The sequence below is a fragment of the Triturus cristatus genome, chromosome 3_1 (genome assembly GCF_964204655.1).
Source record: "Triturus cristatus chromosome 3_1, aTriCri1.1, whole genome shotgun sequence".
Classification (NCBI taxonomy): Eukaryota; Metazoa; Chordata; class Amphibia; order Caudata; family Salamandridae; genus Triturus; species Triturus cristatus.
In genome coordinates, this window is record NC_140583.1 from 38,915,466 (window position 1) to 39,203,823 (window position 288,358).

Genomic DNA, 288,358 nt, shown 5'->3' on the forward strand with positions numbered 1-288,358 from the left:
AGGAAATCTTTTGTGCATAATAAATCAAGTAATCTCTGTACATTATACTCAGCAATTGCGCAAGTCATTAACATATCCTTGAACCACAGTGTCCTGCTCCAAAAGCAGTAGTAAATGAAAGCTAATGGATAATAAATTGTCTTCATAAGGTGTTAGGTTGCTTTGCACCCAATATTATCATTTGTCACCACTAGTGAGACGCATGCTCAGTAAATACCACCCTGAAATGGTGTATCTGTACCTTATTTCTTTGGTTCAAATACCTAAAACGATTTAAATTGTGATAAGGTATTAGTTACTGCGAAGCACATGAGGCATAGGCTAATCAGTTTGAATAATGTTTAATCAAACAACTCGAATCCTCCTGTACCTTAAAATTCAAAGTTTGCCTAATAATATAACTGCCAATGCTAGACCCTACAAAGTAAATATAAAAACTAATGTAAGACCCTCATCGAATGAATTACCAACTCAGTGTTCATATGTTTACGTATTATGCAACTAGTTTCATTATGAATCATTTCCTACCTTTATTTCTTATCAGTATTCAGGCCAGCACCACAAAGCTTCCACGTTGTCCGTTTTATTTAATGAAAGTATCAGGTCTACAAATCTTCACCGACCTAGAAGGATTACAATACATGACTACTAAGACTAATACTAATTTGCCGTAGTTAGTAAAAAACTTTTTCAGAAACTGCTCTTACCCCACGATAAACTCCTTCAGTGTCAGAATTTCTTTCCAATTAAACAGAATAAGTTCCTGCCAAGTTCCCTGAAGTACGGGGACCTACAATTAAAAACAAGAAACTATTCACAATAAGCCATCACAAGTATCCCACTTGCTAAGCCAACGTAAGACTTTGGGTCGCATATCTACAACTAACGCTTACCTCGTAACGCTCTCGCCACCCGGATACAGGTACGCGTAGGCGGTACGTGTCGTTCAACTTCCTCAAATTATAGACATAAAAAGCGACAAGGTGACTAGCACACGATACCCACAAGGGGCGCCATCTTTGAACAGTATCAAAGTATCTGCAGGCATGTCTATTGTCACAGGATATTGTATCAATCCAGATGATTAGTATATCGTTATCAATATAACAGGTCACAATAATGAAATAAAACCAACTAAAGTAAGAAAATATCGCTTTCAACTGACTCATTATTCACTCTGGTTGCCAATATCATGCTGAAAGCATTATAAGTCCCAATAATATCAGCTAAGACTCACTGAGAATCCCTCACAATAATGCGTTCATTTGTCGCATTAAATAGCCATTTACAACTGTTTTAATTTTAACACGTGTTCGTGATAAAATAATATGCATCATTCATAGCTCATTTTTCTATATAGTTCTTAAGCAAATGACAGTTTATCCATTTGTTCGATCAGTTCTCTTATGCCGAGACATGCCCAGCATATGCCACATATATATTAATAGACTACTCGCAAGTCCAGTCGATATGTTATTGTTATATATATATTTATATATGTATCTGTCGAATAATCCTTATAAAGGATTTCATATTAGCAATTGCACTAAAAGGGTTGATTGACATCACTCAATATCTAATCTCCTAGGAAATACTGCAGCTCCCGGTCATAATTCAGACCCTCTTCCACGACCCTCAAGCGCATAATCCACCTAGCCTCATGCCTCCGCAGTTGAAGCTCCCTATTACCACCTCGTGGATCCAATTTAACATGTTCAATGCCAAAAAATTGAAAAGACTTGAATGGACCTTGTGCTTCACAGTTGTAGACATGTTCTGCAATAGGATATCTCATGTCATTATATTTGATTGCTCTCATATGTTCACTGACACGATCTTTTAAAGCCCTTATTGTGCTGCCCACATAAATCTTTTCACATTTGCACATAATCACATATACAACATATTTGGTATTGCAATTAATGTTGGTTAAAATGTTATACGTTTGATCTCTATTGTCCTTAAATTGCTTTGTTTTGTCTTTCGCATGTTTGCGCATGCCTCAATGGCCACATTTGAAAAACCTTTGCTGAATTGCATCAACCATGGTTCTTGTCTTTTATCTAAAGGGTAACTGGGACTTAATATCATGCCCAATGCCTAACCTCTACGAAATGCAATCTGAGGTTTATCAGTAAGAAACTCCTGTAATGTCCTATCCGCTTTCAAAATATGCCAATGTTTATTCAAGCTCTTACATAAAGTCTTACTAATAGGAGTATAGTCAGTAATCATTCTAATGGGCGTGTATTTGGTGTTGCAATCTTGCTCGGCTTCAAGGTGGAGGAGCGCTTTGTTTTAAACGCCCTCTGTTTGGCTACAAGGATATGTTGTTTCAAATATCCCCTTTGGATGAACCTTCTTTCCATATCCTTAACACATATCTTAAACTGACTCTCTTCACTACAATTACGACGTGCCCTAATCATTTCTCCATATGGGATCGCCTTAATCTGATGCCGGGGGTGTGCACTGTCTGCATGTAAAATAGCGTTACGAGACGTGGGTTTGCGATACATATTACTATAGATCTTATTGTCCTTTACATACAATTCTATATCCAAAAATACCACTTTTGTAGAGCTAACACATGATGTAAATCTTATGTTCATGTCATTGTTATTGAGATAACAGATAAACTTTTGTAACCTTTCCTTTGTTCCTGTCCAGATCATAAGGCAATCATCTATATACCGTCCCCAATAAAGGATAAGATCATTCCAAGGTTGCCTGACGGGCCCCATATCACCATCTCTTCCAGCCAGCCCATGAACAAATTGGCATAAGCCGGTGAAAATCTAGAACCCATTGCAACTCCTTGGGTTTGCCTAAACCATTCCTCTTTGAAAAGAAAATAGTTATTGCATAGTATCAACTCTGTCATAGCCAACAGCATTTGAGTATGTTCACATTGACTTGCTGGTCTCTTTGAAAGAAAACGATTAACCGCTTTCATACCTAATTCGTTACGTTTACTGGTATATAATGATATCACGTCAAGTGTTACTAGCGTCATACCTGCCTCCCAAGTGATATCTCCTAATATATTCAGAATATGCTTTTGTATCCTTTATATACGAAGGTAGGTTAACCACTATTAGCTGTAAAAATAAGTCCACAAATTGAGACAACCGCTCTGTAGGTTCTCCACTCCCCGACACCATTGGCCTCCCTGGTGGAAAAGGGAGGTCTTTGTGGGTTTTATGGTAAAGTATACAGGCAAGGGTCCCGTGGGCGGCTCAATTTCAAATATAGAAATTCATCCTCATCAACAAGACAGTTGTCATGCCATTTTCGCAAAAGCCCATTAATCTTTGTAACAAAAGAGAACATAGGATTATATACAATTCTTTCATAGCATTGTACATTGTTCAATTGAGAGTATATTTCTTGTTCATAATCAACCTTATTCATCACAACAATATTAGCCCCTTTGTCAGCCTTTCTGATAATCAGATCAGGGTCTTCTGCTAAAGTTCTTAGTGCCTGTCGTTCTTGTATCGTTAGGTTATCCCTTAAGTTATTAAAAGAGGGACCTGCTTTCTTTATAATACTATCCAGATCCTTAGTAAATAGAGTGTGAAAAATTTCTACGTTATTGCCACTCACTAGGTTTGGAGACCATCGAGATTTTTCTTTTAGTCCACTTGATATTGAAAGATCTGATCTAATATCCAAATCTTCCAATACCCTCCCTATTGTCACCGGATCTTCTAGTTCCGTAATTGAAAGCACTGTTACAGTATCCTGAATATCCCTAATTGTCAATACATTTGACACTGGATTACAAATTTGTGATATAGTCTCTTTATTAGGTTTTGCATTCATGGCAAAGTATTTTTTGAATTTTAAACGTCTGACAAATCGAAACAAATCAATCTTAGTTTCACAAACATTCCCTTTGTAATAGGGACAGAATCCTAAACCTTTCTTCAATAGCATAATCATCTTATATGTAAGGATACGATCCGATAGATTGATAACTTCAACTACTCCTCCAACTGGTGTATTTATTCCTTCATGTTCCAAGACCACGTCTTCATCCCTGCTCTGTCTCCTTCTGCTACCACTTCTCTTACCCCTCCTTGTTTTCTTATATTTTCTATTCTCTTGACCTGCTCTCTGTTCCCCCTACTGTATATATTACCGAAATGAGTAAGTGTTTTCTGTGAATATCAAAATGAGTAAGTGCCTTCTGTGAATACCAAAATGGTAGTAAGTTTATGATTTTGTCTTAAGTTAGTTCTGTGAATCGGGCCCATAGGGCCTTGTCTCCACTCCTCCTTCTCCATTCCCCTCACATAGCGCCTTGTCTCTCCCCTCCTCCTCCAGTCCCCTCATATAGCGCCTTGTCTCCTCCACACCTCCTCTATTCCCCTCACATAGCGCGTTGTCTCCTCTCCTCCTCCTCACATAGATCCTTGTCTCCTCCTCCATTCCCCTCACATAGCGCCTTGTCTCCTCACCTCTCCCATTCCCCTCACATAGCGCCTTGTATCCTCTCCTCCTCCTCCATTCCCCTCACATAGCGCCTTGTTATCTCCCCTCCTCCTCCATTCCCCTCACATAGCTCCTTGTCTCCTCCCCTCCTCCTCCATTACCCTCACATAGCGCCTTGTCTCCTCTCCTCTTCTCCTCCTCCATTACCCTCACATAGCGCCTTGTCTCCTCCACTCCTCCTCCATTCCCCTCACATAGCGCCTTTTCTCCTCTCCTCCTTCTCCATTCCCCTCACATAGAGCCTTGTCTTCCCCCTCCTCCTCTAGTCCCCTCACATAGCTCCTTGTCTCCTCTCCTCCTCCTCACATAGCTCCTTGTCTCCTCCTCCATTCCCCTCACATGGCGAATTGTCTTCTCTCATTCTCCTCCATTCCCCTCACATAGCCCCTCCTTCTCTAGTTCCTCACAAAGCGCCTTCTCTCCTCTCCTCCTCCTCTAGTCCACTCCCATAGCGCTTTGTGTCCAACCTTCCTCCTCCAGTCTCCTCATATAGCTCCTTGTCTCTCCTCCCCTCCTCCAGTCCCCTGACATAGCGCCTTGTCTTCTCCCCTCCACCTTCATTTCCCACACATAGTGCCTTGTCTCCTCTCCTCCTACTCCGGTTCCCTCACACAGCTCCTTGTCTCCCCCTCCTCCCCCTGTTGCCTCATATATCTCATTATCTCCTCTCCTCCTCTTACAGTCCCCTTGTGTAGCGACTTGTCTCTTTCCCTCCTCCTCCAGTCCCCTCATATAGCGCCTTGTCGCCTTCCTCCAGTCCCCTCATAGAGCGCCTTGTCCTTTCCCCTCCTCCACCAGTCCTCTCACAGAGTACCTTGTCTCCTCCCCTCCTCCTCCAGTTACCTCATATAGCGCCTTTACACCTCCCCTAATCCTCCATTCCCCTCACATAGTGCCTTATCTCCCCCTTCCTCCTCCAGTCCCTTCATATATCTCCATTTCGCCTCCCCACCTCCTCCAGTCTCCTCAAATAGCGACTTGTGCTCCCCTTCTCCTCTATTCCCCTCACATAGCACCTTGTCTCCTCTTCTCTCGTCCACCTCCATTACCCTCACATGGCGCCTTGTCTCCTCTCCTCCTCCATTCCCCTCACATAGCGCTTTGTCTCCTTCACTCCTCCTCTAGTCACCTCACATAGCGCTCTCTCCTTCACTCCTCCTCTAGTCACCTCACATAGCGCCTTGTCTACTCCCCTTCTCCTCCATTCTCCTCACGTAGCGCCTTGTCTACTCCCCCTCTTCCTCCATTCCCCTCACATAGTATCTTGTCTCCTCACTTTCCTCCTCCTCCATTCCCTTCCCATAACACCTTGTCTCCTCTCCTCATCCTCCATTACCCTCACAGTCCCTTGTGGCGTTTTGTCTCCTCTCCTCCTCCATTCACCGCAGATAGCGGCTTGTCTCCCCCTCCTCCTCCAGTCGCCTCATAGACCTCATTGTCTCCTCTCCACCTCCTCCAGTCTCCTCATAAAGCGACTTGTCCCCCCTCCTCCTCCATTCCCCTCACATAGCTTCTTGTCTCCTCCCCTCCTCCTCCATTCCCCTCACATAGCGCCTTGTCTCCTCTCCTCTTCTCCTCCTCCATTCCCCTCACATAGCGCCTTGTATCCTCTCCTCCTCCTCCATTTCCCTCAAACAGCGCCTTGTCTCCTCCCCTCCTCCTGCAGTCTTCTCACAGAGTGCCTTGTCTCCTCCCCTCCTCCAGTTGCCTCATATAGCGCCTTCTCTCCTCCTCCAGTCCCCTCGTGTAGTAGCGCCTTGTCTCCTCCACTCCTTCTCTATTCCCCTCCTCATATATCTCCACTTCGCCTCCCCTCCTCCTCCATTCCCCTCACATAGCGCCTCTCTCCCCCTCCTCCTCCGTCCCTGCCTTTTCTCTCCATGCCTTCCTCCTATCTTCTCTTCCTGTCTCGGCTCCCTCTCTCTCTCCCTCACTCATACTCCCGCTCCCCTCACGCATCCCTGTCTGTCTCCCCCCACCCCCTCGCCTCCCTTCCATGCCTCCCTCCTCCCCTCCCTCGCTCCTGCCTCCTCCCTCCGTAGCTTGGCGCACTGGTAGCTGAGAGGCTGCCCTGCTCGAGCGCAGGCTGGCACCAGTGCAGCCGCAGGCTCCGTGGCGGAGACGGCTCTGTCGGTGCCCTCGGGAGCTGTGGAGGCAGCGGGAAAAGCGCCCTGGTTGTGCCAGCGCACACGTGCCCAGTCGTGCCATCGACCCATCGCCCAGTGCTGGCATAGAGACATCGCCCAGCGGTGCCATCGACTCATCGCCCTATCGGTGCCATCAAACCATCGCCCAGCGGTGCCATCGACTCTTCGCCCAGGGGTGCCATAGAGGAATCGCCCGGCGGTGGCATAGAGGCATCGCCCAGCGGTGCCATAGAGGAATCGCCCGGCGGTGCCATAGAGCAATCGCAAAGCGATGCCATAGAGGCATCGCCCAGTGGTGCCATAAGGGCATTGCCCAGTGATGCCATTAAGGAATAGCCCAGTGGTGCCATAAGGGCATTGCCCAGTAGTGCCATAAAGGAATCGTCCAGTGCTGTGGGTCCACCCATCGCCCAGTGCTGTGTGTCCACCGATTTTGCCCAGTGTGCCAGTGGTGTGGGCCCGCGCATCGCTAGACGGGCCCCAACGACGGGATCTCCCAACGGTGCCCGGTGAACGGAGGAGCAGATTCGGTGGGCACAGCTGGGGCCCCCTTCCCTGGCACGGACCCCTCTCCCTCTTCCATCCTCACCCCCACCGGCTGGACCCGAGGAGTTCTTCGAAGGAGTCAACGCGAGGACCCAGGAGGGGGTTCGCAGCCTGGCCAACGTCACCCAAGACGGATGCAGAATCATTAGCCCCCCCCCCAGGAAAGGGAGTCACCTGGAAGGGGTCCCCGACAGGGACTTCCTTACATGGACTGACCACCAGGCACTGATAGACAGGGACTCACCGACAGACACTGACAAGTTAGAACTGACCCACAGGGACTCCCTGACAAGGACTTACCACCAGGCACTCCCTTCCCAGGATTCACCAACAGGTACTGACAGGCAGGACCTGACAGACAGGGACTTTATTCTTACCTCCAGGTACTCACTTCCAAGGACTCACCGACAGGCAATGACAGGCAAGAAGGGACTGTCAGGGACTCAATGACAAGGACTTACCGACGGGTCTTTCAGGGACTCCCTTCTTACCGCCAGGTACTCACTTCCACGGATTTACTGACAGGCAAAAAGGGACTGTCCAGGTCTTACCACCAGGTACTCCCTTAAAAAGGACTCACCGACTGGCACTGACAGGCAAGAACTGACTGACAGGGACTCGTTGATAAGGACTTATCACCAGCTGCAGTCCTCCAAGGACTCACTGACAGGCACTGACAGGCAAGAAGTGACTCAACGACATAGGCTCACCAAGGGGGACTTACTGGGCAGGACTCACTGGCAGAGACTCACCACCAGGCACTCTCCTCCAACGACTCACTAACAAGGGCTCACTGACTATGGCTCACATTGACTGACTCACCACCAGGGACTCACCTTCAGGGATTCACCGACACAGACTCACCACCAGGGACTCACCGACACAGACTCACCACCAGGGACCCGCCGGCCCAGACTCACTGACAAGCACTCACCGACTGTGGCTCACAGGCACGGACACGTCTCCTGAGATTGAGATGCACTGCCTGGGACTCACCAACTGGGAATCATAGGTAAAAGCTCACCACCAAAGACTCACTGCCCTGGACTCACCCCTGGAAACCTCATTACCAGGGGATCGTTGCCAGGACTCACTGAAGCAGACTCACTGACCGGCACTCACCTCCTTAGTCTGACAGGTCGGGGACTCATCGGCTGAGACTCACTACCAGGGATTCATCAGATGACACTCACTGTCCTGGAGACCCTAGACTCACCTAAAAACTCAACAGAGGGGTTCACCATCAAGACTCACTGAAACAGACTCACTGACCGGGACTCACCCCCAAAGTCTGACCAGCCAGGAACTCATCGGCTGAGACACACCGCCAGGGACTCATCATCTGACACTCACTGCTCTGGACTCACCTATGGAGACTCACTACCAGGGGCTCGCCCTCAGGACTCACTGAAACAGACTCACTGACATCGGGTCAGGCTCACCGCCAGGGACTTATCGGTTCAGGTTCCCCCCAGGGACTCATCGGCTGAGACTCATTGCAAGTGACTCATCGGCTGAGACTCAATGCCAGGGATTCGTCGGCTGAGACTCACTGCCAGGGATTTATCGGCTGGGGCTCGCTGCCAGGGACTCATCGGCTGAGACTCACTGCCAGGGAATCATCGGTTGAGACTCAATGCCAGGGATTCATCGGCTGAGACTCACTGCTAGGGACTCATCGGCTGAGGCTTGCTGCCAGGGACTCATCAGCTGAGGGTCACTGCCAGGAACTCATTGGCTGAGACTCACTGCCAGGGACTCATCAGCTGAGGGTTACGGCCAGGGACTCATCGGCCAGACGGTGGCACATGGAGGCGGCTGCTGGAGGTTGAGAGTGGAAAGACGATGCATCGGGCCCGGAAGAGGCCGCCAACAGCGCTACCCAGAAGCTGACAAGGTATGGGGGTGGCACACATGCCCGTGAGTGGCATGGGGGTGGAGGGGATGGCTGTAAGTGCTTATGTGTCGACACCAATAGCAGAAACCGCAGTCACAGGCTCGGAACACAATAAAAACACAAACACGCACGAGCGAAACACGGCTCCATCGCGTAATGCTAAGGGTGTGATCAAGGGGCACCCTGCCAAGGGCGGGCATTAACATGGGGATGGTGGGGCAGTAACAGCGGGTATACTACCCTGGACAGGCATTAACAGGGGCGATGCTGGGGCATAATCAGTCGGTATACTGTGATATTAAAAGTGTGCTGCCCAGGGCTGGCAATAAAAGACGATGCTGGGGCACCAACAGGAGGGACACTACCCTGGACTGGCATTGACAGTGGGTCCACTGTGGCATTAGCTGGGGCACTAACAGAGGGTACACTACCCTGGGCTGGCATTGCCAGTGGGTCCACTGTGGCATTAACAAGGGGTATGCTGCTCAGGGCTGGCATTAACAGGGTCGATGCTGGGGCACTAACAGAGGGTACACTACCCTGGACTGGCATTGCAGTGGGTTCACGGTGGTATTTACAGTGGGCATGCTGCTCAGTGCTGGCATTAACAGGGGCGATGCTGGGGCATTAACAGTGGCTGCCCTGCCCAGGGCAGGCATTAACAGGCGCTATGCTGGGGCATTAGCAGCGGGTACACTACCCTGGACTGGTATTAGCAGGGGCGATGCTGGGTCATTAGCAGGCGTACACTACCCTGGGCTGGCATTGACAGTGGGCACACTGCTGGCATTAACAGCGGGGAAAGTGCTCCCAACGGTCAAACTATGGTGGGTGTACCTTTCAGTGTTGGTATTTATAGTGGGTATACAATGGCATGAACAGCGGGTACACAGTGGCATTAACAGGGGGTATACTGCTAAGGGCTGCCATTGACGGTGGGTATACGTTGGCATTAACAGTGGGTGTATTGCACAGGGCTGGCATTAACGGTGGGTACACACTGGCAGTAACAGTGGGTATAATGCTCAGCCCTGGCATTAACAGCGGGTAAACTGCTCCAAGTGGGTAAACGATGGCATTGACGGTGGGTGTACAGTTCACTGTTGCCATTTAGAGTGGTAAACGGTGGCATGGGCAGCGGATACCCTGTGGCATTAACAGTGGGCGCACAGCTCAGTAGTGCCATTAACAGCGGGTATACTGTGCCATTAACAGTGGGTATATTGCAGAGGGCTGGCATTAACGGAGGGTGCACACTGGCAGTGACAGTGGGTATAATGCTCAGCCCTGGCATTAACAGCGGGTGCACGGTGGCGCGACCAGCAGTTCCACTGCTCCAGGCTGATACTAGCAGTGCCCTGGCTGTGGCCTCAATAGCTGCTGCAGATTGGCATTAACTGGGGGTTAAACTGCTCGGCGCTGGGTTCAACAGCTGGCAGATTGCTTCGATTCGGCACCAACAGCTGGTATACTGTTCCTCCCTCTGCCGAGAGCTGGCAGTGTATGCATCGGTCACACTGCTCTGTGCTCACAGTGTTGTTCGTGGGTGCACTGGTCAGGGGTGGCAGTGTATGCATCGGTCACACTGCTCTGTGCTCACAGTGTTGTTCGTGGGTGCACTGGTCAGGGGTGGCAGTGTATGCAGTGGTCACACTGCTCGGTGCTCACAGGGTTATCCATGGGTGCACTGCTCAAGCCTGGCAATGCATGCAGTGCTCACAGTGTTATCCATGGGTGCACTGCTCAAGCCTGGCAATGCATGCAGTGCTCACAGTGTTATTTGTGGGTGCATTGCTCAAGAATGGCAGTGTATGCATCGGTCACACTGGTCTGTGCTCACAGTGTTGTTCGTGGGTGCACTGGTCAGGGGTGGCAGTGTATGCAGTGGTCACACTGCTCGGTGCTCACAGGGTTATCCATGGGTGCACTGCTCAAGCCTGGCAATGCATGCAGTGCTCACAGTGTTATTCGTGGGTGCACTGCTCAAGCCTGGCAATGCATGCAGTGCTCACAGTGTTATTTGTGGGTGCATTGCTCAAGAATGGCAGTGTATGCATCGGTCACACTAGTCTGTGCTCACAGTGTTGTTCGTGGGTGCACTGGTCAGGGGTGGCAGTGTATGCAGTGGTCACACTGCTCTGTGCTCACAGTGTTGTTCGTGGGTGCACTGGTCAGGGGTGGCAGTGTATGCAGTGGTCATGCTGCTCGGCACTCACTCCTCGGTGGTTTTCTCATTGAGTGTTCTGCACAGGGATAGCTGTGTTATCAGTGCTGGGGGTGAAATTAGGAACTGTACTGCTCTAGAAATGCAGTGTCTACACTACAGTAAGTATATTGTTCTGAATTGCTAAGTGCTCAATACTGACATCAACAGTTGGTATGATATTCAGTGCAGGCATCAACAGACGGTACTCTTCTCTAGGATGGCATTAACTGTGGGCATGCTGCTAAATTTTGGTATTAACAGCTGGTGCACTGCACAGGGCCGGCATTAACAGCTGGTGCACTGCACAGGGCCGGCATTAACAGCTGGTGCACTGCACAGGTCCGGCATTAACAGCAGGTACACTGCACAGGGCCGGCATTAAAAGCTGGTGCACTGAACAGGGCCGGTATCAACAACTGGTGCACTGCACAGGGCTGGCCTTAACAGCAGGTACACTGCACAGGGCCGGCATCATCAGCAGGTGTACTACACAGGGCCGGCATTAACAGCTGGTGCATTGCACAAGGCTAGCATTAACAGCAGGTACACTGCACAGGGCCGGCATTAACAGCTGGTGCACTGCACAAGGCTAGCATTAACAGCTGGTGCACTGCACAGGGTCGGCATTAACAGCAGGTACACTGCACAGGGCCGGCATCAACAGCAGGTACACTGCACAGGGCCAGCATTAACAGCAGATACACTGTACAGGGCTGGCATTAACAGCTGGTACACTGCACAGGGCCGGCATTAACAGCAGGTACACTGCACAGGGCCGGCTTCAACAGCAGGTGTACTGCACACAGCTGCATTAACAGCAGGTACACTGCACAGAGCCGGCATCAACAGCAGATACACTGCACAGGGATGACAGTGTTATCAGTGCTAGCAGTGATATTAGGAAGAGTTCTGCTTTAGAAATACAGTGTCTGGCACTACCAGTTGGCATACTCCTGAGGGGTGGCTTCAACAGCGGGTACAGTACATTGCTTTGGGGTGCAGTTAACTGTTGGTATTCTGCTCAGGACTGGAGTTACTAGCAGGTACACTGCCCAGGCCTGGCATTAGCAGTGGATATACTACTCAGGGCTGGCTTCCACAGTAGGTACACTGCTTTGAGATGCCATGAACTGTGAGTAGACTAAGTTTTGGCATTAAAAGTGGGTACACTGCCCAGGGCTTCCATTAAAAGTAGGTATGCTTCTCAGTGGTGACAGGTGCCACAGTGGACATACTGCTCAGTGCTGCCATTAACACTGGACCCACTGTGCAGTGGTGACACTGTTTGCAGTGGGTGCACAGCTCTGCAGTGATGGCAGTGTTTGCAGTGGGCACACAGCTCTGCAGTGGTGGCAGTGGGTACAGAGCTCTGCAGGGGTGGTAGTATTTGTAGAGGGCACACAGCTCTGCAGTGGTGGCAGTGGTTACACACCTCTCTGGTGATGGCAGTGTCTTCAGTTGGTACACAGCTCTGCAGGGCTGGCAGTATTTGCCATAGATACACAGACCTGCAGGGGTGATACTGTTTGCAATGGGTGCACAGCTCTGCAGTGATGGCGGTGTTTACATACCTCTGTGGTGGTGGCAGTGTCTTCAGTGGGTACACAGCTCTGCAGGGCTGGCAGTATTTGCCATAGATACACAGACCTGTAGAGGTGTCAGTGTTAACAGTGGGTGCACAGCTCTGCAGTGATGGCAGTGTTTGCAGAGGGCACACAGCTCAGCAGAGGTGACAGTGTTTGCAGAGGGCACACAGCTCAGCAGAGGTGACAGTGTTTTCAGTGGGTACACAGCTCTGCTGTGGTGGTAGTGTTGGCAGTGGGTACACAGCTCTATAGTGATGGTTATGTGGGCTATGTATACACAGCTCTACAGCAGTGGCAGTGTTGGCAGAGGGTACACACCTCTGTAGTGGTGGCAGTGTTTTTAGTGGGTACACAGCTCTGTAGTGCTGGCAGTATTTGCCGCAGATACACAGCCCTGCAGCAGTGTCAGTGTTAACAGTGGGTGCACAGCTCTGCAGTGATGACAGTGTTTGCAGAGGGCACACAGCTCAGCAGAGGTGACAGTGTTTTCAGTGGGTACACAGCTCTGCTGTGGTGGTAGTGTTGACAGTGGGCACACAGCTCTATAGTAGTGGTAGTGTGGGCTATGCATACACAGCTCTACAGCAGTGGCAGTGTTGGCAGATTGTACACACCTCTGTAGCGGTGGCAGTGTTTTTAGTGGGTACACAGCTCTGCAGGGCTGGCAATATTTGCCATAGATACACAGACCTGCAGGGGTGTCAGTGTTAACAGTGGGTACACAGCTCTGCAGTGGTGGCAGTGTTTAAAGTGGAAACACAGATCAGACTTGAGGTGTTAACATGTGGTGCACTCTATAGGGCTCATCATGTTAACAGTGTGTATGTAAGGCAGGGACGGTGGTTACAGCTGGGGTGGATGCACAGGTGGAAAGTGTTAGCAGTCAGTGTTGTGCCCAGGCTGGCATCGTTAGGTGCCATTATAGTGCTTATGGTTGGCAATGTAGGCAGCGGGTCAGTGCACTGCTCAAGCTGGCTGTGCTGGCAGGGGCTATGCATGTTAAGGCTGGCATAGCAACAGCAGTGGGTACACTGTGGAATTAACAGTGGGCACACTGCTCAGTGCTGGCATCAACAGCACATATTCTGTTCCAAGCTGGCGGAACTGTGTATTGCCATCAGCAGCTGTTGTACTGCTGCGGGCTGGCATTAACAGTGGGTATACTACACAGGGCTGGCATTAGGAGTGGGTACACTGCACAGGGCTGGCATTAACAGTGGGTACACTGCACATGACTGGCATTAACAGTGGGTACACCACACAGGGCTGGCATTAACAGGGGGTACGCCGCCCAGGCCTGGCATTAACAGGGGGTACGCTGCACAGGGCTGGCATTAACAGGGGGTACACTGCACAGGGCTGGCATTAACAGTGGGTACGCTGCACAGGGCTGTGTTTGTAGTGAGTAGAACGCTCTGCAGGGGTGGCAGTGTTTGCAGTGGGTACACAGCTCTGCAGGGGTGGTAGTGTTTGAAGTGAGTAGACCGCTCTGCAGGGGTGGCAGTGTTTGCAGTGGGTACACAGCTCTGCAGGAGTGGTAGTGTTTGCAGTGGGTACACAGCTCTGCAGTGGTGAGAGTGTTTGCAGTGGGTACACAGCTGTGCGGGGGTGGCAGTGTTTGCAGTGGGTACACAGCTCTGCAGGTGTGGTAGTGTTTGCAGTGGGTACACAGCTCTGCGGGGTGGGAGTGTTTCAAGTGGATACACAGCTCTGCAGGCGTGGCAGTGTTTTCAGTGGGTACACAGCTCTGCAGTGGTGACAGTGTTTGCAGTGGTTACACAACTCTGCAGGGGTGGCAGTGTTTGCAGTGGATAAACAGCCCTTCAGGGGTGGCAGTGTTTGTAGTGAGTAGACCGCTCTGCAGGGGTGGCAGTGTTTGCAGTGAGTACACAGGTCTGCGGAAGTGGTAGTGTTTGCAGTGGGTACACAGCTCTGCGGGGGTGGCAGTGTTTGCAGTGGGTACACAGCTCTGCAGGGGTGGCAGTGTTTCAAGTGGATACACAGCTCTGCAGGCGTGGCAGTGTTTTCAGTGGGTACACAGCTCTGCAGTGGTGACAGTGTTTGCAGTGGATAAACAGCTCTTCAGGGGTGGCAGTGTTTGCAATGGGTACACAGCTCTGCAGGTGGGGTAGTGTTTGCAGTGGGTACACAGCTCTGCGCGGTGGGAGTGTTTACAGTGGGTACACAGCTCTGCAGGGCTGGCAGTTTTTGCTGTGAGTACACAGCTTTGCAGTGATGGCAGTGTTTGCAGTGGGCACACAGCTCTGCAGGAGTGGTAGTGTTTTGAGTGTGTACACAGCTCTGCAGGACTGGCAGTGTATGTATTGGATACACAGCCCTGTATGGAGTGGGTATGGAGCTTTACAGTGGTGGCAGTGTTTGCAGTGCGTACACAACTCTAGGGGTGGTAGTGTTTGCAGTAGGTAGACAGCTTTGCACTGGTGGCGATGTTTGCAGTGGGTAGGCATAGTCTGCAAGGCTGGCAGTGTTTGCGGTGAATAGACAGCTCTGCAGAGGTGGTAGTGTTTTGAGTGTGTACACAGCTCTGCAGGACTGGCAGTGTATGTATTGGATACACAGCCCTGTATGGAGTGGGTATGGAGCTTTACAGTGGTGGCAGTGTTTGCAGTGCGTACACAACTCTAGGGGTGGTAGTGTTTGCAGTAGGTAGACAGCTTTGCACTGGTGGCGATGTTTGCAGTGGGTAGGCATAGGCTGCAAGGCTGGCAGTGTTTGCAGTGAATAGACAGCTCTGCAGAGGTGGTAGTGTTTTGAGTGTGTACACAGCTCTGCAGGACTGGCAGTGTATGTATTGGATACACAGCCCTGTAGGATTGGTAGTGTTTAAAGTAGGTGTAAAGCTCTTCAGTGGTGGGACTATTTGCAGGGGGCACCCAGATCTGCAGTGTTTGCAGTAAGTACACTACTTTGATGGTGGGAACACTGCCCAGAGCTACCATTAATAGCAGGTATACTTCTCAGTGATGACGTTGCCAGAAGTTAACATACTAATCAGAGCTGCCATTAACACTATATACAGTGTGCAGGGTTGACAGTGTTTCCAGTGGGTAGACAGTTCTGCAGGGATGGCAATATTTGTATGGAGTACGCTGTGCAGCAGTGACAGCATTTGCAGTGGGTACACAGCTCTGCAGAGGGGTCTGTCATTGCAGTAGGTACACAGATTTGCAGGAGTGGCAGTGTTTGTAATGGATACACAGCCCCTTAGAGGTGGTAATGTTTGCATTTGATATAGAGCTCTGCAGGGGTAGACTGTTTGCAGTGGGCACACTGCTCTGCAGCAGTGGCAGTTTTGCAGTGGGCACACAACTCTGCAGGAATCACAGTGTAAGCAGTGGGTTGACAGCTCTACAGGGGTGGCAGTGCTTGCAGGTAGTATGGTGTGCAGCAGTGACAATGTTTCCAATGGGTACACGGTTTTTCAGGGGTGGTAGTGATTGCACTGGGTACACAGATCGGGCTTGAAGTATTAACATTTGGTGCACCATAAAGGGCTCAAAGTGTTAACAGTGTGTAAACAAGACAGGGATGGTGGTTACAGCAGGGGTGGGATGCACAGAGGGACAGTGTTAACAGTCAATGTTGTGTCCAAGCTGGCAGTGTTAGTTGCCATTATAATGCTTGGCAATGTAGGCAGTGGGTCACTGCACTTCAAGTTGGCTTTGTTGGCAGTGGTTATTATGTTATGGCTGGCATAGCAACAACACAAACACAAGGAAATGATGGACAGCTGAAACTTTTCAGACACTCACCCCTAGTCACAGATCTGGGTTGAATCCATCATTGTTCTTCAACTCACTTCACCACCCCAGTTCAGACCCAGCTTTATCCAAATCAGTCTGACCCTGTGCCTCATGGGAACAGTCCAGCCTGAACTGCCAAGCCAGGTCTTCCCTGGACCGGAACCAAGCATCCAGGGACCCCCAAAGTCTGACCAGCCAGGAACTCATCGGCTGAGACACACCGCCAGGGACTCATCATCTGACACTCACTGCTCTGGACTCACCTATGGAGACTCACTACCAGGGGCTCGCCCTCAGGACTCACTGAAACAGACTCACTGACATCGGGTCAGGCTCACCGCCAGGGACTTATCGGTTCAGGTTCCCCCCAGGGACTCATCGGCTGAGACTCATTGCAAGTGACTCATCGGCTGAGACTCAATGCCAGGGATTCGTCGGCTGAGACTCACTGCCAGGGATTTATCGGCTGGGGCTCGCTGCCAGGGACTCATCGGCTGAGACTCACTGCCAGGGAATCATCGGTTGAGACTCAATGCCAGGGATTCATCGGCTGAGACTCACTGCTAGGGACTCATCGGCTGAGGCTTGCTGCCAGGGACTCATCAGCTGAGGGTCACTGCCAGGAACTCATTGGCTGAGACTCACTGCCAGGGACTCATCAGCTGAGGGTTACGGCCAGGGACTCATCGGCCAGACGGTGGCACATGGAGGCGGCTGCTGGAGGTTGAGAGTGGAAAGACGATGCATCGGGCCCGGAAGAGGCCGCCAACAGCGCTACCCAGAAGCTGACAAGGTATGGGGGTGGCACACATGCCCGTGAGTGGCATGGGGGTGGAGGGGATGGCTGTAAGTGCTTATGTGTCGACACCAATAGCAGAAACCGCAGTCACAGGCTCGGAACACAATAAAAACACAAACACGCACGAGCGAAACACGGCTCCATCGCGTAATGCTAAGGGTGTGATCAAGGGGCACCCTGCCAAGGGCGGGCATTAACATGGGGATGGTGGGGCAGTAACAGCGGGTATACTACCCTGGACAGGCATTAACAGGGGCGATGCTGGGGCATAATCAGTCGGTATACTGTGATATTAAAAGTGTGCTGCCCAGGGCTGGCAATAAAAGACGATGCTGGGGCACCAACAGGAGGGACACTACCCTGGACTGGCATTGACAGTGGGTCCACTGTGGCATTAGCTGGGGCACTAACAGAGGGTACACTACCCTGGGCTGGCATTGCCAGTGGGTCCACTGTGGCATTAACAAGGGGTATGCTGCTCAGGGCTGGCATTAACAGGGTCGATGCTGGGGCACTAACAGAGGGTACACTACCCTGGACTGGCATTGCAGTGGGTTCACGGTGGTATTTACAGTGGGCATGCTGCTCAGTGCTGGCATTAACAGGGGCGATGCTGGGGCATTAACAGTGGCTGCCCTGCCCAGGGCAGGCATTAACAGGCGCTATGCTGGGGCATTAGCAGCGGGTACACTACCCTGGACTGGTATTAGCAGGGGCGATGCTGGGTCATTAGCAGGCGTACACTACCCTGGGCTGGCATTGACAGTGGGCACACTGCTGGCATTAACAGCGGGGAAAGTGCTCCCAACGGTCAAACTATGGTGGGTGTACCTTTCAGTGTTGGTATTTATAGTGGGTATACAATGGCATGAACAGCGGGTACACAGTGGCATTAACAGGGGGTATACTGCTAAGGGCTGCCATTGACGGTGGGTATACGTTGGTATTAACAGTGGGTGTATTGCACAGGGCTGGCATTAACGGTGGGTACACACTGGCAGTAACAGTGGGTATAATGCTCAGCCCTGGCATTAACAGCGGGTAAACTGCTCCAAGTGGGTAAACGATGGCATTGACGGTGGGTGTACAGTTCACTGTTGCCATTTAGAGTGGTAAACGGTGGCATGGGCAGCGGATACCCTGTGGCATTAACAGTGGGCGCACAGCTCAGTAGTGCCATTAACAGCGGGTATACTGTGCCATTAACAGTGGGTATATTGCAGAGGGCTGGCATTAACGGAGGGTGCACACTGGCAGTGACAGTGGGTATAATGCTCAGCCCTGGCATTAACAGCGGGTGCACGGTGGCGCGACCAGCAGTTCCACTGCTCCAGGCTGATACTAGCAGTGCCCTGGCTGTGGCCTCAATAGCTGCTGCAGATTGGCATTAACTGGGGGTTAAACTGCTCGGCGCTGGGTTCAACAGCTGGCAGATTGCTTCGATTCGGCACCAACAGCTGGTATACTGTTCCTCCCTCTGCCGAGAGCTGGCAGTGTATGCATCGGTCACACTGCTCTGTGCTCACAGTGTTGTTCGTGGGTGCACTGGTCAGGGGTGGCAGTGTATGCATCGGTCACACTGCTCTGTGCTCACAGTGTTGTTCGTGGGTGCACTGGTCAGGGGTGGCAGTGTATGCAGTGGTCACACTGCTCGGTGCTCACAGGGTTATCCATGGGTGCACTGCTCAAGCCTGGCAATGCATGCAGTGCTCACAGTGTTATCCATGGGTGCACTGCTCAAGCCTGGCAATGCATGCAGTGCTCACAGTGTTATTTGTGGGTGCATTGCTCAAGAATGGCAGTGTATGCATCGGTCACACTGGTCTGTGCTCACAGTGTTGTTCGTGGGTGCACTGGTCAGGGGTGGCAGTGTATGCAGTGGTCACACTGCTCGGTGCTCACAGGGTTATCCATGGGTGCACTGCTCAAGCCTGGCAATGCATGCAGTGCTCACAGTGTTATTCGTGGGTGCACTGCTCAAGCCTGGCAATGCATGCAGTGCTCACAGTGTTATTTGTGGGTGCATTGCTCAAGAATGGCAGTGTATGCATCGGTCACACTAGTCTGTGCTCACAGTGTTGTTCGTGGGTGCACTGGTCAGGGGTGGCAGTGTATGCAGTGGTCACACTGCTCTGTGCTCACAGTGTTGTTCGTGGGTGCACTGGTCAGGGGTGGCAGTGTATGCAGTGGTCATGCTGCTCGGCACTCACTCCTCGGTGGTTTTCTCATTGAGTGTTCTGCACAGGGATAGCTGTGTTATCAGTGCTGGGGGTGAAATTAGGAACTGTACTGCTCTAGAAATGCAGTGTCTACACTACAGTAAGTATATTGTTCTGAATTGCTAAGTGCTCAATACTGACATCAACAGTTGGTATGATATTCAGTGCAGGCATCAACAGACGGTACTCTTCTCTAGGATGGCATTAACTGTGGGCATGCTGCTAAATTTTGGTATTAACAGCTGGTGCACTGCACAGGGCCGGCATTAACAGCTGGTGCACTGCACAGGGCCGGCATTAACAGCTGGTGCACTGCACAGGTCCGGCATTAACAGCAGGTACACTGCACAGGGCCGGCATTAAAAGCTGGTGCACTGAACAGGGCCGGTATCAACAACTGGTGCACTGCACAGGGCTGGCCTTAACAGCAGGTACACTGCACAGGGCCGGCATCATCAGCAGGTGTACTACACAGGGCCGGCATTAACAGCTGGTGCATTGCACAAGGCTAGCATTAACAGCAGGTACACTGCACAGGGCCGGCATTAACAGCTGGTGCACTGCACAAGGCTAGCATTAACAGCTGGTGCACTGCACAGGGTCGGCATTAACAGCAGGTACACTGCACAGGGCCGGCATTAACAGCAGGTACACTGCACAGGGCCAGCATTAACAGCAGATACACTGTACAGGGCTGGCATTAACAGCTGGTACACTGCACAGGGCCGGCATTAACAGCAGGTACACTGCACAGGGCCGGCTTCAACAGCAGGTGTACTGCACACAGCTGCATTAACAGCAGGTACACTGCACAGAGCCGGCATCAACAGCAGATACACTGCACAGGGATGACAGTGTTATCAGTGCTAGCAGTGATATTAGGAAGAGTTCTGCTTTAGAAATACAGTGTCTGGCACTACCAGTTGGCATACTCCTGAGGGGTGGCTTCAACAGCGGGTACAGTACATTGCTTTGGGGTGCAGTTAACTGTTGGTATTCTGCTCAGGACTGGAGTTACTAGCAGGTACACTGCCCAGGCCTGGCATTAGCAGTGGATATACTACTCAGGGCTGGCTTCCACAGTAGGTACACTGCTTTGAGATGCCATGAACTGTGAGTAGACTAAGTTTTGGCATTAAAAGTGGGTACACTGCCCAGGGCTTCCATTAAAAGTAGGTATGCTTCTCAGTGGTGACAGGTGCCACAGTGGACATACTGCTCAGTGCTGCCATTAACACTGGACCCACTGTGCAGTGGTGACACTGTTTGCAGTGGGTGCACAGCTCTGCAGTGATGGCAGTGTTTGCAGTGGGCACACAGCTCTGCAGTGGTGGCAGTGGGTACAGAGCTCTGCAGGGGTGGTAGTATTTGTAGAGGGCACACAGCTCTGCAGTGGTGGCAGTGGTTACACACCTCTCTGGTGATGGCAGTGTCTTCAGTTGGTACACAGCTCTGCAGGGCTGGCAGTATTTGCCATAGATACACAGACCTGCAGGGGTGATACTGTTTGCAATGGGTGCACAGCTCTGCAGTGATGGCGGTGTTTACATACCTCTGTGGTGGTGGCAGTGTCTTCAGTGGGTACACAGCTCTGCAGGGCTGGCAGTATTTGCCATAGATACACAGACCTGTAGAGGTGTCAGTGTTAACAGTGGGTGCACAGCTCTGCAGTGATGGCAGTGTTTGCAGAGGGCACACAGCTCAGCAGAGGTGACAGTGTTTGCAGAGGGCACACAGCTCAGCAGAGGTGACAGTGTTTTCAGTGGGTACACAGCTCTGCTGTGGTGGTAGTGTTGGCAGTGGGTACACAGCTCTATAGTGATGGTTATGTGGGCTATGTATACACAGCTCTACAGCAGTGGCAGTGTTGGCAGAGGGTACACACCTCTGTAGTGGTGGCAGTGTTTTTAGTGGGTACACAGCTCTGTAGTGCTGGCAGTATTTGCCGCAGATACACAGCCCTGCAGCAGTGTCAGTGTTAACAGTGGGTGCACAGCTCTGCAGTGATGACAGTGTTTGCAGAGGGCACACAGCTCAGCAGAGGTGACAGTGTTTTCAGTGGGTACACAGCTCTGCTGTGGTGGTAGTGTTGACAGTGGGCACACAGCTCTATAGTAGTGGTAGTGTGGGCTATGCATACACAGCTCTACAGCAGTGGCAGTGTTGGCAGATTGTACACACCTCTGTAGCGGTGGCAGTGTTTTTAGTGGGTACACAGCTCTGCAGGGCTGGCAATATTTGCCATAGATACACAGACCTGCAGGGGTGTCAGTGTTAACAGTGGGTACACAGCTCTGCAGTGGTGGCAGTGTTTAAAGTGGAAACACAGATCAGACTTGAGGTGTTAACATGTGGTGCACTCTATAGGGCTCATCATGTTAACAGTGTGTATGTAAGGCAGGGACGGTGGTTACAGCTGGGGTGGATGCACAGGTGGAAAGTGTTAGCAGTCAGTGTTGTGCCCAGGCTGGCATCGTTAGGTGCCATTATAGTGCTTATGGTTGGCAATGTAGGCAGCGGGTCAGTGCACTGCTCAAGCTGGCTGTGCTGGCAGGGGCTATGCATGTTAAGGCTGGCATAGCAACAGCAGTGGGTACACTGTGGAATTAACAGTGGGCACACTGCTCAGTGCTGGCATCAACAGCACATATTCTGTTCCAAGCTGGCGGAACTGTGTATTGCCATCAGCAGCTGTTGTACTGCTGCGGGCTGGCATTAACAGTGGGTATACTACACAGGGCTGGCATTAGGAGTGGGTACACTGCACAGGGCTGGCATTAACAGTGGGTACACTGCACATGACTGGCATTAACAGTGGGTACACCACACAGGGCTGGCATTAACAGGGGGTACGCCGCCCAGGCCTGGCATTAACAGGGGGTACGCTGCACAGGGCTGGCATTAACAGGGGGTACACTGCACAGGGCTGGCATTAACAGTGGGTACGCTGCACAGGGCTGTGTTTGTAGTGAGTAGAACGCTCTGCAGGGGTGGCAGTGTTTGCAGTGGGTACACAGCTCTGCAGGGGTGGTAGTGTTTGAAGTGAGTAGACCGCTCTGCAGGGGTGGCAGTGTTTGCAGTGGGTACACAGCTCTGCAGGAGTGGTAGTGTTTGCAGTGGGTACACAGCTCTGCAGTGGTGAGAGTGTTTGCAGTGGGTACACAGCTGTGCGGGGGTGGCAGTGTTTGCAGTGGGTACACAGCTCTGCAGGTGTGGTAGTGTTTGCAGTGGGTACACAGCTCTGCGGGGTGGGAGTGTTTCAAGTGGATACACAGCTCTGCAGGCGTGGCAGTGTTTTCAGTGGGTACACAGCTCTGCAGTGGTGACAGTGTTTGCAGTGGTTACACAACTCTGCAGGGGTGGCAGTGTTTGCAGTGGATAAACAGCCCTTCAGGGGTGGCAGTGTTTGTAGTGAGTAGACCGCTCTGCAGGGGTGGCAGTGTTTGCAGTGAGTACACAGGTCTGCGGAAGTGGTAGTGTTTGCAGTGGGTACACAGCTCTGCGGGGGTGGCAGTGTTTGCAGTGGGTACACAGCTCTGCAGGGGTGGCAGTGTTTCAAGTGGATACACAGCTCTGCAGGCGTGGCAGTGTTTTCAGTGGGTACACAGCTCTGCAGTGGTGACAGTGTTTGCAGTGGATAAACAGCTCTTCAGGGGTGGCAGTGTTTGCAATGGGTACACAGCTCTGCAGGTGGGGTAGTGTTTGCAGTGGGTACACAGCTCTGCGCGGTGGGAGTGTTTACAGTGGGTACACAGCTCTGCAGGGCTGGCAGTTTTTGCTGTGAGTACACAGCTTTGCAGTGATGGCAGTGTTTGCAGTGGGCACACAGCTCTGCAGGAGTGGTAGTGTTTTGAGTGTGTACACAGCTCTGCAGGACTGGCAGTGTATGTATTGGATACACAGCCCTGTATGGAGTGGGTATGGAGCTTTACAGTGGTGGCAGTGTTTGCAGTGCGTACACAACTCTAGGGGTGGTAGTGTTTGCAGTAGGTAGACAGCTTTGCACTGGTGGCGATGTTTGCAGTGGGTAGGCATAGTCTGCAAGGCTGGCAGTGTTTGCGGTGAATAGACAGCTCTGCAGAGGTGGTAGTGTTTTGAGTGTGTACACAGCTCTGCAGGACTGGCAGTGTATGTATTGGATACACAGCCCTGTATGGAGTGGGTATGGAGCTTTACAGTGGTGGCAGTGTTTGCAGTGCGTACACAACTCTAGGGGTGGTAGTGTTTGCAGTAGGTAGACAGCTTTGCACTGGTGGCGATGTTTGCAGTGGGTAGGCATAGGCTGCAAGGCTGGCAGTGTTTGCAGTGAATAGACAGCTCTGCAGAGGTGGTAGTGTTTTGAGTGTGTACACAGCTCTGCAGGACTGGCAGTGTATGTATTGGATACACAGCCCTGTAGGATTGGTAGTGTTTAAAGTAGGTGTAAAGCTCTTCAGTGGTGGGACTATTTGCAGGGGGCACCCAGATCTGCAGTGTTTGCAGTAAGTACACTACTTTGATGGTGGGAACACTGCCCAGAGCTACCATTAATAGCAGGTATACTTCTCAGTGATGACGTTGCCAGAAGTTAACATACTAATCAGAGCTGCCATTAACACTATATACAGTGTGCAGGGTTGACAGTGTTTCCAGTGGGTAGACAGTTCTGCAGGGATGGCAATATTTGTATGGAGTACGCTGTGCAGCAGTGACAGCATTTGCAGTGGGTACACAGCTCTGCAGAGGGGTCTGTCATTGCAGTAGGTACACAGATTTGCAGGAGTGGCAGTGTTTGTAATGGATACACAGCCCCTTAGAGGTGGTAATGTTTGCATTTGATATAGAGCTCTGCAGGGGTAGACTGTTTGCAGTGGGCACACTGCTCTGCAGCAGTGGCAGTGTTTGCAGTGGGCACACAACTCTGCAGGAATCACAGTGTAAGCAGTGGGTTGACAGCTCTACAGGGGTGGCAGTGCTTGCAGGTAGTATGGTGTGCAGCAGTGACAATGTTTCCAATGGGTACACGGTTTTTCAGGGGTGGTAGTGATTGCACTGGGTACACAGATCGGGCTTGAAGTATTAACATTTGGTGCACCATAAAGGGCTCAAAGTGTTAACAGTGTGTAAACAAGACAGGGATGGTGGTTACAGCAGGGGTGGGATGCACAGAGGGACAGTGTTAACAGTCAATGTTGTGTCCAAGCTGGCAGTGTTAGTTGCCATTATAATGCTTGGCAATGTAGGCAGTGGGTCACTGCACTTCAAGTTGGCTTTGTTGGCAGTGGTTATTATGTTATGGCTGGCATAGCAACAACACAAACACAAGGAAATGATGGACAGCTGAAACTTTTCAGACACTCACCCCTAGTCACAGATCTGGGTTGAATCCATCATTGTTCTTCAACTCACTTCACCACCCCAGTTCAGACCCAGCTTTATCCAAATCAGTCTGACCCTGTGCCTCATGGGAACAGTCCAGCCTGAACTGCCAAGCCAGGTCTTCCCTGGACCGGAACCAAGCATCCAGGGACTGTTTTTGGGGTTACACCCTCATCAGCCAGGCTAGTTTGAATCCAGTGACAATGTGAGCAAGGAACCCACGTCTGGGCATACCCTGCCAATTTAAGGCAAACAAAGCTAACACAAGGAGATGATGGACAGAGAGCTGAAACTTTTCAGACACTCACCCCCAGTCTGGGTTGAATACACCATCGTTCTTTAACTCACTTCGCCTCCCCAGTTCAGACCCAGCTATGTGCAAATCAGTTTCGACGCTGTGCCTCATTGGAAGAATCGAGCCTGAACTGCCAGGTCTTCTCTGGACAAGAAACAAGCATCCTGGGACCGGTTTCGAGGTAACACCCCTCATCAGCCAGGCTAGCTTGAATCCAGTGGCAATGTGAGCAAGAGACCCAAGTCTAGGCAATACCCTGCCAACTTGGGATGAATAAAGCATACACAAGAAGATGATGGACAGATAGCTGAAACTTCTAAAACACTCACCCCCAGTCACAGATCTGGGTTGAATCCATCATCGTTCTTTAGCTCACTTCGCCACCCAGTTCAGACTCAGCTATATGTAAATCAGTCTTGACCCTGTGCCTCATGGGAACAGTCCAGCCTGAACTGCCAAGCCAGTCTTCCCTGAACCGGGAACAAGCATCCTGGGACCGGTTTCGGGTAATATCCCTCATCAGCCAGGCTAGCTTGAATCCAGTGGCAAAGTGGTCAAGGGACCCACATCTAGGCATACAATGACAACTTTTGAGGACGAACAAAGCAAACACAAGGAGATGATGGTCGGAGAGCTGAAACTTTTCAGACATACACCCCCAGTCATAGATCTGGGTTGAATCCATCATTGTTCTTTAGCTCACTTCGCCACCCCACTTCAGACCCAGCTACATGCAAATCAGTCTTAACCAAGTTCATCATGGGAACAGTCCATCCCAGACTGCCAAGCCAGGTCTTCCCTGGACTGGAAACAAGCACCCTGGGATCTGTTTTGGGGTAACATCCCTCATCAGCCCGGTTAGCTTGAATTCAGTGGCAAAGTGAGCAAGGGACCCACGTCTGGACATACCTGCCAACTGGGGGCGAACAAAGCAAACACTAAGAGATGATTGACGGACAGCTTAAAGTTTTCAGACACTTGCACCCAGACACAGATCCTTCATCGTTCTTTAACTCACTTCGCCACCTCAGTTCAGACCCAGCTATATGCAAATAGGTCTGGACCTTGTGCCTCCTGGGAACAGTCCAGCCAAAACTGTCATGACAGGTCTTACCTGGACGGAGACAAGCATCCTAGAACCAGTTTCGTGTAACATCCCTCATCAGCCAGGCTAGCTTGAATCCAGTGGCAAAGTGGTCAAGGGACCCACGTCTGGGCATACAATGACAGCTTTTGAGGATGAACAAAGCATTAAAATGCTGCACTTGCCCAAACTCAACAATGGCTAGCTCAGAACCATCTCCTAATAAATACACTCAAAATGGAATTTCTTTTGATCGCCCCACCTAATCACTCGGCTCCTACCCTTGAGTGGATAAAAACACCTAACTGCTCTGAACTGCAAACCTCATGTTGTAGACTGTGCCGAATCTTTAGGTATCACCTTGGATAAACACTTAAACATGCAAGCACACATCAGTGCTACACTAGGGGAGCCAATTTCCAACTCAACACACTGAAAAAAATCAAACCTTTCCTCCCGCCCGAAGATCTCAGGCCGGCGGTTCAATCCCTGATTATCCCTAGATTGGAATATGGGCTGGTGACCCTCGCGGGATTTCCCAAAGCTAGCTTAGCCCCACTCAGAGCTACTTTGAATGCATCAGCTAGACTTAGAACGTGCTCGAGATAATATGATCACATGGACCCTGACCTGCTGCAACTAAATTGGTTATCTATTGAAGCTAGAATCCGACTCAAGATAGCTTGTCTGACTCATAAGGCCTTACACTACAATACCCCAAACTACCTAGCAAATAAGCTTGAGCTATCGGGCTTCAGCCGGAACCTCAGAAGTACATCCACCCTTCTCTTGAAACCTCCAAGATTCAAAATGAAAAGATCTTACAACCGTGCTTTCACCCGGCTTGCTCTGAGAATCTGGAACTCCTTGCCGTCTTAGATCAGATCCAATCCTTCCACTACTTCATTTAAAAAACTGGTGAAATACCTACTAATGAACGAATGTTAACTCCCTATTCCTGTGATCATGCTCTTGTGTTTGTTTATAACCTAAATCTTGAAGTATTACAATGATGCCTAATTTATTTTTTTCCTTTTTTTTGTGATCTAGCCCTCGATGGCCCCTTAACTGCATTAACTGTTGATCTAGCTCTAGTTTTTCTTTTTTGTTATAATTCCATGATTCACATTGCACCTATTGATTCTTTCTATGTGATGTTTTACTCTGCGTGCTCCAAGGCACCGCTGATACCTCCTACTCTGTCACTTTGAATGTTTTCCCACAGGTTGTAACTTCACTTACTTTCATTATGTTTTGTAAACTTGCTGGCACCAACTTTGTACAGCGCTCTGATACCCCTGTGGGTCTAGTTCGCGCTTTATAAAACTTTGCAAATAAATAAATAAATAAATAAATAAATAAATAAATAAATAAAAGAAAACACAAGGAGATGATGGATGGAGAGCTGAAACTTTTCAGACACTCAAACCAGTCACAGTATTGGGCTGAATTCATCATCGTACTTTAGCTCACTTTGTCACCCCAGTTCACACCCAGCTATATGCAAATCAGTCTTGACCCTGTGCCTCATGGGAACAGTCAAGCAAGAACTGCCAAGCCGGGTCTTCACTGGACCAGAAACAAGCATCCTGGGACCGGTTTTGGGGTAACACCCCTCATATTGCCAGGCTAGCTTGAAACAAGTGACAAAGTGAGCAAGGGACCCTTGTATGGGCATACCTTGCCAACTTAGGGTGAACAAAGCAAACACAAGGAGATGCTGGACGGAGAGCTGAAACTTTACAGACACTCACCCCCAGTCACAGATGAATACATCATTGTTCTTTAGCGCACTTCGCCACCTCAGTTCAGACCCAGCTATATGCAAATCAGAGTTGTCCCAGTGCCTTATGGAAACAGTCCAGTCCAAACTGCCAAGACAGGTCATCCTTAGATCGGAAACAAGCCTCCTGGGACCAGTTTCTGGGTAACACCCATCGTCAGCCAGGCTAACTTGAATCCAGTGGCAAAGTGACCAATGAACCCATGTCTGGGCATACCCTGCCAACTTAGGGTCCAGCCCAAACTGCCATGCCAGGTCTTACCTGGACCATAAACAAGAATCCTGGGACCGGTTTCTGGGTAACACCAACAGCAGAACTGGCAGCATCAGCAGTGGGTATACAAATACTGGCACACTCATCAGGGCTGAACATGCAAGCTGTGTGTACACTGCTCGGTTCACGATGCCAGTGACTACTTTACACTGCTTGCATGTCCAGTGTGCATACACTGCATACATATACACTGGACATGCAAGCAGTGTATAGTAGTCCCTGGCATCGTTAACAGAGCTTGCAGTGCTCAGAGTCGGTATTCTCCAAAAGGCTGGCAGTGGATACAGTGCCCATGGTTGGCAGTGTTTTGACTTATATTATACTAAGGGCTAGCGCTGTTGCAGTGCTTAGGGCTGGCAGCGTGGGCAGTAATGATATGAAGAAGTAGTTGTAATGTTAGCAGTGAGGATACTGCATTAGAGTGCTAGTTCTAGGAGCATGTATAAAGACCAGGGTTGGCAGAGTGAGCAGGAGGCATAGCGCTTAGAGACAGCAGTGCAAGCAGTGACCATGCAGCTCAAGAGTGGCCCTGTGTGCAGTGGGAGGCTTCCAGTCATCACAACAGTGTTACTCTTGGCTGTACTGTGCAGTGGTCGAGATACTGGTCAGGGCCGGCATCATTGAGGTACCCTGCTCAGGACTTCCAGTTCCTGACAGTGGGCACACTGCATGGGGCTTGCAGCATTAGCAGTGGCTCTGGGTTAATAGTAAATCTAGGCCGCATGAAAGTTGCACTATGCAGGCATAATACTGTATCATTTCGGTATTTCACGCGAGACTAGATATATGAAATATTATATTATTATCCCACATCACGTAATTCCTGGGGAGGGGCATAACTAATGTAATTCTGTGTAGTGTAATCACAGGGATTTACCTAAAAATTCAGAGAGTTTAAGCAGAATTACGCGAGAAGAGTAATTCTGCATTTAGCGCAAAAATGCCCCCTTGTGTCCAAAATGGACACAAAGATGCATTTTGTGCTAAGAAATAGTGCTAAATACAACAGAAAAAGAATATTAGCTAAATGTGCTCTTGCAGTAGGAAATTTCCCCCCAAATTACACTTAATTATGCCACCAGGCATAGTCACATTATAATCTGTAATTCCTCGTCAAAGAAAAATGTGAGATTACTGATTTGAGTTGGATTACTGTGACATAATTCAAATTACTCCCAGGCAAATTAATCACATATTGTATGTGACAAACATTTAGTGCGTGCACTGGAACAATAAGAATGACCCGAAAGGTGCTTACATTTTTTACGTTATTTGTTTTTAGGGTCAAATGTGTTCTCACGTCCAAAATAGTGGCGAGGACGCATGTTAGAAAAAATATAGCAACAAATGCTCGCTGTGCGTTTTGTGCAATTACTCGTAATTTCATGTCGTTTTTCAGGAATTTTGCATAATTACATAAAAGCAAATTATATGAATTTTCCAGCAGTGCATAAAGTTCTCTTGGCTGGCAGAGGTAGAGGTTGTGTAATGCTAAAGGTGGTCTGCGCTAATAGAGTATATACTACTCCCGGCTGGCAGCCTTGCCAGCGAGGGCCCGATTCACAAAGGTGTAGCGTGTAGGTCCCCTGGGAGGAATAACGCTGTCACACTTTAGGTTGCAGGTAAGTATGCTTTTATTCATAGGTGATACTCCATCGGGAGAGCGCCGGGAGACCTCTGCTTTACTCGCGGGCTCCGCCCTCTGTGTCTCGCGCACCTAAAATTGCCGCCGCGCTCCACGTCACCACGTCGGGCCGTGAAGACTAGAGCGTGACACTACATATCGCCCTTCTTTATGGATATACATTTCACACATAAAATAATGTCTCACAGTCTACCTGCTGGTGGGCTCGGTCCCGTCTCCCATCTCAAAGTCTCTGTACTTCAACGGTCTTACCACAGCTCTAGCGGTGCGGGTACGCCTCACAGGGGTACTGGAAGTGTACATGGCAGCTTCTTGGGAATTTCTTGCTCCACTTCTTTCTACACTCAGGGGAGCTCCTCTACAAGGCGATACACTAGTGCTTCCCGAGAGTTCCGAGGCACCAGGATCACTCCCCATCTCTACTTCCTCCTCTCTCTCTCTCTTTCTCTAGTATTTCCTGTTCCTTCTCCCACTGGATTGACTTCAGTGTCTCGCGTCTGGGAAGTTACTGTCTGTCCACTTTCTCTTTCATTCCATCGCAATATCTTATTGCATTTTGACATCCTGTCCTGAGACCAAACTCTCCCATCGCTCAGCAGGGCTGCTCGGTTGTAAACTTCTTCCACTTGCATTGGTGCACTGAACTTGCTGTCACCTTTCCTTCTTAACTGGGCTAGTTTGACTCGAACCCACTCTCCTCTCTCTAACTCCGTCTCCTTGACATTTCGTCTTCTATTGAAGTGTTCCGTGTATATTCTTTGCGCCCTTTCCAGGTTGTGGTGCACTACTGCTGGAGACCATTTGCTCGTTGTAGTGCGCTCCTTCCATGCAACATTGTCCTTCGTGAATGGGTCTCGACCTCTTAGGATCTGAAAGGGGCTGTATCCTGTGCTGGTCGGGGTGATCCAGTGTGCCCACAACATGCACTTTAATTCCTTTTCCCAGTCCTTCCCGGCTCCGATCGCTGACTGTACCGAGCCCATGATGGCTCTATTGAACCTCTCAGCTAGGCCGTTTCCCGATGGATGATATATGGATGTGTGTTTGACCTTTATACCATTCCTTCCCATGTACGCGTTCTATTTGTCCGATGTGAACTGAGGCCCATTGTCACTTAGGAGGGAGCGTGGAATACCTCTCTAAGGAAAACGGTTGTTAGAAACTTCAATATTTTGTCAGTGTCCATGTCTTACTGTATGTCCACCTCTGGCCACTTGGAGTATCGGTCTACGAGTACCAACACATATTTCTGGACTCCCTGAGCATCCAATATATGACACAAGATGTCTATCGACAGATCCTCCCATGGGTTTGCGGGTTTATCAAAATTTCCTAAGGGTGGTCGCATCAGGCTTTGGGACTTGTCCGCTCTTTGGCATTGTTCGCACTCCCGCACGTGCCTTTCTATCTGGCTATCCATAGCCGGCCACCAGTACATCTGTTTCGCCCTGAGCTTTGTCTTCACTATGCCTAGGTGTCCTTCATGTATGAGGGCAAGTAAATGTGGCACCAACGTGTTGGGAGGAACTACCTTTTCTCCTCTCCTCAGGAAGATCCCTCAGTCACAAACTGATCATTCCTCTCTCACTTCAAAGAATTTCCTGAGCACTGCCTCCACGTGCCTCTTCTCTGGCCATCCTCTTAGTACGAATTGCTTGACCGCCTCGATGTCTGAGTCAGTCTCGAATGCTTCCTTCCACTCCTGTTCGCTTATCACTCGTTCGTGATCCTCCGTGAATGCCACTCTGGTATCTTCCTCCTCGGAACCGCGTGGAGCTTCCTCCATGGCTGAGGCTCGACAGAGATAGTCTGCTACTTTATTTTTGGTTCCCGGGATGTGTTCTACATCATACCTGTAGTCCAATAATTTCAAGGTCATCTTTGCGATGCGGGGGGTCGCATTCGCATGTCCCGATGACGTGAGGACTTTGACCAGAGGCTTATGGTCTGTTCTTAGCCTGAATCTCGTGCCCCATAAGAACTGGTAGAACTTTTCCATGGCCCAGACTGCCGCCAACATCTCTTTTTCTATTGCACTGTACTTCTGTTCCGTAGGCGACAAAGATCTGGATGCAAAGCTGAGGGTGGCCAGTTGTACACCTTTTGTCTCTTGCATTAGGACCGCTCCTAGACCCTTTTCACTCGCATCCGTCGTTAATACTGATCTAGCTTGCTGATTATATCCACACAGAGGAACTGCTGTGCTGATGACCGCTTTGATCTATTGGAATTCTTCTTGTGTCTCCTCTGACCACTCGAAGGTTGTCTTGTCCCGGAGGTGTTGTTGCAAGTGGTTTGTCTTGGTGGCGAAATACTGTACGAATTTTCTGTAAAACACGGCGATGCCAAGGAATGACCTGACTTCTTCCTTGGTTCTCGGGGGTGGTGTGTCACATATCGCTTTGACATTGGATTGTTTAGGTGTGAGGCCTTGGTCGCTGATCCCATGACCTAAGTATGTGACCGATGTCATTCCAAACCGGCACTTGTCCCACTCTGCAGTAAGTCCATTGCGTTCCAAGACATGTAGGACTTTGGACAATTTGGCATCATGATCTGCTTTGTTCATGCCCATTACCAAGATGTCGTCTTGGAAGTACTGAACTCCTTCTACTTCCTTAAACAGCTTGTGCATAAGTTTCTGAAACACGGCTGCTGCCGAGGCCAGTCCAAATGGCATCCTGAAAAACTGATAGCACCCGAAGGGGGTTATGAACGATGTCAATTTCCGGCATGTGTGGTGTAGAGCTATTTGATGGCAGGCTGAGGTGAGATCGATGGTTGAGAACCATTTCACCCCTTTGGTTTTTGCCAGCATCTCGTCTATCCTCGGTAGTGGGAATTTTCCACAATTATGTTTTTGTTCAATTCCCTCAGGTCCACACACAGACGCACCTTGCCGTTTGGTTTCATTGCTACCACCAACGGTGCCAACCACTCTGCACTATTTATCGGTTCTATGATGCCGTTATCTTCTAGTCTGCGTAATTCCTGCTGTACTTTTTCTCTGATCGCCAGTGGGCTATTTCTCACTTTGTGGCACACTGGTTTCGCATCTACCTTGAGATCGATCTTGTGCATGAATTTAGTCAATTTGCCAACCTTGCCTCCGAACACGGTGGGAAACTCTTCCTTCAGTTTTCCAACGTCCGGTAGTTGTTCGTCGCTGGTCATCAGATCCTTTGTGGTACCACCGGGGTTCAACTGTTTTCCCAAATCTCCTTGGTCAATCCACCCTAGGACCGAAGGGCCTTTCTCTGCCACATATAGTTTGCAACTTGCACTCCGTTCCTTGAATTCGAACTTCAGACTTCAGTATCCTACCATGGGAATGGGGTCTCCTGTGAATGTGACTGGACGAATGTCCGGGGGTTCCAGGTGGTGCCCCAGGTGGTCTTTGAAGTGTTCATCCCACACCGTCCGTTGTATTATGGTGTACGGGGATCCGGAATCTGCTACCATCTTTATTGGTATCCCTCTTATCACTAGGTCGCATTGTTTTTTTTTAGAGCGATTGCAGTTGATTCCTAGTATGTGTTCTTCTATGCACAGCACGCTGTCTTCTTCTACTTCGCCTTCTCCTTCCACATCTGACTCTTGTGCGACGTACTTGACTGCCGCTCTTTTTTGCTTTCGGCGACATACTTTCTCATAGTGCCCTATGAACCCACAAAAAACATGCATTTGGCCCTAAAGGCTGGACACCGCTTATCGTAGGCTGGATGAGACAGACTGCCGCACCTGTAGCACGTGTTCTTGCCTTCATTACCAGGTTTCTTCGCCGGCGCTGGTCTGGACGTCCATGTGGCCTGCACCCTCGTGTCCCCTGTTGCTCCCTTGCCTCTTTCTGGTGGTTCTGCCTCCGTGACTTTGTTCACCATGGGCCTTGCGGCTGTCTCTTTTTTCGCTGCTTCCGCACATCTTTTCAATAGCTCCGCTTTCTTCACCATGGCTATGACTTCTTTCAGGGTCGCTTCTCCATTTACCCACAGCTTGTCCTGGATCGTCGAGTTCGTGGTGTGCATGACTATTTGATCTTTAATGAATTCATCGTGTAATGTACCGAATTTACACGTGACTGCCAATTTCTTCAACGCTGCTACGTATTCGTCTATGGACTCCCCCACGGCTTGTTTCCTTTGTTGGAAGTTGTATCTGTTTATGGACGTGCACACCGCTGGCCTATGTTTATTCAAATCATAAATCGCATGCTGGAACACGTCGTCATCCGCTGCTTGCCGTGGGGTCGGGACTATATTCTGGAACACTCTGATGCCTTCAGGACCTAGGTTGTGAAGCAATATCCTCTTCCTTCTTTTGCTGGGAAATGCTTCTCCATTCTCGTCCTCCAGGGCCTCCAGATAGTTCATAAAGTATTCCATCCAATCTTCCCACTTCATCGAGGGATCCCCCGGTTTGGTTAAGAAGGGAATCGGTGTTGTGAGCGAGGATGTTTGAGCACACATTTCCGCTCTTCTTCCCGGTGGCTCTTCCTCTCCCCTCGGACTGCCTGGCGTGCTTTGTCTGTGCAGGCGTGGGGGGCTCTGTTGCGATGCAGATCCACCCCCTTTGCTGTGCTCTGCTTGCTCCACCAGGGCCCCAGGCTTTCCTTCTATCTTCTTTGAATGTGGAGCTGCCAACTTTGCGCTTCGACGACCGTTTTCCTGTTCTGCTTCTATTCTCCCCTGTGGGCAGTATCTTTCCTGCCGTGTTTACCCCCTTTTTGCGTCCGAGCGTGCGCCTTGGGGTGGCCTGTGTTCTCTGTTGCCTTCCCTTCCTTGCCTCGTGGTCAGATCACCTGGCTACAGTCAGCTAGGTCCCAGCTGCTGTGTTCGGGATCAGTTGTGTGCGTGGGTGGCTGCTAATGATAACGGGCGTCCCCTCTGCCACGCTCTCCATTTAGTTCCGTACCTGTGTGGGGTTGGCTGCTGCCCCCTTGGCTGCTGGTGAACTGTCCCTGGTTCCCATGGACCACGTGTTGATCCCGGTTGTAATTTCTTTCTTTTTTTTTTTTAATCCAGACCCTCATCGCCAGTTGTAGCGTGTGGGTCCCCTGGGAGGAATAACGCTGTCACACTTTAGCTTGCAGGTAAGTATGCTTTTATTCATAGGTGATACACCATCGGGAGAGCGCCGGGAGACCTCAGTTTTATTCGCGGGCTCTGCGCTCTGTGTCTCGCGCACCTAAAATGGCCACCGCGCTCCACGTCATCACGTCGGGCCGGGAAGACTCGAGCGCGACGCTACAAAAGGGACTTACGACTCGTAAAGTTACAGATTATCCACGCGATTGTGCAGACTCCGCCCGAGTGCAGCGACTCCACTCTCGTAACGCTACAAGTCCAAAGTCCCTCTGCTCTACTGGTATTGGTGGATGTAGTGCTCAGAGAGAGTAGTGTTACCAGTTGGACACTGGCAAGGATGGGTAATAGTGCTTAATTTGAGTGGCGGGTTGATGGTGGGGGCTACCAGCACTTACTTTTGGGGACCAGCACTTATGTTTCCTCATTCTACATTTCCAGAGAAAAAGAGAGGGAGAAACACACAAAGGAGAAATAAAGAGGAAGGAAAAGATGAAAAAAAGTCTCGAAAGGAGAAATCAGGAACTTGCACAAGTGAGATAGAGGGGTAGGAAGAGTCTGGTGGTGGATTAGAGAGGCACGAGGTGGGTTCGAGATACGCAGCGGGGTAATCAGCGTGCTGACATTTAATAACGCCAACCGCAGGCTTCTGAGCAGAGCTTTGACACCGGCACTCACTTGTACAGAAATTAAGCGCTGGGCTTGGGAGTGGTCTCAAAGGGTGTACTTCGCAGGGCTGCAGCGCTAGCACAGGGTACAGGTCTCAGGCTGCAGCGCTAGCACAGGATACAATTTTTAGGGCTGTTGTGTTAGCAGTGGTTTCAATCCTCAGGGTTGCGGTGTTAGCCCAGGGTACAGGTCTCAGGCTGCAGCGCTAGCACAGGATACAATTTTCAGGGCTGTTGTGTTAGCAGTGGTTTCAATCCTCAGGGCTGCGGTGTTAGCCCATAGTACAGTTCTCAGGGCTGCGGTGTAACCACAGGGGGCAGTGTTCAGGGCTGCGCTGTTATCACAGGGTCGAATTCTCAGGCTGCGGTGCAGCTGTGGGTTCAATCCTTAGAGCACAGATTACAATTCTCAGGGCTGCGGTGTTAGCACAGGGGACAATTCTCAGGGCTGTGGTGTTAGCACAGGGGACAATTCTCAGGGCTGCAGTGTTAGCACAGGGGACAATTCTCAGGGCTGTGGTGTTAGCACAGGGGACAATTCTGAGGACTGCAGTGTTAGCACAGGGGACAATCCTGAGGGCTGCAGTGTTAGCACAGGGTGCAATCCTGAGGGCTGATGTGTTAGCACAGGGTATCGTTCTCAGGGCTGGAGGTGTTGCCAGTTGATGTCGTTTTCAGGGCTATATTGTTAGCAGAGTGTACAGTTCTCAGGGCAGCAGTGTCAGCAGAGGGTACAGTCCTCAGGACAGCAGTGTTAGCAGAGGGTACAGTCCTCAGTGCTGCAGTGTTAGCAGAGGGTACAGTCCTCAGGACAGCAGTGTTAGCAGAGGGTACAGTCCTCAGGACAGTAGTGTTAGCAGAGGGTACAGTCCTCAGAACAGCAGTGTTAGCACGGGGTACAGTCCTCAATGCTGCAGTGTTAGCAGAGGGTACAGTTCTCAGGGCTGCAGTGTTAGCAGATGGTACAGTCCTCAGGGCTGCAGTGTTAGCACAGGGTGGAGTCCTCAGGGCTGCAGTGTTAGCAGAGGGTTCAGTCCTCAGGGCTGCAGTGTTAGCAGAGGGTACAGTCCTCAGGGCTGCGGTGTTAGCACAGGGTGGAGTCCTCAGGGCTGCAGTGTTAGCAGAGGGTACAGTCCTCAGGGCTGCGGTGTTAGCACAGGGTGGAGTCGTCAGGACTGCAGTATTAGCAGAGGGTACAGTCCTCAGGACAGCAGTGTTAGCAGAGGGTACTGTCCTCAGTGCTGCAGTATTAGCAGAGGGTACAGTCCTCAGTACTGCAGTGTTAGCAGAGGGTACAGTTCTCATGGCTGCAGTGTTAGCAGTGGTTATAGTTCTTACATCTGCAGTATTAAGAGAAGGCGTGGCTCTTGAGGCTGGCTGTGTTGGCACTAGGTACAGTTCTCAGGGCTGTAGTGTCAGCAGAGCGTACAGTTCTCAGGGCAGCAGTGTCAGCAGAGGGTACAGTCCTCAGGACAGCAGTGTTAGCAGAGGGTACAGTCCTCAGGGCTACAGTGTTAGCACAAGTACAGTCCTCAGGGCTGCAGTGTTAGCAGAGGGTACAGTCCCCAGGACAGCAGTGTTAGCAGAGGGTACAGTCCTCAGGACAGCAGTGTTAGCAGAGGGTACAGTCCTCAGGACAGCAGTGTTAGCAGAGGGTACAGTCCTCAGGGCTGCAGTGTTAGCACAGGGTACAGTCCTCAGGGCTGCAGTGTTAGCAGAGGGTACAGTCCTCAGGGCACACGTGTTAGCAGAGGGTACAGTCCTCAGGACAGCAGTGTTAGCAGAGGGTACAGTCCTCAGTGCTGCAGTGTTAGCAGAGGGTACAGTCCTCATTGCTGCAGTGTTAGCAGAGGGTACAATCCTCAGTACTGCAGTGTTAGCAGAGGGTACAGTCCTCAGTGCTACAGTGTTAGCAGAGGGTACAGTCCTCAGGACAGGAGGACAGTAGTGTTAGCAGAGGGTACAGTCCTCAGTGCTACAGTGTTAGCAGAGGGTACGGTCCTCAGGGCTGCAGTGTTAGCAGAGGGTACAGTCTTCAGGACAGCTGTGTTAGCAGAGGGTACAGTCCTCAGGACAGCAGTGTTAGCAGAGGGGACAGTCCTCAGTGCTGCAGTGTTAGCAGAGGGTACAGTCCTCAGTGCTGCAGTGTTAGCCGAGGGTACAGTCCTCAGGACAGCAGTGTTAGCAGAGGGTACAGTCCTCAGTGCAGCAGTGTCAGCAGAGGGTAGAGTCCTCAGTGCTGCAGTGTTAGCAGAGGGTAGAGTCCTCAGGACAGCAGTGCCAGCAGAGGTTACAGTCCTCAGGACAGCAGTGTTAGCAGAGGGTACAGTCCTCAGGGCTGCAGTGTCAGCACAGGGTACACTCCTCAGGGCTGCAGTGTTAGCAGAGGGTACAGTCCTCAGGACAGCAGTGTTAGCAGAGGGTACAGTCCTCAGTGCTGCAGTGTTAGCAGAGGGTACAGTACTCAGTGTTGCAATGTTGGCAGAGGGTACAGTCCTCAGGACAGCAGTGTTAGCAGAGGGTACAGTCCTCAGTGCTGCAGTGTTAGCAGAGGGTACAGTCCTCAGTGCTGCAGTGTTAGCAGAGGGTACAGTCCTCAGGACAGCAGTGTTAGCAGAGGGTATAGTCCTCAGTCCTGCAGTGTTAGCAGAAGGGTACAGTCCTCAGTGCTGCAGTGTTAGCAGAGGGTACAGTCCTCAGGACAGCAGTGTTAGCAGAGGGGACAGTCCACAGTGCTGCAGTGTTAGCAGAGGGTACAGTCCTCAGGACAGCAGTGTAGCAGAGGGGACAGACCTCAGTGCTGCAGTGTTAGCAGATGGTACAGTCCTCAGTGCTGCAGTGTTAGCAGAGGGTACAGTCCTCAGTGCTGCAGTGTTAGCAGAGGGTACAGTTCTCAGGGCTGCAGTGTTAGCACAGGGTGCAGTCCTCAGGGCTGCAGTGTTAGCAGAGGGGACAGTCCTCAGTGCTGCAGTGTTAGCAGAGGGTACAGTCCTCAGTGCTGCAGTGTTAGCAGAGGGTACAGTCCTCAGTGCTGCAGTGTTAGCAGAGGGTACAGTCCTCAGGACAGCAGTGTTAGCAGAGGGTATATTCCTCAGTCCTGCAGTGTTAGCAGAAGGGTACAGTCCTCAGTGCTGCAGTGTTAGCAGAGGGTACAGTCCTCAGGACAGCAGTGTTAGCAGAGGGTATATTCCTCAGTCCTGCAGTGTTAGCAGAAGGGTACAGTCCTCAGTGCTGCAGTGTTAGCAGAGGGTACAGTCCTCAGGACAGCAGTGTTAGCAGAGGGGACAGTCCACAGTGCTGCAGTGTTAGCAGAGGGTACAGCCCTCAGGACAGCAGTGTTAGCAGAGGGGACAGTCCTCAGTGCTGCAGTGTTAGCAGAGGGTACAGTCCTCAGTGCTGCAGTGTTAGCAGAGGGTACATTCCTCAGGACAGCAGTGTTAGCAGAGGGGACAGACCTCAGTGCTGCAGTGTTAGCAGATGGTACAGTCCTCAGTGCTTCAGTGTTAGCAGAGGGTACAGTCCTCAGTGCTGCAGTGTTAGCAGAGGGTACAGTCCTCAGGACAGCAGTGTTAGCAGAGGGGACAGTCCCCAGGACAGCAGTGTCAGCAGAGGGTACAGTCCTCAGTCCTGCAGTGTTAGCAGAGGGTACAGTCCTCAATCCTGCAGTGTTAGCAGAGGGTACAGTCCTCAGTGCTGCAGTGTTAGCAGAGCAGAGGGTACAGTCCTCAGGACAGCAGTGTTAGCAGAGGGGACAGTCCTCAGTGCTGCAGTGTTAGCAGAGGGTACAGTCCTCAGGATAGCAGTGTTAGCAGAGGGGACAGACCTCAGTGCTGCAGTGTTAGCAGAGGGTACAGTCTTCAGGGCTGCATTGTTAGCAGATGGTATAGTTCTTACATCTGCAGTATTAGGAGAAGGCGTGGCTTTGGAGGCTGGCTGTGTTGGCAGTAGGTGGAGTTCTCAGGGCTGTGGTGTTAGTGGAGGGGACGGTTCTCGGGACTGGCAGTGTTATCAGAGGGTACAGTCCTAAGCACCATATTGTTAGAGGGGGTACACTACTGGGCATGGGCACAAGAAGTGTCTTTTGTAGTTTTACCAATAAAAATTAGCATTTATAGCAGTGGGAATGTTTCCAAAGTTTTCCCTTTTTATGGAAGCTGTAGATAAATACACAGAAGAGCAGATTTGTGCATATCTGGGTATTCGCTTTGTTTTCTGAAACAAATGCCTAAATTGGGATGATCACCTCTGTGGAAATGAGAATGGCAGAGAACACCAGTGGAACAGGCCGCCCATGAGATCCGTGGCCTCATCGCATGATCGCGGACTCAGTACGCAGCTCAGCATTGTAAGGCGTGATCTGTGATCTTCAACATACTCGCCATCAGCCCCCAGGGCACCGATCCAGGGTGTGTGGGCCAACATACTCCCCATCAGCCCCCAGGGCACCGATCCAGGGTGTGGGGCCAGCATACTCCCCATCAGCCCCCAGGGCACCGATCCAGGGTGTGGTGCCACACTACCCAGGGCAAGAAGCATTCAGGGGCAAGTGTAGGTTTACTATTGTTGACTTCACTATATGATGGTGGTCGGTATAAATGCAGGTCAATGATGAAACTTCGACACGGCGATGGAACACGTGTCAGGGTCTGGTACAGGAGCAATCAGGACCAACAGCATCCAATCTTGTACGCTTCCCAATAAACGCATCATCTTTGGAACCCTCCTCTATCCAGGTATGAAAGCATCTCCGTGCTCCATACATGGTGTCGCATGTGAGCAGTCCACCCCGTCATCTGATAGGGCCGTCTCACCCTTGAGTGCAGTATCCCTCCGCTGGCACCAAGGACATCGATGTGGGCCAGCCTAGCTTGCCAGCATCCCCACTCCTATATCAAGACCAGATTTAGGACCAGAATGAGATTGTGGCGGGCGGGGTTCCGCCGAAATGTAAATCCCATAGGATATAATCAGATTTATATTTCAGCAGACGGGATATCCGTCACCGTTGTGACTGAGAAATCTATCCGCCGAGATCTAAGTCAGGCCCATTACTCTCTTAATTCACTATGTTGAATACGACCAGCTTCAATGTCACCTCAGTCACTTAAATTGTAATGTTCTACCCTATGAGACGGCAGTAGCAAGGGTTCTGAGCAGGAAAAAGTATCAAGGGTCCTTGACGCAAGTTTTTGGACTCACTATTCTGAACAAAACTAGAAGGTCAAAAGTCTGTAGCTATTTGGAGGGAGCACAGGACGCCATCCGCACAAGATCCTGGTCGCACTCCGCATAGTTAAAAACGCTATCACAGCCAAACGCCTGAGTGTTCTTGCAGGACACATTTGAAAGACTTAGACTGACGATGCTCAACACAGTCAAGAGACCTGCAGACCATGCTTTTTAAAGAGACTAAACTGTCCAGTCTGGTCAACGGACGCCGCCTGTCCGCGGGACTTGTCCACCTGAACAGAGATTAGCACGGGTCTTCCAGCTGTGAAGGTATAGCTTGCATTTCATCCATGGAGTTTCATCCACTGCTGTTACTTATACAAAATATTGCACTTTCAAATACCTTCATCTTGCATTTAGTCCTTTTCCTGCTTTCCATTTTAAAAGTTTCAGAGTTGTGCTTAAGCATGGGTTTTAAGTGGTGAAATTATAGTGCCAAAACAGTAAACATTACCATCTAATATCTTTAGCTGTTTAATCAAACAATGACTTTTATACTCAAATATCTATAGCCTGTGCAACTGCTCCTCTGCTCCCTACCAGTACTTTTTAAAGTTTTAATGAATGTATCTGTTTAATAATTTTAGTGCAAAGGTTTTAATTAACTAAGCACCTGAATAAAAATAAACTTGGGACTTGACCTTTTATAGTGTCTGTGAAGAACTCAGTACCTTTCGCGTTAAACCCTGAGTGACGCTGGACGCTGTGGCCGCTTCTTTGGTGCTCAGTGCCCTTAGGTGATCAGGCACAGAAATCCAGAGGTGACATACATTGTGTGTGACTACAGTTATTCATCTCCTAACCCTAGTGAAAGGTTGGCGTAAACCTACCTAGACCTCATAGATTCACAACCCCTTATAGCGCATCTCGCAGTGCCCTATTTCAGCGCCTAGACGCCTCTTCCAGCCGCAGCTTAACCGTATGGACAGACTTCTGAAGGCTTTAGCTCTGAATCTGCAAAGGGACAGCATTACTAAATATGGTGAGAGTTTGGGATAAAACAGAGCAATGCCCCTTAGGGTCCACTTCCATAAACCTCAAAGAGAGGGTTGTTCATCTCACCTGAGGATTATTGTGTGCGCATCAACACATCATTAACAAAATATCGGCTAACACTAAAAACCACCTCCTCAAAGGTGTGGTTCATGTAACTTCTCTCCTGGTGAAAAAGACTTTTATTTTTAACAGTGAGAAATATAAGTCGAATAAGTGTGAGAATTTGGGTTTTTGGTTTTGAGGTGAGTGAGCCATTCTCAAGCAACACCCACAATCTCTTTCAGGAAGAAATGCAAAAAGTCACTAAATTAACCTGTGCTTAACCCTCTGGTAACGTGGCACAAATCAGCCAGGCTGAACTTAGAGGCAATGTCTAAAGTATTTATGCAGCACACAAACAGTAGTCAAATGTAATACTACAAAGAAAAATACCTCACCAATGTAGAAAAATAGATTAAAATGTGATAAAGTATTTGACTCTAAACCAACAAAAATCCAATCAGCACAACTGAAGATATGCAATTTAAAGATTTAGGTAAAAACAGCGCCTAGAAGCACAAAGTGCCAACTGTGGTTTATCTGGTCACACCAGCCTGGGACAAAGTCACAAGTTCAGTCCGACAGCAGTGGACTGCAGGCCAGCCACAGGGAGCAGGTTAGGCCTTCTGAGAATTGTACCTTACGTTTTGGATGCGGGGCGTTGCACCTGGCAGCGGCTGTCCCAAGGCACTATGCAGAATCCTACATCGAGCTGAGTTGTTCTGCATTGTTTCTGATGAGGAGCTGCGTGGGCTGCGAGGCAAGGTCCACACCAAGTTGCATCACAGCGTCGGTTCCGATGGGGAGCTGCAAAGCGAGAACCTGCAACGAGTTGCGTCTTGCTGCATCGGTTCTAACGAGGATTTGTGATGGCTAGGTCTGTTCTGCTGGGGACCACAGCTGGGCTTGCAGAGCACCTTTATTCCCTCTTCTAAGGGTCCATGTCTCTAGAGGCACCACTTGGTTAGGACTCACATCAGGTAGAGTCCAGATGCAGGGTTCAAGAGTGCTGCAGCATTTGGAGTCAAACTGGTGGTCTTGGGTTCAAGGTGCAGGTCGAGTCCTTCTTCTCCAGGAAGAGGGGAAGCAGATCACACCTTCTTGCAGGCAGAGCAGCAGAGCAGCAGAGTAGCCAAGCTGCTGTGCAGTCCTTCTTGCAGCAAGGGTAGCCGAGCAGCTTGGCTGTCCTTCTTGCAGCAAGGGTAGCAGAGCAGCAGAGCAGCTTGGCAGTCATTCTTGCAACAAGGGTAGCAGAGCAGCAGAGCAGCTTGGCAGTCCATCTTGCAGCAAGGGTAGCAGAGCAGCAGAGCAGCTGGGCAGACCTTCTTGCAGCAAGGGTAGCAGAGTAGCAGAGCAGCTGGGCAGACCTTCTTGCAGCAAGGGCAGCCGAGCAGCTGGGCAGTCCTTCTTGCAGCAAGGGCAGCCAAGCAGCTGGGCATTGCTTCTTGCAGCATGGGTAGCAGAGCAGCAGAGCAGCTGGGCAGACCTTCTTGCAGCAAGGGTAGCAGAGCAGCTGGGCTTTCCCTCTTGCAGTGAGGGCAGCAGAGCAGCTTGGCAGTCCTTCTTGCAGCAAGGGTAGCAGAGCAGCAGAGCAGCTGGGCAGACCTTCTTGCAGCGAGGGCAGCAGAGCAGCTGGGTAGTCCCTCTTGCAGTGAGGGCAGCAGAGCAGCATAGCAGTCCTTGCCGCAAGAGCAGCAGCTTGGCAGTCCCTCTTGCAGCGAGGACAGCAGAGCAGCTGGGTAGTCCTTCTTGCAGCAAGGGTAGCAGAGCAGCAGAGCAGTCCTTGCCGCAAGGGCAGCAGCTTGGCAGTCCCTCTTGCAGCGAGGGCAGCAGAGCAGCTGGGTAGTCCTTCTTGCAGCAGAGCAACAGGGCAGCAGAGCAGCTGCACAGTCCTTCTTGCAGCGAGGGAAGCAGAGCAGCTGGGTAGTCCATCTTGCAGCGAGGGCAGCAGAGCAGCAGAGCAGCTTGGCAGTCCTTCTTGCAGCAAGGGTAGCAGAGCAGCAGAGCAGCTGGGCAGACCTTCTTGCAGCAAGGGCAGCAGAGCAGCTGGGTAGTCCTTCTTGCAGCAAGGGTAGCAGAGCAGCAGAGCAGTACTAGCAGCAAGGGCAGCAGCTGGGCTGTCCCTCTTGCAGCGAGGGCAGCAGAGCAGCTGGGTAGTCCTTCTTGCAGTGAGGGCAGCAGAGAAGCTGGGTAGTCCTTCTTGCAGCAAGGGTAGCAGAGCAGCAGAGCAGTTCTTGCCGCAAGGGCAGCAGCTGGGCTTTCCCTCTTGCAGCGAGGGCAGCAGAGCAGCTGGGCAGTCCTTCTTGCAGCAAGGGTAGCAGAGCAGCAGAGCAGCTGGGCAGACCTTCTTGCAGCGAGGGCAGCAGAGCAGCTGGGTAGTCCCTCTTGCAGCGAGGGCAGCAGAGCAGCAGAGCAGTCCTTGCCGCAAGGGCAGCAGCTTGGCAGTCCCTCTTGCAGCGAGGGCAGCAGAGCAGCTGGGTAGTCCTTCTTGCAGCAGAGCAACAGGGCAGCAGAGCAGCTGCACAGTCCTTCTTGCAGCGAGGGCAGCAGAGCAGCTGGGTAGTCCATCTTGCAGCAAGGGTAGCAGAGCAGCAGAGCAGCTGGGCAGACCTTCTTGCAGCAAGGGCAGCAGAGCAGCTGGGTTGTCCTTCTTGCAGCGAGGGCAGCAGAGCAGCTGGGTAGTCCTTGCCGCAAGGGCAGCAGCTGGGCTGTCCCTCTTGCAGTGAGGGAAGCAGAGCAGCTGGGTAGTCCTTCTTGCAGCGAGGGCAGCAGAGAAGCTGGGTAGTCCTTGCCGCAAGGGCAGCAGCTGGGCTGTCCTTCTTGCAGCAAGGGTAGCAGAGCAGCAGAGCAGTCCTTGCAGCAAGGGCAGCAGCTGGGCTGTCCCTCTTGCAGCGGGGGCAGCAGAGCAGCTGGGTAGTCCTTCTTGCAGAAAGGGTAGCAGAGCAGCAGAGCAGTACTAGCAGCAAGGGCAGCAGCTGGGCTGTCCCTCTTGCAGCGAGGCCAGCAGAGCAGCTGGGTAGTCCTTCTTGCAGCGAGGGCAGCAGAGAAGCTGGGTAGTCCTTGCCGCAAGGGCAGCAGCTGGGCTGTCCCTCTTGCAGCAGAGCAACAGGGCAGCAGAGCAGCTGCACAGTCCTTCTTGCAGCGAGGGCAGCAACCTAATGTTATCCTATTGGAGAGGTCGGCCTTGCAATAGTGGAAAATTAATTTGAGATTTTTTCACTACCAGGACTTATAAAACCTAAAAGTACAAGTCCAATTTTTTAACTGCAACGCCCCCTGCCCTATGGGCTTGTTAGGGCCTACCCTAGCGGTGACATATGCTTTAAAATGGAAGGTTAAGCACACAGGCTGTAATGTCAGGCCTGAGATGTTTAAAAGGTCTACGACAATTAGTGTTGCAGGCCCACTGGTAGCATTTAATTTAGAGGCCCTTGGTACATGCAGTAAAAGTTTGCTAGAGACTTACAAGTAAATTAAATCTGCCATTCAGTGTAAGCCTTTTTTCAATGTTTAAAGGAGAGCGCACAAGCACTTTAGCACCGATTAGCAGTGGTTAAGTGCACAGAGACCTAATAGCCCCAAAAAAAGAGTTCAGAAATCAGAAGCATGACCAAGGGGTGGTGGGACGTACAGGGTTGTTGTGTGGCCCTGATGGGCCCCTGAGAGGGCCACTCCTTAAATTTATGTTCTATGTATGTACCACACAAGCTCCATGCTACAGTTTTTCCAAAACTCGTTGCCCTTTTCTTGGAGGTTCCAGCTGGGACATTACCTAACCTGGACAGAATGGGGGTGGTGAGGGGATACCCAGATGGGGGGAACCTCCCGGCCGTTGTGTCAGCAGTGGGAGTGCTAAATCTATGGAGAACTCATAATCCTCACCAGACACAGTACTCATTCTCCTCTGCTCCCCACGGATCCTTCTAATAACACCTCGACTACCTCCTCACACGTCACACTCAGGTTGGAAGGTTTTAGGGCACTAGACACTATGCATGAGGAATCTTTGACCACTCCCTGGTGAGAGTTACTGTCAGGGGTCCAATTGCGGATGTGGCAACCTTCCGCAGACTTGGCCCTTGGTACCTGCGGGATAATGAGACAAAAGACAAATTGTGCACAGTGGCTGAGTTACATTTCCAGGAAGACCAGGGTTCAGGGTCATCTCCATGTACCCTCTGGGAGGCCTTCAAAACAGTGATCCCTGGTCAGGCCCAGGCTCTGATCGGAGTGAAAAAGAGGGAGGCAGTGGTAGAATACAAGACCGTAGAGTGGGACATCCTCCCCCTTGAGGCAAGAGTTACAGAGAGAGAGGGGTCAGATGTACGACACGGCTGCTGCTACGCCTACACTATTGACGAGCCCTAGCGGAGAACGCGCCTAGGTTCTATGCTCTGCTACACAACGGCGACTGCATGACATCGGAGATAAGGCTTCCAGAATATTGAGAAAAGAGATAAAGACAGAACGTGGGAAGTGGGAGTTAGGTATAAGGAGGGAGTCCTTCAAACAACAAACTCTACCATAGCAGGCACATTCCCATCCTATTACGCCGATTTATATACTTCGGTGAGTACCAGAACAGTGGTTGCTTGCAAAGAGTTCCTATGGGACTTCTCCCTGTGGACGCTTGATGGTGAGGTGGTGGGGGCCTTGGAGGCGGACCCCACAGTGGAAGAAATAGGAAAGGCCACCAGAGCCCTTCGGTCTGGGTAGGCGGTGGGGCCCAATGGGCTTCCAGTGGAACTATTTAAAAATATGTCCAGCAGACTAGCTCTACCGAATGCTGGATATGCTTAGAGAGGCTAGAGAGACTAGAGAGGTCAGACGCTTAACGGAAGATCAGTGCACGGCAACAATCGTGGTAATTCACAGGATGGGCAGGCCCCCGGAGCAATGCAGCTCCTGTGGTCCAATCTCTCTCCTGAATGTCAAGGCGAAGGACCTGGCCAAGGTCTTGGAAATTAGACTCACGCCCGGCCTCTCCTCGATTATCCATATTGACCAATCCAGCTTTATGCCACATAGAGGCACCCATCTCAACTTCTGAAGACTATACAGAGTCCTACACTTGATGGGCATGCCACAAGCGCCTCAGTCAGCACAGATTGCACTGGACGCTGCATTGGCATTTGATAGTATAGAATGGCCATATCTGTTTGTCGCCTTGACCAGACTGGGGTTCGGTCCAAAGTTTTGTGAGGGGATCAGGTTGCTCTGCCAAGCTCCTATGGATAGAGTGAAAGTGAATGGAGTGTTATCGAGACCTTTCCTGCTGCGAAGGGGCACCCGGAGGGATGCCCAATGTTTCCCCTGATATTCGCCCTGGTGCTGAAACCGTTAGCGTCCTGGATCTGGGGAGACCCGCTAATATGGGGGATCCCATTTCGGGTCGGTTGGGAGGAAAAAATCTCCCTCTACGTCGACAAAATATTGTTGTATGTCTCCAGGATGTGTTATTCAATAGCTAGAATTCTTCTGCAGCTATTCTGGATACGGAATTAACTGGGCCAAGTCTGTAGTTTTCCCCCCGAGACTCTCAGCAGGATGTGCGGCCCAATTGAAACAGTGGGCTTTACGTACCTCAGGATCTTTGAGACTCCAGATCAGAAGCTGTTCATGAAGCTTAATCTTACCCCACAGTTAGACCGGCTTCGGATGGATGTGGGACACTGGTGTACCCTCCCTCTATCTCTGACGCGGAGGGCAGCTTTATACAAAATAAGGTCCCTGCCACGCTTTTTATATGTTCTACAAAATACACCAGACCCCCTCCCACCGGTCTTTTTTAAACAGATAGATAAAGGGCTCAGAACATTACTGTGGCCCGGAGGTTCACTGCGCATTTCACCAAGTAAACTACAGAGGGGAGTTTATGATGAGGGCCTGGTAATCCCAGACAGTAAAAAAGTACCATTGGGCCTCACAGCTTGTAGTGATCAATGACTGGGTGTATTTGGGCTGGGACGAACGGGCCTACAGGGCTGACAGGGATGCGATGCCCACTAATAATTATAAAACTATCCTATATACCCGCTAGAGGAGGGAGGGCCTCCCAAGGCACACGTCTACTGTAGTCGAGTGCGGGACGGGGGCTGAGACCTTCCTCGGATGGCACGGCACGTTGACAGCCATGACCTCCCTATGGCATAGCTGGTGATTGGAAGAGGTGTCTAGCCTGCGGGGTTTCTCGTGGTGTGCAAGGATAGGAATTGAACATTTGGGATGAGGAATGGGGCATTTATCTCCTCTGGCACCCTTGAGCAAGAAATGACCTGGCGACCTCCCAAATACTTTACTACTACCAACTTGGGCATGTTCTCCGAGCACATATTCAGGAGGGGACGCACCTGCCAGACTCCTCCCCTCTGGACCACCGCCTGCTCGTACAGGTAATCTACCATTACTTTGCGGCCACTCCTACAACTTACCATTACTATGCATTTTTTACTTAGCAGAATCTTTTACTTCGCATGCTTTGAGTTCGCAAGCTTTTACTTCTCATGCTTTGAGTTCGCATGCTTTTACTTCGCATATACCGTTAGTTAGCAAAGTCAATTACTTTGCTCACAATTCACATCGTTGTTTGGAAAAGGAGGCGCTTCCGTTTCCAAACAACGACATGCAGCTCTGACGATGGCTGAAGCAGGAGAAGAGAGGATGCACGGTGAAGCGGGGGATCACCAGGGGAGAGAGGTAAGTGGGGCAGTGTAGTTTTTGGGGTCGTTCAGGGGGTTGTCTTTTAGGTTTTAGGGTGTGTTTATGTAGTGTAGAGTAGTATATTTGGGTTTGGGGTAGTGGCCATGCAGGGGGTTGTCTTTTAGGTTGTAGGGTTGTGTCTATGTGATGTAGAGTAGTGTATTTGAGTTTAGGCTAGTGGTCATGGTGCAGGGGGTTGTTTTTTAGGTTTTAGGGTTGTGTTTATGTAGTGTAGTGTAGTGTAGTGTATTTGGGTTTAGGGTAGTGGTCGTGCTGGGGGTTGTCTTTTAGGTTTTAGGGTTGTGTTTATGTAGTGTAGAGTAGTGTATTTGGTTTTAGGGTAGTGGTTGTGCAGGGGCTTTGCTTTTAGGTTGTAGAGTTGTGTTTATGTAGTGTAGAGTAGTGAATTTGGGTTTAGGGTAGTGTTGTGGTGCAGGGGGTTGTCTTTTAGGTTTTAGGGTTGTGTTTATGTAGTGTAGAGTAGTGTATTTGGGTTTAGGTAGTGGTCGTGCAGGGGGTTGTCTTTTAGGTTGTAGGGTTGTGTTTATGTAGTGTAGAGTAGTGTATTTGGGTTTAGGGCAGGGGTCATGCAGGGGGTTGTCTTTTAGGTTGTAGGGTTGTGTTTATATGGTGCAGAGTAGTGTGTTTGGGTTTAGGGTAGTGGCCGTGGTGCAGGGGGTTGTTTTTTAGGTTTTAGGGTTGTGTTTGTGTAGTGTAGTTCAGTGTATTTGGGTTTAGGGTAGTGGTCGTGCCGGGGGTTGTCTTTTAGGTTTTAGGGTTGTGTTTATGTAGTGTAGAGTAGTGTATTTGGTTTTAGGGTAGTGGTTGTGCAGGGGCTTTTCTTTTAGGTTGTAGAGTTGTGTTTATGTAGTGTAGAGTAGTGTATTTGGGTTTAGGGTAGTGTTGTGGTGCAGGGGGTTGTCTTTTAGGTTTTAGGGTTGTGTTTATGTAGTGTAGAGTAGTGTATTTGGGTTTAGGGTAGTGGTCGTGCAGTGGGTTGTCTTTTAGGTTGTAGGGTTGTGTTTATGTAGTGTAGAGTAGTGTATTTGGGTTTAGGGTAGTGTTATGGTGCAGGGGGTTGTCTTTTAAGTTTTAGGGTTGTGTTTATGTAGTGTAGAGTAGTGTATTTGGTTTTAGGGTAGTGGTCGTGCAGGGGCTTGTCTTTTAGGTTGTAGGGCTGTGTTTATGTAGTGTAGAGTAGTGTATTTGGGTTTAGGGTAGTGTTGTGGTGTTTGTGGATTGTAGGGTAGTGTTTTAGGGTAGTGTTTTAGGTTAGTGTAGTGGTGTTTGGGTAGTGTAGGGTAATGTAGTGTATGAGGGTAAGGGTAAATGAGTCAAAAATGCATAGAAGTTGTATAGTTAGTAATATACTGTGAAGTAAATGCATGTTTAGTACTTTTAAATGTATTTGCGGACTAGAAGCATGCGCAGTTAAATCTTGAATAGTAATGGTATTGTAGTAAAAACTAATTATCTGCTAAGTAACATCATATATTCGCTCGTAGACCCCTTCCCACATAAGGGAGTGTCAGCGATTTATGAAAAGTTGATGAATAACTCCCCAGGTCCCTTGGGTTCTGTGAAAAGGGCCTGGACTGACAGTCTAGGTGACATGGAGGATGAGAAATGGGTTGAAGCACTCCAAAGTTCCCGCGGTATAGCGATCCAAGCACGTTTTAGGCTAATACTGCTCAAGGTCCACATAGGACATACTACCCACCTACCCTGCTCCACAAAATAGGGGCAGCAGGCACTCCACAGTGGAAGGTCCTCTCAGTTAGGGTACCAATAGACGCTAAGTTGCTGCCTCTGATGACGCAGGGCGAAGAAGACTGTCCCAGACATAATCGCCTGTGGCTGATGCTGGCGGTGGGGATGGCCAAGCTCGACATTGCGAGGCGGTGGGGAACTTTGCTCGGCCGTCGGTGGCAGAGTGGGAATGGATTTAGACTGGTACCAGAGGGCGGAAGAGGTAGTATACCACAGCCGAGGATGTCCTAAGATATGGGGTAAGGTGCGGGCCCTGGCGATCATAAAGAGGTGCGACTCTGGACTCAATTTTCCCAAGGAGACGGATGTGCGCCCCCCTGAAAGTGCGCCCCCTCTGGATGTGCGCCCCCTCTGCCTGAGTGAATGGGGAAAAGTGACATTGTCACCCACTGGCGTGCCCGATGTCATAGTATTGTATTGTTTTTACTCGCCTTCAGAGTGAGGTGAGGCAGTGCCTAGATGTGTCAGTTATACGAAGCTGCACTCATGTACCTGCTGTGTACTTTCAGACCATGTGCGGTGTGACGAGAATGTTTAATAAAAAGAGTTATTCAAAAAAAGAAATGAAGCAGAAGGGTGAAGGCAAAAAGTATGGGAGAGTTTGCAGAGAGGGCTCAGTCCTACTATTACAACAAGGAGTAATTGTAATCCTTCTTTATTAATAAAAAAAGACCTGACGCCGAGTCAGGGATATGCCCTCGTGCACTCTGCTCCAATTTTAGAGCCTAGCTTTCTTGGAGATGGTGTCAAATGGAGAGGGGACATTTCCTAAGTTAAGTAATTGTTGACGTTTTACTGTAAGTACTTCCCTGTGACCCTTTCTCTGTTAGTGTCAGGAAACCAACAGATACAATTGACCTCTAAAAACGAGCACGTGCGATGACGGGGTTGAATCAGCAGATTGCTGCCGCCTTCTTGGCTCTTAAGTGCTCAAAAAGGCATTTGACATGTCACATCGTCGCCCGCAGAGTCAGGATAAGTAGAGATGTATTGCTGAAGCGATATATCCCCTCTTCAATGAAAAATTAAAACATTAAGGGGCATATCAACAACAACCGGCGATAATTATCGCTGAGCTCACTTTGCGCTCGGATAATTATCGCCGGCTAGCGCCGATTTTTATCGCTGAGATAGCGTGCTATTAGCAACGCTTATCTCATCAGAGATAAAAATCCTAGCGCTAACTGGCTAACGTGAGATTATCGCTGGAAACCCAGTGATAATCTCACGTTAGCTAGTTGATAAGGACTCACAAACTTAGCCATGATATCCACCTTCCATAGGATATCATGGCTAAGTCAGTCCTGAAGCAGGCGTAGGGAAAGTAGCGATAACAGGGGTTATCGCTACTTTTCTTGATGCTATGCTTCACAGCGTGGGGCTTGATGATAGGAGAAATGTCGCTAGTCATGCCAGGTCAGGAACGCCCACTTTGCATCTCATTAGAGATGCAAAGCTGGGCGTTAGGAATCCTGACGCTAAAGCAAGGTTTCAAGCGTTAGCGTGACCTTGCTGATTAGGCGATAAAATTATTGCCGCTTTTCGGCCGAAAACGGCCGCAAAAGCAGCGATAATTTTTTATCGCCTGCTTGTTGATATGGCCCTAAGTGAGGAAGTGCGCATTTCTTCAGATATTCATTTTCTACATTGTGGAAGATCTGTACAGTAAATATTGGCCCGTCTGGGTCCTCCTGCAAATGCGTGAGAGTTGTGAATTTCCAAGAGTGCTCTGGAGGTGCGTGCGAATCACCACTGTGAAATCTACTGAAAACGTAGGAGCGAACCATTAAAAGTAGACGTCAGGTGTGAACTCTACTGAAAATGTAGGAGCGAACCATTAAAAGTAGACGTCAGGTGTGAACTCTACTGAAAATGTAGGAGCAAACCATTAAAAGTAGACGTCAGGTGTGAACTCTACTGAAAATGGAGGAGCAAACCATTAAAAGTAGACGTCAGGTGTGAAATCTGCCGAAAATGTAGAAGCAAACACATAGAAGGAGACATCAGACTGTGTTTGTCCCCTGTGGTCACAGGGTTTACATCCCAGTGGGTCCACTCAGCCTTTCAACCTTCCGAGATGAATGAAATAAGGAGCCACGGTCGAGCACCAATAAGCGGCTGTCATCTGTCAATAGTGCCCAGACACCCCCTGCATGCAGACACGATAACCGACCCTGGGACAGGAAGGTACAGACACTCACAATGGGACAGTGAGGCCGGACACTGAGAAGAGACCCCCATAATTCATTGCATAAAACTGGTTACACTGCGACAGCTGGACTTCACAGTGACATCTGGGCAGCAATGCATGGTTTGTAGGGCAGGGAAAGTCTGGCAATGGAACCAGGAGACATGGACAGTGACGCTAGGACAGCATGACCCCGCGCTGGAATTGGGAAAGAGACTCACTGAACTTGGGACACGAAGAGATAAAAGCCTGGAGACAGGGAGATGTGGGCATTAAAAGAGTAATAAGAGACTCCGACGCCTCACCCTACTACCGGGTGAGGCGTGGGCACAGACACTGGGCACAGTCTCCCCACAGCATGTGGCATATTTTGACATGACCCTAATAATGGCCTTCCCCTGTAGCTGCCATCTCATGTATCCCTGACACAAGGTGGCCCCCATGACCCAGACCCGCATGTGTTCCTCACTTTCCCTAGAGATGGAGGCTGCTTCCAGCCTCTTACAAGCGCCTCTTACCTCTTTAAATCACCCTCTCTAAAGCGGCTACAAATGACCCAGACCCGCATGTGTTCCTCACTTTCCCTAGAGATGGAGGCTGCTTCCAGCCTCTTACAAGTGCCTCTTACCTCTTTAAATCACCCTCTCTAAAGCGGCTACAAATGACCCAGACCCGCATGTGTGCCTCACTTTTCCTGGAGATGGAGGCTGCTTCCAGCCTCTTACAAGCGCCTCTTACCTCTTTAAATCACCCTCTCTAAAGCGGCTACAAATGACCCAGACCCGGATGAGTTCCTCACTTTCCCTAGAGATGGAGGCTACTTCCAGCCTCTTACAAGCGCCTCTTACCTCTTTAAATCACCCTCTCTAAAGCGCCTCTTACCTCTTTAAATCTCCCTCTCTAAAGCGCCTCTTACCTCTTTAAATCTCCCTCTCTAAAGCGCCTCTTACCTCTTTAAATCTCCCTCTCTAAAGCGCCTCTTACCTCTTTAAATCTCCCTCTCTAAAGCGCCTCTTACCTCTTTAAATCTCCCTCTCTAAAGCGCCTCTTACCTCTTTAAATCTCCCTCTCTAAAGCACCTCTTACCTCTTTAAATCACCCTCCCTAATGCCGCTACAAATGACACCGACCCGGATGTGTGCCTCACTTTCCCTGGAGATGGAGGCTGCTTCCAGCCTCTTACAAGCGCCTCTTACCTCTTTAAATCACCCCCGCTAAAGCGGCTACAAATGACCCAGACCCAGATGTGTTCCTCACTTTCCCTAGAGATGGAGGCTGCTTCCAGCCTCTTATAAGCGCCTCTTATCTCTTTAAATCACCCCCGCTAAAGCGGCTACAAATGACCCAGACCCAGATGTGTTCCTCACTTTCCCTGGAGATGGAGGCTGCTTCCAGCCTCTTACAAGCGCCTCTTACCTCTTTAAATCACCCTCCCTAAAGCGGCTACAAATGACCCAGACCCGGATGTGTGCCTCACTTTTCCTGGAGATGGAGGCAGCTTGCAGCCTCTTACAAGTGCCTCTTACCTCTTTAAATCACCCCCTCTAAAGCGGCTACAAATGACCCAGACCCGGATGTGTTCCTCACTTTCCGTAGAGATAGAGGCTGCTTCCAGCCTCTTTAGAAGCGCCTCTTACCTCTTTAAATCCCCCTCCCTAAAGCGGCTACAAATGACCCAGACCCGGATGTGTTCCTCACTTTCCCTAGAGATGGAGGCTGCTTCCAGCCTCTTTCAAGCGCCTCTCACCTCTTTAAATCTCCCTCTCTAAAGCGGCTACAAATGACCCAGACCCGCATGTGTTCCTCACTTTCCCTAGAGATGGAGGCTGCTTCCAGCCTCTTACAAGCGCCTCTTACCTCTTTAAATCACCTCCGCCAAAGCGGCTACAAATGACCCAGACCCGCATGTGTTCCTCACTTTCCCTAGAGATGGAGGCTGCTTCCAGCCTCTTACAAGCGCCTCTTACCTCTTTAAATCTCCCTCTCTAAAGCGGCTACAAATGACCCAGACCCGGATGTGTTACAAATGACCCAGACCCGGATGTGTTACAAATGACCCAGACCCGGATGTGTTACAAATGACCCAGACCTGGATGTGTGCCTCACTTTTCCTGGAGATGGAGGCTGCTTCCAGAATCTTACCTCTCACCTCTTTAAATCACTCTCTCTAAAGCGGCTACAAATGACCCAGACCCGCATGTGTGCCTCACTTTCCCTAGAGATGGAGGCTGCTTCCAGCCTCTTACAAGCGCCTCTTCCCTCTTTAAATCACCCTCTCTAAAGCGGCTTCAAATGACCCAGACCCGGATGTGTGCCTCACTTTTCCTGGAGATGGAGGCTGCTTCCAGCCTCTTACAAGCGCCTCTTACCTCTTTAAATCACCCTCTCTAAAGCGGCTACAAATGACCCAGACCCGGATGTGTGCCTCACTTTTCCTGGAGATGGAGGCTGCTTCCAGCCTCTTACAAGCGCCTCTTACCTCTTTAAATCACCCCCGCCAAAGCGGCTACAAATGACCCAGACCCGCATGTGTTCCTCACGTTCCCTAGAGATGGAGGCTGCTTCCAGCCTCTTTCAAGCGCCTCTCACCTCTTTAAATCACCCTCTCTAAAGCGGCTACAAATGACCCAGACCCGCATGTGTGCCTCACTTTCCCTAGAGATGGAGGCTGCTTCCAGCCTCTTTCAAGCGCCTCTCACCTCTTTAAATCACCCTCTCTAAAGCGGCTACAAATGACCCAGACCCGCATGTGTGCCTCACTTTCCCTAGAGATGGAGGCTGCTTCCAGCCTCTTACAAGCGCCTCTTACCTCTTTAAATCTCCCTCTCTAAAGCGGCTACAAATGACCCAGACCCGGATGGGTGCCTCACTTTCCCTAGAGATGGAGGCTGCTTCCAGCCTCTTACAGGCGCCTCAAACCTCTTTAAATCACCCTCTCTAAAGCGGCTACAAATGACCCAGACCCGGATGTGTGCCTCACTTTCCCTGGAGATGGAGGCTGCTTCCAGCCTCTTACAAGCGCCTCTTACCTCTTTAAATCACCCTCTCTAAAGCGGCTACAAATGACCCAGTTCACTCACAGATTGTTACAATTACTCCCAAATGAACTCGAAGTGGAAGCAGATTTTGGAATCAAACTACAATAAGGACTCCCACTCCCAATTACTGAACAGCTCCAATTATTAATAATGAGCCCACTAACCTTCAATCTTCTGGAAATGGATTTAAATATTAAACTGGGAACGTCAACAGCTGTATGAGGCTTCCGTATCCGTGATTACCCTTTACACTGTGGCCGAGAAGCTTCCCTTTTTCACTCATTACATTAATCACCACTTTTATTTCTTTTCATCAGCGGCATTCCCAGCACAAAAGCGCACAGAGGAGCGAGCGGTGGTGTTTTGAGGCACATAGGGCCATATGTGTGACCAGGTTCGCGCCGCACCTGCGCCACGTGAGGTGGTGCGGGAGCGACGCAAACTTCTTGTCATGTGTCTGAAGGCGCTCAGTGCCTCATTGCCTGGCTTTGCAATACTTTGCACAAGGTTTGCAAGATTTACCAAACCTGAGAAACCTGGGAATGAGCCAAAAAGATACGCCTCCCCAGGTGAGACAGAAAAAATATCTTTATTTCTCCTCGGATTTTCCTCTTTATATGTGTGCTGCATTCTGCAAGGGTGCCGGCATTGGCCCTAGGGTGCCACAAGAGGACAGGACAGGAATGGGCCATAACCGATAAATACAGCGCATCCCTGCCCTTTCCCTCTGATGCAGGGCAGCGCAGCAAGGTGCCTTGCTGCGCTGCCCAGGCGTTACACAAGGGTCATAATATGGCCCATAATAGTGTCAACTAAATGTTTGGAAGGCAATCCCAAAATGATCAGGAGAGGGTCACAGGCAGATGCAGCTAAACTAACTTCATGACGTCACACACCTGGGGAAGCAAGGAAATCAGAACTATAGCATAGAAGTCCCAGATTCACGGCGCTAGACCTTATCACCATCCTCCCCAGCCCGCCATCCTGATCTCAACACCCCATGTTCACGTAGTAGCAGCGAGAGGTGCTGTGTGGCCATTTAGGGGGTCTTGGTGAGTAGAAAGAAGGCTGTGTTTATCCCATATTTATTTTTATGTAAATGTGCAGGGTTTCCGAAGGTTACCCTAAGGGTCTATGGCATCAGTAGGGTCTCAGATGGGATCTCGAACCTTCTACCAGCCTGGGGAACGGACTTTGCCTTTTCGCTGTGCAGAATGTCCCATTAAATATGGCAGGTGGAGGGAGCCCTCCCTTTCTCGCCCCAGGATCGCACTCACTCCTCCCTCATGCAGAAGAGGTTTCCGTGTGCTTCCAGGATGGTAAGTGAAGGTGAAAATCATCGTGAATTCACTCGGCCCTCATTAAGGGGATTTTGGCGTAGGGCAGCACAGCACGGGACCTTTCTGCGCTGCCCTAAACCAAAGTGGACGGGCAGGAATGCCCAGTATTTATGCAAAGTGGTCCATTCCTGTCCTTTCTCCCTGCACTGGCGCCATTTTGACAGCCTAGCGCCAATGTAGGCTTTCTTGCACAATGGTGAGAGGGTACCTCTAGGGGCAACTTCCTGCACAAAAACAACCCAAGGAGGCCTTCTGCGCTTTCTACGTGTTCTGCTTTCTGCAGCGCACATAGAAGATGAGAAAGCAAGGTGAAATATATTTCTCCTCGTTATGCCTCACCTCAGGAGGTGTAAGGATTTGGCACTTCACCTGGTTTACATGATCTTATAAATCTGCCATGCATCAAAATCCATGGGTGTTGCATGGAAAAACTGACCGCAACACCCTTGGAACATCTCTCCAGCGCAGAGTAAGGCAACGCAGAGATTTGCACAGCCTTGCCTTAGTCCACATCTATGAGGCCATTCAAAGCCGTGCATTGTGGCTTTGTGCGGTCTCATCAATACGATTTTGTAATCTGCGCCGCCAGAGCATCACAAAAAAAAAACTAAGTTTGTAAGTGTGAACAAGAGCAATCACTGACGTCCCGCCTCATGACACCCTTTTCCCCTCTTCCCTCTTTGACACAGAATCCCTCATGTGCTCATGTCCTCTGAGTGGGAGAACTTTTACAGCCCAGGTAGGGGATTTGCATTTAGAAAGACCACAGATCTTGATTCTCTGAACCACTAGTTTAATTTTACAACCACAAATCCAACTTATTGCACACTTACATTATACCTAGGTGTGCACCGAGCTTATTTCATCACAGCCTCAATAACATGAAAATAATGACTGTACAGAAACTTTATTTTGACATATTTGCCCATTTAGTATGATGATGGAGATATTGTCAGATTATACATGCCAACCCCTTATTGGCCAATGATATTCCTATTCACTGCCCAGCGCCATTCATACATTCCTTTATTTTACAGATAGTGCTCACACTCCAGAAAAAAAGAAATATCACAATGCATTTTGACCACAATTTGCTCCATGTCTGTGCAGTCTGGAGCAAAAGTCCTCTTGGGAAAACTATTTGTGCATGAATTGATCAGAACAGAACCACAACACACTTGTTTTATGGAATGTTTAGGGTTCTATTACATAGGTATTGTGAGAAAATATGGATTATTATTATATGGTTTGGTTGTGCGACCTCACCATGTAATAATGGCACAAGCTTGTATCCGGTCCTGTCAAGTGTGTGTGTAAAACCTTAGCTCAGTCGTGTGTAGCTGGGGCGCAGAGCAGTCAGGCTTTCTGAGGGAAACAAGTGAAATGCATTAGGAAGTACCGAAAGGGCGATGAAGAAGGGAGAGCTACATAATAAAAATATACCACCAATTTATGAAAATAGGTTGTATATTTATCTTTAAAGAAACACCTCAAGGAAAAAAATCCACTGGACGTTTCTAGAGAAATGAATTTTTAAAGAAACAATAAATCACTGCTCATCACTAAATACAATAAATCTTTGCAATCTAACGCAATTGCGGTTTACGGTTAACCACAGCAAGCAAGTTGACAACAGCTATATATGGGCACTTTAGGGGATGCCAACTCCAATAGGGAGAAAGTCACAGGGACCAGTCAGGTCCAGGGGGACCATTACCTGGCAGCATTAGCAGTTTCCCGTCAAGTCCAGTCCAGTCCAGTCCTATGGTCGAGCTGCCATTGAAGGCAACAGAGTGGTCCTGATGCAAGGGTGCAGGATGCTGAAGACGTTCATGGATGCTGAGGATGTGTAGATCTTCCTGTTACCACCCCTTGGTCCTCTGGCTCTGGGGGTGACTTTGACCTCCGTGGTTTGATCTTTCACAGAGTCCAGATGAGGTCAAGCAGAAGACCAGTTGCCATTGGTCTATTGGTCTACTGGTTTCTGCTTACAGCAAAACCAGCGGTTTCCTTTGGTTGGTTGCTGGGTGAGCAAACAGCACGTCGACTATCTCGGATCCAGCAGACTTGAGTGCAGCTTTTAAGGGTTGGGACTTGATCTCACAGGCGCACCTTGGCGTCCAGTAGTTGACTCGGGTTGGTCTCTCAAGGGTGCAGGTTTCTCAGCTTGTATGGCCCTTTGGCTATAACAGGGAGTCAGCCCACTGACTCTTGGAGTCACCTCTCTGTTCGGCACACGTGGTTAATCTTTTCCATAAGTGAGACACTGCAAGCACAGTCCTCTCTTTGCAGAGGTTCAACAGGTGCAGTTCAGACTTCGGAGCAGCCTCTCTTTGCCGTTCCAGGAAACAGCAGGTAGTCCTTCTTTGGTCCTCTCGCCAGCACAGATGTGATCTGAGGTCTGGGTGCCAGGGGTACCACTTTCATACCCTCTTCGAGCATAGGGGTTGGGACAACTAACTAGCCAGTGGACTCCCAGGTCCCCTCTTGTCTGGTGATGGTTTCTTGCGAAGTGCGGCATCTAACTATCCCAGAATGAACACAGAAGGACCCTTCTCTCAGTGTGGGGAGCTCACTAGCACAACCCAGAGGTGTGACTACACCTTCCTCAAAAAAAGGTTTTACAATGGCTTTTTTCTCTCCTTTCCCAAGATGCAAGTCGATCTGCCTAAAAAAAGGCAGCCGCTCCTTAGAATAACTAACATTTGCCCTTCAAAGGCAACTTCCCCTTTGAAGCTCACATTTTGGGCATACACCCGCACTGGGCATCCTGCCAGGAGGAGGTCACACCTCTTCCCTCACCAAGAGGCATATTTATGAGGAGGTGGCGGTGCCCCATACTCCCCCATTTCTGACATGCAGGGCTGCACCGTATTTACAAGGATACGGTGCATCTCTGCGATTCCCCCTGTGCTGGCGCTAATTTAGCCATGTAGCACCAACGCAGAAACCCTTGCACCATAGTGCAAGGGTGCCTGCGTTGCATGGAAGATTGTTTATGTGCAGGAAGGTATCCCTTCCTGCACATAAACAATCAGAAATGGCATTTTTTAACTACTATGTGTTCTGCTTGATGCAGCACACACAGAAGTTGCAAAACATCATTTTTTAAAAATTATTTTTATATGCGGGAAGGAACACCTTCCTGCACATAAACAATCAATGGCCTTTTGCTGTTTCTATGTGGGCTGCACAACGCAGCACACATGGAAACAGCAAAAATGAGACGAAATTAAACATTTCACCTTGTTGCGCCAGGGTAAGACCATGTTTTCCCTGGTTTTAATTTTGGTGCTACCCCATATTTACGTCACCCTTGTAAATATGGGGCAGCGTCAAAATCAATGGGTGTTGTGGTGGCACGCCCACCACTTCACCCATTTCCTGCCCTTTTCACGCTAAGTATAGCATGAAAGGGGGCCCTATTTACAAGGCGGGGTTAAGCCACGTTAAGTAGCTTAATGCTGCCTTGTAAATAAGGTGAAGCCCCTGGGGCCACCACAACGTCAGAAAAAGTGACATTGTGGTGGCAATAGGGGCTTGTAAATATGCCCCATGGTCCTTTGTTCCTCTTCCTGAGAGTCGTTCTCACCTCTCCTCAGGAGGGAAGAAGGCTGTCTTGAGAACAGCAGCTGTGTGCATCCAAAAACGACCACTGGAAACTTTAGGCAACAAAGTGACAACTTTCTCAAGTTGTTCTTTATAAAATAATTACATTGAATTCGACTTGAGCAATGAGTCAGGTTTAATGCAACAATTCTCTTTATACCATATTTAGTAGTATTTGTAAGTTAGCCCTGCTGAGGGGTCAGTGTGTAAATCCATACTAGCCATTTCCAACCAAATCCGCAAGAGCACTAATCCCTCTAAGAGAAACATTTTCTATACTTGCCAGTCTGCAATCTCAGCAAACCATGGCGGGGTCGACAATTAAGTCTAATAAACAGTGCGAGGACCTGGCCATCTTTTATGTGAAAAAGGTGGATGACATCTACAGGTCCCTCCCGATCGCACATAGTAACGTGCCGGTGGCACGCGGCTGTCAACAGGCTAAAGGTCTTCATACCTTTCCGTCGATCCCGGTTGATCAACTGGTAGCTCTATGTAGCAGGATCAAGTCAGGATCCCCCGTTGACCCACTTAAACCTGACCGATTCATGAAAGTGCTGGTAACAATTTTACTTTCCTTGAACCAGGTACAGCTACTGTGCCCAGGGCCTGGAAACAGGCTAAAGTAATTCCATTACTTAAGAAACCTGCGCTCGACCCAGCCAAACCAGAAAACTATTGCCCTATTTCTTTGCTTCCCTGGGCGGCAAAGATCACAGAGGCTTATGTGAACTCACTTCTGTCGGATTTTCTAGCCACGAATAACATACTGGACCCCTCCCAGAATGGCTTCAGGCCGGGCCACAGCACGGAGTCAGTTCTACTAGCTGTTACAGAACATCTCTGGTCAGCAATGGATGAGGGTCAAACGTCGGCGCTGATCTTGTTAGATCTAAGCGCCGCGTTTGATACTGTGTCTCATGATATACTGCTGAGAAGCCTCGCGGAGATTGGTATTACGAGCTTGGCTCTGGAGTGGCTTGCCTCATTTCTCTATGAGAGGTCTTTTATGGTAACTGCCCCCCTCGTTTGCATCAGGAGAACATCCAGTGAAACAAGGGGTGCCACAGGGCTCCTCCCTCAGTCCCCTGTTATTTAATATCTATGTTCAACCTTTAGCGGCAGTAGCCTGCAGCAGGGTCTGACCATGGTCTCCTACGCTGACGGTACTCAGTTGGTCGTGGCACTATCTAATAACACAGAGCAGGATGCCCTTAAGTTTCAGGGCGACCTTGCGGCAGTGGCCGAGTGGTTGAATAGCAACTGCCTCCAACTGAATTCCAACAAGTCAGAGGTACTGTTAGTAGGTAAGGACCATGGTCGATGGAGTGAGCTCTGGTGGCCAACCAGCCTAGGCTCACCCCCTTCCCCAAACCAGGCAGTAAAAAACATAGGGGTTTGGTTGGACTCTTCTTTAAACTATCGAGTCCAAACAAAAAAATGGCAGGGACCTGTTTTGGCTTCTTACGGGGGCTTAGACCCTTGCTGTTTTTTTTTACACATCTATGCGTCAGGTCATCATTCAGGCGACGGTTATGTCGAGACTCGATTATGCCTGTTCCCTCTATCTAGTGTCCAACAAAGCGGAGGTTTCGAAGTTGCAAAGGGCACAGAATGCTGCAGCAAGAACACTCTTAGGTCTGCACAAATCTTGCTCTGTGTCAAATGCCATCCGCCGTCTTCACTGGCTACCTGTGGCCAGACGCATTGAATTCAAAACCCTATGTCTCTCTTTCAAGATTGTGAAACTGGCCACTCCCCCCATCCTGGCTGATCTTCTGCTGCCATACGCACCTACACGGCCTCTCCGCTCACAAGGTCAGCACCTGGTGGTGGTTTCCCGGACACGTAGAGTTAGGGCTGGTGGCCGCTCTTTTTGTCACAGAGCCGACATGCTCTCGAACTCACTCCCTGGGCAGATCAGTAGCCTTGATAATTATTTAGCATTCAGAAAGGACATTAAGACTTACCTTTTCTCTGCATCTTAGTCCTTGCCGACTTCCTTTGCTCTGTCAGTCTTTCCTGTATTAGCGCCGGGATGCCCCTTTGCTGGGGCAGCCGTCGCGCTTTATAAGACACGATAACATAACATAACATAACAATAAGGCTACTAGCCCTGCAATGGTAAAAACGACAAGACCGTCAAGATATATAAAGATAACAAAATACATGTCCTTATTTATAACATATTATGCCCTGGTTTTAGGGGTTTGGTTGGACTCTTCTTTAAACTATCGAGTCCAAACAAAAAAATGGCAGGGACCTGTTTTGGCTTCTTACGGGGGCTTAGACCCTTGCTGTTTTTTTTTACACATCTATGCGTCAGGTCATCATTCAGGCGACGGTTATGTCGAGACTCGATTATGCCTGTTCCCTCTATCTAGTGTCCAACAAAGCGGAGGTTTCGAAGTTGCAAAGGGCACAGAATGCTGCAGCAAGAACACTCTTAGGTCTGCACAAATCTTGCTCTGTGTCAAATGCCATCCGCCGTCTTCACTGGCTACCTGTGGCCAGACGCATTGAATTCAAAACCCTATGTCTCTCTTTCAAGATTGTGAAACTGGCCACTCCCCCCATCCTGGCTGATCTTCTGCTGCCATACGCACCTACACGGCCTCTCCGCTCACAAGGTCAGCACCTGGTGGTGGTTTCCCGGACACGTAGAGTTAGGGCTGGTGGCCGCTCTTTTTGTCACAGAGCCGACATGCTCTCGAACTCACTCCCTGGGCAGATCAGTAGCCTTGATAATTATTTAGCATTCAGAAAGGACATTAAGACTTACCTTTTCTCTGCATCTTAGTCCTTGCCGACTTCCTTTGCTCTGTCAGTCTTTCCTGTATTAGCGCCGGGATGCCCCTTTGCTGGGGCAGCCGTCGCGCTTTATAAGACACGATAACATAACATAACATAACAATAAGGCTACTAGCCCTGCAATGGTAAAAACGACAAGACCGTCAAGATATGTAAAGATAACAAAATACATGTCCTTATTTATAACATATTATGCCCTGGTTTTAGGGCTCAGTGGGCTTTCTGTAGGAGTGACTTATAAATATCAAAAAAGAAGGTTGGGTTTCCGACAAATGGCAAAGTCAAGTTAGCAGTTTTAAAAACCACTGTGCTACCCTGCAAAGGCAAACTGGGAGTCATGCTTCAGTGGCAAAATAAGTGCTGCAGTCTACGACGGACACTTAACTTACAGGCCCTAGGTACCCCTGGTATTATATTAGAGACTATAAGTAAGTTAACTTATGCCAGTTATGGATAAACCAATTAGACATAAAGGGCCTGATTCACAAAAGTAAACTTAAATTTTTTGTGTAAGTTTATGATTTTTTTGCAATTCCACAGTTAGTCTCTGTTGGTTCCGAGAGGTAGAGTGGAAGTCTGACTTGCTGAGTTCTGCCTGTGAGAAATTAACATATCCAATCAAGGGCCTTTCTGCAGATGCCGGCATCATGGAGTCTTGTGGCTAGGGTGCGGTGGGAGACGGTGTCGAAGGCAGCCAAGAGTTCCAGGAGGCTGAGGGCTGCCCTTTGGGCCTGGTCGTGGAGGGAGCGGTTGTCGTCAGTAGCAGTGAGTAGGGCGTTCTCGGTGCTGTGGTGGCTTCGGGATCCGGATTGGGAGATGTCCAGGATGTTGCTGACGAGATGAAGATTGCTAGCTGGGTGTTGACCATCTTTTCGGTGACCTTGGCTGCGAATGGAAGCAGGGAAATGGGCCTGAAATGTTTTTGAGGTCCATCGGTTCTGCGGAGGTTTTCATCAGGAGAGGGTTGACTTCGCCCTGTTTCCAGTCATAGGGGAATGTGGTGGTTTTGAGGGAGAAGTTGATCGTCTGGTGTAGATTGGGTACGATGGCCACGGTGGCTCCGTGAAAGATGTGGGGTGGGAGGGGTCTGAGGATGCTCCGGAGTGGATGCTTTTTATGGTCTTTAAGGTGTCTTCTGTTGTGAGTGGGGTCCAAGTGAGCAGGGTCTGCGGGTGGGGTCACGGGGGGAGCTGGAGTGGTAAGGAGGTCTTGGCTATTAAAATTGTCATCGATCATCATAATCTGGAGATGAAAAAAGATGTTGAGTCTGTTGCAGAGATCTTGGGAGTTGGGAAGTATGTTTCGCTGCAGGGTTTGGCAAATCCCTTGATGAGGAAGAGTTCTTTGGTATTATGAGCATTGGTGAGGATTCTGTCTTGGAGGGATTTCTTCTTTGTGGATTTGATGAGTTGGTGGTGTGATGTGGTGGCTGCTCTGTAGGCGGTTTCTGAGGTTTTGTTGTTCCTCCGTGCCTTTTCTAGTCGTCGGCAGGAGCGTTTGGATTCGTGGCATGCAGGGATGAACCAGCTAGCTTTCTAGATGTGTTGTCCTGTGGCTTTCTTGAAGGGAGCGAGTGTGTCGGCACAGTTCATGATCCAGCGGTGGAGGTTGCCTGCAGTGGTGTTAGCGTCTGGTGTAGGTGGTGGTGGGATGCTGATGAGAGCAGAGGTGATCTGGTGATGAAAGGATGCTTGGAATAATCTCAGCTACTGTTGGTTGCTCAGGACCACATTCTAGTCCATTGTTTTTCGCTCACTATACCACTCCAGACAAAGACTTGCCATAGGGAAACAGCCATTACAACGTGGCTGTTTCTCCGCAATGCCATTACATCGCAAGCATAACAACGCATGCGATATAGCAACGCGTAGCCATTACTACACGTGTTTTTACAACGCATGCGCTGTTAAAACGCATGCGATGTAATGCCGATCCACCTCGTTGTGAGGAAACAGAGGCTCTTCCATTTCCTCACAACGCCATGCACTGCCCCTCGACGTGAAGCAAGAAGCAGGAACCGGGAGCAGAGACGTCGACGCTGGAGAGGAACCATGAGGAAAGAGAGGTAAGGGTGAATGTGCTTGGGGTAGGTGTAGTGTGGATAGTGGTTTAGGGTAGTGTTGTAGTGTCGTAGTGTTTTAGGGTTTACGGTAGTGTAGTGATGTTTGGGTAGTGTAGGGGGTCGTGCTAGGGGTAGTGTTTTAGGGTAGTGTCGGGGTGGGAGTAGTGTGGGTAGTGGTTTAGGGTAGTGTTGTAGTGTTTTTGTAGTGTAGTGGTTTTGGGTTTAGTGTAGTGTTGTAGTGTTGTGTTTAGGGTTTAGGGTAGTGCTGTAGTGTTTGTGTAGTGGTTTAGGGTTTAGGGTAGCGTTGTAATGTTTGTTTGTGTAGTGTTTTACGGTTTAGGGTAGTGTTGTAGTGTTTGTGTAGTGTAGTGTTTTAGGATTTAGGTTAGTGTTGTAGTAGTGTTTGTGTTGTGTAGTGTTTTAGGGTTCAAGATAGTGTTGTAGTGTTTTTGTAGTGTAGTGTTTTAGGGTTTAGGGTAGTGTTGTAGTGTTTGTGTAGTGTAGTGTTTTATGGGTTTACGGTAGTGTTGTAGGGTTTGTGTAGTGTAGTGTGTTAGGGTTTGGGGTAGTATTGTAGTGTTTGTGTAGTGTTTTAGGTTTTAAGGTAGTGTCGTAGTTTTTGTGTAGTGTAGTGTTTTAGGGATTATGGTTGTGTTGTAGTGTTTGTGTAGTGTTTGTGTAGTGTAGTATTTTAAAGTTGAGGGTAGTGTTGTAGTGTTTGTGCAGTGTAGTGATTTAGGGTTTAGGGTAGTGTTGTAGTGTTTGTGTAGTGTTTTAGGTTTTAAGGGTAGTCTTGTAGTGTCTGTGTATGTATGTATGTGTGGTCTTATATAGCGCTCAAATTACCCTTGGGCATCTCGACGCTTGCATTGGGAACCCGTCCTGGTTTTTCCCTGTGAGATAACCCGTACTGGGCATCCCCAAGGTGAAAGCCAGGCATCCCGCCGCGGGGGGCCGTTGTGGAGATTAAGCAAGCTTGTTGCCCAGAGCTGCATAGTGTGAACTCATGCTTAGAGTAGGCACCGAAGCAAGAATTATCGAGTCCGTGGACAATTGGGCTCCAGACCCTGCCGCGTCGGGAATCGAACCCTGGTCCCGGGTCTGACCTCTGCTTCAGGGTATGCCTCCTCTAACCAGTGAGCTACACTTCTTGTGTAGTGTAGTGTTTTAGGGTTTAGGGTAGTGTTGTAGTGTCAGTGTAGTGTTTTAGGGTAGTGTTGTAGTGTTTGGGTAGTGTAGTGTTTTAGGGTTTAGGGTAGTGTTGTAGCGTTCGTGTAGCGTTTTAGGGTAGTGTTGTAGTGTTTGTGTAGTGTAGTGTTTTAGGGTTTAGGGTAGCGTTGTAGTGCTAGTGTAGTGTTTTAGGGTAGTGCTGTAGTTTCTATGTAGTGTAGTGTTTTAGGGTTTAGGGTAGTGTTGTAGTGCTAGTGTAGTGTTTTAGGGTAGTGTTGTAGTTTCTGTGTAGTGTATTGTTGTAGGGTTTAGGGTAGTGTTGTAGTGTTTGTGTAGTGTAGTGTTTTAGGGTAGTGTTGGGGGGTCATGTAGGGTAGTGTAGTGTTATTGTAGGGAGAGGACTGGGAGTCGGGGAGGGTTGTGCAGGGGTAGGGTAGAGTCACTTACCTTGCAAACTTTCAGCACGAGTATAGCTTTCCCACGCATGCCTTTGCGTTGTAATGGCATGCGTGGTAAAAGCATTGTCGTGGTAAAATTTTGCGATGTAATGGCATGTGGTCGTCATTGACATCGTGTAGTAATACCCGCGTTGTAATGGCACGCGTGGTATTGGTATGCGATGTAATGACATACATCCCTTGCCATATGCAAATATGTCTTGGTCCCATAGGAAGATTCCATTCCAAACTGCGATGCCAGGCTGCCTTATCCCTTCCACCTCCCTCTCCCCAAAACATGAACACCCCTGAACAGGTTCTGGGCTGTTTGACCTTTTTGGGGCCCTCAGAGTGTGCAAGTACTAAAATGTATTCAATAGCCCAGACACATACATTATTTGTACACAAATGTTACCGCTAGTGGTAAAAATGTGTCTTCTATAAAGTGGTATCCCACAAATGCTTGAATAAAGAATTCAGCACCTATATCGCTGAACTACACTGTTTATGCCTCTGGTTTGGCAGTAGAGTATAGTGTTGTCATTGTTTTCACAAGACTTTGGCCTTGTTTTTGCAACCACTGAAGGTGGCAGCTAGGATTGTCCCATATTTATACAAAACATATCTAATGTTTAAAAATGATCCAACCACGTGTGCAAATGTGGGTGTGAACACTTCATGCTTATGTAGAAAAATGCTGCCCCGTTTGAACAAACTCTTCATCCATTCTCACTTACATGTCTAGGATTTTTACAAAATCTTCTCACATTTGAGTGAACAACAAAGACATATGTACAAAACACCTTGCAAATCCAGTTACTTCTTGGCGCATTCAGAAGTTGGAATCCTGCAGCAAAAAAGAGAACATTTGTCTGAGCCACATAAAAAAACAGATACCAATAGAGGACCTGACTCTCACTCTGATCAATCAGCATTTGTAAATCAAATCACTGACCCCCTAGGAGAGTGTGGGCTCTGAGTGTGCCATGTCTCCGTCAAAAAGTCAGGTCTTGAATTTCTTTCTGAAGTCCGCCAGGAAGGGTGATGTTCAGAGGTGGAGGGGAAAGTCTGTCCAGGTCTTGGGGGTGATGTAGGAGAAGGAGCGGCCCCTGCTGTGGCTGCGACGGATGCGGGGGGTGCACGGGTGAGTCAAGAGTAGCGCAGGTGTCTTGCAGGCAGATGGAAGTTCAGTCGAAGGTTGATTTAAGACAGTCCTTGATCATGTAGAGCTTTGTAGGCATGCGTGAGGATCTTGAACTGGCATCTCTTCTGGATCTGGAGCCAGTGGAGGTTTCTGATGTTGGGGTGACGTGAGTTTGTTTGAGGAGGTCCATGATCAGTCTGACTGCCGCATTCTGTATGGTCTAGAATCTTCTGAGGAGCTGAAAGGAGATGCTAGCGTAGAAAGCGCTGCCGTAGTCGAGGCGGCTGATGACGAGGGCCTGAGTGACGGTCTTTCTGGTGTTGGTTGGTATCCATCTGAAGATTCTGCGGAACATGCGAAGTGTGCGGAAGCAGGAGGAGGTGACTGCGCTGACTTGTCGTTTCATGGTCAGTTGGCTGTCGAGGACGATGCAAAGGCTGCATGATGCCAAGGTTGGATGGTTTTATGTTATGGTTTTCAAACTGAGAATTCATGTTTGCAGTTCACAAAAGTTTAATTTACCCTTGGAAATTGAGATACTCACAAGACCAGCTACATTATGCACTATTTTCAGCTTTTTAAGCTAACTGTATGGAAGGCACACAAATGCTGTGAACTTGCCCCATAACAGTGTAATCTGAACCTCAAGAGAGTTGAGTGGCATTCTCTGTCCTCCACCCCACCCGCAAAACATAAACATATAAGAAAAAAAAGTTTGTTACCTTTTTCATTATGTAAAATTAGATTTTATGGAGATATCTCCTTTTGGCAGTGCTTAGTTTGTAAAAGGGAAAAAAAATGCCGGGGCCCTCGTCAGTAGACCACTTCTGCTTGCGCCGCCCATCTGCCACTTACAGTCTGAACACAGCTGCTAAATATTATATTCCCACAAATGTGACAATTTTGACTATTCCAGGGTGCCAAAGGTATATGAATGGCTTTGGCACCAGGTATTACTAATTTTTAATGTATAGTGAATTCTTTCAAAAAATTGTTGTGTCCGTCTCTAAATTAGACACATAGCGGCACCATGTGGCAGACTGTCATAATGGCAGTATTGACAACTAAGTACTGGTGCCTAGCACCAGAAACCACCGGCTCAAATTAAGCACTGCCATGTGGTCCTTCTACTCTTTGAGAACTTGCTCCAAAGCACTTGTTCAAACTAAGGATGAGCTTCCAACTCTGCAGAATGTTTTAAAACCAGGAAGTATTAGGAGGGGGCCTTTCTCACAGTGAGGAATAACCTTTGGCTGTCCAATCTGAGTTCAAACTGCAGGAAAGTTGCTCAACTCCCATCATTGGCCTGTGTGCCATTCAGAGGGCTTTGAATGGGATTCTTATTGCGGATGGCACCCAGTGTAGCGCCTTGAGTGAAGGGGTAGTATGATCCCTTCTGTTCATGCCTAAAACTTCTCGAGCAGAAGCATTCTAGATTCATAGTAGCTTACTGAATAATTATAACAAGCATTTGCAATGCAATAGGTCCCGCATTTGCGAGAGTGTAAGCTATTGGCATTGTAAATAGCAATGATTTTTATTCATGTGTTTTGAAAACCAATACATAAGTAAAAGGCTTTGTTATTTACAATGTCAATAGCTCAAACTCTCGCAAATGCAAGACCTCACTCTAAGCTGAAAGGGATGTGGTGGGAGTATAATGCTGCAGTGGGGGAGGCCTGTGTATTAAAGGGCAGTGAACAGCTGCGTAAGGGGTGCAGAGAAAATGAATATGATGTTGCGTCTAAAGAAAGGGGCACGGCCGCCATTAAAGTGATAGGGCATTTGGTTGAGAACCTCCCAAACAAAGTGTTTTTGTTGTGAAAGCGCCCCATGCCGTGCTTTCACTTTAATGGTGGCCGTGCCACTTTCTTTAGACACGGCTCGCTGTATTGAGCTTGACAATAACCTGATTACGGTGATAAGAGTCTAAAGAAAGGGGCGCAGCCACCATTAAAGCAAAAGCGTGCAATGGTGCGCTGTAAAACGAAAAACATGAAATAGGCGAATCTACATTCAGAAAGGCCCGAGGAAATAAAAGGCACGCGGCTGCTATAGTAAAAGCGTGCCGCGCTGCACAAAAAAAAACGAAATTTACGTAGATAAAAATATGCTATTTTGCCACCATTGTTAATAGAATTGGAAAAGTGTGCGCCTTGCTGAAACCTAAAGCGCCGTACCTGGGGACAAAGCGGGCACCCTTGCAGGAGAGCATGTTGTGTCTGCAGTAGGAGAAACTCATTAAAGAAAATAGTGCTCACAGACTGTAAATAAGACATACCGTGTAACAGCACACGTATAAGGGCCAATCCTCACGGGAGGTCACAAATGTAGAAAAGGCGGTACTAAGGAGGGACTATTAAGCCTATTCATGAATCAAAAGCAACCATTTAGAAAGAACAGTAACAGGAGCCAATCGATAAGATGGGCAGCGAGTGGGCGGAGCTTCAAGTCCATAGCAGAATACAGCATGCCTCGCAGAGCCGCGCTTGCACTGCCCAGGCTCGACCTAAAAAGTGCCAATTGGTGTTACATAGATGTGGTGTCACTTGGGTATCCTGAGAGAGGGAGGCCTTCTAAGTTAGGTTCCTATTGTATAAGAGTCTTTCCTCACTTGGTTGAGCGGTTTCAAGTGAGAGGTTGGAATTCATGCTGATGTGGAGGAATTTCACCTGCATGGAATCGGCCAGCGACTGTCCCATCTCCCAAGGATATATGTTTATACGTCATACTTAAGACAAGATCCACAAACCAGCATTTCAGTTTCGGAAAAAAATAAAGTTTAGGATAATTCTTCAGCATTCACTCTTTGTTTTCAGTAGACAATTGCCTGGTCCACATGTCTTGACCACTTGTGGTCTTTTCAAGATGATCCGAGGGATGTCAGCACAGCTGTAGCAGGGGCTCAGGAAGGAGTTCACAAGGTGGAAAGAGAGGGCAGAAACTCATTGAACAGAAGGGACCTTTTGTCGCGCCCTACAGGGCACCTACCTGACAGCTGAAAGGTGGAGTTGAACAGATCTTATGTGGCAACTTAGGATCTATCATTAAGTTATGATTGAGGCTCCAAGTTTTCCGTTTTTTCTGATCTCTACAGATAAATACAGACAGAAAACAATGTGTTTCTTATCTATACTTAAATTTAAAAGCAGGAAAATAAAGAAAATTGTGCTTCTTGGGAGTAGCATGCAACCCCATCCTTCATGAATTCCAAGACAACCGTTGAGCAGATGGACAGCATGGGGTGTTAAAAACCAAGATGAGATTTCCCTAAAGTCAGTCAAAGCTTTTATTTCGGTAAAATACCATAAAAAGACATAAATACATAAATACATTAAAAAACATGATTAAATAACATTGTATAGAGTGAAATCCATTAAAACATTAAAACAGTTCCATAGAACAAACACCATAAAAACAAGATCTGTTCCACGAAACGGGAAAAAAGTTAGAATTGATCCAGGGCCAGTAACATACACATATACCTCAAAGTACTATGATGATGAACAGGGTAGTACTGACTCAGGGGGCTGAGTAGCAGAAGACAAAAATTTGGACCTGGCGAACCACATTGAGAGGAGGAATTTAGCCATTGCAAACACTACCAAAGGGGTGGTGTCATATTTCAGAATTCTGAACACCTCCTTGTAGTCCCTAAGGCCCCTAGACTTGCATAGCTGGATGATCCATTTTTTTCGTGCAATATTGTATAAGGGGCAAAAGAGAACAACATGCAACTCTGTTTCGCGAATGGCAGAGCATAGGGGGCAAGAGCTAACGAGGTTTGCAACGTTAGACCATCTATGGGTGAAATCTCTCAGTGGAAGGGAGCCGTGTCTAAGCTGTATATAAAGTTTCTTAGCCAGAGGAGGTTGGATCACGTCTAGGAAGACTTCAAATTGGGGGCTGCACTTAATATCCAGAAAGGTATCAGTGAGCCTACCCAGGGAGGAATGGAGTAAGATACCCTTCCTAAAGGATTTCAAAACCTCCCTCAATAAGTTCTTCGAGATTGTACAGCAGGTCACTTCCGGTGCAGACCATAAATTCCTCATCCCTATTAGGTTGCAAAGGTTTTTTATGTGGGCAAGCCAGGGGATCTTATCCGAATTGCCCCTTGCCAAAATGTCTCCGAGATCGAGCCTATAGCTTTCCAACTCGGGCGTTGACCAAAGACGCCTCCAGAACTGAAGAGGACGATTCAGGGCAATCTCTTCTATGGAAATCAAACCTAGATCCCATCTCAGAGGGATTAGTGGGGTGCTGACAGGTAAATTCAGCAGTCTCCTAATAAAGGAATTCTCAATAGATGAGAGGGAGGCGGGGGTGGAATATCCCCATAATTCAGCACCATAAAGTGCTCCTCCTCTGGCTTGTGATTTGTAGATTTCCATCGGGGGGCCCAGAGGTTTGCACGAAGAATTATTAAACACCTTCAGGATACCCCCCACTGATTGGGCTAGTCTCAAATTAGCCTTTGCCAAATGGGATCCCCAATTCATTTTATCATTAAGGGTCACCCCCAAATAGTCAAACGTGGCAACCCTATCCAATTCAATCTCTCCTAGTTTGGGGTGGGGGCAGTTAAGCGAATTGGAACCAAACACCATAAATTTGGTCTTAGAAAGGTTCAGTTCCAGATCCCTGATTTTACAAAACGAGCAAAAGGCCTCTAATGTACGCTGTATGCCCATGTAAGATTGAGATAACAAGAGCGTATCATCAGCGAACATCAGGGCCGGGACCTTACGACCCGCCAAAACAGGGGAGTCCAGGTTAGCGGAGCACAAAAGGTACTCAATCAGCCCATTAATGAAGAGGGAGAAAAGGGTGGGGGCCAGGACGCAGCCCTGCCTCACACCCTTCTCTACCGGGAAAGGCCTAGAAAGTTCCCCGCCTCTCCCATATCTCACCCTTGCATAGGTGCCTAGGTGGAGACGTTTGAATAAGTGGCAAAGATAGGGAGGGGCACCCATCTCTAGCAAAATGGCCCAAAGTTTTTTCCTTTGCACCATATCAAAAGCGGACCGAAGGTCCACAAAGATCAAATACAAGTTACCGGCACCCATGCTGACTGTTTTCCAATAGATTAAAAGTAATCTAAATAGTTGATCAATAGTAGAAACCTTAGCTCGGAATCCCGCCTGTAGGGAGGTTAGAATGTGTTGGTCCTCCATCCAGAACTGCAGTCTGGATAATAGGACTCGGGCAAACAGCTTCTGAAGAACGTCAATCAGGCTTATGGGGCGGTAATTGGCTGGGTCCAAAGGGGAAGATTTTTTATGGATGGGAATAATTTCTGCACCCAGCCAGGTGTCCGGGATCCTAAGGCCCTGCAAAATAGCATTAAAATATACACATATATAAGGTGCCCAGATTTTTACATCACTTCGGTAGAGGTCACCGGGGATCTTGTCGAGCCCTGGAGCTTTCCCCACCGAAAGGGAATTGAGGGCCAATTCAATCTCTGGGAGAGAAAAGAGGCTAGACTCAGTTTCTACCTGGCTCAGCAAGTCCATTGCAGTATCAATCTGTAAGAGGCCTGCAACGTTGCTAGCCGGAGGGTTACTGGCCGAGAAGAGGGGTTGGAAATGGGCGAGCCAGACCTCCTCACTAAGATTAGGAATAAATGCTGGGGTGCTGGCTACCGAGCCCGATCGAACAATGTTCCAAAACGCCCTCGAATCACGGTCAGCTAGAGCTTGGAGTAAATTTTGCCACCTTAGATCCTCCCACTCGGCTTTTGCTTCCTTGATCAGGTCTTTATAGGTGGCCCTGGCTGCCCGGATACTGGACAGCGTGCCCTCTTTCACTTCTATTAGCAGGGCAGACTTGGCCCGCCTACAGGTACCATTGAACCAATGCTCGGGCCTAAGGGGCCTTGGTTTTGAGACCATGGGGTTGTAGGAGAAGAAGCTAGCCAAACTACCAAGAAAATCCTTATGAATAGTCTGGAGTTCAAAAAAGCGGGACTGCGGAATATCCCCCGCAGGACTCAAAAGATGGAGGACTGCTTCCAGAGAGCAGGTCACAGCACTATATAAATCAGCCAACTTTAGATCGTCAGTCGCAACCCTTTCCCACCTGATCCGTCTGCCACCTGCCACTAGGGCCAAATTCTCACTATGAGATTGGGGCCTAGAGGATTCACTACCACCTAGATTGTTAATCAGTTCCAGAGACAATAGGTTGTGATCGCTGTCGGCCCTTGGGATAATAGAAAAAGAGGCCAAATGGCCCCAGAATTCTACATTCACCAGAACATAGTCAATGGACGAACAGCTCCCAGCTCTGTTAAAGGTAAAAGACCCCGGAACGTCCGGGCAGAGTCTGCCATTGCAGGCCCGCAAGGAGTGTGCAATGGTAAGCCTATTAATCTCGAGGGCAAGGGGGGAGAGACGTTTGGCCGGGTAGGAAATGAGATCAGGGATTAAATAAATTTCGTCCTCCTCACAGGTAGGGGAAGGAATCCCTGGGAGAGGTTCGAAGTGGCAATTGAGATCTGCTCCAATAAGTTTATGGGACGCCTGTGGAAGAGAATGTAGAACATTATCCAGGGCGCCCAGAATCGTCAAACCTAACTGAACCGGCTGGGGGCGCAAGTACACATTTATAACTGCTAGTGAATAGCTAGCAGGAAAAGTTAGGAGGAGGCATAGAATATCAGGGGACTTTGAATCCAGTGGCTTTACTGAACACCCCAGGTGTGTTGCAACCCAAACAGCTAGACCCCCTGAAGGTCTCCCACGCAACCCCTGGACTGCTGGGGCTGCAAAAGATGCGTAACCCACCCTCCGAGGTATAGACCGTAGCCAGGTTTCTTGAAATATACAGATGTCATATTTGTCCATTAACTCTCCCCACTCGGGATCAGAGAGTTTGGACTCTAAACCGGCCACATTCCAGGACCCAACTAATGGTTTCCGGAATGGTATACAAGGTGGGCTGTCAACCGGAGGGGTGGGAGAAGGGGGGCTGTGGGAAGCAGAATGGACAAGGGGGTTCGACCCTAAATAGCCCACTGGTAGACAGGGAGACAGGGACAGAGGAGAAAGGGGCTCGGGGCCATTCACCGATCCCGGGGCAACCTTCGTCATTATATCATAAACATCCTCAGCCTGGCTCCCCCCCACGGGCGTCAACTCTCCCTTGTAAGGACTCGGTTGTAGTGGTCAGTCCACCTCATTTAGCGCACCAAAACGGTTTTCAACCGGGATGTTAAAATACGAAATGTGTGGGGCCTGGTGGAAGTAAGGTAAATCAGCTGAGACCAAAGTGTTGGAGATGGAATAAAAATACCCCAAATGCAATGCCTCAATAGCACCCCTTCTGTACTGCCCTCCCTGCATCAGAATGTAATCTACTACTCTGGGGTCCCTAAAGTTAATCAAGACACAGTCCCCCCCTATGTCTTTTGAGCGGGTCCCTAGCCAGTTAACCCTCCGAACGTGAAGGATCTCCCCTCTCCCTACTCCCTTCAAAGGTCTATTTTTGGACAGCCAGTGGATGACTTTGTTTTTTAGTTCAAGATAGGATTCCCCCCTTCCATTCATTACCGATGGAACTCCCGTGAGCACAATCACATAAGGTGCTGCCTCCGGAGGAAGCTGGACCAGAAGATGAGAATCTTCCAAGCTCCGGAGGGGTCGGTCCCCCCCCTCAGGTAGGCGGGGACCGGCCCCGTCTGTGTTCCGAGAAACTAAATCCCTGCAGTGGGTTGGCAACTCATGGGTTGGAAGAACAGTAGGGACTCGGGGTACAGTCAGGGACAAATGAGGTCCAGCGTTGAGGGAGGGGGCAGTTGAATGCACCATAGGAGGCTGGCCCAGATCCGTGGACACCTGGGTCGGGGGTAAAGGTGGTTGAGAAAGGGGGGTAGAATTAGATAGATTTACTTGAAGACTAGCACCCTCCGAACTGCCCAAATTGGCCTTAGGGTCCTGGATAGGCTGCTTCTTCCCAAAACCTTTAGAGTTAACTAGGGAAACCAACCTGTCAATTTTGGATGACAGGGATTTAGCCAGGAGGTTTAGAGACTGATCTATGTGTGACTGGAGATCAATTAAAAGAGTAGTCGCCCAGGTCGGAGGGATAGAAGTAGGGGGGCGAAGGATCGGGGCCGAAGGGGGAGAGCTGTCTGGAACAGGGGCTGGTAAAAATCTCCTCTTTCTTAATTTCTGTTTTTTTTGTTTTTTCCTTGGCTTAGCCTGCTTTATAGGGGCCACAATAGAAACAAAGGAGGATGATGATAACCCCTCTTCCACTAGCGCTGGCTCATCTATTTGAGCCTGAGCGCACGGTAATTGTGTGAATGAGGGCAGCATAGAAGACATGGCATCAGGATCCACCTGGTAAGAAGAATAATCAGACAAACCATCTAGAGGGGGGGCCATATTGAATGCCGGTGTAATCGACAGCCGTTTTTCTGTGTTTTCAATGGCTGTAGCCACCACCCCAATTGTCTTTTGCAGCATCTTGTCAATCGCTGTAAGACTCGGGAACTGAGAGGTAGAGTTCGCCAGTTGTCTAGTCATCGGACGACTAGCTGTAAGTTTGGAGTGCTTCCCCATGATTCTAGTGTGCCCACGACAATAAGCAATGAAAACCTTATGGCACAAATCGGTAAAATCCACAATAAAAAGGAGCACACTCTACACCAAAAAGAATGACTGACTGGAATAAGAACAATAGCAATAGCCAGTGAGAGTTCAAACACTACTGTACCGGGGAGCAAAGCTTAGAGGAGGGGCCCAGCCCGGCCTCCTCCGGCCCCGGACGGCCACAGACGGTCCCGCCCTTGTCCCGGGCTTAGCCCGGCGTCGCCCGCGCGCGTCCCGCGACGCGGAGAGAGCCGTGCACTTTTAAGCGCCTCCGGGCGCGTTTGGCGGCGTCAGCGGCCGCAAGGTAGTCTGGGGGCTGTAGTCTCCCCCCGCGCTCGACCGCGATGTAAAGTGGCGGTGGCGGGGGAGACACGGAGCAGAAGGGAGCCCAGGAGCTGCAGCGTCGATGGCGGAATGCAGCAGCAGCAGCGGTATCCCCAGCAGGTAGGCAGGAATCTTCCCGGATGTATTACCCGCTCCCCCGAGGGAGCCGTGCACTTTTAAGCGCCTCCGGGCGCGTTTGGCGGCGTCAGCGGCCGCAAGGTAGTCTGGGGGCTGTAGTCTCCCCCCGCGCTCGACCGCGATGTAAAGTGGCGGTGGCGGGGGAGACACGGAGCAGAAGGGAGCCCAGGAGCTGCAGCGTCGATGGCGGAATGCAGCAGCAGCAGCGGTATCCCCAGCAGGTAGGCAGGAATCTTCCCGGATGTATTACCCGCTCCCCCGAGGGAGCCGTGCACTTTTAAGCGCCTCCGGGCGCGTTTGGCGGCGTCAGCGGCCGCAAGGTAGTCTGGGGGCTGTAGTCTCCCCCCGCGCTCGACCGCGATGTAAAGTGGCGGTGGCGGGGGAGACACGGAGCAGAAGGGAGCCCAGGAGCTGCAGCGTCAATGGCGGAATGCAGCAGCAGCAGCGGTATCCCCAGCAGGTAGGCAGGAATCTTCCCGGATGTATTACCCGCTCCCCCGAGGGAGCCGTGCACTTTTAAGCGCCTCCGGGCGCGTTTGGCGGCGTCAGCGGCCGCAAGGTAGTCTGGGGGCTGTAGTCTCCCCCCGCGCTCGACCGCGATGTAAAGTGGCGGTGGCGGGGGAGACACGGAGCAGAAGGGAGCCCAGGAGCTGCAGCGTCGATGGCGGAATGCAGCAGCAGCAGCGGTATCCCCAGCAGGTAGGCAGGAATCTTCCCGGATGTATTACCCGCTCCCCCGAGGGAGCCGAGCACTTTTAAGCGCCTAAAGACAGGCATGTGTTAACATATATTTGTGTGTAATGCTTATATTTACATGTGGGTTTAGTGTTTTGCTATATTTGCTCCTTAATTTGCTAAAACGCAACAGGCAACAAAGTATGGGTTCCTGTTCATCAGTTAAAAAAAGTTGGAAATATACCATGTTAACACTCTATTTATTCTCAAACACAAAATAAAGATGGATGAATTCCAACAAGATGGTCAACAAATAATTATGGATAAATACAGATGGAAATGTTAAAAAATAAATACTATTAAGTAGCCCTAGTTATGATTTTATCCATTTGAGGCTGTTGAATGTATCCCTTTGCCGTACAGCGTTTGGGCCAGTAGTCGGTTTTGGGCAGTGTCCAGTGGCATTAACAGAGCTCTTAATGTCCTCTCTGACTGTTTTGCAATATGTCCCTTTACTTGATAAAGCATAAAATCTGGAAAATCTGGTTTTTGATCAGTTTAGCCAAACACAATCCATTGGTTGCTGGTCCGCCATTGTAGGGTCAGGCTGGTCAAGTCCCTGTTTCTTCAGGATATATTTGGTGTAAGATGCTTTCCGGTCACTTGGGATCCTTCCATTTTATTGGGAGGAGTTGAGGATGACTTATACTCAGCAGAGGATTGTAGGAGGAGGATTCATTGATAGGATGTTTGATTTCTTTCTCTGTTAGCAGTTTGAAGGAGCAATGCTTGGCAGTGCTTAATTTGGGAAATAATAAGAGCCAGGGCCCTTGTCAGGAGGCCAGGGCTGCGTGCAGCCCCCATTGCCCCTGCCAGCACTGCCAGTGCCATACCAACATACTGACAATCACACTCACATTTTCAGACTATTGCTTGCCTCAAAAACTATAAAAATGGCATGGGCAGCAGGTATTAGTCATTTTTAATGGGTATTTAATTAATAAAGTACTGTTGTTGTACTCATCTTTAAATTGGACAGACACCGCCACCTTGTGGCAGACTGTCATAAGTTCCGGTGTTGACAATTAAGTGTCAGTGTCCGGCACCAGAAACCCCCAGCTCAAAATAAGCACTGGCTTGGACAGTATGGTAGCCTTCTTTGGGTTGGCAGTGGAAGTCTGCAGGGGGCTTGTTTCATAAAGGAAGAGTCACTTGAAGTTATCAGCTTTTCAATGTAGTTTTGGCCTGAAGCTTTGCAGAGTTCTTAGGAGCGTTTTACCAAAAAGGATGACATGTTGAATTCAGTGAAAATTTTGAAGAGCGCTTCAGAGGCGCGTGTAGTATGAGAGATGTGCTTAGAGGGATGCGCTCTCTCGGCTTTTGTGGCCTCGGTTCAGCACTGTTCCAAGGCAGTGTTTTATCTTTGAGGTTGCACATTTGGCCTCTGTTTTTAAAAGTTGTGCATCCAAGTTGAACTAATGCACCCTAGGCCAGTGCCTCCAAACCAGTGCTGGTTTAAGGAGGACCACCGTGTCACAGGGCCATGGTTGGCAGCGGTGGAGCTGTTTATGATGAGAGGGAAGTCCATCATCTTGTATCGAAGGAGTATGAATTGAAATGCAATTCTTCCAGGATCGAGTAGGCATGGGTGTGTTATGGGCTGCTGGTCCTTGGGTTGAGATGGGCGAGTTGAAATTGAATTGAATTTTATGGTGGCCACTCCACGTTGCCGGCTTGTGTCCTATGATAGAAATTAGCCCTCGAGGGGTGAATATAGCATCCATGGTGAGGCTACCGCACGGGGGCCAAGGACCAATGGCTAGAAGTTAAGTGCTCAAAGTTAGTGAGTAGGCGTGTGAAGTTTGGGGTAATGCCAGTTTGCCAAGCCCGATGTTGTGGTCTTCAACGATACAGAATCGGTAAGCTTCTTGAAATCTCCGATATTACCTACATTAGAGCATCTTTGAGAACTGCATTGAGTGGGGCATGCAGAAAGATGAATAGAAAGATGGAAGAGAAGGGCAGGGATGGTGGGTAATGACTTGGGGGATATTATCAAGGACGGCCTTAAAAATGATCGCCGGTTTAGCGGCAGAAAACTGCCGCTTAAGAGGCGATAATGGGCTTAATAATATGCCGCAGAGAATTCCAATAGAAGTCCATGTTCTGGTGTCAACATGGGCTTCTATTGAAATTCTCAAGGGCATATTATCAAGCCCATTATCGCCGCTTTAGCAGCAGTTTTCTGCCGCTAAACCGGCGATAATTTTAACGCTGTCCTTGATAATATGTCCCCAAGAAAGTAGTTATTCACTCTCCAAGACTGTGTAGTCCTTGATGGTGAGGACGGTAGGGTACTCTTAAGAGGCACTGGTAGTCCTCCACTTTTCTTAGTCAGTCAATTTCTGAATGTTCCTAGTCATTGATGTGGGATTGTCTCATGTAATGGAGGTTTACCATCATCAAGCACCCCAGTTTCTGCCAAGAGAAGGCCAACTCTGCCGTTCCTCAATAGCTCATAGAGGTGAATTATTTTTTTACTAAGTGATCTGGCTTAGATTAGCTTGTGAGATAGGTGATGCTGAAGTGCCTGGTGATTGCATACTGTAATAACTGACAGCATCGGGGCTTGAGGGGCATGATTTCTGGTGAGCACTCTGTTCCCTCCGCCAGCTGGAGTGACATGAGGATTGGTCCTATTAGCTCCTCTCGTCTGATATTTTCTGGCTCATTCTACTGATGCTGGCAAGTGAGCCTTTTGTTGACTCTTCTGGTGGGTGCAAGAATGGGATTGCTTGTTCTTCTTGTGTGAGCTGTTGTAGAATGGATATGGTTTAGTTGAGTGTACCTTCACTGCTGTTGGATATTGCTGTGGGGATTGGAATGCAGGTTCTCTTGTGTAAAGTGTTGTGGAGGGGATATTATGTAGTTGAGTATACCTCCGCTGCTGGTGGATATTGCTATAGGAGTGGGATTGCAGATTCTTTTTGTATGAAGTGTTGTTGAGGGGGTATGGTTTAGTTGAGGGTACCTCCGCTGCTGGTGGAAGTTGCTATAGGAATGGGATTGCTGGTTCCTCTTGTGTGAAGTGTTGTGGGGGGATATGGTTTAGTTGAGTGTGCCTCCACTGTTAGTGGATGTTTCTGCAGGGGTAGGATTGTCGGTTTTCTTGTGTTAAGTTTTGCAGAAGGATATGGTTTAATTGAGTGTACCTCCACTGCCGGTGACTGTTGTTGGGGGATAGGATGTCAGTTCCTCTTCTGTGAAGTACTGTGAAGGAACTATAGTTTTGTTTATTCTATCTCCATTGCTGGTGGATGTTATTGCAGTGATGGGATTGTTGGCTCCTCTTGTGTGAAGTGTTGTGGAGGGGATATGGTTTAGTTGAGTTTGCCTCCACTGTTAGTGGATGTTGCTGCAGGGGTAGGATTGTCAGTTCTCGTGTGTTATTGAGGGATAGGATGTCTGTTCCTCTTCTGTGAAGTACTGTGAAGGAACTATGGATTTGTTTATTCTATCTCCATTGCTGGTGGATGTTATTGCAGTGATGGGATTGTTGGCTCCTCTTGTGTGAAGTGTTGTAGACAGGATATGGTTAGTTGAGTATATCTCCACTGCTGGTGGATAATGCTGCAGCGATGAGATTGCTGGTTATTCTTCTGTGAAATATTGTGGTGGGGATATTATTTAGTTTAGGGTACCTCCAATGCTGGTGGATGTTGCTTCAGGGATAGGATTGCTGGTTCCTTTTGTGTGAAGTGTTGTGGAGGGGATATGGTTTAGTTGAGTGTACCTCCATTGTTAGTGGATGTTGCTGCAAGGGTAGGATTGTCAGTTCTCTTGTGTTAAGTATTGCGGAAGGATATGGTTTAGTTGAGTGTACCTCCACTGCCGGTGAATGTTGCTGCAGGCATAGAAAGTCAGTTCCTCCTCTGTGAAGCATTGCGAAGGAGATATGGTTTAGTTGATTGTATCTCTACTGCTGGTGAATGTTATTGCAGGGATGGGATTGCTGGCTCCTCTTGTGTGAAGTGTTGTGTACAGGATATGGTTAGTTGAGTATATCTCCACTGCTGGTGGATATTGCTGCAGGGATAAGATTGGTGGTTCCTCTTGTGTGAATTAATGTGAAGGAGATATGGTTTGATTACGTGTGCCTCCACTGCTGGTGGCTGTTGCTGCAGAGATAGGATTGCCTGTTCCTCTTGCATAAGGTGTTGTAGTGGAGATATGGTATATTTGAGTGTACTTCTACTGCTGGTGGATGTTTCTGCAGGGATGGAATTGCTGGTTCCTCTTGTATGAAGTGTGTTGGATGTAATACAAGTTAGTTGAGTGTGCCTCCGCTGCTGATGGATGTTGCTGAAGCGACGTGATTGCTGCTTCCTTTTGTGTGAAGTGTTGTGGAGGGGATATGGTTTCGTTGAGGATACCTCCACTGCTGGTGGGTGTTACGCTATGGATGAGATTGCTGGTTCCTCTTGTGTGAAGTGTTGCGGAGGGGATATATTGTAATTGAGTGCACCTCCACTGATGGGGGGTGTTGCTGCTAGGATGAGATTGCCAGTTCCTCTTGACTGAAGTAATGTGGAGGGGATATGTTGTAGTTGAGTGTATCTCCACTGCTGGTGGGTGCTCTGGAGGGTATTTGGTTTAGTTGAGTGTACCTCTACTGCTGGTGGATGTTGTTTCAGGGATTGGATTGCTGGTTCCTCTTCTGTGAAGTGTTGTGGAGGGGGGAGGGGGTCTGTTGTAGTGGAGTGTATCTCCACTGTTGGTGGTTATTGCTGCAGGGATGGAATTGCGGGTTCCTCTTGCATGAGGTGTTGTGTTGGACATATGGTATAGATGAGTGTAGTCAAACTGCTGGTGGATGGTGCTGCAGAGATGGGTTGGCCGGTTCCTCTTGTGTGAAGTGTTGTGGTAGGGTTATGTTGCAGTTGAGTGCACATCCGCTGCTGGTAGTGTTGCTGAAAGGATGTTATTGCTGGGTCCTCTTGTGTGAAGTGTTGTGGAGGGTACATGGTTTAGTTGAGTGTATCTCCACTGCTGGTGGATGTTGCTGCAGGGATGGGTTGCTGGTTCCTTTTGTGTGAAGTGTAGTGGAGGGTATATGGTTTAGTTGACTGTACCTCCACTGCTGGTGGATGTTGCTGCAGAGAGGGGATTGCTGGTTCCTTTTGTGTAAAGTGTAGTGGAGGATATGTGGTTTAGTTGAGTGTTCCTCCATTGTTGGTGGTGTTACTGCAGGGAGGGGATTGCTGGTTCCTCTTGTACGAAGTGTGATGGAGGGTATGTGGTTTAGTTGAGTGTATCTCCACTGCTGGTGGATGTTGCTGCCGGGATGAGTTGCCATTTCTCTTGTGCGAAGCGTTGTGGAGGGGGTATGGTTTAGTTGAGTATACCTCCACTGCTGGTGGTGTTGCTGCAGGGATGGGATTGCCGGTTTCTCTTGTGTGGAGTGTTGTTTAGGGTTTATGGTTTAGTTGAGTGTACCTCCACTGCTGGTGGGTGTTGGTGCAGGGATGGGATTGCCGGTTTCTCTTGTACGAAGTGTTGTGGAGGGTATGTGGTTTAGTTGAGTGCATCTCCACTGCTGGTGGATGTTGCTGCAGGGATGGGTTACTGGTTCCTCTTGTGTGAAGTGTAGTGGAGGGGATATGGTTTAGTTGAGTGCACCTCCACTTCTGGTGGATGTTGCTGCAGGGAGGGGATTGCCGGTTCCTCCAGTGCGAAGTGTAGTGGAGGGTATATGGTTAGTTGAGTGCATCTCCACTGCTGGTGGTGTTGCTGCAGGGATAGGATTGCTGGTTTCTCTTGTGTGAAGTCTAGTGGAGGGGGTATGGTTTAGTTGAGTGTATCTCCACTGCTGGTGGTGTCACTGCAGGGAGGGGATTGCTGGTTCCTCTTGTGCGAAGTGTTGTGGTGGGTATGTGGTTTAGTTTAGTGTATCTCCACTGGCGGTGGTGTTGCTGCAGGGATCGGATTGCTGGTTTCTCTTGTGTGAAGTCTAGTGGAGGGGATATGGTTTAGTTGAGTGTATCTCCACTGCTGGTGGTGTTACTGCAGGGCGGGGATTGCTGGTTCCTCTTGTGCGAAATGTTGTGGTGGGTATGTGGTTTAGTTGAGTGTGCCTCCACTGCTGGTGGTGTTACTGCAGAGAGGGAATTGCTGGTTCCTCTTGTACGAAGTGTTGTGGAGGGTATGTGGTTTAGTTGAGTGTTCCTTCACTGCTGGTGGATGTTGCTGCCGGTTTTTCTTGTGTGAAGTGTTGTTGAGGGTTTATGGTTTAGTTGAGTGTACCTCCACTGCTGGTGGTGTTACTGCAGGGAGGGGATTGCTGGTTCCTCTTGTGCGAAGTGTTGTGGTGGGTATGTGGGTTAGTTTAGTGTACCTCCACTGCTGGGTGCACAGGGGAGGCCTCGCAGATTTTCGAGATGAGGTTGCAGGAGGGCCATGTCCCTGAGCAGGTCCTTGAAAGGCCTCGTGGCTCTGTTGAACGCCACCTTACCACTTCCTTCATCAACTTCCCAAAGCAAAACCAAACGTCTCAGAAGCTCAGAGTGAAACATACATTTTTCAAAAATAAAAGGCGGAACTTGAATAAGGTTCTATTTTAGAAACAGCCTTGGAAAGTATCATTCAAAGAAGGGCGGTGTGGTAGATGGCTAAGCAGGAAAGGTAGCTCAGTGGGTTGAGACGCAGCTGCGGAGATCCATGTGTTATCTGAAGGCAATATCTTCTACCGCTGATAGAGGGAGCTCGTCTTTTGCGTGAGTTGGGCAATGTTGGCACGTGATCCCGAAGAACCACCCGACTGCTGTGTTGTAATGTGCGGCTGAGACAATCTTCAGTGTTATTAATGGCGCCGGAAAAGCGCGGTGCCGTTTCAGGTAACGCCGTCCCTCTAAGGTGCCGGACGGAAATGTATGGCCCGTGATGGGAACGCAGGCTTCGTGTTGTGCTTTGAAGAGATCTAAATATTAAAGCCCAATTCATTATTCAATCCGCAGAGCCTTTTATCAGCCGCAGGCCCGCCGCAGCAGCCGTCCTGACATGAGGGATGCGAGAGGCGTTAACCCTTGGGTACCAACGATGCTGCTCCAAGCTCCACGATGCTGCTTGTAGACGGGGCTCTGTCTGCCAGGGGGATGAGGGTGGACTCGCAGGCTGCAAAAAGAGTTTTTGAAAAGGATAGCTTGTTAAATATAGACTGATTAAATGCCAAGATGACATATATGTCGTCATACAAACATTTTGGTCGCCAGTTAATTCATAAATCTTGTTATACGCCATCCTGACATATTTTAGGACTGGATTAAGTTACCATTTTCGATTTAGGGGGCATATTATCAAGCACGGCGTTAAAATTATTAAACTGCCGCCAAAGCGGCGATAATGGGCTTGATAATATGCCCTTGAGAATTCCCATAGAAGCCCAGGTTCTGGTGTCAACATGGGCTTCTATGGGAATTCTCCAGGGCATATTATCAAGCCCATTATCGCCGCTTTAGCGGCAGTTTTCTGCCGCTAAAGCGGCGATAATTTTAACACAGTGCTTGATAATATGGCCCCAAGTGTTAAACAGATGAGTCTAAATTTGTGGACAGAAATATACGCATTTTCAACAAAGTACATGTTGGTAAAGGCGGGTTTACGGATCTGTGTCCTAACTTTTCCAAAGTGCAGTCCCTCAGCGTCTACCTGCTGTAAATAAAAGGAGTTACTGTTCTCCAATATATAGTAAACAATTTAGAGGCATATTATCAAGCCAGGCGATAAAATTGTTGCCGCTTTAGTGGCAGAAAACTGCCGCTAAAGCGGCGATAGTGGGCTTGATAATATGCTCTATGGAATTCCAATTGAAACCCATGTTAAATGGGAAGGACGTCTAACATGGGCTTCAATTGGAATTCCATAGAGCATATTATCAAGCCCATTATCGCCGCTTTAGCGGCAGTTTTCTGCTGTTAAAGCGGCGATAATTTTATCGCCTGGCTTGTTAATATGCCCCCTAGTGATTTCATTAGGATGAAAGGCGGAGTCTGCCGCGCCCAGATAACCAGTCGTGAACTTGCGGTCACAACACTCACATTGGGGGATATTAACAACGAATCGCGGCAAACATCGTAAATCCCGCTTAGCGCAATTTGGAATATCGCTGCCTAATGCTGGTTTACATCGCCGTGTTAGCGGCATATTTACAATGCCTTGCTCGCAGGCGATGTACAAACCTGCGATAGACGGCGATATTCATCATTAGCGTGTGAAATCAAGAGATGATTTCACACGCTAATGAAAAGCTTGATAATAGGGGAGTGTGGACGTAACCAAAGAATCCACCTCCCATTCAAAACAAGTTTTGACCAGGCGTAAGGATCCGGCGTAAACCGTGGTTAGCGCGGCTTTCATCATCGCTTCGTGGTTCCGGGGCCATGTTGTAAATAACGTGATGTCCTGTTCAGGACCTTTTGTCATGGTGTTACGGTAAGGTATGCCTACTGTGCATCTCATTGGCGGTGTATATCGCTAAGATGCGTGGCGTTACTAAAACGGCAGCTAACATGCGCTAATGCATGTTAGCGCTGCCTCGTTAATAGGGCGATGAAATTATCTCCGCTTTAGCGGCAAAAAGTGCCGCTAAAGCGGCTATAATGCCCTTGTAAATATGCCCCTGGGTCACTCGGAGCGCCGTTCCTCTCTTTGGATTGGCTCTGGTTTCAGGAGTGTCTGATAGATTCCTGGGGATATATTATGGAAACACACTCTGCGCAAGATCACAAGCCTGCTGCACAGCCTGAGCTCGCCCCCTTCGGAACAGCAGCAGCGCTGCCAGTCTAACTATCTCAACCTTTCCAGGTGGTCATGGCGATGTTGGCACGCAAATAATCAGTGGCGGCTCCTCCACTAGGGCGTTGGAGCGTCGCCCTCTTCTTTCAAACAGTGCGAGAAGCAGAAACATACAATGATACTAACTTCAAGTTATTATCATCATTTTATGCTTCCTGCTGCTTTGCGGGGGGGGGCGGGGGGCGGGGCTGCTCTGTGCACAGAGCAGGGCAGGGGAGGAGTGATTTGTCCACTCCTAAGTGTGCAATGACTGTTTGGTCGGCCCCAGTAATGCGCACTTTCCCCGTTCTCCATGCAGGCTGCTTTACAGCCTGCATGGAGAACATGCCCATGTCCCCATTCCTTCGCTGAGTGTCCAACTAGACGCTCATACCAATCACAACACTGCACTGCAGCGTTGTGATTGGTCAGGGAGCCTGGGTGCTTACCAATCACAACACTGCATTGCAGCGTTGTCATTGGTCAGTGGGGGCTGCCTTCTGTTCATCACGTTCCAGCAGAGCCGGAGCAGCGACGTGGGACCTTGCGGCAGAGTAAGTTAATTATTTATTTTTATTATGCACACTCCCTCCCTGCCGTGTGACCCCCTCCACAAATGTCCTCCCACACACGTCCATGCTGGGCGCCACTGCTTGCCTTACCCAGTGAACCCCAACGGCTCACACCGGCAGCGATATAGTCCGTTTACGGACTTTGGTGCGCCCCGATTGGACCCATCTCTTCCTTTTGTGAGACTCAGTGATGAAGTAGGGCTTTGAGATTCTCAATAAGAATGACAGACACGGGTCAAAGTTTCAAGGCATAATGTTGAAAATGATGAGGCAAAATACATGAAAACAGCATCTGACAGGGTAAAGATCATAAGTACAAAGAACTCAATAAAGTTCAGTAGTTCATCCAGCACAGATCCGCCTTCTAAGAGTGGGAAGTGGGGGGTTCCTCTGACGAGGGAAATGCAGGTCCTTTTTTATAGGACTTTAGACAAAGGGTTTCACACATTCCTGCATGAATACAGGGTCCCTAGGATCTGCACCAATGAGGAACAGGCAACAAGAAACATTTCACTACTGAATGCATTTGAAGATTCTCACATTAGTACTACATTGGATTCGATGGTTCCCTCAGAGGGTACAGGTGGCATGAATTGTGACATTCTTTACCGAGCGGTCTGCGACAGCCAGGTTGTCCTTGGTTAGGTACATCTTAATCCCAAAGACTGGGAAAGCTTGCAGTTCTCAGAGCAAAAGCAACAACAATGATCACGTGGTCGAGTGCGGTGTCATTTTAAGATGAAAGGCAGTACTCTTTCGGTTATCTAAGCGCAAGCTCGATTTCAAACACATTGGAAGCCTAGAAGAGGTAAAACAATGTTCACAAACCCCTTTGATGGTTTCAAAAGCATCACATCTCTATCTTTATTACAACACAGATCTCATTGTTTTGAGGTTCTTTTCCTTCACTTCTCCTAACTCTTTCACAATGTTATAACGTTCACTTTCCATCGATTTAACCTTTATGTCAATTCTCTTCCTCTTTCTTCCTTTTGTTGCTGACAGCTTCTTATACTCATTCCCTTTCAGAATTTTAGGCGAAGTAGCACACACGGAACACCATTTAGTATAATCAAGAGAGGCGTTAAAAGCCATTTCAGTATTCCTCCACCTACTCTCCCTAGCCATTCGCCTATCTTAGCCAATCCCCTTCCAACAGATCCGAATACAGAACCGATTCCTTCCCAGGCACCTGGCTCTTCCAATTCTGTTAATTCATGCGTGATGTTAGTGACATCATTATTAAGCTGGTTATCTATTTTTGTAATGTATGCACAACATTCCCTTGCATGGATTGCCCTGCAGACTCCGCCTTCCTTTGCAAGTACCAAATCAAGCGCAAGGCGGTTCTGCATGAACATAGCACATACAGCAAGTAATTTCTATTAATACCTGTTGAGGCACCTGCAGTATGAGGGCTCGTTTATCTACAAAAGTCGGCAGCTTTCTAATCTTAACATCATTTGAAGCAACTCCTACTGCGGGAGTTAATGCTCTAAAGATATTGTGAAGAATCTGCTTGCAATCTCTCATAGTTCATTGGATATGGGGCTGATGCCCTAGTAATGCTTCTAATACGGCAAAGGTTCTAAAATTAACTAGATAACGATGTGAACCTTCACTCCAACCCTCTATCTCAACAGTCTCACTTCACTCTCATTTCCATATTATGCACAAAGTTGCCTTCTTAGCAACGTCAGTGCTTAATTTTTGGGGCGACTCCTTCAAAATTTCCAATAACATGCACTGTGTTATCTTTCTTGCCCCCTTCTCTTCATCTAGTCTTATCCTTTCATTTAGTTCATCTATAAAGACACTCTCATCCTCCTTAATTTTAAAGGTTAAATCATGAATGCTTTCGTTAGTAGCACTTGAGTTAGTCACAGGGATGAAGACGTCCATCATAGACTCATGCCGATCCCCTGGTTTAAAAGCCTTGAAGGAACGACAAGCATGTTTAGTGGGCCACAAATATATAGTTGCATCAGTTACTATTGGTACATTTTCTAAGGGTTTGTCATAGTCAGTATAGGAAAGCTTAATGGAGTTGTGCTGATAAAAGGGATTAAGGAAAACAACACATGAGACGGAGTATGACAAAGGCAGATGGAAATAGGCAACCCACTCAGCTGTGGAGGCAGGGAGATAAAAGCAAATAAAACAGTCTTCTACCTGCATGATGTTCACTTATTCAGCTTACAGCTGAAATCAAACATCATAGCTATAAACACTTTCTCCATGAGGAACGTGTGAAGTCTTCCCTCCACACACGGCTTGACTAACAATACGATTAGTGGTTGTGTTTACAGGAGTATGGGAAACATTTCCACCCAGTAGATGAACATCTAACATCCATCCTTGTACATGAGACAGAAATGGCAATTGCCAAAAATACAACTTGTCCTGACAGTCAAGCGTGTGGCTTTGGTGTCTATCAAGAAGGACACAGTATGTCTGATCCACTTCCGGGAACTGTGCCAAGTATGCACTTCTCCTCCCCACCTCAGGCACCATCATTGGGATTATTCAAAGTCTGTGGAACTCTCTAACATCATGGGAATTGGGACAGTCTGAGATGTGAATGGGCTATGGAGAACTCTGTGCCTCGTTCGGAGGTGGGGATTTCCTACCTGCATCTGTATGGGTCCAGGGGGGTTCTGCAGCATGCCTAAGTTTAGGACCGTTGAAGCCTGCAAATGAGGAAGTTCTCCCTGCGCTGTGAGGTTTTGGGCTTGTGCATTGATCATTTCTCAATCAGGATTGTAGCGACATTCCCGATTCCAATGCCCAATTTTGTTACAAATGTGAAAAGGGGTAAGCTTCTTTAAGGCATTTATTCTGTTTCCAGGCGATTTCCACAACCTCTTCACATTCCTGAGGGTTAGCTGTGTATGCCATTCTGACTCCCTGCATATTTATTCTTGTGCTGGGGTCAAAGTTTAATCCTTGAATGGGAAATGTAGGTTTCTCTTCACCTCCATTCTGTGCCCACTGGGTCTGTGCAATCGTGGACCTTTCTTTCAGTCCTTCACATATAGCCTCTAACATATCACTGCAATGTTTTGCATATTGCTGGATCCCGTCTATAGTCTACTCTGCCAGCAAATAACACCTTGCATGATATGATTGCTAATTTCAGGTTGCTGTCCTTGCACGATGGAGGTGAGAAACCCTTCCAAGTTGTCCCCGAGTGGGTTATTTATACTGCCATGCTCCCTGCACACCTGCATTGGCCTCTTAAAGTAGGCACGTACAGATTCCTTGGGTTCTCTGGATGTTCTGAAGAGTTTTGGCCAATTCATCTCCTTTTGGGGGACCTTAGTCCATAGATGGCTAACGACTGCATCATATTTGGTCTTGACCAAAGGTGAAGGTGCTTTGATAACTGCTACCCTGGGGGGTTCCTGCATCGACCATTCCACTGGTCTCTTACTTTCTGCCCAAAGGTCCTTCAAAATCGTCACTTCAAATACCACATCTAAATCCTCCCATAAGACCTTTGAAATGGTAGCTATCTGCTCAATCTCTGTGTACCACTTCCCAGGATTTCCCCTCAACCTGGGGAGAGAATTTGTGAAATGCAACATATCTGTCTAAGACAATGGGACACACACAAAGGTGCCTCCCTGTATTTCCCTTGAAGGGCGTTTCTCCACTAGTTCTCCTGCAGCTTCTCCGTCATCCTCCTTGGTGACTTCCTTTTTCCGTCTCACCTTGACCCTCTACTTCTTGGACCACAACTTCCTGGACTTTTCAGTCCCACTTTGGTGCCTGTTGTTCTCAATCAAATCCCTTACGTGCGTTCTTAGCCCTCTCTGTTTCTGCAGCTTCAACTCCTTGTCATCCATCGTCATCCTGACATTCAAATCAAAATCAAATCAAATCCACTATCGCCTGCCACTCTTTCCATCTTCGCATATGTCTCTTGCGCCACCCTCTCATCTTCCTTGCTCAAGTAAAGCAGCTCCATCTCATCGTAGTGTCCCTTGAAGTCCACACCTACATTATCATTAACAATCTCATGTAATTCAGCTTTCAGTTGGATGACAGTTAGTCCTTTGTGGGGTTAGTCCCCCACTATGGGGTTTGACCGGTATAGGTGCAGTGGTCATGTGACCTCCCACCACAGTGTTTATCAAAGCCTCTCCCTTGGGTGATCCTGACACTGTGATATCCTGGGGGGCGCTTGAAAGGGTCTGACTCTGGGCCATGTTAAGAGCAGTCACATTAGGGGAAACATTCAGGATACTGATGAGTGTGAAGTATTCATTGCTACAGGGGTCGAGGTCTGAGCAGGAGGTGGAGAAGCCATCTCTGAGTAACTTCAGGGCGCTCTAGCTTCCGGGCGGCCACAAGGGCTGTGCCGGGTTCATCCGCTTGCACGGTAGCCCTTGCTGCACTTGCTGCATTATATGGCGGGGAAGTCTTATTCTATGGAGCTCTTCTATGAAGGCATCTTCCTCCTCACTCTCTTTTTCTGCCTCATCCCTAGGTTTCTTTTTCTTGTTAGGTTTTTCCTATTCTATCTCCTCGCTCTCACTTGGAGGGTGAGCTCTATTTGTTTTAATCACTTCTTCCCTCTATTTCTTGTGCCGTCATCTTCCTGAGCATTCATCCACGAATAAGCCTTGTGATGGATTTTTAATGCAAACTTCTTTCTCTTTTTCTTGTTTGCGATTTGTTCTCAAAGATTTTGCCTCAAACTGTGTGGGTCGAGGCTAAGGTCTCATGACATACATTGTCCCTCTTAAATTTTCAATTTTGGGAATGTAAAAGATTCCGCTCAAAGGGAATCGCGTAGTTCCCCTTCCATGAACGTATATGTGTGCCATTGGCTAAGGCATATGCACTTCTGCAACCCTTTTTGCCACCATTTCCCAAGCTGGAATACCTTCTGGTGGGAGTTTCTCTTCCTTTTGCACGGCTTTCTCTTTTTGCGAAAAGGGATTTTCCATTGTTCTAGTGTTGTCAGTCACTCCTTACACAAATCGCAGGCTCTATCTGTAGAATTGCATTCACAGTCTGCCGACCAATGGCAGAGCGTCTCGATCAGAGGTCACCCTATCGTAGGGCTCCAGCGTCTGCCATTTAATCCCTGCGCTGCGCCACATGACGTAAACACCTGGCTATTCCCGAGATCGCCCCAACTCCTTTCACCACAATTAACGTTTTGTCTCCTTGACCTAATCTGAAACCTCTACACTTACAAGAACACTATTTACTCTCACACCATATACTCTAGTCTTGACGTGAGGGAGTTGCTGTACTCAGCGTGTTCACTCCCGTGCACCAAGGAAAGAACCACCACTGAGCTCAATTAATGCACCCACAAGACAGAAATGCAATATTTTATCTTGGTGTAGCTTGTTGCGCCTCACAGAACACCACACTTTAGCAGACAAGTTCAACAATGCAGCAAAATCTAACTGAGTCATCTCTTTTCAACTTTATACCGAATACAGGTAAAAAATCAAAAATCGAAAAATATCATCAAAATGCAATAACTGCCGTCCCTTCACGTCCAAGAACTATTACCGCATAGTAATTCAATCCAGAGTCCGTCCACTGCATTCCAACGCAATGTCCTTACTACAAATCCCAACATACACTGCCTTAAGGCTCACTTCTCATTCACCCACCACATGCGCATATGTCCCATTGCTTGCACAAGCTCAATTCCAAACTGCTTAGAAGCTTAGAAAAGGCAAAACAACGTTCACATGGATGCCCACCAAGGTGGGTGACATCTTCAACAGCACTCCTCTTTGTGTCGGCCATTACACCCTTCCCTCAAGCACAGGTGCAGTATGAACAGGTCCACAGCCAGGCTGTGTGACCTTGTGCACGTCACCTGGATTGGTGCTTGTGTATAAAACTAGTGTGAGCTAAGCCAACAACCTGCATGCACTTCTCTGTCGTAGGGGATGGACTCCAAAGGGCCAACAGAAGGGGTATTCACTTCCTCACCCCCTGGGTGGTGGCTTGGCCCAGTGTCTCTTCCATTATGTGAAAGTGGTCAAGTATGAATATCTGTGTATAAGACACCCTCTTCAGCGAAGTACATTTTCCCCCCATTTATTTTGCAAGAATGCTGAAAAAGCAGTCACACATTGAGTATTACAAACAGATGCACGTTCAGTGTGGCCGTGAGGATGCATGTGTACTACGGCACTGTGGCCCTGGCACTGCAGGTGGTACAAAGTCCTGCATATGAAGTGGCCACAGATTTGTATAATGATGTCAGAAGGCACTGGAGGTCTCATAAGATGTATGAGGTGAGGGTGAATCTGTTGGTCCACACTTCTGTACACAAGGCATTGGTTGGGTGGCTTCATGTGGGTTTAGGGTGGCCGGTGAACAGTACACGTGTGTGGCTTAGTTTGAGTGTATCTTCAGCACTGTTGCCATCAGATGAAAGGCTTCATCGTGGGATGGTGGGTTCCATCTTATACACACACGTGAGAATCTGTCTCAACATTTCGTCAGTCTAGGCAAGTGGCGAGACAGAAAGGGAAGTGGATGCATGAGCCACGGCAAGTGTGTGGGTCTGAGGTCAGAACTCAACAGGAGGAGAGGGAATGGTGAAGGAAGGGCAGGAGGCTTGCCGTGGCCAGTGCACTCCCCGCTGAAAAGCACAAGCACCACGACACTAAGCCTGAAACCCACTGTAGTGAGACAACAACAATGCAAACACCGGGCTAAACTGAGGACAGAGACTTTTGTATTGGTAAACGGGTATAAGGGAGAAGGAGGGCACAAGTGTACCACTGAATCTCAACCCGATGATATTGTGGTACAAGAATATTCAGAACAGAATATCAATGCACAAATTATCGAAAGGTAAATGCATAGAGGGAAGTATAGACTTACTGCTCCTAACTCCACTTTTATGTAAGTTGAGATATGTCTTGTGTAGGTGCATATATGCAGGGCCACTGGAATTATGCATAAATATAGATTTACCACATTTGCCACATAATCCATCATCTGCTGCATAATCTGCAAATTTTAACCTAAAACAAATAGTTTCCAGCTCAAACGGTTCAAAGGTTGCTAAAAAGGTAACAACACTTGTTGCCGGACAGTGGTAGGCCCTTTGCAAAGCCGAACAGGTCATCTTTCATGTTGCCTATTGCTTTATTTGGGTTTTAAATTAGCATTAATATGGTGCAACCAATGCCCAAATAGTGTTACTAAGTTTAAAAATGTCAAAATAATGAAATAATACTATTACAAAATGTGTCACATTATGCCGCATAGTTTACCTTTACTTGCTGCATAGTTTGCTAAACCCTTCTGCATAATTTGGCCCTCTTCTGTCGCATATTTCCATTGCCCTGCATATATGTGGAGGTAAGTATAGAAAATCTAGATTTACTTACCTGTCAATATTGGCAAGTTGCAAAACGTTGATGTCTCTCCCAGCTGCCTGTTGCCATAACTCACATGGGGAGGAGCTATGCCAAGGCCTGTTTCTTGTATGTTCTTTACCAATTGGTCAACACTCGTCATAGCTTCCATGCGAGTTATATGAGGTCTAAGAGGGTTTTGGAGTTTATTTTTGGTCAGTGATGCATTTGGAGAAGTAATTTGCCGGTGGTGCCTTGTTGGGCCTGCAGACCCGCGCCTGGTTACGGGAGCACTGTCGCAAGTGAGCAGGGTGCTAGTAAGTGGGGCGTGAGCCGATGGCTGTCTTTATATAGCACCTGCAGCACTTTATGAAGTCTCGGCGTCTCTTGCTGTCATGCTAGGGTGGTTTTGTGAGCGGATCCCCCCTGCTGTTCCATCTCTTACGATTCTAGGGTGTTGACTGAGAGGGTTTAAATGACAGCTTAGAGCTGTCAGTCATGCGGCCCGCCGAAAGTGTCGACTCGTGAAGGCGTCCCTCTGTGCAATGGAATGACAGCACGGAGGCACCTGCATGCGAGAAAAAGCTATCTCTTGCATCTTCAGCGGTAGCTTGCCTCCTTTGGAGGGCTGGTGGGCTTGAGACCACATCCCAGTGCTGACAGCAGCTCAGGAGACAGCACTTTGTTGCACGAGACAGTGTATGGATCGGGCTTAACCTGGGTGAAGTGATGCCTTGCTGCACCCGTTGTTCCACTACAGGGGGTGATATGACTTCGGCCATAGAATATTAAAAGGGTGGTTATATGGTTCTGTAAACCCTTTTCTTCAACTAACCAATCAGGCTCTGTGCAACCCAGTCTCTCGCCGCCTCTCCCTCCGCCACATAACAGGTTCTCTGCTACCAATGTAAGAGTAAATAACATTTCTGCTGTCACCTTTTGTAACAGTACTCTGCTATTAACAGCACTTCCCCTTCTCGCCGTGTGCAGGCCAGTGCACAGTGGCTGCTGTTACCCTGTGTAACAGTGCTCGATGTACCGCCTGCAGGAGGAGAGAAGGCCGAGTAAGTGCTGTAAATAACAGTTACTGGTGATACCCGGAGTAACAGTACTCTGTAGTGACCTGTTAAAAGAAAGAAGGCGAGTATGTGCTGTAAGTAACAGTTGCTTCTGTTACCCTGTGTAACAGTACTCGGTGTACCGGCCTGCAGGAGGAGAGAAGGCCGAGTAAGTGCTGTAAATAACATTACTGCTGTCACCTTTTGTAACAGTACTCTGCTATTAACAGCACTTCCCCTTCTCGCCGTGTGCAGGCCGGTGCACAGTGGCTGCTGTTACCCTGTGTAACAGTGCTCGATGTACCGCCTGCAGGAGGAGAGAAGGCCGAGTAAGTGCTGTAAATAACAGTTACTGGTGATACCCGGAGTAACAGTACTCTGTAGTGACCTGTTAAAAGAAAGAAGGCGAGTATGTGCTGTAAGTAACAGTTGCTTCTGTTACCCTGTGTAACAGTACTCGGTGTACCGGCCTGCAGGAGGAGAGAAGGCCGAGTAAGTGCTGTAAATAACATTACTGCTGTCACCTTTTGTAACAGTACTCTGCTATTAACAGCACTTCCCCTTCTCGCCGTGTGCAGGCCGGTGCACAGTGGCTGCTGTTACCCTGTGTAACAGTGCTCGATGTACCGCCTGCAGGAGGAGAGAAGGCCGAGTAAGTGCTGTAAATAACAGTTACTGGTGATACCCGGAGTAACAGTACTCTGTAGTGACCTGTTAAAAGAAAGAAGGCGAGTATGTGCTGTAAGTAACAGTTGCTTCTGTTACCCTGTGTAACAGTACTCGGTGTACCGGCCTGCAGGAGGAGAGAAGGCCGAGTAAGTGCTGTAAATAACATTACTGCTGTCACCTTTTGTAACAGTACTCTGTTATTAACAGCACTTCCCCTTCTCGCCGTGTGCAGGCCGGTGCACAGTGGCTGCTGTTACCCTGTGTAACAGTGCTCGATGTACCGCCTGCAGGAGGAGACAAGGCCGAGTAAGTGCTGTAAATAACAGTTACTGGTGATACCCGGAGTAACAGTACTCTGTAGTGACCTGTTAAAAGAAAGAAGGCGAATATGTGCTGTAAGTAACAGTTGCTTCTGTTACCCTGTGTAACAGTACTCGGTGTACCGGCCTGCAGGAGGAGAGAAGGCCGAGTAAGTGCTGTAAATAACATTACTGCTGTCACCTTTTGTAACAGTACTCTGCTATTAACAGCACTTCCCCTTCTCGCCGTGTGCAGGCCAGTGCACAGTGGCTGCTGTTACCCTGTGTAACAGTGCTCGATGTACCGCCTGCAGGAGGAGAGAAGGCCGAGTAAGTGCTGTAAATAACAGTTACTGGTGATACCCGGAGTAACAGTACTCTGTAGTGACCTGTTAAAAGAAAGAAGGCGAGTATGTGCTGTAAGTAACAGTTGCTTCTGTTACCCTGTGTAACAGTACTCGGTGTACCGGCCTGCAGGAGGAGAGAAGGCCGAGTAAGTGCTGTAAATAACATTACTGCTGTCACCTTTTGTAACAGTACTCTGCTATTAACAGCACTTCCCCTTCTCGCCGTGTGCAGGCCGGTGCACAGTGGCTGCTGTTACCCTGTGTAACAGTGCTCGATGTACCGCCTGCAGGAGGAGAGAAGGCCGAGTAAGTGCTGTAAATAACAGTTACTGGTGATACCCGGAGTAACAGTACTCTGTGGTGACCTGTTAAAAGAAAGAAGGCGAGTATGTGCTGTAAGTAACAGTTGCTTCTGTTACCCTGTGTAACAGTACTCGGTGTACCGGCCTGCAGGAGGAGAGAAGGCCGAGTAAGTGCTGTAAATAACATTACTGCTGTCACCTTTTGTAACAGTACTCTGCTATTAACAGCACTTCCCCTTCTCGCCGTGTGCAGGCCGGTGCACAGTGGCTGCTGTTACCCTGTGTAACAGTGCTCGATGTACCGCCTGCAGGAGGAGAGAAGGCCGAGTAAGTGCTGTAAATAACAGTTACTGGTGATACCCGGAGTAACAGTACTCTGTAGTGACCTGTTAAAAGAAAGAAGGCGAGTATGTGCTGTAAGTAACAGTTGCTTCTGTTACCCTGTGTAACAGTACTCGGTGTACCGGCCTGCAGGAGGAGAGAAGGCCGAGTAAGTGCTGTAAATAACATTACTGCTGTCACCTTTTGTAACAGTACTCTGTTATTAACAGCACTTCCCCTTCTCGCCGTGTGCAGGCCGGTGCACAGTGGCTGCTGTTACCCTGTGTAACAGTGCTCGATGTACCGCCTGCAGGAGGAGACAAGGCCGAGTAAGTGCTGTAAATAACAGTTACTGGTGATACCCGGAGTAACAGTACTCTGTAGTGACCTGTTAAAAGAAAGAAGGCGAATATGTGCTGTAAGTAACAGTTGCTTCTGTTACCCTGTGTAACAGTACTCGGTGTACCGGCCTGCAGGAGGAGAGAAGGCCGAGTAAGTGCTGTAAATAACATTACTGCTGTCACCTTTTGTAACAGTACTCTGCTATTAACAGCACTTCCCCTTCTCGCCGTGTGCAGGCCAGTGCACAGTGGCTGCTGTTACCCTGTGTAACAGTGCTCGATGTACCGCCTGCAGGAGGAGAGAAGGCCGAGTAAGTGCTGTAAATAACAGTTACTGGTGATACCCGGAGTAACAGTACTCTGTAGTGACCTGTTAAAAGAAAGAAGGCGAGTATGTGCTGTAAGTAACAGTTGCTTCTGTTACCCTGTGTAACAGTACTCGGTGTACCGGCCTGCAGGAGGAGAGAAGGCCGAGTAAGTGCTGTAAATAACATTACTGCTGTCACCTTTTGTAACAGTACTCTGCTATTAACAGCACTTCCCCTTCTCGCCGTGTGCAGGCCGGTGCACAGTGGCTGCTGTTACCCTGTGTAACAGTGCTCGATGTACCGCCTGCAGGAGGAGAGAAGGCCGAGTAAGTGCTGTAAATAACAGTTACTGGTGATACCCGGAGTAACAGTACTCTGTAGTGACCTGTTAAAAGAAAGAAGGCGAGTATGTGCTGTAAGTAACAGTTGCTTCTGTTACCCTGTGTAACAGTACTCGGTGTACCGGCCTGCAGGAGGAGAGAAGGCCGAGTAAGTGCTGTAAATAACATTACTGCTGTCACCTTTTGTAACAGTACTCTGTTATTAACAGCACTTCCCCTTCTCGCCGTGTGCAGGCCGGTGCACAGTGGCTGCTGTTACCCTGTGTAACAGTGCTCGATGTACCGCCTGCAGGAGGAGAGAAGGCCGAGTAAGTGCTGTAAATAACAGTTACTGGTGATACCCGGAGTAACAGTACTCTGTAGTGACCTGTTAAAAGAAAGAAGGCGAGTATGTGCTGTAAGTAACAGTTGCTTCTGTTACCCTGTGTAACAGTACTCGGTGTACCGGCCTGCAGGAGGAGAGAAGGCCGAGTAAGTGCTGTAAATAACATTACTGCTGTCACCTTTTGTAACAGTACTCTGTTATTAACAGCACTTCCCCTTCTCGCCGTGTGCAGGCCGGTGCACAGTGGCTGCTGTTACCCTGTGTAACAGTGCTCGATGTACCGCCTGCAGGAGGAGAGAAGGCCGAGTAAGTGCTGTAAATAACAGTTACTGGTGATACCCGGAGTAACAGTACTATGTAGTGACCTGTTAAAAGAAAGAAGGCGAGTATGTGCTGTAAGTAACAGTTGCTTCTGTTACCCTGTGTAACAGTACTCGGTGTACCGGCCTGCAGGAGGAGAGAAGGCCGAGTAAGTGCTGTAAATAACATTACTGCTGTTACCTTTTGTAACAGTACTCTGTTATTAACAGCACTTCCCCTTCTCGCCGTGTGCAGGCCGGTGCACAGTGGCTGCTGTTACCCTGTGTAACAGTGCTCGATGTACCGCCTGCAGGAGGAGAGAAGGCCGAGTAAGTGCTGTAAATAACAGTTACTGGTGATACCCGGAGTAACAGTACTCTGTAGTGACCTGTTAAAAGAAAGAAGGCGAGTATGTGCTGTAAGTAACAGTTGCTTCTGTTACCCTGTGTAACAGTACTCGGTGTACCGGCCTGCAGGAGGAGAGAAGGCCGAGTAAGTGCTGTAAATAACATTACTGCTGTCACCTTTTGTAACAGTACTCTGTTATTAACAGCACTTCCCCTTCTCGCCGTGTGCAGGCCGGTGCACAGTGGCTGCTGTTACCCTGTGTAACAGTGCTCGATGTACCGCCTGCAGGAGGAGACAAGGCCGAGTAAGTGCTGTAAATAACAGTTACTGGTGATACCCGGAGTAACAGTACTCTGTAGTGACCTGTTAAAAGAAAGAAGGCGAGTATGTGCTGTAAGTAACAGTTGCTTCTGTTACCCTGTGTAACAGTACTCGGTGTACCGGCCTGCAGGAGGAGAGAAGGCCGAGTAAGTGCTGTAAATAACATTACTGCTGTCACCTTTGGAACAATACTCTGTTATTAACAGCACTTCCCCTTCTCGCCGTGTGCAGGCCGGTGCACAGTGGCTGCTGTTACCCTGTGTAACAGTGCTCGATGTACCGCCTGCAGGAGGAGAGAAGGCCGAGTAAGTGCTGTAAATAACAGTTACTGGTGATACCCGGAGTAACAGTACTCTGTAGTGACCTGTTAAAAGAAAGACGGCGAGTATGTGCTGTAAGTAACAGTTGCTTCTGTTACCCTGTATAACAGTACTCGGTGTACCGGCCTGCAGAAGGAGAGAAGGCCGAGTAAGTGCTGTAAATAACATTACTGCTGTCACCTTTTGTAACAGTACTCTGTTATTAACAGCACTTCCCCTTCTCGCCGTGTGCAGGCCGGTGCACAGTGGCTGCTGTTACCCTGTGTAACAGTGCTCGATGTACCGCCTGCAGGAGGAGAGAAGGCCGAGTAAGTGCTGTAAATAACAGTTACTGGTGATACCCGGAGTAACAGTACTCTGTAGTGACCTGTTAAAAGAAAGAAGGCGAGTATGTGCTGTAAGTAACAGTTGCTTCTGTTACCCTGTGTAACAGTACTCGGTGTACCGGCCTGCAGGAGGAGAGAAGGCCGAGTAAGTGCTGTAAATAACATTACTGCTGTCACCTTTTGTAACAGTACTCTGTTATTAACAGCACTTCCCCTTCTCGCCGTGTGCAGGCCGGTGCACAGTGGCTGCTGTTACCCTGTGTAACAGTGCTCGATGTACCGCCTGCAGGAGGAGAGAAGGCCGAGTAAGTGCTGTAAATAACAGTTACTGGTGATACCCAGAGTAACAGTACTCTATAGTGACCTGTTAAAAGAAAGAAGGCGAGTATGTGCTGTAAGTAACAGTTGTTTCTGTTACCCTGTGTAACATTACTCGGTGTACCGGCCTGCAGGAGGAGAGAAGGCCGAGTAAGTGCTGTAAATAACATTTCTGCTGTCACCTTTTGTAACAGTACTCTGTTATTAACAGCACTTCCCCTTCTCGCCGTGTGCAGGCCGGTGCACAGTGGCTGCTGTTACCCTGTGTAACAGTGCTCGATGTACCCCCTGCAGGAGGAGAGAAGGCCGAGTAAGTGCTGTAAATAACAGTTACTGGTGATACCCGGAGTAACAGTACTCTGTAGTGACCTGTTAAAAGAAAGAAGGCGAGTATGTGCTGTAAGTAACAGTTGCTTCTGTTACCCTGTGTAACAGTACTCGGTGTACCGGCCTGCAGGAGGAGAGAAGGCCGAGTAAGTGCTGTAAATAACATTACTGCTGTCACCTTTTGTAACAGTACTCTGTTATTAACAGCACTTCCCCTTCTTGCCATGTGCAGGCCAGTGCACAGTGGCTGCTGTTACCCTGTGTAACAGTGCTCGATGTACCGCCTGCAGGAGGAGAGAAGGCCGAGTAAGTGCTGTAAATAACAGTTACTGGTGATACCCGGAGTAACAGTACTCTGTAGTGACCTGTTAAAAGAAAGAAGGCGAATATGTGCTGTAAGTAACAGTTGCTTCTGTTTCCCTGTGTAACAGTACTCGGTGTACCGGCCTGCAGGAGGAGAGAAGGCCGAGTAAGTGCTGTAAATAACATTACTGCTGTCACCTTTTGTAACAGTACTCTGTTATTAACAGCACTTCCCCTTCTCGCCGTGTGCAGGCCGGTGCACAGTGGCTGCTGTTACCCTGTGTAACAGTGCTCGATGTACCGCCTGAAGGAGGAGAGAAGGGCGAGTAAGTGCTGTAAATAACAGTTACTGGTGATACCCGGAGTAACAGTACTCTGTAGTGACCTGTTAAAAGAAAGAAGGCGAGTATGTGCTGTAAGTAACAGTTGCTTCTGTTACCCTGTGTAACAGTACTCGGTGTACCGGCCTGCAGGAGGAGAGAAGGCCGAGTAAGTGCTGTAAATAACATTACTGCTGTCACCTTTTGTAACAGTACTCTGCTATTAACAGCACTTCCCCTTCTCGCCGTGTGCAGGCCGGTGCACAGTGGCTGCTGTTACCCTGTGTAACAGTGCTCGATGTACCGCCTGCAGGAGGAGAGAAGGCCGAGTAAGTGCTGTAAATAACAGTTACTGGTGATACCCGGAGTAACAGTACTCTGTAGTGACCTGTTAAAAGAAAGAAGGCGAGTATGTGCTGTAAGTAACAGTTGCTTCTATTACCCTGTGTAACAGTACTCGGTGTACCGGCCTGCAGGAGGAGAGAAGGCCGAGTAAGTGCTGTAAATAACATTACTGCTGTCACCTTTTGTAACAGTACTCTGTTATTAACAGCACTTCCCCTTCTCGCCGTGTGCAGGCCAGTGCACAGTGGCTGCTGTTACCCTGTGTAACAGTGCTCGATGTACCGCCTGCAGGAGGAGAGAAGGCCGAGTAAGTGCTGTAAATAACAGTTACTGGTGATACCCGGAGTAACAGTACTCTGTAGTGACCTGTTAAAAGAAAGAAGGCGAGTATGTGCTGTAAGTAACAGTTGCTTCTGTTACCCTGTGTAACAGTACTCGGTGTACCGGCCTGCAGGAGGAGAGAAGGCCGAGTAAGTGCTGTAAATAACATTACTGCTGTCACCTTTTGTAACAGTACTCTGCTATTAACAGCACTTCCCCTTCTCGCCGTGTGCAGGCCGGTGCACAGTGGCTGCTGTTACCCTGTGTAACAGTGCTCGATGTACCGCCTGCAGGAGGAGAGAAGGCCGAGTAAGTGCTGTAAATAACAGTTACTGGTGATACCCGGAGTAACAGTACTCTGTAGTGACCTGTTAAAAGAAAGAAGGCGAGTATGTGCTGTAAGTAACAGTTGCTTCTATTACCCTGTGTAACAGTACTCGGTGTACCGGCCTGCAGGAGGAGAGAAGGCCGAGTAAGTGCTGTAAATAACATTACTGCTGTCACCTTTTGTAACAGTACTCTGTTATTAACAGCACTTCCCCTTCTCGCCGTGTGCAGGCCAGTGCACAGTGGCTGCTGTTACCCTGTGTAACAGTGCTCGATGTACCGCCTGCAGGAGGAGAGAAGGCCGAGTAAGTGCTGTAAATAACAGTTACTGGTGATACCCGGAGTAACAGTACTCTGTAGTGACCTGTTAAAAGAAAGAAGGCGAGTATGTGCTGTAAGTAACAGTTGCTTCTGTTACCCTGTGTAACAGTACTCGGTGTACCGGCCTGCAGGAGGAGAGAAGGCCGAGTAAGTGCTGTAAATAACATTACTGCTGTCACCTTTTGTAACAGTACTCTGCTATTAACAGCACTTCCCCTTCTCGCCGTGTGCAGGCCGGTGCACAGTGGCTGCTGTTACCCTGTGTAACAGTGCTCGATGTACCGCCTGCAGGAGGAGAGAAGGCCGAGTAAGTGCTGTAAATAACAGTTACTGGTGATACCCGGAGTAACAGTACTATGTAGTGACCTGTTAAAAGAAAGAAGGCGAGTATGTGCTGTAAGTAACAGTTGTTTCTGTTACCCTGTGTAACATTACTCGGTGTACCGGCCTGCAGGAGGAGAGAAGGCCGAGTAAGTGCTGTAAATAACATTACTGCTGTCACCTTTTGTAACAGTACTCTGCTATTAACAGCACTTCCCCTTCTCGCCGTGTGCAGGCCGGTGCACAGTGGCTGCTGTTACCCTGTGTAACAGTGCTCGATGTACCGCCTGCAGGAGGAGAGGAGGAGAGATGGCGAAGAGGGCCTTTTGGATGGATTTAAAGTAAAGCCCTGGGCGGTATCATGAGCCAGTTTTCTGTGCTGCGCAGGAGGGGTCTGTGCGTTTCTTTTATGCGCTTTCAACGTATACTTTAACTTGAAGTGTGTAGGTCACTTTGCTGATAGCAGAGTTCGGAAGCACAAAGCGGCAATTGCTGCCCGGTGTCCGAGATTTGCTGTGTGCAGGCGCAGCCCCTGCTGTAACTTGGAGATGTTTGTCAAGTATGCACTTACGTCACGACAGGAAATGCACAGACCCTTTTATGCGCTGTGCCGCGTACAAACCGTCAAAGTGCCCCTTGAGTTCACCACCACTTCCGGCAGCGAGCATTCATCTCACTGAGCCATCCTGCTGGTTAGAGTTGTTTTCAGCCTTTGGAGAAGCTGCGCTACACGCCGTGACGTCAGACTAGGATTCCGGAAGCTCCTGTTTTCCCACGGCTGGTGGAAACTTGGAGGAAGCCATGCTTATGTTACTCATTCGAGTGGAAAGAAAGATATACTTATCACTCAGCTGGTGTAGGAGCTGACCTCTGCCCAGTGTAATGTTGGGCCTCAGGAATAGACACAGACACCAAGTGAAGGTTGAACAGTAACTCGCCACGAGCACGTGCACCCGGGCCCTTTTATTGGCGTGGCCACGTCACTCGTGGCACCCGTGATGTATGGGTGTGGGGTGCAAGTGTATCCAGCCCTCGAGGGAGTGGCTGGAAGAACGGCTTCCTGTGGAGCACTAGAACGTGTCCCGCAGGACACTACATTCCTTCCCAACTTTGTTGAAAAACAAACAAAATGTTAGTCCAACCTGTGGGGACAAAAACAATGAACTAAAACACCACAGGGTCCATCAGTCTTCTGAGACGGGTGGCAGGAAGACGTCAGACGTGGGCTGATGACTCTGCCTGCAGCCGGACCTCCTCGGTTGGCACTCGTAGTTTAACCTGAAGAGTTCAGGACGCGCCCGCTGGCTTGGAGACGTCCGCTGCATAGCATCAGTTCACTGATGATGACGTGTCTTGCATGGCTTCCCTTTTGTTGACGTCGGTGATGGTCTGTGGTGCGTTCAAACAGTTCTTTCAATGGGATGCGTCATGAGCATGGATGGAGTTCATGGTGACGGTTCGTGGGGGTGTTGCCTGATCATTTGTTTCTGTGGACACTTTTGGCTGCAACCGATGACCCGTCGGTGAGGCAAAGTCTCTTTTCACTCTCCCGCCTGGAGAGGCAAGTTGCCAGGGTTGCTGTGGGACTGCAGGAAGGGTACGCTGGGGCCCCTTGTGTGCCGACTGGGGGCAGCTGCAGGACCACAGCGGAGCCATTACATGGTCGCACGCACAACCCTCTAGGGTGGGGATGTCTTGGCCGATGCTTGCTCTCGCTACCGCGGTTCAGGGGTGTGCCCGGTTCACAAGTAGCCTCTGGTCTGTTTTCTCGGCTGGTGTAGTAACAGCGTGGTACTCCAGTCCATCAATACTCTGGGAGTGGTGCTTGACGCATGTGCTGATGGCTGGCGTGATGGCAGTTGCCCGCCATGGGGTGACTCGGGATGACAGGTGGTGGTGACTTGCTGGGAGAGTTGGATGTCAGGAGGGACTTGGCAGCCATGTGTCTCCGCCTTGCTGAGGTTGATCTTCGGTGGCGGCTGGATACGTAGAGTGCGAATCCTCTCTTGCCTGTCTTGGGGCCACTGCCGACTCCATCTTGAGGTGGTGTGAGGAAGGACACTCAGTGCTGATCTTCACCCGCGGCATCTGTAGTCAGGAGCATGGATGCCGTTTGACTTAGACTGCTGACACTCTGGGGTGAACGGTCACCTGGGGAAGCGTTGGGATGATACACAGTTGGCGCTTGCTGTGGCTTATGTTCGGTTCTCCCGTGAGGCTGTATCCAGGGATGCCGGTTGACGCTCACCTGCAGAAGCGTTGGGATGAGACTCGGTTTGCGCTTGTGCAGCTTACTCTTGGTTCTCTCTTGAGGCTGTATCCAGGGACGCTGATTGATGCTCACCTGGGGAAGCGTTGGGATGAGACTCGGTTTGCGCTTGCTGCAGCTTACTCTTGGTTCTCCCTTGAGGCTGTATCCAGGGACGCCGATACCTGGGGAAGAGTTGGGATGATACATGGTTTGCGATTGCTGCAGCTTACTCTTGGTTCTCCCTTGGTGCTGTCTCCAGGGCCTTCAGTCTGCCTTGGTGGCTGTCTGGTGTGTTAGGCTGTGCTCTTGGCTTGCTGTACGAGTCCTCTGTCTTCTCCCTTTGTCGGTCTCTTCGGCCCACCTGTGTTCATCTGGTTTTGGAGTGACAGGGCTGTCACTCTCTTCTTTCTTCTAGGGCGTTGCGTTTGGACCTCGAGGCGGCGCCAGGTTCCACCTTCGTTTAGGCGTGCTTGTCCGGACTGGTCCATTGGTGAAACGTGCTCCTTGCTTGCTGGGCGACGTGACATCCGGGCATGTGTCACCGGTTGTCGGAGCACCTGCTGCTGTGGCGTCCTGCCACATGGAGTGTGAGACTCCTCTCTTGCCTTTCACGGGTCACTGCTGACTCCGTCCTGAGACAGTGCGAGGGAGGACACTCTGTGTTGTCTTTGGCCCACTGCAGGGCTTCGCTGATGTAGTAGGGATATAGCTGCTCTCCTGCTGGATTCAGCAGTGCTTCTCTCTGGAGATGTCTTTAACTCTCGGGCGCCTGCCCGTGCTACGCACCTCGGACTTAGTGCGCTCCGTCTTCTTCTGGGCGTCCTCTTGGGGCACTTGGTGTGCCTGTGTTGTAGCTTGCGGTTGTGTTTGTTCACCAGTAGGAGCGAGTGATGCAATCTCTTCTCGGGCGGGGGCATTGGGCAGCCACGTGTGGTGCGTGCTCAGCACCAATCTTTCTTTTTGACTAGACTTTGCATGGCGAGCGCGTGTGCGGGCCTCCTGAAGGCTCTCGATAGAGTGAGCAGTCTCTCTCTGTCAACCTGACAGGCAGCCCATGGGGTCTGTGGCACTATCTTGAGCAGTCTGTTGCTGTGATGTCTTCAGTAGCGCTCGGTGCCTCCCACTCTGTGCAGTAGGTGTAGGCACCTGCTCTCTCTTTCCCTCGTCCAGTTCTGTATACAATGTTGTTTTACACCGTGCACTGCCTTGCTGCTCGGGCACTTGGCAGCAGTTCTGGGTGTTGCTGGGGGCCTGCTTTGCTTTGACAGGCTGCTTGATTCGGCCCAGCTGGTCTTGTGAGGGTTGGCTGTCCCTTCCCCAGGTAACAACCGGCCCTCGCTCTCATGTGCTTGCTCTATTGTGTAGAGTGTCACTGGTGGCCACTAGGTGGTGGGGCAGCGTTCATGTGTGCAGCTGGCTCCGGCATTTCTTGAGGCTACTGAATCTTGCCGCTCCAGGTGCAGAGAAGGGAAACCACCCTCATGTCTATGGGCTTCCAAGGTACGCGGGGGTATTGCAGGCTGTGCCGCGGTGCCTCGGGCAGAGTTGGCCTGAATCTCACGAGTGTTTTTGTGCGTTGATGCCCCTTTTCTTTTCCAGCACTTTAAGGGCTTTGGTGCGTGCATTGAGTTTGCGGGATGATCGGTGCTTTTCTTTGTGCTGCTTCTTATGGGATGCTGAGGTATTCCCTGGTGACCACCAGGTGGCGCTGTGCGCTGCTCTTTCAGCCGCCGTGGCCGTTTCTCCAATCACAAGCGTGATGTCGGAGTTAGGCAAGCCTCTTCTTCTATGGGGCCGCATCTGGGTGTAGGAGGCAGAGGCATTTGCCGGGTCATTTCGCTGCGCGGGGTCAGAACCTTCTGCTGTGACGCGGCTTTGCTGGGCAGCCGGCGCCATATTTTAAACAAGGGAACCCAAAGGTAATGGACCAGGGACCTTGGGAGTTAATTATTCTAGACAACAATGGTCCCTAGAAGGAAGAATTTTTGAAAGCAAAATGAATATAGACTCAGTCGTTACTATATTGGCTTGACTTGCCCAGCCGGACAGATGTCTAATATTTACTTTTAAACAATTTTAAAACAATTACCACAGACAGTACATAAAGTGGGACACAAGCCTGTGTCCTCCTTAGCCATAAGGTACAAGAGAGAACGGTGAACAACAGGAGGCTCAGGCAATGCTAATTGCTTTGTTTCACATGAGTATACACAGTATTGTGAGGAACAAATCGCAAAAAACACCTTTACAAAGAAATAAATAACAGTTTTTCGTATAAGGTGTATCAAGGTGTCAGGCAAGATGGACTACCCACTCCTGAGCAGATAAGGGGGCACAACTCATTCCCCGCAATGCCGCTTTACTGTCACTTCCTCCCCGAAGCTCACAGAACAGTTGCTGAGTGGGGGTGCAGCGTGTCCTCCCGGGGCACTTTCAGTCCTACCTCAGGTGCTACAGACGCTCTGGTGCACCGGCGTCCGCTGGCACTCTTCTGTGGCAGGGCTCACTGATGCCTGCTCTCTGCAGGGGTGCCGCAGGCTGGCTCACTCTTCCCCCCGGCGTGGGTGCTTCAAGAGGTGTTCCGCTGCGCCGCGATGCGTCGCCAGTCGGCCGATGCTGAGGTGGCCCGCCACTGCACTCGGGGGTGATGCAAGCGTTGCAGTGGGGGCGCAGGCTTATCACCCTCACACCGGAGCTGGGCATCGGTGTCTTTTCTCCTTTTCACCCAAGGTGATGAGGGTGGGAAACAGCCAGTCTACGGTCGACACACCGTGACGATGTCGAGCTCGCTCCACGGGCTGCGGGAAATTCACATCTCGGGCATGCTCCCTCCCCTCGAGGGACGATGAAGCACAGAGACACAGGCGCACTGGGTCAGACCCGCCTCGTCGCCAGTGTAATGATGGGCCTCAAGCCCACATTGCATAAGGAATATACACGGACACCAAGTGAAGGTAGAACAGTAACTCGCCACAAGCACGTGCACCCGGGCCCTTTAATTGGCGGGGCCACGCCACTCGTGGCACCCGTGATGGATGGGTGTGGGGTGCAAATGTGTCCAACCCTCAAGGGAGTGGCTGGAAGAACGGCTTCCTGCGGAGCACTAGAACGTGTCCCGCAGGACACTACACCCAGGACAGTTAGCAGCAAGCAGACTAGTCGTAGCGGGTACATACACTAGTAACTTCTATTTTTATAGCGCTAAGAACAGACGTGTGGGATGAAGCACTATACGGAAACATCATTTAACTTTTATTGTTGTTATGACGTGTTCCGCTCCCTTTATCCTCATTCCACTGTCTGTGTGTTCTCGAACAATTTATTATCTCAGAAACAAGGTTTGCCCATTGACCTATACACAGTAACTTGTATATGCACTAAATAAAGCCTTTTTAAAAAGCTTATTCTTTAAAATCAAAATTATTTAATACTTTTTTAAAGACAAGCCAAAATGAATCACATAAAATATCTTTCCCTCCCAAAATGGGTTACAATCTTTAATGAGTTCAATTAATCACAATAAAATTAGTCATCATGAATAAAAGTCGACGCAGCGTTTCGGTGATTTCACCTTCTTCAGGACTAAAACAGTTTCATCAAATCTAAAAAAAGGGGAAAGGTTTTTCTTAAAACAAATATTGACTAAACAATGCAATATACAGTACTATAAATCATGGCTACAGTATTAGTTATATGCATCTTTAGTTTTCTCGGTAGCTTCTTGTTTATCAATACTACCTTAAATCGCTACTGGGTGGAGAAGACACTTGACAGTACAATGGTATTATTATTGAAGACACATATTTTGTGCACAGAATAATGTCCATATTTATATTATTCTTCTTATTGGATAATAATTCTTTAGCATAATGGCCACAAAAACTATTAAAAAAAAACCACATACCTCATTTGTTTTTGAAAAAAATGGAAGAGACGTTTAAATAGACTATCCAAGAGGAATGACCCTTCAAATTGGTGGTTTATGCCTGCTGATTATTCAGTCTATAATGGAAGGAGGTATCATTATTTAGTGTATCCTCTACTGTAATTATTGTTTCTTAAACATTACAGGGACAATGTTGGCATACCTTATTATTAGTTGAATTCAAATATTTTTTGTCCGCAAGAACCACCGTTAATGTATTGGTTTGTCGAGTAAAGACCACTCTAAATCTTTTAGGGACTGTTTTCTCTAAAGAAACAATTAAAGGGAAAAATCTCATTCAATCACTGAGGTTTTTATGCATAAAGTACTCAATATAATCCATTTCTAGCATCTGATAACTACTGCTCACCGCAATGCTCAGGGACGTGTAAATCCTTATCTTTTCTTCAATTCTTGTCATGTAACAAGGAAATTACAACGGATAGGTCTAAGGAAGTGATTATTCTCAATTTTTCACTTTCCTGGAATCGATCCTATACGTAAAAGAACATAATACATTATCGCTTATGTATTCCTCTATGTTAACCATCCGTTATAATTGCTTGACATAATTATAGTCGCTTAACGACATATTTTAACAATATATTTTAATCTAATCGTGTTACTCAAACTGATTTGCTTTTATATATTAAGATAAATTCCTGATCTGTTATCAACATACGTAGGCCCAGGAAGGGGGACTGTAATGCACTCAAACACTGCTTGTTTTTTCGTAATTATTTATATAGATTTGATGAAACTGTTTTAGTCCTGAAGAAGGTGAAATCACCGAAACGCTGAATCGACTTTTATTCATGATGACTAATTTTATTGTGTTTATTTTTACTCATTAAAGATTGTAACCCATTTTGGGAGGGAAAGATATTTTATGTGATTCATTTTGGCTTGTTTTTAAAAAATAATAATTAACTAATTTTGATTTTAAAGAATAAGTTTTTTAAAAAGGCTTTATTTAGTGCATATACAAGTTACTGTGTATAGGTCAAAGAGATAATAAATTGAATCTGTGAACATTAGACACTTGGCTGAGGACAACCCCGTAGGCCTTTTCTGATAGGGACATTTGTGCTTTGCTGAATATTGATACCCCGTCCCTTTGTGTGTGTCACATTGGGGTAACTCCCTTGTTATTTTTGATTGTTCTCGAACAATATCTGCTGTCAGCCTGTCAATGTACGTTAACAGGCTGTAAACAGATATTGGCTCAGGTGTAACCCCTTCGTTTATGTTTACACTCAAGAAGAATTTTGCGTTCCAAGTTAACATTAAAGTACCACGTTTTATTTCATGCGGACTGTTGTGCAAATATTAAAGTCCAAAAAAGCTCGTACCGAGAGAAAGGAATAGCGCAGCTCATCTCCAAGGGCATTCCCTCGAAATAAATTGTTAATTGCGTGACGTGCGGGCCTACACATGGTACGTCAGCATTAGAAAGTTCTTAGCTGCTGCAGGAATTTGAGCTTTTTAAACAGCTTAGCGCTAAATGCGGTTCTGAAGTGTGACTTTGGGGACTGGGCTGAAAAGGCAGAGAGAACATGGAGAGCATGTTGGCATTACAAATGCTAATGCTAATGTTTGTTTTTTGGTTAAAAAAATATCCGAGCAGTAGCATAAGTAAAAAAAAAAATTCCACTTAGCAAGGAAAGGGCGCAGTATCACAGGCTGTTACTAGGTGTCCCTGTGGAGTTGCAAAGGGCCATTTATTAGCCACATAAGGTACTGCACCCTTAATGCAATTATAAAAATAAATATTGCAGTTCAGCATACAGTTCCATTTATTTTTATTGGAAGTGAGATTTTGTTAGCTTGCGTTTAACAAATGCGCCATTGTTGTTTAATTTAAATGGTATTTTTAAAACGCATGCTAGCAAAAACCTCTCTTAAAATAAAAATGGAAACATATGCTCAGCTGCAATTTTTCTCTTTATGATTGCATTGAGGGTGCCGTGTCTCATGTGCCTAATAGAGGTCCCTTTACAACTCCACAGGGACTCCTAGCAACAGCCTGTGGTACTGCAGCTTTTCCGTGCTTTGTGGAACATGTTTTAGTACCAATGCTGCTGTAAACAAAACAAAAAATAAGAAACAGTATCATTTGCAACGCCAATAGCTCAAAGTTTATCAATGCGAGACCGATTGCATTGCAAATGCTTGTTCTATATTGTATCCTTGATATAGTCTCCCATCGATATTCTGGGGTCCTTCTTCAGGGCTTGAGTGAAGATGTGCAGTGGAGGGCATACTGATGGGAATGTGGGAGGGAGACCTTTAGAGTCACAGCGGAGAGAACAGACATTTTGGAAAGTGAAAGAGAGGTTACAAATTCCCGTGGACACTTCTTCACCCAAGGTGACATCATCTCTGCTCATGGACTCTTCCGCATAAGACACAGAGGACGCGTTGTATGTGAGGAAGGCTGCGGATGAGGGGCTTGGTTTAAAACAGTCAAGCCTAGAATGAAGGTATTTTTATATCACCCATAGAAGAGATTAACACATTGCGCATACAGGATTTTATCCTACATTTTTGGGAGTAAAGAGGGGAGTACTCTCTGGTTTCGTGCACCACTATTCACTGATTACGAGAACCACTGATATTTGCTGGGTGCGGATTCAATTAGCCTCTACCCTCATCTTTGTGCTTACATTGCGCATACAGAGTGGCCCCAGGGTTGTTTTCCACCACAGGTGTTGGGTCACATTGTAAACAGCAGGAGATCGATAACTGATATTGACTGACTTATAAACAGCACGCGGCGGCTGTCTGCAGTGTCCCTCGACACCACAGTTGGAAAACATCTGAGTGCTTATTTATTTATAGCGCCAACCAGACCAGTAGATACTGCAGTGCTTCACATAACAGAATTAAGAGACCAGGGGCCAGATTTGCAACCATTAGGTTTTATGGGTCGCAAACTGCGATTTGTTTGCACCTCGCAAATTAGAATGTACTAATGTGTCTTAGACACATTTAGCTATTCCCAATGGGGTTGCAAATGACCTGCCTCATAAATATTCATGAGGCAGGTCGCAATTTGCGAACCATTGGGAATGGGCAATAGCACATGGATGGTGGCCTGCTAGGGACAGCAGACCATCATGTCTATGTTTACTTTTTAAATAAAGCAACCTTTTTTTTCCAAATGCTGCCTGTTTTCCTTAAAGAAAAACGGGAAGTATTTGAAAGAATCTTTTTTTTTACGGGAAGGCAGTGGTGCATGCGACTACTGACTGCTCTTAAAACATATTTTCCCATATATCCAAAATATTGTCTCACACATTCACAAATGGGAAGGGGTCTCCTGGGGATCCATTCGCGTTTACCACTGGCTTACCACCCACTTGAAGTAGGTGATAACTGTGATTGTTTTGTGACTGCAAACCAGTGCGACTTGCAATTAGAAAGGGGCACCCCTTCTTAATAGCGACTCACAAAATAGGGTTTGCAGACAGCCTGATTTTCCATTTGCGACCGCTAAAAAGAGTTGTACTTCTGGCACCAAGAAACATGAAAATTACAATCTACAGAGTATATCACAGAAACACACAGGGAGGTATAGTTTACGTTATACATGAGGAATGGTCTCCCAGACGCCCCCAGAGGCCTCCATGGAGGTAGGAGAGGTGCTGGTGGCTGCAGATTGCAGGGATTGACTGAATAGTCCATGGAGGGCATGGCTTATCACCTCCACCTCTTTGTAATAGAATCTCCAATCTCACTTCACTCTGCGAGGAAAATACAATGTGTGGTCGGACCTGCGGGGACCTGCGTCACCGAAGGGAAGAAAGGAACTCTCCTCAGCTGCCACACCGCAGAAGACCTAGGCTTTGTCTTTTTTGTAAACCAGGTGCACGACTTCCACGCTGATGCCATCCTGCAGGAGTTCCCAAAACTGCTCGAGGGCCTGTGCAAACTCAAAGGCAAGCAGTTCAATCTGCATATCAATTCATCCATCAGACTAACAGCCCTGAGACACAGGAGAGTGACATTCTGCCTACGACCACAGATAGAAGCTGAACTGAAAAATCTAAAAGACCTGGATGTCATCGAACGTGTGTCCGGCCCCACCCCGTGGGTGTCACCATTGGTTATTGCACCAAAGCCCAAACAGCTCGGGGCTACCCGGCTGTGTGTGGATATGCGCCTCCCCAACAAGGCTGTCAAGAGGGAGAGACACCTGACACCCACGATTGACGACATTGTGGCCGACCGACATTGTGATCTCAACCGGGCCATGTGGTTCTCGCAACTAGACCTGAATGCCGGGTATCACCAGCTGGAGCTCGAGCAGGAGAGCTGAAACATCACCACGTTATCCACCAACAAGGCCTCAGAAGGTACAAGCGGCTGAGCTTCGGGTGTCATCAGCCGCTGAGGTCTTCCAAAAGGCCATCAGGGAGACACTGTTTGGCCTCCAATGCATCATCAAACTCAGCGATGACATCCTAGTGTTTTCAAAAACAATAAGAACACCACACATCTGCCAGCCACACTCCAACCCCTGGCAGACAGTGGCCTCACCCTCCACAGAGCAAAATGTTCCTTCTTCCAAGAATCAATCAACCTCTTCTGGTATGTATTCTCAAGAGAGGGCCTAAGGGTGGACCCCAATAAAGCTACCGCCATCCGGTCGGCCCAGACTCCCAGCACACCCACAGAAGTCCGCAGGTTCTTGGGAATGGCCACATACTGTGGAAGGTTTATACCAAACCTGGCTTCCCTGTCTGAACCACTGCGAGCCCTCACACGCAATGGAACTCCCTGGGCATGAATCACCGAGGCCAACACAGCATTCCAATCCATCAAAACTGCCTTAATGGACAAGACAGTCATGGCCTACTTTCACACTGGAAGGCGCACTGAGCTGGTCAAAGAAGCAAGTCCCGTAGGGCTGGGAGTCATTTTCCTCCAGGAGTACAGCAGTGACACGTGGTCGCCTGTTGCGTATGGCAGCCGTGCCTATCAGATACAGAAACTAGATACTCCCAGATCGAGAGAGAAGCGCTGACCATCAAGTGGACATGCCAGCACTTCCACCTGTACCTCTATGGGCAGGAGTTTCGAGTAGTGACGGACCATAAGCCGTTGATCCCTTTGTTCGCGGGAACGTCAAGACTGGCACCCCCAGAATAGAATGATGGGCAGTTCAACTACAAGCCTATAGGTTTGAAGTTGTATTCCGCCTAGGGGCCAACAACCAAGCCGATTATTTCTCAAGGCACCCGGACACGACACATCTGCACCTTCTACGTGCTGAAGAAGAACACACAGAGGCACTCGTTAGGATGGTCACCCAGGAGGCATGCCCCAAGGCAGTGACACTAGAGTAAATTGTGCTGGCCATCGCAAGGGATGAGACCCTGACAAGGGTCAAGGAAGCTCTGCTCACCAAAGGATGGACACACTTCCTATGGGGTGCACATGTGCTCAGCGCAGAAGAACATTAGGCGAGGCAACAGATATGGAAAGTCCGGAGTGAACTCAGCGAAGGGGGACCACGGCGATGTGCTGTGAGGCCTGTGAGGCCATGTCATTGTTGTTGGGGTTGGCACACGTTGTACACACGTTGTACACCAAGGAAAGGTGAAAACCAAAGCACGCCTACATTGCAAAGTGTGGTTCCCTGGCATAGAGCGCAACGGTGGAGGAGAAGATCCCGAACTGCCATTCATGCACAATAACCGGCAGTGACCCAGCCCCAACCCCAGTCATCACAGAAGAACCCAGTGAAACACCCTGGTTCAGAGTCAGCATCAACTTCGGCAGCTTCCCCGACGGCCGTAGCACGATAGTACTGATGGACTCCTATTCGAAATTCCTGGTTGTGGAAGTGGTTACGTCTACAGTGTTTGTCCTGGTACAAGCCGTCCTCGATAAAACATTCGCATTGCTGGGCCTCCCAGAGGAGATCAGGTCCGACAATGGACCCACGTTCCAGATACAGGAGTTTCAGGAATACCAGGGGAGGAAAGCCATTCAACACAGGAAATTCACCCGGCAGTGGCTGAAAGCTAAGGGAGAAGTTGAGCGCTTCATTAGGACCCTCAAACGGGCGCTGCGCATTGCAGTGGAAAGAGTAGAGGAAGCCGAAAGATCACTTCATCAGTTCCTCGTTGCATATCGACAGACTCCCCATAGCACCACACACTGTGCGCCATCTCACCTGCTCTGCCGATGAGCCCCTCGGGACAGTATCCCGCCTGATCCCGCATGGAGTTCCTCAGAAAGAGATAACACGGCGGTGCAAGCCTAGAGGGAAAAGACCAACCAAAAGGCTAGTCTCGCCAGAGGTGCAAAGACACCCTCACTGTCCATAGGTGACTACGTGGTAGTCAAGGACAGACACCCCGGCTGGAAATTCCGGACTCCATATTAGCCCGAGCTGTGGAGAGTCATCCCCATCCAGGGGACCATGGTCTCAGCGCAGCAAGACACATGGATGGTCACCTGGAGCGTGTCCTGGTTTAAGAAAGTGCACAGACCTCTGATCAAGATGAGCATACTGAGCTGGAGGAAGCCGAGAGCCCTTTGAGTAGTAGTCAGCCGCTCGCACCGACTCCCAGCAGAGACCCACGATGGAGTGACCGCGCAAGCCCAAATCACGTCCAGCCAAGATACCCTGAGCGCTCCGGCGACATGCCATCTAGCGGAAGTAGAGACTAGTTCCAGCTCCCGGAGCCAGAAGTATGGTCTCTCGTCCAATCCTGCACCCAGCCAGCGGTTCAGAGACTTTGTGTGCGTTTTACCTTGAGCATGAAATCAATGTTATTGGTAATGGCTAAAGAAAAGGAGGGATGTAGAGTGCCACCCGGGCTCTCCACTATATTGTTACTGTCTCACACACGCCTCGGGGTGGGCGTGTCCCGAGGGGATAAATAAACGCGGAAGACCAGTAACACAGTGTAGGCTTCATGTCATTCCAGGGGTCAGGGTATGTCTGGGCCGGGTATTAGTCGCACATTACAGGGGGCACCTGAAAGGCTGGGGTCCTGGCCTGAGCCCATATTGCCCAGGCCTCAAGACGTCTCTGGCCCTAACCCACGGAGCTATCTTAGCACAAGTCTTGCCGGAAGTTACGGAACGATTACGCTGTGCAGAGGTCTTAGCAAGCCCACTGACGCCACTCAGAGGAGGGAGCGTCATGCATCATTTGGACGGTTCTGTAAGAAGCTGTACCTCCGGTGAATGGGGCATCATTTGGAGCGCAAGGAGACTGCCCAAGTGCCCGGGAAGTTGAGGCCTTGATGTTGAATGACGGGCGTGGCGGGGCAGGGGTGGAAGGGGGGGAGTGGGTACTGTGACTGCCTGGGAAGGGAGCTGGCAGCACTGTGACACCCCGTGAAGTTGAGGCCTTGGTGTTGAATGAAGGGCAACACCAAGGCACGCACTGTGACTGTCGGGAAAGTTGAGGCCTTGGTGTTGAATGAAGGCCTTGGAGGGGGGGGGGGGGCTGCACTGTGACACCCCGGGAAATTGAGGAATTGGTGTTGAATGAAGGCCTTGGAGGGAGGGGGCTGCACTGTGACACCCCGGGAAATTGAGGCCTTGGTGTTGAATGAAGGGCGAGAGGGGCAGCACTGTGACTGTCTGGGATGCTGGGGCCTTGTTGTTGAATGAAGGGCGAGGGGAGGGGGGGTCTGCACTCTTACTGCCCGGGAACTTGAGGCCTTGGTGTTGAATGGAGGCAGTGGAGGGAGTGGGGGCTGCAATGTTACTGCCTGGAGAGTGAGGGGGGGGGGGGTGTACGGTGACTGCCTGGGAAGTTGAGGCCTTGGTGTTGAATGAAGAGCGGGGGGAGGCTGCACTGTGACTCCCTGACAAGGTGGACCGGTGAGGGAGAGCAGTGAGGGACAGGAGTGTAGCTTAGCAGCGGCCCTAGCTGGGGGCTGTGTAAAAGCAGGGTGGGGGGGGGGTGGGGCGCATAGCATAGCAGAGTCATCAGGATCGGACATTCAGCTTCAGGTACCAGCACAGTTGGGCACCTACTCAACAGAGCACATTCCCAAGTGTAGCGAGGTAAAATCTCAGCTTCGCAACTTCTCAACATTCTGTGATCCTGGACAACCAGCTTAGCGCCCTAGACAAATATATATTACATATTTACACAGCATGGTGTTCTCGACAGTGCTGGGGTCTTGTTTTCAGCCCGACCTTCAGGGTGTTGTTGCACTCACTGGTGGTGATCTTGGGCCTGGAGGGATCCCCGAACTGGTGATGGCCAGATGACCCCCACGCATGCATAGGGGGAAGGGAGCCAGGCTTTATTTAATGTGCCCCAGGCAGGTTGCCCCCCGGCATCGCACCAGGCATCGGTTGAGCGTCGCAGGCTGGTGGGAGTTGAATCTCAGAGGTGCACGGCGAGGGTCTCCTCACCGCCCTACTATATACTATTGATTCCACCAGGACATTCCTCTCTATTCACTGACCACTCCCATACAGCCCGGGGCGAGGATCTGGTAACACAAGGAGCCAGTTAGCTCATGCGACCCCCCACCCTCCCCCCTCAAAGCACCAGGGGATCGCCGCTGCACTCTCCTGCACAGGTCGGGCAGTCCAGGCGCATGTATGGGACAGAAGGGGCCCCATGACAGTGGAGTTATAGTAGCGTGAGCCAGTCCAGACTGGTGAGGCATGTTGTGGGACAGCTTTAATGCAAGGGGTCAGTGAGGTGGACCCCACCCTCCCTCTGCTCTAGTCTCTACACTCTGTTCACCACTCGTGTGCGACTAGTGCAGTGGGGGCCACAGTGGCCCCGCAGTCCAACGTGCCACTCGGTGCTGGTGCAGTGGGGAACGGTCGAGCAACATCGGCCACAGGGTAGTCGGGAGCAAGGAGGCAGCGGGACACCTCTCAACCAGTCACCTCCAGATTGAAAGCGGGGCTCACCTGGTAGCCGCAGTTCCACTGCTCATGTTTAGGGTACTCTTTTTTTATTTTTGCTTCTTCACTGTCCCTTTCTTTTGCTGACTTGTATCCTTCCACTGCTCACATTTAGGGAACTCTTTTTTTATTTTTGCTTCTTTACTATCCCTTTCTTTTGCTGACTTGTATCCTTCCACTGCTCACATTTAGGGAACTCTTTTTTTATTTTTGCCTCTTTACTATCCCTTTCTTTTGCTGACTTGTATCCTTCCACTGCTCACATTTAGGGAACTCTTTTTTTCTTTTTGATTAAGTACTCCAAGAGCATGCATGCACTTTCTGCTCCCTGTCCCCACGCTCTGTGTTGCTCTCCCTCTGGTGGCATTCTCCTCCAAGCACACCTGCGTTGCTCTCCACCTTATGTGCCCCTCCCCCACTGTCTCTTTTGCTCTTTTCCTCGTGCAGTATTCCCCTCCTCCCAGAATTATTTTTATTTGATCCCCACTATGCATCCCACCTGCTCCTCATTGCCCCCCCCACACCGCGTTCCTTTCTTTTTAATAATTTATTGGTTTGAGAAGGTCACGCTGCAAATCTCTGCCATCCATGAGAAATTTTGTGATACTTTAGTTCGATTTTTTTAATTTACTTATCTATCTAAGACTGCTAAATAAAAACATAAAAATTGTGCCCATGTCATTTTGTAGACATCCACACATGCACAGTACTCATTTGTACACCTAAAAAATGATGTGGCCTCCTGTAGTGGTCATGTCATCGTAGCAAATCAGCCAACAGGTCACAAAGGCTAGACTCACTGTATTTGCCAATGTTTGTTATTCTGCCACTGCTACATAGCTTCTGCAAAAAGCATTGGCAAAGCTAATAGGTGCCAAAGGCAAGATTTATTGGATTTGCCAATGCTTGTTGTCTGATAGGCAACCGAGAAAAGGCACAGGAGGTATCAGTAGATAACATGCCTGAGCAGAAGAATTGGATGAGTCTGCAGTCTCTTTACCTTAGATAACATCTCCAAGGAGTTACACTACATTAGTCCACTCCACCCTACATTAACCTGGTGATTAGCAGCGATCAGCTCCGCGTCTGCCTGTGTCAGCTCGTTCTGAATGCTGTTTATGTGAGACACATAACATGTCTGATCAGAGGCTCGGGCTGCCTCAGGATTGTCATAAACATCTACTCAGCAGACACCACATAGACGACATAGAAGACCCCATCGTCACACTCAAGCTAGAGCCACTGTTTGACAACATCAACCTCCTCGCCCTTGAAGTCCACACTCCACCCCACTGCAACTAAAGACACAATACATTCATTGCCCAGCATGCTCCAGGAGCTCTTAAAACTCATCCCTGTAACTCCTCACCAGTACCTTCTCCACCTCTGTCTTTCTTACATCCTCCATCAAACTGATGTACAGCCTCTGGGACACCTCAGCAGGTTTATCAAGGAGTTCATACACCTCGCCCTTAACTCTCCTGCCAGCAACTGCAAGAATCTCTGTCTCGAGGACTTTAAGCTACTACTTAAATATCAACATTCAGAACTTCAGTGAACCTGGACAAAGCCTATATAAGGCTCTTCTCCCAAACAGTATCTCCACACCATCCATTCAATGCCAACCACCACCATAGCTAACCTGGCCAGGCCACCTCACCGTCCGGTCCTCCAGTCACCACACACCAGCTACCACATGGTCAGCTGACACCATTCAAGCAACAGCAGTGCTGGATCAAGACCAGCTCACCCAATCAAGCACCAAGCAACCCACAGCAAATGTCAACTGGTCCTGTATTCTTCCAAATGATGCTATGAACCCACAACAACAAAATTATAGGTACATTTGCTGATCTACAAAAATGGCAGACAATGTGATTGTCTACACAATAAATGCACAGAATTGTAGCCCATGCAGATAACAAGTATGTTCAAAGTTCCCAGAAACCCTGGCATACTAAAATTAAATGAAAATAACATAACAATTGACGCCTCTTCAAAGCCACTAAGTACAGCTTCATAGTTACGCCAATGCCGCCTGTAACCCACGAAATAGTTTCATACAAGGCCATCAATACATCTGATGTTAAATGCTCATGGGGACCAGTCAAGACAGTGGTAGCACTAGGCAAACCCTTTCTAAGGAAAAGTGTTGCCTTGCACTGGACCTAAACTGTTGGAGTTGGTCCTTCTTGCATGATCATCCCCAAACATTTTGTCTTCACCATCCTGTTTTCTGAACCTGTGCTTGTTGGCTTTTAGGACTCTTTGCACTCTAACACTGCTAACCAGTGCTAAATTACTTGTGTTCTCGCCTTTACACATGACAAAATTGGCTTATTCCCAATTGGCACATCTAATTTACTTGTAAGTCTGTAGTGAAGTGGTACTACATGTAGCCAGTGCCTGCAAATTAAATGTTACTAGTGTGCCACCCACTTATGTAGACCTTTAAACATGTCTCAGGCCTTCAATTGCAGCATGTGTGTGCAGTTTTAAACTGCCATGTTGAACTGGCAAGAAAGGTCTTGCCATGCACAAACCTCCATTGTTAATACATGTAACTTACCGCTACGGTTGACCCTACAGAGGGCACGGTGCAGTGTATTTAAAAAGATGGGCATGTACTCTTAAGTTTTACATATGCTGGTAGCGAAAAACTCCTAATTTTGTTTGGCACTACTGTGAGGCCTAGGTCTTCCATAGAATAACGTTGGGTTACCTTATTGTATTTAATAAATGATAATTTTCAATAGGGAGCAAATAGGAATATCATGTTTGGTGTCTGAGGAATTGTAATTAAAAAATCCTCTGTAATGGTAAGAATCGAATTTAAGTTACAATTTTGAAAAGGCCACTTTTAGAAAGTTGGAATTCTTCTGCCCTATTTGGGGCCTGCAGTCTGTTCCTGGGTCCCATGAATGTGTGAGGGTGACAAAAGTTCCAGCAGGAGAAGTTCAGGAGTGTCTGGGACTGTCCAGAAGCAGAGGTGCTGAGGTCTTGAAAGCTGGTGCGCAAAGATGAAGGGCCACTTGAAAAAGCACTGCACAGTGGGACTCACTGGTGGGTTCGGTGGGTCTCTTTAGAGGGAGGAAATAGCAAGGGCCTGAGGACCACAGGAGCAGGGCAGGTTGGTTAGTGCTGGGGCCAGGTGCAGAGCAAACAGGTCAGCCAGGCATCGGGCATTTTGAGGTCCTCGCGGTCCGGAGCTGGCAAGTTGGAGAGGCACTCTCGGGACAGCTGGGCCTCTAAGAAAGTTGGTCTTGAGTGTCTCAACATCCCTCGACGATGCTTGCTTCAGGTGCTTTGGGAGTTTAGTGTGGACTTTTCTTCTTGCTTTTTTTACCTTTGAGGGTCAGTACCATGGGTATTGATACTCTGCCTCTGTGGTAGGTCCTGGTGCCTCCAAACTTGGTGGGTACTCAGATCTGACCAATCCTGAGCTGTTGTACTTCTTCTTGCTTTGGTGCTGCATCGAGGTCGTTAGAGAGCAGCAAATCGCCAAACCGTATTTCACGGGATAGGTGCCTGCGATGTGCATTAGAGTGATACCTCCACTTCAAGGGAGCTCCAAGGCGATATCTTGACTGCTGGAGGTGCTCCTGGGTTCTTGAGGCCTTTCAAGTTCAGCAGCTGTGATTGTCAAGTCCTGGGAGCAGCAGGCAGGGGTTGGCGCCTTTCTTTCTTCTGCAGCAGGGCTTCAGTTCTCGAGCAGTGGGTCTTCTGAATCCTGGTCTTCTCTTGTCCATCAAATCTAATCTTCAGATCTCAGGGTGCCATCTAAATACTGAATTTAGGGGCAATACAAAGGGATAAAGGTAGTAGTCAATGGGCTACTTACCTATAGCGTGTCTACACCCTCAAGTGACTACTTCTAGTGGGAAGAGGCACTACCCTAGCCCTGATTGGAGGTTTCCTCACCATTCCAAGATGGTGGAATATCCGTGAGGGTTCCCATTGTCTGGCCCGCCCTAAGCGTGGTGTGGGCTAAGTGGGGACCCTCCTCCTCTAACAATTTTTCCCGCCTTTCCTCCCACCAAAAGTGGAGCAGGAAAGAGGGCTTGGCCTCCCTCGTTATCTGGAGGTTCCTGGGTTGGATTTAAAAGGTGGCATCGCCTTTAAAGTTTGCTGCCCAGAAAGGCCACCCTGTCCTGGAAGAAGTGTGAAGCACATCCGACCAGAGCAGGCTTTGTCTCTGTCCTCTGAGAGCGCTGGCTCTCACCCAATGAGGTCAGAAATAGGTCTGGTAGTGGCAGGCTGGCGAAAACAAGTCAGGACCACACCAGTGCTTGGTAGGTTTTATGGGGACCCTCCAAAAGGGTCTCCATTGCAAATGTATTAATAAATCCATCACTGGCATCAGAGCAGATTTATAAAGACAAGAATTTTGGTACGAAACATCTCAGAAATCAGTGAGGCCATCATGGAACTAGGAAACTTGTGCTGACAAGTTTCAAGTCCGTGTGCTCTTTATGGCCTCCCTGTTCACTTACATCATCACAGCATGGACTGTACATTGCACGGTCATATCTGCTCATGCTTCTATGAACCGCACATAGGATATAGTGCACCCTGCCTGAGGGCTAAAGGCCTGCGCTAGGGGTGACTTACCTATATCCCATGCAGTGTATGGGAGGCATGGCACACAGGGCTGTGTATTTATACGGTGCTGCACACACCTGTTATATAACTCTGAATCAATAATTATTCAACTAAATCACATATGCGTTCTGCCAGGAGGAGGTAGCCTGCCTCCAATAATTCAAACAAAAGCACAAGTGACACTTCACCTGTTACCTGGCTTCACAGCGGTTAAGTCGATAAACTACTAATACAATTAAACCACAAATTTAAAACAAATTTCAACTTGTGAATTTTCAATTTATTCATGAATATTTAATTTCAATCATGAAACACGTCAACATAGATAATGATGCTTGCCTATTGAACAGCGTTCAATTCATTTAAAAAAAAAACAATGTTCAACGCATCTTGATTGTCATCCTGTTCGAAGCTTGCAATCTTCAGTATGCTTCATAAACCTGCTGCCCGATGCATTTCGAGATCTATAGATCCCTTCTTCAGGGGCCTCTGCGACTGGAAACCATCAATGGGATACAGGGGAAAGCACAACACCACATGCACCTTTATGTAAAGTGAATGGCACAGAGAGAAAAGAATTTAGTGAAAAGAGGTTAGAACAGAAAAACAAACCAATACCACGTGGGAGAACTTTGATGCCCTCTAACTCGAGCTACAAACCAGTGCCTTCCTCCTCACACTGTGCTCTCAGACGCTCCTCTCACACGCAGGCCAGTGGAAGCCACTGCGTGTACATGCTTATGACGCGCAACTCGTGTCACCAAGATCTGTAATGCAGCCTCACACAATGCCAAAGAGTCCTGACTGCCTGAAAACCACGAGGCCCCCACACTCACCACACTACTCTGGAGTCATGTCACTGATGCTGTAAGAACACGACCACACCGCAAAGTGCTCCACCACGTATTCTGCTTTTCAATAAATATTAGCAAATAGCTCCATGTCAACTTAACAACTACCTGCATGACGTGTAAAACCCCCGTTTGTCCACTGTGTTCCCGCTAAAACTTCCAACAGACATCCAAATTCAATCTGAAATGCAAAAATGTATAGAATCCTCCACCATACAGTTCAATATATCTGAAACGCAACCAAACTGTTACTCTCTGAACCAAGGGTGGCTCCCCGTGTTCCATGCACCCCCTCTCCACCTTCACGGGAGCCAGGTCCACTCTTCGGAATCTCTGCATCCAGACACGCAGCCCGCAATGGCAGAGCGCATAGCCCGGACGAGGGGTCCCAGGGGTGGCACAACCAGTGCAGCAGCCTCAGAGGACCCTTACCGGGATAACCGAAGCTGCAAATTGTGGTACATATTTTGGGTAAAGAACACTTGTGCTGGGAACCTGATTATCAGAGCCCCAGGACTCTAGAGTCCAAGTTGCTACAAAATCTAGGCAAAAAGTGTGTGGGGGGGGGGGGGGGTCTGTAAAAGAAACCCACTTCCCTACAACGCCCTCTGGTACTTGTGCGCTTTATAAATCTATGTCACCTCATAATACATTAAGGTCATTTCATGGTGGCACCGCCCTGCCTGCCAGAGTTCGTAACCTGCTGCCCTGGCTCCAGTGAAACATCAGAACATCTTCAGGGGACAGCGTGGAACAAGCAGCGGGACATTGGCAGACTGGGAGTCACAATATGTAACCAAGGCAAAGCCGAGAGACAGGTCAGCTCCTGAATGGACTCAGGAAGGGGAACAACTTCACCCCCAGGGTCGGGCTTCCCTCCTGCGGTTCATAAACAAGCTGAGGGCACATCCTTTCAAGTAATGCATGCTCCTTCTAAGATTAGGGGGTCACCATTGCCCCTCCCCAAAGGCTCAACACTGAAGACTTAACATAACATGGTATGGGTATCTTGGCGCTGAATAACAGATGTTTATTGTTACCCAACTCAGTGGTACTGATTGTATCGACCTCAGGAGGATGAAAGGCTGCTTAGACCCACCAAGATATGAACCTGTGATCATGTGGTCAAACATAGGCCCCTGCATTCCCTGTATCTGTGATAACATGACCACGAGGATGAATAGGGTGAGCCCTGGATTCCCTGTATGACAGTCACTGTGATAACCTGTCTGGGAACGCCTGGGCCCCGGATTCCTTACATTTGTGATAAGTCTCAGCAGAACGATAGATCAGGCCCTGGATTCCCTGTATCCGCGATAGCACGGCCCACAAGAGGGACTTATTTCTACTTGGATTCCTTGGATCGGTTAATAGATGCCCCAGAAGAGGGATTGTTTGGGCCCTGTGTTCCTTGTATCTGTGATAACATGTGATAAAAGAGGGATTGTTTGGGCACTGTGTTCCTTGTATCTGTGATAACATGTGATACAAAAGGGATTGTTTGGGCACTGTGTTTCTTGTATCTGTGATAACATGTGATAAAAGACGGATTGTTTGGGCACTGTGTTCCTTGTATCTGTGATAACATGTGATAAAAGACGGATTGGTTGGGCACTGTGTTCCTTGTATCTGTGATAACATGTGATAAAAGACGGATACTTTGGGCACTGTGTTCCTTGTATCTGTGATAACATGTGATAAAAGACGGGTACTTTGGGCACTGTGTTCCTTGTATCTGTGATAACATGTGATAAAAGACGGATTGTTTGGGCACTGTGTTCCTTGTATCTGTGATAACATGTGATGAAAGACGGATACTTTGGGCACTGTGTTCCTTGTATCTGTGATAACATGTGATAAAAGACGGGTACTTTGGGCACTGTGTTCCTTGTATCTGTGATAGCATGTTAGAAGAAGGATAGATGGATCCTGTATTGTTTGTATCTGTGATAACGTGTCCCAGAAGAGCGATAGGTTGTGGCCTGGATTCCTTGTATCTGTTATAACGTGCCAGAAGTTGGACAAGATGGGTCCTGGCCTCATACAGCTCAATGGGTTCTCACCCTCTCTCGTCACTGACCTCATACACTTCAGTGGAGTCTCACACACTCTTGTCTCTGGCTCATACACTTCAATGGAGTCTCACACACACACTCGTCGCTGGTCTCATACACTTCAGTGGAGTCTCACACATTATCGTCTCTGGCTTCATACACTTCAGTGGAGTCTCACCCTCTCGTCACTGACCTCATACACTTCAGTGGAGTCTCACACACTCTCGTCTCTGGCCTCATACACTTCAATGGAGTCTCACACACACACTCGTTGCTGGCCTCATACACTTACTTCAGTGGAGTTTCACCCTCTCTCGTCACTGACCTCATACACTTCAGTGGAGTCTCACACACTCTCGTCTCTGGTTCATACACTTCAATGGAGTCTCACACACACACACTCGTTGCTAGCCTCGTACACTTCAGTGGAGTCTCACACACTCTCGTCTCTGGCCTCATACACTTCAATGGAGTCTTACACACACACTCGTTGCTGGCCTCATACACTTCAGTGGAGTCTCACCCTCTCTTGTCACTGACCTCATACACTTCAGTGGAGTCTCACACACTCTCGTCTCTGGCTCATACACTTCAATGGAGTATCTCACACACACACTCGTCGCTGGCCTCATACACTTCAGTGGAGTCTCACACACACTCGTTGCTGGCCTCATATTCAGTGGAGTCTCACACACTCTTGTCTCTGGCCTCATACACTTCAATGGAGTCTCACACACACACTCGACGCTGGCCTCATACACTTCAGTGGAGTCTTACACTCTCATGTCACTGGCCTCATACACTTCAATGGAGTCTCACACACACTTGTCGCTGGCCTCATACACTTCAGTGGAGTCTCACACACACACTCGTCACTGGCCTCATACACTTCAATGGAGTCTTACACTCACTCACCACTGGCCTCATACACTTCAGTGGAGTCTCACACTCTCATGTCACTGACCTCATACACCTCAATGGAGTCTCACACACACACTCGTCGCTGGCCTCATACACTTCAGTGGAGTCTCACACTCTCATGTCACTGGCCTCATATGCTTCAGTGGAGTCACACACACACTTGTCGCTGGCCTCATACACTTCAATGGAGTCTTACACACTCTCATCACTGGCCTCATACACTTCAGTGGAGTCTCACACACACACTCGTCGCTGGCCTCATACACTTCAATGGAGTCTTACACTCTCGCATCACTGGCCTCATACACTTCAGTGGAGTCTCACACTCTCATGTCACTGGCCCCAAACACTTCAACGGAGTCTCACACACACTCATCACTGGCCTCATACACTTCAGTGAAGTCTCACACTCTCTCGTCACTGGCATCATACAGCTCAATGGATTCTCACCGTCTCTAGTCACTGTCCACATACACTTCAAAGGAGTCTCACACACACTCGCCACTGGCTTCATACACTTCAGTGGAGTCTCACACTCTCATGTCACTGGCCTCATGCACTTCAATGGAGTCTCACACACACACTCGTCGCTGGCCTAATACACTTCAATGGAGTCTCACACACATACTCGTCGCTGGCCTCATACACTTCAGTGGAGTCTCACACGCTCTCATCAGCAGCGTTATATACTTCAATGGAGTCTCACACTCTCTCATCACGGGCCTCATACCTTTCAATGGGGCCTCGTGTTGTCTGTCACTGACCTTATACACGTCAATGGAGTCTCACACTCTCTCATCACGGGCCTCATACCTTTCAATGGGGCCTCGTGTTGTCTATCACTGACCTTATACACGTCAATGGAGTCTCACACTCTCTCGTCACTGGCCATATACACATCAGTGGAGTCTCACGCACTTTCGTCTCTGGCCTCATACACTTCAATAGAGTCTCCCACACTCTTGTCTATGGCCTCATACACTTCAGTGGAGTCTCACACACTCTCATCACTGGCTTCATAGACTAAAATGGAGTCTCACACTCGCTCATCACGGGCCTCATACCTTTCAATGGGGCCTCTTGTTGTCTGTCACTGACCTCATATACTTCAATGGAGTCTCACACTCTCTCGTCACTGGCCATATACACTTCAGTGGAGTCTCACACACAGTCATCACTGGCCTTATACCCTTTAATTGGGCCTCGTGTTGTCCGTCACTGGCCTCAGACACTTGAATAAAAGGCCTATTTTATGATGTCTGTTCCAAAGAACGGACACTCAGCAGCCCTCGTCGCATCCGCAGGGCGCCTCCTTCCCTTTCTTCCCAGGGTGTTTGCAGTCCTGGGAAATAGGAAGACAAAAGCCCTAAACACGGAGCCCAGAACCCAACTCTCCCCCGACGCCGCGGCCTCGACGCCGCCCTGAATGTGTCCGTGTTTGTTGTGTTTATTCAGGTCACAGAAGTAGTTCAGCTCTCACGATACTGACTTCAGGCGTATCCAGTTCAGAGCCCGACCCGAGCCAGGGAAGGGCCCCTGGGGAGATAGTGTCCCCTGATGACGGGTGGGAGCGAGCAACCCCTCTCGGTGGCCTGTACATGTCCCGGGGCGAGCCAGGGCGGTCCTGGGGCAACCTAAAGCCAAAGGCTAGAGTCGAGAGTCTGCGACTCCTTGGAGCTTTCACCAGACACCGGGACATCCCAAAGCCAAAGGCCAGGGAGTCAGCGACTCCTGGGAGCTTTCACCTGGACCCGGGACATCCCAAAGCCACAGGCCAAAGAGTCAGCAACTCCAGGGAGCTTTCACCAGGCACTGAGGCAACCCAAAGCCACAGGCCAGGGATTCAGTGACTCATGGGGCTTTCACCAGGCACTGAGGCAACCCAAAGCCACAGACCAGGGAGTCAGCGACTCCTGGGAGCTTTCACCAGGCACCGGGACATCCCAAAGCCAAAGGCCAGGGAGTCAGCGACTCCTGGGAGCTTTCACCTGGACCCGGGGCATCCCAAAGCCACAGGCCAAAGAGTCAGCAACTCCAGGGAGCTTTCACCAGGCACTGAGGCAACCCAAAGCCACAGGCCAAGGAGTCAGCGACTCATGGGAGCTTTCACCTGGCCCCGGGGGCATCCCAAAGCCACAGGCCAGGTAGTCAGCGACTCCAGCGAGCTTTCACCTGGCACTGGTGCAACCCAAAGTCACAGCCCAGGGAGTCAGCAACTGCTGAAAGCTTTCCTCAGGCACTAGGGCATCCCAAAGCCACAGGCCAGGGAGTCAGCGACTCATGGGGCTTTCTTCAGTGACCGGGGCATCCTAAAGCCAAAGGCCAGGGAGTCAGCGGCTCCTGGGAGCTTTCACCTGGCCCCAGGGCATCCCAAAGCCACAGGCCAGGGTGTCAGCGACTCATGGGGCTTTCACCAGTGACCGGGGTATCCCAACCACAGGCCAAGGAGTCAGTGACTTCAGGGAGCTTTCACCTGGCCCCGGGGCATCCTAAAGCCAAAGGCCAGGGAGTCAGCGGCTCCTGGGAGCTTTCACCTGGCCCCAGGGCATCCTAAAGCTACAGGCCAGGGAGTCAGCGACTCCTGGGAGCTTTCACCAGGCCCCGGGGCAACCCAAAGCCACAGGCCCGGGAGTCAGTGACTCCTAGGAGCTTTCACCTGGCCCCGGGGCATCCTAAAGCCACAGGTCAGGGAGTCAGTGACTCCAGGGAGCTTTCACCAGGCACTGGGGCATCTCAAAGCCACAGGCCAGGGAGTCAGCGACTCCTGGGAGCTTTCACCTGGCCCCGGGGCATCCAAAAGCCAAAGGCCAGGGACTCAGCGACTCCTGGGAGCTTTCACCTGGCCCCGGGGCATCCTAAAGTCACAGGCCAGGGAGTCAGCGACTCCTGGGAGCTTTCACCAGGCACTGGGGCAACCCAAAGCCAAAGGCCAGGGAGTCAGCGACTCCTGGGAGCTTTCACCTGGCCCCGGGGCATCCAAAAGCCAAAGGCCAGGGACTCAGCGACTCCTGGGAGCTTTCACCTGGCCCCGGGGCATCCTAAAGCCACAGGCCAGGGTGTCAGCGACTCATGGGGCTTTCACCAGTGACCGGGGTATCCCAACCACAGGCCAAGGAGTCAGTGACTTCAGGGAGCTTTCACCTGGCCCCGGGGCATCCTAAAGCCAAAGGCCAGGGAGTCAGCGGCTCCTGGGAGCTTTCACCTGGCCCCAGGGCATCCTAAAGCTACAGGCCAGGGAGTCAGCGACTCCTGGGAGCTTTCACCAGGCCCCGGGGCAACCCAAAGCCACAGGCCCGGGAGTCAGTGACTCCTAGGAGCTTTCACCTGGCCCCGGGGCATCCTAAAGCCACAGGTCAGGGAGTCAGTGACTCCAGGGAGCTTTCACCAGGCACTGGGGCATCTCAAAGCCACAGGCCAGGGAGTCAGCGACTCCTGGGAGCTTTCACCTGGCCCCGGGGCATCCAAAAGCCAAAGGCCAGGGACTCAGCGACTCCTGGGAGCTTTCACCTGGCCCCGGGGCATCCTAAAGTCACAGGCCAGGGAGTCAGCGACTCCTGGGAGCTTTCACCAGGCACTGGGGCAACCCAAAGTCAAAGGCCAGGGAGTCAGCGACTCCTGGGAGCTTTCACCTGGCCCCGGGGCATCCTAAAGCCAAAGGCCAGGGAGTCAGCGACTCCTGGGAGCTTTCACCTGGCCCCGGGGCATCCTAAAGCCACAGGCCAGGGAGTCAGCGACTCCTGGGAGCTTTCACCAGGCACTGGGGCATCTCAAAGCCACAGGCCAGGGAGTCAGCAACTCTAGGAAGCTTTCACCTGGACCCGGGGCATCCCAAATACACAAGCTCAGGAGCCAGTGCCTCCAGATGGCTTCTGCCAGGCCCTGGGGCATCCCTAAACCGCAGGCCCAGGAACTAATAACTTCTCAAGGGGGCTTTCATTGACTTTGATGCACCCCAAAGCCACTGGCCTGGCAGCACAGCTCTTTCTGGAGGATTTGACCAGTTTTTATTACATTGGTATTGTTAACTAAGACCAGAGCCTCCTGGTGGGAGCAGCTCTTCCTGGTGGGAGCTTGTGCCAGTGCCTGGTGCATTCTAAAGTCACTGGCTGGAACCACAGCGCCTCCTGGTGGGGGCTTTTACCAATGCCCGGTGCACTCTAAAGTCACTGGCTAGAACCACAGCACCTCCTGGTGGGAGTTTTTACCAATGCCCGGTGCACTCTAAAGTGACTGGCCTGGGACATAGCAGCACCTCCTGGTTGGAGCTTTTACCAGTGCCTGGTGCATTGTAAAGTGACTGGCCTGGGACATAGCAGCACCTTCTGGTTGGAGCTTTTACCAGTGCCTGGTGCATTGTAAAGTGACTGGCCTGGGACATAGCAGCACCTCCTGGTTGGAGCTTTTACCAGTGCCTGGTGCATTGTAAAGTGACTGGCCTGGGACATAGCAGCACCTCCTGGTTGGAGCTTTTACCAGTGCCTGGTGCATTGTAAAGGGACTGGCCTGGAACATAGCAGCAGCTCCTGGTTGGAGCTTTTACCAGTGCCTGGTGCATTGTAAAGGGACTGGCCTGGAACATAGCAGCAGCTCCTGGTTGGAGCTTTTACCAGTGCCTGCTGCATTCTATACTTACTGGCAGGTACCACAGCGCCTCCTGGTGGGAGTTTTTACCAGTGCATTCTAAAGCCACTGGCCCGAATCTAGCATCTCCGCCTGGTGGCTTTCCCAGGAGCACCGTCTAAACCTGAGTCACTGGTGGGAACCATCATCTAATTTTAGAAGCTTTCACTAGTGCCCGGTGCATTGTGATTCTTTAATTTCACCAGGGCCTGGTGTTTCTGACCGAACAGCTCTTGTGGGAGCTTTTAGGGTTCTCCACAACCCATATCCACTGGCCCCGGAGCTGGGAGCTCGTCCCGGGGCTTAGAGCAGGACAGGACGCACCTCAAAGCGTGGTCCTCAAGGTCCTAGTATGTTTATAGGGTATAGCGCCTACTGAATGTGCTGCTTTTCGTCTTTCGTCTTACTGTGTGCTCCTGTGTTTGCGTTTCTGCCACATCTTGGAGTAAGTCTTGACTTCCTCTACTGCTGGAGGCTCACAAACCGAGCACCCCACGGTGCACCTAGAAGCAGGCTCCGCCCATGGACCAGTCATAATAAAAGCGTTGACAGGACCGAGTGGGCAGATGTGGCCTTGGTTTAGCCATGGAACTAGGAAACTTCACACCTAAACCTGGTTTTACAACTTTACTTGTGTATGCTTGTTGTGAACACTGTATTAAAAATCTGGGCATGGCTCCCCGGCAAGGGTGGTCCCTTGGCATTGCCATCAGAACCACGCAACCCCAGCTATGGTCTGGTGGACAAGGTGGAAACTGTGGAACCAGGATAGACGGTTTTTAATAACAGCATCCTCATTTGGACAACTCGTGTACTCTTGGGCAATCAGTATTTTGAACATCCCATCTTTTGCCAATACTGAGAGCACCAGGAATCGTGCAAAGCGTTGCTAGTAAGTGTAAGAGAGAGAAACTGGACTGGAGCCCAGCACACACACCCCTGGATCACACCTCAAGGGAGAGGGAGTGCTCAGTTTCAACGTCTAGCCACCAAATATTCTTTAATTGTAAAGTTAGAGCCCCTGGAGGATGCGATGGAGTATTGCACCTTGGGCCTCTTACTTTCCAACACCATTTGATCCTGGGCACATTATACTGCCCCTCTGACTGTTCCCTGATTTTCCTCTATGCCTGGAATCAAGCTCTTCCTTTTCTCTGAAATTACAATTACAATAAAAAGCTGCACACATATGACATGTCTAACACATTCCAATGTTGAAAATGGACGCCAAGGACTACATGCCACACATTATTCTTTGTCCTTTTTAAATGCAGAGCTGAGGTAGCTCCAGGGTCCATGCACTGGGACTCGTTTCAGCCTGGGAGAGCAGCTAAAGGCGGCTCCTCCACTAGGGCGGAGGAGTGTCGCCCCACCGCTTTCTCGCAGTGCGAAAAGCAGAAACATAAAATGGTAATAACTTTCAGTTATAACCATTCTATGTTTGGTTGCGAGCGGCGGGCGGGTGGGCAGGGCTGCTCTGCGAGCAGGGCAGGTGAGGAGTAGTGTGCCCACTCCTCATTGTGCAAGGACAGTTTAGTCAGCCCTCTGGGGCCTCCCAAACCAGTCATGCGCACTCTGCCCTTCTCCATGCAGGCTGCCTTGTAGCACACATGGAGAGCATGGCCACCCCATTAGCCCCTGACTGGGCGGTGTCCCGACCAAACACAAAACTGCTTGCAGCGTTGTGATTGGCTTAGGGGATGGAGCCTGACTGCCTGCTTCCTGTTCCTGCCGGAGCCAGGACAGCAGAAGCAGAGCAGACACTGGACCCAGCCAGCAGAAAGGTAAGTTTAGTTATGTGTTTAAATTATTAGTATTAAATTAACCCCCACATGTTACCCTTGCTGTGCCCTTTCCCCTCCCTGCATGACCCTCCGCCCCCACCACCCACAAGCTGTGCCGGCCACGACTGTATATATACTGCTGCAGGGCTGTTGATGTGAACAGAGCACCGGAGCAGAGGGACCGTCACTGAGAACACAAAGCTGTGCATGGAGAGGGGGCAGCGGCTATGCACTAGGGTAACTGGCGCTTGGTGATGCCAGTAAACATAGCCATTGTGCACATGCAGGGAGATTTCGACTCCGAGTTACTCTTGTAACGTGGAGCTCTGGCGAAATTCCGCCAGTAGCCGTGTGGCAGATCTTTCACTTACGCTTGCCCCAAAACCTTAAGTTGGTGAGCGTGAGCGAAATTTGGCATCCCCTAGCGCGATTTCCAGTCGCGGGGAGGACATCCGGCGAGATATTTCCAATGCGGGCAGTCGCGACCATTTGCGGTCAGAACGCTGCCTCTTGAGTAGAAAATCCACTCAAGTGGCAGCAAAATCAACATGAGTAGTTGCGCCCTGTGGCGTGCCGCATGGTGCCGTTCACGCTGATGTTTTCAGCACGTAATGCGCTCCCGGTGCTAAATCACAGGACAAGCAATGCACAAACCTATTTCTGCCCGTTGGTGGAACGCCTCAGAATCTCACAGAGTTTTTTTGTAACTCTATTGAATTCTGCAGAGTCAAATTCCGCAAGTTCCACCCACCCTTCTTTAGAAGACAGGCTTTCAAGGCTCAGCAGTGTCGGACGACAACTCCATCATTAAATCACTACACAGTGTGAATTCAGCTGTGGCGTTAACTAAAACACCAGGGGAACTGTTAAAACCTTATGATGGAACCGCAAAACACTCTAAATAGCGAAAACACACAAGTGGCACCTGACACAGCTGCCCTACATTACCAGCAGCACACTCACACCTCTCACACACTGGTAGTCACACACTACCAACAACAATCACACCTGGCACAAAGTAGCGCTCTCACCCTCCTCACATACATGCAGCCTTACACTTCCGGCAGCACACTCACACCTCTCGGTAATAGCACTCTTCCACTCCTCACTGAGAAGCTGTCTCACAAAACCTGCCGCACTCACACACTGCTCACAAACACCCAGCAAAGCCAAGAGGTCTGGTTGATAATTACCTGAGCCTGTCACTAACTGGTGAGTTTTTGTGTTATTTTTGATGCACAACAATGCAAGAATGACTCAATGGGAGGATGAATTAATGCATGAATGCGTGAATGATGAGTGATTTCGGACATAGATTAAAGGCTGAGAGACCGCCTGCATGGAAGCATTGAAGCGCTTTCAGTTATTCGCTTGCGGTGTTGGCTTTGCCAGTGCTTGTTTTGCAATTCAAATTATAACTAACATGCTATGGTAAAATGAACTCAACTAGCATTTTCAGCACAGGTTTTCTTCAATCACACAGAATGAGTTCTTCAGACATTGGTCAAGAGGCTTAACTCCAAGACATCAGGCTCCACTCATAGAAGCAGCAGAGGAGAGTTCTCCAACTCAAGGCGCCTCCAACTCAGCAGGATCGGAAGGGGGGCTCAGGATCCTGGAAGGGCTGGGCCGCTCTCGCCTCCAATGAAGGACTGTCTTCCCAACCCAAACTATTCTCAGCCGAGCAGGTCATCAGATAGAGGCTCAAGACTAGGACCACCAGATCACACTCCTCGCAACTCCTTGGACAACTCCAATTCCAGGAAGTCACCCACCGCTCCCAGGACATCTTCTTGAGGTGCAGGTCATGGCCATACACGACAATCTGAATCTACCAACCTCCCATCTTCATGTCCACTCCACCTGTGGATGACATGGTCCAGGCCTGAACTCCACCCAGTAATGCTGTCTTCCTTCAAAGTCTTAGAACTTCAAGGTCACCTCAACCACTCTAAAGAGAGCGCCTGAAGTCGGATCTCACCTGCCTGTGGTCACTCGTAAATCCCTCTCAGTGAAGCTCAGTCCAGGAGGAGATCACCGCTTCCCTCATACACCTTGCTGTGGTGTTTCCAGCTCTGGTGTCTGAGCACCAGAGAGCTGCACCGTCCTGGAGCTCGCTCGACTCCACCATCCTCTGTGGCTGCTTCACATTAAGGAAACTAACAGCAGACTGTCCACCTCTGGCTTTACAGTCAGAGAAAGAGAGGATAGAAACATCAGAAAGGAAGGAGGAATGAGGGTAGGAAAGGAGGCGGAGCCATGCTCACAGCTCCTAACATAGACTAGCAACCATGCAGGCACCGACTGAGCTGTTCATTCAATGTAACAGCAGCAGATCAGGTGAGCTGCAGACTGGGGTGAGCAATGGGGCATGCACAGGAACCAACACAGCCAAAGCCGCCCTGAGCCTCCTGCCCCTACCTCTGAATGCAGCAAGCATGTGCTGTGTGTGTGTGGCTACTGGTACCCTAACAGGACATAGATAGGTGCCAAAAGATGTGTGAGGGAGATGAGTGCAGCAAGAATGTGCTCTGCGTGTGCGGGGGCTGTCACCCTGACACCTGATAGGGGATGAGAGATCTGTGAGGGAGATGAGTGCAGCAAGCATGTGCTCTGCGTGTGCGGGGGCTGTCACCCTGACACCTGATAGGGGATGAGAGATCTGTGAGGGAGATGAGTGCAGCAAGCATGTGCTCTGCGTGTGCGGGGGCTGTCACCCTGACACCTGATAGGGGATGAGAGATCTGTGAGGGAGATGAGTGCAGCAAGCATGTGCTCTGCGTGTGCGGGGGCTGTCACCCTGACACCTGATAGGGGATGAGAGATCTGTGAGGGAGATGAGTGCAGCAAGCATGTGCTCTGCGTGTGCGGGGGCTGTCACCCTGACACCTGATAGGGGATGAGAGATCTGTGAGGGAGATGAGTGCAGCAAGCAGGTGCTCTGCGTGTGTGGGGACTGGCACCCTGACAGGACACAGAGAGAGGATCAGAGTTGTGTGAGGGAGATGAGTGCAGCAAGCAGGTGCTCTGCGTGTGTGGGGACTGGCACCCTGACAGGACACAGAGAGAGGATCAGAGTTGTGTGAGGGAGATGAGTGCAGCAAGCAGGTGATCTGCGTGTGTGGGGACTGGCACCCTGACAGGACACAGAGAGAGGATCAGAGTTGTGTGAGGGAGATGAGTGCAGCAAGCAGGTGCTCTGCGTGTGTGGGGACTGGCACCCTGACAGGACACAGAGAGAGGATCAGAGTTGTGTGAGGGAGATGAGTGCAGCAAGCAGGTGCTCTGCGTGTGTGGGGACTGGCACCCTGACAGGACACAGAGAGAGGATCAGAGTTGTGTGAGGGAGATGAGTGCAGCAAGCAGGTGCTCTGCGTGTGCGGGGGCTGTCACCCTGACAGGACACAGAGAGAGGATCAGAGTTGTGTGAGGGAGATGAGTGCAGCAAGCAGGTGCTCTGCGTGTGTGGGGACTGGCACCCTGACAGGACACAGAGAGAGGATCAGAGTTGTGTGAGGGAGATGAGTGCAGCAAGCAGGTGCTCTGCGTGTGCGGGGGCTGTCACCCTGACAGGACACAGAGAGAGGATCAGAGTTGTGTGAGGGAGATGAGTGCAGCAAGCAGGTGCTCTGCGTGTGCGGGGGCTGTCACCCTGACAGGACACAGAGAGAGGATCAGAGTTGTGTGAGGGAGATGAGTGCAGCAAGCAGGTGCGCTGCGTGTGCGGGGACTGGCACCCTGACAGGACACAGAGAGAGGATCAGAGTTGTGTGAGGGAGATGAGTGCAGCAAGCAGGTGCTCTGCGTGTGCGGGGGCTGTCACCCTGACACCTGATAGGGGATGAGAGATCTGTGAGGGAGATGAGTGCAGCAAGCAGGTGCTCTGCGTGTGTGGGGACTGGCACCCTGACAGGACACAGAGAGAGGATCAGAGTTGTGTGAGGGAGATGAGTGCAGCAAGCAGGTGCTCTGCGTGTGTGGGGACTGGCACCCTGACAGGACACAGAGAGAGGATCAGAGTTGTGTGAGGGAGATGAGTGCAGCAAGCAGGTGCTCTGCGTGTGTGGGGACTGGCACCCTGACAGGACACAGAGAGAGGATCAGAGTTGTGTGAGGGAGATGAGTGCAGCAAGCAGGTGCTCTGCGTGTGTGGGGACTGGCACCCTGACAGGACACAGAGAGAGGATCAGAGTTGTGTGAGGGAGATGAGTGCAGCAAGCAGGTGCTCTGCGTGTGTGGGGACTGGCACCCTGACAGGACACAGAGAGAGGATCAGAGTTGTGTGAGGGAGATGAGTGCAGCAAGCAGGTGCTCTGCGTGTGCGGGGGCTGTCACCCTGACAGGACACAGAGAGAGGATCAGAGTTGTGTGAGGGAGATGAGTGCAGCAAGCAGGTGATCTGCATGTGTGGGGACTGGCACCCTGACAGGACACAGAGAGAGGATCAGAGTTGTGTGAGGGAGATGAGTGCAGCAAGCAGGTGCTCTGCGTGTGTGGGGACTGGCACCCTGACAGGACACAGAGAGAGGATCAGAGTTGTGTGAGGGAGATGAGTGCAGCAAGCAGGTGCTCTGCGTGTGTGGGGACTGGCACCCTGACAGGACACAGAGAGAGGATCAGAGTTGTGTGAGGGAGATGAGTGCAGCAAGCAGGTGCTCTGCGTGTGTGGGGACTGGCACCCTGACAGGACACAGAGAGAGGATCAGAGTTGTGTGAGGGAGATGAGTGCAGCAAGCAGGTGCTCTGCGTGTGTGGGGACTGGCACCCTGACAGGACGCAGAGAGAGGATCAGAGTTGTGTGAGGGAGATGAGTGCAGCAAGCAGGTGCTCTGCGTGTGCGGGGGCTGTCACCCTGACAGGACGCAGAGAGAGGATCAGAGTTGTGTGAGGGAGATGAGTGCAGCAAGCAGGTGCTCTGCGTGTGTGGGGACTGGCACCCTGACAGGACGCAGAGAGAGGATCAGAGTTGTGTGAGGGAGATGAGTGCAGCAAGCAGGTGCTCTGCGTGTGTGGGGACTGGCACCCTGACAGGACGCAGAGAGAGGATCAGAGTTGTGTGAGGGAGATGAGTGCAGCAAGCAGGTGCTCTGCGTGTGCGGGGGCTGTCACCCTGACAGGACGCAGAGAGAGGATCAGAGTTGTGTGAGGGAGATGAGTGCAGCAAGCAGGTGCTCTGCGTGTGCGGGGGCTGTCACCCTGACAGGACGCAGAGAGAGGATCAGAGTTGTGTGAGGGAGATGAGTGCAGCAAGCAGGTGCTCTGCGTGTGTGGGGACTGGCACCCTGACAGGACACAGAGAGAGGATCAGAGTTGTTTGAGGGAGATGAGTGCAGCAAGCAGGTGCTCTGCGTGTGTGGGGACTGGCACCCTGACAGGACACAGAGAGAGGATCAGAGTTGTGTGAGGGAGATGAGTGCAGCAAGCAGGTGCTCTGCGTGTGTGGGGAATGGCACCCTGACAGGACACAGAGAGAGGATCAGAGTTGTGTGAGGGAGATGAGTGCAGCAAGCAGGTGCTCTGCGTGTGTGGGGGCTGTCACCCTGACACCTGATAGGGGATGAGAGATCTGTGAGGGAGATGAGTGCAGCAAGCATGTGCTCTGCGTGTGCGGGGGCTGTCACCCTGACACCTGATAGGGGATGAGAGATCTGTGAGGGAGATGAGTGCAGCAAGCATGTGCTCTGCGTGTGCGGGGGCTGTCACCCTGACACCTGATAGGGGATGAGAGATCTGTGAGGGAGATGAGTGCAGCAAGCATGTGCTCTGCGTGTGCGGGGGCTGTCACCCTGACACCTGATAGGGGATGAGAGATCTGTGAGGGAGATGAGTGCAGCAAGCATGTGCTCTGCGTGTGTGGGGACTGGCACCCTGACAGGACACAGAGAGAGGATCAGAGTTGTGTGAGGGAGATGAGTGCAGCAAGCAGGTGCTCTGCGTGTGTGGGGACTGGCACCCTGACAGGACGCAGAGAGAGGATCAGAGTTGTGTGAGGGAGATGAGTGCAGCAAGCAGGTGCTCTGCGTGTGTGGGGACTGGCACCCTGACAGGACACAGAGAGAGGATCAGAGTTGTGTGAGGGAGATGAGTGCAGCAAGCAGGTGCTCTGCGTGTGCGGGGGCTGTCACCCTGACAGGACACAGAGAGAGGATCAGAGTTGTGTGAGGGAGATGAGTGCAGCAAGCAGGTGCTCTGCGTGTGCGGGGGCTGTCACCCTGACAGGACGCAGAGAGAGGATCAGAGTTGTGTGAGGGAGATGAGTGCAGCAAGCAGGTGCTCTGCGTGTGTGGGGACTGGCACCCTGACAGGACGCAGAGAGAGGATCAGAGTTGTGTGAGGGAGATGAGTGCAGCAAGCAGGTGCTCTGCGTGTGTGGGGACTGGCACCCTGACAGGACACAGAGAGAGGATCAGAGTTGTGTGAGGGAGATGAGTGCAGCAAGCAGGTGCTCTGCGTGTGCGGGGGCTGTCACCCTGACAGGACACAGAGAGAGGATCAGAGTTGTGTGAGGGAGATGAGTGCAGCAAGCAGGTGCTCTGCGTGTGCGGGGGCTGTCACCCTGACAGGACGCAGAGAGAGGATCAGAGTTGTGTGAGGGAGATGAGTGCAGCAAGCAGGTGCTCTGCGTGTGTGGGGACTGGCACCCTGACAGGACGCAGAGAGAGGATCAGAGTTGTGTGAGGGAGATGAGTGCAGCAAGCAGGTGCTCTGCGTGTGTGGGGACTGGCACCCTGACAGGACACAGAGAGAGGATCAGAGTTGTGTGAGGGAGATGAGTGCAGCAAGCAGGTGCTCTGCGTGTGTGGGGACTGGCACCCTGACAGGACACAGAGAGAGGATCAGAGTTGTGTGAGGGAGGTGAGTGCAGCAAGCAGGTGCTCTGCGTGTGTGGGGACTGGCACCCTGACAGGACACAGAGAGAGGATCAGAGTTGTGTGAGGGAGATGAGTGCAGCAAGCAGGTGCTCTGCGTGTGTGGGGACTGGCACCCTGACAGGACACAGAGAGAGGATCAGAGTTGTGTGAGGGAGATGAGTGCAGCAAGCAGGTGCTCTGCGTGTGCGGGGGCTGTCACCCTGACACCTGATAGGGGATGAGAGATCTGTGAGGGAGATGAGTGCAGCAAGCATGTGCTCTGCGTGTGCGGGGGCTGTCACCCTGACACCTGATAGGGGATGAGAGATCTGTGAGGGAGATGAGTGCAGCAAGCATGTGCTCTGCGTGTGCGGGGGCTGTCACCCTGACACCTGATAGGGGATGAGAGATCTGTGAGGGAGATGAGTGCAGCAAGCATGTGCTCTGCGTGTGCGGGGGCTGTCACCCTGACACCTGATAGGGGATGAGAGATCTGTGAGGGAGATGAGTGCAGCAAGCATGTGCTCTGCGTGTGTGGGGACTGGCACCCTGACAGGACACAGAGAGAGGATCAGAGTTGTGTGAGGGAGATGAGTGCAGCAAGCAGGTGCTTTGCGTGTGCATGTGCTGGTACCCTAACAGGACATAGATAGGTGCCAAAAGATGTGTGAGGTAGATGAGTGCAGCAAGAATGTGCTCTGCGTGTGCAGGGGCTGTCACCCTGGCACCTGATAGGGGATGAGAGATGTGTGATGGAGATGAATGCAGCAAACATGTGCTGTGTGTGTGGGTACAGGCACCCTGGCACCTGATAGGGGATGAGAGATGTGTGATGGAGATGAATGCAGCAAACATGTGCTGTGTGTGTGGGTACAGGCACCCTGGCACCTGATAGGGGATGAGAGATGTGTGATGGAGATGAATGCAGCAAACATGTGCTGTGTGTGTGGGTACAGGCACCCTGGCACCTGATAGGGGATGAGAGATGTGTGATGGAGATGAATGCAGCAAACATGTGCTGTGTGTGTGGGTACAGGCACCCAGACCCAGAGAGGAGATGAGAGATGTGCGAGGGAGATGAATGCAGCTAGCATGTGCTTTGCGTGTGCATGTGCTGGTAAACTAACAGGACATAGATAGGTGCCAAAAGATGTGTGAGGTAGATGAGTGCAGCAAGAATGTGCTCTGCGTGTGCGGGGGCTGTCACCCTGACACCTGATAGGGGATGAGAGATGTGTGATGGAGATGAATGCAGCAAACATGTGCTGTGTGTGTGGGTACAGGCACCCTGACACCAGAGAGGGGATGAGAGATGTGCGCGGGAGATGAATGCATCAAGCAAGATCTCTATGTGTGCATGTACTAGCACCCAGACCCAGAGAGGAGATGAGAGATGTGCGAGGGAGATGAATGCAGCTAGCATGTGCGGTGTATGTGGGTGCAGGCACCCTGACACCAGAGAGGAGATGAAAGATGTGTGGGGAGATGAATGGTGCAAGCATGTGCTCTACGTATGGGGGACTGGCACCCTGACAGGACACAGAGAAGTGCCAAGAATGCATGAGGACGATGAATTCAGCAAGCATGTCCTCTGTGTGTGGGTACAGGCACGTTGACACCAGAGAGGGGATGAGAGATGTGTGGGGGAGATGAATGCAGAAAGCATGTGCTCTGCATGTGCGTGTACTGGCACCCTGACAGGACACAGATAGGGGATGAGAGATGTGTGTTGTGCTGTGTGTGTGGGTAAAGGCACCTTGACACCAGAGAGGGGATGAGAGATGTGCACGGGAGATGAATGCATCAAGCATGACCTCTGTCTGTGCATTTACTAGCACCCTGAAACCAGAGAGGGGATGAGAGATGTGTGGGGAGGTGACTGGTGCAAGCATGTGCTCGGTGTGAGAAGTTGGCCTGGTATATGGTGTTCGCTAGTTAAAGTGGACACCTTGTACCAGTCCAATTCGACTCTTATGGTAGTAGGTTTAAGACAACCTTTAAAGAAAGCTATCCTAGTGGTAGCTGTGGAGAGCAGCCTTCAGGCTAAGTCTTTAGAGGAATGTAGAGCAGCTTGTTTTACCACATAATCTCTTGAATTACCAAATGAAAGGACACCACACAGGTATATATATCAAATATATATGTATTTATTACTAAACAACCCCCTACTAATCCCTTTATGAGATTAGAAGTCAGGAACATATGCACAAATAAACGTTTCACAATAAATTAAGCACAAATATGGCTGGGGCCCTAGGGGCGTACCAGACCATATACTAAAAAAGAGACTTAGAGATAACAACTTGCAAAGGGACACGGCCTAGGGCCTTCAGATGCGTTGGGGCCTCACGAAACCTCCCAAGGCAGGTAAGTAAAGGACCCACGAGGGACGCATGCAGTGTGTTAAGACAGCCGCGAATCCCTGTTGACTTCAATGGTGCAAGTCGCGGTTGGAAATTAAGAGTTTAAGGATACTTCGGGAGAGTCTACAAGCAAGTCACTTACAGGGTATGAAGTTCTAGAGCCAACACCCACAGGAGTACCGTAGTGCTGGAGTTACCTCACCCAGGGAAGCCGGGTGCATAGGGGTCTTTTGGTGTCGGGTCACGGCGTCGTGTTCAATGGGAGCCAATGAAGACTTGCTGCTTGTGAAGACAGAAGAAGTGTCCGGTGGAATCCAAGCAGAAGGAAGACCTGAAAGCAGAGGGTACAATGTTCAAAGTCACTTGGCAGTGACCCCGGGCAAGGAAGATGCATGCCCACTGTCGTCGGGTGTTTTCAGGTAGTTCATGGGTGTCTTGACTCTTCAGCCACGAGGTCCAGGAGACGTTGACGATGACCAGGAGCTCGATTCGGCGTGTGTCACGAAGGCTGCAGCCTACTGCGGTGTCGGTGACCAGATTGGAGCCACCAAGCCTTAGTAACAGCAAGTCTCGTGAAAAGGACAAAAAGTCAGCGGTGCAGACCAGCAAGGTCTGAGGGACTCACCCAGTGAGGGTAAGTCAGGGCAGGCTTGGAGCAACCAGAGGAGCCCTTTGGCATTGTAAAAAAGTATTCGGGGGACCCACAAGCCAGCCGGCAAGGGATCGCGAAGACGCCTCAGGGGGATCAGCTCAACAGGGGCCCACCGTCACTTGGGATTAGGTAGGCCTCTGATCTCTGAAGGGATCCCTGCTAGAGGCTTGGACCATACGTGGCCCAAAGCACAGGTTCGTAGAACGTCGTGAAGGGGCTGCACTCGAAAATAGTGCACGGTACCCAGGGATTGCGGTTCCTCGTCACTCGTGGGGTCCACTTGCTTCAGCGTCACTGGGGACTCACCATGGCCTTGGAGAAGTCAGGAAATACTCTTCCTGGGCTGCAGGGACTTCGGGCTTCGGCAGGAGCGGTGGAGTTTGCGACCGTAGTTTGTAGTTTTTGGTGCCTAAGGGAGATTCTTCAGTTATGCAGAGGTAGTGAAACGTAGAAGGTCCAGGATTCGTCTTCAGAGCGTCGTCCAGGGATATCTAGTTTGCAATTGCAAGGGTTCCCTAACTTATACTGGAAGGAAGGGAGGGACTAGCTCTATGACCCCACCTATGGGAGGGTCAGAGGAGTAGGTGGCTACACCCACTTCCCTTTGTCCAGTTTCACGCCAGAGCAGGGGCAGGTAGCCCCTGAGCCGGTTTGAACTGGTGTATGCACAGAGGAGCCTACTGCTCCCCCAGTGCAGGACTTCAAAAGCACTCTGAGAGTGCACCCACCCAGCCCCAATACACTAAACCCTGTCTGGGAGGTGGTCACACCTCCCTGTGACAGGATACCTATTGTTGGGCCTCCTCCACTGCGAGTTTCGGTCATCAGCAGGAGGGCAGCCCAGTGTCTGTGACTGGTGGGATCCATTTTGTGATGCCAGGGCTCTGCAGGATTCTACCGCGTTTCCACAGTAGGTACATGTCTATCCCTCTAGAAGGGTGGGATCATACTCCCACACCAGTCACTGGTGTGGGGGTATGATTCCAAAGCGTTTGACACCAAACATGACATGTTTTGATGCAGCCATTCCAAAGTTAGCTTTTACCGCAAGGTTATAATGCACTTAAGAGTATATGGTTTGACCACATTCACAAACAGCCCAAGAGAATGGACTCTGAGAGCTGCAGAGGGGCCCTGCTCAGGCAGAGGCACCCCCTCACATGGAAACCAAGCACCCTGCCCTCAGGATTGATAGGGCCTGCCTTAGGGGCGACTGATAGGTTTAAATGTGTGTGCAGGAGAGATATAGTGAACCTATATCTCAGTGAGGAGTGCTAGAACCACGTCACCCAGGCTGCAGTAGCAGGCCTGTGGTGTTAGATTTAGTCTGCTTCCCAGGGATGGCATAATACATGCTTCAGCCCCTGGTAGGCCTGTGAAGTACCTATGCACTTGGTACCTAAGGTACCATATACTAGGGACTCATAAGGCACCACAGTATCCAGTCACTAGTGCACCTAATATGCACTCCATGTTGTTTAGAAAGAACAGAGAGGCTGGGGCCCTGATTAGCAGGGTCCCAGCCAGACTATAGCCAGAAACCAGTGTAAACATCAGAAAAAAAGTGGGGGCGACATAAGTGGCAGATCCTACTCTCTTACACCCCCCCCAAATGCAGGGACACTAAACTAACCTTGACCAGTTGAGTCTTCGTGTTCCAAGTGGAAATACCTAGAGAGCCCATCTGCATTGGCATGTTGGGTCCCAGGTCTATGTTCCACTGTATAGTCCATCCCCTGTAGGGAAATGGACCACCTTAAAAGTTTTGGGTTTTCACCTTTTGTTAGACGGACCGGGAGGGTCGGCCGAGGTCAGGGGGAGAGGTCTCCGGGGAGAGCCGTCTCCAGCGATCGTACAGACAAATAACTTCCCCCCCCCACAGACAGATGCCACACAAGGATAAGATTTAGCGTTCTTTATATGCACTTCTTAAGGTACGATGAAATGGTACAAGGAGGTCTGGACTCAGGGGTCCCCTCGATTTAAGTCTCTCAGGATAGGGAAAGGGGTAGCGGGACAGTCTGTTTACCAGTCTGGTGGTTCGGATGGTATGATGATTAGCTCACAATCCTCGAGCTTGGTGGTTTAGCTGGTACGGGCCGCGGCAGCGCCAGCAGGTCCCGGTAGAGATGGTCGGTACACGGTCCGCGGCAGCGCCAGCAGGTCCCGGTGAAGATGGTCGATGTATGGTCCGCGGCAGCGCCAGCAGGTCCCGGTGAGGATGGTCGTTACAACGGGCCGCGGCAGCGCCAGCAGGTCCCGACGAGGATGGATGTTGTAGAAGGCCGCGGCAGCGCCAGCAGGCAGGACGATAGTTCGCAAGAGAGGGCTACGGCAGCGCCAGCAGTCCGTCAAGGCTGAGTTCTCTCGGTGTCTCTCGACTCCAGGATACAACTACCGTCCTGCTCCGGAGCTGCCCCAGTTATAGGGCAGGCGCCCTTTGATGTCCGGACCCTCGCACTTGGAGGTCGGAGGGCCCGGGATGAAGGTGTCCAGACACCCAGCAGGGGGTGGAGCCAGCGCCAGGGGGAGCTGGAGGCGATCGGCACCTGGCGGGGGAAGAGCTCTTGACGCTTCGTTCTCCCATCGACCTGCCAAGTTGTCCGCTCACCTCCTGGGTGGATGGTGGTGCCGGGATGTCGGGGCCGGCCAGGCCCAGGGTTAGGGTCGGGTGGAGGCCACGCGGCCTCGTGGTGCAGGGCCCAAGATGGCGGCTTGACCCGGCCGGGGGAGCCGGTGGGGGCTGGGGCCCGTGATACCTGGAGGTCCGAGGGCAGGAGTTCCGTCGGGAGATGGGGTGCGGGTGCTTTTCGTGGGTCACGCCTGGCGGGCCGGGGCTTGGGCCCTGTCATGCGGGGAGGGAGCAAGCCCTGCGTGTGGCCTGTCCAACATGCGTCCCCCCCAGCTGAAGGCGGGGAGAGTCACCCATCTTCTTGGGGACTCTCCTCGTCGAGGCGGAAAAAGCGTGACAGGCCATCTGCGTTGGCGTGGTCTTGGCCCGGTCGGTGCTCCACGGTGAAGTCCATTCCCTGCAGGGAAACGGACCAGCGCAATAGTTTTGGGTTCTCCCCCCGCATCTGCATCAGCCACTGCAGGGGTCGATGGTCGGTTTGTACCCGGAAGTGGGTACCGAAGAGATAGGGCCGGAGCTTTTTGAGGGCCCACACCACTGCGAAGGCCTCCCTCTCGATGGTGCTCCAACGCTGTTCTCGGGCCAGGAGACGTCGACTGATGAAGGCCACCGGCTGGTCATGACCTTCGGGGTTCAATTGGGAAAGGACCGCTCCGATGCCGTGGTCGGAGGCGTCTGTCTGTACCACGAATTCCCGACCGTAATCGGGGGCCTGGAGCACAGGGGCGGTGCACAGGGCGGCCTTCAGCTTCTCGAAGGCCGCTTGACAATCGGGGGTCCAGTTAATCCGCTTTGGTTGGTTTTTGGACGTGAGACCCGTGAGGGGCCCCACGATGCTGCCGTAGTCCTTCACGAACCGCCGGTAGTAGCCGGTGAGCCCTAAGAAGGCTCGGACCTCGGTCTGGGTGACGGGGGGCTGCCAGGACTGGATGGCGGCAATCTTAAGTTGCAGCGGGGCCACCAGCCCGCTTCCCACTTGGTGCCCAAGGTAGGTCACGGACCCTTGGCCAATTTGGCATTTGCCGGCCTTAATTGTGAGGCCGGCCCGCTGGAGGGCCTGTAGGACCTCTTGGAGGTGGAGGAGGTGGTCGGACCAGTGGCGGCTGTATACAGCGATATCGTCCAGGTAGGCAGCGCTGAACTCTTCGAGCCCCGCCAAGACCTGGTTCACAAGGCGTTGAAACGTGGCGGGGGCGTTCTTCATGCCGAAGGGCATGACCCTGAATTGGTAGTGGCCATCGGGGGTAGAGAAGGCTGACCGTTCCTGAGCCCGGGGTGTGAGACCGATCTGCCAGTAGCCCGCTGTTAGGTCGAAGATACTGAGGTAGCGGGCGGCCCCCAGCCGGTCGATCAATTCGTCCGCTCGGGGGATAGGATGAGCGTCGGTCCGGGTGACAGCGTTCAAGCCCCGGTAGTCGACGCAGAATCTCAGTTCAGGTGTGGTGCCGGGGGCAGCGGCCTTGGGGACTAATACAACCGGGCTGGCCCAGGGACTGTCCGAGGGCTCGATGACCCCGATCGTGAGCATTTTGGCCACTTCCTCTTGTATGCAGGCCCGTACCCGATCTGGTACGCGGTAGGCCCGGTGTCGGATAGGGGGACTGTCCCCGGTGTCCACGTCGTGCAAACACCAAGGGGTGACCCCGGGGGTGAGGGAGAACAGTGTAGCGAACCGCAGCAGGAGGTTCCGGCAGCCCTGGCATTGCTCCGGGGTGAGGGCATCAGAGAGCCGGACCCCGTCCACGGAACCGTCATTCTCCTGAGTCTTCAGGAGATCCGGGAGGGGTTCGGAGTCTTCCTCTGCCCCACTGTCCGTAGCCATCAGGAGGCTGAGTTCTGAGCGCACAAAGTGTGGTTTGAGTCTGTTGGTGTGGAGGACCGGAAGGGGGTTCCGGGAGGTCCCCATGTCGATGAGGTAAGTGACGGGGCTTTTGCGCTCGACCACTTTGAAGGGCCCCGTCCACTTATCTTGCAAGGCACATGGTTCGGTGGGGGACATCACCCACACTTGTTGACCAGGCTCGAACTCGACGGAGGAGGCATTGTGATCATACCATCTCTTCATGTCTTCCTGGTTGGCCTCGAGGTTCGCCTTGGCCATCTCCCTGAAGCGCCGGGTCTGATTGCGTAGGGCCAGGAGGTATTTGAAGACGTCTGGAGGGGTCTTTAGGGGGGCCATCTCCCAACCTTCCTTGACTAGGCTGAGGGGCCCTCGCACAGGGTGCCCGTACAGGAGTTCGAAAGGGCTAAAGCCGAGGGACTTCTGGGGCACTTCTCGGTAGGCGAAGAGGAGGCACGGGAGTAGTACATCCCACTGGCGACGGAGGGGCTCTTCCAATCCCCCAATCATCCCCTTGAGAGTGCGGTTGAAACACTCCACTAGTCCGTACCCTTGGGGGTGATAGGGGGTCGTGAATCTGTAGGTGACCCCGCATTGTTGCCAGAGGGACTTCATGTATTTGGAGATGAAGTTCGTGCCTCGGTCGCTGACGACTTCTCGGGGAAAGCCCACCCGGGAGAAGATCCCCATTAGGGCCCGGCCAACCACCGGAGCTGTCACAGTTCGTAGGGGCACCGCCTCGGGGTAGCGGGTGGCGTGGTCCACCAGTACCAGGATGAACCTGTGTCCTTGTGCCGTGCGGGGGTCCAGGGGCCCCACAATGTCTATTCCTACCCTCTCGAACGGGGTGGTGACCACAGGGAAGGGTTGCAGAGGGGCTTTCAGCTTACGGCCACTCTTCCCGCTGGCTTGGCACGTGGGGCAGGACCGGCAGTGGTTCAGGACGTCGTTCCTCATTTTCGGCCAGAAAAAGTGGGTCACTAGGCGACTGTAAGTTTTGTCCTGGCCCAGGTGTCCAGCCAGGGGGACATCGTGGGCCAGGTTGAGCAGGAAATCTCTGAAGCGGAGAGGTACCACCAGCACTCGACCGGCCCCTAGCTCTGCGATTCTTTGTTCGCTGTATAGCAGGTCGTTATCCCAGTAGACCCAGTGAGATCCAGTGGAGTCCCCTGCGCTCTGGGCGCTGGCTTGTTGGCGGAGTCCCTCCAGGGAGGGGCAGGTCTTTTGTTCCTGGCGGAACTGTTCATGGGTGGGCCCCCCTTCTTGACGCCACTGAGTCAGGCCGGGAAAGTCCGGGGGTTGCGCGTCTCCTTCGGTCGTCGGTTCCGTTGGGTTGGCCTCGTCGTTGTCTCCTACTAGGGCGACCGGGGGCGGAGGTGCTGGCCATTCTGGTTCTTCTGATCGGGGGACGGCACGGGCGGCCATGGACCGGGTGGTTATGCAGGCCCAGTCCGGGAGGCCCAGCATCCCCAGGTGCTCTCTTCTCTCGACGGTGGCCCACGGGGAACTCTCAAGGTCATTCCCCAGGAGACAGTCCACGGGGGCATCATCCCGGACCGTCACCTTCAACAGGCCGGAGACCCCTCCCCATTCGAATGGGATGCAGGCCATTTGACACAGACTTTCAGAATTGTCGGCTGAGCGGACGGGGCAGAGAATGTTCGGCAGGATCTGCTCGGGCTTCACCAGGTGACAGTGGACGGCCGTCACACTGGCGCCTGTGTCACGCAAGGCCTCGGCCCGATGTCCATTAATGGTCACCCACTGACCGTATTTCCTGGTGTTAGCGGGTAGGGGAGCCCGCGGGACCATGTCTTTTCCCCCTAGGCACGCCAGGACCATGGCGGCCGGTTCCCACTCTTGCTGGGCCGGCTCATACTCTTCCTGTTCCTCTGATGATCGCTCTTCCCCCAGGGCGGCGGCAGCTACCTGGCGGGGCTTGGGTGTTTGGTTCTGCGGGCAGCTCGGGTCATTGGCGTAGTGGCCGACTCGCTGGCATCGGTGGCACGTGACGTTGGCTCGGAACCCAGGACGCATCGGGGGGTTGCCCCGGCCGGCCAGAGGCGGGGTGCTGGCCACGGGTGTTGCCGGTAGGGCGTCTCTCCCTCGCCCCTGGCCTCCTCCTCCTCCCCGAGGACGGTGCTGGCCTTGGTTGCTTCGGTTTTGTTCGTGTGGCCCTCTCCGGCCCACCCGGGTGCTTTCCCATCGGTCAGCTTCGGCGGCGAGCTGTCGGGGGTCAGTCAATTTACTGTCGAGGAGGTGCTGCCTGAGCTCGACGAAACAGTTGTTCGACAGGTGTTCCCATACCATAAGGTTAAAGAGTTGTTCGTAGGTCGTGACATGGCTCCCCTTGATCCAACCCTCGAAGGCTCGGCTGAAATAGTTAACGTACTCCACCCAAGTTGTACCCGGGATCCGGGTGCAATCTCTGAACCTCTGGCGGTACATCTCGGGTGTGAGGCCGTAGCGGGTGAGGAGGGCAGCCTTCATGTGGTCGTAGGACGACATTTGGTGATCTGGGAGCTGCAGCAGGGCATTGCGACCTTCGTTGATGAACCTCCCCCATAGTCCGGCTCCCCAATCACTCCGGTCAATCCGGTGGGAGGTCATGGCGATCTCGTAGGCTTTGAACCACTGTTGTATGTCGTCTTCTCGGACATACTCTCGGACAACATCCTTGGGGATGTGGACTTTTTTCTCGGTTGGCCCCGGGGTGTGCGGTCGCTCAGGCACCCCCGGTTCTTTATTCTGTCTCCGAAGTTCTATTTCCGCCAATTTGCGCTCGTGTTCGAGTGTTATTCTTTTTTCCTCAAGCTCTCTCTGTCTCTGCTTTTCTTCTCGTTCTTCTCGGAGCCGCATATGCTCTAAATTTAGTTTCTGCTCGGCTAACTTTAGTTCACCGTCCATCTTGAGTCGTGCCATTTCCAACTCGTGTAATCTGGTTCTTTCTCTTTCTTGGATCTCCTCCTGCGAGAGGCCCGTTCCACGCTCCTCGGGAGCCGTGGCGTTCCCCTCTGGTGTGACACTGTTTTGGTCGGAGGGTCCGGCGATCCCAGTTTCCGTCCACGACTCAAGGGCGCGCTTCAAATCATCTTTGGTACTCAGGCCGGTGGTAGCAATGCCTAGTTCCATGCAGAATTGTTTAAGTTCGCGGTGGCTATATTCTTCCAACCTATCCATTTGGAATTTTTCAGTGGAACCGCTATCTTTGGCTGACATCGTGGTTTTGTCGTGGGGTGAGCTACTCTCTGTACGATTACGCGTTGATTCGGATCGCGCCGCTGGCCACCAATGTTAGACGGACCGGGAGGGTCGGCCGAGGTCAGGGGGAGAGGTCTCCGGGGAGAGCCGTCTCCAGCGATCGTACAGACAAATAACTTCCCCCCCCACAGACAGATGCCACACAAGGATAAGATTTAGCGTTCTTTATATGCACTTCTTAAGGTACGATGAAATGGTACAAGGAGGTCTGGACTCAGGGGTCCCCTCGATTTAAGTCTCTCAGGATAGGGAAAGGGGTAGCGGGACAGTCTGTTTACCAGTCTGGTGGTTCGGATGGTATGATGATTAGCTCACAATCCTCGAGCTTGGTGGTTTAGCTGGTACGGGCCGCGGCAGCGCCAGCAGGTCCCGGTAGAGATGGTTGGTACACGGTCCGCGGCAGCGCCAGCAGGTCCCGGTGAAGATGGTCGATGTACGGTCCGCGGCAGCGCCAGCAGGTCCCGGTGAGGATGGTCGTTACAACGGGCCGCGGCAGCGCCAGCAGGTCCCGACGAGGATGGATGTTGTAGAAGGCCGCGGCAGCGCCAGCAGGCAGGACGATAGTTCGCAAGAGAGGGCTACGGCAGCGCCAGCAGTCCATCAAGGCTGAGTTCTCTCGGTGTCTCTCGACTCCAGGATACAACTACTGTCCTGCTCCGGAGCTGCCCCAGTTATAGGGCAGGCGCCCTTTGATGTCCGGACCCTCGCACTTGGAGGTCGGAGGGCCCGGGATGAAGGTGTCCAGACACCCAGCAGGGGGTGGAGCCAGCGCCTGGGGGAGCTGGAGGCGATCGGCACCTGGCGGGGGAAGAGCTCTTGACGCTTCGTTCTCCCATCGACCTGCCAAGTGGTCCGCTCACCTCCTGGGTGGATGGTGGTGCCGGGATGTCGGGGCCGGCCAGGCCCAGGGTTAGGGTCGGGTGGAGGCCACGCGGCCTCGTGGTGCAGGGCCCAAGATGGCGGCTTGACCCGGCCGGGGGAGCCGGTGGGGGCTGGGGCCCGTGATACCTGGAGGTCCGAGGGCAGGAGTTCCGTCGGGAGATGGGGTGCGGGTGCTTTTCGTGGGTCACGCCTGGCGGGCCGGGGCTTGGGCCCTGTCATGCGGGGAGGGAGCAAGCCCTGCGTGTGGCCTGTCCAACACCTTTCATCTGTTTAAGCCATAGGAGGGGCTTGTGGTCAGTCTGAACTATGAAGTGAGTGCCAAACAAGTATGGCCTCAGCTTCTTCAGGGCCCACACCACAGCAAAGGCCTCTCTCTCTATAGCTGACCAACGTTTCTCTCTAGGGGTCAGCCTTCTGCTAATGAAAGCTACTGGCTAGTATTGACCTTCATCATTCAATTGAGACAGTACAGCTCCCACACCCAGCTCAGAAGCATCTGTTTGGACAAGGAACCTTTTGGTGTAGTCTGGACTCTGCAAGATGGGGGCAGTGCACATGGCCTGCTTTAAGTCTTTAAATGCCTTCTGACAGCTAGCTGTCCACCGAACCTTTTTTGGCATTTTCTTTGAGGTAACATCATTCAAGGGGGTCACTATAGATCCATATCCCTTCACAAACCTCCTATAGTACCCAGTCAGGCCTAAGAAGGCTCTCACCTGTGTCTGGGTGGTTGGAGCAACCCAGTCCATGATGGTTTGGATTTTGCTCTGTAGAGGCTGAACCTGCACCCCACCTACAAGGTGGCCCAGGTACTCAACCTGACTCTGCCCTATCTGGCACTTAGTGGCCTTGATAGTGAGGCCTGCTATCTGCAGAGCCTCCAAAACATTTCTGAGGTGGACCAGGTGATCCTGCCAGGACAGCAATATCATCTAGATAAGCTGAGCAATAAGTTTCCATCCCTGCCAGAAACTTTGTTCGCCAACCTCTGAAAAGTGGCAGGTGCATTTTTCAATCCAAAAGGCATCACCACAAAGTGGTAGTGCCCACTAGGTGTCGAAAATGCTGTTTTGGCTTTTGCATTATCAGCTAACCTGATCTGCCAGTAGCCAGCTGTTAGGTCAAATGTGCTGAGATATTTGGCTGAGGCCAAAGTATCAATCAGCTCAGCTGTCCTTGGAATAGGATAGGCATTGGTCCTGGTGACTGCATTGAGGCCTCTGTGGTCTACACAAAACCTCATTTCTTTCTTACCACCCTGGGTATGAGTCTTGGGTACTATGACTACTGGGCTAGCCCAGGGGCTATCTGAAGGCTCAGTTACACGTAACTCCAACATTTTCTGGACTTCAGTCCTGATACAGTCCCTGACATGGTCAGGTTGCCTGTAGATTTTACTCTTGAGAGGCAGACTGTCCCCAGTGTCCACCTCATGGGTGCACCAGGTAGCCTGAGTAGGGGTCAGGCTAAACATATGTCTGTACTGTTGCAGAACTTGTCTGCACTCAGTTTGTTGATGGTCAGTGAGGCTGCTTGCCAAAGCAACACCATCTACTGACCCATTATCAGGGTTCTGTGAGAGCAGGTCAGAGAGAGGGTCACTCTCCTCCTGTTCCTCATCAGTTGCCATGAGCAAGCCCATGTCAGCCCTGTCAACATATGGTTTCAATCTGTTGACATGGAGCACCCTCAGGGGGCTCCTGGGAGTTCCAAGACTCACCAGATAGGTGACTTCTCCCTTTTGCTCAACTATTGTATGGGTGCCACTCCATTTGTCTTGGAGGGCTGCTGGGGCCATAGGCTCCAACACCCACACTTTCTGTCCTGGCTGGTACACAGTCAGCACAGCCTTTTGGTCATGCCAAGCTTTTTGTAATTCTTGGCTGGCCTCCAGGTTTTTGGTTGCCTTCTTCATGTATTCGGCCATCCTGGAGCGCAGACCAAGTACATAGTCCGTCACATCCTGTTTGGGGGGTTTGAGAGGTAACTCCCATCCCTCTTTTCCCAAACATAATTGACCTCTTACAGGGTGTCCAAACAGAAAGCTCAAATGGGCTGTAACCAACCCCCTTCTGTGGAACCTCTCTGTATGCAAACAAAAGGCAGGGAAGAAGAAGGTCCCATTTCCGCCTAAGCTTTTCTGGGAGTCCTTTAATCATTCCCTTCAGGGTTTTGATGAAACGTTCAACCAACCCATTGCATTGTGGGTGATAGGGGGTGGTGAACTTATAAGTTACACCACACTCCTTCCACATTGCTTTCAAATATACTGACATGAAGTTCTTACCTCTGTCGGAGATGACCTCCTTCAGGAAACCCACTCTGGAGAAAACTCCAATGAGGGCTCTTGCCACCACAGGGGCTGTGGTGGTCCTCAGGGGTATTGCCTCTGGGTACCTGGTGGCATGATCCACTACCACCAGGATAAATCTGTGCCCAGATGCAGTTGGAGGATCAAGGGGACCAACAATGTCAATCCCTACCCTTTTCAAAGGGTACCCCAACCACAGGTAGTGGTATCAGGGGGGCCTTTCTTGTGCCACCTGCCTTGCCACTGGCTTGACAGGTGACACAGGAGCGACAAAACTCATTGGTGTCTTCTGACATATGTGGCCAATGAAAATGTGGAACAAGCCTGTCCCAGGTCTTGTTTTGGCCCAAGTGACCTGCCAAAGGGATATCATGTGCTAGGGTCAAGAGGAACCCCCTAAACTTCTGAGGTATTACCAACCTCATGGTGGCTCCAAGGGTTGGATCTCTTTCCTCAGAATATAGGAGTCCATCATCCCAATAAACTTTATAGGACACACAAGCACTCCCAGCAGCCTGCTGTCTGAGGGGTTCAAGAGAGGGGCAGCACGGTTGCTCCTTACTCAGATTTTCCCTAGAAGGGGCCCCTGCCCCTAAGAACTCAACCTGATCAGGCTCAAGTCTCTATGGGGCAGTTCCTTCTTCAAGATCTGCTTCTCCTCCCTCAAGAGGTGAATCTGTGATCTGAGACAGAGGGGAAGGCACTGCCTTAACCCTACTACTCCTCTTCTTGGGAAGCATCTGGTCCACTGTTTCAGGATCCAGAGCTGGTTCAGTGTTATGCATTTTGGCTTGTGACCTGGTCACAGCAAATACCTCTGCAGGGATGCTCAACATCTCAGCATGAGTCCATAACTCTACTTCAGACCAGGCTGAAGTCTCAAGATCAGTTACCCCTACCCAGGAGAAATTCACAACTGCCAGACTATGGTAGGTCCTGGCATTGCTTGCATTGGTCACCTGGTACATTTTGCCCAGGATGATCTGTTCAGGGTCCACAATGTCCTCTGCCACCATGGTGACACTAGCACCTGTGTCCCTAAATGCCAAAGCCTGTTTGCCATTTATTACAGGCTGCTGTTGTATTTGCCCAGGTTACTGGGGCTCACTAGGAAGGACATATCAATGTCTCCATGACAAATCAGCAATGCCTGAGTGGGTACTCTGACTAGGCCAGAGTCCACTTCAGAACCCAGGGTCAACCCTACTACACCCTTATTCTACCACCTCCACCAGTAGCTGAACTAGGGGGAACGGTTGCCTTAGGGGTAGGAATGGTGGTGGTTTGGTCTTTGGACTTGTTACAGTCAGAAGTCCAGTGCCCTTTCTGTTTACAGAATTTGCACCAGGGCTTCTTTTGGCCTTTTCCCTTGTTGGATTGTGACTCCCCACCAGATGCAGATTTTTGGGGCCCTTGTGAAGACTGCTGGTCTTTTGACTTATCCCCACCTTTCGCAGAGCCCTTAGAATCCTGCTTCTTTGTGTCAACCCCTTGGTTCTGGGTTTTCTGCCTCACCCTGGTTCTTACCCACTTGTCTGCCTTCTTTCCCAATTCTTGGGGAGAGGTCAGATCTGAGTCCACCAGGTATTGATGCAACAACTGGTTCTGTCAATTATTAAGGATCTGTTCTCTCATCATTAGATTAAACAATCCCTTGAAATCAGTAACCCTACTGCCAACCAGCCAACCCTCCAGAGCCTTGGTTGCACAATCTACAAAGTCAGTCCAGTCCTGAGTCTGTGCTTTCCGGGTGTCTCTGAACTTCAACATGTACTGCTCAGTGGTTAAGCTAAACCCATCTATCAGTACACTCTTTAGGACTTCATAGTCATCAGCATCCTCTTCTCTAACAGTGAGGAGCTTGTCTCTACCTTTATCTGAAAAGGAGAGCCACAAGATTGCTGCCCACTGCTTTTGGGGGACCTGTTGTACTCTACAGGCCCTTTCCATAACAGTTATCCACTTGTGGATATCATCCCCACTCTGGTAGGGAGGAACAACCTTGCTCAGGTTCCTGTGGTCTGAAATATATTCTCTGCCTCTAGGGACACTGTTGCTGCCACCAGGGGGTTCTAACCCCTCTCTTCTAGAAGCTCTCTGGAGCTCAAAGGCTTCTCTGTCTAATAACAACTGCTTGGTTCTGCGGGCAAACTTTGCTTCCTCATACTGCAAGCAGTTTATACATTCTGTCAGATAAGGTCTCCCTTCAAGGGAAGTAGGATCTCCTCTGGTGGGCAGATTCTCTGCCAAAGTGATAAGAGTGGTCAGACTCGTAGAAAGGGACCAAGGCCTTTCCTCCACTCTGTCAATTCTCTTAGGGAGAATTCCTCCTGTACCAGACCATATACTAAAAAAGAGACTTAGAGATAACGACTTGCAAAGGGACAAGGCCTAGGGCCTTCAGAAGCGTTGGGGCCTGACGAAACCACCCAAGGCAGGTAAGTAAAGTGTGTTAACACAGCCGCGAATCCCCATTGACTTCAATGGTGCAAGTCGCGGTTGGAAATTAAGAGTTTAAGGATACTTCGGGAGAGTCTACAAGCAAGTCACTTAGAGGGTAAGTAGTTCTAGAGCCAACACCCACAGGAGCACCGTAGTGCTGGAGTTACTTCACCCACGGAAGCCGGGTGCATAGGTGTCTTTTGGTGTCGGGTAGCGGCGTCGTTTTCAATGGAAGCCGAAGAAGACTTGCTGCTTGTGAAGACAGAAGAAGAGTCCGGTGGAATCCAAGGCTGGATTCAGAAGAAGGAAGACCTGAAAGCAGAGGAGACAGTGTTCAAAGTCACTTGCCAGTGACCCGGGGCAATGAAGATGAATGCCCACAGTCATCGGGTGTTTTCAGGTAGTTCACGGGTGTCTTGACTCTTCAGCCACGAGGTCCAGGAGGCGTCGACGACGACCAGGAGCGGGATTCCGTGTGTCTCACAAAGGCTGCAGCCTACTGCGGTGTCGGTGTCCAGATTGGAGCCACCAAGCCAGGGACCACTCCCTGGAGATACAATATAATCTGAAACAGTCTATATCTGCTTCCATCTCTAGTTAATTATTCTTAGACCCCCGATATATATTCTTTTTTTAATCTCATGTTGGTTTTTAATTAATGTGTGAAGATTGAATGTAGTAGAGAGTGCGGTGTCAATGGATGATGGCCGGTAGCTGTGGGGTTGTGAAATTTTGTGACTAATTTGTTTATAACAATTTCTGTTTTTGTATTTACTGTTTTTGTTGCATAAAGTAATGGTTGCTAATGAATTTGTATATAAGTAACTTGTGTAATTGTATACATTCTATTAACAATTGATGATGAAAACTGTGTTAGTAGTAAATAATTTATACTTATAAAAAAAGTATCAATAATAATAATTAAAAAAATGAGTTTATGATTGTTTTTGTATGTATTTGAAATGGTTTGAGGTCCCTGATTTCTCTGATCTTTTGTGGCGGGGTGGAACCTTATCAGGTGAATTTCAAAGTAATATAGGTCTAGAAAGAGGTTGTTTGTTTGCAATTCTTCTGTTTTTTTTCCCCCTTCCTCTTGGACCTTAAAGTATCTGTAGGGGGTCATTCTTTATTACAGCATACGCCTGAATGTAGCCTCTATGGGCTAGGAAGGAGCGTTAAGTACCCATCAGATGGCTTTCCTGGAGCGTTGGTCCGGACGGTCGCTTTAAGCACTGCCCCTCTCTTTATTTTATCTTACATTCCATTAACGTTCCATGACAGAAGTGTGAGTTTAGTTGGGACTATATAGGTCTGTGTGCAACTAGGTATTTGATGGGGATCACGTGTGCCTCTGGTTGGAACTGTGTAGTGTGTCTATGTCCTACCTATGCTTCATTAGCCAACAGGCATGGCCTTCGCGCCTGAACAGAAAACAGAACCATAAGCAAAACCCTTTTACCTCCCCCACACCTGCAACACCTCGCTATGCTTATTGAACGGGACGTACCTGTCGTGGTGCAACTAGAGTTCGACGCCAACAGAGCAGTCGTGTGTACTGCATCACCCCGTCCATCCGTCCCCCCTCCCAAAACAGAAACCATATCTAATAAAATGAACCTAATGGAGGTAGAGACCAAGAACAGCAGTGCAGGGATTTAAACAGGTGTGCATCACACCCAAGCAATACCCCCAGAGAGCATCACGGTGCAGCAGGCGCCGCCTGCTGGAGGCCATTAGTGGCCGACATCGTCAAGTGTTCATCTCAGACAACAGGTGAGAACTCTCCATGGCCACGTGATCAGGATCCAATGATGGAGTCCTTTGGTCTCTTCTTTTTTAGCTTTTATGCAAGGCCTCCACCACCTCCTTGGGTCCCACCTCCTCCATTGGGGGAAGAAGCTGCTGTTTGGCATGACTCCACCTGAAACCTCTCCATAGCCCTTGAGTGTATGTCCAAAATGTGCATACTGGTACTGGATTAGGCAAAAAACAGTTTAACTGGTCAGCTGGAGTTCCCACAGTCTAGGTCCCTTTTAACTGGACTTAACCATTTACCAAGTGGGATTCAAAGGCAGATCCACTATTTGAGAAGACCCTAAAACAGGCTCCTCGGACGAGAAGCTCCTGTATGTAGTCCAACCTACTAAATTAGACGCTTTTGTTTTGTTGCATTAGTGTATGTTGACCAAAACTCAAAAGCTTGTATTCAAGACAACAGTGTGTGTGTATTTTGAAACCTCATAGTGTCCAAAATATATTTAAGGCTGATATTTGAGTAATAGATCAGGTGGCACTAGGGATGCGTACTACTAGTATGAATGCCTTGGTGCCAGGAGCATTGCAGCTACGGGTTATGTCTTATCCATGGAGGGACATTCCAAATTGATAAAGGCTTATTAACATTGCTGCCGGCAACCCTGCTGAAGCACTGATGTGATCCCTGCGAGCCATCCTGCGTACGGAGACCAGTAATGTATCTCATCTGATATGGCCACTATCATAACTCATAACATTAGTAGCTCAGGAGGACTTTCATTAAACATAAGTAGCGCTTATTACTGACCAGGTTGGAGATCCCTGCCCTAAAAGAACTTACATTGTAGAAAAAGTGAGAATTAAATTTGAAAATTGATTTGGATGGGGCTGAACAATACCACTGGAGCCAGGAGGGGCCGCCTGCCTGTCCAGCCTCCCCGACTCAGCTCATCAGCTGGCTCTGTTCATGACCATAGCCCTGGCAGTCACGACCATCACCTGTAGTGTTTTTGGGGGGGGGGGGGAGGGGGAAGGGAGCTGTAGAAGAGAAAGGGGTTGCACAACCAAACCGAAATCTATGGCTTCACCTGGTTACAAAGCCTGGTGGAGTTCTTTACTAGAACTCGGTGGGCCTACTATGCCTTACCTCCCTTAAGGTATGGTAACGCCTACTGTTATTTATTTATAAAGTTTTGTACAGTGCAAACAAGATCCTAGAGGGTATCAGGGCGCTTCACTTAATAGGGTAGGTAGGATACGGTTTCCAGTCTAGTGGAAAGACTGGGCTGATTCTAGGCAGAGGTGCTGGTTCATCATGTTCTGCCAGGGCTCCTTTCGGTTCCAGTTCTGACCGGTTCCAAACCTCCGGCTGCCCCGATCTGCAGCACATCTCTCACTTCATTGAAGCTACTTCAGAAGGAACTGAGCTCATCAGCCTGGATTTTGCAGCTCGTCAACTATCCAGGTTTAGTTGATCGATCACCATCAGTGGTTGCAGAGCGTGTAAATAAAAGAACTGTGAGAGCTGTTAGCCTTAGTGCAATGGGGCGGGGTCAGTGATTGTGGGGGCATGACCATAGGCGTAACTCAAAAGAAGATAATATTTCGCAAACACTTGGGGGGGATATTCACAAGGAGCTATCACCAATCTATCGCCACATTAAACACACAAAAGTGGAGATAGAATTAACACCCCATTCACAATCCGGTATAACTGAAGACATTGCCAGTATTCATGCGATAACTGCCCCAAAATGTAACACCACAGTGGACAACACCAACTAACACTAATGAGATGAAAGTAGGCGTTCCTGTGCAAAAACACACGAAAAAACCACAACACCACTTTCACAACGAACTGCCAGATCCGCGATGCTAGTCAAAACCATGCGATAACCAGCGTTAGCCACAGGTATTTAACACCTGCCTCAAGCAGATGTAAAGACGGACTACTCCCTGCAGTAGGCAACGAAACCCCGCACACAGCCACACCCGAAGAACAAACAACGCCACGGAGGTCGGAGCCCCAACGGAGCCACAACACCCACCACCCCTTGGACCTCCACCACCCCCTGGACCCAAACCAGCCCTTTCCACGCCCCGGACCACCACAGAGGCAGCGCAGAGCAACACAGTGGACGTACCGAAAACACACCACTCTCACAGACCTAACGCCCACGGAAGTCATTGCCCACTACAGGCTCAAAAGGGCAACCATCCTCCGCATCATGACGCACTTTGCCCACAGGCTGACGGTACCTACACAGCGAACAACCAACATCCCTACGCAGACAAAGCTACTGCCTGCGCTGCATCTGTTGGCCTCTGGTACCTTCCAACCAACAACTGCCCGAGTCGGAGGGGTCTCACAGCCAGCCCTATGAAAGTTCATCACATCTGTCCTGGATGCCATCCTCAGCTTCATACCCCAGTACCTTCATTTCCCCAACACTGCGCAGGAACAGCTGGAGACAAAGCAAGGCTTCTATTCCCGGCCGTGTCGGGGTCAATCTACTGCACACATGTCCCACTTGTGCCCCCTGCGGATACTGCACACCACTACCGCAACAGAAAGCATCAGCATTCTATCAATGTGCAGGCAATAGTGGACTCTTCACCAATGTCGTTGCCAACTACCCTGGCAGTGTGCATGATTCCTTGATCTTCTGACAGTTCATCATCAACCAGCGCATCCAGGATGGCACATATGGAACGGGACTGCTCGTTGGTAAGTGCCAAATCAACACATCACACACCCCAAATCCACCAACACACAACGCACAACTGTGGGAATGCACACGTGATCAAACCACATACAACATGTCAAACTACACGACCACCTACTAAACATGACAACACCACTCCATGGTCATCCTGGACTACCCCTGCACCCAATACAGACATTACATGGCACCACAGCCACACAACAGCTGAACGTGTGGAGATGCGGAATGCAGCCATGTGCGAGGATGCATGTGACCCATGAATGTGAATGTACACAATGAGAAGTTAGGCATGGATGTGCAGGACAGACATGGCTATGCAAACCACAGAAATGTCCATGCAGAACACAACTGCTGGTGACTGGAGAGTAGTGAGCAGTGGAAGTTACAATGCCACCCCGGCCGTGGAACAGATAGCGGAAGTGTCGCACGCTGCGTCCCCCCCTGTGTGCGTGAGCGTAGTGGGTTGGCCCTGAGTATGCCAGGGCTGCGCAGGGGTGGGGTGACAAACCCCATTGAGCTGGGCATGGTCCACTCCCGGGAAGGCCAACATCACTGACAGTGCGGCGCCGCACGGCCTGAAATAGGCCGACGCCGTGAGCAGCGGGGCCTGCGACCCTGTGCGCCTGCTGCATCCCAGGACACTGATGCACAGACCAGGCCTTCCCGCCCCAGCGCACCACAGCCGCACTGCTCAGCTGCCGACACCATCGTGTGTCGAAGAGGGCCCAACACGTGCCGGTGCAAGCTCCAGGCCCAAGTCACGCGAGCTTAGCAGCCTCCGCAGTCCATCGCTGACCCCCCCGACGCTGGCCCACATCACTCCTTACTTATTGACATGCTCCACCGGCGTCCTCTTCGGACCAGTATGTCCCACATGTGGAACAGTGTCCTGAGTCCCGAATGGCAGTGACCCCAAGTCCGTGGCAGCAGCCACAGCACCAGACTCCCTTCGATCAGTGTGGCATAATTCCATTAAGCAGGCCTGCGACACGTGATGCCACTAACCCTGTGTGCCATGAGTGTCCGTCATCCACCGGCAGAACATTGTCGGTGTCTGAGCCTGTGGCATGGGGGTTTTCATCAGCAACGGGCAGGAATCTATTTGGTGTCGGGCCTGGGTCTGTGGCATTCGCATGCGCCATGTTGCCAGACACAGCTGGCATGTGCCCTCTGCATCATGCCCTGGGGGTAGGCCCCCCATTCTCCCCTGTGACACTCCGCAGAAGGCACATATGACACATACGAGACCCTGCTGTGCCCTCATGATCCTACCCCAGTCTCCTGCAGGTCAGCGTCCCAGGTCGGTCGGCCCGTGTCGGCCGCTGTGCATCTGGGGCCACTAGCCCTGTGCGACTCGAGTCATTCCCCCTTGTTGTACTGACATTGCATTACTGAGTGCCTGATGACTGTTGGAGTTGTTGCCAGCACCAGCTACTCCCTGAGGGCTGGCTTACACTCACCCCACACACAGCCAGCACAGGCATCACTGTATTGGTGGGCCTGCCATCACATCCTGCCGAACCAAGTATTGACTCTTTCCTCCCTGCACTGTCACAGGTGATCAAGGATATGCACTGTGCCCTTGGATGATGACACCCCTCCGAGACCTGAACACACCCGCTCAGAGGCAGTACAATGCAGCCCACATACGCACCAGGGGCATCATTGAACGCACATTTGGCATGTTGAAGTCATGTTTCAGGTGCATGGATGTCACAGAGGGAAAGCTCCTGTACAGCCCAGACATTGTGTGCAAGATGATCGTTGCATGTTGTGTGTTGCACAACGTCTGTGTTCGCACCAATGCCCCATGAATCCCAGTTGCAGAAATACCAGACGATGATGGTGACGATGGGGCAGGTGGCCCACATTCACTGCAGCTGCGGCAGGAATGGCCCGTAGGAACTCCTTCATTGACACTTACTTCTCATGAGCACATCACATTGTGGCAGTCCATGGCAATCGTGGGACAATTGAGGATGTCCAATAGTGCTGTATGTGTGATTAAAACATGTTTGCAGGTTACAGGTTGTACTTGTACATTGTCATCTTCCATATTCCTGCCGTTTCAGATGTGATTTGCCATGGTGTGAACATTTGCGGAATCTGTAGTGTCCTGTGTTCTCTTGTGGAGGGGTTGCTGTTTATACGGGGATGTTGTCAATGTCGAGGTGCACTTCTGCTTATGTGCGTATGCTGCACGGTGGGCGAGTCACTCCTGCGGCTCTGATTTGTCTACCACTGGTCTCTTTAATGCGGTGTGGCTGTCGGTTCTGTTATTCCACGGTGCTTGGATGTTGTGGTGTACATGTTGTCCTCTGCAGTCGGTCTGGGTGCATCCGTGGTACCCCGCTGTTGATGTTTTTTTTCTGTGGCATTTTCCGTGTGCTGTTCTTGTGCTTTTTCCCGCATTACGCGTGTGTATTGCTGCCCTCGCGCTGTTTGTTACTGTTTTCTTTTCGCGCTTTGGCCCATCGGTTTTTTGGTGTTGTGGTTTGTGTTTTTATCTCCGTCAAGGTGGTTGTATCGCGGACATTGTCTGCGGTTCCTGCAGACTATTGCATGGTCCCGCCTTGTTGTGAATTCCACGTTGACACGGGGTTATTTTCCCACGATAGGCTGCGATGTGTAAAGTTGCGTTAACATTTTTTGGTGATGTTTAGCACACGTTCTTGTGAATATACCCCTTGGCTGGTCTTTCCCCTTCAGGTAAGTGCATGTAAATCTAACGCCCACACCTTAAGTGAAAGTTAAAGTAATCAGTGGGAAATGCACCCGTATATGTTATGAAAGCTTGATTGAAATGCAGCGTGTGCAGACGCTGAAGGCAGTGAATCCTGGGTGGTCCTGTCAGAATAGTGACGTGTATAGTGCTACGAGGTTCCAGCCTGCGACTGAAAGCACTGTGCATATTCAAGTCTTTATTTTAAATTTGTATTTTACACCCAGCATAAGATATGCTTTATTTCTAAGAAAAAAAATATATTGAATTAATTTAATTTAAAACTGTATATACCTTTAAGTATTTTTAGTACATAATAAATAAATCTAAACATTTTGCATTAGGTGTGATGTTTTAAATTAATTCTTAATTTAATAATTTCAATATTTGTTTTTAAATTAATTAAAATTTAAGCTGATAGCGCTGTGGCATTATTCTCATTTTGTTCTACATTTAATATATTAACTAATTTAAATTAGCATTTAACATTACATTATTTGCCTTTGTTTTTACGTATAAACGTAATAAATGTTTACGTTTTTCTCTATAATTATAAACGTATACACTTTATAAATGTTTAAACTTTTCCCTATACTTTACCCTATGGAGATCTTCACCCCAGTTGAGGAGATCTGCACCTGCATGTGAAAAGTTGCAAATAGCAAATTCACACGCAGACATTTGGCTCCTTCACCTGTGTTCAGGGTGAGGGGACATGTACGTCTACACTTTGTAGTAAATTTACATTTATAAATGGTGAATAGCCAACAGCAGTACAATTACTACAAAGTGTAAAAGCAAACTCACACTTGCAGATTTACTCATGTGTAAGTTTACCTTTGTGACCAACTCCCTTAGTATTTAAGATTAAAAAAAGAGCATAAAAACTTTAAGGGCCAGATGTACGACCCTTGTAAATTGCGCCCCGCAATTTGCGGTCGATTGCGAGTCGCAAATTGCGAGGCGCAATTTACAATGTACTACAGTGTCAGAGACACTGATTGCGATTCCCAATGGGGTCGCAAAATGTGAGGTTCATGAATATTAACGAGCCACTCGCAATTTGCGACCCCATTGGGAATGACTGGCTCTCGCAGGGATGGTGGCCTGCTGGGCTCAGCAGACCACCATGTCTGGGACAGCGTTTCAATAAAGCAGTTTTTGTTTTTTTAAATGCAGCCCGTTTTCCTTGAAAGACCACTGCCTGCCCCTGCAAAATATTTTCCCCTGCATTTGCAAAGGTGAAGGGGTTCCCATTTACGAATGCATTACCACCCTCTTGAAAAGGGTGGTAATTTGCGTGTGTTTCGTCGCGGTTGCAAAACATTCATACATGGCTGTGGGGTCTTTATTAGGAAGGGAACGCCCCTTCCTAATAGCGACTCGTAATTCCTAGATAGCGGGTCAAAAATAAATTGCAACTCACTATTTAGGAAGTGTACATGGCCCTGTGATATTTTGCATGTGCAAACGGTTCGCAAACCCGTTTGCGCATGCAAAATAGGGTTGTACATCTGGCCCTATAGATTTTAGTAACACACAATCAGACTGTACCTATTGTAATCCTTTTTATAAGTTTCTATTGCAAGGATGCAAAACCGAACTCACCCCTTCATTACCTCACAAAAAGAACAATTCTTTGTCTCTGAGGAGCCTCAAATGACTCCATCAATTAAAGCCATTCAAAGCTCCGAAGCAGCCTTTCGATTTGTTGATTACCTAATTGCACACATTTGCATTTCTTTCTTGCAGTCGGCACCCTGGAGAGAAGGCTTGTTTATTCTTTCACTGTCTGCCTCTCCCTGAGCTTCAAAGGCCAGGAGCCCCCCGCCCCCCATATTCCCTTGTAGTCAGGGGTCCACGGCCCCCACTGCTCACAACAGTTCTAAAAAGATGGGCCGCTCTCCCAGTACCGCCCATCAATGACAGGTGTACATTATCAGTCTGGTGAATACCATCTCTCAGAAAAACAACCATTTCCATCCAGGGTGACTGTAGCATGCAGGAGGGGGAAGGGGCATCTGCTGTCCGCCTCAGCGCCTTGACGCCTTTGGGCAATGGTTTGCGCTCTATGCGTGTTTTCCATTTCATTTCAGAGAGGGGCTCACCATTGTCCATACCTCAGGGCTGTGTGCCTCCAAAAAACACTGTGCTGCCCCCTGGGTGTAGACATCACTCATGTCGCGGTCAGTCATATCGACCCACAGTCATATCGACCCACAGTCATATTGCATCCGGTGCATTGCCTATCACCACATCGCCATTGTATGTGTACTCTTATTGCCTATCACCACATCGCCATGGTATGTGTACTCTTATTGCCTATCACCACATCGCCATTGTATGTGTACTCTTATTGCCTATCACCACATCGCCATGGTAGGTGTACTCTTATTGCCTATCACCACATCGCCATGGTAGATGTACTCTTATTCCTATCACCCCATCGCCATGGTATGTGTTCTCTTACTTTACCTTCACACCATCTACCTACAGAACACATTTTGAAGCACTTTGCATTGTCTACAGAGCCCGGCACTGCATGGGTCCCATGACCGGTCCAAGACGCCTGTCCCTCCAGAAACCTAAGATCCATGATCCAGAACCTACTCTTGATCCGCCGCTAGGTTCGGCGGAAGATGTGCATTGACTCGCATCTAGCAGCAATAATTAAAGTGCACTTGTGCATTGACTCGCATCTAGCAGCAATAATTGAAGTGCACTTGTGCATTGACTCGCATCTAGCAGCAATAATTGAAGTGCACTTGTGCATTGATTCGCATCTAGCAGCAATAATTGAAGTGCACCTGTGCATTGACTCGCATCTAGCAGCAATAATTGAAGTGCACCTGTGCATTGATTCGCATCTAGCAGCAATAATTGAAGTGCACTTGTGCATTGATTCGCATCTAGCAGCAATAATTGAAGTGCACCTGTGCATTGACTCGCATCTAGTAGCAATAATTGAAGTGCACCTGTGCATTGACTCGCATCTAGCAGCAATAAATGAAGTGCACTTGTGCATTGATTCGCATTTAGCAGCAATAATTGAAGTGCACTTGTGCATTGACTCGCATCTAGCAGCAATAATTGAAGTGCACTTGTGCATTGACTCGCATCTAGCAGCAATAATTGAAGTGCACTTGTGCATTGATTCGCATCTAGCAGCAATAATTGAAGTGCACTTGTGCATTGACTCGCATCTAGCAGCAATAATTGAAGTGCACCTGTGCATTGATTCACATCTAGCAGCAATAATTGAAATGCACTTGTGCATTGACTCGCATCTAGCAGCAATAATTGAAGTGCACTTGTGCATTGATTCGCATTTAGCAGCAATAATTGAAGTGCACCTGTGCATTGACTCGCATCTAGCAGCAATAATTGAAGTGCACTTGTGCATTGATTCGCATCTAGCAGCAATAATTGAAGTGCACTTGTGCATTGACTCGCATCTAGCAGCAATAATTGAAGTGCACGTGTGCATTGACTCGCATCTAGCAGAAATAATTGAAGAGCACTTGTGCATTGACTCGCATCTAGCAGCAATAATTGAAGTGCACGTGTGCATTGACTCGCATCTAGCAGCAATAATTGAAGTGCACTTGTGCATTGACTCGCATTTAGCAGCAATAATTGAAGTGCACCTGTGCATTGACTCGCATTTAGCAGCAATATCTGAAGTGCACCTGTGCATTGACTCGCATCTAGCAGCAATAATTGAAGTGCACTTGTGCATTGATTCGCATCTAGCAGCAATAATTGAAGTGCACTTGTGCATTGACTCGCATCTAGCAGCAATAATTGAAGTGCACGTGTGCATTGACTCGCACCTAGCAGAAATAATTGAAGAGCACTTGTGCATTGACTCGCATCTAGTAGCAATAATTGAAGTGCACGTGTGCATTGACTCGCATCTAGCAGCAATAATTGAAGTGCAACTGTGCAATTTCTTAGATCTGGCAGCATGAAAGAAAAATTCTCCCTATGTGAAACAGGCCCCTAATAAGCAAGTAATTGATTCAATATTTGGGTTTACCCGGTTACTGCTAGCTAATAAAATATTTTTAAGCTCCTGTTTCAAAGCAGTTCATGAAACCTCAAGAACAATGTATGAAATTGCACTTCCCGTTTCAAAGTTTTGTGATACCCAATAAAATAATTCATCATCATTTTTGGTTTGTCATTTTTTTTTTAACTAACTAAAATTATCCTATAAAACCAATTATTAATTGTCTAGACAAGCATGGTGTTGCACTCTGAGACTAGCTTTTTTTCTGCGACAAGGATGAACTTTACAAACTGCAGTCAGACGAGACGGGTTCCCAGAGAGACGAGTGATGATAGCTTGAGACATGTTCTCACCCCTACGTCATTGAAGTTGGACTTCAAGAAAGATTTCCTCTCTTCTAACAGTTGCGGGAAAGTGGATACAATATGCGTAAGAGATTCATTATAAAAACCACATGACCTACAACTGTTTGGGGGCCAATTTCCTTCCCATTTTGGGATTCCATCCTCTCAGGGGTATCTCCCAAAACGTAAGGGCATAAATCTGTCTCTTAAAGATGATTTTAAATCTGTTGTGAGATACAATTGTGGTTCTAATTTAATGAAGGAGGTAATGACTGTCTAGGGGAGACTCTTTTGAGCACTTCTTCCTGAAAAGTTGTCCGTAACGGCAAATCGTGCGTAGAACATGTGGAAGTGGAGGGTCACATCTTCCTGGTCTACAGATTCTGCCCCCTGTGGAGGGTATCAAGTCCGTCGTTCCGCCGGAAGTGACTTTCTGCTTGGGCCTGCTTCTGCCAAACCTACTTTTGTGGAGCGTCCGTCTTGCAGAGGGAAATCGTGACAAGAATAAAATGGCACAGATTTGCCAGAGGGCTAATGTTGAACTTTGCACAATGTGCAGCCCATCAGGGGCTGTTCGCGTTTCATCTTGTGCTATTAACGGCGCATTTGAAGCTTAGAAAGGAAGGTGGGAACTAACGCTGGATGCGGGAGAGGGAAAGGGGTGGGTATTTCAAAGTCATTCACTGAGCAGCTCAAAGGACTCGAATCTTCAGGGGTCTTACATTATTCCAAAGCCCAGCCCTGCATCATGAGGGGGGCACGGTGGGAGGTGGGAATGGGGGTGCGCGAAATTCAATCTGCTTTTGCATAAGTCCACAAACTTTCACAAAATGTACATGAAATGATACAGAGTTAACAGAAAGGCAAAACTTGCCTTTGTCTTTATATGTCAGCGTGAAATGCTTCCCCACATGCATGTCAGAGGCAAGGGTTCATCTCGCGCTAAAAAGAACTCTAAAATCACGTGTCGCAAGCAGAAGCTACTTCGGTCTGGGCATAGTGACCACACCGTCATCCGCTTCATTCAACACGCATGCACAGACGTCACCCAAGGATTACACTGACACTTTCATTGTGGGTGAAGAACTGCTGCAGGTTTATTTCATACAACATAAGTATGACGATAAATGGGTTATCTTACGGGCGATCCAGGGCAAGCAGCCCCTCGCTGCTCCGCCCGCCTGGTGAGCCAGCACGCACGGTGGGTCGATGCCCGGCAGTGCGGCACATATTTATTTTCAGATCATCCACAGGGTCACGTGATCTGTCTCCTACTCCCGCCCCTTCTGACAGGGGCGGAGCGTGTTGTGGCACACCCCCGGTTGGTCAGGCCCCCCAACCGCCCGAAGGACTAACGGGGCGCCGTCGCGGTCTTCCCAGAACCCTCTTCGGCTCGTGGACCTTGGCTCGGGCACCCTTACTGTGCCGGACAGGGGTACCCTTACTGTACCGCCTGTCGCAGAGGTACCCTTACTGTACCCGTCTGCCTCCGGATCGCCCTGTAACTCCGCCACAGCTCTGGGGAGGCTACCATCGCTGCCAGAGCCCCCCCTTCCCTCCATAGGTGTTACTGATGCCCTTTGTTAGCTAGCGCCTCTTGCACGTCAAGCAGGAACATGTCCATCCCTACCCTGGACAAGTGCACCCCGTCCCTCTCGTAGTACCCCTCAACCTTCTCCTGGATCAATCCATGTCTGATGAAGCCCATGCCCCTGCGCTCCATGAATTTCTGCATGGATCTATTGACCCTTCTACGTGACCGCTCTACTGCTGCCGGGGACCTAGCCCCCCTCCAAATCCTGCGGGGTACAATTTCCGACCACCAGACTTCGCATGACCCCCCAGCCTGGCTAATGGCTAGCAAGTCAGTTTGCATGGACAGGAGCAGGGCCCTCCTTCCCCTAGAAACCAGGTCATTACCCCCTAGGTGTAAGATAATAATCGAGGGCAGAACCCCCACAACAGCCAGACGCTGTTCAATTATGCCCCGGGCTTCACTCCATCTCATCCCCGGGGAGCCCAGCCACACGAAATGTGTGGTAGCAAAATTCTGCGACCAGTTCCTGTGTGTTGCCCAGCGTTCCAGCCTCGTGATGTAGGAGTGTCCCATCAACCAAACCTGGTGACCTGTCAATGAAACGATGAAGCAGCTTTTAGGTAGTTGTATCTTTATTACACACAAAATTAGATACGTTCATCGAAAAGGAACAGACCCAGGGTGCGAAGGGTCGGAGCTGCACATACAGCATCAAGGGCGAACATACCTCTTAAAACAATCGGACTCCCAACGCCCCACCCCTTTTACCCCCTCTGGGCCCAGGCCAGCTTTTGCCGCTGAAGTGGCAGCGCCAATTCTAAAGGAGTGCGAGGAGAATCTGCGCCCCCTCCCCAAAAGGCCAGCCTTGGACAGGGTGGCACCAAGAATACGGTCGAACTGAAACTTGGTGAGGGGGGACCCATCTGCATGAATCAAGAAGGGACCCGGGGTCACAGGGCGTAAGGCCAGGTATTCCCTGACCATGTGAACCGGGCAGTACCTGTTGTCCCCCAGGGTCTGCGTGTCCGGGCAGGAGCGGCGCGCAGGAAGCAGAGGAGGAACTGGGCGAGAGGGACGCCTAAGTAGGGGGGGGCAAGCCTCGCCCCCCCTAATGGCCCGCCTCCACCTCACACTCATTGGGAGATCTCCTCCCTGGGCGTGGCCTCGCGCGCGAGGCAGAAGGAGGAGGAAGGCTGCGACGGGCGGCCACTAGAGAGCTGCCCTGCTGATGTCCCACTGCGTGGGACGCGGGCAGCGGCATTCTCTGTGCTCCTGTGTGTTTGTACTTCATGTTTGCTATGCGGAATTACACAACATGGTGTTATAGCCCAATTTTGTCAATTTCCTATAACACAGGTATCATATATTTACTGAAATGACCTGAGATTATGATGTCCTATGGGACATTCCGCCTCGTTTGGGCCTCGGGCTGACGTGTGGCTTGTGGCGAGTTGGGGGAGGTGCCTGATTGAAATCTGAAAGGCGTGTGCAGAGACTGGGCAGATGTTTGTTGGAAGCCTCCCAACTCCTGGCCTCTTGGAAGAGATACTGACGCCTTCTACTCCGAAGGGTGTGCTGGGAGGACAGTGTTTCTCACCTGCATTATATGGGGGACAGTGTCATCTCACCTTCCTTTATGTAAGACCCGTCCCTGCTTACAGAAGCCCCTGACAGCAGCTGCATTTTGCAGAGTCGCCGTTGCAGAAATGGGAGATAAAAGGCGGGACACTTGTACTGGCATATAGTATATACTTTATTAAGCGTACACGGGAGGCCAGCTCCAGGAAACCAACATCTGACCGTCACCTTGCAAAAGGCGGCCAGGCTTGTTTATACACTCGATCAAAGCGTAAATACGTCACATATTTGCATTTAGATAGCACATCTGTTCAAACGCAACACCTATTACGAGTATTACTTTTATTAAACACAGCGCATCACGTGGTTAATGGATGCAATCATTGTGCACGTGTTAGCCAGCTGCACATCAACGCTACCGCTTGTACTACCAGTCGTCCTTGGCTTGTCTCTTTGAAACTGTGACCCACCAGTGGCAGTGGAGAGCCCCCCACTGTTCACAAGAAGGGGTAAGAGAGGTGGGGGTGAGGATACCTCCTCCCGACTTAAACTGTACTCACAAAAACTTATCCAAACCCTAGTGTGGCTCCTAAGGGACTTCTCAACTCCTTTTGGTGGTGTATACCGCAAAAAGCAGAAAGGATGAAATTACTTTTGTTATTTAACCCTCACACACCCTATTGGTGTCATGCTTCAGGTCAGGTCAGGGTGGGCTCAACCGTATTTCAGGGAGCTCTTAGGAAATGTAGACCAGGGGGATATTAAAGATAAAAATCCTACTACACCCCTAAGATATCCCTTTATTGGTGCAGATGAAGTGGATATAAAAAATAGTTTAAAAAACGGGTCTTCTTTGGAGGTTATGGTCCTAAGACCCTAATAGACTGTGGCCAAAAATGTTCCTGGGCTTTCGTCAGGGCACAGTGAATATTCCCTCCCTGGTGTTGATCAAAAACCTTTTCTTGACCTATATATAAATGTTGCAGGTGCAGAAGCTGCAACCTTTGTGACAAAAGTAACAATAAAATCAATAACAGTGGGGAGAATACATTTCTCCCTTCCTCTGGTATCGAAAAATTCCGCCCAAATAGAGGGGAATGCAAATGTCAACGGGATCACGATTGGGTAGCCTTGTAGTCAAACGTACTCCAAAGGTCCTGCCCAGTGGTTAACCTATTTGGTATTCGTGAGAGCCGGGGATCTCTCATTTTTATCTTTAATGTCCCCCTGGCCTACATTCTCTAAGAGCCACACTAGGGTTTAGATACATTTTTGTGAGTACTTGTCTCTTTGAAATCCAACCACGCCCTACACCCTTCATGACTACCGCTCCTGCAAGCTCTAAACTCTCACCTATTTTGTGCCCCTGTGCTACCTTGTCTGCATTTTCTCAAGAGCGTGTTCTCACAAAGGGGCCTGTAACTTTCCATTTCTGCTATGTCTTATTATATTTCCCTATTCCACTGATGTCTGCGTCTACTTCCCTCCCCCTAAACCTGACTCCATTTTGTGCTGCCTTTCAGAGGCGTAGCACAACTTGAGGGGACCCACCTGCAAGTTACATGGAGGGCCCCCGCCACACACAATGGACCCATTCAGGCCTGTCACAGGTGCACAGTGCAGTAGGTGGCCCCAAGGAGCTCGGGGCCCGCATGCTCCACGGGGGATACTGGGGTTATCGGTACGCTTCTGCTGCCTTCCTATTCTATTATTTCAGACAACTTAGGCATGTATTTCTCTTTTAATACGCACATCTGTACACTACTTTCTACTGATGCTGTCATTCACATAAGTAGGCTTTCGTCATTGTCTACGTTTATGATCACATTACTGTAGAAACAATATATACACAGCCAGAAATATCGAATTGGCACCTATCTCTTCACAGCACAGTGACAGAGATTTCCCCTCTCCGCTTCTGCTAAGAAGCCATTAAGTTACACACATCCCATAAATAAATATTAATGGATAACAGATAATGGATGATGTGCAGATTCTAGAAAGTGAGATTACAGTTCCCAGGAATAGGACTAGAGAATAGACCCAGGTGTGCACAAGAAAGGTGTCTATTATACTTTGTACAAACACACTTTTTCCTTATAACTATCACAAGTGCTTGCCTTTGCCAGAGGTCTTCTCATAAACACCATGGAGCTCTGTGAGGTGTGGGGCGATGTGAGTGTGGGGTGGGAGGTTGAGGGTGAGCCTTGCTGCAGAGTTTTGTATGGTCTGAAGTCTTCTAGTCAGTTGAACTGTGATTCCAGCATAGAGTGCGTTGCCGTAGTCCAGCTGGCTAGAAATGGGGGCTTGGGTGAAGTCTCTGCAAGTGTTTGTGAGGAGCCATGTTAAGATCTCTTTGAGCATCTTGGGGTTAGGGAAGCAGATGACAGGGACTGTATTCACTTGGCCAGTCAAGGTGAACTCTACTGTTTCTCTCCCTGATCTGGCAGCCAGGCTGCTTCTGAGACATGTTTTCTCTCTCTCTTTCTTCCTCTCTCCCTCCCTATCTCTCTCCATCTCCCCACGCTTCAGGGAGCCAGGCTCCCTCTGAGACATGTTTTCTCTCTCTCTCCCTTTCTCCCTCTCTCCCTCTCTCCCTCCCTCTCTCTCTCCTTCTCCCGCCGCTCAGGGAGCCAGGCTCCCTCTGAGACATCTCTGCTCCTTCTCTCCGCCCTGGTACTCATGCTCCGGGAGCCAGGCTCCCTCGAGACATCTCTGCTCCTTCTCTCCGCCCTGGTACTCATGCTCCGGGAGCCAGGCTCCCTCTGAGACATCTCTGCTCCTTCTCTCCGCCCTGGTACTCATGCTCCGGGAGCCAGGCTCCCTCTGAGACATCTTTGCTCCTTCTCTCCGCCCTGGTACTCATGCTCCTTCTGGGAAGCAAGTCATGTAAAAAGAAGAGCGTGTGACCTGATCTACAAGGTATTCACACTGGTCCTTTCTTTCAGCACATATCGGAGCTCCCAAGGCTCACCCTCTGAGCTCAAAGTGGTGGTGGTGTCTGCCGCTATGCCACTCCAGGGCTTACACAAGGGACTGCTCTGCCTGTGTTGAATGAATGTCACATGTCCTCCTCTCATTCCTCTCCGTCTTTTCTCACAGGTAACATATCATCAGCATGGCCTCATCCTTCCTTCGTTAATGCGATTCTGTGGTCCGGGGGACAGCCAGGACGATACCAACAAGAACAAGGAAAAGAGAGCAGGGGCAGCTGGCAAATCTTCGTCGCTAGGTGGCACATGGACCTTCATTGTCTATGGTGAGTGACACTGCTCCAGGACCAGAGTAACCCTCGTTGGGGTTCTAGACCACCAAACTAATTCAGCTGGGAATTACGTGTATGTCAAGGAAGATGAGTGCAGCTGTTGCTCACACTATCACATCCTCGTCGCCAATGTTGTAGACATGAAACATCCTCGTCGCCCATGTTGTAGATGTAGATATGAAAGCGGAATAATGAGAAAATAATATCCTGAATTAACCCCAGGCCACGGTAGCAGAGGTAGCGGTACAGCCTGCAGGCATGCCCCTCCCCTACCCAGGTCCCACAGCCTAGCTCTGGGTTCCATCAGTGTTCCACCTGCGTGGCTATCCATGTAACACCTACAGTCCCAACATACGGGGCACACGCCTCCTCCGAACAGCGGATATCATTGAGCGCGTTCTTCAGCTGTCTCTGAAAGATCGGTGGGGAGCTTGCCCCGGAAGGCAGAACCAATGTAACAGTAGCAGACCCCCGAGCTCAAGCCTGTGCAACGCTTGGCCCTGAATCCCTCCAACTTCTAGTGGTAACAGGTTTTCACCTCCCCCTCACCATCATCCCTGCAAACTCACAACAGCATCATTTTCCAACTGTTCTACCCTCAGGAAGCCCTTGGGTTTTCATACTCTGTCCCACCTACCCCTGCTTTGTAAAAAAGAGCCGCCTGCGGACTTCGTCCTGCCCCTGGTGCAGATTCGTACTACAGAATGACTCACGAGCTGCTGTAGCACTCATGCAGTGTCTTTTAGTTCAGCAATATTCACAACTAGAATTTCACCTCTGCAGCATTGTCGCATCAAGAGCTATTTGTACAAAAAAGCCCCTTTTTATAAAATGTATTATTAGTCCTTGTATGTTTCCAACTGGATTTGCAAATTGAGGAAGGGTTGAAGAGCTCATGCCTCAGATCTGCGACCCTCCCAGAGTCTCAGGAGTAGTGTAATGTGTGTTTTATTTCCAAATACGTCACCATTTATTTTCTATAAACACAGCACAGTTCAGAGTTCAAAGTTCTCTCCCCATTACCATCCAGGACACAGATGTTGACAGGAGTAATCCCAGGTAGGATGCAGGATATTGGTCAGCCCTGACAGGTTTATGAATAACTAAGTGGGTGGGAGTGAACCTTCTTTTAAAGTACCCACATGATGGAACTGTCAGTGTTGGACTGGTCTGAGCACCGGGTAGTTCGGGCCAGTTCGAAAGGGCAGGATCTTGACTCTTTTTTAGGTCTCGGCTAGCGTGGGCTGCGCACATGCGCAGTCTCGCTGGCGAGATTTAACGTTTTTAGGTATTTTCTGTAAGGGGCTTTAAGTCTCGCCCCTCTTTTCCATTGGCTGGTGTCACCGTTTATGCTAAACGGTGGCCAGCTTTTGGAAAAGAGTTTGTTGTGACGTTTTCGTTCGGCTTTTTGAGCCATCCCACTTGGACGGCTTCGCCTGCGTTCCTTCTGAAGTAAAATGTTTCCTATCTTTATGGGGCCAAACACATGGCCCCATAAAGATAAGAAACCTTTTACTTCAGAAGGAAAGCAGGCGAGGCCGTCCAAGTGGGACGGGCGAAAAAGACAAAAGTCTACGTCATGGCGAGCGCTTGTTTTAAAGCTGTTGTAGTAAGTCCCGTGAGTGACGCGTCTGAGGTCCCTGTGATCAGAGCGCTTGTGATCGGAGGGTTTGGTGTTGATTTATTCTCGTCTCCTTCTCAAATAATCGTACAATGTCCCGTACAACGAAGGGCTTGCTATTTAAAAACCCCACTAGTAAAGCAGCCGCCTCAGTGAATGTTTTATAATGTAAACATGTTTATTGCAAACGTGCGGCAGCCAAGTTTAGACACCTGCATTTGATTTGATTTAATTTTGTGGCATCTAATTTCTAATTTAAAATGCTTATAAAGCGCAGCATACACCTTGCGGTTTCTTGGCGCTGAAGGTTCAGTGGCTGAGGGGAAGGAAGACCGGGGAGAAAATTTAGGCGGGGAAAGCCTGGCTAAATAGGAAGGTTTTCAAGTCTCCACGGAAGGAAAGGTACTGAGTTGCGGAGCGGAGGTTATCAGGGAGAGAGTTCCAGAAGGAAGGGGCCAGAGTAGAGAAATTGGATCCACCCCACTTTTTGCGCGAGAAACGGGGGATCAGAAGAAGGGACTTGGAGGAGGACCGGAGATTTCTTGCGGGGACGTAGGGTTTGATGAGTGAAGTGATGAAAGCAGGGGCAGTGCCCTGACGGGCCTGGAAGACCATGCACCCGATTTTAAAGAGGGAACGTTGTTTCACGGGGAGCCAGTGGAGTTTCTTTAGGAGGGGGGTGGAGTGGTGATAACGTGGGAGGCCAAATATCAGTCTGGCCGCCTGGTTCTGGATGGCTTGGAGTCTACGCAAACTATAGGCAGGGATGCCATGAAAAAGAGCGTTGGCGTAGTCCAAACGCGAGATTACCAGGGCGGCCATGATGGTCTTGAGGGCCTGAGGGGTGAAGAAGCGGGAGACAGAGCGGATGGTTCGAAGAGTGAGGAAACAGGAGGAGACCACGGAGCTAATGTGTGAGTGAAGAGTGAGCTGATTGTTCATTTTGACACCCAGTGTTTTGACAGTGGTGGAGGGGGAGGGTGCAGGGCCGAGAGAGGGGGGCCAGAAAAGAGAGTTCCAGGGACTGGACGAACCACCAGTGAGAACCAGCTCAGTTTTATCAGGGTTCAGTTTAAGATGGTTGTGGTTCATCCAGTCCCTGATAAATGTCATAGTAGACTGGAAATTGGAGACCGAGAGAGAAGAGGGGGATAGATCAAAGATGAGCTTGCATCTGCTTGCATTACACAAAGAGAAGCAATGAAAGCCCCACCTGTTGGGTTTGTCAATGCTTGATACATTTGTGCTTTTAAGGGCGCACAACTAAATGAGAGCTGTAGGGGCACATGAGCTGTGTGTCCCCCCTCTCTCCCTCACACTGGACAGAGCGCACGTCTATGAGGCTGGCAGGACAAGCTCAGTCTGCTCCTGCTTCTTGGCGCTACATTTGCAGTTTTCTATAGCACGACCTCGACCCGAGGGTATCGGAGCGCTTTACATGAGCACCAGTTGTGTTACACGAGGACACATTCATCTTTGCTCGGCGGGGGGGAATAGGTGATTTGGCCAGAATCACAGGATGTTTAGAGTCATTGCCGAGACTCGAACCTACCCGATCCTCTGCTCCGAAGTCGTCCGCTCTGGGTGTTCAGCCACATCCTCCCCAGGTGCCTGTGGGCTGAACTCTGCTGCCACGAGGCGCTCTCTAGCACCAGGATGTAGAAACCATTGCAGACCAGGCGTTAACCAAGCGATGAGGGCAAGAACAGGGGCTGTGGGCATGAGAGCACTGTCCTGCGCCCCTGCCACTACACACCCTTGAAGAATAGAGTGAGTGCCCCCCACCCCCTTGGTAACGGTCCCTGGTGGTGGAGGGCAGAGGTCAGGCTGCAGAGCATCTCCTGCTGGGACACGTTACAAACTGGACAGAGCGCACTTCTATGAGGCTGGCAGGACAAGCGCTGTCTGCTCCTGCTTCTTGGCACTACATTTATGCTATAGTGCGACCTCGACGCGAGGGTATCGGAGCGCTTTACACGAGCACCAGTTGTGTTACACGAGGACACATTCATCTTTGCTCGGCAGGGGGGAATAGGTGATTTGGCCAGAATCTCAGGATGTTTAGAGTCATTGCAGAGACTCGAACCTACCCGATCCTGCGCTCCGAAGTTGTCCGCTCTGGGTGATAGGCCACATCCTCCCCAGGTGCCTGTGAGGCTGAACTCTGCTGCCAAGAGGCGCTCTCTTGCACCAGGATGTAGAAACCACTGCAGACCAGGCGTTAACCAAGCAATGAGGGCAAGAACTGGGGCTGTGGGCATAAGAGCACTGTCCGGCGCCCCTGCCAGTGCCCACCCTTGAAGAATAGCATTAGTGCCCCCCACCCTCCTGGTGACAGTCCCTGGTGATGGACGGCAGAGGTCAGGGCTGCAGAGCACCTCCTGCTGGGACACGTTAAAAACTGGACAGAGCGCACGTCTATGAGGCTGGCAGTACAAGCGGTGTCTGCTCCTGCTTCTTGGCGCTACATTTGCAGTTTTCTATAGCGCGACCTCGACCCGAGGGTATCGGAGCGCTTTACATGAGCACCAGTTGTGTTACACGAGGACACATTCATCTTTGCTCGACAGGGGGGGAATAGGTGATTTGGCCAGAATCACCGGATGTTTAGAGTCATTGCCGAGACTCGTACCTACCCGATCCTCCGCTCCAAATTTGTCCACTCTGGTTGTTAGGCCACATCCTCCCCAGGTGCCTCTGTGGCTGAACTCTGCTGCCATGAGGCGCTCTCTTGCACCAGGATGTAGAAACCACTGCAGACCAGACAGTCTGTTGTTGATAGATGCTGGGAGATAGAGATGGTGAGGTGGTCTTGTCTAGAGCATGTGTGGTTTGCGTTAGATTGCTGGTGCTGTTAAGAAGACGAGGTCATAGTTGTGGTGTTTAAAGCATGTTGGTTGAGCGATGTGTTGTATCGTGTTGACTGTGTCGATGAGGTAGGTGAGGGTGTCTCTTGTGTTTTTGAGCTTCGGTTTTTTGGGAAGGTGAAGTTACCCAAGAGGGTGGTGTGGGTGTGTCTGAAAGATGAGGTGGTGAGACCATCTGAGATTTCATCAATTATGATCTTATACGCCCAAGGAGGCTTTGGCGTTGAGTGTTACTTGCATTAGGTGCAGGACCAGGATGATTTACGGATGATAGCGAAGCCTCCTCCCTTCTTTTGTGCACAGTCCACAACACGGCTGCTGTAGCCTGTGTGGAGATGGTTCCTAGGATGTGTGATGATGTGGGTGTGCGCCATGTTTTTGTGATGAGGAGGGTGTCAAGCTTGTCATAGCTGATGCGATCTGCGACGTCTGGTGCATGGAGTATGCTGAGTGAGCGTTGATGAGTATGAGTTGGAATGTGTGTTCTGTAGTTAAAGAGGTGTGTGCAGTAGTTAGTGGGGTGTGTACAAGGTTGTGTATGTGTAGCGCCAATCCTATGTGAGTGTCTGGCTTGTCTGTATCTCAGTGTGGGGGTTGATGGTATGCGGGGCTAGGTGACGCACAGAGGTTTCTGGCACAAACAGTCAGTGCTTTTGTCTGAGTCCGCGCTTTGCTGGGGTGCACAGGGGAGTTGACTGAACTAAGGAGAAGACAGGAAGTGATGTCACTTTCTGTGCAGATGAATGATGGGAAGTGAAGTGATCTCCTCTTGTTGGCTTCTCCTTTTCAAGTTGGTTTTGGTGGAATACCAGTAATGTTGCTTGCTGAGGAGATTAGTGATGGGTCATTTCTTGGTGCCTTAAAGTTTATAATCAGTACTGTCAATTGTAAGCAAGTGGAACGCCAATTGATCCTATAACCTTTTTAGCTGAAGCATTTGGGCATCAAATACTGTTTTTAGGTCGAGCCTGGGCAGTACATGCGCTGCTCTGCGAGGCATGCTGTATTCAGGTATGGACTTGAAGGTCCGCCCACTCTCTGCCCATATTTTTCATTGGCTTGTGTCATTGTACGCAAGCTGTCTTTCTTAAGTAAGTGTGAAGTTCTAACAAAGCGTGAGTCTTTGTTTTCCCTGCTGCATTTGCATCAGGTGTGAGTCACCTGACTGCTCCCAACCAAGAGACTCGAACAAAAGGTGGCCTACACACTTACCTATATACATGCATACATATATATGCATATAGGATGTATGTCGTTACAACGCACACTTTTACAACGCATGCACTTACAACGCATTTTTTACAACGCAACATCCACTACAACGCATTCCATTACAACGCAGGACACTACAACGCATTTGTAAAAACTACCTTTACAACGCATTCCATTATATCGCATACTACCTTTACAATGCATACCATTACAACGCATAATATTACATTGCATTTAAGGTAAGTATTGGATAGTATAGGGGTAAAAATTACTATTCTTACTCCAGGGGGTGCAACAGTAGGGTAAGTGTTGGATAGTATAGGGGTAAAAATTACTATTTCTAACTCCAGGGGGTGCAACAGTAGGGCAAGTGTTGGATAGTATAGGGGTAAAAATTACTATTCTTACTCCAGGGGGTGCAACAGTAGGGCAAGTGTTGGATAGTATAGGGGTAAAAACTACTATTCTTACTCCAGGGGGTGCAACAGTAGGGTAAGTGTTGGATAGTATAGGGGTAAAAATTACTATTCTAACTCCAGGGGGTGCAACAGTAGGGTAAGTGTTGGATAGTATAGGGGTAAAAATTACTATTCTAACTCCAGGGGGTGCAACAGTAGGGCAAGTGTTGGATAGTATAGGGGTAAAAAATACTATTCTAACTCCAGGGGGTGCAACAGTAGGGCAAGTGTTGGATAGTATAGGGGTAAAAATTACTATTCTAACTCCAGGGGGTGCAACAGTAGGGCAAGTGTTGGATAGTATAGGGGTAAAAATTACTATTCTAACTCCAGGGGGTGCAACAGTAGGGCAAGTGTTGGACAGTATAGGGGTAAAAATTACTATTCTAACTCCAGGGGGTGCAACAGTAGGGCAAGTGTTGGATAGTATAGGGGTAAAAATTACTATTCTAACTCCAGGGGGTGCAACAGTAGGGTAAGTGTTGGATAGTGTAGGGGTTTTAATGTAATATTATGCGTTGTAATGGTATGCGTTGTAAAGGTAGTATGCGTTGTAATGGAATGCTTTGTAAAGGTAGTTTTTAAAAATGCGTTGTAGTGTCCTGCGTTGTAATGGAATGCGTTGTAGTGGATGTTGCGTTGTAAAAAATGCGTTGTAAGTGTAGTGCGTTGTAAAAGTTGCGTTGTAAAGGTTGTTCCCCATGCATATATATATAGATATATATGTATACATATGTCAATATATATATGCATATGTCTTTCCACATATATATGCACATATATACATATATGTATACACTAAATAACAAACATTACAAATGCAACAGGTCTCGTATTTGTGAAAGTTGAAGCAATTTTATTAAAGATATCACTATATATACATATATCCATCCCAATATCACTAGAATATGCTTTTATACATGTATAGATCTGTATATGTTTGCACACTATGCAATAATATACCTATATACATATATAGAGCAACATGTATATGCAGTTATATACATATACGATACATCTGCATATCTAAATAACAAAACCTCTAAATGCATGCATAAATATGCATATTATGTACATTGAAAACTGCTAACACAATAATAAAAACACTTCTAAAAAGAAACATTTGCTAAAAAAAATGCTCTAACTTGGACAGACAAAGACAAGACCTGTTGCATTTTTAATGCTTGTTTATCCTGTGGGTGATTGGACCAAGAAAAGAGGCTAATGAATGACCCTTCAAGCTGCCCACCTGTCACTGCCGGACAGCCACACTGACCGGCATGTCAGTCCTAAACGGCGTCTCACACTCCACCGCCCTTACCAGCTTTGCTCATAGTTTTACACCATGCTGGTGTGACATTACGTGGGAGTACATCTCTTTACAAGATTAGATTCACGTTTTGTAAAATAACCGATTTGAAATATGGGCCCTACTGTTACTTAATGTGTGACCCAGCCCCTCATTCTAATAAAAAAAATATTTGTATTGGCTCTTACTGAACACAAAGAAATAAACAAAAAAAACATAAATCGATGCAAAACTCATTTACCAAAGTAGTGTTCTGCGATGTCCATGAAAACGACATAGAGAGCAACCACAATGTCGAGCAGAAAAGAAAAGAATAACAGGAAGACATACTGGGCCAGCAAACATGCGCACACATCCAGTGGCGGCTGGTGACATTTGAAAGTGGTGAGGCGTAAACGTTTGGGGAGAGTGCCTGGTGGCTAGCGAGCCTAGAGAGTGTGGCCGACCGCCACAAGGAGGGTTTGGGGGTCCTCTTTGCCATTTTTGTAATCAGTACCATATATTATGCATCAAATGGCCACACCTGGGAGTACAAAAGTGACAATGGAAAGGCACAACATTTCACATCTCGCCAGTGACCACCCTTTCAGTACGTTATCCCCTCTGAAGAATGCTCCCTTAGATTACTTTAAATACCAATGGGTAATGCGGTTTAAAAGCATGTAGCTTCCACCCCCCACGAAAACGAAACAAAAAGATTTAACGTGTTAGGTACTAAAATGTGCCACATGTAGATCAACAAATTATCACATTCGTATATCTGACTGCAGCCTGCTGTCCGGATATGGGGGGCCACAGAGGCCAAGGCAGGGGCTGTTTCCCACCTCTGATTCGACGTAGCACATCTGGGCTGCCTGAGCACCGGTGACTCGGGGACGCACGCTATCTGATGGGGGGGGCTTCGGTGCACTCCACGAGGACCTGTCCTAGTGGCCTGCGCTGCCAAGAGTCACGGTGGGTGCCTGCTCTGAAGAAGAGATGAGCCGAGCGATGTTTCTGCCTGCTTCCATGGGGCACGGAGATGCCACGCGCTGCTTCATCCCTAAAGCATGCTGAGTGTATGCTGCTCCTGACCTCCTGCATGGTAAGGCAGTACTCCAGTATTTTGTACAGAAATTCCATGTCTACTTGGGGGCAGTGTCCCTCACCCCTGCCCCAAACAAACACACGCGCTTGCACAAACACACACATATAATACTCACATTCATACATATATGCAGTCGCGGCCAGCATTGCGGGTGGGGGGGTGGAAATGGGGTCATCGCGGGTGGGGTTATGGGGGGAGGCGGGAGGGGTTTAATAAAATAAAAATATGAAATGAACCTTACTGAGCTTCTGGATGGGTCCAACGACTCCCGACTCCAGCCGTCCGGTCCTTCCGGTCCTGCGCCAATTCATGCAGCTTCTCGTCAGCAGGAAAAGGAAAGGCAGCCTCCCTCCCTCCCTCCCCTCTCTCGCCAATCACAACGCTGCAATGGCAGAATTGTGATTGGTGAGGCGCAGGGGAGAGCGCCCCAGCCGCGCCATTTTCTCCTAGATAGAGAAAAAGGGGGAGTGGGCGGTCGTGCTCGGGGACAGGGGGGGAGTGGCTTACCCACTGTTGTGGGTACTGACTGTTTGGTCGGCTCCAGGGGACGACCAAACAGTCAGTACCCACAACAGTGGGTAAGCCACTCCCCCCCTGCCCTCGAGCACGACCGCCCACGATTCCGCCCCCAACCAGGCACTTCTGCTTTCTCGCAGTGCGAGAAGCAGCAACATAAAATGGTAGTTTTTACCATTTTATGTTTCTGCTTCTCGTACTGCGAGAAAGCAGTGGGGCGACGCACACATCACCAAACACTTATCTTGTACACACTGCATTGTCGTGCTACAACGCAAGCAGTGTTTGTGTCTCTATGATCCAAGCACACAGAGGCCGACCCACCAAACACTTGTCTTCCACACACAGCATACTCGTGCCAGGACACAAGCAGTGTTTGTGTCTCTATTTTCCAAGCACACAGAGGCTGACACACCAAACACTTGTCTTGCACACACTGCATTCTCGTGTAGAACACAAGCAGTGTTTGTGTCTTTATGATCCAAGCACACAGGGGCCCACCCAGCAAACACATGTCTTGCACACACTGCATTCTCATGCTGGGACACAAGCAGTGTTTGTGTCTCTATGATCCAAGCACACAGAGGCCGACCCACCAAACACTTGTCTTCCACACACAGCATACTCGTGCCAGGACACAAGCAGTGTTTGTGTCTCTATTTTCCAAGCACACAGAGGCCGACACACCAAACACTTGTCTTGCACACACTGCATTCTCGTGTAGGACACATGCAGTGTTTGTGTCTTTATGATCCAAGCACACAGAGGCCGACAAACCAAAACACTTGTCTTGCATACACTGCATTGTCGTGCTAGGACAAAAGCAGTGTTTGTGTCTTTATTTTCCAAGCACACAGAGGCCCACCCACCAAACACTTGTCTTGCACACACTGCATTGTTGTGTAGGACACATGCAGTGTTTGTGTGTCTATGATCCAAGCACACAGAGGCCGACCCACCAAACACTTGTCTTGCACACACTGCATTGTGGTGCTAGGACACAAGCAGTGTTTGTGTCTTTATTTTCCAAACACACAGAGACCGACCCACCAAAACACTTTTTTTGCACACACTGCTTTGTGGTGCTAGGACACAAGCAGTGTTTGTGTCTTTATTTTCCAAACACACAGAGACCGACAAACCAAAACACTTTTCTTGCACACACTGCATTGTCATGCTAGGACACAAGCAGTGTTTGTGCCTTTATTTTCCAAGCACACAGAGGCCGACTCACCAAAACCCTTGTCTTGCACACACTGCATTGTCGTGCTAGGACACAAGCAGTGTTTGTGTCTTTATTACCCAAGCACACAGAGGCCGACCCACCAAACGCTTGTCTTGTACACTCTGCATTGTCGTGCTAGGAAGCAAGCAGTGTTTGTGTCTTTATTATCCAAGCACACAGAGGCCGACCCACCAAACGCTTGTCTTGTACACTCTGCATTGTCGTGCTAGGACGCAAGCAGTGTTCGACCCACCAAACACTTGTCTTGCACACACTGCATTATTATCCAAGCACACAGAGGCCGACCCACCAAATACCTGCCTTGTACACACAGCATTGTCGTGCTACGACACAAGTAGAAATTGTGTCTTTATTATCCAAGTACACAGAGGCTGAACCACTGAACCCATGTGTTGTTCAGAATGATTGGTGCGGCCTCTGCTCTTTTGGAAGAGTCCTTGAGGGGCCTTGCATCAGCCCATGGACTATGGGCCCTATTGGGCTCCCTGTCTCAGCACTGTGCCCCTAGGGGCCTTTTGGTACGTCCAGTTCACAAATTGTAATTTTTCTAATACAGCACAGTGAGCTGTGAAGGGCACGTGACTTGTATACCTTGTGACCAGCACTGTCTTATGTAACACATCCTGTGCATTGATTCACACACTTCAGAGTTGTTGTGAATGTAAGATGTGTATGTGTGATGCAAAGTGCAGCGGCGGCTCCTCCGCTATGGCGAAGGAGCATTGCCCTCTCCCATTCCCCCGCCGCCAGTAGCCTAAAAACCTGAAAAATAAAATGATAGTAAAACATGTTTATTATCGTTTTAATTTTCCACTGAGGGCCAAGTCTTGGGGGGAGGGCCATCGCGATTGGTGTCACAGAGGGGGAGTGTTGGGCACTGCTAGCAGTGCGCATGTCAGTTCTGCCGGCAATCCGGCATACATACTGAGCTGTCTCCAACCATAGCTGCGTTGCCTGGTTGCAGACTGCAGGCACAGGCTCCCAGTCTCTGAAAGTGCAAATCATGGGCGCTCAGGCCATCCCTGATGCTGCACTCATGCTGCCAGCAGCATGAGAGCAGCATCTGGATTGGCCGCAGGGTAGTCAGGGGGGCTGTCCCTGCACTGCACTGGAGCGACGGAGGAGCAAAAGGGCAGAAATGCAGCAGGTAAGTGATTTGTTTTTGTGTTTTGTTGTGCTGTGTCGCGCCCCCCCACCTCACCCCACTACTTTGGTTTGACACTGGCTGCTACTGGTAAAGTGCTCTCACACCCTGCAATGAGATGAGTAGCACTACAGCTCTATATAGTTCTATAGTGCATAACAGAAATAAAACAAAATTGTGGTATTTCAATTGCTATTTGTGTCAATACTGGGACAGACTGACCAGTGCCGGCCAGTGCATGTAAGAGCGGTGAGCGGGGTAGGGGGCAGCAGACAGATGACGACGAGGGAAAATCATTTTTTTTAAAAAGTTAACCACTTACCTTGTGGTCGCTGCATCTCCGAGTCGGGGATGCAGCGAGCGCAATGGGTGAGCATAAGGTAATTGGTTTTCTTTTTATCATTTTATTTACCCTATGCCCCCGCCCCACCCCACAGCTCTCACCTACTCCGGCCATGACTAACACCAACACATTTGACTTTCTTACAGTGCATGCATATCTCTTAAATACTGGGGGGCAGATTTACAAGCCCCTTGCGTTACTTTGCACCGCCGTTGCATCACTTTTGTGACACAGCTGTGGTGTAAATTTTGCGACCCATTTCCAACGTGACGCATCTAGGGAGATGCGTCACGCTGTAAAGCCCTGCGCCACATTATACCTGCGTCAGGTATAATGTATGCAGGGTGGGCGTTCCCAAGTAAAAAGCCATGTAGGACTGACGCAGTGAAATCTACAAGATTTCACTGCGTCACTCTACGCCTTCACTGCGTCAAAATCCCTACGCCTGCTCTGACCAGGTGTAAGGAATGACGAAGGACTTTTTGTATGGGACTCACTTATCTGTTGTGCCACATTGCTGGAGTTGCGTCACTTTCATGAGCAACTCCAGCAATGCGTCACTTTTGCACCAACAGATGGCGCATCTGTTAATCCTTGCGCCATGGAGCGCTGTATTGTAAATACAGCGCATCCATGGTGGTGCAAGAACATTTGACGCTGGCGCAAGGAAACTGACGCAGATGCATCAGTTTCTTGTAGGTCTATGCCAGAGATTGAACAAAGTCAAAAGTATGCCTCTTTTAAGTAGCTGTGAAGTGAAGGCTGTACACCTTTGTTCCCCCTCCATTTCATCTAAGTGTATGGCTCTCGAAGCTCCCAGCCAGGATACTCCAACACAAGGAGGCCTGATGGCCCCTTAACTTCGTCTTTTGCTATGGGCCCAGCTGGAATCTGATGGCCCCCCTCCCGCCTGCACGTTGCTGCTCCGAACGAAAGCAGACAACGTGAGGACGATGCTTAAATGTCCTAGGGGCATATCATCAACGGCCAGCGATAATTATCGCTGGCCGCTCTTAGCGTTAAAATGTTTAACGCCGGCTATCGCAGATAATTATCACCATGCTAGCGCTGTATTAACAACGCTCAGCGCAATGGCGATAATTATCCAAGCAATAGCGATGTTTTCCATGGAACATCGCTGGTTTTCCAGCGATGTTCCATGGAAAACGGCGATACCCTTGATAATAGGGGCCTGTGGTCTTAGCCACACAATCCACCCCCCATGTTAAGTATGCTTTAGTCAGGAATTTAACAGACGTTAAATTCCTTGCGTTAAAGCATACTTAGCGCTATTTAAATAATCGCTTCCCTGCATTGTAAATATCGCGAAGCTGCCTTTGTGATATTTACCCATGTTGTTTCCACAGACACGCCTACTTTGTATCTCATTAGCGATGCAAAGTTAGGCGTGCTGGAAACGGGAGCAAAATCAGCAAAACACACGATAGCGTGTCTTTGCTGATAAGGCGATAAAATTATCGCCACTTTTCGGCTGAAAACGGCCGCAAAAGTGGCGATAATTTGTTATCGCCGCATTGTTAATATGCCCCTTGGTGTGTGAAAATCTCCCGGGACAAGTTCTGAATATTTCTGTGGAGCCCAAACTCTTTGTGAGGGAGACAGCATCCACCCTGTGAAAATAGTGGGCAGACACCATCCACCCTGTGAAAATAGTGGGTAGACAACATCCACCCTGTGAAAATAGTGGGTAGACAGCATCCACCCTGTGAAAATAGTGAGTAGACACCATCTACCCGTGCCTACTGTTGCCTCGCTCCCTGCTCTTCCCAAAAGGAGCAGAACCCAGAAAATTCCCAAAGGCTAGGAAAAAAGCTTCCATTGGCATACTGTCATGCAACGCATACGGAGTAAGGTTACCGCCAAGATAATGGTCGGCCCACCCAGTGTAGATGCAGGTGGATCACAGGTTTGGCTATGGTGGTTACTACTCTACCACCGCCATATCCAAACCTCTCAGACGGGCTGACGGAGTAAGAGCCGTCAGAAAAATGGCTATGCATCCGCCCACCCAATTGGGATGGGTGGACATGTCACCACTTTTGTTATGTCCGTAACCGCAGGCAAACCCAGGCTGTGAGGAACATTAAAAAAGGAATTATGCCCCCATCACCATGGGAGACGACACCAATGGTGAGGGGGCAATATATGTTTTATTCTCAATAAGAAAATCCATTTTCAGGACTTTCTATTTGAAAATAAAACATTTAACTGTTTGGTGCAGGGCTCTGTAATGTAGCCAGTGCTGTGCACCAAATAGCAAAAAGCACTGAAAGAAACCACCGTGACGGCAATCCCTGCCAATCCTTTATAAATAACCGCCAGCTTGCCAGTCGTTTGGCGGGTAACTTGGTGGGTGGACCCTCCACAGAGGGAATGTAGTAATCTACTCCATCCCCCTGGCGAACCACGGGACGTCTGACGACTCATAAATCAGGTCCTATTCTATTAACCCCTTCAGCGCTGGGCGAATTCCGCCGCGGTGCTGAAGGGTTCGAGCGCGGGCCGTTTATAAAAGTGTTGTGTCATTATTTACCTCAACGAGATGTATCAGTTAATGTCTTATCCAACAGAGAATTTAACGTCAACGGCTTCATGTCTATGCATTAGCCAATGATAAGGCAAGCACAACAAGGCCCTATAGCCCTTCCTAGTTTGTAAAAGTATCCTACACATGCTCCTGAAATGAGCAGGATGGCGTACACCATGAGTACAACGCTTACTATCAGACTGCAGCTCAAACCATTTATAAGTTCGTTGCTGATACATTATATGAGTCGGCAATATATTATATATTCTTCAACGATGCATAATGTTTCAAAATTTTCACTGAACTTCTAGAACTACATATCTGCACCTTATAAATCTCGTTTATAAAGAAACTGTCTGTAGCACTGCATGACAACTCTTCACGGTTAACATGTGCACAGAACTGATCATGGATTGTAAAGAGAAGCGTTTGTTTTTCTTACATACTTTTGGCAAAAAGCCTTTGATTTTAGCCACAACATGCTCGAAACATACATCTGAATCTGACTTGTCTCCAGGAATAGCAGTATTTCTATTTTGTACATATTGCGCACATGTAAATATAGTTAATGTATGCTGTTTATGTTTGTGAGACCTTTACTACCTACACTGTGTTTTTTAAATGATCTAGTGAATTAAAGAGTAATTTGAGGATCAATAACTTGTATGATGTCATCAGAGATGTCCTTTGAGATGTCATCAGTGATGTCACCAATGATGTCATTTAAAACGTCATAAGTGATGATATATGTGAGGTCATAAGCAGTATATGGTGGGGTCACCCATTTTAGTTAGCTCACTGAACAATAACTAGAGCATGTCAGTGTTTTTTTATTTTTTAAACGTTACATTGTGCATGTCTTTGTCACCCGGGGCACCTACCATGTTCTTGGGGGCCGCATGGCGAGCCCAAGGCCCCCGTGGCACCAGCCAGCTCCCTGTCTCCAGCGGGAGCCTGCTGCTCCCCACAGACGGGAGCAATATTTTCATCTGTTTCCCTGTCCACTTCAGTTCGGGCAGGGAAACAAATTAAAAGTCTGCTTTCAGTGGGGGGGGGGTGGCATTTTTAATGCTCCCACCCACTGAGAGCAGGCTTAGTGTTTGCTCTCACTTGATAGAACTTTTGGAATTGCTCCTACGAAGCAACAGCAAACACAGGTTTTTCTGTGCAGCTCCGCCTACCATTTAATGCACGGCCAGGCCCCAGGGGATGGGGTCCCTGAGGCCAAACGTGGCCTCCTTTCCTCTTTTTTGCTTAGTGGGGCCACAGGGGAAGTGAGGCCCGGAGCCAAAATTTAGCTTGGGAAGGGGTCCACGCGGCGTCCGCCCTGGTTTCAGAATTCAACGGACCCCAGGGGATGGGATCCGGAGGGCTGCAGTTGGCCTGGGGAGGTGGGCCACACACACCCATATTCCAAAAATATATGTATTTCTCTGCCCCCAGAAACCTGGCCCAACCGAGGGGCATAAGAATAACAAGCGCGGAAAACCCGCTTTTATTTTTCAATTTTGCCGAGATCCACTCAAATTTGCGGCAAAATTGAAAGAAAAACATTTTGAGCCCCAGGCAGGGTCCCTGTGGGACACCACCACCAGGCCCTCATGGTTTTATTTCAAGTTTTCTCTTGTGACTCGACTGAGTTCAAGTCCCAAGATGGCTGCCATCACTTCCTGGATGAAGTGATGGCAGCCAATCAGATCTCATTTTGAGCTCTCTTGGACCTGCTGACCTTCCATTTGTCCAGATATAGCAAATCTTTTTTCTTCAATAACTCAAAAACTACTGAATGGATTTACACCAAATCACAAAAAGAGATCTTTCTGGACCAAGATCTAGCTTTCTTCCAATTTTGGTGTAATTCCATTACTGTAGTCATGTCTAAAATCTCTAAGGGAAATTGTATGGGTTTGGGAACCCCATTTTTTTTTCTCTGCCCCTACTTGACGAATCACCCTGAAACTTTCCCGACAGCAGCTGAAGTGAGTGGCAAACTAGTTTTAAAAATAATGTAAAGATTCAGTAAACTGTGCCAAAGTTATTGGGCAAAACAAAAAATTATTTTCCTATTGAAACTCGGACCTAATTGTAACTGCAGCAGGTAATATATACATATATCAACAAGCAGAGTCCTGATAACTGATAATCAATCATCAGTTTACAAAAGTGTTAAAAGTTAAGATATTCTTTATTCCTTATGTTTCTTATTTCATACACATTCTGTAGTCCAGGTTATGTTGATATAAGGTACAAGCAGCCGCACACAAACAGCCAACACGTGTTTCGTCATCTGGCGAATATGCCTGCCGACTTCCTCAGGGCAGCAGTACGAAATCAAAGACTCCGCATAAGAATGACTATAGTGTTGTGTCAGAGAAGCACCCACACCCACCAGACAAAGGTGACAGTGCATCCCAAGCAAAAGCGAAATTATACCAAACTAAAAGATAGAATTAACACCAAGAAAAAATCTTTTTCATATCGCCTAATGTGACCCTTGGGTCAAACAAATTAATAATCCATTTCAAAGTCAATGGAGAAACTTAGTACCAGGTAGAGGTATTCCCAAGAGAGTGCAACTAAAAACTCTAGATCACATGTCCAAGTGACAAAGGAATGAAGAAAGTCAATATAAGAGGCACTCCAAAAGAACCCACCTTAAGTAGCCGGGTGGCATAATCTAAGGAAAGGCAAATCGCTAACTGTCCAAAACGTCCCGTTTCTGTAGCAAGTTAGAAGCAAGTCATTAGCCGGATATATATATGCATTCAATAGGTTCCAATAACCCGTATTATCCCTCCCGCCAGTGTCCCATCTGCAAATACCTCACAGATTGTCAATCGAAAAGGTATTCCGTCTGTGAGCGACACCTATAGATACATCCTGAAACTCCAACCCATGCCTTCCATAGACGCCCGCCGCATATTCCAGGGCAAGTTAGAGAACATTTTCAGTGCCAAATGTTTCACCTGCAATCATATCATGGTCGGCGCATTAGGGTATCAGAATCGAAACCTTGGGGCATATCAACAACAACCGGCGATAATTATCGCTGAGCGCACTTAGCGCCAGGATAATTATCGCCGGCTAGCGCCGATTTTTATCGCTGAGATAGCGTGCTATTAGCAACGCTCATCTCATCAGCGATAAAAATCCAAGCGCTAACTGGCTAACGTGAGATTATCGCTGGAAACCCAGCGATAATCTCACGTTAGCTAGTTGATAGGGACTCACAAACTTAGCGATGATATCCTCCTTCCATAGGATATCATGGCTAAGTCAGAAAAACACCAGACGTAAAAAAGCAGCGCTAACCGCGGTTAGCGCTGATTTTTTTGGCTCTAACAGGGTTAGCGATATTCTTGATAATAGGAGAAATGTCGCTTAGCTACATTTCTCCTATTATTTTACTCTGGAACGCCCCCTTTGCATCTCATTAGAGATGCAAGGGGAAGCGTAGAGTAAAAGGTTGCTAACATGCAAATGTGCGTGTTAGCACCCTGTTGTTGATAGGGTGCTAGTTTTATCACTGCTTTTTTGGCTTTTAAAGCCAAAAAAGCAGAGATAAAGCCCTTGTTGATATGTCCCCTTGTTCATTCCATTCTCGTGTCCAAAAACACCCAGACAGCGAGAATCATCGGCGTAATGTTTGAAGAGCTGGAGCCAGCATCCCAGGGGCTCTTGAGATCTAAAACAGGGGCGGGCATACCCTGTCGGGAAATACGAAGGGTATCTGTAAATTACAAAATCTATATCCCCCTCCTACATATGTATGCCACTCAGTTTCCATGTGGCATGGCCCCACTGTTTCCCCTGTAACAAGAACAACAGTGCCCAGTTTCAAAAGTGCCACTATCCCATAAGTGCTGGCTACATCAGTGTAAGGTCTGACGAATTTCTCTTGCATTCAGCAAATTTCTCAACCAGCCTCTCAGCAAATAGCGTGTATGTGAAGGGTGCCAACATCTATGCGTTACACTGTCACCCTAATCACCCCAAATATCATCTCATATATCACACTATAGCCCCGCCCTCACCTGACCATTAGTAGCTTATTCCCGGGGAGTACTCCATCAAGTATTGCCATGCACCGTAGGCGCCATCTTGGATATACCAGCACCAACGTGGGTCATCTGACCAGTAACTAAAAGAACAACGGACATCTTCTGGTATAATCCAATCCATCCCGTACTCAAATGTTAAAACTCGACCCTGAGACAGCAACGGGACATATGCCTATGGTATCACCATTATGCACATTCCCAATATCGTGTTACCCATCCACATGAATTACAATCCAAGAGTTCCTAGCATGCTCATACCATGCCCATATCGTAAGTTCTCAAAACAAGTTGTGAGAAAAGAAAATTCTGGCGGCCATCTGAAAGGGTGGTCTGGTCCATTTCACTTAATAAGTTCGGCACCACATCACACACAGCAATATCATTGCACGGTGTCCTAGTTACAGCCAACTAACTCCCAATAGCGAACTGACTGCCATTGGTTAAGTGTAGCAGCATCCCACCATTTACACAACTGAGTGTCTCCAATCGAATAAACGTATCAATCAACTCTTCCTTACTTCTGACATTTCCTTTTCCCAAAGCTGTATCCACTGTCATGCCCATACTCCATCTCCAAGTCCTCCGCCATGTTGTCCCTATCCATGGCTTCAGTCATTGTACTACATTCAGTAGTTCCCTACAAGAACAAGCGTAGGCAAAAAAGTCCCCCAGGAGCAGCCAAGAAGGCCTGAGATTAACACTCAAATGCAGCCGGTAGCCAGGCTCATGATGAGTTAGCGCCATTCATGACCTGGCGCCCCGCTTCGTTTGAATGTATATATCAGGAGATAGTATGCGGAGCTGTGGACAAAGACAGAGCCTTGCCCCATCTCTCATCCTAACTACATAGTCTCCAGTAGACCCCGTTCACCCTCATGGTCACACTAGTACTGTGTGGCGCACACTTTACCCACCCTACCTACTGTGGGTTGGTGCTGGTGATGGTTGCCACCGCAGAGAGCCCTACAGCTTCGGCGTCCGATGACAGCACCTCATGTGGTTCACTTACTCTCTCCAATTCAACTAGACACTCGAAGAACCTAAGTAGGCTGAGTGAGGGCATAAAACCAGACTCAGTCCTGGTGTCGTGTGCCCTTTTGGGAGTTTTGGAGACTGACTTCTAAAAGCCTTTCACTTCCATCGTCAGCAGTGAGATGGGACGATACGGGAGACAGACCTCCCTGCGTTTCTCTTTCTTGCAGACCACATTACGGCCCTCGGCCTAAGGCCTTCTGCCAATCTCAGCACCACTGTTGCTGACAGAAACATGCTGACCATGTGGGTCTTGGCAAGGCTTGCTGAAGAATTCCAGTAGGACCACTTATGGGGCCAGCCTTTATCTACTTGGGGCTGCAGTAATATCACTTTCCAACAGAAATTTGTCTTCAAGATATATATTTTCTACTGGATTTATTTATTTCATTTTTGTATAATGCATTGAAAGGATTTAAAATACCCATGTGGGAAGTGCTACTTTAACTAGCACTTAGGATAGGTTGACTTTGTCGCATTCTGTAGCAGGCCTATAAAGATATTGGTAATAGTCCACAAAGACTTGGGGCCAGATGTATGTCAATTGGCTTTTGCGACTTGCAAATTGCGAAAAATTGCGAGTCGCAATTTCCGAGCCGCAAAAGCCAATGTACAACAGTGTCAGAGGCACTGTTGGCGATACCTAATGGGGTCGCAAAATGCGAGGCTCATGAATATTAATGAGCCACTCGCAATTTGCGACCCCATTGGGAATGGCTGGCCCTCCCAGGGATGGTGGCCTGCTGGGCTCAGCAGACCTCCATGTCTGGGACTGCTTTTAAATAAAGCAGTTTTTTTCTTTCTTTAAATACAGCACATTTTCCTTAAAGGAAAACGGAATGCATTTTTTTTAAAAGAATGAAACGTTTTTGTTTCATTTTTTAAGGGCAGTTAGTGGTCCCAGGGACCACTGCCTGCCCTTTAAAAATATTTTTGGAGCCAGTCACAAAGGAAAAGGGATCTCCTGGGGACCCCTTCCCATTTGCGACTCCATTATCACCCTCTTGAAGAGGGCGATAAATTGTGAGGGTTGCAGTCGCAAAACATTCTTACATGGCTTGTGAGTCGCTACTAGGAAGGGATCGCCTCTTCCTATAATCGAGTCGCAAAACACTATTTTGCGAGTCGAAATTTTTCGTGAGTCGCAAAATAGTGTTAGTCCATTGGCCATGTAGGTTTTTGCATGCGCAAACACGTCGCAAACCCGTTTGCGCATGCAAAAACTGGTCGTACATCTGGCCCTTGGGCAGTAGAGAGTCCCCTCTCCCGGGCATTTTTGAGAAATCCTTCATAGACCCCACTCCTCTACAGCTCTCATCGCAGTTTCTGAGATAAGTTTGCCTATCTTGCTACCCATGTCATACAGAATTCTTTAGGACGCCATGTACTGGGCGCAAACCTTATTATTGATTAAAATTACATTTATGTCTCTCCGTTGACCGCAAGTAACGTTTGGTTTCCATGATGCAAATCAACATATTTCCACCCAGGATTAGCAGATCCCCTTCTAAAGCCCGTGCTTTATATGCCCTAGCTTCTTTCCTACAACGTTGATAGGCATTGCGTGACCTCTAAGGAGTGAGCTTCCTTTCCTACAACGTCGACAGGCATTGCATGACCTCTAAGGAGTGAGCTTTCTTTCCTCCAACGTTGATAGGCTTTGCCTGACCTCTAAGAAGTGAGCTTTCTTTCCTCCAACATTGATAGGGTTTGCGTGACTTCTAAGGAGTGAGCTTTCTTTCCTCCAACGTTGATAGGCTTTGCGTGACCTCTAAGGAGTGAGCTTTCTTTCCTCCAACGTTGATAGGCTTTGCGTGACCTCTAAGGAGTGAGCTTTCTTTCCTCCAACGTTGATAGGCTTTGCGTGACCTCTAAGGAGTGAGCTTTCTTTCCTCCAACATTGATAGGCTTTGCGTGACCTCTAAGGAGTGAGCTTTCTTTCCTCCAACGTTGATAGGCTTTGCGTGACCTCTAAGGAGTGAGCTTTCTTTCCTCCAACATTGATAGGCTTTGCGTGACCTCTAAGGAGTGAGATTTCTTTCCTCCAACGTTAATAGGCATTGTGTGACCTCTAAGGAGTGAGCTTTCTTTCCTCCAACGTTGATAGGCATTGTGTGACCTCTAAGGAGTGAGCTTTCTTTCCTCCAACGTTGATAGGCATTGCGTGACCTCTAAGGATTGAGCTTTCTTTCTTCCAGGCATTGCGTGACCTCTAAGGAGTGAGATTTCTTTCCTTCAACGTCGACAGGCACTGTGTGACCTCTAAGGAGTGAGCTTTCTTTCCTCCACCGTTGATAGGCATCACATGACCTCTAAGGAGTAAGCTGCCCTACATATGCTCACCTTGACAGTATGGTGATAGTGGATATTATATATGGAAACTGCCCTACATACGCTTACCTTGAAAATATGGTGGTAGTCGATATTCTAAACGTACGCTGCCCTACAAACGCTTACCTCGACAATATGGTGATAGTCGAAATTATAAACGTATGCTGCCCTATATACGCTTACCTTAACAATATGGTGGTAGTCGATATTGTAAACGAATGCTGCCTTACATACGCTTACCTTGACAATAGCGTGGTAGTCAATATTGTACAATATTGTAAACATATGCTGTCCTACATATGCTTATCTTGACAGTATGGTGGTAGTTGATATTGTAAGCGTAAGCTGCCCTACATACTCTTACCTTGACAATATGGTGGTAGTTGATATTGTAAACGTACGCTGCCTATATGCTTACCTGGACAGTATGGTGATAGTCGCTATTATAAACGTACGCTGCCCTACATACGCTTACCTTGACAATATGGTGGTAGTCTATAATATAAATGTATGCTGCCCTACATCTGCTTATCGATAATCTAAATGTATGCTGCCATACAAACGCTTACCGTGACAATATGGTGGTAGTCGATAATATAAATGTATGCTGCCCTACATATGCTTACCATGACAATATGGTGGTAGTCGATAATATAAATGTATGCTGCCCTACAAACGCTTACCTTGACAATAGGGTGGTAGTCAATATTGTAAACGTACACTGCCCTACATACACTTACCCTGACAAAAGAGTCGTAGTCGATATTGTAAACGTTCGCTGCCCTACATATGCTTACCCTGACAATAGGGTGGTAGTCAATATTGTAAACGTACACTGCCCTACATACGCTTACCCTGACAAAAGGGTCGTAGTCGATATTGTAAACGTTCGCTGCCCTACATATGCTTACCCTGACAAAAGGGTCGTAGTCGATATTCTGGACCTCCGCTGCCCTACATACGCTTACCTTCACAGTATGTTGGTAGTCAATATTATAAGCGTACGCTGCCCTATATACGCTTACCCTGACAAACGGGTCGTAGTCGATATTGTAAACTTACGCTGCCCTACATACGCTTATCTTGACAGTATGGTGGTAGGTGATATTGTTAACGTAGGCTGCCCTACATACGCTTACCCTGACACTGTGGTGGAAGTTGATATTGTAGGGTCCATATATGTGCAAGTCGATATTACTGACCTCAGTATGGTCATATAAAGTCCATCCAGACAGTCATTCATTACCATATTAAAGTATCCTCCTCGAAAGGGGAGACGATCCATGCCTCCGGTAACAGTGCACTGGTTTATAAGAATCAAGCCACCCTGTTCCAGCCTTGGGGTGTTGCATCCTTGCGCCACCCTACCCATACCTACACTGGAGGTGCAGATCAGGACTGAAACCCACCCTACACCGCGGTGCACCATCCAAGCCACCAGTTGTCGACGCTCACCACTTCCAATAAAGGAACATTCCTGGACCAGCACGCGGGCCTCAGGTAGAATACCAGGTCAGGGGCCCCCAGGCCCCCATCCACACGTCATGATGACTAGATGGGGGTGCTCCACTGAGTCCAGATTGGGGACCTAATGAAGGCCCCCTGCAGTCCTACATGTTTCCTGCAGCAACGACACCTGCAAGCAAACTGTGGGTAAACTCCTCCGCCCCCTGCTGTCTGCTCTCTGTCTGCTTCAACATACCCAGCATGCACCGCGCAGGCTTGGCGCATCAGCTCAGACCCCCGCCCCCCGCATAAGGTAGGCAGCACCACCTCTCCGGTGCCCAAAAGGTTCCTTTGAGAAATATAAATATTGTGAACAGATGCCTCTTTAAACCCTACGCCCAGCGGCGGCCATGTCCGGAGCGGGGCCGCGCCAGGAGCACAGTGGCTGCAAAAAAACGAAAAGAATACAAAAACAGCAAAGAGAAGTGTCAATAAAGAAAGCCGTCGTTTATACGCCGCCCTTGGCTCCCTGACTTTCCACACCCTCGGGCCAAATTCTCTTGCGTGTTTATCCCGCGGATTTGGAGAAAGAACACGTGAAAAACAAGCTGAGACAGACAGACGGACGGACGTAGTCAGCGCCTGGCACGCGTCCACGGGCGGCGTCTGTTCTGAGTCGCAGGTCTGGGCATCCGAGGGCAGCAGCGCGTCCAGGCTGGCCCGAGCCTCTGTTATGGGCTTCTGTGCGAGCTGCAGGGCAGCTCACCTGTGCTGACGCCAGGGGGGCACAGAAACTAACCTGGGCCGAAGGGAAGGGGCCAGGGGGCACAGAAACTGACCGGGCTGGAAGGGAAGGGGCCAGGGGGCAGCACAGACACTAACCTGGGCGGAAGGGAAGGGGCCAGGGGGTGGCACAGTAACATACCTGGACCAAAGGGAAGGGGCCAGGGGGCACAGAAACAAACCTGGGCCGAAGGGAAGGGGCCAGGGGGCACATACACTAACCTGGGCCGAAGGGAAGGGGCCGGGGGGCACAGAAACTAACCTGGGCCGAGGGAAGGGGGCAGGGGGGCACAGAAACTGACCTGGGCCGAAGAGAAGGGTCCAGGGGGCACAGAAACTAACCTGGGCCGAAGGGAAGGGGCCAGGGGGCACGGAAACTAACCTGAGTCGAAGGGAAGGGGCCAGGGGGGGCACATAAACTAACCTGTACCGAAGGAAAGGGGCCTGGGGGCACAGAAACTAAACTGGGCCGAAGGGAAGGGAGGGGGGGGGGGGCACAGTAACTAACCCGGGCGGAAGGGAAGGGGCCAGGGGGCACAGACACTAACCTGGGCTGAAGGGAAGGGGCCAGGTGGCACGGAAACTAAACCGGGCCGAAGGGAAGGGGCCAGGGGGCACATAAACTAACCTGGCCAGAAGAATAGGTGCCAGGGGGCACATAAACTAACCTGGGCTTAAGGGGAGGGGCCAGGGGGCACAGCAACATAACCTGGGCGGAAGGGGTCAGGGGGCATAGAAACTAACCTGGGCCGAAAGAAAGGGACTAGGGGGCACATAAACTAACCTGGACGGAAGGGAAGGGGCCAGGAGGGGCACAGAAACTAACCTGGGCAGAAGGGAAGGGGCCAGGGGGCACATAAACTAACCTGGGCAGAAGAGAAGGGGCCAGGAGGGGCACAGAAATTAACCTGGGCCGAAGGGAAGGGGCCAGGGGGCACAGAAACTAACCTGGGCAGAAGAGAACGGGCCAGGGGGGCACATAAACTAACCTGGGCCTAAGGGGAGGGGCCAGGGGGCACAGAAACTAACCTGGGCCTAAGGGGAGGGGCCAGGAGGGGCACAGAAATTAACCTGGGCCGAAGGGAAGGGGCCAGGGGGCACAGAAACTAACCTGGGCAGAAGAGAACGGGCCAGGGGGGCACATAAACTAACCTGGGCCTAAGGGGAGGGGCCAGGGGGCACAGAAACTAACCTGGGCGGAAGGGAAGGGGTCAGGGGGCATATAAACTAACCTGGGCCGAAAGAAAGGGGCCAGGGGGCACAGAAACTAACCTGGACGGGGGGGATGGGGCCAGGGGGGCACAGAAACTAACCTGGGCCGAAGAGAAGGGGCCAGGGGGGCACAGAAACTAACCTGGGCCGAAGGGAAGGGCCCAGGGGCACAGAAACTAACCTGGGCCGAAGGGAAGGGGCCAGGGGCCACAGAAACTAACCTGGGCCGAAGGGAAGGGGCCAGGGGGCACGGAAACTAACCTGGGCGTAAGGGAATGGGTCAGGGGGCATAGGAACTAACCTGGGCTGAAAGAAAGGGACCAGGGGGCACAGAAACTAACCTGGACGGAAGGGAAGGGGCCAGGGGGCACAGAAACTAACCTGGGCCGAAGGGAAGGGGCCAGGGGGCACAGAAACTAACCTGGGCCGAAGGGAAGGGGCCAGGGGGCACAGAAACTAACCTGGGCAGAAGGGAAGGGGGCAGAGGGCACAGCAACTTATCTGGGCCGAAGGGAAGGGTCCAGGGGGCACAGACACTAATCTGGGCCGAAGGGAAGGGGCCAGGGGGCACAGAAACTAACCTTGGCCGAAGGGAAGGGGCCAGGGGGCACAGGAATTAATCTGGGCCGAAGGGAAGGGGCCGAAGAAAGATGGATGCTGGGCACAAACTAACATAGTCAGTGGCACACAAATGTAACTGGGCCTGAGGAGGGAGACAGAAAGTAACCTGGGCCGGAGGGAGGAAGGGTGGCTGGGGGGCACAGGATCCAACGATTGCCGGAGGGACGCGGTCAGGTGGCACAGAAAGTAGCCTGGGCCTGAGGTACAGGGCTGGTTGGGGGCTCTGAAGTCAACCCGGGCTGAAGATGAGGGCACAGGCCAGGGAAGCACAGAAAGTAATCTGGGCCAGACAGAGTCGGATTGGGATGAAAAATCGGCCAGGGCACCCAAAAAAAGAAAAGTGGCCGCAATTGCAGTTCGGACCCATTCATGCCGAAAAAGGCGATGTCTTCTTATCCGTGTCTAGTCAGATTTTTTAAACTTTTTATTGCTAAGTTATTTAAAACTTTTGTGTTCCATGTTTTTTTTCTCTAATTCCATTGCAAAGTATTTGAATGCAACTCCTGACCGCGAACCGCGCAAACTGGCAGCAGGCCCCTGAGGCTTGTCTGTCTGGTTGTTGTGACCTGGCAGCAGGCCCCTGAGGCTTGTCTGTCTGGTTGTTGTGACCTGGCAGCAGGCCCCTGAGGCTTGTCTGCTTGGTTGTTGTGACCTGGCAGCAGGCCCCTGAGGCTTGTCTGTCTGGTTGTTGTGACCTGGCAGCAGGCCCCTGAGGCTTGTCTGTCTGGTTGTGGTGACCTGGCAGCAGGCACCTGAGGCTTGTCTGTCTGGTTGTTGTGACCTGGCAGCAGGCCCCTGAGGCTTGTCTGCTTGGTTGTTGTGACCTGGCAGCAGGCCCCTGAGGCCTGTCTGTCTGGTTGTTGTGACCTGGCAGCAGGCCCCTGAGGCTTGTCTGTCTGGTTGTTGTGACCTGGCAGCAGGCCCCTGAGGCTTGTCTGTCTGGTTGTGGTGACCTGGCAGCAGGCACCTGAGGCTTGTCTGTCTGGTTGTTGTGACCTGGCAGCAGGCCCCTGAGGCTTGTCTGCTTGGTTGTTGTGACCTGGCAGCAGGCCCCTGAGGCCTGTCTGTCTGGTTGTTGTGACCTGGCAGCAGGCCCCTGAGGCCTGTCTGTCTGGTTGTTGTGACCTGCTGTGGGGGACAAAAACGTCCTCCTCACCCGCCGACTTGTTAATTGCACTGCTCAAAATACACACCTCTCTCAAAGGCTCCCTGACGCCTTCTGGGGCCCGAATGCACGGAGGTGCGCCACACGATGGCGCTCTCCTGACGCCCAATTGCCATTCTGCAAAGATCAATTAATGGGACCGCCTCTCACCTGAAGGTGAAGCCCTATTGGAAAACCAGCCCAGGTATTTGGAGTTTCTTGATCCATCAGCTTCCACACCCCCACCCGCCAGCTCCGCGCTGCCAGCCTCGCCCTCGCAGCCGTCCCCCGCGTCCAACGAACAACCTACGGCGGCAGATCCTTCTCCTTCCCCGCCGCCAAGACCTGGAACACCCTCTCTACCCACCTGCGACAGACCCAAGACCTGCTCACCTTCAGAAGACTCCTCAAGACCTGGCTCTTCGAGCAGTAGCAGCACCCCCCTCCCCTCAGCGCCTTGAGACACCCACGGGTAAGTAGTGCGCTTTACAAGTCACTGATTGATTGATTGACAGTCTAAAAAAATCGGCCCACAAGCTGGCGTCTGCCACAGGCCCCTTGGGCAGGGGCGAGTGTCCGCCCTGCCAGTCCGACCCTGGGGCCAGAGAGAGGGTGACGTGTGGGGGTACTTAAACTAATCTGAGCCAGAGGGACAGGATTGAGGGGTGGGGGGCATAAGACTAGTTTGGACTGGGCTGGAGGGACTGGGTCTTAGGGAGTGGGGGGCAGGGGTGTAGCATAAAAAAAGAGCAACCATTGGAAAAATCAGTAGGGGTTCGCCTTTGACGCTTCCTGGCTTGGCTGATTCGCTTTTTTCACGCGGTACGCTGTACAACTTGAACAAAAGGAATAACCAAAGGTGCAAGGATGCTGCTACTGGCAAAAGCGTCCCTTTGTCTTCGAGCACGTGTGATGACGTATGCTAATGTATGTGTCATTATGCGAGAGCACGTGCATGCCATGCATGTGCACTTTCAATATGATGTGAGTGCCCTAATTTGCTGTTTTTAATTTACAGATGTGTTGCACAATTAACTTATAATATAGGACTGTGATGAGGTGGTGAATAGAGCAGCGGTCGGGGAGAGAGCAACGGGCGGTGAGTGAGTGGGCCCAGTGGAAAAGAAACAGACGAGGGAGCAGGGCAAGGAGGCGAGGAACAACAGGGAAGCAGGAGCAGTGTGGGGGCAGGGAGGAGAAGTACGTAGGGAAGACTGGGGAGAGCACATCCAGTCCTGTGGAGCGCGTCAGAAAAACATAAAGTAGTTCCCGTAGAGTGAGCAGTAGACACAAGAACAGAGGCACTGCTCCAGGGGAGGGACAACCAAAAGCAATGGTATGACGTCACTGTAAGTGTTGGTATAGAGAACAATGGGCCACTTGCATCAACATAAGCAATTGCGATTCCTAAATATTGATTTTTAAGGAATCGCTGTTTAGGAATCGCAATTCCTCATGCATGTAGGAATCGCAAAATAAATTACGATTCCTAAACATTACCTAATAGTGATTCACAAATTATGAATCTGTATTAGGTAATGTCACTCCATTCATTGCTATGGGCCCATAGGAACGAATGGGAATGCATTCGCAAATTCCTATGGGCATATGCCCATAGGAATGAATGAGAATGCATTCGCAAATCACGATTACCAAATTGGAAATCGCAAATTGTGAATCGCTATTAGATAATGTCACTCCATTCATTCCTATGGGCCTATAAGCCCATAGGAACGAATGGGAATGCATTCGCAAATTCCTTAGGAATGAATGAAAATGCATTCGCAAATCGCGATTACCAAATTGGTAATCACAAATTGTGAATCTCTATTAGGTAATGTCACTCCATTAATTCCTATGGGCCTATAAGCCCATAGGAATGAATGGGAATGCATTCTCAAATCACGATTACCAAATTGGTAATCGCAAATTGTGAATGCAATTCCAAGGGTGCCAGGGGACCCTCACAGTGCACAGGCCCTCACTGGTAGCTCAGTGGATTCATGTGCTCACTCCAGGGATCTGTCTTTGAGTTTACTGTCTCAAGATTGCATCCCACCGAGTGCATTCAACCTTTCAGCCACATGGGACAGTCACAATATGTACAACTGAGGTGGCTAGTAACAAACACTTGCTATTCAGCAGCAAGATGGCCCAGATGCACCAACATGTATTTGATGTCCACCCGTACAACTGCTTGACATGGGAAGAGGTCAAATGTCACCACTGCTTGGCATGGGAAGAGGTCAAATGTCATCACTGCTCGGCATGGAAAGAGGTCAAATGTCATCACTGCTTGGCATGGGAAGAGGTCAAATGTCATCACTGCTTGGCATGGAAAGAGGTCAAATGTCATCACTGCTTGGCATGGGGAGAGGTCAAATGTCATCACTTCTCGGCATGGAAAGAGGTCAAATGTCATCACTGCTCGACATGGGGAGAGGTCAAATGTCACCACTGCTTGGCATGGGAAGAGGTCAAATGTCATCACTGCTCGGCATGGAAAGAGGTCAAATGTCATCACTGCTTGGCATGGGAAGAGGTCAAATGTCATCACTGCTTGGCATGGAAAGAGGTCAAATGTCATCACTGCTTGGCATGGGGAGAGGTCAAATGTCACCACTGCTTGGCATGGGGAGAGGTCAAATGTCATCACTGCTTGGCATGGGAAGAGGTCAAATGTCATCACTGCTTGGCATGGGAAGAGGTCAAATGTCATCACTGCTTGGCATGGGGAGAGGTCAAATGTCATCAGTGCTTGGCATGGGAAGAGGTCAAATGTCTTCAATGCTTGGCATGGAAAGAGGTCAAATGTCATCACTGCTTGGCATGGGAAGAGGTCAAATGTCATCACTGCTTGGCATGGGAAGAGGTCAAATGTCATCACTGCTTGGCATGGGGAGAGGTAAAATGTCATCACTGCTTGGCATGGGAAGAGGTGAAATGTCATCACTGCTTGGCATGGGGATAGGCCACTTAACACTGCAGAAGATGCATTATCGTTACGCTTTGCTATGTTATATTATGTTATGTTATGATATGTTATAGGCATTTGCTATAGCGCCGCAACTCACCTGCAAGGGTGTATCTCGGTGCTTTGCAACTCGGTGTCGGCAAAGTGCAGTTTAGAACTGATGGAACATCCACGTCTTTAGCAGTTTTTTAAATTTAGATGCCAAGATTTTTCACCATCTCTTTTGGGCACGGGGTTGGGCCTAATTCATCAGGCCACAAGCCTGCCAACCACAGCTCCTGAGACTTGCCAAACAGCACTATCTCTGTTTTTTCACAGTTTAATTGGAGGCAGTTGATAGTCATCCAGTCAGCGACTTTCCTCATGCATTTCGCGAACTGCGATCTCACTATATCTGGATCCTTAGCACAGGAAGTGACTAAGTGGGTGTCATTGGCATAGGACATGATCTGAAACCCGCATGATCTGACAATCTTGACGAGCGGAGCCACATAGACATTAAATAATGTCGGGCTCAAGGAGGAACCTTGCCGGACTCTTTTATTGACCAGAATGGCACGGGATCAATAGGAGTCGAAGCAGATGGTTTGGGTCCGGTTGTTAAGAAAGACCCTGAACCAGTGCAATGCCCTGCCGGGTGTACCTGCATCGCAGTACAGTCTGCGGATTAGGATTGAGTGTGATACCCTGTCGAAAGCTGCCAATAAATCCAGCAATAGCAGCATAACTGGGGTGCGTGCATCTAATGACAGTCTGATTGCACCAGTGACTGTCTCTAGTGCCGTCTCAGTGCTATCATTGCTCTAAAACCCGATTGTGAGGGGTCCAGCATATTGTGCTCTTCCAGGTATGCGGAAAGTTGTTTATTTATATGGCTCTATAGTCATTTTCCTAGCAAAGGAAGCAAGGTGATTGGTTGGTAGCTGGACAGAGTTTCAGGACTGGCAGTGTCTTTTTAGGTCTCGCCTGAGACAGCGCTTTAGCGCTGCTCTGGCGAGACTTATAGTAAGCGACTTTTGGAAGTGGAAACGAGTGCATTTCAGGCCGCCAACTACAGTGCATGTGCTCCGGGCGCGTGCACCATTTGGCAGCCTGAAAGCATTCGTTTTCTTTCACTTTCGCGGCCGCACGGCCGCTTTGATGTTTGATCGCGATCGCGATAACTTTCACATTCGCGGCCGCCTCCCTTCCTCCCTCCATGAATGCCAGAAAATCTAACACCAATTTGCTAAGGTCCACGGCAACTTACTTGAGTCTTTATTGTCAAATGGATTATTTGCCGCTTTTACGTGCACATGCAGAGGCTCTATTGCACTCGTGGCCTCACTAATCTGCCTCTGTTCGTGTTTATATTCTGTTCAGAAGTTTCAGAACAAGCTGCGTTTAGCATCCCCGCACCCTCCTCCCACTCCCTGTGATTAACCCCACCGCCCTCCGATATCTTTGCCACCCCCATATTGTTCAAGGCATGTTTTTTGAAGAAAGGAGAAATGGAGCTTCTGCATGTTTAATTTTTTACATGCACTCTTTTTTACTGCATGTCTCTGCAGTCTTTCTTATTCACCCCTACCTTTTCTTACAAATTGATATGCATGCTCATCTGTTGGTTGTTTTCCATGTGTTTCTTCTGCCTGCAGCCCCCGCAAGGTAGCATCAGTGACACCAAAAACCACCGAGCAGTGCTGAATATACTAACTCGACTGTGTTGTGCTTGTGCACACGTATTAAAGTAGGAATCTCCATGGCTCTCTTTTTGTATAGGTTTTGTTTAACGCACACCCTGCTTCTATGTGTCCGCATGCTGACCCTTTCCCCTATTGTTTATCTGCGGATGTGCCTCTTTGCATGTGTGCGTACTTGTCGGTATGTCTCATGTGCTCTGCATTATCATTATGTTTTGTGTGCATATCCCCTTATCCTCGTAGCAGTCTGCAGGGCGTGTATCTTTGCCCCGGCATGTCTTCGCGCATGTATGTCTCTGTGTACGTCTGTTCGCAAACAGTGTGTGTTTCTAACTTCCTTTGTTTGCATACAACCCGGCGTGCTATGTGTGCCTCTCTAGATGTGTTAACCTTTACTTGTCTGTGTGATGGTTAATGATCCTCTGTGACTATCAATCTGTCCGTATTGGTTTGTCCGTCTTACTCTGTGACTATCTGCAGTTTGCATGTCTCCATATGTGTGATGCTCTTTACAGTCCTTTGCTTTGAATTAGTGGGGCGGTTTGTATTTTGTGTACATTTAAGACTGTCACCGTGTCAGTGTGTGCGCACACTTGAATCTGTAGGGTTGCGTGCTTGCAGCTGTCGCCCTGTCTGTGTCAGTGTGCACATTTGCGGCTATCGCAGTGTCTGCGCACGCTTTCTTCTGTTGCTATGTCTGTCCGTGTGCACACTTGCATCTGTCTCTGTGTCTGTCCAGGAGCACATTTGTGTAAACATTGTTTTAAGCGCAGTCACCAACTACCATCCTCTACCAGATCCACTATTAATGGGACTACATCAACCGGGAATGGAAAAATACTGCATCTGTAGTAGCTGTTGTAGCACCCAGTATAATGTGATGCATGACTAAATACTTATAAATTCCCAAAGGTGAGGCCTAGTGTCTATGTCAATGCTGTTGCATTTATTGCTCTGGCCGCCGGCTCCTGAGCAGAGCTTCGGAAAACTAGGAAAGCGGAGCGTGAGCACAGGAAGCTTTTATGGCCCGGGACAGAGATAACACAATGCACTCAGCGCTGTAGTAAAAATAAACATTTTATCTAGCAAGGCCCGCAGCGGTCACCCGAGTTGTGTAAAACAGCCAACCAGCTGAAAAGAAATAATTTATTGTCTGGGAAACCGACTCTCTCCTACATGCCACACAGCAACCTCAATAATAACACAATAAACGGTTTATGAGTAGAAGCCGCCTGCTGAATTGTATATTTAGCATATGAACATTAACAAAGTCAATAGATTTTCCGCATTACTATAGATGTGCCACATAATCCATAATTTGCAACATAATATGCTTATTTTAAGAAAAACTAAATTTGTTTCTAGCCCAAACAGTTCACAAGTTACTAAAAATGCAGTGATGCATGTTGCCGCGCATTGGACGGCCCTTTGCAAAGTTGAACTGGTCACCTTTCTGTTGCTTATTGCTATATTTAAGTATTAAACTGTTACTAATGAAGTGCAACTAACGCCCAAACAGAATTACCAAGTTTAAAAAAATGACAAAATCATGAAGTAATACTATTACAAAATGTGGTGCATTATGCCGCATAATTTGCCTTTTCCCGCTGCATATTTTCCTCAACCCTGCCACATATTTTTGCCCTCCTCAGCCACATAATTCTAGAAGCCCTAACAATACCTTAGCTCTCAAGTGAACATAGTCAAATCTATTGGCTTTACATCTATTAAACCGAAAGATATTAACCACATTATTACAATCACGTAGTTTAATATTCTGTTTCTTTAAATTACTTTTGCTTTCACTATTTGCCAGACTTACTATTCCTTTGAAGCTAACTAAACTCTTGCTAGTTAATACTCAGTAAACGGAAGTCCATCCTGACTTTTGTACCCATTATTTAGAGATCCTTTGATGTGCAATTTGTAACTTCATGCCTGTACGAACATGTGAATGGCTCCTTCACACTGGGTCTGGTGGCTAGGTGGACAAATGCATCCATGGTAGGGGGCCTGTGTTCGACTTCTTGGTCACAGGTTCAAATCACAGGGGGTTCACTTAGCCTTTCATCTTTCTGAGGTCGATAAAATGAATGACATTGAGCAAGGTAACGATAAACATCGGTTATCCAGTGCCAAAATGTCCTTTAGTGAGCGTGCGCTTTACAAATAAACGTTATAGTATGGTTCTTCTCCATGCTGATGGGCGCCTTTGTATCTGTCATATTGCGCTTTGCTCTCCACATTTACCAGACATCCCACAGAAATCACGCATTTGCTGCTAAAGTCCATGGCTGTTCCAAGACGTTTGGATTTTTGTGGTTGCAAACGTACCCATCTCCTGTTTGCAAACGCAAACAGGAATTTGCAATGCAATAGGTCTCGCAAAGCAGTTTGAGCTATTGGCATTATAAATGACAATGTGTTTTATTTATGTTTCAAAACCAAAACATAAATAAAAGGCATTGTCATTTACAATGCCAACAGCTCAAACTCACGTAAATGCGAGACCTGTTGCATTGCAAATGCTTGTTTTGGTATGGAGACACATGGGCAGACTTCCATTCAGCCGGGATTTTAACGGAGTCCAGAGAAATAGACAAATAAGTAACTGTTGTTGCAATAATCTGGGATATTGCTCAGCGTATTTGGTTTCCACCTGCACCACTGCTTGGCATGGGAAGAGATCTCCTGGCATCACTGCTTGGCATGGGAAGTGGTCTCCTGGCATCCCTGCTTGGCAAGGGACGAGATCTCCTGGCATCACTGATTGGCAAGGGAAGAGATCTCCTGGCATCACTGCTTGGCATGGGAAGAGGTCTCCTGGCATCACTGCTTGGCAAGGGAAGAGATCTCCTGGCATCACTGCTTGGCATGGGAAGAGGTCTCCTGGCATCACTGCTTGGCAAGGGAAGAGATCTCCTGGCATCACTGCTTGGCATGGGAAGAGGTCTCCTGGCATCACTGCTTGGCATGGGAAGTGATCTCCTGCCATCACTGCTTGGCATAGGAAGAGCTCTCCTGGCACCACTGCTTGGCATGGGAAGAAGTATTCTACAAACCCCAAGAGATAATTAATGGTTTCTGGTTTTCACTGGCACCACTGCTTGGCATGGGGAGAGAATCACTGGTCTGTGCCAACCTCTCGAGAAGAGATGATAATACCAGGGCAGTTTTGAGAAATGCTGCCACCCGACCTGATCACGATTTCCATCCCTCGCTGCTCTAAGAGGGGCGTTAAAACCTGCCTTCCTGATCCCAGATTCAGGTGTCCAACTCTAAGTGCCCGATTACAAGCGGTGAGGAGCTGGACTCCGGAGTAGAGTTCAGCTCCGTACAGGTTTGAGTCGAGATAGCAGGGGTGCTGAAGATCGGACCTGGTTTTACCGGACAGTAAACCCGCTTTCAGAAAGGGTATTGCAGTCCAAACCCTTCTGCCAGCCCCTGCCCAACCGTCAGCCAAGGCATGGAGACAGCAAATAAACCCCCAAGGACTTTGGAATGTTCTGTGAAACAATGCGTGATAAATCTGGGTATGCAATGTTATTCCTCATGTGTGGTTTTAACTTGTAATGGGAGTAAATATGTGCAGTTACCAGTCAGAACTGGTAATTCCAGTTAACCGGAAGTGCCATACATATTTACCCCTAACTTATAATTGGCGCCTAAGGAGACATTAACACCATGCCAGTTTCCATTGACAACGCTGCTTGCATAATGACTGGTTCCAGCCTTTCCCTCCAAGAGCGAGGGCCATTAACACCTGGTTGTATCATATGGATGTTATGTGCACTAAGACCCTCATGGTTCTGGGCGTACTCTGAACGGGAAATTTGTAATATGCGGGAGGTGTTAGGGTGTGGTTAATGGGAAGTATGAAGTAATACGCAGTGTGTGAGTGTATGCTGAAGGATAAAGTAATGCTTGACTGCAGCTCCCGTGTGGTGTAATACATGCTCCTGGACTGGGGAACACGCTACACTGGTCACTGTGCACTGGCACCGCTCCATGGCCCAGAGACTGCGGCTGGGCTGCGAACGTTTCTTCCTGGGTTGCCTTCACTCATGTCCAGATTCATGTGCCAACCTGATGATTCGCCCTCACCACCGACTCAAAATAAAAGTGTTTTTCCTTTTACTGAAAGTGGGCATCAACAGCACGAGGAGAGAAGCCTGGACACGTTATCAGAGAAGACCTGAGTAGAAAACCAACCGAGGCAAGAAGGGAGAAGGAGAGGTTGATGGGTCAGAGCGGACGAGGAAGACGAGGGAGAAGAGAGTCAGAGTAGGAGAGTGGGTGAGGACCTTGAGGGAGAAGAGAGGCAAGTAGGAGAGTGGGTGAGGAAGACGAGGGAGGAGAGAGGTAGGGTAGGAGAGTGAATGAGGAACACGAGGGAGAAAGAGGTGGAGGGGTAGAGCGCAGGAGGAGGACAACGGAGAAGAAAGTCGGGGTAGGAGAGTGGGTGGGGAAAATGAGGGAGAAGAGAGGCAGGGAGGAGAGTGGGTGAGGAAGATGAGGGAGAAGAGAGGCAGGGAGGAGAGTGGATTAGGAAGATGATGTAGAAGAGAGGCAAGTAGGGGAGTGGGTGAGGCAGATGAGGGAGAAGAGAGGCAGGGAGGAGAGAGGGTGAGGAAGATGAGGGAGAAGAGAGGCAGGGAGGAGAGAGGGTGAGGAAGATGAGGGAGAAGAGAGGCAGGGAGGAGAGAGGGTGAGGAAGATGAGGGAGAAGAGAGGCAGGGAGGAGAGAGGGTGAGGAAGATGAGGGGGAAGTGAGGCAAGTAGGAGAGTGGGTGAGGCAGACGAGGGAGAAAGAGGTGGAGGGGTAGAGTGCAGGAGGAAGACAAGGGAGAAGAGTGTGGGTGAGGAAGATGAGAGAGAAGGTAGGCAGGGGGAGTGGGTGAGGAAGATGAGGGAGAAGAGAGGCTGGAAGGAGAGTGGGTGAGAAAGACAAGAGAGTAGAGAAGAAGGGTAGGAGAGAGGGTGAGGAAGATGATGGAGAAGAGAGGCAGGGTAAGAGATGGAGCAAGGTAGATGAGGGAGAAGAGAGGCAGGGTAGGAGATGGGCAACAAAGATGAGGGAGAAGAGAGGCAGGGGAGGAGAGCGGGTGAGGAAGACAATGGAGAAGAGAGGCAGGGTAAGAGATGGGGCAAGCAAAATGAGGGAAAAGAGAGGCAGGGTAGGTTACAGGAGGATGGTAGGAGGAGGGATGGGGAATGAGAGGGAGGATGTCGTGAGAGGAACTAGGAGCAAAATGTGCAGCATCCTCTAATCTCTGTAGGCCATACTGATTTTGGAGGGCAGTCCGTCAGAATAGTCTCCTCCCCACTCACATAAGTGAGGTTGCTGCGTTGCGTGACCGGGAAGGCACAGAACAACGCTGAGTTGTGTGAACGGGAGAGAGCAGAACAACGCCACATCTACTAAGATGTGATGCTGTTCTACCCTCTCGCTGCTCTGGCACACTTGGGGCTGTCATTTGCCAACACAGACACCCTTTTACCATATGGCAAGGGTGTCTGTGTTGTGATACACGGTGGGCCCAATTCACAGAACTAACTTAAGACAAAATCCTAAACTTACTACCATTTTCGTATTCACAGAAGCACTTACTCATTTTGGTATTTACAGAAGGCATTTACTCATTTCGGTATTCACAGAAGTTAGGAGTCCTAACTTTAGGACTCCTAAATGCCTTCTGTGAATATCGAAAGTCTTAAAATTAGGATTTTTCTCAGTTTAGTAGTCATAAAGCTAGGACTCCTAACTTTACTACTACTAAATTGAGAAAAATCCTAATTTTAAGACTTTCAGTATTCACAGAAGGCATTTAGGAGTCCTAAAGTTAGGAGTCCTAACTTTACTACTACTAAATTGAGAAAAATCCTTATTTTAAGACTTTCGGTATTCACAGAAGGCATTTAGGAGTCCTAAAGTTAGGAGTCCTAACTATACTACTACTAAACTGTGAAAAATCCTAATTTTAAGACTTTCGGTATTCACCGAAGGCATTTAGTAGTCCTAAAGTTAGGACTCCTAACTTCTGTGAATACCGAAATGAGTAAGTGCCTTATGTGAATGCCAAAATGAGTAAGTGCCTTTAGTTCTGTGAATCGGGCCCCTTGTTTTTTGTACAGGAAGAGATCACTCCCAGTACAGAACTATGCTTTAAGGCGTTTCCAACTCTGAATGTGTGCTGTACAATGCAGCACTAATGCAAAGAGCGAAAAACAAGAACAATTGAAAACATTGCTCCTCGATGCGCCTGCCTCAATGAGGTGCAGGATTTTGACACAAATCCCTGTGTACAATTCTTGCAGATAGGAATTTGCGTACAAACCCGGGGGGGGGTGGGGGGGGGGGGATTGCAAGGGAACACCCAGGCACCACCCATGAAATGCCCCCTTTATGCAAAGTAGCGCAAAGCTTCTCACTGTTACAAAGCTGCACTGTTGGTTACAATCCAATGCAAACTGCACTTTGTGTTGAATAGTGAATAGCAGCGCTGCACTTGGCTTCGAGTTTGCATTAAAAGAGTAACGTAAATCCATCAGAACGTGTAGTAAACCAGGGCCAAAGCTGTTTTGGGAAACCATCAGGGTCAGAGTCTGAAGACGAAGGGGTGGATTTTAGTGAATGACTCATTAAGCGCTGCCTCTTAAGGAGACGTGCGGCAGTGGACACAGGCACTTGGGCCAGTGGTAACATGGATAAGCACCGAATGCCCGGACCATGACCGCAGTGGAACTGCTTCTTCTGAGACGCCCCTGGCTCAGCAGCATTACTGCTCGCCTGGATGCTTGGTGTGTCCCTCCCACTCCAAGAGTGGTGAGGACATCTGGTCAGTTTTCGGGGTTCACAATACCAGCCTGGTTGAGTCCTGCCCTGTCCACTCTTAGAGGGAGGTTAACACCTTGCCAGGCGCCAGTGTTGTCACTTCTGGACTGGCCAAAGGTTCTGGTCCACCTAGTCCAAGATGTGCCTAGCAAACAGAACTGTAGCTGCCATGGCTTTGGACAGCATGTTAGACGGCTAGTATGACTGCAATGTTAGACTGCTAGTATGACTGCTATGTTAGACTGCTAGTATGACTGCTATGTTAGACTGCTAGTATGACTGCTGTGTCAGACTGCTAGTATGACTGCTGTGTCAGACTGCTAGTATGACTGCAATGTCAGACTGCTAGTATGACTGCTGTGTTAGACTGCTAGCATGACTGCAATGCTAGACTGCTAGTATGACTGCTATGTTAAACTGCTAGTATGACTGCTATGTTAGAATGCTGTATGACTGCTAAGTTAGACTGCTAGCATGACTGCTATGTTAGACTGCTAGTATGACTGCTATGTTAGACTGCTACTATGACTGCTATGTTAGACTGCTGTGTCAGACTGCTATTATCACTGCAAAGTCAGACTGCTAGTATGATTGCTATGTTAGACTGCTAGTATGACTGCAATGTCAGATTGCAATGTCAGACTGCTAGTATGACTGCTATGTTAGACTGCTGGTATGACTGATATGTTAGACTGCTAGTATGACTGCTATGTTAGACTGCTAATTTGACTGCAATGTCAGACAGCTAGTGTGACTGCTATGTCAGACTGCTAGTATGACTGCTATGTTAGACTGGTAGTATGATTGCTATGTTAGACTGCTAGTAATGTCGCAGTGTCTCTAGGTTTTCATTTATACTTGGTGAACAAGACAGTTATGTGTGTTCTCTTAGGGCCCACTGCATAAAAAAGACTAACACCCCGACTGCCATGATTCTCCCCAATGTTTTTTGGGCCACATTCAGATAGATATCCTGAACCCCAACATGCAAACACATAGCCTATGCCTCTGTTAGGATACAGATAACAGACAAGAACTTCCCACCACCTCCTGTAGGACAGACTCACGGGATTGTTGGGGACGTTAGGAATAAGACAACCGGTCACAGAGTCTCTTGCAGGTACAGATGACGAGCTGCACCCCAACCTCGCCCCACACACCCTCCTTTCTATTGCATAGCACTGTTTATTTTCTGCTAATCCAATATACAGCACATGCATTAGGATTATCCTCAGTCTAATGGATTGCAGAAATGAATAGCATTAAACTGAAAGGAACATACACTCAACACGTCATTCATCACAGATCCCTGAGCAGTTGTTCTACAGCTCTCTGTGTGCTCTGAGGCAGCTTGGTATTATGCTGTCTTGTTGCCTGGTCTTGTGATACCACCCACATGCGTGCCACAGGCCAGAGGCTCTTCAGTTCATCATTTGGGGTGGGATTCCCCCAGTTTGCCCTTCTCACTAATAGAGAATTACTTATATACACTAGGGGTGTGCACAAGGTGCGTAATTGTGCAGCATTTCGAGGAAAGTATCTGATGTTACATGCAATTATGCAAAATACAAATCTATCATTTAGTGTAAAAATGCCCCCTTGCGTCAATGTTTGACGACGATTTATTTTGCGCAAAAATAAGAAGTAGCTCACGAAGCATAATTGCGGCTGAGAACATCTGCTCGTAGCCTGGGTGTCTGCATCCTCCCTACACTCTTGCGCTCCTGTGTTGCCGTGAATGGAGGCGTAATTACACAATGTGGTGGCATGGCATAATTCAGGAATTTTGTGTAAAGTGCATATTGCTAAATTCTTAAAGTTATGCGAATTATGCCAGTAAAATATATATTTCTCAGGGTCCTAGTATATACCCTAACCTCTATGGCAATGCCATAAACTGATATGGGCGCCCATCCCTAGGAGCCCCTTGATTGGGCAGGTAGAAAAGTGTGGCTGAGCACAGTGCTCCTGCTTGGATGATCAGTCATCTTTGAATATCTGTCAGCCTGGAAACCTAGCCTGGCCATACTGAAGGGTCGGTTGTACCCCTGGCTGCTGTTACTAGTGTATGATGCAGGGGGGGGTCAGGTCAGAGGAGAAGGCTTGTGGCAATGTCCACACAAAATAGAGAGCATTATGCGGCAGCCTGTGCGAGCAGACGAGCAGACGAGCAGCTTGCGCTAAACAAACACAGCCCCTTTAAGACTTAATGCAAACCTGGTGCTAAGTGAATTCACTCAAACGTGCAAATACAAGTCAAGGCAGATCATGTTAATACCTAAAGGCCTGTAATGTATATTAGAACATTGGAGTGTCGAGAGCTCCATTAAAGTCAACAAGTCTTATAATGGCCGGTAGAAACCCGGATCGCCAACATTCCAATATTTGTCTTTCTGTTTCTCCCTTTTTAATTTAGATTGTTCTACCCTCAGTGGGAGGAAGGCGTCTCCCTTCTTTTAGGCCCTCTCCTGCAGCTCAACTTATACCTCGGGTTCAGGGCCTTTAATAACCAGGATAGCCCTCGGCAGCAGGCTATAAGGCTATATTAGGGTCATCAAGAACACATTGGGACTTACAGGCATATCACAACGGGGTGGCTGTCGGATCAGAGGTGTTCCCCTCATTTTAAGAGTAAATACTTTCCCCCCGCTGGGCTTTCTCTCACCACCGGCAGTAGTGGCAGAGAATGGTTATAGTAAGATGAATATTGCTTCTCGACCCTTTTGCTAAGATCAGGTTAATACAGTAAGATAGATGAGCATTTTCCGCATAATTTTAGATCCACACCACCTGCCACATAATCCACCATTAGTAGAATAATTTGCAGATATCACAAAAAATGATTTTAATCTCTAATGGATGAAAAGTTACTAAAACTATCATCAGCGCAATGCAGCAGCCTTGCAAAGGCTAACTGATGACCTGCGAGTGGCTGATTGCATATTCGGGTGTTAAACGGGGGCTAAAAAGGCGCCGCCCACCCCCTCAGTATTAGTAGCTGCAGAAATGACAAACTAACAAAATAATACTGTCAGAGACTGTGCCTCATCATGCCACATGATTTGCCTCTTATGGCAGCATGAGGATGTCAACTGTGCCTCTTGGTTTGGCCCCCATAGATGCAGAACTTCCGTGGCCCTGAGATTGGGGGACCCGTGCCCCCCGAGATCCAAGTACCCCCGAGTGGATGATCTCATGCTAACAAAGTTATTAATATTAATAGTAGGGCTGATATTATTATTATTATTATTACTATTATTATTAACATTAATATTATTATAACCCCTGTTATTATAATTATTACTAGTCGTATTATTATTATTAATATGATTATTATGATTATTATTTTTACTACTATTATTACTATGATTGTTACGATTATGAGTATGCTTATCAATAGTATTAATGATAATATTATTAATACGATTATTATTATTTCTAATATTATTACTGTGATTAATATTATGATTATGATTGTTATGATTATTATTATGATTGCTATTATTGTTATGTTTATTGTTATGATTATTATTATTACAATTATGATTATTATGAGTATTGGTACTATTATAATTACTAGTATTATTATGATTGTTATGATTATTATGATTATTATTATTTTTACTATTATTATTATTATTACTATTATTATTAGTATAACCATTACAATTATTATTATCCTTATTAGTATTATTATTAGTGTTATTGTTATGTTTGTTAATGTTACTATTAATGTTGTTAATATTCTTATGATTATTATTGTAATTATCATCATTATTATTAGTATTAATGTTATTATTATTATTATTGGTATTATCATTATTAATAATGACATTATTATTATCATTATTGGTACTATTATTTTTATTAGTGCTGTTGTTATGTTTGTTAAAGTTGTTACTATTATGATTATTCTTATTATAATCATTATTAATATTAGTATTACCTTTATTATTATCATTATAATCATCGTCAATATCACTATTATTTTTATTATTAATATTTTTATTAGTTTTATCGCCATTGATAATGTTATTATTATCATCATCATTATTATTATTACTGTTATTGTTATTATTATTATTGTTAGTAGCGTTATTCATACTTCTGCTACCACTACAGTTAGAGAGATTGTTCAACGGGGGGCGCCACACTGTCCGACTGATCGAATGGGCACATTTGTATAGTGCTTCTGTATGGTGACCCAGCTCGAGGCACTGAGGTAGAAATGCCAACAATGGGTAAGGGCATCAGTGGTCTTCGATTAGGGTGCTTCTCCTGGAACTGTTGACGCTCTCCAGATTATAAATTGCCACCCAATCTCCCTTCTTCACCACCCAGCCAAAGTCATTGCGAAAACTGTCAACACTCAACTCACCCACCACCTCGACAAGTAACAACTCCTGGATGCCACCCAGCTAGGCTACAGATCCAACTACAGCACCAAAACTGCCATAATCACAGCAACCAACAACATCAGGATAATCCTTGACCAAGGAGAAACAGTGGCCCTCATCCTGTTCAACCTCTCGGAAGCCTTCGTCAAAGTCTTCCACACTATCCTTGTTGGAAGACTTCAGGAAGTGGGCATCCAAGGGCCTGCACTCATCGGGATCTGCTCTATTCTTACAGGAAGAGCACAAAGAATCAGCCTGCCACCCTACAAATCAGAAGTCAAGACCTTAATCGGCCGAGTCCCCCACAGATCAACTCTATTCAATAACTACATGACCCCACTAGCAGACCTCATCAGATCACATCGTATCAACATTAATTCAAACGCACAAGACACTCAATTGGTACTCTCCCTGTCGGTCAAGTTCCACGCAACAAAACCAATTTCTACACTTGCATCTCCACTATGGCCACCTGGATGAGATCAAACTACCTGAAGCTCAGCAAAGACAAGACTGAAGTGGTGATCTTCAGAAGGAAGACTTCTGCACGGGACTTCACCTGGTGCCAGCAGACGTAGGCCCCACACCCGTCTCCACAACCCATGCTAGGAACCCAGGAATCATCCTCGATAACAGACTCGATATGTCAGCCCAGGTAAATGCAGAGGCCTCCACCTGCTTCCACATCATGAGAATGCTATGGAAAATCTTTAGGCGGTTCCTAAAAACACCCCCCAAAAAGTATCACAGGCCCTGATTACTAGCAGACTCGACTACAGCAACACACTCTATGTGGGAATTACCAAACAGCTTCTGAACAGGCTCCAAACCACCCAAAACACAGCAGCAAGAACTGTACTGAACCTCCCTCGCCACACCCACATCTCTCCACACCTCAAAGAACTACACTGACTCACCATGCACAAGCACACGCAATCAAAACTAGTGACATACAAACCATTACACAACATTGACCCCGCCTACCTCAATAGCTGTATACACTTCCCCCACTCCTCCAGACACCTCCGATCTGCTGGGCATTCAATAGCCCATGTACCCCGAATTCACAAGAAGAGATATGGATATCATGCTTTCTCTCACATCGCCCCCCAAAGCATATTAGAGCCTCCTCATCACTTCTTGAGTTCCGCAAGAAGCTAAAGACCTGGCTCATTGAGTCATCCGCCCCGGGATGATACAACCTACTCACCTGCAAAGCTCCTGGATACCCTCACAGGTAATTAGCTTGCTACACAAACAGTCATAACAAAACAAAACATAGCACTTTGCGTTTCACTCCAAGATGCTCCAGAAGGCTGAAGACTTAGTATGACGTGTTCTAGAAACCAATGCCTGCCAGAAAGAGTTCACCAGGGCCGCAGTTACATCATCACATTTCCTGCAGAGGATATTAGGCGGCTGTGCCATCATGACCCCTACAGAGGAGCCAGTGAGTTTTCAGAGCCCTGTCAGAGCAGCATCACCAGGGGCTGTCCTGGACATGCGTGGACCTGGAGCAGAGCTCAGTACTCCATACCTTTTCATTCGAAACAAGACTAATCCATACCTGTCAACCTCTTGATTCAACAAGCATTTGCAATGCAATAGGTCTCGCATTTACACGAGTTTGAGCTATTAACATTGTAAATGACATTGCCTTTTATTTTTATTTTCGTTTTTAAAACCTAAATAAAAGGCATTGTCATTTACAATGCCAGTATCTTAAACTCGCCTAAATGCGAGACCTATTGCACTGCAAATGCTTGTTTTTATCAGGGTTAGTTCAGTGCCTAATTTGAGTTGGTAGTTGCCCTTATTTTTCCTCATCAGACATATGCCCAGAGCAGGAGAGAGAAAGCACAAAAGAGGGGAAGAAGCAGGAAATGAATGACAGAAAAACAGTGACAAAGAAAGAAAGCAGAGATGAAAAGGAATCTGAAAGAGGGAGCTAATGGTGGTGGATGAAAGAGGCATACGGTGGTTTTAACACTACGCAGCCTCTGTGTTTGGCACCCTCGACATTTGATAGCGCCTGCCACGGGCTTCTGAGGAAAACGCTGGGCCCCGGCACTTATTCTCATAAAAATTAAGCACAGGGGATTGTTGCACAGTTCCTTTGCATGTCACTTCAAGCTTGGTGAACAAACAGCCAATCAGGTGTCGCACATTCATTCACTGGCTTGCTCTTTGGTGCGGGCGCCATTTCAACTCTGGTACATTGACTCATGGTGTTATTTTACCTTCTGCTAATGCGTTTAATTTACCTTGCACAGACAAACACCCAGTAATAAAATCTTAAGTGGCTCAAGCTCGCACCCCTGTTCATGTGTCATTTCCGTGACATCACAAAGGTGAAACCTAAAGCACAGTGCAGAACGGGAGAAGCGGTGGGATCGGAGATGTGTAGTCTGACACTATAGTGAGTGACGCCATCACCACCCTAGAGGATACAACATTCCGTGCCAATCATGAGTTCAATAAATACTGTCACCAGATGACAGACTATGAATGTCTCCTCCAAGGGGAGAGAAGTTGGCCTAAGGGCTACGGCGGTCGGCGTCAAGTCGGGGGAACGGGGCTCGAATGTCGGCAAATACGCGCGACATCCTGGGATTCTGGGTAAATCGTTTAATCTCTCCGTGCCTAACAAAAACAAGATGCTGCGAGAGCGACCATAATAGGATCGTAAAAAGCTCAGGACAGACCAAATAGAATGAACCTTGATGGCATTGTAATAATCCCTCCAGCTGGTGCAGTGGTGTGGAAAGGACTCAGTTTAAAGATGGCGGCTCCAGTAGCATATCATTGTGGAACAAGTGTAGCATGGCTCCCCCGTCTCCCCCTTGGGTGAGTGGTGGTGCAGGGACAGTAGCCATGTGACCTCCGCGGGATAATGCGAGTCATGTGTCTGGTAGCTCACTCTCCGATCAGGCAAACGATAAGAGCTACATAGAGAAGAGGAAGGTGTTTCAGACATATACAGGCAGCAAGCAACGCAGGACTCGAGGACAACTTAAGTTCAAATATGGACTGCGGGGTGATCACCTCCAAAACCGGACTCATTCTGCTCAGCCTCATATTCTGGGTAAGCGTGTTCTTTCTAAGCGGTGAAAAGTTTAAACAAGCTGTCTCCATGGAGCCGACAGGAAAATGGAAAGTGAAAGTGCATGAGGCTGCTGAGGACGGAAGGGGGACAGGAGATGTGCACGCCGCATGGATGTACACATCATTGCAAGGCGTCTCCACAAGCGCGTACACCAACTCAAATCCGCAAAAAGCCTGCGCGTGCCCATCTCCTGTCCCACTTCCGAGGCAAGTCAGCAACAATAGATCTCGCTGGCGACAGCGCTTCGTGCTGCGTTCGCCAGGCGAGACCTAAAAATGCAAGTGAAGTCAGGAGTTTAAGAGTGTGACTGACCTTATTTAGGTGAATTGGGAATGGACCAAGTGACTCAACTAAAGTCTAAAGGGTCATTTTATTTTTCAGCAGCAGGCTCGATGACGAGACCCCAGAGGGGATACCGCCTTTTTCTCACCTCTAGCTCTCCAATACTCCACAGGTCAGGAGGGAACAGGTGCAATAAATATTACTCGCAACAACAAATGAGCATTATCATGAAGATTGTGTTGCTGAAAGCACCTCAATCTCCCTGTTTGTATTTGCCGGGTCTGTCCCCGTTACATTTCGGCAAGTCGACTGTAGGAAATGTATCCGGGGTATGAAGACGTTATTGCACCGGGTAATTATCAGTTGGGTGGAATCCGACGCATGTGTAATTGTGAACCCTGCACAATCGCTGACTGGTGCAGGATTTGTTAATTACTGCATGCTCATAATTAGTGCCTCAAGGAGCAGAATTACAAAACATTATCTCAACACTGCATTGGACAAGGAGGAGAGAGCACAGCAGTGCCATCTTTACAAAACAATATGGCCTCCTGCTGTCTCTTGCCTTCGCTGGGGCGCAAACAGGCTGCCTAGCGCCAAGATGCTGCCTAGCGCCACACACACACCTTTGCAAAAGAATCAACAGAATCATTATCAGATGTGACACCGAGTCAAACTGCACAAAGAGGCTGCCTAGCGCCAAGATGCTGCCTAGCGCCACGCACACACCTTTGCAAGAGTCAACAGAATAATTATCAGATGTGGCACCGAGTCAAACTACACAAACAGGCTGCCTAGCGCCACGTACACACCTTTGCAAGAGTCAACAAAATCATTATCAGATGTGGCACCGAGTCAACCTGCACAAAGAGGCTGCCTAGCGCCAAGAGGCTGCCTAGCGCCACGCACACACCTTTGCAAAAGAATCAACAGAATCATTATCAGATGTGACACCGAGTCAAACTGCACAAAGAGGCTGCCTAGCGCCAAGATGCTGCCTAGCGCCACGCACACACCTTTGCAAAAGAGTCAGAATCATTATCAGATGTGACACTGAGTCAAACTGCACAAAGAGGCTGCCTAGCGCCAAGATGCTGCCTAGCGCCACACACACACCTATGCAAAAGAGTCAGAATCATTATCAGATGAGACACCGAGTCAAACTGCACAAAGAGGCTGCCTAGCGCCAAGAGGCTGCCTAGCGCCAAGAGGCTGCCTAGCGCCACGCACACACCTTTGCAAAAGAGTCAGAATCATTATCAGATGTGACACTGAGTCAAACTGCACAAAGAGGCTGCCTAGCGCCAAGAGGCTGCCTAGCGCCAAGAGGCTGCCTAGCGCCACGCACACACCTTTGCAAAAGAGTCAACAGAATCTTTATCAGATGTGACACTGAGTCAAACTGCACAAACAGGCTGCCTAGCGCCAAGATACTGCCTAGCACCACACAGACACCTTTGCAAGAGTCAACAGAATAATTATCAGATGTGACACTGAGTCAAACTACACAAACAGGGGGCCCGATTCATAGAACTAACTTAAGACAAAATCCTAAACTTACTACCATTTTGGTATTCACAGAAGGCACTTACTCATTTCGGTATTCACAGAAGGCACTTACTCATTTTGGTATTCACAGAAGGCACTTACTCATTTTGGTATTCACAGAAGGCACTTACTCATTTCGGTATTCACAGAAGGCACTTACTCATTTCGGTATTCACAGAAGGCACTTACTCATTTTGGTATTCACAGAAGGCACTTATTCATTTCGGTATTCACAGTAGTAAAGTTATGAGTCCTAGCTTTAGGACTCCTAAACTGAGAAAAATCCTAATGTTAAGACTTTCGGTATTCAAAGAAGGCATTTAGGAGTCCTAAAGTTAGGACTCCTAACTTCTGTGAATACCGAAGTGAGTAAGTGTCTTCTGTGAATACCAAAATGAGTAAGTGCCTTCTGTGAATACCGAAATGAGTAAGTGCCTTCTGTGAATACCAAAATGGTAGTAAGTTTAGGATTTTGTCTTTAGTTAGTTCTGTGAACCGGGCCCAGGCTGCCTAGCGCCACGCACACACCTTTGCAAAGGAATCAACAGAATCATTATCAGATGTGGCACCGAGTCAAACTCAAAGTCCTGAAGAGGAGACCTCTCAGGTGTTTTCTGGCCCTCTAGCCTCAGCCTTGGGAGCAAAGCGCTCCACAGCCAGGGTGCAGGACTCTTGAGGCCTCAGTGGTTCCCACTTAAAGTAACTTCAACGAACCGATTGAGCAATCACTGAGCTTAGATGCCAGACCTAGTAGTTATAGAAGGTATACAAATGTCCCACCTAAAATAGCTTCTTATGAAATACACACCTTAATGTACACCAACAATATTGTCTACCTTGACCTAACCCCGGTGGGTCCACAACATACCTAGGAGCTCTTTGCGTTTGAACTGAAAAAAACTTCATGAAAATAAATATTTCAAATACTAAAGTGGTCCCTATTAGGGGAAAGAAGCGTCATATGCCCTCCCATTGGAAACTAGGGTTGTAAGTTAGTAGGGGCGGCAAAGGAGTTTGTATACTTAGGGAGAATAATCTCACAGACATTGGAAAATGACTCTAATCCACGCCACCTAGAATCAAAAGCGACATCCCGTGTAAGTGCCTTAAAAATGTATGCATTTATTCTGGAAAGAGACATTTCCAAGCCCTATTATGAATGTATCGAATAAAGATCCCACCTACCATGACATAGGGCCTAGAATATTTTTCAGTAAAAAATATATCATTTTTTGCATAAACGTGAAGGGAAATTTCTATGGAAAATAAGGAATACTAGCCAGGCCAACCCAGTCTGGGCGATTAGACATGTCTTTGGCGAGGGCATGTACAATTGCTCCGGTCAATACAATCGGGTGGGTAGATAATATGCTACAGGCAGAAAAAGATGCAGTTAGAGCCTTATTAATAATGGAAACCTTTGAGAGTGGCTCGGGTGATAATACATTCAATAAAAATCTGGCAGTAGCTGCAAGTGTACAGCCCCCTCCTACAGTCCTGGTCGCAGGCTCACTTCAACATCTTCTTAAACAATATGACCCCACATCTTGGCTCACTGTGCACAGCTATCTCAGTATGGGTCTTATTCTGCTTCTCTTGAGCATAAGATCTGCAGAAATGTTTGAAATTTACTCTTGCACACAGTGTGCGACGAAGCATCATTTTGCTTCGCTTGGGGATTCTGTCTTTCTGTTCCCATGTTCCCATCCCAAACATAGGGAGACCTCTCCTAGAGAAGCTGGGATCTGCAATCGTAGTAATGGAGGGGAAAAGATGTGTGTGTGTGTGTGCGCGTGCGTGCGTGTATGTGTGTGTGTGCCTGTGTGCATGCGCGCATGTGTGTGTGTGTGTCCGTGTGTGTGTGCCTGTGTGCGTGTGTGTGTGCGTGTGTGTGTGTGTGTGCCTGTGTGCGTGCCTGCGTGTGTGTGTGCGTGTGTGCGTGCGCGCGTGTGTTAGGGTGACCAACTGGCATGGGTGCAAATTCAGGACAGTGAGTGTAAAAATTCAGGACAAAAATTCAAGACAGGAGGTCAAAATTCAGGACAAAAGGTAAGTTTTACAGACACGTCAGAGGAGGCCGCGCAATAGTATATAAGTAAGTAAATAGACAACCACTTAAGTACAAGTGAAAATAAGTTTATATTAGCTTGAGACAATTGTGCACTTCATGGTTTTTAAGTATGCGCGCAGCTTTAAGCAAATGTGCAGGTCTTTTTATGGTAACAAAACCGCCCCTCCCCACCTTTCCAGCTCGCAGGGAAACGCCCAATGCCCGGTCCGGCCAGGCTGGCCTTGCTACCACCCTCCGATGGCGCCCCTCATCTTCACATAGACCCTCTCTCGTGTATTTAATGTCTTCTATAGTCCTACTCATCCCAAGTATGTGGGGCAGAGTGTTGGAGTGCGTTACAACACACACATATTATATAGAGACAATCACTCATATAAATGTTAAAGTCAATGTATAGGAAATGTTGCTTAAGATAATGAGGCTTACATACTTTCATCCATCATTCAGTCTTTCACCATTCATTCTGTCCTTCCATCTGTGTGCCCATCCATGTCCATATTCAACCTTTTACAAACCTATCCATCACGTATCCTTCCATCCATCATTTCACTCATCCATCCATCCCTCCATCCACCCTTTTACTCATCCATTCATTATCCATCCATCCACCCTTTCATCCTATCCATCAGTACACTCATCCATCCACTCTTCCACCCATCCATTCACTCATCCATCCAGCCATTTACCTATCAAGCCATCCTTTCACTTACTCATTCATCCACCCAGTCACTCATCCTTCCACCCATTCACCCGTTCAGTCATCCATTTACCCATCCTCACTTTCTCTCTCAATTCCCCTTTCACTTAGCCTTCCATCCACCCACCCATCCATCTACTCATCCACTCATGAATCCATCCATTGAACCCATCACTCATCCATCCTTTTACTCATCCATCCTTTCCCTCATCCATCCACCCTTTCACTCCTTCACTCATCTATCCATCCTTTTGTCCATCTACAAGCCTTTACATCCACCCGTTCACTCATCCGTCCATCAATCCACTCTTTCATTTATCAATTCATCAATCAATCCATCATTTCACTCCTCAATTCACCCATTCACTCGCCCATCATAGACCCTTTCACTCATCCATCCATCCTTTCACTCATCCATCCATCCACCCATCCATCCACCCACCCATCCCTTCACTTACTTACTCACTCACCTTTTCACAATAATTATGAGCTGAGCCTTTGTCTACAGAGTTGCAGACAGAAGAGACCCATCAAGAACTCCACCCTCGCTGTAGTTCCTAATGCAAGGGGTGGGGCAGGGTTCACTATGCCCCTGCACATAGGCAATCTGTAAAAGTGGAAGGCATGAGTCATGCATGATGCACAGTGCCTGGATGTGGGGCGACTGTGACATGGTGTTGTTTCCAGAGCTTTAAGTTGGATGAAAAAACGAGGGGAGTCTCTCCAAAAGGGTGTTCGATGTAATTACGGGCATGGCTTAAAACACATAAGCTAAAAATCTGTGCTTAGTATAATGTGCCGCTCGACTGGTATTTTTTTTGCTTGTGTCATTGCGTCCAGATATATAATACAACAAGTAACATTACACCTAGAACAAGTAACGTTACACCTACAACAAGCCAGAACTATTGGCTTTGTCAATGGTTGTTAGTTGCATAAAATAAAAAAGCAGTAACCTTGGCTTCCTTGAATATAATATTGAAAATGCTTCAGTTTAAAATGATGAGACTCTGAAAGAACTATAATCCTTTCCTTTGGACTTCTTTCACCCCTTCCTTTGGTTAACTGGATTCTCAGGTAGCAGCAGCATGGGCGTTTTTGCACTTCCATGGAACAGAATGCTCAGCCCTAGACCAAGGCTGGAGGAGGCCACCACATGCTGTACCAGCCCAGACTGACCCATTGTCACTCTGTATGTGGCAATCATCCCCACACAGAATGACAATGGGCAGGGAGGGGCTGCTCTTGTGATCAAAAAAGTGCGAGGCGGCCCATCACGGAGCTGAGGCCTCTCGCAGGGGAACAGCTCTGTTACCTGACAGGCCCAAAATTACGGACAAAAGGCGTCCGTAAAAGGGATCCCCACGGACAACGGACGTGAGGTCCAATTTATGGACGGTCCGTGAAATTTACGGACGGTTGGTCACCCTAGGCGTGTGTGTGTCTCTGTGTGTGTGTGCCTGTGTGCGTGCGCGTGTGTGTGTGTGTGTGAGTGCGCGCATGTGTGTGTGTGTGTGCCTGTGTGCGTGCGCGCGTGTGTGTGCCTGTGTGCGCGTGTGTGTGTGTGCCTGTGTGCGTGCGCGCGCGTGTGTGTCTCTGTGTGTGTGTGCCTGTGTGCGTGCGCGTGTGTGTGTGTGTGTGTGCCTGTGTGTGTGAGCGCGTTTGTGTGTGTGTGTACGTTTTAGGAATAATGTACTTACTGTGAAGGATCGGATGTCTCTTATTAATTCTCCACCAAATGAATTTGTTTGAAATAATGTATATACATTTTTAAAATCCTTGTTACTATTGTATTTGCACTTGATGAATTCATGGTCATTAAGTATATTTACTAATGTTTCTTTCTTTTCAAAAATGTATTGTTGACCTCAGTAGAGGTCTGAATTGATGAATAAATGTTTGATTTGATTAGATGCCAGGGCCAGAGGGGTGAAGGTTCTTGTAAGTACCCCCAGCTTTGCCCAGTACACTGACCTTGAATTGAAGACTTGCGCATAACAAAAGCCGGTGGAGCACTTTTTGGACTGGTTTATAAAGGTTCAGGCACATTCTGACCACATGGTTTTGTTTGTATTCAAGTGGGCAGATTTACAAACCCCTTGCATCATTTTTTCCGCTGTTGCGTCACTTTTCGTGACGCAGCAGCAGCGTAAAAATGCGTCCCATTTACAACGTGACGAATCTAGGGAGATGCGTCACGTTGTAAAAGCCCCACGCCACATTATACCTGTGTCAGGTATATTGTATGCAGGGTGGGCGTTCCTATGCAAAAAAGCCTCATAGAAGTGACGCAGTGAAATCTACAAGATTTCACTGCGCCACTTCTCGGACACCACTGCGTCAAATTCTTACAGCTGCTTGAAGCAGGCGTAAGGAGTGACGCAGCACAATGAGGATAGGCCTCCCCCTCCATTGCTGGAGTTGCGTCATGCTTGCGACACGACTCCAGCGGACGCATCTATCAATCCTTGCGCCATGGTGCACCGTATTGTAAATACGGCGCATCCATAGAGGCTCAAGGGTTTCTAATTGTGGCGCAGGGAAAGTGACGCATCTTTATAGATGCATCACGTTCTTGTAAATCTGCCCCATGGGGTTTATCTGGCAGGTTGGCATCAAAGATGTTACTGATTTTTGCTTTTCTCAGAGATTGGAACGTCATCCAGTCTATCTCCTTCCAACCAAAGTTTCTCAGCAAGACAATTTTCATATAAAGATTATTTTCTTTCTGATCGACTCCATCTAAGCCGGAAAATATATGCAAGCTTTTTCTCTGCAAATGTACTTTTTGCTAAACTTTTCAGCACAGAATGACAAATGTTTTCCGAGATTTTCTCTGCATGTATTACTGTATTGAAAACCATGTGCCAGTGTCTGTCTGTCTGATGTTTTGAGCCGGGGCTGCTACACACCAGTGTGCTCATATTAGGCACTGTAAACTCCAGTGCAGCACCTGGAAGATGTTAGAAATGCGTATACTGACTGTACAAACCCATAAGCAGTGAGTGCCTCGATCTCATGACCTACACCATGGTGAACTCATGGTCGCATGCACGTGTGTCGCAAACCACAGCACTTTGCACAATTAATCAGGATTGTACTTCTGAATATCGACAATAGGAATTTAGTGATAAAAGAATATTGTGGCTAAAATGGCCTCAGGGGCAGGAGCTCCGACGGGCTGGGATCACCATTTGGTGGAAATCCCTGTTCTGTCCTAGCCATCCAACCATCAAATCATCTGGAATGCCTCTGCCATCCAACCATCAAATCATCTGGAATGCCTCTGCCATCCAACCATCAAATCATCTGGAATGCCTCTGCCATCATCCAACCATCAAATCATCTGGAATGCCTCTGCCATCCACCCATCAAATCATCAGAATGCCTCTGCCATCCAAACATCAAATCATCTGGAATGCCTCTGCCATCCAACCATCAAATCATCTGGAATGCCTCTGCCATCCAACCATCAAATCATCTGGAATGCCTCTGCCATCATCCTACCATCAAATCATCTGGAATGCCTCTTCCATCCAACCATCAAATCATCAGAATGCCTCTGCCATCCAACCATCAAATCATCTGGAATGCCTCTGCCATCCAACCATCAAATCATCTGGAATGCCTCTGCCATCCAACCATCAAATCATCTGGAATGCCTCTGCCATCCAAGCAACAAATCATCTGGAATGCCTCAGCCATCCAACCATCAAATCATCTGGAATGCCTCTGCCATCCAACCATCAAATCATCTGGAATGCCTCAGCAATCCAACCATCAAATCATCTGGAATGCCTCTGCCTTCCAACCATCAAATCCTGTGGAATGCCTCTGCCATCCAACCATCAAATCCTCTGGAATGCCTCTGCCATCCAAACAACAAACCATCGCTGTAACTTGTGAGCTCCTAGAGGCTCATACCTGGGAGTCGAGACAAGGCTGTATCTGTGAGGACAGGAATTCCCTTGATGAATCCTTGATCTGCCCTGATTCAGCCCAATGTCCAGGAGTCGGATGCCCGCTGCCTCAACAGGTACCTGTTGAGTGGGGACTACATGAGAGAGTGTGATTGATCACCAAGGGAACACCGAGGTGAGCAAGTAAGGACCACAAAGTTTACAACATCCCCCCGGCAGTCACCAACGGATAGACTGCCGAACCTCCGGGAAGACCACAGTAGTGAAGCCGTAACTTTCTGCAAGGGTAGCAATCCCCCCAACAAAGCCTCAACCTGCCCCAAATCCAACCCTACTGTCCAAGAGTTGGATGTCTGGCTGCCCGACTCTATTTTTTCGGGCCGGTAATTAGGGAAGATATCAGGTCATACAAGCAGCACGTAGGTGCCTAAAAAACCCACCCAGAGCAAGACGTGTGCCTCCCCTTCCAAGGCTCTACATGAGAACCACGGGAAGTGAATAGAGCAATGGTTACTCGGCATGGCCAAATCTGATGTGGTCTCCCACTGCGATTGCTGCTGCTCACAGTCCCCGTGCCAGGTCCTAACGACGACAAATCCTGCGGCGTCTGAGGACTGTGCCTGGCGCGGACTCACACAGAATGTATAATGGTGCTGCATTCTGTTCCTGGTGTCAGGTCCTAAAGGGGTAAGACCATGCCTGGTTTCTGGGTCCCTCATACATCCAGAGCCCCCACACTCATTGATAATTATAACCACACAGAGCTGATAAAACCTGAAAAGCGCAGCCCTTCCGTTAACAACAAATGCCCTAAAAAATGTTGAGAGGACAAAAACGCACGTAGAGACCCACGACAAAGACGGCAGAGAGAACAAGAAATGCCTGAGGAAACCCCCAGCAAAGACGGTTGTGCAATACAGTAACCGGCAAGTTGACTGCTGTACACGCTGCCCTGTATATACTTTCCTTCACACCCTGCTTCCATTCACTGACTGGTTGTGGCCCTGTGGGTTGCAGGGTTGCCCAGGGCAACTCCAGGCCTCTGACTGGCTGAAAGGGTCCACAGAGACCCCATTTACAAGCTCCCTCCATAAGGAGCGGCCATCTTAGAATCACGTACAAAAACCGGTAGAGGGAGGGTCCACGGGAAATATATTTAACAACCCACAAAGACACTTTCCCAAAAGACTATGAAACACACTAAATTGTCTAGAGGTCTACAGCATTACTTGGTGCCCACTGGCAACCTGCACTGCTCACCAGTATCTAAACACGTCTAAGTGAACCCATATAGGGAAACGGAATCCCATCACTCACCAAGAGGTGACATGCTCCATCATCTGGGATCTCCTCCCGGCTGTAACCCCTAGTACAGCCGAGGGCTACAACCCCCTCACTGTGAGGGAGGAGCGCAGGGTTGTTTTACAGGATCTCCTAGGATATACTAAAATCCAAAGTATGATGAGCTGTGGTGTACTATTCAGTGGTGGGCGCAGTGCAAAAAAGAACGAAAACTGTGAGATTAAAATCTGTTGCTAAGGCTGTTTTGAAAAAATAAACTGCCACTGTTAAGTTTAGTGGGTTGTTCTACATGTTTCAGCTATTGATGACCTAAAGAGTGTCTAGCCTTCCTCAGGACCTAAAAAGTATAAGCTACTGTGTAGTAAGTGTAATAACAAAATCTATATTTGATACACACGTGAAATGTAAATGAAAAGAATGGAAAGATTCAACCTATCGCACCAATTGTTTCATTTCAAGAATCACAACACCTATCATCAACAGAAATAAAAAGAGTCCCTACATACACACTGATTGATAGACAACTTGGTTGGTCAGCCACTTGCAAACACCTATCCTCTTCACAGCCCAGATGCACAATCCAAAAACCAACACCAGCCATCAAAACTTTGAAACCATTCATAATGGCATTTCCAAAAATCTCACCTTCGCTTTCCCCTCTCATGAAAAACCACATCCCATAGACAGGCCAGATCTACATGAACTCCTAGGAGAATACAGGAAATCTCTGAGAACCCCCAACACGGCGGCCATCTTGGACTAGTTTTCCTCTAGTGCCATATCACCACTATCTGGCAATCACTAATACTCATACTTCATTGTCTAGATCCCCTCTTTGTAGTAACCCCAAGATTAATTGGAAATAGGGAATAAACCCTACTCCTGAAGCAACTAAGGTCTAACTCAATTACCACTACTCCTCCATCTCAGGCAACATTCCTGAAGAAACAGAGACCTCTTTCAAATGCCCCTTCCCTACCCCTCAAGGTCCTGGAAAGACCCCTATACCATGAGGATGGCAGGTAACTCACGTCAGAAACTGGAGGCCACCACTGAACCCTGCACCCTTTTACAACCCAACTACCTAAAGCCACACAGCCCAAACTCTTTCTCCATATCTACCCTCGCAACTTCTCCACCAATGACACCAAAAGCTTCAAACACATTCTGCTCATACAACACCCCAAAACTCTCATAGCAGTTCTCTACTACAACACATTCGTAGGACAACAGAAAACAGATTTCATCTTATACACCACACGCCCAGAGAAATGGAGAACAAACCTAAAAAATAAGGGCTAATAACGAATATCACCGACATCCCCTACGGCCTAAAATTCCTGAACGCCAACTCACTCACATTCAAAGGCAACACTACAATCACAATATGCAGAAATGGCAATGTCATGATACAAGCCAAAGATTCCACCCTACGCTCATTTCAATAAACATTCCCAACGCTACGCGACTCCATCTCCCATTCCTCTAAGAGTTCCAATGCTACCCAGACCACCCAACACAAGTACTGGTTCTGTCTAGACGAGATAAGAGGACTGGCACCCACACAGGCACATTGAAATCATACCTGGCTCCCCTAAGAACCACTCCAAATGCAGCAGCAAAACTGGTTACTGGAACAAAGAAATAGAACCACATCTCTACCTCACTTGTAAATCTAAAGTGGCTTCCAGTAGAAGCACAGTGCTGTTTCAAAACAATGTGTCTCACCCACAAAGTTTTACACACAGCGAAACCTAACTGCCTAGCATTCAAACGTACAAAAACAGGCCAAGCGAGGAATCTAAGAAGATCCTTCTTCTCATCCTCCTCAAGAAATATAAACAAAAAGCACTCACTCGTTCTTTTTCAGGCAATGCTCCCAAAATCTGGAACGCCCTCCCAGTACACATAAGAACCAAACTCTCCTTCAGGAGCTTCAAGAGACAACTAAAATAATTCCTACTGAACCAGCACCTTCACCCTCTGGTAAACAACTACTACCCGACCCTGGAATCTCCACTGTGGAATGTACACACCCCTCCAAATAGCTTGAAATATGACTCAACCCCTGCCTCTTCAATTAGACTGTACTGTCATGTACTGATAATGATGCAAACCCCGTCAAGGCATGTGTACTGTACCATGACTGAATGGTAATGCTTCAAAAATGCTGTAAAGCACTGAGATACTTTTGGGTCTTGCCAGCGCTATATAAAATATTAAAATAATTTAAAAAAATTAATTGTGAATAAAATATTGAAGACCATAATTATTGAAGGTAAGTTCATATAGAGGAATTACTGATTTATACTCCTGACTCCACATCTACGTACCTTGAAGTTATATATTGTGAAGGTATAATAATTAGGCCTGGGCGAAGCTCGCGGAGTTTCACTGCATGGAATTCTGCGGAGTTACTGACAAACTCTGCAGAGTTCTGTAAGCGGGCGAAGTATTGCTCGGCCACCCTTAATGAAGTCCACTTGGATACTGAGGGAAGTTGGGGCCAAGAACCGCTCCTGTTAACACCAGTAAGGACCACAAAGCGGGATTGCTGAGACCTCATTGGAGGTCCTGGTCCGTTTCTCAACAACACGGCAAACGGGCCGGATGGTGCGCTACTGTTTGGGGAAAGAAGTTGAAGTCCCTTTGGAAGCTGAGGGTCTTTGGGGGCCATCAACCCCTATTGTTACCACCAGTAGGTCCTACACAGTAAGATTGTTGAGACCTCGTTGGAAGCCCCACTCCCTTTTTAAACCACTCTGCAACCGAGCCTCCTGGCGCACTAATCATTGGGGGATGAAGTCCCCTGGGCTCCTGAGGTTTGTTAGGGGCCAAGAACCCCTATTGTTACCAGTAGTAAGTTCCACACAGAGGTATTGCTGAGACTGAACCGGATGCCCCGCCCCTTTCTCAAACGCTCTGTAAACACGCTTCCTGGTGCACTACTAGTTGGGGGATAAAGTCCCCTTGGCTACTGAGGGTTGTTTGGGGTCAAGAACCGCTATTGTTACCGGTAGTAAGTACCACACAGCAGGATTGCTGAGGCTGAACCGGAGGCCCCACCCCCTTCCTCAAGCACTCTGCAAATGCACCTCCTGGCGCACTTCTGATTGGGGGATGAATGCCCTTGGCTGCTGAGGGTCATTGGAGGCCAAAAACCCCTATTGTTACCACCAGTAATTCCCACACAGCGGGATTGCTGAGATCTCGTCACCAGCCCGCCTCCTTTCTCAACCACTCTTCAAACGCACCTCCTGGTGCACTGCTGATTGAGGGATGAAGTCCCCTTGGCTGCTGAGGGTTGCTCGGGACCAAGAACCCCTCCTGTTACCACCAGTAAGTCCCACACAGCGGGATTGCTGACAGCTCATCTGAGTCCCGCCCCATTTCTCCAGAACTCTGCATACTCGCCTCCTGGCGCACTATTTGTTGGGGGATCAATTCTAGGGGTGAGCACACTGGAAAACTCCTCTCTGCCAGCGGTTGGCAGAGTTTTTGCTGAACTCTGCGTTCCAAGTGGAGCACTGAGTGGCAAAACTCCACAAACTCTGCCAACCGCTGGAGTTAGGTATAGAAAATCTATACTTACTTATCTTTCGATATTTTGGTTTTGACATTTTGTCCTTTATATTCACATACCATGACATTCTGTCTTTGATATTCAGTCAGTGCCGACAGAAAAATGTAGGGGTTTGTTATTGAAAAACAAATTGTAAACATTTGCTGGATGGCATTCGAAACCGATGGTGGACGTCGATGTTTTTGGTCCCTTGACAGGAGCTGCCATGACAGCAGTTCCTGTCAAGGTACAGAGATCACCACAAGACCAGCAATCATCTGTAAATTTGACAGATTTCAATGTGGCAGGTGTTTTGTCAGAAGCCACCCTGAGAATGGAGTACCATCCGTCAAACTCTAGATCGGGCCCTAAGTACTTAGTAATACGGCAAAGATGCCTGAGGCACTCCTAAATGACATTTAACCAAAATCTAGTTGAATATTAGGAAAGGACATCTACCATGAGAAATGTCATGAAAAATGGAGCATGCTTGAGTTGGAATGGGAAATCCTTTCAGGAGCTTAAGCAATTTATAAAAGGTGTAACATTGCACATGGTTGACTTGACACCAAGAGCCGAATGATGTTGACCAATGACACCAATGTCCATATGTTGGAAGTGGAGTTAACGTAAGAAAGTAGTGTCGAAGGGAATTCCATCTTTTGTGTTCAGAGCTTTGAAAAACACTGAACAAAAATGCTGTTGAATGGGAGTCGCTGGTGCTGGTTGAGGTTTCAGTGCTTTCGAAATATTAATCTGCGAGGTTTGTCCAGGGAACGGTAGAATGGGCCATCAGCTCTACACCGCAAGGCCAGGGCAGGGTCTACCAATGTTTGGTAAGAGTTTGGCAGGACCGCAGCACGACGACTGTAGGAAGGTGAATATCTGACCGCCGACAGCAAGAGGCTTCGTGGGACAGCTCACCTCCTGGTCCTGGTCGTCCCCGACGTCTCCTGGTACCCGTGGCTGCTGCGACAAGCTTCACCTCTTCACCTGCATCTTCACGACATCGCCTGGTTCCTTCCTGGTTCCTTCCCGGCTCCTGGCTGGTGACCTAGACTCTGTCCCTTCTGCTTGCAGGTTCCTTCCTTCTTGATCCCCACCTTGGGATCCACCGGACACTCTTCACTGACTGCCTGTCAGCAACTTTCCTTCAGGCATCCATAGAAGTCCACGACGAAACCCGACGCAAGTTCACACCTATGCACCCGCAGCCCGTGGGCTAGGTAACTTGGGTACTTCGGTGCTCACAAGGGTATTGACTATCCTAGGGTCTAGTTTCCGAGTCTCGACTTTCTAGCTATGCCAGAAGTGTCCTAAAACTGTTAATTTCTAACTGCTAGTGATTCTATCGACTTTTACGCATTACGCGTGAGTGCTTCCACTCTGCACCTAAATCCCGTGGGCCTCCCACTTCCTAACTGTTGGTAGTATAGCGTAGCCCCAGCGATTCCCTAGGCCTAGGCCTATCCTGTGTTCGTGACAGTGGTCCTTATACCACTTACTTACTATATGGTTTGCGTGGCCCCTAGGGCCTAACTGTATTACTTACCTGTGTGACTTAATGTATGCTTAAATAAGACTGTGTTGTACTTACCTCGAATCTCATAAAGAGTGCTGAGGGTTTGACTAGAATAAATACATTCTATTTTTATAAATATCTGTTGTGGTGTCCTTTCATTTGGTATTCAAGGGATTACATATGGTATAACAGCTGGCTTCACATGCCATTCAGAGTTTAGCCCAAGACTGCTCTTGTCCATGCTACCACTAGGATAGCTGGTCTATAAGGTTGACTTTACAACCAATCACCATAAGGGTTGTTTGGACTGATACAAGGTGTACACTAGAATTAGTGACATCATATATCAGGCCAACTTCTCACAACGACTGTAGTATGCAATATTTAGAATGAGAATGGTTGTCAAGAAGAAACTGGTTGAAGAAGTTGCCTCTGATAGATTGTGAAGATTGAGTCGTGTAGTGGAAGTGATCTTACATGTGGATATTGTTGAGAAAGCCACAAAAGAAAGACAGAGATGGGCGAAAACCTTGGAAGGTAAATATGCGTTCATTTGCTGGAGGCCCCTCCATGGCAGTGGATCTGTGTGGCTATTCTCTAGTAAAAGATACACTGAGAGTGGACAGTCTAGGAATGGTTGAAGGAGAAAGGATGATAGAGGAAAAATCTTAAAATCCATGCAAGCAACATTCCAATGGCAGACACTTGGTAGATGTATACAAGATAGGAGCCTGCAAATGTTGTGTTGAGAGGGACACGCATGTTGAGATATTGGTGAAGGACTGAAGAATGGGTACTTCAGTTAACTTATCAATGGAGCCCATTGTCCTTTTGGAAATTCATGTAAAAAGATAGTTTAAGGGGCATTGGCAGTATGAGAAGAGGGTCTAAGAATTGCTTGTTTCTCACTTACACCCTTATCCAGAGGCTGAGAACAGAGTCTGTGAGTGCGAAGAAAGCAATAGAGTCCGTTTATACGTTTGTAAACAAGAAGGGAATCCTGTAAACTGGGTTACTTACAATGCTGTTCAAACATATTTATTTGAGAGGAAGAATTTTCTGGCAAAAGACTGATAGTTTCTTCATGTACAGCCTCGTATAATTTTAACATATACAAAAAAAGATAGGTTCCTCCGTACCTAACTTTTTTGTATATGATAGTGTCCCATACCCAGGTATAGGAGGGTGATTTGGGTATACCCCTTGTGTATGTATATTGTATCATTTTAAGGCAAGTGGTTTGGTGGGAAGACCCAATTGAACTATCAAGGAAAGTATTGGAATTGCTTCGGTGAGTGGACTGTTTGGTAAAGGAGATGGTGGGAAAGTGCTTCAGCTTAGGAATATTGAAATTGGAATCTTGAGAAAATTACAACAAAAAAAAACAAATTAAGTAAAAATCATGGTTTAAAGATGAAGATGGAGGACTAGGACAACAAGGGTGGTGTTATGGTGAAGACGCACATGCTTCATAAGGGGATGAAGGCAAGATCAACACTGCGACACCCAGGATAACGAGCGAGATTGGCAGGGGGATCTCATACTGGACAATGAAGGACGGTATAACAAAGAAACGTTGCTTAGATAAGCAGGCCCTGGTAATGAGGAAGGGCCTGACACATCTGTTTTTAATATGACAGAATAAGAGAGACTTGTAAGAGGAAGAACTAGGCTGGGCTCCTTTAGGAAAAAGAGTGCATAGGTGAAGGTTACTCTGGCATTATGTAGTGTGGATAGAAGTTCCTCTTTCAGAAAGTAGGTCTTGTATTTCCTTCTCATTGGTTTAGAATTGTAACAAGAGAACTTTTGTAGTTCATGCACAGCAGCAGTGTCATCCCCTGTAGGGAACATTTGTATGGAGGGTTATGGAGATCAGCTCAAAGATAACAGAACTATGAGGAGGTTGACATTTGCTGCTACAAAGTGTTTTCTACAGGAAAATATTTTGTTTACTACAGCTTAGCCCCCCTTCCATCATGTTCTTTCTATGCTTGACGTGTCTTCCTAGATTAACCAAGAGTTGAATTTGTTTTGTGTTACAGATACACAGAGGACCGAGGAGAAGCTTCATGACGGCGCCCAGCCATGCAATGTTCCTGGAAGGCTGTCCTCCTACTAGCCTTGGCTTCCATTGCAATCCAGTATACCGCCATCCGCACTTTTACCACAAAGTCCCTTCACCCGTGCCCCATCCCCAATCCAACCAACTGTAGTTTGGGCCAAGACACGGATGGTCTGTGCGAGGAAAGCCCAACCTCAGCTTATAACCTCTCTAAGAAGACCCACATCCTCATATTGGCAACCACCAGGAGCGGATCCTCCTTCGGTGGGCAGCTGTTCAATCAACACTCAGACATCTTTTACTTGTTTGAGCCACTGTATCATGTCCAGTACACACTGATTCCAAAATTGTCCCTGAGTAAGAGCACTGCTGACCGACGGGTCATGCTGGGTGCCAGCAGGGACCTTCTGAGAAGCTTATATGACTGTGATCTTTACTTTTTGGAGAACTACATTAAGCCACAGCCAGTCAACCACACAACGGACAAACTGTTCCGAAGGGGTGCCAGTAAGGCCCTGTGTTCCCCACCAGTTTGTGAGGCTATGGGACCAATTGATGTGAACATTGAGGAAGGAGACTGCATGAAGAAATGTGGAACCTTGAACTTGACATTGGCCACTGAGTCTTGTAGAGAGCGTGGCCATGTGGCTATCAAAACAGTGCGTGTTCCTGAAGTCAATGACCTTAGAGCATTGGTGGAAGACCCCAGGCTGAACCTGAAGGTCATCCAGTTGGTTAGAGACCCCAGAGGTATCCTGGCTTCCAGAAGTGAAACCTTCCGTGACACCTACAGGTTATGGAGGATTTGGAAGGCCACAGGTAGAAAGCCCTACAACCTGGACGCCACCCAGCTCACCACCGTCTGTGAGGATTTCTTGAATTCCGTTTCTACTGGGTTGAATAGGCCATCATGGCTGAAAGGCAAGTACATGTTGGTGAGGTATGAAGACCTGGCCAGGGATCCAATGAAAAAAACTGAGGAGATCTATGCCTTTCTTGGTATACCCATAGATGGAACTGTAGAGCGATGGATCATGAATAACACTAGGGGTGACGACTCTTCTGCAAAGCACAAATATGGAACAGTGAGAAATTCTGCAGCAATTGCTGAGAGCTGGAGATTGACTCTGTCATATGAGATTGTAGAGTTTACCCAAAATGCATGCCAACAGGTGCTGGATCAACTTGGCTACAAAATGGTGGGCTCTGTCCAGGAGCTCAAAAATCTTACATTCAGCCTCATAGAAGATAAGACCTTTTCACCATTTTTGTAAGTAGGGAGCTCTTGGGTGCACTCTATTTTTGATACAACATTTAACTACTGCCTTAGACTTTCAGCCCTAAAAATTGCACTAAATTCTTCAGGAGAATCGGGACTAGGGGTAAATCTCATGCTGGAAAAAATGAAAATTCAGAGACATGCGCTTAAAGTGTTTTCATATTCTGGGAAAATTATGGATTTCTGGTTCTGGCCTTCGTTTGATCTTCCGGGAAAATATTTCCATATTTCCAGGTTTTGGTTCCAGGAGGTTAGTGTATGCATTTTGCTCTACAACAGGTTCTGAAACGTGGATATTTTCTACACAGGTACATTGCATGAGTGATGAGATGCAATGGCTGTCAGTGAGACACATATATGAGAAATGGTGGCTGGCTTCCATTGGCAGTGGGATATACTCCAGTCTAAATTTACTTCATGAACACGGCTGGATTCTCATAGGAAGGGAGAACAGTAGAGCTGAGGAGATCCCATCTTTCGACCTTCATCTGATTACCTTCTTAAAGGCCTATCAAGGCAATGTCCCTGAGACAACACATTTACTTGAGATGGTTAAGGAGAAAGGGGTGGCCCAAAAGCAGCAGGGGTGAGGGACCTCGGCCAAAGCTCCTCATTTGCACAGCAGCAAACTAATCAAGGGGCGGCAGCAGGTATAGTTGCAATGGTTGGGTATTTCTACGTGCTGGCGTGATGGAAGCAGTAGTCTATTGGTTAAGCAGAATGTGATGGTGCAAAGGACAGAAAAAGGAAGGTGGATGGTTGAATAGTACAAGATAGTCTCATTTACACCAATGGTTTATCAGCAGGAGATGGTGTGAGGGCAGCAGGTATTTGAGTCTTGTTGGGCAGCAGCAGTGTTTTGAGAACCAGTCATAGCTGTATACTTTGAAAGCATCAGAAGGTGTGAGGGGAGCAGTGCTTCTCTGGTTTAGCAGCAGGGATTTGAGAAGCATCAGTGAACACTCAAATGTTTGACTGCGGAGATGATGTGGAGTCAGAGGGGTTTTTGTTGGGTGGCAGCAGCTACATTTGGTTTGAGGAGTAGCATTGTAGGTTAGATAGTGTGACAGGAGGAGATCAAGTGAGGAATAGGAGTGAGTATCAGGTGGTTGAGTACTGGGAGATGACATGAGTAACAAAGGTGAGAGTTATGTGGTTAGGACGCAGGAAATGGCGTACTGAAAGGTTATGCAGAAGAAGTTATTTAAAAGCAGGTGAGATCCACTGGGCAGCAGAAGATGTGTGTGTCAAAGCTAAGAGTTGAAATTGTGGGTCAGCATGTGAAGGTGTGTGGGACAAACCTAAGAGTTTGAATAGTGTGGAAGCAAGGGAAGGTGTGTGGAAGAACCTAAGAGCTGGTCCAAGTGGAGAAGCTCTGGAGGCTGTGCGAGACAAAGCTAAGAGTTGGAGTAGTGGGGAAGTAGGGAATTGTTTGTGCAACGAAGCTAAGAGTTGGAAGGCTGTGTCAGCAGGGGAAGATGTGTGGGAAAACCTATGTGTTGGGAGGGTGGGGAAGCAAGGGGCGGTGTGTGGGACCAAGGATGGGTCATAATGACATGAGGTATACTGGAAGGGACATGTAAGTGCTGGGTGGCCCCTACCTGTTGCCTTTTTTGCCAAGCGCACAGATCCTGCCCCCAATGCAGAGGGCACAGGCCAGTCCTTAACAGGTGGTCTTTTTGCGCACAGAGTTTACAGCACAAGTACTGCGAGCACATTCCGGACCCTGCAGGACAGACCGGACAGGGAGGGTCTTGGAGTAAAACTGTAGGGAGTTGATGTTTACAGAGAAATGCAAAATAAAAAGTGACTCTCAAAATATATCATGACATTTCTCCAGCTTTCCAAAATGAAAGGGAATGAGGGCGGTGGGGACGCGACAGCACTGTTTTCTTTTACCATGTAAAAGAATTAAAAACATGTTAAGTACAACACTCAAAAAAGGGACTGAAATGTTCTCATTGAGGAAGGTGCTGTTGAGCAGTCAAGAACAACAGAACAACAGATCCATTGGTGTTGAGCATTTCCTGTTCTGTGAATGTATTTTTCCACGTGGCCACATTACTTTTTTCTCGTGGGTCAGTTTCCTTTTGTTCTCTAGGTGTTGTTTGGCCCAGAGGTCCATTTGATTTTCGTTTCGGTGCACTCGTGGCATTTCTTTGTGTCAAATTAAAAAAACAAATAAATAAAAAATAAAACTTATTTTAGATTTTCTGTGCTCTTAAACACGCAAACAAGTTATTCTCTACTTTATGATTTTTATAAATCGATGAATGAGTGATCACTGGCCGCTTTATTCTCAGGATCAATAGTTTGGCTGCGGTGTGTTGACTGTGGTGTGGTGCAGTGTGTTGAGGTGCGGTGCAGCGTGTTGACTGGGGTGTTGTGCAGTTTAATGAGGTGTGGCATGGTGTGTTGAGGTGCAGTGGAGCTTGTTAACTGGGGTGTGGTGCAGTACAGTGTGTTGAGGTGTGGTGTTTTGAGGTGAGGTGTATTGTGGTGTGGTGTGTTAAGGTGTGGTGAGGTGTGTTGACTGGGCTGTGGTTCACTGTGTTGAGGTGTGGTGTGGTGAGGCGTGTTGATTGGGGTGTGGTGCGGTGTGTTGAGGTGTGGTGTGGTGTGTTAAGGTGTGGTGAGGTGTGTTGACTGGTGTGTGATGTGGTTTGTTGTGGTGCGGTACAGTGTTGACTGGGGTGTGGTGTGCTGAGGTGCAGTGTGGCATTTTGATTGTGGTGCAGTGCGGCATGTTGACTGGGGTACGCTGCAGTGTTTTGAGGTGCAGTGGTGTTTTGAGTGGGGTGCGGTGCGGTGTATTGAGGTGTGGCATGGTGTGTTGTGGTGCAGTGCAGCGTGTTAACTGGGGTGTGGTGCGGTACAGTGTGTTGAGGTGTGGTGTGTTAAAGTGTCGTGAGGTGTGTTAACTGGGGTATGGTGTGTTTTTTTTTAGGTTCGGTACAGAGTGTTGACTGGGGTGCAGTGTGTTGAGGTGCAGTGCAGTTTGTTGATTGTGGTGCAGTGCAGCGTGTTGACTGGGGTGCGGTGCAGTTTGTTGAGGTGCAGTGCGGCATGTTGACTGGGGTGTGGTGCAGTGTTTTGAGGTACAGAGTGGTGTGTTGAGTGGGGTGTGGTGCGGTGCGGTGTATTGAGGTGCAGCATGGTGCGTTACGGTGCAGTGCAGTATGTTAACTGGGGTGTGGTGCAGTGTATTGAGTTGCAGCATGGTGAGTTGATGTGGAGTGCAGTGTGTTAACTGGGGTGTGGTGCAGTACTGTGTGTTGAGGTGCAGTGTGTTGAGGTGTGGTGTGGTGTGTTAAGGTGTGGTGAGGTGTGTTGACTGGGGTGTGGTGTGTTGAGGTGTGGTGAGGCATATTGATTGGTGTGTGGTGTGGTGTGTTGAGGTGTGGTGTCATGTGTTATGGTGTGGTGAGGCATGTTGACTGGGGTGTGGTGCGTTGTGTTGAGGTGTGGTGAGGCATGTTGATTGGGGTGTGGTGCAGTTTATTCAGGTGTGGCATGGTGTGTTGAGGTGCAGTGCAGCGTGTTAACTGGGGTGTGGTGCGGTGTGGTGTGGTGAGGCGCTGTGTGTCGTGTGTTAAGGTGTGGTGAGGTGTGTTGACTGGGGTGCAGTGCAGGTGTTAGCTGGGGTGCGATGTGTTGAGGTGCGGTGTGACATCTTGACTGGGGTGTTGTGCAGTGTATTGAGGAGCGGCATTGTGTGTTGAGGTGCAGTGCAGCGTGTTAACTGGGGTGTGGTGTGGTGTGGTGTGTTGAGGTGCTGTCTGTTGAGGTGCAGTGCGGCATGTTGACTGGGGTGCGGTATGGTGTGGTGAGGCATGTTGACTGGGGTGTGGTGCAGTGCATTGAGGTGCAGTGTAGTGTGCTGACTGAAGTGTGGTTTGGTGTGTTGAGGTGCAATATGGTGTGTTGTGGTGCAGTGCAGTGTGTTGAGGTGGAGTGCAGTGTGTTGAGGTGTGGTGTGTTAAGGTGTCGTGAGGCGTGTTAACTGGGGTGTGGTGTGTTATTTTTTGAGGTTCGGTACAGAGTGTTGACTGGGGTGCAGTGTGTTGATGTGCAGTGCGGTGTGTTGATTGTGGTGCAATGCGGCGTGTTGACTGGGGTGCGGTGCAGTGTTTTGAGGTACAGAGTGGTGTGTTGAGTGGGGTGTGGTGCGGTGTTTTGAGGTGCAGCATGGTGTGTTGCGGTGCAGTGCAGCATGTTAACTGGGGTGTGGTGCGGTACAGTGTGTTGAGGTGCGATGTAATGAGGTGTAGTGAGGCGTGTTGACTGGGGTGTGTTGAGGTGCAATGTGGTGTGTTGTGGTGCAGTGAGGCATGTTAGCTGCGGTGCGGTGCATTAAGGTGCCGTGTAGTGTGCTGACTGAAGTGTGGTTCGGTGTGTTGAGGTGCAATGTGGTGTGTTGTGGTGCACTGCGGCGTGTTAGATGCGATGCAGTGTGTTGAGGTGGAGTGCAGTGTGTTGAGGTGTGGTGTGTTAAGGTGTCGTGAGGCGTGTTAACTGGGTGTGGTGTGGTTTTTTTGAGGTTCGGTACAGAGTGTTGACTGGGGTGCAGTGTGTTGAGGCGCAGTGCGGTGTGTTGATTGTGGTGCAGAGCAGCATGTTGACTGGGGTGCGGTGCAGTGTTTTGAGGTACAGAGTGGTGTGTTGAGTGGGGTGTGGTGCGGTGCGGTGTATTGAGGTGCAGCATGGTGCGTTGCGGTGCAGTGCAGTATGTTAACTGGGGTGTGGTGCGGTACAGTGTATTGAGGTGCGATGTAATGAGGTGTAGTGAGGCGTGTTGACTGGGGTGTGTTGAGGTGCAATGTGGTGTGTTGTGGTGCAGTGAGGCATGTTAGCTGCGATGCAGTGCATTGAGGTGAAGTGCGATCTGTTGAGGTGTGTTGTGTTAAGGTGTCATGATGCGTGTTTACTGGGGTGTGGTGCAGTGTGTTAAGGTGCAGTGCAGTGTGTTGAGCTGTGGTGCAGTGTGTTGAGGTGTGGTGTCGTGTGTTAAGGTGTGGTGTGGTGTGTTGGCTGGCTGTGGTGCGTTGTGTTGAGGTGTGGTGTGTTGAGGTGTGGTGAGGCATGTTGATTGGGGTGTGGTGTGGTGTGTTGCGGTGTGGCATGGTGTGTTGAGGTGCAGTGCAGCGTGTTAACTGGGGTGTGGTGCGGTGCGGTACAGTGTGTTGAGGTGTGGTGTGTTGAGGTGTGGTGTGTTAAGGTGTCGTGAGGCGTGTTAACTGGGGTGTGGTGTGGGTTTTTTGAGGTTCGGTACAGAGTGTTGACTGGGGTGCAGTGTGTTGAGGTGCATTGCGGTGTGTTGAATGTGGTGCAGTGCGGCATGTTGACTGGGGTGCGGTGCCGTGTGTTGAGGTGCAGTGCGGCATGTTGACTGGGGTGTGGTGCAGTGTATTGAGTTGCAGCATGGTGTGTTGATGTGGAGTGCAGCGTGTTAACTGGGGTGTGGTGCAGTACAGTGTGTTGAGGTGCAGTGTGTTGAGGTGTGGTGTGGTGTGTTAAGGTGTGGTGAGGTGTGTTGACTGGGGTGTGGTGCAGTGTGTTGAGGTGCAGTGCAGGTGTTAGCTGGGGTGCGATGTGTTGAGGTGCGGTGTGGCATCTTGACTGGGGTGTTATGCAGTGTATTGAGGTGTGGCATGGTGTGTTGAGGTGCAGTGCAGCGTGTTAACTGGGGTGTGGTGCGGTGCGGTGTGTTGAGGTGCTGTGTGTTGAGGTGCGGTGCGGCATGTTGACTGGGGTGCGGTGCAGTGTTTTGAGGTACAGAGTGGTGTGTTGAGTGGGGTGTGGTGCGGTGTATTGAGGTGAGCATGGTGTGTTGCGGTGCAGTGCAGCATGTTAACTGGGGTGTGGTGCGGTACAGTGTGTTGAGGTGCGATGTAATGGGGTGTAGTGAGGCGTGTTGACTGGGGTGTGTTGAGGTGCAATGTGGTGCGTTGTGGTGCAGTGAGGCATGTTAGCTGCAGTGCGGTGCATTGAGGGGGAGTGCGATCTGTTGAGGTGTGTTGTGTTAAGGTGTCGTGAGGCGTGTTTACTTCAGTGTGGTTCAGTGTATTGAGGTGCAGTGCAGTGTGTTGAGCTGTGGCGCAGTGTGTTGAGGTGTGGTGTGTTAAGGTGTGGTGTGGTGTGTTGACTGGGGTGTGGTGCATTGTGTTGAGGTGTGGTGTGTTGAAGTGTGGTGAGGCATGTTGATTGGGGTGTGGTGAGGTGTGTTGAGGTGTGGTGTGGTGAGCTGTGGTGAGGCATGTTGACTGGGGTGTGATGTTTGTTGAGGTGCAGTACAGAGTGGTGACTGGGGTGTGGTGTGTTGAGGTGCAGTGCGGCATATTGATTGTGGTGCAGTGTGGCGTGTTGACTGGGGTGTGGTGCAGTGTTTTGACTGAGGTGCAGAGATGTGTGTTGATTGATGTGCAGTGCAACGTGTTGATTGTGGTGTGGTGCGGCGCATTGACTGGGGTGCGGTGCAGTGTTTTGAGGTGCAGAGTGGCGTGTTAGGTAGGGTGTTGTGCGGTGTGTTGAGGTGCAGTGAAGTGTTGTAACTGGGGTGTGGTGTGTTGATGTGCGGTGAGGCATGTTGACTGGGGTGTGGTGCAGTGTGTTGAGGTGCAGTACAGAGTGTTGACTGGGGTGGGGTGTGTTGAGGTGCAGTGCAGCGTATTGATTGCGGTACAGTGAGGCATGTTGAATAGGGTGTGGTGCCATGTGTGGAGGTGTGGTGTGGTGTGTTAAGGTGTGGTGAGGCGTGTTGACTGAGGTGTGGTGTGGTGTGTTGAGGTGTGGTGTGTTAAGGGTGGTGAGGCGTATCGACTGGGGTGTGATGTGGTCTGTTGAGGTGCGGTACAGAGTATTGACTGGGGTGTGGTGTGTTGAGGTGCAGTGCGTTATATTGATTGTGGTGCAGTGTGGCGTGTTGACTGGGGTGCAGTGTTTTGAGGTGCAGAGTGGCGTGTTGAGTGGGGTTTGTGTGGTGTGTTGAGGTGCTGTGCAGTGTGTTGAGGTGCAGTGAAGTGTTTTAACTGGGATGTGGTGTGTTGAGGTTCGGTGCAGTATGTTGACTGAGGTGCAGTGCTGTGTGTTAAGGTGTGGTGAGGCATGTTGACTGGGGTGGGGTGAGGCGTGTTGACTGGGGTGTGGTGCGGGGTGTTGAGGTGCAGTGTGACGGGTTGATTGTGGTGCAGTGTGATGCTGAAACGTGGAGATCAATGAAAGAAAAAAAATGTGGATGTATCTCTACACCTTTGTGTAAACGTCGTGTAATTGGAATTTCATTCCTTATTTGAAGTTCACATTTCTTTACCTTTCTCCAGTGCCTAAGTTTACAATTGGAAAGTCATGTTTGTGGATAAATCTACTGCTAAAATAAAAGTGGCAATTTTCTTCTACAATGTTTGATGAATACAGGGGTATTTATAAAAACATCCAACCTTTTAAGCAAACATTAACTACACTGTAGAATTTTTTAACAAAGAACTATTTTAAAATTGATATAAATAATTAAGTTGTTTGAAGGTAGAATTGTTAAATAAAAGTGAATTAGCATCATAGATAAAAAAGTTGGATTTATTGATAACAATATTGTAATAATTATTTCAGACTCTTGGTCTGTTCTCAATGAAAGAGAAAGCTCACAATGAATTAGAAACAAGCTTTCGTTTTGAAAATTTCAGATTTAGAACATTTATTCTTCACTAAATGGCAAAGCATTTCAAATTTTGCCAACTTTACGAAGATGATTATTGAGGCGAAGTCAGAAAACTTAATCCGCATCTACAGATCAGAACTCAGCTCAGTATGCTCGTGCCAGGGAGTTCGGGCCAAGAGTATTCCATCCTAGAATGTACATAGTTGGTTTTGAACTTACTGTGTCATTTGCTGCAGACGATCTCTTCTGCCGGTTGCTGCGAGGGACCTGTATGAAATAAACCTTCATAAACACAGATCTGCTTTGTCCAGCGTCTTACCTGCTACAGAATGGTTGGCGACGAGTTGCAGGTGTCCGCAGAACCCACGGCCATCTACGCTGATTTACTTCGAGTTTGCCGGTATTTCAAACGAGCGGTGAAAATCTTCTTTAAGGACGGAGTGGGGAATAATATGATTTAGGTATTTCTTCTTCACTGGCAAGACTGAGAGGTACTGTTTTTTCCTATCATTTTTCTTAAGCGGCTCCGGTGGTGAAGAGGACTTCGTCACTGACACGCACATGACATATTGTGCGACGCATTGTACACAGCTTCGCAACAAGAGTTTGCGTGTCAGTTATTCTTGATAATCAAGCGTAAGCGCCATTTTGGTTGTGGCACGTCTTACCTATTGCAGCCAATAACAGTAGACGTACTTCTTGGCAGCCATTTTAGTGGTGGTAGGAAGTGTTTTTCTACATAAGACGTAGTAGCTATTTTGGGAAGGTATGATTTTCAAACTTTATTGACCATCGGGTATTTTCAAAGCGACATTGCGCGTTCAGCTTAGCTACAAAGTTGCACCTTAAGGAAGGAGCTTATATTATTTTTAGAAGTCTAGCGCTGCAATACAGTGATGCGCACACTTCTTGTTCGCTGAATCAACTTGAGTGTCGAAGTACAGTGACACGCACACTTTCTTTTCAACAGTTTTACCTGCGTGTCGAAGCACAGTGATAGGCACAAAATGTCTACTGCTGCAATACAGTGACACGCACACTTTTCGTTCTCTTAACCAACTTGTGTGTTAAAGTACAGTCACACGCACATTTTATTTTCAAATGTTTTGCCTGCGTGTCGAAGCACAGTGATACGCACACTTTCTGTTCGAGAGCACATACAATTATTAGTGAAGTTTCAACTTGCATGTGGTAATATAGTAATGCGCACTTTTTTATCAACAGTCCATGTGCTCAGCTTGCGTGTTTAAACGCAGTGATACACACATTTTATAACTTCTGTGTCAGAGTTACTGTATGCAAATTTAGGTATTTATTATACTATTGTATCTACGTCATACGCACACCAAGTGTTCCTTTCTTCTGCATATTCATATTTTTCTTTTTACATTTCATAGTCATATGCATTCCAAAAGTTGTTACTTGTTTGTGTTTATAACAAGATATTAAGTACTTTTATTGCTGTGTTCTGAGTGTTTGGTGTACGGTGGGTAGGCGTATTTTTTCTAAATGTGCGGTTGAAGCATTGAAAATTTTGCATGTTCTTTGCGACCATTTATTACAGTATATAGTTTTTGTTTTTTTTCTTTTGTGAAAATGCAATCTGTATCTCCGCCTCCACCTTTTCTAGAATCACCAGGTAATCCACCAATTTAATGGAAAAATTGGTACGATGCATTTGTAACCTATCTTGGTGCCATTGGTGCATCACTATATAGAGTGAAAGGAAAAAATATCTTCTGCTGCATTCCTTGGGCTTTGAGGGAAGGTCTGTGTACAAACAGTTGCCTGCTTTGGTACGTGCACAAGATGAGGAAGAACTTGATGAATACGCAGAGGCTGTCATGAAATTTGAACTACGCTTTGATGTTCAGCCCAGCCTTGTAGTGATCAGGCATAAGTTTTTCAAGCGTGAACAAAGACCTGGTGAGGATGTTGACACTTTCATCTCTGCATTGCGAAAATTAAGTGCAGACTGTCAGTTTGAAGCTTATACAGAGCAATTGATTAGAGACCAATACATTTGTAAATGCTCAGATAAGAATATTCAGCAGAAGTTGCTATTGATGGGCAATCCCACTCTTGACGAAACTATATGTACTGCAAAGAGCATTGAGCTTTCTAAGGTTTCTTTGAAGGAGTTGGATGAAAAGGTTGCAACTAATGAAACTGTAACGGTGGTTCACACAAAAGATAATAAGAATTGTGTAACTCCACGTCCGGAGAACAAATTTGGGAAACAAAATAATATTTGTTACCGCTGTGGCAATCTTTCACATTTCAAGTCTGGTCGAACTTGTCGTGCAACAAATGTTGTTTGCAGAGTGTGTGGTAAATTAGGACACTTTTCAAAGATTTGTCTTAGTGGGAAGCGTGGTGGTTTTTCCTATTCTGATGTTAAACAGGTCTCTTCTTCTGATGCGAATGTGTCCATAGCAGAGCGCTGTGGTGAAAATTGCAGTGGCATACAAGATGATCTGAAGGACAAGGTTGTTGTTGTTGGTGAAATGCACGTCACTGAGGGGGATATTTCTGAGTGTGTCGACCCTTCTGTAGATGTTGATATAGGAGGGAAGAGTGTGTGCTTATTAGTCGATTCAGGAGCAAGAATAACGATGATAACCCAAGAATTATTTGGTGAGGTCTGGGGCACTTGTTCTTTGATGCCACCAGACAGGTCCCCTGTTTCATATGAAGGGAGGAGAATTGAATTGGCCGGGTACTTTGAGGATATTCTGGAGTTCAGGGGTAGGAGAATATACGGAAAGGTATATGTGCCCATCAAAGGATTGTCAATTCTTGGATGGTTTCATCAGGGTTTGTTCAAAATGGTGCTTTGTCCTGGCACCAAAGATCAGGTTTCTATTGTTCGCTTTGACGATTTTGTTGACCAAGTTTCTGAGCATTATCCCTCTGTTTTTGGCAAGGAACTAGGCCAGATTAAAGGTTTTATTCATGTCATCAGAGTCAAGGATGGTGCCGTACCTGTTAAGCACAGATTAAGAAATGTACCGTTCAGTGTCAGGGACCAATTGGAGCAGGAGCTTAATGGTTTGTGTGAGAAAAAACTTATAGAACCTATTGAATCTTCGCTTTGGTTATCCCCTTTGGTTGTCGCAAAGAAAAAAATGGAGAACTTCGCATTTGTGTTGACTTGCACAACTTCAATAAGAACATTTGGGTGGATTAACATCCTCTTCCAAAGATTTCTGATATGTTGTCAATGATCTCTGGTTCTAAATGGTTTAGTAAGCTGGATCTGGTGTCAGCAGCATATCATCAGATTTGTATAGATCCTGCTTTTAGACATCTCACTGCATTTGTGTTGCCTATTGGTTCCTTCCAATACTGTCGTATGCCCTTTCGCCTGGCCTTTGCGGTCGCAGTTTTTCAGAGACTTATGTCTTGCATGCATAAAGGTATTAAAGGTGTTGTCGTATTCCAAGACGATGTTTTGATATATGGTGATTCTAGTGAATCTCATGATGAGACCCTGTATCGTGTCCTTAATGTGTTGCAGGATAGTGGGGTCGTTCTGAAGAAAGAGAAGTGTGTGTTGAAAGTCCAAAAGGTTGAATACTTAGGGCATGTTCTATCTGAGTGTGGTGTTGAACCCAGACCTGGTCTGGTCAAGGCTATTGTTGATAGCTCAGCTCCTAAAGATAAGGTTGGTCTTAAGTCATTCATTGGACTTTGTGAGTTTTATTCTCGGTTTGTTCCAGACTATGCTGCTAGGGTTCAGCCATTTACCAATATGCTCAAGAAGAGTGTTTCTTTTGTTTCGGATGACCGTTGTCAGGATGTGTTTGAGTGGATCAAGACTCAATAGGTTTGTCAAAAATGTTAAGACCTTCTGACCCTTATGCAATGTGCACTATCAACATTGATGCCAGTGGACTCGGATTGGGTTCCATTCTCACACAATGTGTCAATGGGACAGAGAACACTTTGGGTTATGCTTCTAGGGTTTTGCGTGGTGCTGAACTTAATTTTGCTGTAATCGAGAGAGAGCTTTTGGCTTGTTGGTGGGCTGTCAGGAAGTTCAATCTTTACATTTGGAGAAGATGTTTCCAATTACGCACATATCACAGTCCCCTTGTCTCTATTCTCTCAGGTGAAAGGCTTAAAGAACATACACCTAGAATTGCTTGTTTGTCCACTAAATTGTTGCAATATGACTTTGAAGTAGCGTATATTCCAGGCAACAAGAATGGGAGAGCTGATTACTTTTCTAGATTTCCTCTTGAAGATGATGGTGAAGTTGATGAGGATGACTGTTTTGTTGCGAGTTTGGTCCTGAATGACATGTGTGCAGTCAGTGAAAAAGAATGGAGGGACAAACTTTCAAAAGACAGTTTACTCTCTTTGGTTGTCAAATTTGTCAAAGATGGTTGGCCTAGAGAAAAAAATGTGTCTTACTCTTTACAAACCTTTGTGAAGGTCTCTATGGAGCTTTCTGTGGAGGATGGTTTGTTGGTGCGTGGTGACAGGCTTGCTCCCCCAGATGCGCTGAGAGTAAGATTGGTAAAAGGAGCACATGAGGGGCATTTGAGCAAGACGCTCACCAAAATGAGGTTATGAGAATATTTTTGGTGGCCTCAGATGGACAAAGATGTTGATTTGTACGTGGGCGAATGTGTTGTGTGTTCCAGTGCTGAAAAGAACTCCTCCTCTTCAACCTATTGAGTTACCTGCAAGACCATGGGAGAATTTGGTATTGACCTTGTTGGTCCTTTGAATGTTCTCCCTGCTTCTTTGAGGTTTGCGATTGTGGCCATCAATTATTATTGTAAATGGCCTGAGGTGCGTTTCATTAGTGAGCCAAACTCGAAGTGTGATTGATTTCCTTAAAGATATTTTTCTACGTGAAGGTTTTCCCTTCACCATTGTGAGTGATAATGGTGTACAATTTGTCAGCCAGGAATTTGATTATTTTTTTTAAGCAAAGTGGTATAACTCATTCATGGAACGCATGAATAGGGTGCTTAACAACTGTGTGTAGTGGGCTTTGGCAGGAAAGTGCAATGCCCAGAAAGCAGTTAGATCCATGCTTTGGTTCTATCGTACCACACCCCACTCATCTACCATAGTGTCTCCTTATGAACTTTTGCGAGGAAGGAAACCATGTTCTAAAGTTTGTCCTGGGTGGATGTCAAAGTGGGTAAATATGGACTCTGTCATCGATATGGATGACATTGTGAGAGAGAATGTTTCCCAAGCTCAAACCAGACAAAAAACGTATTTTTGAACTCAGGAAAAGATCTGTTCCCCACTCTTTTTCTGTTGGTGATGTGGTACATGTGAAGATTCCTGTTCACAACAAAAAAGGAAACTTGAAATTCACTGATCCTTTGGTTATAGACAAAGTTCATGGTAATGCTGTCAGAGTTAATAACAAACATTGGTGGAATGTGTCTAGAGTTGTAAGAAATTCTGGAAGTTGTATTAGTAATAATTTGCAGTGTGAACGACATGACGAAGATGAGATTTCTTCATCTGGGTTCTATCTTCCGTCTTGTTTACGCAGGAGCAATAGGCAACTGTAGTAATGGATCACAAGGGAAGGTAAGTTCAAGACCTTTATTTATAAGAAAAGGAAACACCCTCTGCTTGCGGGAGTCAGAAAACCATTACACAGGTCCACCTCACAACATTCTAAAGCAGCCTTCATAGAAGATTCTAAGGGTGAACCATGGGAGAGAAAAGGAGGAGGTGCGGGGGGCAAAGGGATAAACCATAGGAAGAATTACAACACATCTTCCTCTCTAAAGAAAAGAGGAAAGCATGAAAGAGCTGGAGGTAAGGGTACAAAACAAAATAACAGGAAATAGCATTAATAGCGTCTTACGCAGAAGACAAAAATACAAAAACAGATAAGAAAATATGAATTAATCACCCTACTTTGTAATCTGTGTGCCAATCAGGAGCACTTCTGAATCTTATTCCTCTTCTCATTTGTGCATCAGCAGACTTAGCACCAAAGCTGGGAGGCAAATTGTCCTTTCTAGTTCCTTTCATATCGGGGCCTAAGGCGACCCGATCCATGCTCCATTTTTCCCACCTTCCATAATGACTACATTCTTCTTAACCTCCTTAATTTTCTCAGGAGCATAATATTTGTCGCTTTTACCACAAATGCCATCAGGTTTTCTTATGTTAACTTTTTGTCATGGTCTGAGAATTCTATCCTTCACACTCCATCTCCTGTCATACCATTCCTTATACCTCTTTTGTTTGGATTCCACCATCGCACTGAACTCTTCCTGATTGATCTCTACTTTATCTTTCGGGCACAACCAGTTAGGGGACAACTTAGATCCCGCCTTTCTCCCCCTAAGCAACTCCAAAGGAGTATGACCAGTAGTGAGACTGGGTGTAGTATGGTACGACCACAGCATGTCTCTTATTGTAGACTCAATGTGCTTTCCCAATTTTACAGCGAGTTGGATGCACTCCTTTAACATGCGATTTGCCCTCTCAACTTTTCCGTTAGCTTTCGGACAATACAAAGGAGTTGTTATGTGGATAATGGACATATCTTTTAAAAAGTCTTTCATTTCCTCCGATACCAATTGGACACCATTGTCCGTAATTATTGTGGAGGGAATACCTTCCTTAGAAAATGCTTCACTCAAAAACACAATAAGACTCTTCGTATTGATATGATTCACAAACTTATATGTGATCCAGTTTGAGTGGTAGTCAATGAGCACTAACAGGTACCAATCTTGCGGTCCCCTAGCAGATATTGGACCAGTGATGTCAAAACCTAGCTTGTCCCAAGGAATCTTGGGAACTTCAACAAGTAGGAGAGGAGTATGTCTTGTGCTTCTGCATTCATCACTCAGTCCACAAGCATGACAGTCCTTAACCTTATCTTCCATTAAATGATCCATGCCAGGAAACCAATAATCCGCTCTTAATCTCGCTTTACATAAACTCCTCCCTAAATGTCCCTCATGAGTGAGCTCAATTATTGGCATTCTCATCCCATTGGGTGGAACAATTTTCCCTGATTTGAGAAGTAGGTTCCCCTCAATAGACAGATCATCTTTTACGTTCCAGAAAGGTTGTATGTCTTCTGGAAGCCCTTTACCTTTTTGTTGGCCAACCATTGGTAACATATGATTTCACCTTGCTGATGACCTCATCCCTTTCCAAGTGGTGATCCCATTGTTCTTTTGAAACAGCAGGAAGACTAACCTCCAACACACTCTCATTCTCAGAAACATCTACATAATCTATCTCAACGGGGGCTCTAGATAAGAAGTCTGCTATTTTATTTAGATGTCCAGGAACATAGATCATTTTGAAATTATAGCTTTGAAGACAAGCACCCACTTTGCAATGCGGGCGTCATGCTTTCCATTTCTTTTTTAGAGAACACAGACAGTAGAGGTTTGTGATCGGTACATACTTCAAAAGGTACGCCCCAAACATAAAATCTGAAGTGTTTTATTGCCCAACGCTTCTTTTTCCACTGTGGAATAGTTTGTTTCAGCTTTGGACAAGGTTCTGGAAGCAAAAGCCACAAGTTTTACCTTGTTGTCAACTCTCTGTGATAGGGTTGCTCCAATGCCTTTTCCACTGGCATCGGTGGAGATGATGGTGTCCTTGCAAACATCAAAATTTCCAATGAATGGTTCAGAAATTATTGCTTCCTTAATCTTCTCAAAGGCTTCCATTTGATCATTACCCCAAATGAATATGCTGTTTTTCTTTATAAGATCTCTAAGAGGTTGTGATATCATAGCAAAATGTCTGATGTACTTAGCCATATATTCAGCTAACCCTAAGAACGATAAAATGTCATCTTTACTCTTGGGGATAGGCGCTTTTCTCACAGCAACTACAAGATCAATCTTGGGTTTTATGCCTTCCTACGAAATTGTGTGACCTAAGTATTCTACTGAGGTAACACCAAGTTTACATTTGCTCGTTTTAGTGGTGAACCCCACTTCTCTTAACTTTTTGAGAACCAATGTTGCATTAGAGTTGTGTTCTGTCTCACTTGAACCGTAGATCAAAATATCATCCTGAAAGCACATGGTTTCAGTAAAATCTTTTAGAACATGTTGCATAGCTCTTTGAAATGCCGAGGCAGCAGACGCGGGTCCAAATGGCATCCTCAAGAATTTATATTTGCCAAAAGGAGTGGTGAATGCTGTCAATGGTTGCGAATCAGGATGTAATTTGATTTGATAGTATGCCGATGAAAGGTCAAGCACGCTAATAAACTTGGCCCCATGAATCGTGCTCACCATTTCATGGATCCTCGGTAAAGGATGTCTATCTACCACAATTTTTTCATTTAAGGCTCTTAAGTCCACACAAATTCTAATACTACGTCCATTATCCTTAGTTGTGATAACAATGGGTGCCAACCAATCAGAACTTTCTATTTCTTGAATGACACCTTGGCTGACTAGTTTCTCTAATTCTACTTTTAGTGGTTCTCTCATGAGCAAAGGAATTGACCGTGTTTTGTGTATCACTGGGATAGCCCCATCTTTTAGAACAATTTTGTGCATATAGTTTTTTAACAAACCCAATTTTCCGGAAAAACATCTGGAAATTCTTTGGTAAGATTGCCACCAATTACTGGGGGATCAATTAGTAGTACTTGTTCTAGCTTATTAGGGTCCAGTGTTATCCCAAAATCTTTTTGTTGTTTCCATCCTAAAATACTCGAACCTTTCTTTGTAATGTACACCTTCCCTACAGTGCATCTGTCCTTAAATTAAATTCTCATTCTCACCATTCCTTCCAAGGGTATAGGTTCTCTGTTGTACCCTGACGGACTTATATCAGCTTTTTCCAAGTTTATGTTATGTCTAGAGAATTTCTCATTAAACATACTCTTATCAATTACGGTAAAAGGAGAACATGAGTCTGCATACACAATGAATTTTTCATCATCTAGTCCAATCTCAAATGTGGGATACTGAACTTTCTCCTCCGTGTATTTCTCCTCAATCTGAAAAAAAAACGCCTTACCCTCCCTTTCCTCTTCCACCATATTTTCAACCACATGAACCTTGGGGATAAAAGCTTTACATACTTTAGAAATTTGACCCCTCTTGTTACATTTCCTACACAGCATGTTTCTAGCATGACACTTCCAATTGTTCGCTAAATGGTTGTGACTACCACATCTAAAACATTGTAAGTCATCTGACTTATTACTGGTCACTTCTTTTTTCCTTGCACTAACTTTGCAAACCGCATCATCACTATTATCTGCCTTAGATTCGCATTTCTCTTTAGACACCTCTGTTATCTTCATTTCACGCACACATATTACAGTGTGTTCTAATCCCTTTGCAATGCTTATAGATTCATCTAAGTCAGGATTTCTTGTAAGTAATTCTTCCTGAATTTTCCCATCGTTAGTAGACCTGACTAATTGGTCCCTGATTAGTGAGTCAGTGAGTGCCCCAAACTCACAAGTTGCGGCCATTCCTCTCAACACAGCTACGTAAGAAGAAACTTTCTCGTCCTTCTTTTGACATCTTTTAAAAAATTTGTGTCTTTCAAGTACTACATTTACTTTAACTCTAAAATGTTCCTCTAACTTCCTTAATGTATATTCATAAACATCAACACCAGCATCCTCCTCCACAGGTTCATCCTCAACTAACCTTCCTGTAATATCCTCAAACACTTTTCTTCCCTGTATACCTAGATTGTGCAATAAAATGTGTTGTTTCCTTAATTTAGAAAAATTACCTCCCCCTATAGCTATCAGGTAAGATTTAAAAATTCCTTCCCACCTTCTCCAAGGTATTTCTGGCTCACCTAATTCATTTAGAAAGGGGGGTGGCTGACTCATACCTGCACCAGCCATAACTTTATACAAAATAGAAAAAAAATTGCACAATTAAAATATAATACTAAGAAAGCTTTGCTTTGAAGGGAAATGCTGTGGAGAAAAGGTTAGTGACAATTACCAATTTAAATTGCATCAAAATGTAAAAAAAAAAAAGAAATGTATGTAATAATTGTATCAGCCCTCGATGAAGCAAAAACAAAACAGTTCCCTTTTTTAAAGTCCTCTTTCTGTTGCCAAGAGAATATTGATTAATATAACCCACTAAGCAGTCTTAACAACATAGCGGAAACGGTCGCTCAATGATGAAAAACAAAAATAACAAACGCTTCCTCAGATGCAGTTCCTGCTATGCGTCATGAAAGCAAAGCAGCTGTTCCTCCTGTCAGAACAAAAAAATATATATATATGTCTCACCACACGCTGCAGGATAGTCCGCCGATGCTACGTTACAGTTGGCAACTAAACAGCGCTAAAGTTAGAGAATGAACAGTGCGTTGCCAGCAACAAAATAGATAAATAAAAATCACCGTGAATCGGGACTACACTTTTTCACTCCGCTCCTCCGCCGGAAGACACGCACTGTGACACGGGAAGCAATGACGGCTTCTGCGATGCAATTCCTGTAACACGGAGTGAAGGCAAGGCGGAAGGACCTCTTGAAAGCTCGCTACAGACACCAACAGAGGATCACCAAAGGCTGCGTATCCGCTGCAAGGCACCAAGTTCCGACATGCGAAGGATGAATATCACGCTCAAAAGTTCATTCTTCACTTGGAATAAACTACACAAAGAATACCACACGGAAATTAAAATCGGAACCAACAAGACGATCTTCTCTCATTCTTCGTCAAATTCCAATGATGCCACAGAAGGAACACATAGAATGTACCTCAAGAGGAACAGAGCAGTCAGGCAGCCGTGAACATTGGTGGCTGATTTACACTTCCAAAAATATTCTTATTAATATTTCTGTCTTTACGGAATGCCCCTCCGCTACTCATATGTTGAAGTGTAACTAATGTCCATAAACAATAGCCAAAAAGTTCGAAAATCACTTCAACAGTACACTCCTAAACCTCAAATGCGTGAAATCTCACTGCCTATAGTGGACATTAATAATGACCGTCCTTGAAGAAATGGTTTTACATCTGCTCAACTCGTTACCATCTCTTCCAGACATCCAGCAAGTCGAAAATCAACAGGGGGGGGGGTGCTTCGCTGTCCCTGTTACAGCGTCCCTTTGCCGGAGCGGGTAATACAAAATTTTGTATACCCCCAATCCTGCATGTTTATATTAATCCGAATAATCAATTAATTGTTATATTATTAATTTGTTTGAAGTGATAACTCACCAACTATATTAACAAAGAATTACACGTGGAAATTGCACCTTGCATGGCTATATTAATTGTAAACTAACTTGAGTACGCATATTAATAGTAGAAAACTAGAATATTGCATGTTATATGTCGCTTTGGTGATGTCTTTGTGATTTGTGCTTTATTCAGTGAGTATAAACCGCTCTGAGTGTTGCTTCTGCTAGATAAATACACACACATATGGGTATTAGCAAGGGGATAACATTTTATTAGCCATTTCTATGTTTAATTACATTTTTTGTGTTTCTTTTGCTTAAGTTGACCATTTCGGCCTAAACAAGATGGCTGAACGAGACATTAAACGTGACTGCCCTGACAACACGAGGTTCTGGGTGAAGTGCGCAGGCGTCACCGCCAGCTGCAGTGGCCTGGACCTGACCCCGGGAGAACATGTACCCTTCAAGGACGCTCTGGGAACCCATCCAAGACCAAAGACAAAGCTCAATTTAAAAGCCATTCGACACCCTGAGAACTGTACCCCGCTACCCCAAATGGACCAATCAGGACTCTCTAAACCCCGATCTTGATACTTTTTGACATTATTTTCATTATAAAAGTAGGTAGGGAATTGAACTATTAGGTCTTGCTCTTCTTTGATGAACTCGATTTCCTGACGTTATGCTGACGGAGAGGACGGTGACACTGCTGGACAGCTGTTATCCTGAATCTTTGAGAGACTGAATTGCGGCCTAACTTTGCTGAATAAAATTCTTCTTGACTGACTGACTTAGAGAACGACTTTAGCCAGAATAGGTAAATATGATGCTCTGAAACGCTGATGATGATTTCTAACGTTTCTTGCAATATTTTTTAGATAAAGAATATTTGATTAATTGACAAATGTGTTGTGTTGATTATTATCAAAAGAGAGTTTGATGGGATTTAAGACTAGATAAATGACTGTGAATCTAAACCTTCAAAACAACTAAATGATCCATCTCCTTATGAGAGGGATATCTTAGGTCTGAGGTCAATGTGTTTAAGAGTAAGGTAGAGATATTCCTCTCATGTCAGCATTTGGAAGTGTATTTCCCTCAGGAAAAAAACAAATGTGTTGTGTCGATTATTATCAAAAGAGAGTTTGATGGGATTTAAGACTAGATGAATGACTGTGAATCTAAACCTTCAAAACAACTAAATGATCCATCTCCTTATGAGAGGGATATATTAGGTCTGAGGTCAATGTGTTTAAGAGTAAGGTAGAGATATTCCTCTCATGTCAGCGTTTGGAAGTGTATTTCCCTCAGGAAAAAAACAGATCAACGGAGTGTAAGTATATTGGTGTTATGGGCCCCACCAATGAATGTATTTGAGCGAATTTGATGCTGAGGTAGTTGGTCTGTGCCGAAGGGGGGGAATTTGACGCTCCGCGCTGCAACAGTTTTCTGGTAGCAAGACGATGGTTTTTATTGTTTTGGTTTGATGAATATTGCCTGTAAATAGCTTATTTATTATTGGTTATTGATATTGGTTCATGTACTAACACTCTATGTTGAGTCGTGTCGAGTTTTATGTTGTTTGCACGGCTTCTGGGATGTAGGAAGCCGGTAGTTTGTAACGGTTCCGTAGTAGAGCAGAGGTAAGCGCTGTTCTCGGGAAAGATGGAATTGTTGTTATCCTGTAGGTACACAGGAGAAAATGTGTGACGATTGAAGTTGCACAACGCATTGTCTGGGTTTGATTCGGTGACATCGCCATGTGTTACCATTAGAGACATTTTCTGTGTGGAAGAAGTGTGTATGATAGCGAAGGTTACCTGTGAAATTATGGTCTTAGGTACCAGGGATCCAACTGGCATTCCGATAACGCTTATCACTGGAAAGGTAATAGGTACTCTCTGAGCTCGATAGAAGGACAAAGGAGAGGTAAGCGCTGCTTTGTTAACGTATGTCATAATTCTGTAGCAGGACAGACTGTTCGCTGTTCTCGGGAAAGACAGGATTCTGTGTGAATGTACTACATTTTTCTTGTGTGAAAGTGCGTGAATGAAATAGCATTCAGGTTAACTGTGAAACTCTGGTTTTATTTCTCAGGAGCATTGGGTCCCCAACTATGTGTCTTAAATACTGGAGAAACGATTAGCTAATGCTTGATAAAAGGGTGAAGTAGAGGGATGTGCTACTTTATCAACGGAAGTAGCGATTCTGTAGTAGGGCAGAGGTAAGCGCTGCTCTCGGGAAAGACGGAATTCTCGTGAGAAAGGTCTATTGCTATTCTTTGGTTAGCGAAGCGGACAATGGAGACATTTTTATGTTGTTACTAACAGAATTGTAGAAATTGAAACAAAAACTTACTGAGCAGATTTGTAAAGGAGGGGTAGACAGGAGCAGGAGCTGCCGCAGCGGCTGCTGACGTCAGAACGACCGCGCTGGGATTGGACAGTCGGTCAGAAACGTAAAATGCTCCGGATTGGTGCGTTAGTGTGCGCCGCGCTAGGAGTGGAGAAATACAGGGTGACATAAACGCTCCCTATTGGTGCGTTAGTGTGAGTCGCGCTGGGATTTGAGAATTGTGTCAGTGACGTAGACGCTCCGGATTGGTGCATTAGTGTGAGTCGCGCTGCAATTGGACAGAGCAGCGGTACAGTTGTAAGAAGAAACTAGAGAGACATGAAAGAAAGTAAAAATGTATTACCATCCACCAGAAAAGGAGAATAAGTCATGGTTCGGTAAAATTAAGAAGTGGTTTAAGAAGGACAAACCGATCATAACTAGAGAAGGGCAGTTACTTCCTCCACCGAAAACCCCTGCATCCTTTATGGTTGTGAAATATGGATATCACGCCTGTATTTGGTTAGACAACTGGGTTAAGTATACGGAAAAAGACGGAGTATTGGCTTTTCCAGAGCATGGTTCATTTAATTTAGCAGTTTTGAGAAATTTGAGAGAGAGAATGATGAATTTAGAACCGAGACCTAGACCACCTCAATTTGAGGCTTTGACAGAGTGGGAAGACGAAATGCATGACCGAGAAAGACAGAGAAATGGTAGAGGAAATAGGTACCTGTTTGGCAGATCATACGGACATGAGACGCATGATGATCGAATGAGATGGTGGCGAAATGTGAGTATGACTGAGGGTTTGTTTCCCGTAAGAACTGCAGGAGAGAATGAAGGACGAAAGTGTGCAGAAAAGAGGCATAATGTGGAGTCGAGAGGGTACGGAGTGAATGAGTCCGAGGATGATGTTCTTGATGATATGTTCTATAAGAATCCACCACCATACCGACCAGAACCAGAAATATTAACTACAAGTGCCCCAATGAAAGAAACAGTACGAATCATAAAATCGGAACCAGTGTTCCAAGATTTGGGAAGAAACAATTCTATTAGAGAGGTAGAGAAGAAGTCCGGAGGAAAATTAGATGGAGAAAATTCAGCAGAACTAGCAAAAACAACCCTAGAATTAACCAAGAAAATAAGAGAATTGACTAAGAATTTGGAAGCGGTAACTGTACCAGTACCGATAGGTCCAGTAATGCCTATCTTGACAAGCAGAAAGACAGTGAACATTGTTTGACAGTCCCTTATAAAAATAATAAACCGGTTGAACAACCAAGAGTTAGAGTGAGAATCCATGGAGACAGACTATGAGTATGATTGAACCGAATTTTTCAAATAACCCATTTGTAGGTCAGAACTGTGCAGAAAAACGTATGACAATGTGTTGGACTTGGCCCTTTTTCCCTCATTTTTTTCGTTTTTGTAGTGTTAAGGTGCAGGTGTTCCCTTCACCCAAGATGGCTGCCACAGGCCCCTGCTACTGCAGAGTGGCCTGTTTTTGTAGCACCCTAGCTGCCAGGAGCTGGCTGGGACCCACAACAATGTTGCGACACCAGCCCGCCTTTTTGTCCCATAGGTAGAGTGGGGAAGCTCCTGGAAGAAGCTGGAAACTTCTAGAAGGGAGGTGGGGTTTTACTTTTGCCGCCTTGGCTAGAGGTCACCTGACCTAGGGCTACTTAAGAGTGGGAGGGAAACTTTTGTGGTGAGTTGGCCATTGGGGTGAAGCGGAGCTGGAAGAATCCACCAGGAGTGTAGGCGGTAGGGCCTAGCCAGGGACTTATGCCTCTGAGAGTGACAGGATTTAGGTACTGCCTCTTAAATGAGTGAGGTGCCCTGTGAATCCCACTGATCTTGCCCAGTAGTAGGAGGACCCAGAGACTCTCTGCCAACCTGACTAGGAAGGACCTAGTCGCCCTCTCCATCCCTACCCCTGTAACAGAACCCCTTAAGGGCGCCAGATACATCTGCGCCAAAAGACTTCATCTGTCAACTGAGAACTGAAACCTAACTTTAAGAACTGAGACTGCATGACAAGAGCGAGCTGTAAGCCTTGAATGCCAGAGCTGAGACTGCGTGTCCAAGCTACCCTATTGAACAAAATACTAAGCCGATTGCCAAGTCACCGGGGATCGACCAGGTACTAGCGCTGTGACCCCCGCGCTCCCTGCCCTGGTCTGGGACCCCCGGCAGCGTGCTCCGCTGAGCACTTTACCCCCATCCTTAATTTGAGCCCCCCCCTGCGACGACAAAGTCAGCGCGCTCCCCGCCGCGGCCTGGAGGCCTGGAGGAGTGCCCTGCTGTGTCGCGAGGCCCAGGCGAAGTCCGGGGCCCCATCGCTGCCGTCGCAGCCGTGTGAGGAGGTGCGCAAGATCGGGACCGAGTTCCCCCAACGACGTGAGGACGGACGCCTGCTGACGCCGAGACGGAGGTAAGCCCGGAGGCCGAGATCCCTCCTGGTGCGCCCCCTGCTGGTCTGGAAACCACACCGCACTTGGCCCGGGTTGTCCCCTCCGTGGGAGTCCCCGCCCCTGCCTGCGCGACGGAGAGACCCCGCCGAGGGATCCTGTCCGTGTCCCCCCTTCTGTAATACTGAGCGCGGTGCTCTGTGAACTGCACCGGAGCATAGGGACCCGCTCCTCAAGTCCGGTCACCCTCCCCGCTGGAAGCCGCCCAGAGAACTGACTGACATTACCCTCGTGTGGCGCTTCATGCCACCGACCCTGCTTCCCCGCCGGAGAGACCGGGACTGCGAGTAGCGCACTGTGTTATATGCTCGGCTCGAAAGTAATTACCTGCCAAGGAATGCGAGTAGCGCACTGTGTTATATGCTTTGCTCGAAAGTAATTACCTGCCAAGGAATGCGAGTAGCGCACTGTGTTAGATGCTCTGCTCGAAAGTAATTACATGCCCAGGAATGCGAGTAGCGCACTGTGTTATATGCTCTGCTCGAAAGTAATTACATGCCCAGGAATGCGAGTAGCGCACTGTGTTATATGCTCTGCTCGAAAGTAATGACATGCCCAGGAATGCGAGTAGCGCACTGTGTTATATGCTCTGCTCGACCGTAGTTACATGCCTAGGAATGCGAGTAGCGCATTGTGTTATATGCTCTGCTCGAAAGTAATGTTATGCGACTGATTACGAGTAACGCGTTGTGATAACTGTTCTACGCAAACGTTTCCACATGCAACTGATTGCGCGTAGCGCTGTGTTTTATATGTCTTGCTTCACAGTACTAGGGGCCAGTGGTCACGAGGAGCGCTCAGTTCGACAGGCGCCATGTTGATGAACCCAATGTTCCCCCTTACCAGTATTACGCTGTGTTAGACGGCCTGTTCAGGGACAGACTTTACATAAGCGTGCACCACGCTAGAATCTCCTGCATTTAACCAGCGGGCGTGGGTACATGAACGAGGTTAGACACTGCATAGACATCACCCAGAGTGTCGCATGTACTGAACGATGGTATTATGATTCATGTATTACCTTGTTATTTCCTGAACTGCAACTGACCAGCTATACTTGGATAAACTTGAAGTATTTGCATAATTTAAACGGTGTGGCGTCCCTTATTGTGTGTGACTCTAGTCCATGAGAAGCGTGTGGTGTATGGTTGCTTAACACATAGCCCTCTGGTTGCCCGACCGGCTCGCGCCACGTTACCGCCCTTAGGGCCTGGTGACCCCAGGTTCCTACATTGTTGGCCAGCGGTGGGATCCTTGGGACTTGTGACCATACAGCACCCTTCCGTGAGGCGAAGGGCGCCACAATTAAACGCCTATCCTACATTTTTTGTTCCACAGCTCAGAAAACATTTATTGCTGCATTGTTAGTTCCACTGTCCAGGTAAAGAGTGCAAGAAACCTGGTTAGCCACTAACTGTTGCCTAAACCCTAGGAATTTTCTCCTTAGAGTCTAGGTCCCCACCTGCCAGAATGGAATCCCGGTTAGCTGACCTCGAGGGGTACACTGTGAAGCAACTAAGGGAGTTCGCGCAGGAGTTGGGGGTGCCTGGGATGCGGAGGGCCAAAGCGCCGGAACTCCGTACCGCCATTAGGGCATGGGTAGAAGCCCACCCAGAAGGGAGAGGGGATGAGGGACAGGGGGCGCCAGATGCACCTCAGGAGGAGAGCACCCAAGAAGTCCTAGACATTTGGAACATAAAGGAGTCTGAAAATGTGCCCCCAGGGAGACGTTCTGGGGCCAGTAGTAGGACAGGGTCTAGTAGGAGCGCGTCTCCACAGGAGTATGAGGACAGAAGGGAAGAGAGGCAGTTAAAGTGGGAGCTAGCCAAACTGGAACAGGAAAGAGAAAGGGAAAGGGAGAATAAGAAATGGGCAATGGAGGAGAGGAGGATGGCGCACGAGCTTCGAATGAAGGAGTTGGAGCTGCGTGCCCTCCAGATGAATGTGTCCAGTGAGGACACTGGTGGCAGCATACCGGAAGCTCCACAGGAGCTAGAAGTTTATTTACCCCAGGATGACATCACCAGGGTGTCTGAGGAGGCATTGGTGGGTGACCCTGAAGGGGGTGGTGCAGGGATCTCCCAACCCAGCGAGGTGGGAGAAGTGGCAGATAGCCCAGCTAGGTCCCAGGGAGAGAGGGTTGTAGGGCCTCACGACCTATCTATAGGAAGGCGTGAGACGGGGAGGTGTCCCGAGGTGCCCCAACCGCAGTCTCAGGGCCTGGAGAGTTCCGCAAGGGAGCCCCAGGTTGGGAGCCTAGGCTGTCCCAATGGACCATCCAGTGCAGGGGAGCTCCTAGTGTCAGGAGGACCCAGGGCGACTGTAACCAGCGCTCCTGAGGTTCTGGGGTTGGCCCAGTTGCAGGGTTTAGATCCTGTGCTGGGATGCCAGGCTCAGGGGTTGCCTGACCTGGCGGGTGGGGCCTCTGCTAACAGGGTCCCCCCGAAATTGACTTCCAGGGGTACTTTTCCCGTTAGGAGGGTGCTGAAATCTGGAAGGGGGTGCAGAGGGAGGAAGGTCTCGCCTCGGGTATCGGCTCAGCCTAAGGGTTTAGACCCTAGGTTGAGGAATCAGTTAAAGGGTCAAGGCCCTGTACTGAGGAGACAGTGGTGGTCTGAGGGTGCCTCGCAGGGTAGGGTGAGGAACCCCAGAAGGAGAGTGAGGGGGAGGAGAGCCTCGCCCCTGAAGGCTGGTCAGCCTAAGGGTGTGGACCCCAGGTGGAAGGACCAGAGGCAGTTTAGGACTGCAAGGAGGAGGACCGGAGTGGTCAACGGGCACTACAGGCCTGGGGCTACTGCCCCCACTCCGCGAGATCACCCGGCCAGAGACATCTGGACGGCCCTGGGGCTGGTCCTGGCCACAACTAGCTAGGGAGCCCCAGTGGGGTGGTTTTGTTGGTCCAGGAAGGTTTGTTAGGGAACCATCGGGTTCCAGAGCGGAGGAGAACCTGCGGGTGCTCCTGCCGTTGCGGGCCTGCGTCCACCTTTTCTCGCCCCAAGCAGGGAAGACCATCAAGGCATTGATCGGTCTGCCCTGGCTTTTGGCTGGAAGGGGGTTATGTTGGACTTGGCCCTTTTTCCCTCATTTTTTTCGTTTTTGTAGTGTTAAGGTGCAGGTGTTCCCTTCACCCAAGATAGCTGCCACAGGCCCCTGCTACTGCAGAGTGGCCTGTTTTTGTAGCACCCTGGCTGCCAGGAGCTGGCTGGGACCCACAACAATGTTGCAACACCAGCCCGCCTTTTTGTCCCATAGGTAGAGTGGGGAAGCTCCTGGAAGAAGCTGGAAACTTCTAGAAGGGAGGTGGGGTTTTACTTTTGCCGCCTTGGCTAGAGGTCACCTGACCTAGGGCTACTTAAGAGTGGGAGGGAAACTTTTGTGGTGAGGAGTTGGCCATTGGGGTGAAGCAGAGCTGGAAGAATCCACCAGGAGTGTAGGCGGTAGGGCCTAGCCAGGGACTTATGCCTCTGAGAGTGACAGGATTTAGGTACTGCCTCTTAAGTGAGTGAGGTGCCCTGTGAATCCCACTGATCTTGCCCAGTAGTAGGAGGACCCAGAGACTCTCTGCCAACCTGACTAGGAAGGACCTAGTCGCCCTCTCCATCCCTACCCCTGTAACAGAACCCCTTAAGGGCGCCAGATACATCTGCGCCAAAAGACTTCATCGGGGAACAACCTTTACAACGCAACTTTTACAACGCACTACCATTACAACGCATTTTTTACAACGCATAATCCATTACAACGCATGATATTACAACGCATGACCCTACAACGCATTTTTAAAAACTACCTTTACAACGCATTCCATTACAACGCATACTACCATTACAATGCATACCATTACAACGCATAATATTACACTATACTATCCAACACTTACCCTACTGATGCACCCCCTGGAGTTAGAATAGTAATTTTTACCCCTATACTATCCAACACTTACCCTACTGATGCACCCCCTGGAGTTAGAATAGTAATTTTTACCCCTATACTATCCAACACTTACCCTACTGATGCACCCCCTGGAGTTAGAATAGTAATTTTTACCCCTATACTATCCAACACTTACCCTACTGATGCACCCCCTGGAGTTAGAATAGTAATTTTTACCCCTATACTATCCAACACTTACCTTACTGATGCACCCCCTGGAGTTAGAATAGTAATTTTTACCCCTATACTATCCAACACTTACCCTACTGATGCACCCCCTGGAGTTAGAATAGTAATTTTTACCCCTATACTATCCAACACTTAACCTACTGATGCACCCCCTGGAGTTAGAATAGTAATTTTTACCCCTATACTATCCAACACTTACCCTACTGATGCACTCCCTGGAGTTAGAATAGTAATTTTTACCCCTATACTATCCAACACTTACCCTACTGATGCACCCCCTGGAGTTAGAATAGTAATTTTTACCCCTATACTATCCAACACTTACCCTACTGTTGCACCCCCTGGAGTTAGAATAGTAATTTTTACCCCTATACTATCCAACACTTTCCCTACTGTTGCACCCCCTGGAGTTAGAATAGTAATTTTTACCCCTACACTATCCAACACTTACCCTACTGTTGCACCCCCTGGAGTTAGAATAGTAATTTTTACCCCTACACTATCCAACACTTACCCTACTGTTGCACCCCCTGGAGTTAGAATAGTAATTTTTACCCCTACACTATCCAACACTTACCCTACTGTTGCACCCCCTGGAGTTAGAATAGTAATTTTTACCCCTATACTATCTAATACTTACCTTAAATGTAATTTAATATTATGCGTTGTAATGGTATGCGTTGTAAAGGTAGTATGCGTTGTAATGGTAGTGCGTTGTAAAGGTATTTTTAAAAAATGCGTTGTAGTGTCATGCGTTGTAATGTCATGCGTTGTAATGGATTATGCGTTGTAAAAAATGCGTTGTAAGTGCATGCGTTGTAAAAGTGTGCGTTGTAACGTCATACATCCGACTTCATCTGTCAACTGAGAACTGAAACCTAACTTTAAGAACTGAGACTGCATGACAAGAGCGAGCTGTAAGCCTTGAATGCCAGAGCTGAGACTGCGTGTCCAAGCTACCCTATTGAACAAAATACTAAGCCGATTGCCAAGTCACCGGGGATCGACCAGGTACTAGCGCTGTGACCCCCGCGCTCCCTGCCCTGGTCTGGGACCCCCGGCAGCGTGCTCCGCTGAGCACTTTACCCCCATCCTTAATTTGAGCCCCCCCCCTGCGACGACAAAGTCAGCGCGCTCACCGCCGCGGCCTGGAGGCCTGGAGGAGTGCCCTGCTGTGTCGCGAGGCCCAGGCGAAGTCCGGGGCCCCATCGCTGCCGTCGCAGCCGTGTGAGGAGGTGCGCAAGATCGGGACCGAGTTCCCCAAACGACGTGAGGACGGACGCCTGCTGACGCCGAGACGGAGGTAAGCCCGGAGGCCGAGATCCCCCCTGGTGCGCCCCCTGCTGGTCTGGAAACCACACCGCACTTGGCCCGGGTTGTCCCCTCCGTGGGAGTCCCCGCCCCTGCCTGCGCGACGGAGAGACTCCGCCGAGGGATCCTGTCCGTGTCCCCCCTTCTGTAATACTGAGCGCGGTGCTCTGTGAACTGCACCGGAGCATAGGGACCCGCTCCTCAAGTCCGGTCACCCTCCCCGCTGGAAGCCGCCCAGAGAACTGACTGACATTACCCTCGTGTGGCGCTTCACGCCACCGACCCTGCTTCCCCCGCCGGAGAGACCGGGACTGCGAGTAGCGCACTGTGTTATATGCTCGGCTCGAAAGTAATTACCTGCCAAGGAATGCGAGTAGCGCACTGTGTTATATGCTCTGCTCGAAAGTAATTACCTGCCAAGGAATGCGAGTAGCGCACTGTGTTAGATGCTCTGCTCGAAAGTAATTACATGCCCAGGAATGCGAGTAGCGCACTGTGTTATATGCTCTGCTCGAAAGTAATTACATGCCCAGGAATGCGAGTAGCGCACTGTGTTATATGCTCTGCTTGAAAGTAATTACATGCCCAGGAATGCGAGTAGCGCACTGTGTTATATGCTCTGCTCGACCGTAGTTACATGCCTAGGAATGCGAGTAGCGCATTGTGTTATATGCTCTGCTCGAAAGTAATGTTATGCGACTGATTACGAGTAACGCGTTGTGATAACTGTTCTACGCAAACGTTTCCACATGCAACTGATTGCGCGTAGCGCTGTGTTTTATATGCCTTGCTTCACAGTACTAGGGGCCAGTGGTCACGAGGAGCGCTCAGTTCAACAGGCGCCATGTTGATGAACCCAATGTTCCCCCTTACCAGTATTACGCTGTGTTAGACGGCCTGTTCAGGGACAGACTTTACATAAGCGTGCACCGCGCTAGAATCTCCTGCATTTAACCAGCGGGCGTGGGTACATGAACGAGGTTAGACACTGCATAGACATCACCCAGAGTGTCGCATGTACTGAACGATGGTATTATGATTCATGTATTACCTTGTTATTTCCTGAACTGCAACTGACCAGCTATACTTGGATAAACTTGAAGTATTTGCATAATTTAAACGGTGTGGCGTCCCTTATTGTGTGTGACTCTAGTCCATGAGAAGCGTGTGGTGTATGGTTGCTTAACACATAGCCCTCTGGTTGCCCGACCGGCTCGCGCCACGTTACCGCCCTTAGGGCCTGGTGACCCCAGGTTCCTACACAATGATAGAGACGATGTCAGAAACACAAAAAGATTTTGGACAAGGAAATGTAGAGAAGCCAGTAGGACCGTCTACAGAGGAGTTGAGTGAATGGTTGAGAAGCTTGTAAAAGAAAGACAAGGAATCTCAGTCAATAGATGTGCTAAATTACGAATGGTACTGGAAGAATTAATAGTAGGAACTATCCCGACAGAGAAATTAAAAACCTACCAAGATGAGGAGTTGTTGTTTCTGTGCAAAAGCATAACATGGAGAGCAAAAAGTCTTCATGAAAGATTAAAAGAAGTGGCAAATGAGATGGGTATTGATATTAAAAAGGTAAAAGCCCTACAGAAACCCTATGGAGTAGACTTCACCAAAAAAGACATTGAAAACATGAATACCACAGGACGAATAGATCAGATTAAGGATATAATTATTTTGTTGAGAAAATGAGGAGATGTGGACAAATGGGAGAGCAGATGGTATCGTAAGCGAGACGAAGTTTCAGACAAAACGTTTTCAGCTTATCATATGAGAGAAAAAGAGAAGGTTGTGACAGAATATCCTATGAGAGAGATTCCGGGAGGAGGATATGTGCATGTCCCATGGACTAGACAGGATATTTTGTCATTTACGAATGACTTCCCTCGACTGCGTGAAAAACCCGTCGAGTGGTATAGCCAGGTGGACAGATTTGTGAAGCTATCCAACGTATTGTGGATTGACCTGAATAGCTTGATTGACATAATAGTACCAGCAGATCTATGGACAGAATGTAAAATAGTAATAGATTGGCCGACACAGGAATACCCAAGGGATCCTAAGACAGGAGCTCCAAACCCTGAGGTAATGAAGAAATACGAACAGGTTATGGCATTCTTGAAGAACAAAGTACCCCCTAAAGAGACAGAGTGGGTGAAAATTGACAGAACACATCAAGAAAGCAAAGAATCAGTACATGCCTATTATGAGTGGTTAATCTTAGCCTTTAAACAATTCAGTGGAGATGAAAATTTGAGTGACAAGGATTTGAGTCATTTCGTATACAGATTTGTATATGGTCTTCGTCCGGAAATTAGTGAAATGATAAAACAGCATACGGTAGATTGGCAAAATAAGAAAATAGATGAAGTATTGAGACATGCTAAATATTTCAGTGATGAAATTGAAGCAAAACAGCGAAAACTAAAAGAGAAGGCAATGTGGGCACAGGTAAAGGTAGCCGAGAGACAGGAAGCACAATTAGTGGAACAAGCTGGGTCAAAAAAAGATTTAATCCTGGGAAAAATAAAGGGAATATGGAGGAAGCTAAAAAGAAATTTCCGTGTCATAATTGCGGTAGGATAGGGCATTGGAAATCCAAGTGTAAGAATCCACCAAGTACTAATGATGAAAATTCATCCTTGAATCCACACGTGCAGAATGAGGTGAGTGGTCAACAGCAACGACAACAGCAGGGTGTAACACAACAGAATCAGGTGCCAAAACCACCTTTTCCACAGAACAAAAATTGCCAGAAGTATAGTAAGGAGAATGGATTCTACAACGAAGAACAGGCAAATAAGCCGCAACGCGCTAGCGCTGCTTCGCAGTATTGTCTGCAACGTGATGAAAGCGATTCAGAAGAGGGTTATTGGCGGTGCCAAAGGGAGGAAGAGGAGTGCGTACTTGGCGCAACTCTAGAAGTAGACCAGACAGGCACATTTGTAGATGGAAAGGTTAATAATGAAAATATTACTTTCCTAGTTGATACTGGTGCTACTCGATCAACTATTAGATCAGCTGATGTCAAGAATCTTCCTCTCTCGGATGAAACGATCCAAGTAGTTGGGGTCTCCAACAGACAGATTAAAACTTACCTTACAGAACCAGTGAAAGTTAGTATAGGGAAATGTTCTGAAATGCACAGATTCGTAGTGTCTGACACTAGTCCTGTGAACTTTATTAGGTAGAGATTTATTGTGCAAGATGAATTGCACTATATTTTTTGAAACACCAGATGAGGATGTGTTGTATAAAATGACAATGGCAAACAGAGAGATAGAGGTTACAGGAACCTATGCTGTATTCAACCCTGACAAACTACCAAAAGAATTGAAACAATCAGTAAAAGCAGAAGTTTGGGACTTCACAGGAGAAGATGTAGGATTGATGAGGAATGTAGATCCAGTAAAGATAACTGTAAAAGAGGGAGTATGTTATCCAAATGTCCCACAATATAAATTGACCCCTGAAATAATCGAAGGAGTTACACCTGTGATTGAGAGAATGATAAAACAAGGAATTTTGAGAGAAATAATGAGTAGCCCATGTAATTCACCAATAATGGGACTGAAAAAGCCTAGTGGGAAGTTCAGAATAGTGCAAGATCTGAGAAAGATAAACAAAATTGTTGTACCATGTTGTCCCATTGTACCGAATCCATCTGTGATTTTATATCAGATCCCTCAAGACGCAGAATGGTATACAGTGATTGATTGTGCCATGCTTTCTTTTGAATCCCATTGCACCATGACGGTCAGCAAAGTTTTGCATTTCGTTTCGGCGAGCGTATTTTGGCGTGGTGCCGAATTCCACAGGGGTATACATAAAGCCCCTCAATATTTAACCCCTTCCATGCCCATGACGGAACGGTTCCGTCATGAGCATCGGTTGAGCTGTGCTCATGACGGAACCGTTCCGTCATGGCCCTGCCCGCGCTCGAACCCTTCAGCACCGCGGAGGAATCCGCGCAGCGCTGAAGGGGTTAATCAGCTATTGCATGTAAGATTGGGAAAAGTGTGAGAGTGACTGTGATAACTGATAGCCAATATGGCTACGGGGTGGTCCATGATTTCGGACAAATTTGGCTGCAAAGAGGTTTCCTGACCTCAAGTGGAACTCCCATTAAAAATGCTGAAGTGGTTGGGAAGTTGCTTGAGGCAATACAGCTTCCTAGGCAATTGGCTGTGGTAAAATGTGCTGCTCATAGTCGCAGTGGTGATTACATTGCCACTGGAAATAAATTTGCCAATGACATGGCACAGTATTGTGCACGAAATCAGAATTCAATCAATCGGGCAAAGGAAAAGGAAATGATTTCTTGTTTCCCAATGTTTACTAACACTGTGGGAACATGGGATGAGGTAAGACAATTGCAGGAAGAAGCAGGAGAGGAAGAAGTAAAACAGTGGGTAAAAGCAGGATGTGCACCAAGAGAGAAAGATCATGTGTGGGTCTATCAAGATGGAAGACCAGTTATGCCTGATAGGATGATGTCTGCTATGGCACGGATGTATCATGGACAGGGACATATAAGGAGAGATGCCATGATTAGGTCTTTTAAACAAACTTGGTATAATGCCAAGTTTAGGCTTGTGGCGGAAAGTATTTGTCAAAGATGTCTAATTTGTCAGCAGTACAATCCCGGAAGAAAGACAGTGGTGAGTCTAGGAACAATAGGTCGAGAGGGAGGGCCTTTCACCAGAATACAAGTAGATTTCATTGAGATGCCTCCTTGTAACAGGTTGAGGTATGTTTTGGTAATTGTATGCCTATTCTCTAGGTGGGTAGAGGCGTTCCCAACAAGAAGAAATGATGGAATGACAGTGGCAAAATTATTGTTGATGGAATTTATACCTAGGTTTGGGTTCCCAATAACAATTGAATCAGACAGAGGAGAACATTTTCATAATGAGATCATAAAATTGATTTGTGAAGCATTGAATGTACGACAAAAACTGCATTGTGCCTACCGACCAGAGGCTTCTGGTGTAGTAGAACAAATGAATGGTACTATCAAAAACAGAATAGGGAAAATGGGTTTAGCCACAGGTATGAAATGGCCCGATGTCTTGCCTCTAGTACTCATGACTATTAGATCAATACCAGGCAGAACTACTGGTTTGAGTCCTCATGAGATCCTCATGGGACGCGCAATGAGACGTGTATTTATACCAGTCAACAAGCTGATGACAATAACTGACGACATGGTATTGGAATACTGTAAAAGCCTGGCTGACGCAGTTTATTCTGTGTTTCATCAGGTTGGAGCGGATGCCACCACTCTTGAAAAGAAGCCAGCTCATGATCTGAGCCCAGGGGACTAGGTAAGGATAAAAGTACACCGAAGAAGAAACTGTTTGGTTCCCAGGTGGGGAAAACCAAGGCAAGTCATTTTGACTACAACAACAGCTGTGAAGTGTGCTGGATTGAAGAACTGGATCCATGCAAGTCATACTTTGAGAATTCCAAATCCAGTTGATTGTAAAGAAAAGGAGTATTTTGATGAGCCAGAATCCAGTACCGAGTCAGATGATCGAGAGCCAAAATATAAAGAAGGAGAAAACTATGAAAGGGGGGCGACAGAGCCAAGGTTAACTTTGGTCCCCAGAAGTAACTCCCTGAGGAAAAGGTTACCGATTTCTGAATCCAGTTCAGACTCAGAGACAGAACCAAGAGCCCATTCATCCAAGAAAGAACAAAGGAAGAACAAAGAAAAGGACAGTGGAGAGACAATAAAAGAAATCCTTGAGAAGGAAGTGCCTGATGAAGGATTGAGAGAAATTCCACCTGAGACAACGCCCTTAGATGGACAGGTGCCAGATACAGAGAAAGAGGGAAAGATCATTGCGGAAGACCCCCGAGGAGGTGTAGGGAACTCCAACATCCAGTTAGAAGCAGGGACAAGTAGTCAGCAGGAAGATTGCGTGACGGAGATACGAGGAGGGACAGAAGTAGGGAAAACAAAAGAGGTGGAAAAAGAACTCATTGAAGGTAAAAAGCAAGTTGAAACAGAGTCTGAGGAAAGCGAAGATGAAATACCAGAAGGCCGAGTTCTGAGAAAGAGAGCTTGGAGGACTGAAAAGAATGATAAAGGGAGTAAATTGAAAAGAGCTGCAAAAGACAAGGTGTGGTCAAAAAAAATAAAGAGACTGAGGTATCGACTGACACGTGTAAATTCGCCAAGAGCTGAACAGGTGAATGTAGTAACGAGTCAGGAAAAATCGAAAGAAGAAGAACAGACAGTAGTCAAAGAAAACAAACGAACAAGAAAACCTAACCAGAAGTATAAATCACCAGAATGGACATATGTGGCCCTGTCTGAAGTGAAGGAAGAGGCGGATAGCCAAGGAAATCCAGAGGTGGTTGTACCGGAAGTGGTTGAGGAAGACGAAGAATCGGAAATTCTGAGAGTTATCTTCTCCGATATTGGAGAAGAAGCGGATGTTCAGGACAACCTGTATGTTGAAAACGAAGGGAAGGTGAAAGATGATGAGATGCCAAACTGAATGAGACAAGGATGTTACTGATGGAAAAACAATAAAATACTGAAAAAGACAAAAACTGGTAGAACCACGTAGGTGGTTAGAAGCCTTGGGTTAGAAACTAGTTGTGAAGTAGAAGAGGCTAAGTCAAAAGACACGGCTCATTTTAGAAAGATGGCAAACATAGAAAGTAGCAAAAGTAGATCAACCTTATGTACCTTTCTTAGAAGATGGTGCAAAATGTGTTGTTGTACAGGATTATTAATGCTTCTTTGGAGTATTCTTGCTCTACTAATTTCATTTAAAGTTACTGTTGATACATTAGAAGGACATAGTGATAACATAACTAATATAGGGAAAGTTCAAAAGGTAGTTCCAACTAGAATAAATAAAAACTATTAACATAAAGACAGGTCAATAACAGATTTTTCTAACAATGTGTTTTCAAAGTTGTTGTATGAATATGTAAAAACAATGGACGTAAGGGATTGTGTAAGGATCTTACCATGTCGAAATTCTGCAGGGACGTCAAGGAATTCCAACTTCAGGTGTAGAAAGGTCCCAACCTTCCACCCCACCCTACTGCGTCTATCAAACCCTAGAACGCAGAGGAGGTGGCGGAAAGAGGGGAAACAAAACAAGGATAGAGGGGAAAACACAGGAGCTGCAATCTTCTTCCTTCCTTTTCTGTGGAACTGTGTCTGTGTTCATGAAGCAAGGTTCTGCAAAAGGTAAGAAGAACAATATATAAGGCCCTAAATAAGGGCCTACAATACCCCTGGTGAAACCCCTCTTTACTGTGTAGCTCTGCTATCTAGTTACCTTATAACTAACAGCTTGCTATTTCTAGATAGTTGCACAGAAGGACTGAAGAGGTCAGGAAAGGCAAAGGCAAGTCGTAATTTCCCTTCAGGACTGTAGTAGGATGTCCCTAGAATAGATAAAGGCAACCATATAGCAATCCACCCACATGAACGTCTGCAAACACCACTTCCCCTCCCCCTTTCGACCACTTATCTTACAAGAGGTATCCAGATGTCATCACCGAACGAGGAATCAGAGTGGGTTTCTGTAGAGATTTCTTCAGCTAGAATCTGGAAGATGCAGCAAGGGAGGAACTCAGGAGGAAGGGGCAGGAATAATGCGACTTGAAGTAAACAAGGGCCTCCTTCCGGGGTAACTGGCAGGTCCACGGGAGCAGTTCGGGAGGAAGGAGACAGGGCAGAGACACCCGGCCGGCCCGCGGGACAAAATCCGGCAAGGTGGGCGGAGCGCTCTGACCCTTGAACACCAAGTTCCCGTAACCAGGGGCGGCACGCGTCCAGTTACAACCAACTCAGAGACTCGGCACAAAAAATGGACTAAAGCACAAAAATAGAGGGGAACAGAGCTCTGTAATATGAGAGGCGGCTCTCATATGTATGTCCGACAAAAAGGGGCTTACGAACACTCAAAGCGGTCCAGGTAACGAAGAATGTCCCAGTCCTCCGAGACGAACACCAAGCGCAACTCATTAGACAACCAGGAAACAGGATACAGGAAGTTCAGGGAACCCCCTGCGGGGCAACACTAGAACGCGAAGCCCCGAGGTTCCTGAACGGCAGGCTTTTCTACTGTTTCGCTGCTATCGCGCATGCGCGATAGCTAGACGCTATGGGGAATTCACTCGCAACTCGGTGACGCTGGAATCGGCAATCCTGACAGATTGCTACTTATGTATGCAATTACCTGCATCTGTATCTGAAGGAGTGACTTATCGTCACCTTCCTGTAACATATGGAATAACTTGTAGTGTAAGAGCTAGTTTATTTTATTAAACAGGTAAATTAGAGTATTATTTTTCAGATGTAGATACTATATTTTCACAAGTACCAGCAATTAACAAACTAAACAAGGTAAAACCTGCAAAGGTATTAGGTGAATTTTTCTTAGAGACAAATGAACTAACCTTAGAATATATATTTAGAAATAACTTGACTTGCAGTTTAAAGAAAGAGGAGAAGACATTTTTGGATATGGTTGAAGAAAGGAGATTGAAAATGGAAAGGAAGGTTTCAGAAGGGAGAGTGGAGAAAACGGTTTGGGATGTAGAAACGGAGAAACATTTAAGAGGGGAAACGAGTCCAACTATGGCTTTAGATTGGCCTCAGAAAGGGAAATTGTGTATAAGAAGGAATCAGACGGCGTATGACAATTATTTTCTAGGGAATAGTGAGTGCCATGATACATGCCGAATCATGGGAGGATGGGGATTTAAAGGTGGAAGAGATCCAGTCTTTCCAGGACTGTATTTCATTTGTGGGAACAGGGCATATTATCGTTTGCCAGACCATTGGTATGGCACATGTTATGTTGGCCTGGTTTTTCCAAAGATTTTTCACATGGATAAAGGAGAAGATGGTGTACATAGCTTAGGTAGTTATTTAGCACGTAGTAAGAGAGAATCTTGGACTGAAATTGTGGGTGACATTTTTGGAGCACTGATACCTGCAGTGGGAATATCTCTGAATGCGAACAAAATTAGAAAACTTTCAACAGTAGTGGATCGCTTGTCAACAAGCACCGCTGGAGGATTCTTATTGGTAAATACTGAAATGGTTGCCATGTGTGCTATGGTAATACAAAATCGACTTGCCCTTCATATTTTATTGGCAAAAGAAGGTGGAGTCTGTGGAATGCTGAAAGTTCAACATTGTTGTACTTACATTCCTGACGAAAGTAGAGATTTGAAAATGTATATTAAGAATATTACAGAATTGCATAACGAAATTGTACCACTGGAGGTTGAAGGTGTTTGGGAGAAGATTGGTAAGAAAATATCAGCTATTAAGGACTTTTTAGTAAAATTAGGTAGTACATTTATAGGTAAGATATTATTACCATTAACTTGTGTGATTACCTTAGTATTAATAATAAGATTAGGTTGTATTTGTTGTAGAAAGAATAAAAATCAGAAAAGAATAAAAAGAGAAAACTCAAGGAGAAGGGATAAGAAACAAGAAAGAGAATTTGAAGAAATAGAACTAGAAGAGTTAAAGGATAGCATGTATAAAACAGCAAAAAGAGATGAAACAGGGGAAACTGAAATATGAACGAAACAAGAAATCAATTTAAATTTCCGAAAAAGGGATACAATTTTTTTTTAATTAATGTGGTGATTAAATCACCAAAGGGCGGATTGCTGGAGCGGGTAATACAACATTTTGTATACCCCCCATTCTGCATGTTTATATTAATCCGAATATTCAATTAATTGTAATATTATTAATTTGTTTGAAGTGATAACTCACCAACTATATTAACAAAGAATTACACGTGGGAATTGCACCTTGCATGGCTATATTAATTGTAAACTAACTTGAGTACGCATATTAATAGTAGAAAACTAGAATATTGCATGTTATATGTCGCTTTGGTGATGTATTTGTGATTTGTGCTTTCTTAAGTGAGTATAAAACGCTTTGAGTGTTGCTTTCTGCTAGATAATTACACACACATATGGGTATTAGCAAGGGGATAACATTTTATTAGCCATTTCTATGTTTAATTACGTATTTGTGTTTCTTTTGCTTAAGTTGACCATTTCGGCCTAAACAAGATGGCTGAACGAGACGTTAAACATGACTGCCCTGACAATACGAGGTTCTGGGTGAAGTGCGCAGGCGTCACCGCAAGCAGAAGTGGCCTGGACCTGACCCCGGGAGAACATGTACCCTTCAAGGACGCTCCGGGAACCTTTCCAAAACCAAAGACAAAGCTCAATTTAAAAGCCGGAACAAGCAAGTTTGATGACATCATCATTCGACACCCTGAGAACTGTACCCCGCTACCCCAAATGGACCAATCAGGACTCTCTAAACCCCGATCTTGATACTTTTTGACATTATTTTCATTATAAAAGTAGGTAGGGAATTGAACTATTAGGTCTTACTCTTCTTTGATGAACTCGATTTCCTGACGTTATGCTGACGGAGAGGACGGTGACACTGCTGGACAGCTGTTATCCTGAATCTTTGAGAGACTGAATTGCGGCCTAACTTTGAAGAATAAAATTCTTCTTGACTGACTGACTTAGAGGACGACTTTAGACAGAATAGGTAAATATGATGCTCTGAAATGCTGATTATGATTTCTAACGTTTCTTGCAATATTTCTTAGATAAAGAATATTTGATTAATTGACAAATGTGTTGTGTCGATTATTATAAAAAGAGAGTTTGATGGGATTTAAGACTAGATAAATGACTGTGAATCTAAACCTTCAAAACAACTAAATGATCCATCTCCTTATGAGAGGGATATCTTAGGTCTGAGGTCAATGTGTTTAAGAGTAAGGTAGAGATATTCCTCTCATGTCAGCGTTTGGAAGCGTATTTCCCTCAGGAAAAAAACAGATCAACGGAGTGTAAGTATATTGGTGTTATGGGCCCCACCAATGAATGTATTTGAGTGAATTTGATGCTGAGGTAGGTTGTCTGTGCTGAAGGGGGGGAATTTGACGCTCCACGCTGCAACACCTTCACTCGCCGCCAAAATGTAGTAATGGATCACAAGGGAAGGTAAGTCCAAGACCTTTATTTATAAGAAAATGAAACACCCTCTGCTTGCGGGAGTCAGAAAACCATTACACAGGTCCACCTCACAACATTCTAAAGCAGCCTTCATAGAAGATTCTAAGGGTGAACCATGGGAGAGAAAAGGAGGGGGGGGGAGGGATAAACCATAGGAAGAATTACAACAGCAACGTTTTGTTCCTGCAAAATATCATTATGCTCTTCTTTTCTTTCCACTCTGCTTTTCTTCTTAACTGTTTCTTTTATTTTTTTTTTTCTTGTTTTTTTTCTTCTTCCTTTTTGCTGAGTTGTGTTTTCTTCTTCTTTCTTTTTGATTGTTATGAGGAGGAGGATAATGTAGTGGTCTCCCTCATGCTTCTTTGCTCAGTATGCTCGTGCCAGGGAGTTCTGGCTGAGAGTATTCCATCTTAGAATGTATATAGTTGGTTTTGAACTTACTGTGTCCTTCATAAACACAGACCTTGTTCCTTTCAGCATCTTACCTGCTACAGAATAGTTTCTACGAACTTCCAGATCAACAGAGAAATGTTGCTGCATTTTTCGACTGCGTACAATCAGAAAGCAGCATGTTCGGGGGGAAATTACTTTCTTCCCTCAATAGTTACTGGATAGTTATTGCTTTTGAACTTAGGTTCACCGTAGCAAAACCCTAACCAAAGAGTGCGAGCATCAAATGTCGCAAAAATTATTATTTTGCCACCAGGGTTTTATGAAGGTGAACACAGTTGTCAAGTTTGTGGAGCTTGAATTTATAACTGTATTCATATAGCGCGGCGTCGATTCGCTTTTTCGGAGAGTACCACGCTACTCAGGAACCCAAAAGGATTGTTTGTTATTATCCCATAATTTCCCCTGCTACACAAAAGCACGCAAAAAGCGCGCCTAGTTAGAGTACTGCACAACACTAAGGGGCATATTATCAAGGACGGCGTTACAATTATCGCCGCTTTAGCGGCAGAAAACTGGCGCTAAACCGGCGATAATGGGCTTTGATAATACGCCCTGGAGAATTCCCATAGAAGCCCATGTTCACACCGGAACCTGGGTTTCTATGTGAATTCACAAGGGCATATTATCAAGGCCATTATCGCCGCTTTAGCGGCAGTTTTCTGCCGCTAAAGCGGCGATAATTTTTAACTCCGTCCTTGATAATATGCCCCTAACAGCGGATTGTTCTTGCATGGAAGAAAATGGTGAAATCAGATGTAACAGACTGTACAGGACAGCTCCGAGTCAGGGCTGTAGGGAGGACCCCTCAGTCATTGTTGCGGAACACTGATGAAGCTTCTGGTCTGATGTGCCCAAGAGAAGACTGTGCTGCCTCAGCTGCAAGATAAGCGCGTGCCGGGATCTCACCTGTTAAGACAAATACGAGGATTTGTTGTAGAAATGGTTTTATTCACGAAGGAAGCAGTTGGTAGTTCAACCGGTCAGCCTCACGTCCAGGAACATTCTGCCCTACGATTGCCTGCTCCGCGTTCCATATTCTATGAAACGCGGAACATGCACGAGGCAGTACAAATCATAACATAACACATCCCCTTTTCTCCAAAAACCAAGGAAAAGAACTAAAAACTAAATAAGGAACAATACAGTACCTAAAATGATAATGCAAACAAATACAGGTAATTAACATACTAACATAGCATATCATAAACAAGAATAAACTAAAACAACACAGGCTATTAAACATTACACAAATTACAAAGGAAAATTTTCTGAAATGTAATCCTTTAACCAAACCGGCGGTCTTCTCTCCCGCTTGTGATGGGTGAGATCAGAAGCAGCAGTAATACCTCTGGTGCACACGTTGAGAGGATCGGCCTGTACTGGAGCGCTACAAACATCATTTTGTTCACCTGTGGGCATATTTACATCTGAGTTTACATTTACACTGTTATCAACACTGACCCTGTCCAAACAATCCTCTAGATCAAAAAACGGAGGAACATCATTCGAGCAGGTAGAAGGTGCAGGACATTTAGATACTCTCTTGAGATTCCACACCTTGCCATCAGACAGACGAACAGAATTATTCAGAAGTTCAATTACCTGTAAAGGTTCATAAAACTTGCTAATATCTTTTGCAATTTTTCCAGGTTTTTTAACTCTCACCCACTGTCCAATTATTATGTCAGGTTGCCTAGTATTGTGTTTAGAATCATACCATTCCTTCCTTTTAGATTGAAGAGTGACAGCTTTCTCTCTGACAGCCTCTTCAGACCAATGCACCACGTTGTGTTTGAATAACCAACCAGGCGTAAATTTCGTAGTGGGATTCCTGCCACGCATTAAAACAAAGGGTGGATACCCTGTGGCCTCACACACCGACACCCTATAAGCCCAAACCATTTTCAGAACCTGTGTCTCCCAATCCCCCTGCTTAGCAGCCATTTGAATTGTGTTTTTGATAACCCTGTTGAAACGCTCAACCATTCCATTACTGTTAGAGTTGTAGAGTGCTGTAGTTTTGTGTTTTATGCATAGTTTATCAAAGTATTCTTTGGCTCTGTTTGATGTGAATTGAACACCGTTATCACTAAGCAGAACAGAAGGAATACCTTCGGATTGAAAAGATTTGTCCAGAAATTTAAGAACCGACTCAGTGTCAGCTCAAGAAACAACTTTAACTATGGGCCATCTAGAAAACAAATCCATTAACACCAGGATGAACTTCTGTTCATTACCAATGGGACCACAAATGTCTATGGCAGTATGTTCCCAAGGAGAGCTAGGTCTTGACATCACTCCTAACGGGGGGTTACACATAACCAGAGACTTATCAGCCACTTTGCATAGATCACACTTGCGAACAAATAGCTCAATTTCTGCGTCCATGTTAGGCCACCAAAATGAAGCTTTGACGGTTTGTTTAGTACGAACAATGCCAAAGTGGCCCTCATGACACAGGGCAATAACAGATGGACGCAAACTTTTGGGTGGAATGACTCTTTCCCCTCTCCATATATTGTCCCCCCGGATACTCAACTCAAACCTAATTTCCCAATAGGGTTTTAAAGAATGATTAATCCCCAACTTCCTGAGCCAAGATTGAGTGAGATGAGTCTTTACATTACATAAATCATTATCTTTGACATATTCCTCATCCCATTTCATTTTAGAAATACCACAATTGCCATAATCCTGAACAAATGCAATCTGATAAGAGTTCCAGGTTTCATCTTCACACTCAACCAGTTGCTGGGCATTCTAGATAAAAAATCAGCCATGTAATTTTTTTTCCCCGGTATGTGTTCTATTTTATAACAATAATCTTGTAGCCTGATTGCTAACCTGGCAACTCTTGCTGATGTATTTATGGTACCTTCTGTAGTAAGTACTTTAAGAAGAGGTTTATGATCACTGCGCAACGTGAAATGTTTCCCCCACACAAAAGCTCTGAAATGATCAACAGCCCAAACACACGCTAATGTTTCTTTCTCAATAACGGAGTACTTTTCCTCAGTAGGTGACAATGATCTAGAGGCAAATGCTATTATATTTTCATTTCCCTTATCATCAGTTTGTGAAAAAACGGCCCCTAACCCTTTTAAGCTAGCATCAGTAGTTATTATGCTGTTGGCATCAGGGTTGAAACTCTTCAACGAAGCAACATTGCAAATGCAATCCTTTATGTCCTCAAAATCCTGTTGACAATCTACAGACCAGTCAAATTTGTTTCTGTCCTTCAACAATTGTCTGATGTTGTAAGTTCTAGCAGAGAAATTCTGTATATACTTAGAACAAAATTCAGCAAGACCGATGAAAGATCTTACCTCATCCTTGCAAGTTGGAGCTGGGGCAGATTTAATGGAATCAACGAGGTTGGGTTTGGGTCTGATACCCTCGCTGTCAATTATGTGACCTAAATAGGTAACGTTATCACTAGCAAATGTGCATTTGGAGTATTCTACGGTCAAACCTTTAGCGTCCAAAATAGACAAAACTTCTTGTAACGTTTTATCATGGTCACTTGTATCTTTTCCAAATATTAGGATGTCGTCCTGAAAAAATTTGGTGTTTTTAACGGTGGAGAATAAATGGTGCATTAAGCGCTGAAAAACAGCAGCAGCGGACGCTAAACCGAAAGGCATCCTTTTGAATTGGAAACACCCTTGCGGAGTGACAAACGTGGTGAGCTTTTTGCTATCTTTGTGAAGTGGAATCTGGTGATACGCAGCAGATAGGTCGACTGTTGAGAACACCTTTGCACCATCCAATAAAGCTAACATTTCATTTATTTTGGGCAAGGGAAATTGATCAATGACTATATTCCCATTTAGATGGCGTAAATCCACACACAATCTCAATTTACCATTGCTGCGTTTAACGACGACTAAAGGAGAAACCCACTCAGAACTTTCTACAGGTTCAATAACGTCAGCTGAAATCAGTTTATCTAATTCTTTGGCTACATCATCTCTCAAGGAAATGGGAACATTCCTGACCTTGTGTATCTTAGGAATTGCGTTTTCTTTTAAGATGATTTTATGCTCAAAACCCTTAAGTTTGCCTATATTTTTTTTTAAAACCGTAGGGAATTTTTAAAAAAGTTTTTCACCTAGTTTAATGCCTTCATCCATTACTAGAACTTGCTCGTCAGAATTTGGATCTAAAATTATGTGTAAATTTTTTTGATCCTTCCATCCGAGAACAGATGGACCCTTTTTTGAAATATACAATTTTCCATAAGCGTGGCGATTTTTGAATTCAAACTTAAACCAACGATAACCCATTATGTCAATCTTTTCACCCCCATATCCTTCAGGGTCAATGTCAGAAGCAAATAATTTCGACCCCACCTTGCTAGTAAACTGTTTCTGCCACACCTCCTCGTTCACTATTGAATAAGGTGAGCCAGAATCAGCATACACTTTAACACGCACACGACCTATGTGAATCCAACACTCAGGTTTGTTTTCAATTATAAGGCATCCATCTCTTATGTTTAGCATTAATTTCTTTTTAACAGCACCCGAACATTCAGAAACAGGGTCATCATTGCTGCTTACATCACTATCTGAATCCTGTTCCTCTAGAATACATTTAACAGCATTCGTCTTCCTCCTGCAGGATTTTGTGTAGTGACCATAAATACCACATGCACTGCATTTAGCTTTCCTAGCAGGGCAAGATTTCGCAAACGCTAAATGTTCTAAGCTACCACACCTATAACATTTGGGAGGTCCGTTAGGAAACTTATATTTGTTCGCTCCCTCTATTTTGGTTTTGGCTAAAACACTTTTTTTTAACTAGATTTGATTTTAGCTACGGTTTCTTTTACTGCCTCATCTGTTTTCAAAGCATTTGCACATCTGCTTGAAGTTTCAGCTTTGTGGACAATCGCCAGAATGTCATTAAGACATGAATCGCCATTTATCCACAAGCGCTCTTGAATAGCAGGGTTGGAAGCCTGCAAAACAACTTGATCACGTACTAAAACTTCCAACAATGCTCCAAAAGCACAATCAACAGCTAGTTTTTTTTAACTCTCCAACATAATCATCCACTGATTCATTTTTTAGCTGTTTTCTCTGGAAAAACTTATAACGCGTAATACCAATACAGACCTTTGGTGCAAAATACTTATCTAAATTGGCAAGCGCTGCCGTGAAAACATTACTGTCACCATCGCCAACAGGTTTGTTCATTTGGTTATAAGTTTTTAAACCATGGGGACCTAATAAGTGTAAAAGGATCCGCTTTTTGTGTTGAGCAGCCATTTTTCCGTCGGAGTCTACAGTTTCGATGTAATTTAAAAAATATTCTTTCCATTCTGTCCACCTGAGAGACGGTTCAGAACCTGTCGACCAAAAAGCTTGAGGATGACTGAGTGAAAAAGTTTGTTGGCTCATTGTAGCAATGAAATATTCAGGTAATGTTATTGTAGGCTGAAACACGCAAAAACCAAATGAAGAGAAATAACAACAGTGAACGAAAAAAATGAAAAAGAGAAAAAATAAATAAAAACTAGATGAGAAGTAGCTCAGTAAACAGATCTTATGCACTGTTTCTAATTCATATAAGGCGATAAAGTGGAATTGTTCAGTGAAAAAAAAAATACTCATGCACTGTCCATTCTTCACCACTTAAATCTGGACCAAATTTCCATTCACATTCGAAACAGTAGGTGGCAGTAGAATTACACGAATAATACTTTACTCGTATATCAGGTACAACCAATCTTGAAAGTTCTTTGCTGTACGTACATCAATTGTATCCAAATAGTGCTATAGCGATTACAGAGATTATTAGCGCTGACTGACTGGTCAAAAACGTTTCATTACGTAGGGTAAATCTCATCCAAAGCACTATTATTTTTTTTTTTTTTATGTGATCGCGACCTCCCCAATCCAAAATGGCCGCTGCGCGATGACGTGAAGACGCGCTGTTTCCTGTATGCGCAATGAATCACTGACACGCAACGTTCGCTGCACACAGACGAACGATTTGCGCGATGTAGCTCGAGCACAAACAATGATCACAGGCAAGGACTCAACGTTGCTAGGCGATGGCCCAGTTCAAATTCGCAGCAGACGCGCAGATAACGGTAAATCAGTTTTTAGTAATTACATAAAACTTTTTCTCACCGTTTCAAAAGTCCGATGCTTGCGTTGATAGTATCCTGTGTATGTCGCGCCCAAAAGTGTTAGCAAAAAGTATTTTTCTGCGTTCTTTGTGATGATAAAAAAAAATATTTCCTCTGAATATGAAGAAAATAGTAAATCCTCGGTGGTCTTCGTTCTTTTGATCCCGTCCAATCGTCGCCAAATTTTTTAAGACAAATACGAGGATTTGTTGAAGAAATGGTTTTATTCACGAAGGAAGCAGTTGGTAGTTCAACCGGTCAGCCTCACGTCCAGGAACATTCTGCCCTACGATTGCCTGCTCCGCGTTCCATATTCTATGAAACGCGGAACATGCACGAGGCAGTACAAATCATAACATAACATCACCTTTTAGCACAGGCCACGTGTGCACTACTTTTTTATTGGAAGAGCAGAACAAAACAATGCACAAGGGGGAGGGGGGCTATAAGGCACGATATGAGATACTCATTCATTCAGAAAGTCTTTATTTATGATTATTCATCTTAAAAGACATGCTATACAAGAGAATTTAAAATTTAAAATACAACGATCAAGATTAATAACATCATATTTACAATATAGTAAACACAGTTCATTAAAATATAAAATGGTCATAAGATCAGCTTATAAGTAAAATGGAAGGAAGCTATGTTGAGCTACGATCCTCCGCTCCTTTCCCTGATAGCCCAAGACCAACTAAGGAATTTGGCTACTCCAATGATGGTTAAATCTTTGTCGCCAATTTTTAACAACCTTTTAGCAATCAGGGCAGAGGCTGTACCCAGTGAGCAACACAAAGGTTTAAGCCATGTGTTTCTAGGTAATTGATAAGCTGGGCAAACGTAGAGGAGGTTGCTTATATTTTCAGTATGTTCAGGGCAGAACGGACACCTGTCTCCCAAGCCTGTTTTCCATTTTCTGGTAAAATCCCTTAAAGGGAGCGTTTCCACCTTAAAGGGAGATACAATAATGTATGCAAAACACGGTGCAACATGGATGACAGCACTGGACACACAGCGCGGGGAGGTCCCACGAGGCTGGGACCCTTGGGGGCCAAGAAGGGCCAATATCAAGGAGGGCACGTGGTTCCATACCTGGCACAGGATGAACCGTGAGTGGAGGGGGGCAAAATGATAAGACATTACAAAAAAGAATCAAAAGGAAAATAAAACAGGGATAACACATTTGCACACATGCCCAGGTGGGGGGTGGGAGAAAGGAGGAAAGGGTGAGAGAGCAGGGGTAGAAGGAGAGAGAAGAAAGAGAAGAATAGAAAAGACAGGAGTAGAAGAGGGAAGTGGGGGGTGGGGCGAGTAGGCACACACCCTCGAGGATCACGACCAGTCAGGGTCTCAAGGGCAGTGCCAGTGTGATATAATATCTGGTCATCCCATTACCGGGGTCAGGAGCACACTCAACTAAGAGCTAGCGGGCTTTGTCCGGTGCCCTGATGACAAGGTTATATCTGACCCACTCATATGAGGAGGCTGTCTGGTACCACATCTTAAGGTGAGGTGTTTGATGTAAGTGTGTGACACAGCCTAGGAGCCAATGGTTCACACCCCAGGCACTTTAGGACTGTGTTATTAAGTCCACTCTAAAGTTTATTGACTCAAAGGAATCCACATTCACGAGAAAGTAAATCACAGCACATAGGCAAGTGTTTAGAATTGTCCTGTCTCCTTTAAGATGACTTAGGTAGGTGATCATAGGATCGAAGCTACTGCCCCAGATCAGACAGTGAGCAGAACTGGAGTGGCCAACCACGAATGTCTTGCTGGCTGAATGTACCCAAGACCACAGGAGACAGAATACAGAAGGAAAGCTCCACTTGGCAGCAAGAGCTGGTTTGGTACTCAGAGAAGAGGTCAAGGAACTCCCAAATGTGCTTTGCCATCACATTATCCCCCAAGGAGAGTCCGAGAACAGAGCCCCAGAGAGGAGTCATCCGCCCAGCCCTTCAGTTAAGACACCAAGCTGGCCCACATGCCCACCAGAAGGCTAGGGTGCCCTAGGGGAGATGTCCACGGGCATCACCCAGGGAGTTTAGTCGTGTCAGAGGGGTGTAGTCCTGCTGATCCTGAAGGCGGTATCGTACAAGTAGGGCTGCAGCTTCAATATCTTCCTGTTCAGCCACAGACCATTGCTGGAAGCTGCGAAGAGACATCTAGGACAGGTAGACAATGCGTCTGTCGTCTGATTCAAGGGCCACCTCCACTCCAATATGAGAAACAACTATCTGGATGGAAAAGGCCTCCATGATCCTGGCTGGGCAGGAAGGGGATGTGTAGAGGGCAATCCATCTTCACATCACCACCGTAGACATCGCTGCTTGAAGGCACCAGGCCAGAGCAGCCGCCAAAGCGCTGCCGCCTGAGATAAAGCCCCAGTAGGAGCTTCTGAGGTTCAAATCCCTCTTTTATGAATCAGAGGTTGACGCATGTATCACCAGCGCAGGTTTCAAATGTCCCAGATCCCCTGCATGAACAAACAGAACTTCTCACCCAGTTATTGAATTTGATTTTTTTTTTAAACATAATTATACAGTGTTGGCATATTCACTTGGGCAGCTGAGCACAAGACAAGTAGGAGGAAACACAGCGTAAGATATGCAGGAGACGGAGAGCAATAACAACACTGACCACAGAGAGGGAATC

General features: G+C 48.3%; 1 protein-coding gene across 1 annotated transcript; it reads left to right on the forward strand.

The window, feature by feature from the left end:
* Nucleotides 1–16,846: 16,846 nt before the first annotated feature.
* Nucleotides 16,847–241,006, forward strand: CHST1 (carbohydrate sulfotransferase 1). The gene is made up of 3 exons (XM_085646716.1): nucleotides 16,847–17,439; nucleotides 174,620–174,776; nucleotides 237,704–241,006. Exon 3 carries the CDS (start codon nucleotides 237,747–237,749, stop codon nucleotides 238,995–238,997), a length of 1,251 nt encoding a protein of 416 aa, XP_085502842.1. The 5' UTR covers nucleotides 16,847–17,439; nucleotides 174,620–174,776; nucleotides 237,704–237,746; the 3' UTR covers nucleotides 238,998–241,006.
* The last annotated feature ends 47,352 nt before the right edge of the window (nucleotides 241,007–288,358 follow it).

What these genes read in the sequence shown, in the direction of transcription:
- CHST1 (XM_085646716.1), top strand. Translation starts at nt 237,747, where the DNA reads ATGCAATGTTCCTGGAAGGCTGTCCTCCTACTAGCCTTGGCTTCCATT.